Source organism: Salmo salar, chromosome 19, assembly GCF_965601325.2.
Source record: "Salmo salar chromosome 19, fSalSal1, whole genome shotgun sequence".
Taxonomy (NCBI): Eukaryota; Metazoa; Chordata; class Actinopteri; order Salmoniformes; family Salmonidae; genus Salmo; species Salmo salar.
This window is the reverse complement of record NC_138309.1, coordinates 51084772-51373129: the sequence shown is the minus strand read 5'-3', so window position 1 is coordinate 51373129 and position 288358 is coordinate 51084772. Positions and strand designations below refer to the sequence as shown.

The window sequence follows — 288358 nt, the reverse complement described above, 5'->3', positions numbered from 1 at the left end:
TTGAGATTCACCGACAGTGTTGCTCTTTACACCTCAGACGTGTGTGTGTGTGTGTGTGTGTGTGCAGTCGGTGGTATCCTAAGATAGGAATTAGGTCATATGTATGCTTGATATGGTGCAGTGTGTGTGTGTGTTTCTTCCTGAGTTTAGTGAGATTCCCTCCTATGAGTCTGAATTATTAATAATGCTGAAGAGTGTCAACTCTGTCTCACTCTGCTCAATTTAGTTTGGATGTTTTTCTGTGTGTGTTGGCGTGCGCATGCGTGTGTTTTTCTGTGTGTGTTGGCGCGCGCATGCGTGTGTTTTTCTGTGTGTGTGTGTGCATGTGTGTGCGTGTGTGTGTGTGTGTGTGTGTGTGTGTGTGTGTGTGTGTGTGTGTGTGTGTGTGTGTGCGCGCGTGTGTGTGTGTATAGCATTCGTGCATGTGTGTTTTATGGGTAGAACCAACTATAGCAACCTCAGACCCCCTCCCCTATCTCTCTCTCTCTCTCTCTCTCTCTCTCTCTCTCTGTCAGCAGTGATAGGTAGTTAGTGTGTCAGTACATCTCCTATTCTCTCCTCGTTTCTCCACGCTGACAGAGCTGCTGCTAACAGATGTGTGTGTTTCTGAAGACAGTGGCAGAGCAGTGTGTGTAAACCGTGTGTGTAAACCGTGTGTGTGGTGTGATGTGTGAGCTTGGCAGTCAGGCAGGCATGGACGCTCGCTGGCATTGTTCAGCTGATCAGGTACTGCTTTTACTCCTTCAGCATGATCACATCTTCCTCCTTCAGTTCTTCATCTCTCTATCGTTTCCTTTTCTTTTCTCTCGCTCCCTTTCTTTATCTGTCTCTCTCTCCCTTTCTTTATCTGTCTCTCTCCCTTTCTTTATCTGTCTCTCTCTCTCTCTTTCATTATCCATCTGTGCTGGAAGGCAGCATGCATCACTGCCAGACAAAGAGAGGAAGAGATAAGGCTGTAGAGGAGAGGCGGAGAGACAGAGCGATAAAGAGGAGATGCGGCTATAGGAAGAGGTTGGCATGTGTGGAACAGACTTTTAATTGACTCACTTTTAATTGACAACTTAAAGGGCGGCTGAAGTTTGATTGACAGGTCTGTAGTTTGATTGGCATGTGAGTAGAGGTCAGCTGAGGAAACAGTTCCCTTTTGATTAGATGGAAAATGTTACATCAACTTGGATTCTAATGGTAATGAAAGGCTGTCTTTAGTTATACCAGTCACATTTTATTGGTCGCATACACATATTTAGCACGTTATTGCGGATGTAGCTAAATGCTTGTGTTCCTAGCTCCAATAGTGCAGTAGTATCTAACAATACACAACAATGCACATTTAAAAAGTAAAAGAATGGAATTAAGAAATATAGAAATATTAGGACGAGCAATGTTGGAATCCAGAGTGTAAATATATACAGTACAAGTCAAAAGTTTGGACACACCCACACTTCTATATTTTTTATATTTTCTACATTGTAGAATAAAAACTATAAAATAACACATATGGAATCATGTAGTAACCAAAAAAGTGTTAAACAAATTAAAATATATTTTATTTTTGAGATTCTTCAAAGTAGCCACCCTTTGCCTTGATGACAGCTTTGCACACTCTTGGTATTCTGTCAACCAGCTTCATGAGGTAGTCAGCTGGAATGCATTTCAATTAACAGGTGTGCCTTGTTAAAAGTTAATTTGTGGAATTTTTTTCCTTAATGCTTTTGAGCCAATCAGTTGTGTTGTGAAAAGGTAGGGTTGGAATACAGAAGATAGCCCTATTTGGTAAAAGACCAAGTCCATATTATGGCAAGAACAGCTCAAATAAGCAAAGAGAAATGACAGTCCATCATTAGGTTAAGACATGAAGGTCAGTCAATCCGGGAAATTTCAAGAACTTTGAAAGTTTCTTCAAGTGCAGTCGCAAAAACCATCAAGTGCTATGATGAAACTGGCTCTCATGAGGAAGACCCAGAGTTACCTCTGCTGCAAAGGATACGTTTATTAGAGATAACTGCACTTCAGGATGCAGCCCAAATAAATGCTTCACAGAGTTCAAGTAACAGACACATCTCAACATCAACTGTTCAGAGGAGACTGCGTAAATCAGGCCTGCTGCAAAGAAACCACTACTAAAGGACACCAATAAGAAGAAGGGACTTGCTTGGGCCAAGAAACACGAGTAATGGACATTAGACCGGTGGAAATCTGTCCTTTGTTCTGACGAGTCCAAATTTGAGATTTTTGGTTCCAACCGCCATGTCTTTGTGAAACACAGAGTAGGTGAACAGATGATCTCCGCATGTGTGGTTCCCACCGTGAAGCATGGAGGAGGAGGTGTGATGGTGTGGGGGTGCTTTGCTGTTGACACAGTCAGTGATTTATTTAGAATTCAAGGCACACTTAACCAGCATGGCTACCACAGCATTTTGCAGCAATACACCATCCCATCTGGTTTGTGCTTAGTGGGACTATCATTTGTTTTTCAACAGGACAATGACCCAACACACCTTCAGGCTATTTAAGGGCTATTTGACCAAGAAGGAGAGCTGCATCAGATGACCTGGCCTCCACAATCACCCAACCTCAACCCAACTGAGATGGTTTGGGATGAGCTGGACCGCAGAGTGAAGGAAAAGCAGCCAACAAGTGCTCAGCATATGTGGGAACTCCTTCAAGACTGTTGGAAAAGCATTTCTCATGAAGCTGGTTGAGAGAATGCCAAGAGTGTGCAAAGCTGTCATCAAGGCAAAGGGTGGCTACTTTGAAGAATATAAAATATAAAATATATTTTTATTTGTTTAACACTTTTTTGGTTACTACATGATTCCATATGTGCGATTTCATAGTTTTGATGTCTTCACTATTCTACAATGTAGAAAATAGTCAAAATAAAGAAAAACCCTTGAATGAGTAGATGTGTCCAAACTGTGTGATTGGATGTATATACATTACAGACAGTATATGGATAGAATATGAAGTATATCTGAAGAATATTATATGTACAGAAATAGTTAAATAGGATGGCCTTGACTAGAATACAGTATATACATGTGAAGTGGGTTAAACAGTATGTAAACATGATTAAAGTGACCAGTGTTCCATGTCTATGTACATAGGCAGCAAGCCTCTAAGGTGCAGAGAGATGGAAGATTAGCATAACAGGTATTACATTGATCGAAAGAAACACATCTGCTTACAGATGTGATTTTTGATTTGATTTGCTAATTAGCAAAAGTGAAATCTATCACATCGTTGCAAGAAGTACCTGGCTGATGTAGTAATTCATGTTAGCTTGTATAGTGCTTTTGTACTCGACTTGTATAGTGCTGCATTTCTGTTATCTTGGGATGCGTATTAGACTAAATAATTTTCATCCATTTTTTTGGTGAGGTTTTTATGGATTCTAGTCCTCTTCTATGTTGGGCTCTAGACCTGTTCTATATATCTGGTTCTGTTGTTCTCTCCTGTCTCCATACCGAGGTTAGTTATGACTACTGCAATGCATCACACTTCCATTTTAATTCATCACTGACTCTGTGTGGCTTTAACACACACACACACACGTTTATGCACACACACATTTCTCAGCTGTAAAGTCGATGTTTGAGTCTAGCTCATGAGTATGATTAGCGGGATGTTAACGTAAGCTGCACCACTTTGTCTCCTTCCTTCTTTTCTTATGACTGTCCTTATCCTGTCCTTTCTCCCTCCATTACTCTCTCTTTCCTCCATCTCTCTCTCTCCCAACATAGCTCTTTCTTTTTCTCTCTCTTCCTCCATCACTCCATTCCTCCCTCCCTCCCTCCCTCTCTCTCTCTCTCTCTCTCTGTCTAGTGGTGAGTGTTTCATGTCTCTCTCCTCTCTCTCTCTCTCTCTCTCTCTCTCTCTCTCTCTCTCTGTCTAGTGGTGAGTGTTTCATGTCTCTCTCCTCTCTCTCTCTCTCTCTCTCTCTCTCTGTCTAGTGGTGAGTGTCAGTTTTTCATGTCTCTCTCTCCTCTCTCTCTCTTCTCTCTCTCTCCTCTCTCTTCTCTCTTCTCTCTCTCTGTCTAGTGGTGAGTGTCCGTTTTTCATGTCTCTCTCTCCTCTCTCTCTCTTCTCTCTCTCTCTCTGTCTAGTGGTGAGTGTCAGTGTTTCATGTCTCTCTCTCTCTCCTCTCTCTCTTCTCTCTCTCTCTCTCTGTCTAGTGGTGAGTGTCAGTGTTTCATGTCTCTCTCTCTCTCCTCTCTCTCTTCTCTCTCTCTCTCTCCTCTCTGTCTAGTGGTGAGTGTCAGTTTTTCATGTCTCTCTCTCCTCTCTCTCTTCTCTCTCTCTCTCTCTGTCTAGTGGTGAGTGTCAGTGTTTCATGTCTCTCAGCGAAACACTCCCTTTTTATTTCCCTTCATTTTACCGGCTTGAACTTGGAGTTGCCATGGCAACAGGAGGGGGAGGAGAGAGGGCACTGTCGGGGGGGGGGGGGGGGGGGGGGGGGGGGTCAAAGGAGCATCGTCCTCCCTTGTGTTGGTGATAGGACATGGAGATCTGGGCAGAGACATGAAGGGTTCATAGTTACTACACTGTACTGTATACTGTTGGTTAGTTACTGTATTATATTTTATACTATATATGTACCAGCATGATCACTGGAAATAGACTAGGAATTCAGTCGTTTGAAAAGGTCCTAATAACATCGATATTTGCCTTCCTCCGCACTCTCCTATTGCCCAGCACGGGCGCAAATTCATGATGCTCGGGCCGGAGCAGGCTGCTTAGACCACGTAGTTGGATCACAAAACAGAGAGTAAAGTAGGAGGGAAGGAGAGAGGGGAGGAAGAAATGAGAGAGGGGAGGAAGAGAGGGGAGGAAGAAAGGAGAGAGGGGAGGAAGAGAGGGGAGGAAGAAAGGAGAGAGGGGAGGAAGAGAGGGGAGGAAGAAAGGAGAGGGAGGAAGAAAGGAGAGAGGGGAGGAAGAAAGGAGAGAGGGGAGGAAGAAAGGAGAGAGGGGAGGAAGAAAGGAGAGAGGGAGAAAAGAGAGAGAGGGGGAGAAAGGAAAGGAAAGAGGGTAGGAGAGAGGGGAGGAGAATGGAGAGAGGGGAGGAGAATGGAGAGAGGGGAGGAGAATGGAGAGAGGGGAGGAGAATGGAGAGAGGGGAGGAGAATGGAGAGGGGGAGAAAGGAGAGTGGGGGAGGAGAAAGGAGAGTGGGGGAGGAGAAAGGAGAGAGGAGGAGGAGAAAGGAGAGAGGAGGAAGAGAAAGGAGAGAAGGAATGAGGGAGAAGAAAGGGAAGAGGAGGAAGGGGAGAGAAGGATGAGTGTATTCCTCCCTTGTGATTAGATCACAGCTGGTAACTAACAACTCTGTCTTCTCACTCGTTGTCTCTCCGCCTCTTCTTTCACAATTTGGCAGTTTGCCAGGACTCGGGGCAGTGTGTGTGTGTGTGTGTGTGTGTGTGTGTGCGTGTGTGCGTGCGTGCGTGTCATGTTCATGCATCCAGAAAATCTAAAAGTGTTTGACTTCAAGTTGAGCGTTTTATTGTTGAGCGTTTTATTGTGTTCTGTTTGTAGAGGAGCTCTCTGAAAATAGATTACATGTAGATATCATTAACGTGAAAGGCTCCAGGGATGAATAAATGTGACTAAAAAACAATAGTGTGTGTTTTATGATCTAACGTCTCTCTCTCCAGTCGACAGACGACCTGCTGGTGGCATCAGCTGAGTGTCCCAGTGATGACGAGGACATTGACCCATGTGACCCCAGCTCTGGTAATACATACCATATAGAGTACATAGTACTACTGCTATAGTACTACTGCTATACTACGACTATAGTACTACTGCTATACTACTACTGCTATAGTACTACTGCTATACTACTAACCTCACACTAGGCTAATGGTCTGGCTAGACTACATTGAAAAAACAATTTAGAAGGTTTAGTGTGAAGCAGAAAGTTTACCCTGCGATCACACATTTGCAGCATTGCTGCATTAAATTCTGCAGTGCAAGTGAAAATATAGAGCACTGTCCTATATTATTTTCCCAATAATAATAATACTTTGAATTAGATGTTTCCTTTATTTAACTAGGCAAGTCAGTTAAGAACAAATTCTTATTTAGAATGACGGCTTAGGAACTGTGGGTTAACTGCCTTGTTCAGGGGCAGAACGACAGATTTTTACCTTGTCAGCTCGAGGATTCGATCTAGCAACCTTTCGGTTACTAGTCCAACTAGTCCAACCTGCCTGCCCCTACACTAACCACTAGGCTACCTGCAGTCCCTACGCTCTAACCACAAGGCTACCTGCCGTCCCTACGCTCTAACCACTAGTCTACCTGCCGTCCCTACGCTCTAACCACTAGGCTACCTGCCGTCCCTACGCTCTAACCACTAGGCTACCTGCCGTCCCTACGCTCTAACCACTAGGCTACCTGCCGTCACTACGCTCTAACCACTAGGCTACCTGCCGTCCCTACACTCTAACCACTAGTCTACCTGCCGTCCCTACGCTCTAACCACTAGGCTACCTGCCGTCACTACGCTCTAACCACTAGGCTACCTGCCGTCCCTACGCTCTAACCACTAGTCTACCTGCCGTCCCTACGCTCTAACCACTAGGCTACCTGCCGTCCCTACACTCTAACCACTAGGCTACCTGCCGTCCCTACGCTCTAACCACTAGGCTACCTGCCGTCCCTACACTCTAACCACTAGTCTACCTGCCGTCCCTACGCTCTAACCACTAGGCTACCTGCCGTCACTACGCTCTAACCACTAGGCTACCTGCCGTCCCTACACTCTAACCACTAGTCTACCTGCCGTCCCTACGCTCTAACCACTAGGCTACCTGCCGTCCCTACGCTCTAACCACTAGGCTACCTGCCGTCCCTACACTCTAACGACTAGGCTACCTGCCGTCCCTACACTCTAACCACTAGGATACCTGACTGCCCCTAAACGAACCACTAGGTTACCTGCCATCCCTACACTCTAACCACTAGGCTACCTGCCTGCCCCTACACTAACCACTAGGCTACCTGCCGTCCCTACACTCTAACCACTAGGCTACCTGCCTGCCCCTACACTAACCACTAGGCTACCTGCCGTCCCTACACTCTAACCACTAGGCTACCTGCCGTCCCTACACTCTAACCACTAGTCTACCTGCCGTCCCTACACTCTAACGACTAGGCTACCTGCCTGCCCCTACACTAACCACTAGGCTACCTACCGTCCCTACACTCTAACCACTAGGCTACCTGCCTGCCCCTACACTAACCACTAGGCTACCTCCCGTCCCTACACTCTAACCACTAGGCTACCTGCCTGCCCCTACACTAACCACTAGGCTACCTGCCGTCCCTACACTCTAACCACTAGGCTACCTTCCGTCCCTACACTCTAACCACTAGGCTACCTGCCTGCCCCTACACTCTAACCACTAGGTTACCTGCCGTCCCTACACTCTAACCACTAGGCTACCTGCCTGCCCCTACACTAACCACTAGGCTACCTGCCGTCCCTACACTCTAACCACTAGGCTACCTGCCTGCCCCTACACTAACCACTAGGCTACCTGCCGTCCCCACACTCTAACCACTAGGCTACCTGCCGTCCCTACACTCTAACCACTAGTCTACCTGCCGTCCCTACACTCTAACGACGAGGCTACCTGCCTGCCCCTACACTAACCACTAGGCTACCTGCCGTCCCTACACTCTAACCACTAGGCTACCTGCCTGCCCCTACACTAACCACTAGGCTACCTCCCGTCCCTACACTCTAACCACTAGGCTACCTGCCTGCCCCTACACTAACCACTAGGCTACCTGCCGTCCCTACACTCTAACCACTAGGCTACCTGCCGTCCCTACACTCTAACCACTAGGCTACCTGCCTGCCCCTACACTAACCACTAGGCTACCTGCCGTCCCTACACTCTAACCACTAGGCTACCTGCCTGCCCCTACACTAACCACTAGGCTACCTGCCGTCCCCACACTCTAACCACTAGGCTACCTGCCGTCCCTACACTCTAACCACTAGTCTACCTGCCGTCCCTACACTCTAACGACGAGGCTACCTGCCTGCCCCTACACTAACCACTAGGCTACCTGCCGTCCCTACACTCTAACCACTAGGCTACCTGCCGTCCCTACACTCGAACCACTAGGCTACCTGCCTGCCCCTACACTAACCACTAGGCTACCTGCCGTCCCTACACTCTAACCACTAGGCTACCTGCCTGCCCCTACACTAACCACTAGGCTACCTCCCGTCCCTACACTCTAACCACTAGGCTACCTGCCGTCCCTACACTCTAACCACTAGGCTACCTGCCTGCCCCTACACTAACCACTAGGCTACCTGCCGTCCCTACACTCTAACCACTAGGCTACCTGCCGTCCCTACACTCTAACCACTAGTCTACCTGCCGTCCCTACACTAACCACTAGGCTACCTGCCGTCCCTACACTCTAACCACTAGGCTACCTGCCTGCCCCTACACTAACCACTAGGCTACCTGCCGTCCCTACGCTCTAACCACTAGGCTACCTGCCTGCCCCTACACTAACCACTAGGCTACCTGCCGTCCCTACGCTCTAACCACTAGGCTACCTGCCGTCCCTACACTCTAACCACTAGGCTACCTGCCGTCCCTACACTCTAACCACTAGGCTACCTGCCTGCCCCTACACTCTAACCACTAGGCTACCTGCCGTCCCTACACTCTAACCACTAGGCTACCTGCCGTCCCTACACTCTAACCACTAGTCTACCTGCCGTCCCTACACTCTAACCACTAGTCTACCTGCCGTCCCTACACTCTAACCACTAGTCTACCTGCCGTGCCTACACTCTAACCACTAGTCTACCTGCCGTCCCTACACTCTAACCACTAGGCTACCTGCCGTCCCTACGCTCTAACCACTAGGCTACCTGCCGTCCCTACAATCTAACCACTAGTCCCTACACTCTACTCTAACCACTAGGCTACCTGCCGTCCCTACACTCTAACCACTAGGCTACCTGCCGTCCCTACACTCTAACGACTAGGCTACCTGCCTGCCCCTACACTAACCACTAGGCTACCTGCCGTCCCTACACTCTAACCACTAGGCTACCTGCCTGCCCCTACACTAACCACTAGGCTACCTGCCGTCCCTACGCTCTAACCACTAGGCTACCTGCCTGCCCCTACACTAACCACTAGGCTACCTGCCTTCCCTACGCTCTAACCACTAGGCTACCTGCCGTCCCTACACTCTAACCACTAGGCTACCTGCCGACCCCTACACTCAAACCACTAGGCTACCTGCCGTCCCTACACTCTAACCACTAGGCTACCTGCCTGCCCCTACACTCTAACCACTAGTCTACCTGCCGTCCCTACACTCTAACGACTAGGCTACCTGCCGTCCCTACACTCTAACCACTAGTCTACCTGCCGTCCCTACACTAACCACTAGGCTACCTGCCGTCCCTACACTCTAACCACTAGGCTACCTGCCTGCCCCTACACTAACCACTAGGCTACCTGCCGTCCCTACACTCTAACCACTAGGCTACCTGCCGTCCCTACGCTCTAACCACTAGGCTACCTGCCTGCCCCTACACTAACCACTAGTCTACCTGCCGTCCCTACGCTCTAACCACTAGGCTACCTGCCGTCCCTACGCTCTAACCACTAGTCTACCTGCCGTCCCTACACTCTAACCACTAGGCTACCTGCCTGCCCCTAAACTAACCACTAGGCTACCTGCCGTCCCTACACTCTAACCACTAGGCTACCTGCCTGCCCCTAAACTAACCACTAGGCTACCTGCCGTCCCTACACTCTAACGACTAGGCTACCTGCCGTCCCTACACTCTAACCACTAGGATACCTGACTGCCCCTAAACGAACCACTAGGCTACCTGCCGTCCCTACACTCTAACCACTAGGCTACCTGCCGTCCCTACACTCTAACCACTAGGCTACCTGCCTGCCCCTACACTAACCACTAGGCTACCTCCCGTCCCTACACTCTAACCACTAGGCTACCTGCCTGCCCCTACACTAACCACTAGGCTACCTGCCGTCCCTACATTCTAACCACTAGGCTACCTGCCTGCCCCTACACTAACCACTAGGCTACCTGCCGTCCCTACACTCTAACCACTAGGCTACCTTCCGTCCCTACACTCTAACCACTAGGCTACCTGCCTGCCCCTACACTCTAACCACTAGGTTACCTGCCGTCCCTACACTCTAACCACTAGGCTACCTGCCTGCCCCTACACTAACCACTAGGCTACCTGCCGTCCCTACACTCTAACCACTAGGCTACCTGCCTGCCCCTACACTAACCACTAGGCTACCTGCCGTCCCCACACTCTAACCACTAGGCTACCTGCCGTCCCTACACTCTAACCACTAGTCTACCTGCCGTCCCTACACTCTAACGACGAGGCTACCTGCCTGCCCCTACACTAACCACTAGGCTACCTGCCGTCCCTACACTCTAACCACTAGGCTACCTGCCTGCCCCTACACTAACCACTAGGCTACCTGCCGTCCCTACACTCTAACCACTAGGCTACCGGCCGTCCCTACACTCTAACCACTAGGCTACCTGCCTGCCCCTACACTCTATCCACTAGGCTACCTGCCGTCCCTACACTCTAACCACTAGGCTACCTGCCTGCCCCTACACTAACCACTAGGCTACCTCCCGTCCCTACACTCTAACCACTAGGCTACCTGCCTGCCCCTACACTAACCACTAGGCTACCTGCCGTCCCTACACTCTAACCACTAGGCTACCTGCCGTCCCTACACTCTAACCACTAGTCTACCTGCCGTCCCTACACTAACCACTAGGCTACCTGCCGTCCCTACACTCTAACCACTAGGCTACCTGCCTGCCCCTACACTAACCACTAGGCTACCTGCCGTCCCTACGCTCTAACCACTAGGCTACCTGCATGCCCCTACACTAACCACTAGGCTACCTGCCGTCCCTACGCTCTAACCACTAGGCTACCTGCCGTCCCTACACTCTAACCACTAGGCTACCTGCCTGCCCCTACACTAACTACTAGGCTACCTGCCGTCCCTACACTCTAACCACTAGGCTACCTGCCGTCCCTACACTCTAACCACTAGTCTACCTGCCGTCCCTACACTAACCACTAGGCTACCTGCCGTCCCTACGCTCTAACCACTAGGCTACCTGCCTGCCCCTACACTAACCACTAGGCTACCTGCCGTCCCTACACTCTAACCACTAGGCTACCTGCCGTCCCTACACTCTAACCACTAGTCTACCTGCCGTCCCTACACTAACCACTAGGCTACCTGCCGTCCCTACACTCTAACCACTAGGCTACCTGCCTGCCCCTACAGTAACCACTAGGCTACCTGCCGTCCCTACACTCTAACCACTAGTCTACCTGCCGTCCCTACACTAACCACTAGGCTACCTGCCGTCCCTACACTCTAACCACTAGGCTACCTGCCTGCCCCTACACTAACCACTAGGCTACCTGCCGTCCCTACGCTCTAACCACTAGGCTACCTGCCTGCCCCTACACTAACCACTAGGCTACCTGCCGTCCCTACGCTCTAACCACTAGGCTACCTGCCGTCCCTACACTCTAACCACTAGGCTACCTGCCGTCCCTACACTCTAACCACTAGGCTACCTGCCTGCCCCTACACTCTAACCACTAGGCTACCTGCCGTCCCTACACTCTAACCACTAGGCTACCTGCCGTCCCTACACTCTAACCACTAGTCTACCTGCCGTCCCTACACTCTAACCACTAGTCTACCTGCCGTCCCTACACTCTAACCACTAGTCTACCTGCCGTCCCTACACTCTAACCACTAGGCTACCTGCCGTCCCTACGCTCTAACCACTAGGCTACCTGCCGTCCCTACACTCTAACCACTAGTCCCTACACTCTACTCTAACCACTAGGCTACCTGCCGTCCCTACACTCTAACCAATAGGCTACCTGCCGTCCCTACACTGTAACCACTAGTCTACCTGCCGTCCCTACACTCTAACCACTAGGCTACCTGCCTGCCCCTAAACTAACCACTAGGCTACCTGCCGTCCCTACACTCTAACGACTAGGCTACCTGCCTGCCCCTACACTAACCACTAGGCTACCTGCCGTCCCTACACTCTAACCACTAGGCTACCTGCCTGCCCCTACACTAACCACTAGGCTACCTGCCGTCCCTACGCTCTAACCACTAGGCTACCTGCCTGCCCCTACACTAACCACTAGGCTACCTGCCTTCCCTACGCTCTAACCACTAGGCTACCTGCCGTCCCTACACTCTAACCACTAGGTTACCTGCCGACCCCTACACTCAAACCACTAGGCTACCTGCCGTCCCTACACTCTAACCACTAGGCTACCTGCCTGCCCCTACACTCTAACCACTAGTCTACCTGCCGTCCCTACACTCTAACGACTAGGCTACCTGCCGTCCCTACACTCTAACCACTAGTCTACCTGCCGTCCCTACACTAACCACTAGGCTACCTGCCGTCCCTACACTCTAACCACTAGGCTACCTGCCTGCCCCTACACTAACCACTAGGCTACCTGCCGTCCCTACGCTCTAACCACTAGGCTACCTGCCTGCCCCTACACTAACCACTAGGCTACCTGCCGTCCCTACGCTCTAACCACTAGGCTACCTGCCGTCCCTACACTCTAACCACTAGGCTACCTGCCGTCCCTACACTCTAACCACTAGGCTACCTGCCTGCCCCTACACTCTAACCACTAGGCTACCTGCCGTCCCTACACTCTAACGACTAGGCTACCTGCCGTCCCTACACTCTAACCACTAGTCTACCTGCCGTCCCTACACTAACCACTAGGCTACCTGCCGTCCCTACACTCTAACCACTAGGCTACCTGCCTGCCCCTACACTAACCACTAGGCTACCTGCCGTCCCTACGCTCTAACCACTAGGCTACCTGCCTGCCCCTACACTAACCACTAGGCTACCTGCCGTCCCTACGCTCTAACCACTAGGCTACCTGCCGTCCCTACGCTCTAACCACTAGGCTACCTGCCGTCCCTACACTCTAACCACTAGGCTACCTGCCTGCCCCTACACTCTAACCACTAGGCTACCTGCCGTCCCTACACTCTAACCACTAGGCTACCTGCCGTCCCTACACTCTAACCACTAGTCTACCTGCCGTCCCTACACTCTAACCACTAGTCTACCTGCCGTCCCTACACTCTAACCACTAGTCTACCTGCCGTCCCTACACTCTAACCACTAGGCTACCTGCCGTCCCTACGCTCTAACCACTAGGCTACCTGCCGTCCCTACACTCTAACCACTAGTCCCTACACTCTACTCTAACCACTAGGCTACCTGCCGTCCCTACACTCTAACCAATAGGCTACCTGCCGTCCCTACACTGTAACCACTAGTCTACCTGCCGTCCCTACACTCTAACCACTAGGCTACCTGCCTGCCCCTAAACTAACCACTAGGCTACCTGCCGTCCCTACACTCTAACGACTAGGCTACCTGCCTGCCCCTACACTAACCACTAGGCTACCTGCCGTCCCTACACTCTAACCACTAGGCTACCTGCCTGCCCCTACACTAACCACTAGGCTACCTGCCGTCCCTACGCTCTAACCACTAGGCTACCTGCCTGCCCCTACACTAACCACTAGGCTACCTGCCTTCCCTACGCTCTAACCACTAGGCTACCTGCCGTCCCTACACTCTAACCACTAGGTTACCTGCCGACCCCTACACTCAAACCACTAGGCTACCTGCCGTCCCTACACTCTAACCACTAGGCTACCTGCCTGCCCCTACACTCTAACCACTAGTCTACCTGCCGTCCCTACACTCTAACGACTAGGCTACCTGCCGTCCCTACACTCTAACCACTAGTCTACCTGCCGTCCCTACACTAACCACTAGGCTACCTGCCGTCCCTACACTCTAACCACTAGGCTACCTGCCTGCCCCTACACTAACCACTAGGCTACCTGCCGTCCCTACGCTCTAACCACTAGGCTACCTGCCTGCCCCTACACTAACCACTAGGCTACCTGCCGTCCCTACGCTCTAACCACTAGGCTACCTGCCGTCCCTACACTCTAACCACTAGGCTACCTGCCGTCCCTACACTCTAACCACTAGGCTACCTGCCTGCCCCTACACTCTAACCACTAGGCTACCTGCCGTCCCTACACTCTAACGACTAGGCTACCTGCCGTCCCTACACTCTAACCACTAGTCTACCTGCCGTCCCTACACTAACCACTAGGCTACCTGCCGTCCCTACACTCTAACCACTAGGCTACCTGCCTGCCCCTACACTAACCACTAGGCTACCTGCCGTCCCTACGCTCTAACCACTAGGCTACCTGCCTGCCCCTACACTAACCACTAGGCTACCTGCCGTCCCTACGCTCTAACCACTAGGCTACCTGCCGTCCCTACGCTCTAACCACTAGGCTACCTGCCGTCCCTACACTCTAACCACTAGGCTACCTGCCTGCCCCTACACTCTAACCACTAGGCTACCTGCCGTCCCTACACTCTAACCACTAGGCTACCTGCCGTCCCTACACTCTAACCACTAGTCTACCTGCCGTCCCTACACTCTAACCACTAGTCTACCTGCCGTCCCTACACTCTAACCACTAGTCTACCTGCCGTCCCTACACTCTAACCACTAGTCTACCTGCCGTCCCTACACTCTAACCACTAGGCTACCTGCCGTCCCTACGCTCTAACCACTAGGCTACCTGCCGTCCCTACGCTCTAACCACTAGTCCCTACACTCTACTCTAACCACTAGGCTACCTGCCGTCCCTACACTCTAACGACTAGGCTACCTGCCGTCCCTACACTCTAACCACTAGTCTACCTGCCGTCCCTACACTAACCACTAGGCTACCTGCCGTTCCTACACTCTAACCACTAGGCTACCTGCCTGCCCCTACACTAACCACTAGGCTACCTGCCGTCCCTACGCTCTAACCACTAGGCTACCTGCCTGCCCCTACACTAACCACTAGGCTACCTGCCGTCCCTACGCTCTAACCACTAGGCTACCTGCCGTCCCTACACTCTAACCACTAGGCTACCTGCCGTCCCTACGCTCTAACCACTAGGCTACCTGCCTGCCCCTACACTCTAACCACTAGGCTACCTGCCGTCCCTACACTCTAACGACTAGGCTACCTGCCGTCCCTACACTCTAACCACTAGTCTACCTGCCGTCCCTACACTAACCACTAGGCTACCTGCCGTCCCTACACTCTAACCACTAGGCTACCTGCCTGCCCCTACACTAACCACTAGGCTACCTGCCTTCCCTACACTCTAACCACTAGGCTACCTGCCGTCCCTACGCTCTAACCACTAGGCTACCTGCCGTCCCTACACTCTAACCACTAGGCTACCTGCCGTCCCTACACTCTAACCACTAGTCTTCCTGCCGTCCCTACACTCTAACCACTAGGCTACCTGCCGTCCCTACACTCTAACCACAAGTCTACCTGCCGTCCCTACACTCTAACGACTAGGCTACCTGCCGTCCCTACACTCTAACCACTAGTCTACCTGCCGTCCCTACACTAACCACTAGGCTACCTGCCGTCCCTACACTCTAACCACTAGGCTACCTGCCTGCCCCTACACTAACCACTAGGCTACCTGCCGTCCCTACGCTCTAACCACTAGGCTACCTGCCTGCCCCTACACTAACCACTAGGCTACCTGCCGTCCCTACGCTCTAACCACTAGGCTACCTGCCGTCCCTACACTCTAACCACTAGGCTACCTGCCGTCCCTACGCTCTAACCACTAGGCTACCTGCCTTCCCCTACACTCTAACCACTAGGCTACCTGCCGTCCCTACACTCTAACGACTAGGCTACCTGCCGTCCCTACACTCTAACCACTAGTCTACCTGCCTGCCCCTACACTAACCACTAGGCTACCTGCCGTCCCTACGCTCTAACCACTAGGCTACCTGCCTGCCCCTACACTAACCACTAGGCTACCTGCCTTCCCTACGCTCTAACCACTAGGCTACCTGCCGTCCCTACACTCTAACCACTAGGTTACCTGCCGACCCCTACACTCAAACCACTAGGCTACCTGCCGTCCCTACACTCTAACCACTAGGCTACCTGCCTGCCCCTACACTCTAACCACTAGTCTACCTGCCGTCCCTACACTCTAACGACTAGGCTACCTGCCGTCCCTACACTCTAACCACTAGTCTACCTGCCGTCCCTACACTAACCACTAGGCTACCTGCCGTCCCTACACTCTAACCACTAGGCTACCTGCCTGCCCCTACACTAACCACTAGGCTACCTGCCGTCCCTACGCTCTAACCACTAGGCTACCTGCCTGCCCCTACACTAACCACTAGGCTACCTGCCGTCCCTACGCTCTAACCACTAGGCTACCTGCCGTCCCTACACTCTAACCACTAGGCTACCTGCCGTCCCTACACTCTAACCACTAGGCTACCTGCCTGCCCCTACACTCTAACCACTAGGCTACCTGCCGTCCCTACACTCTAACCACTAGTCTACCTGCCGTCCCTACACTCTAACGACTAGGCTACCTGCCGTCCCTACACTCTAACCACTAGTCTACCTGCCGTCCCTACACTAACCACTAGGCTACCTGCCGTCCCTACACTCTAACCACTAGGCTACCTGCCTGCCCCTACACTAACCACTAGGCTACCTGCCGTCCCTACGCTCTAACCACTAGGCTACCTGCCTGCCCCTACACTAACCACTAGGCTACCTGCCGTCCCTACGCTCTAACCACTAGGCTACCTGCCGTCCCTACACTCTAACCACTAGGCTACCTGCCGTCCCTACGCTCTAACCACTAGGCTACCTGCCTGCCCCTACACTCTAACCACTAGGCTACCTGCCGTCCCTACACTCTAACGACTAGGCTACCTGCCGTCCCTACACTCTAACCACTAGTCTACCTGCCGTCCCTACACTAACCACTAGGCTACCTGCCGTCCCTACACTCTAACCACTAGGCTACCTGCCTGCCCCTACACTAACCACTAGGCTACCTGCCTTCCCTACACTCTAACCACTAGGCTACCTGCCGTCCCTACGCTCTAACCACTAGGCTACCTGCCGTCCCTACACTCTAACCACTAGGCTACCTGCCGTCCCTACACTCTAACCACTAGTCTACCTGCCGTCCCTACACTCTAACCACTAGGCTACCTGCCGTCCCTACACTCTAACCACTAGTCTACCTGCCGTCCCTACACTCTAACGACTAGGCTACCTGCCGTCCCTACACTCTAACCACTAGTCTACCTGCCGTCCCTACACTAACCACTAGGCTACCTGCCGTCCCTACACTCTAACCACTAGGCTACCTGCCTGCCCCTACACTAACCACTAGGCTACCTGCCGTCCCTACGCTCTAACCACTAGGCTACCTGCCTGCCCCTACACTAACCACTAGGCTACCTGCCGTCCCTACGCTCTAACCACTAGGCTACCTGCCGTCCCTACACTCTAACCACTAGGCTACCTGCCGTCCCTACGCTCTAACCACTAGGCTACCTGCCTGCCCCTACACTCTAACCACTAGGCTACCTGCCGTCCCTACGCTCTAACGACTAGGCTACCTGCCGTCCCTACACTCTAACCACTAGTCTACCTGCCTGCCCCTACACTAACCACTAGGCTACCTGCCGTCCCTACGCTCTAACCACTAGGCTACCTGCCTGCCCCTACACTAACCACTAGGCTACCTGCCTTCCCTACGCTCTAACCACTAGGCTACCTGCCGTCCCTACACTCTAACCACTAGGTTACCTGCCGACCCCTACACTCAAACCACTAGGCTACCTGCCGTCCCTACACTCTAACCACTAGGCTACCTGCCTGCCCCTACACTCTAACCACTAGTCTACCTGCCGTCCCTACACTCTAACGACTAGGCTACCTGCCTGCCCCTACACTAACCACTAGGCTACCTGCCGTCCCTACGCTCTAACCACTAGGCTACCTGCCTGCCCCTACACTAACCACTAGGCTACCTGCCGTCCCTACGCTCTAACCACTAGGCTACCTGCCGTCCCTACACTCTAACCACTAGGCTACCTGCCGTCCCTACGCTCTAACCACTAGGCTACCTGCCTGCCCCTACACTCTAACCACTAGGCTACCTGCCGTCCCTACACTCTAACGACTAGGCTACCTGCCGTCCCTACACTCTAACCACTAGTCTACCTGCCGTCCCTACACTAACCACTAGGCTACCTGCCGTCCCTACACTCTAACCACTAGGCTACCTGCCTGCCCCTACACTAACCACTAGGCTACCTGCCTTCCCTACACTCTAACCACTAGGCTACCTGCCGTCCCTACGCTCTAACCACTAGGCTACCTGCCGTCCCTACACTCTAACCACTAGGCTACCTGCCGTCCCTACACTCTAACCACTAGTCTACCTGCCGTCCCTACACTCTAACGACTAGGCTACCTGCCGTCCCTACACTCTAACCACTAGTCTACCTGCCGTCCCTACACTAACCACTAGGCTACCTGCCGTCCCTACACTCTAACCACTAGGCTACCTGCCTGCCCCTACACTAACCACTAGGCTACCTGCCGTCCCTACGCTCTAACCACTAGGCTACCTGCCTGCCCCTACACTAACCACTAGGCTACCTGCCGTCCCTACGCTCTAACCACTAGGCTACCTGCCGTCCCTACACTCTAACCACTAGGCTACCTGCCGTCCCTACGCTCTAACCACTAGGCTACCTGCCTGCCCCTACACTCTAACCACTAGGCTACCTGCCGTCCCTACACTCTAACGACTAGGCTACCTGCCGTCCCTACACTCTAACCACTAGTCTACCTGCCGTCCCTACACTAACCACTAGGCTACCTGCCGTCCCTACACTCTAACCACTAGGCTACCTGCCTGCCCCTACACTAACCACTAGGCTACCTGCCTTCCCTACACTCTAACCACTAGGCTACCTGCCGTCCCTACGCTCTAACCACTAGGCTACCTGCCGTCCCTACACTCTAACCACTAGGCTACCTGCCGTCCCTACACTCTAACCACTAGTCTACCTGCCGTCCCTACACTCTAACCACTAGGCTACCTGCCGTCCCTACACTCTAACCACTAGTCTACCTGCCGTCCCTACACTCTAACGACTAGGCTACCTGCCGTCCCTACACTCTAACCACTAGTCTACCTGCCGTCCCTACACTAACCACTAGGCTACCTGCCGTCCCTACACTCTAACCACTAGGCTACCTGCCTGCCCCTACACTAACCACTAGGCTACCTGCCGTCCCTACGCTCTAACCACTAGGCTACCTGCCTGCCCCTACACTAACCACTAGGCTACCTGCCGTCCCTACGCTCTAACCACTAGGCTACCTGCCGTCCCTACACTCTAACCACTAGGCTACCTGCCGTCCCTACGCTCTAACCACTAGGCTACCTGCCTGCCCCTACACTCTAACCACTAGGCTACCTGCCGTCCCTACACTCTAACGACTAGGCTACCTGCCGTCCCTACACTCTAACCACTAGTCTACCTGCCTGCCCCTACACTAACCACTAGGCTACCTGCCGTCCCTACGCTCTAACCACTAGGCTACCTGCCTGCCCCTACACTAACCACTAGGCTACCTGCCTTCCCTACGCTCTAACCACTAGGCTACCTGCCGTCCCTACACTCTAACCACTAGGTTACCTGCCGACCCCTACACTCAAACCACTAGGCTACCTGCCGTCCCTACACTCTAACCACTAGGCTACCTGCCTGCCCCTACACTCTAACCACTAGTCTACCTGCCGTCCCTACACTCTAACGACTAGGCTACCTGCCTGCCCCTACACTAACCACTAGGCTACCTGCCGTCCCTACGCTCTAACCACTAGGCTACCTGCCTGCCCCTACACTAACCACTAGGCTACCTGCCGTCCCTACGCTCTAACCACTAGGCTACCTGCCGTCCCTACACTCTAACCACTAGGCTACCTGCCGTCCCTACGCTCTAACCACTAGGCTACCTGCCTGCCCCTACACTCTAACCACTAGGCTACCTGCCGTCCCTACACTCTAACGACTAGGCTACCTGCCGTCCCTACACTCTAACCACTAGTCTACCTGCCGTCCCTACACTAACCACTAGGCTACCTGCCGTCCCTACACTCTAACCACTAGGCTACCTGCCTGCCCCTACACTAACCACTAGGCTACCTGCCTTCCCTACACTCTAACCACTAGGCTACCTGCCGTCCCTACGCTCTAACCACTAGGCTACCTGCCGTCCCTACACTCTAACCACTAGGCTACCTGCCGTCCCTACACTCTAACCACTAGTCTACCTGCCGTCCCTACACTCTAACCACTAGGCTACCTGCCGTCCCTACACTCTAACCACTAGTCTACCTGCCGTCCCTACACTCTAACGACTAGGCTACCTGCCGTCCCTACACTCTAACCACTAGTCTACCTGCCGTCCCTACACTAACCACTAGGCTACCTGCCGTCCCTACACTCTAACCACTAGGCTACCTGCCTGCCCCTACACTAACCACTAGGCTACCTGCCGTCCCTACGCTCTAACCACTAGGCTACCTGCCTGCCCCTACACTAACCACTAGGCTACCTGCCGTCCCTACGCTCTAACCACTAGGCTACCTGCCGTCCCTACACTCTAACCACTAGGCTACCTGCCGTCCCTACGCTCTAACCACTAGGCTACCTGCCTGCCCCTACACTCTAACCACTAGGCTACCTGCCGTCCCTACACTCTAACGACTAGGCTACCTGCCGTCCCTACACTCTAACCACTAGTCTACCTGCCGTCCCTACACTAACCACTAGGCTACCTGCCGTCCCTACACTCTAACCACTAGGCTACCTGCCTGCCCCTACACTAACCACTAGGCTACCTGCCTTCCCTACACTCTAACCACTAGGCTACCTGCCGTCCCTACGCTCTAACCACTAGGCTACCTGCCGTCCCTACACTCTAACCACTAGGCTACCTGCCGTCCCTACACTCTAACCACTAGGCTACCTGCCGTCCCTACACTCTAACCACTAGTCTACCTGCCGTCCCTACACTCTAACCACTAGTCTACCTGCCGTCCCTACACTCTAACCACTAGTCTACCTGCCGTCCCTACACTCTAACCACTAGGCTACCTGCCGTCCCTACACTCTAACCACTAGGCTACCTGCCGTCCCTACACTCTAACCACTAGTCTACCTGCCGTCCCTACACTCTAACCACTAGGCTACCTCCCGTCCCTACACTCTAACCACTAGGCTACCTGCCGTCCCTACACTTTAACGACTAGGCTACCTGCCTGCCCCTACACTAACCACTAGGCTACCTGCCGTCCCTACACTCTAACCACTAGGCTACCTGCCTGCCCCTACACTAACCACTAGGCTACCTGCCGTCCCTACACTCTAACCACCAGGCTACCTGCCGTCCCTACACTCTAACCACTAGGCTACCTGCCTGCCCCTACACTAACCACTAGGCTACCTGCCGTCCCTACACTCTAACCACTAGGCTACCGGCCGTCCCTACACTCTAACCACTAGGCTACCTGCCGTCCCTACACTCTAACCACTAGTCCCTACACTCTACTCTAACCACTAGGCTACCTGCCGTCCCTACACTCTAACCACTAGGCTACCTGCCTGCCCCTACACTAACCACTAGGCTACCTGCCGTCCCTACACTCTAACCACTAGGCTACCTGCCTGCCCCTACACTAACCACTAGGCTACCTGCCGTCCCTACACTCTAACCACCAGGCTACCTGCCGTCCCTACACTCTAACCACTAGGCTACCTGCCTGCCCCTACACTAACCACTAGGCTACCTGCCGTCCCTACACTCTAACCACTAGGCTACCGGCCGTCCCTACACTCTAACCACTAGGCTACCTGCCGTCCCTACACTCTAACCACTAGTCCCTACACTCTACTCTAACCACTAGGCTACCTGCCGTCCCTACACTCTAACCACTAGGCTACCTGCCGTCCCTACACTCTAACCACTAGTCTACCTGCCGTCCCTACACTCTAACCACTAGGCTACCTGCCTGCCCCTAAACTAAACACTAGGCTACCTGCCGTCCCTACACTCTAACCACTAGGCTACCTGCCTGCCCCTACGCTAACCACTAGGCTACCTGCCGTCCCTACACTCTAACCACTAGGCTACCTGCCTGCCCCTACGCTAACCACTAGGCTACCTGCCGTCCCTACGCTCTAACCACTAGGCTACCTGCCTGCCCCTACACTAACCACTAGGCTACCTGCCATCCCTACGCTCTAACCACTAGGCTACCTGCCGTCCCTACACTCTAACCACTAGGATACCTGACTGCCCCTAAACTAACCACTAGGTTACCTGCTGTCCCTACACTCTAACCACTAGGCTACCTGCCTGCCCCTACACTAACCACTAGGCTACCTGCCGTCCCTACACTCTAACCACTAGGCTACCTGCCGTCCCTACACTCTAACGACTAGGCTACCTGCCGTCCCTACACTCTAACCACTAGTCTACCTGCCGTCCCTACACTCTAACCACTAGGCTACCTGCCTGCCCCTACACTAACCACTAGGCTACCTGCCGTCCCTACACTCTAACCACTCGGCTACCTGCCGTCCCTACACTCTAACCACTAGGCTACCTGCCTGCCCCTACACTCTAACCACTAGTCTACCTGCCGGCCCTACACTCTAACCACTAGGCTACCTGCCTGCCCCTACACTAACCACTAGGCTACCTGCCGTCCCTACACTCTAACCACTAGGCTACCTGCCTGCCCCTACACTAACCAATAGGCTACCTGCCGTCCCTACACTCTAACCACTAGGCTACCTGCCTGCCCCTACACTAACCACTAGGCTACCTGCCGTCCCTACACTCTAACCACTAGGCTACCTGCCGTCCCTACACTCTAACCACTAGTCTACCTGCCGTCCCTACACTCTAACCACTAGTCTACCTGCCGTCCCTACACTAACCACTAGGCTACCTGCCGTCCCTAAACTAACCACTAGGCTACCTGCCGTCCCTACACTCGAACCACTAGGCTACCTGCCTGCCCCTACACTAACCACTAGGCTACCTGCCGTCCCTACACTCTAACCACTAGGCTACCGGCCGTCCCTACACTCTAACCACTAGGCTACCTGCCGTCCCTACACTCTAACCACTAGTCCCTACACTCTACTCTAACCACTAGGCTACCTGCCGTCCCTACACTCTAACCACTAGGCTACCTGCCTGCCCCTACACTAACCACTAGGCTACCTGCCGTCCCTACACTCTAACCACTAGGCTACCTGCCTGCCCCTACACTAACCACTAGGCTACCTGCCGTCCCTACACTCTAACCACCAGGCTACCTGCCGTCCCTACACTCTAACCACTAGGCTACCTGCCTGCCCCTACACTAACCACTAGGCTACCTGCCGTCCCTACACTCTAACCACTAGGCTACCGGCCGTCCCTACACTCTAACCACTAGGCTACCTGCCGTCCCTACACTCTAACCACTAGTCCCTACACTCTACTCTAACCACTAGGCTACCTGCCGTCCCTACACTCTAACCACTAGTCTACCTGCCGTCCCTACACTCTAACCACTAGGCTACCTGCCTGCCCCTAAACTAAACACTAGGCTACCTGCCGTCCCTACACTCTAACCACTAGGCTACCTGCCTGCCCCTACGCTAACCACTAGGCTACCTGCCGTCCCTACACTCTAACCACTAGGCTACCTGCCTGCCCCTACGCTAACCACTAGGCTACCTGCCGTCCCTACGCTCTAACCACTAGGCTACCTGCCTGCCCCTACACTAACCACTAGGCTACCTGCCATCCCTACGCTCTAACCACTAGGCTACCTGCCGTCCCTACACTCTAACCACTAGGATACCTGACTGCCCCTAAACTAACCACTAGGTTACCTGCTGTCCCTACACTCTAACCACTAGGCTACCTGCCTGCCCCTACACTAACCACTAGGCTACCTGCCGTCCCTACACTCTAACCACTAGGCTACCTGCCGTCCCTACACTCTAACCACTAGGCTACCTGCCTGCCCCTACACTCTAACCACTAGTCTACCTGCCGTCCCTACACTCTAACCACTAGGCTACCTGCCTGCCCCTACACTAACCACTAGGCTACCTGCCGTCCCTACACTCTAACCACTAGGCTACCTGCCTGCCCCTACACTAACCAATAGGCTACCTGCCGTCCCTACACTCTAACCACTAGGCTACCTGCCTGCCCCTACACTAACCACTAGGCTACCTGCCGTCCCTACACTCTAACCACTAGGCTACCTGCCGTCCCTACACTCTAACCACTAGTCTACCTGCCGTCCCTACACTAACCACTAGGCTACCTGCCGTCCCTACACTCGAACCACTAGGCTACCTGCCTGCCCCTACACTAACCACTAGGCTACCTGCCGTCCCTACGCTCTAACCATTAGGCTACCTGCCTGCCCCTACACTAACCACTAGGCTACCTGCCGTCCCTACGCTCTAACCACTAGGCTACCTGCCGTCCCTACACTCTAACCACTAGGCTACCTGCCGTCCCTACACTCTAACCACTAGGCTACCTGCCTGCCCCTACACTCTAACCACTAGGCTACCTGCCGTCCCTACACTCTAACCACTAGGCTACCTGCCGTCCCTACACTCTAACCACTAGTCTACCTGCCGTCCCTACACTCTAACCACTAGTCTACCTGCCGTCCCTACACTCTAACCACTAGTCTACCTGCCGTCCCTACACTCTAACCACTAGTCTACCTGCCGTCCCTACACTCTAACCACTAGGCTACCTGCCGTCCCTACGCTCTAACCACTAGGCTACCTGCCGTCCCTACACTCTAACCACTAGTCCCTACACTCTACTCTAACCACTAGGCTACCTGCCGTCCCTACACTCTAACCAATAGGCTACCTGCCGTCCCTACACTCTAACCACTAGTCTACCTGCCGTCCCTACACTCTAACCACTAGGCTACCTGCCTGCCCCTAAACTAACCACTAGGCTACCTGCCGTCCCTACACTCTAACGCTAGGCTACCTGCCTGCCCCTACACTAACCACTAGGCTACCTGCCGTCCCTACACTCTAACCACTAGGCTACCTGCCTGCCCCTACACTAACCACTAGGCTACCTGCCGTCCCTACGCTCTAACCACTAGGCTACCTGCCTGCCCCTACACTAACCAATAGGCTACCTGCCGTCCCTACACTCTAACCACTAGGCTACCTGCCTGCCCCTACACTAACCACTAGGCTACCTGCCGTCCCTACACTCTAACCACTAGGCTACCTGCCGTCCCTACACTCTAACCACTAGTCTACCTGCCGTCCCTACACTAACCACTAGGCTACCTGCCGTCCCTACACTCTAACCACTAGGCTACCTGCCTGCCCCTACACTAACCACTAGGCTACCTGCCGTCCCTACGCTCTAACCATTAGGCTACCTGCCTGCCCCTACACTAACCACTAGGCTACCTGCCGTCCCTACGCTCTAACCACTAGGCTACCTGCCGTCCCTACACTCTAACCACTAGGCTACCTGCCGTCCCTACACTCTAACCACTAGGCTACCTGCCTGCCCCTACACTCTAACCACTAGGCTACCTGCCGTCCCTACACTCTAACCACTAGGCTACCTGCCGTCCCTACACTCTAACCACTAGTCTACCTGCCGTCCCTACACTCTAACCACTAGTCTACCTGCCGTCCCTACACTCTAACCACTAGTCTACCTGCCGTCCCTACACTCTAACCACTAGTCTACCTGCCGTCCCTACACTCTAACCACTAGGCTACCTGCCGTCCCTACGCTAAAACCACTAGGCTACCTGCCGTCCCTACACTCTAACCACTAGTCCCTACACTCTACTCTAACCACTAGGCTACCTGCCGTCCCTACACTCTAACCAATAGGCTACCTGCCGTCCCTACACTCTAACCACTAGTCTACCTGCCGTCCCTACACTCTAACCACTAGGCTACCTGCCTGCCCCTAAACTAACCACTAGGCTACCTGCCGTCCCTACACCTGCCGTCCCTACACTCTAACGACTAGGCTACCTGCCTGCCCCTACACTAACCACTAGGCTACCTGCCGTCCCTACACTCTAACCACTAGGCTACCTGCCTGCCCCTACACTAACCACTAGGCTACCTGCCGTCCCTACGCTCTAACCACTAGGCTACCTGCCTGCCCCTACACTAACCACTAGGCTACCTGCCTTCCCTACGCTCTAACCACTAGGCTACCTGCCGTCCCTACACTCTAACGACTAGGCTACCTGCCGTCCCTACACTCTAACCACTAGTCTACCTGCCGTCCCTACACTCTAACCACTAGGCTACCTGCCTGCCCCTACACTAACCACTAGGCTACCTGCCGTCCCTACACTCTAACCACTCGGCTACCTGCCGTCCCTACACTCTAACCACTAGGCTACCTGCCTGCCCCTACACTCTAACCACTAGTCTACCTGCCGTCCCTACACTCTAACCACTAGGCTACCTGCCTGCCCCTACACTAACCACTAGGCTACCTGCCGTCCCTACACTCTAACCACTAGGCTACCTGCCTGCCCCTACACTAACCAATAGGCTACCTGCCGTCCCTACACTCTAACCACTAGGCTACCTGCCTGCCCCTACACTAACCACTAGGCTACCTGCCGTCCCTACACTCTAACCACTAGGCTACCTGCCGTCCCTACACTCTAACCACTAGTCTACCTGCCGTCCCTACACTAACCACTAGGCTACCTGCCGTCCCTACACTCGAACCACTAGGCTACCTGCCTGCCCCTACACTAACCACTAGGCTACCTGCCGTCCCTACGCTCTAACCATTAGGCTACCTGCCTGCCCCTACACTAACCACTAGGCTACCTGCCGTCCCTACGCTCTAACCACTAGGCTACCTGCCGTCCCTACACTCTAACCACTAGGCTACCTGCCGTCCCTACACTCTAACCACTAGGCTACCTGCCGCCCCTACACTCTAACCACTAGGCTACCTGCCGTCCCTACACTCTAACCACTAGGCTACCTGCCGTCCCTACACTCTAACCACTAGTCTACCTGCCGTCCCTACACTCTAACCACTAGTCTACCTGCCGTCCCTACACTCTAACCACTAGTCTACCTGCCGTCCCTACACTCTAACCACTAGTCTACCTGCCGTCCCTACACTCTAACCACTAGGCTACCTGCCGTCCCTACGCTCTAACCACTAGGCTACCTGCCGTCCCTACACTCTAACCACTAGTCCCTACACTCTACTCTAACCACTAGGCTACCTGCCGTCCCTACACTCTAACCAATAGGCTACCTGCCGTCCCTACACTCTAACCACTAGTCTACCTGCCGTCCCTACACTCTAACCACTAGGCTACCTGCCTGCCCCTAAACTAACCACTAGGCTACCTGCCGTCCCTACACTCTAACGACTAGGCTACCTGCCTGCCCCTACACTAACCACTAGGCTACCTGCCGTCCCTACACTCTAACCACTAGGCTACCTGCCTGCCCCTACACTAACCACTAGGCTACCTGCCGCCCCTACGCTCTAACCACTAGGCTACCTGCCTGCCCCTACACTAACCACTAGGCTACCTGCCTTCCCTACGCTCTAACCACTAGGCTACCTGCCGTCCCAACACTCTAACCACTAGGCTACCTGCCGACCCCTACACTCAAACCACTAGGCTACCTGCCGTCCCTACACTCTAACCACTAGGCTACCTGCCTGCCCCTACACTCTAACCACTAGTCTACCTGCCGTCCCTACACTCTAACGACTAGGCTACCTGCCGTCCCTACACTCTAACCACTAGTCTACCTGCCGTCCTTACACTAACCACTAGGCTACCTGCCGTCCCTACACTCTAACCACTAGGCTACCTGCCTGCCCCTACACTAACCACTAGGCTACCTGCCGTCCCTACGCTCTAACCACTAGGCTACCTGCCTGCCCCTACACTAACCACTAGGCTACCTGCCGTCCCTACGCTCTAACCACTAGGCTACCTGCCGTCCCTACACTCTAACCACTAGGCTACCTGCCGTCCCTACACTCTAACCACTAGGCTACCTGCCTGCCCCTACACTCTAACCACTAGGCTACCTGCCGTCCCTACACTCTAACGACTAGGCTACCTGCCGTCCCTACACTCTAACCACTAGTCTACCTGCCGTCCCTACACTAACCACTAGGCTACCTGCCGTCCCTACACTCTAACCACTAGGCTACCTGCCTGCCCCTACACTAACCACTAGGCTACCTGCCTTCCCTACGCTCTAACCACTAGGCTACCTGCCGTCCCTACGCTCTAACCACTAGGCTACCTGCCGTCCCTACACTCTAACCACTAGGCTACCTGCCTGCCCCTACACTCTAACCACTAGGCTACCTGCCGTCCCTACACTCTAACCACTAGGCTACCTTGAGTCCCTACGCTCTAACCACTAGGCTACCTGCCGTCCCTACGCTCTAACCACTAGGCTACCTGCCTGCCCCTACACTAACCACTAGGCTACCTGCCGTCCCTACACTCTAACCACTAGGCTACCTGCCTGCCCCTACACTAACCACTAGTCTACCTGCCGTCCCTACACTCTAACCACTAGGCTACCTGCCTGCCCCTACACTAACCACTAGGCTACCTGCCGTCCCTACACTCTAACCACTAGGCTACCTGCCGTCCCTACACTCTAACCACTTGGCTACCTGCCTGCCCCTACACTAACCACTAGGCTACCTGCCGTCCCTACACTCTAACCACTAGGCTACCGGCCGTCCCTACACTCTAACCACTAGGCTACCTGCCGTCCCTACACTCTAACCACTAGTCCCTACACTCTACTCTAACCACTAGGCTACCTGCCGTCCCTACACTCTAACCACTAGGCTACCTGCCGTCCCTACACTCTAACCACTAGTCTACCTGCCGTCCCTACACTCTAACCACTAGGCTACCTGCCTGCCCCTAAACTAACCACTAGGCTACCTGCCGTCCCTACACTCTAACCACTAGGCTACCTGCCTGCCCCTACGCTAACCACTAGGCTACCTGCCGTCCCTACACTCTAACCACTAGGCTACCTGCATGCCCCTACGCTAACCACTAGGCTACCTGCCGTCCCTACGCTCTAACCACTAGGCTACCTGCCTGCCCCTACACTAACCACTAGGCTACCTGCCATCCCTACGCTCTAACCACTAGGCTACCTGCCGTCCCTACACTCTAACCACTAGGATACCTGACTGCCCCTAAACTAACCACTAGGTTACCTGCCGTCCCTACACTCTAACCACTAGGCTACCTGCCTGCCCCTACACTAACCACTAGGCTACCTGCCGTCCCTACACTCTAACCACTAGGCTACCTGCCTGCCCCTACACTAACCACTAGGCTACCTCCCGTCCCTACACTCTAACCACTAGGCTACCTGCCTGCCCCAACACTAACCACTAGGCTACCTGCCGTCCCTACACTCTAACCACTCGGCTACCTGCCGTCCCTACACTCTAACCACTAGGCTACCTGCCTGCCCCTACACTCTAACCACTAGTCTACCTGCCGTCCCTACACTCTAACCACTAGGCTACCTGCCTGACACTACACTAACCACTAGGCTACCTGCCGTCCCTACACTCTGACCACTAGGCTACCTGCCTGCCCCTACACTAACCACTAGGCTACCTGCCGTCCCTACACTCTAACCACTAGGCTACCTGCCGTCCCTACACTCTAACCACTAGTCTACCTGCCGTCCCTACACTCTAACCACTAGGCTACCTGCCTGCCCCTAAACTAACCACTAGGCTACCTGCCGTCCCTACACTCTAACCACTAGGCTACCTGCCTGCCCCTACACTCTAACCACTAGTCTACCTGCCGTCCCTACACTCTAACCACTAGGCTACCTGCCTGACACTACACTAACCACTAGGCTACCTGCCGTCCCTACACTCTGACCACTAGGCTACCTGCCTGCCCCTACACTAACCACTAGGCTACCTGCCGTCCCTACACTCTAACCACTAGGCTACCTGCCGTCCCTACACTCTAACCACTAGTCTACCTGCCGTCCCTACACTCTAACCACTAGGCTACCTGCCTGCCCCTAAACTAACCACTAGGCTACCTGCCGTCCCTACACTCTAACCACTCGGCTACCTGCCGTCCCTACACTCTAACCACTAGGCTACCTGCCTGCCCCTACTCTAACCACTAGGCTACCTGCCTTCCCCTACACTAACCACTAGGCTACCTGCCGTCCCTACACTCTAACCACTCGGCTACCTGCCGTCCCTACACTCTAACCACTAGGCTACCTGCCTGCCCCTACACTCTTACCACTAGTCTACCTGCCGTCCCTACACTCTAACCACTAGGCTACCTGCCTGCCCCTACACTAACCACTAGGCTACCTGCCGTCCCTACACTCTAACCACTAGGCTACCTGCCTGCCCCTACACTAACCACTAGGCTACCTGCCGTCCCTACACTCTAACCACTAGGCTACCTGCCTGCCCCTACACTAACCACTAGGCTACCTGCCGTCCCTACACTCTAACCACTAGGCTACCTGCCGTCCCTACACTCTAACCACTAGTCTACCTGCCGTCCCTACACTCTAACCACTAGGCTACCTGCCTGCCCCTAAACTAACCACTAGGCTACCTGCCGTCCCTACACTCTAACCACTCGGCTACCTGCCGTCCCTACACTCTAACCACTAGGCTACCTGCCTGCCCCTACACTCTAACCACTAGTCTACCTGCCGTCCCTACACTCTAACCACTAGGCTACCTGCCTGCCCCTACACTAACCACTAGGCTACCTGCCGTCCCTACACTCTAACCACTAGGCTACCAGCCTGCCCCTACACTAACCACTAGGCTACCTGCCGTCCCTACACTCTAACCACTAGGCTACCTGCCTGCCCCTACACTAACCACTAGGCTACCTGCCGTCCCTACACTCTCACCACGAGGCTACCTGCCGTCCCTACACTCTAACCACTAGTCTACCTGCCGTCCCTACACTCTAACGACTAGGCTACCTGCCTGCCCCTAAACTAACCACTAGGCTACCTGCCGTCCCTACACTCTAACCACTAGGCTACCTGCCTGCCCCTACACTAACCACTAGGCTACCTGCCGTCCCTACACTCTAACCACTAGGCTACCTGCCTGCGCCTACACTCTAACCACTAGGCTTCCGGCCGTCCCTACACTCTAACCACTAGGCTACCTGCCGTCCCTACACTCTAACCACTAGGCTACCTGCCTGCCCCTACATTCTAACCACTAGGCTACCTGCCGTCCCTACACTCTAACCACTAGTCCCTACACTCTACTCTAACCACTAGGCTACCTGCCGTCCCTACACTCTAACCACTAGGCTACCTGCCTGCCCCTACACTCTAACCACTAGGCTTCCGGCCGTCCCTACACTCTAACCACTAGGCTACCTGCCGTCCCTACACTCTAACCACTAGGCTACCTGCCTGCCCCTACACTCTAACCACTAGGCTACCTGCCGTCCCTACACTCTAACCACTAGTCCCTACACTCTACTCTAACCACTAGGCTACCTGCCGTCCCTACACTCTAACCACTAGTCCCTACACTCTACTCTAACCACTAGGCTACCTGCCGTCCCTACGCTCTAACCACTAGGCTACCTGCCTGCCCCTACACTAACCACTAGGCTACCTGCCGTCCCTACACTCTAACCACTAGGCTACCTGCCTGCCCCTACACTAACCACTAGTCTACCTGCCGTCCCTACACTCTAACCACTAGGCTACCTGCCTGCCCCTACACTAACCACTAGGCTACCTGCCGTCCCTACACTCTAACCACCAGGCTACCTGCCGTCCCTACACTCTAACCACTAGGCTACCTGCCTGCCCCTACACTAACCACTAGGCTACCTGCCGTCCCTACACTCTAACCACTAGGCTACCGGCCGTCCCTACACTCTAACCACTAGGCTACCTGCCGTCCCTACACTCTAACCACTAGTCCCTACACTCTACTCTAACCACTAGTCTACCTGCCGTCCCTACACTCTAACCACTAGGCTACCTGCCTGCCCCTAAACTAAACACTAGGCTACCTGCCGTCCCTATACTCTAACCACTAGGCTACCTGCCTGCCCCTACGCTAACCACTAGGCTACCTGCCGTCCCTACACTCTAACCACTAGGCTACCTGCCTGCCCCTACGCTAACCACTAGGCTACCTGCCGTCCCTACGCTCTAACCACTAGGCAACCTGCCTGCCCTTACACTAACCACTAGGCTACCTGCCATCCATACGCTCTAACCACTAGGCTACCTGCCGTCCCTACACTCTAACCACTAGGATACCTGACTGCCCTTAAACTAACCACTAGGTTACCTGCTGTCCCTACACTCTAACCACTAGGCTACCTGCCTGCCCCTACACTAACCACTAGGCTACCTGCCGTCCCTACACTCTAACGACTAGGCTACCTGCCGTCCCTACACTCTAACCACTAGTCTACCTGCCGTCCCTACACTCTAACCACTAGGCTACCTGCCTGCCCCTACAGTAACCACTAGGCTACCTGCCGTCCCTACACTCTAACCACTAGGCTACCTGCCTGCCCCTACACTAACCACTAGGCTACCTCCCGTCCCTACACTCTAACCACTAGGCTACCTGCCTGCCCCTACACTAACCACTAGGCTACCTGCCGTCCCTACACTCTAACCACTCGGCTACCTGCCGTCCCTACACTCTAACCACTAGGCTACCTGCCTGCCCCTACACTCTAACCACTAGGCTACCTGCCGTCCCTACACTCTAACCACTAGGCTACCTGCCTGCCCCTACACTAACCACTAGGCTACCTGCCGTCCCTACACTCTAACCACTAGGCTACCTGCCTGCCCCTACACTAACCACTAGGCTACCTGCCGTCCCTACACTCTAACCACTAGGCTACCTGCCTGCCCCTACACTAACCACTAGGCTACCTGCCGTCCCTACACTCTAACCACTAGGCTACCTGCCGTCCCTACACTCTAACCACTAGTCTACCTGCCGTCCCTACACTCTAACCACTAGGCTACCTGCCTGCCCCTAAACTAACCACTAGGCTACCTGCCGTCCCTACACTCTAACCACTAGGCTACCTGCCTGCCCCTACACTCTAACCACTAGGCTACCTGCCGTCCCTACACTCTAACCACTTGGCTACCTGCCTGCCCCTACACTAACCACTAGGCTACCTGCCGTCCCTACACTCTAACCACTAGGCTACCGGCCGTCCCTACACTCTAACCACTAGGCTACCTGCCGTCCCTACACTCTAACCACTAGTCCCTACACTCTACTCTAACCACTAGGCTACCTGCCGTCCCTACACTCTAACCACTAGGCTACCTGCCGTCCCTACACTCTAACCACTAGTCTACCTGCCGTCCCTACACTCTAACCACTAGGCTACCTGCCTGCCCCTAAACTAACCACTAGGCTACCTGACGTCCCTACACTCTAACCACTAGGCTACCTGCCTGCCCCTACGCTAACCACTAGGCTACCTGCCGTCCCTACATTCTAACTACTAGGCTACGTGCCTGCCCCTACGCTAACCACTAGGCTACCTGCCGTCCCTACGCTCTAACCACTAGGCTACCTGCCTGCCCCTACACTAACCACTAGGCTACCTGCCATCCCTACGCTCTAACCACTAGGCTACCTGCCGTCCCTACACTCTAACCACTAGGCTACCTGCCGTCCCTACACTCTAACCACTTGGCTACCTGCCTGCCCCTACACTAACCACTAGGCTACCTGCCTGCCCCTACACTAACCACTAGGCTACCTGCCGTCCCTACACTCTGACCACTAGGCTACCTGCCTGCCCCTACACTAACCACTAGGCTACCTGCCGTCCCCACACTCTAACCACTAGGCTACCTGCCTGCCCCTACACTAACCACTAGGCTACCTGCCGTCCCTACACTCTAACCACTAGGCTACCTGCCGTCCCTACACTCTAACCACTAGTCTACCTGCCGTCCCTACACTCTAACCACTAGGCTACCTGCCTGCCTCTAAACTAACCACTAGGCTACCTGCCGTCCCTACACTCTAACCACTCGGCTACCTGCCGTCCCTACACTCTAACCACTAGGCTACCTTCCTGCCCCTACTCTAACCACTAGGCTACCTGCCTGCCCCTACACTAACCACTAGGCTACCTGCCGTCCCTACACTCTAACCACTAGGCTACCTGCCTGCGCCTACACTCTAACCACTAGGCTTCCGGCCGTCCCTACACTCTAACCACTAGGCTACCTGCCGTCCCTACACTCTAACCACTAGGCTACCTGCCTGCCCCTACATTCTAACCACTAGGCTACCTGCCGTCCCTACACTCTAACCACTAGTCCCTACACTCTACTCTAACCACTAGGCTACCTGCCGTCCCTACACTCTAACCACTAGGCTACCTGCCTGCCCCTACACTCTAACCACTAGGCTTCCGGCCGTCCCTACACTCTAACAACTAGGCTACCTGCCGTCCCTACACTCTAACCACTAGGCTACCTGCCTGCCCCTACACTCTAACCACTAGGCTACCTGCCGTCCCTACACTCTAACCACTAGTCCCTACACTCTACTCTAACCACTAGGCTACCTGCCGTCCCTACACTCTAACCACTAGTCCTTACACTCTACTCTAACCGCTAGGCTACCTGCCTGCCCCTACACTAACCACTAGGCTACCTGCCGTCCCTACACTCTAACCACTAGGCTACCGGCCGTCCCTACACTCTAACCACTAGGCTACCTGCCGTCCCTACACTCTAACCACTAGTCCCTACACTCTACTCTAACCATTAGGCTACCTGCAGTCCCTACACTCTAACCACTAGGCTACCTGCCGTCCCTACACTCTAACCACTAGTCTACCTGCCGTCCCTACACTCTAACCACTAGGCTACCTGCCTGCCCCTAAACTAAACACTAGGCTACCTGCCGTCCCTACACTCTAACCACTAGGCTACCTGCCTGCCCCTACGCTAACCACTAGGCTACCTGCCGTCCCTACACTCTAACCACTAGGCTACCTGCCTGCCCCTACGCTAACCACTAGGCTACCTGCCGTCCCTACGCTCTAACCACTAGGCAACCTGCCTGCCCCTACACTAACCACTAGGCTACCTGCCATCCATACGCTCTAACCACTAGGCTACCTGCCGTCCCTACACTCTAACCACTAGGATACCTGACTGCCCCTAAACTAACCACTAGGTTACCTGCTGTCCCTACACTCTAACCACTAGGCTACCTGCCTGCCCCTACACTAACCACTAGGCTACCTGCCGTCCCTACACTCTAACGACTAGGCTACCTGCCGTCCCTACACTCTAACCACTAGTCTACCTGCCGTCCCTACACTCTAACCACTAGGCTACCTGCCTGCCCCTACAGTAACCACTAGGCTACCTGCCGTCCCTACACTCTAACCACTAGGCTACCTGCCTGCCCCTACACTAACCACTAGGCTACCTCCCGTCCCTACACTCTAACCACTAGGCTACCTGCCTGCCCCTACACTAACCACTAGGCTACCTGCCGTCCCTACACTCTAACCACTCGGCTACCTGCCGTCCCTACACTCTAACCACTAGGCTACCTGCCTGCCCCTACACTCTAACCACTAGGCTACCTGCCGTCCCTACACTCTAACCACTAGGCTACCTGCCTGCCCCTACACTAACCACTAGGCTACCTGCCGTCCCTACACTCTAACCACTAGGCTACCTGCCTGCCCCTACACTAACCACTAGGCTACCTGCCGTCCCTACACTCTAACCACTAGGCTACCTGCCTGCCCCTACACTAACCACTAGGCTACCTGCCGTCCCTACACTCTAACCACTAGGCTACCTGCCGTCCCTACACTCTAACCACTAGTCTACCTGCCGTCCCTACACTCTAACCACTAGGCTACCTGCCTGCCCCTAAACTAACCACTAGGCTACCTGCCGTCCCTACACTCTAACCACTAGGCTACCTGCCTGCCCCTACACTCTAACCACTAGGCTACCTGCCGTCCCTACACTCTAACCACTTGGCTACCTGCCTGCCCCTACACTAACCACTAGGCTACCTGCCGTCCCTACACTCTAACCACTAGGCTACCGGCCGTCCCTACACTCTAACCACTAGGCTACCTGCCGTCCCTACACTCTAACCACTAGTCCCTACACTCTACTCTAACCACTAGGCTACCTGCCGTCCCTACACTCTAACCACTAGGCTACCTGCCGTCCCTACACTCTAACCACTAGTCTACCTGCCGTCCCTACACTCTAACCACTAGGCTACCTGCCTGCCCCTAAACTAACCACTAGGCTACCTGACGTCCCTACACTCTAACCACTAGGCTACCTGCCTGCCCCTACGCTAACCACTAGGCTACCTGCCGTCCCTACATTCTAACTACTAGGCTACGTGCCTGCCCCTACGCTAACCACTAGGCTACCTGCCGTCCCTACGCTCTAACCACTAGGCTACCTGCCTGCCCCTACACTAACCACTAGGCTACCTGCCATCCCTACGCTCTAACCACTAGGCTACCTGCCGTCCCTACACTCTAACCACTAGGCTACCTGCCGTCCCTACGCTCTAACCACTAGGCTACCTGCCTGCCCCTACACTAACCACTAGGCTACCTGCCTGCCCCTACAATAACCACTAGGCTACCTGCCGTCCCTACACTCTAACCACTAGGCTACCTGCCTGCCCCTACACTAACCACTAGGCTACCTGCCGTCCCTACACTCTAACCACTAGGCTACCTGCCGTCCCTACACTCTAACCACTAGTCTACCTGCCGTCCCTACACTCTAACCACTAGGCTACCTGCCTGCCTCTAAACTAACCACTAGGCTACCTGCCGTCCCTACACTCTAACCACTCGGCTACCTGCCGCCCCTACACTCTAACCACTAGGCTACCTTCCTGCCCCTACTCTAACCACTAGGCTACCTGCCTGCCCCTACACTAACCACTAGGCTACCTGCCGTCCCTACACTCTAACCACTAGGCTACCTGCCTGCGCCTACACTCTAACCACTAGGCTTCCGGCCGTCCCTACACTCTAACCACTAGGCTACCTGCCGTCCCTACACTCTAACCACTAGGCTACCTGCCTGCCCCTACATTCTAACCACTAGGCTACCTGCCGTCCCTACACTCTAACCACTAGTCCCTACACTCTACTCTAACCACTAGGCTACCTGCCGTCCCTACACTCTAACCACTAGGCTACCTGCCTGCCCCTACACTCTAACCACTAGGCTTCCGGCCGTCCCTACACTCTAACAACTAGGCTACCTGCCGTCCCTACACTCTAACCACTAGGCTACCTGCCTGCCCCTACACTCTAACCACTAGGCTACCTGCCGTCCCTACACTCTAACCACTAGTCCCTACACTCTGCTCTAACCACTAGGCTACCTGCCGTCCCTACACTCTAACCACTAGTCCCTACACTCTACTCTAACCACTAGGCTACCTGCCGTCCCTACACTCTAACCACTAGGCTACCTGCCGTCCCTACACTCTAACCACTAGGCTACCTGCCGTCCCTACACTCTAACCAACTGGCTACCTGCCGTCCCTACGCTCTAACCACTAGGCCACCTGCCGTCCCTACACTCTATCCACTAGGCTACCTGCCGTCCCTACACTCTAACCACTAGGCTACCTGCCTGCCCCTACACTCAAACCACTAGGCTACCTGCCGTCCCTACACTCTAACCACTAGGCTACCTGCCTGCCCCTACACTAACCACTAGGCTACCTGCCGTCCCTACACTCTAACCACTAGGCTACCTGCCTGCCCCTACACTAACCACTAGGCTACCTGCCTGCCCCTACACTAACCACTAGGCTACCTGCCGTCCCTACACTCTAACCACTAGGCTACCTGCCGTCCCTACACTCTAACCACTAGTCTACCTGCCGTCCCTACACTCTAACCACTAGTCTACCTGCCGTCCCTACACTCTAACCACTAGGCTACCTGCCTGCCCCTACACTAACCACTAGGCTACCTGCCGTCCCTACACTCTAACCACTAGGCTACCTGCCTGCCCCTACACTAACCACTAGGCTACCTGCCGTCCCTACACTCTAACCACTAGGCTACCTGCCTGCCCCTACACTAACCACTAGGCTACCTGCCGTCCCTACACTCTAACCACTAGGCTACCTGCCTGCGCCTACACTCTAACCACTAGGCTTCCGGCCGTCCCTACACTCTAACCACTAGGCTACCTGCCGTCCCTACACTCTAACCACTAGGCTACCTGCCTGCCCCTACATTCTAACCACTAGGCTACCTGCCGTCCCTACACTCTAACCACTAGTCCCTACACTCTACTCTAACCAACAGGCTACCTGCCGTCCCTACACTCTAACCACTAGTCCTTACACTCTACTCTAACCGCTAGGCTACCTGCCGTCCCTACACTCTAACCACTAGGCTACCTGCCGTCCCTACACTCTAACCACTAGTCTACCTGCCGTCCCTACACTCTAACCACTAGGCTACCTGCCTGCCCCTAAACTAACCACTAGGCTACCTGCCGTCCCTACACTCTAACCACTAGGCTACCTGCCTGCCCCTACACTAACCACTAGGCTACCTGCCGTCCCTACACTCTAACCACTAGGCTACCTGCCTGCCCCTACACTAACCACTAGGCTACCTGCCGTCCCTACGCTCTAACCACTAGGCTACCTGCCGTCCCTACACTCTAACCACTAGTCTACCTGCCGTCCCTACACTCTAACCACTAGGCTACCTGCCTGCCCCTACACTAACCACTAGGCTACCTGCCGTCCCTACACTCTAACCACTAGGCTACCTGCCGTCCCTACGCTCTAACCACTAGGCTACCTGCCGTCCCTACACTCTAACCACTAGTCTACCTGCCGTCCCTACACTCTAACCACTAGGCTACCTGCCTGCCCCTACACTAACCACTAGGCTACCTGCCGTCCCTACACTCTAACCACTAGGCTACCTGCCTGCCCCTACACTAACCCCTAGGCTACCTCCCGTCCCTACACTCTAACCACTAGGCTACCTGCCTGCCCCTACACTAACCACTAGGCTACCTGCCGTCCCTACACTCTAACCACTCGGCTACCTGCCGTCCCTACACTCTAACCACTAGGCTACCTGCCTGCCCCTACACTCTAACCACTAGTCTACCTGCCGTCCATACACTCTAACCACTAGGCTACCTGCCTGCCCCTACACTAACCACTAGGCTACCTGCCGTCCCTACACTCTAACCACTAGGCTACCTGCCTTCCCCTACACTAACCACTAGGCTACCTGCCGTCCCTACACTCTAACCACTAGGCTACCTGCCTGCCCCTACACTAACCACTAGGCTACCTGCCGTCCCTACACTCTAACCACTAGGCTACCTGCCGTCCCTACACCCTAACCACTAGTCTACCTGCCGTCCCTACACTCTAACCACTAGGCTACCTGCCTGCCCCTAAACTAACCACTAGGCTACCTGCCGTCCCTACACTCTAACCACTAGGCTACCTGCCTGCCCCTACACTAACCACTAGGCTACCTGCCGTCCCTACACTCTAACCACTTGGCTACCTGCCTGCCCCTACACTAACCACTAGGCTACCTGCCGTCCCTACACTCTAACCACTAGGCTACCGGCCGTCCCTACACTCTAACCACTAGGCTACCTGCCGTCCCTACACTCTAACCACTAGTCCCTACACTCTACTCTAACCACTAGGCTACCTGCCGTCCCTACACTCTAACCACTAGTCTACCTGCCGTCCCTACACTCTAACCACTAGGCTACCTGCCTGCCCCTACACTAACCACTAGGCTACCTGCCGTCCCTACACTCTAACCACTAGGCTACCTGCCTGCCCCTACACTAACCACTAGGCTACCTGCCGTCCCTACACTCTAACCACTAGGCTACCTGCCTGCCCCTACACTAACCACTAGGCTACCTGCCGTCCCTACACTCTAACCACTAGGCTACCTGCCTGCGCCTACACTCTAACCACTAGGCTTCCGGCCGTCCCTACACTCTAACCACTAGGCTACCTGCCGTCCCTACACTCTAACCACTAGGCTACCTGCCTGCCCCTACATTCTAACCACTAGGCTACCTGCCGTCCCTACACTCTAACCACTAGTCCCTACACTCTACTCTAACCAACAGGCTACCTGCCGTCCCTACACTCTAACCACTAGGCTACCTGCCTGCCCCTACACTCTAACCACTAGGCTTCCGGCCGTCCCTACACTCTAACAACTAGGCTACCTGCCGTCCCTACACTCTAACCACTAGGCTACCTGCCTGCCCCTACACTCTAACCACTAGGCTACCTGCCGTCCCTACACTCTAACCACTAGTCCCTACACTCTACTCTAACCACTAGGCTACCTGCCGTCCCTACACTCTAACCACTAGTCCTTACACTCTACTCTAACCGCTAGGCTACCTGCCGTCCCTACACTCTAACCACTAGGCTACCTGCCGTCCCTACACTCTAACCACTAGTCTACCTGCCGTCCCTACACTCTAACCACTAGGCTACCTGCCTGCCCCTAAACTAACCACTAGGCTACCTGCCGTCCCTACACTCTAACCACTAGGCTACCTGCCTGCCCCTACACTAACCACTAGGCTACCTGCCGTCCCTACACTCTAACCACTAGGCTACCTGCCTGCCCCTACACTAACCACTAGGCTACCTGCCGTCCCTACGCTCTAACCACTAGGCTACCTGCCGTCCCTACACTCTAACCACTAGTCTACCTGCCGTCCCTACACTCTAACCACTAGGCTACCTGCCTGCCCCTACACTAACCACTAGGCTACCTGCCGTCCCTACACTCTAACCACTAGGCTACCTGCCGTCCCTACGCTCTAACCACTAGGCTACCTGCCGTCCCTACACTCTAACCACTAGTCTACCTGCCGTCCCTACACTCTAACCACTAGGCTACCTGCCTGCCCCTACACTAACCACTAGGCTACCTGCCGTCCCTACACTCTAACCACTAGGCTACCTGCCTGCCCCTACACTAACCACTAGGCTACCTCCCGTCCCTACACTCTAACCACTAGGCTACCTGCCTGCCCCTACACTAACCACTAGGCTACCTGCCGTCCCTACACTCTAACCACTCGGCTACCTGCCGTCCCTACACTCTAACCACTAGGCTACCTGCCTGCCCCTACACTCTAACCACTAGTCTACCTGCCGTCCATACACTCTAACCACTAGGCTACCTGCCTGCCCCTACACTAACCACTAGGCTACCTGCCGTCCCTACACTCTAACCACTAGGCTACCTGCCTTCCCCTACACTAACCACTAGGCTACCTGCCGTCCCTACACTCTAACCACTAGGCTACCTGCCTGCCCCTACACTAACCACTAGGCTACCTGCCGTCCCTACACTCTAACCACTAGGCTACCTGCCGTCCCTACACCCTAACCACTAGTCTACCTGCCGTCCCTACACTCTAACCACTAGGCTACCTGCCTGCCCCTAAACTAACCACTAGGCTACCTGCCGTCCCTACACTCTAACCACTAGGCTACCTGCCTGCCCCTACACTAACCACTAGGCTACCTGCCGTCCCTACACTCTAACCACTTGGCTACCTGCCTGCCCCTACACTAACCACTAGGCTACCTGCCGTCCCTACACTCTAACCACTAGGCTACCGGCCGTCCCTACACTCTAACCACTAGGCTACCTGCCGTCCCTACACTCTAACCACTAGTCCCTACACTCTACTCTAACCACTAGGCTACCTGCCGTCCCTACACTCTAACCACTAGGCTACCTGCCGTCCCTACACTCTAACCACTAGTCTACCTGCCGTCCCTACACTCTAACCACTAGGCTACCTGCCTGCCCCTAAACTAACCACTAGGCTACCTGCCGTCCCTACACTCTAACCACTAGGCTACCTGCCTGCCCCTACGCTAACCACTAGGCTACCTGCCGTCCCTACATTCTAACTACTAGGCTACGTGCCTGCCCCTACGCTAACCACTAGGCTACCTGCCGTCCCTACGCTCTAACCACTAGGCTACCTGCCTGCCCCTACACTAACCACTAGGCTACCTGCCATCCCTACGCTCTAACCACTAGGCTACCTGCCGTCCCTACACTCTAACCACTAGGATACCTGACTGCCCCTAAACTAACCACTAGGTTACCTGCCGTCCCTACACTCTAACCACTAGGCTACCTGCCTGCCCCTACACTAACCACTAGGCTACCTGCCGTCCCTACACTCTAACCACTAGGCTACCTGCCTGCCCCTACACTAACCACTAGGCTACCTCCCGTCCCTACACTCTAACCACTAGGCTACCTGCCTGCCCCTACACTAACCACTAGGCTACCTGCCGTCCCTACACTCTAACCACTCGGCTACCTGCCGTCCCTACACTCTAACCACTAGGCTACCTGCCTGCCCCTACACTCTAACCACTAGTCTACCTGCCGTCCCTACACTCTAACCACTAGGCTACCTGCCTGCCCCTACACTAACCACTAGGCTACCTGCCGTCCCTACACTCTAACCACTAGGCTACCTGCCTCCCCCTACACTAACCACTAGGCTACCTGCCGTCCCTACACTCTAACCACTAGGCTACCTGCCGTCCCTACACTCTAACCACTAGTCTACCTGCCGTCCCTACACTCTAACCACTAGGCTACCTGCCTGCCCCTAAACTAACCACTAGGCTACCTGCCGTCCCTACACTCTAACCACTCGGCTACCTGCCGTCCCTACACTCTAACCACTAGGCTACCTGCCTGCCCCTACTCTAACCACTAGGCTACCTGCCTGCCCCTACACTAACCACTAGGCTACCTGCCGTCCCTACACTCTAACCACTAGGCTACCTGCCTGCCCCTACACTAACCACTAGGCTACCTGCCGTCCCTACACTCTAACCACTAGGCTACCTGCCGTCCCTACACCCTAACCACTAGTCTACCTGCCGTCCCTACACTCTAACCACTAGGCTACCTGCCTGCCCCTAAACTAACCACTAGGCTACCTGCCGTCCCTACACTCTAACCACTAGGCTACCTGCCTGCCCCTACACTAACCACTAGGCTACCTGCCGTCCCTACACTCTAACCACTTGGCTACCTGCCTGCCCCTACACTAACCACTAGGCTACCTGCCGTCCCTACACTCTAACCACTAGGCTACCGGCCGTCCCTACACTCTAACCACTAGGCTACCTGCCGTCCCTACACTCTAACCACTAGTCCCTACACTCTACTCTAACCACTAGGCTACCTGCCGTCCCTACACTCTAACCACTAGGCTACCTGCCGTCCCTACACTCTAACCACTAGTCTACCTGCCGTCCCTACACTCTAACCACTAGGCTACCTGCCTGCCCCTAAACTAACCACTAGGCTACCTGCCGTCCCTACACTCTAACCACTAGGCTACCTGCCTGCCCCTACGCTAACCACTAGGCTACCTGCCGTCCCTACATTCTAACTACTAGGCTACGTGCCTGCCCCTACGCTAACCACTAGGCTACCTGCCGTCCCTACGCTCTAACCACTAGGCTACCTGCCTGCCCCTACACTAACCACTAGGCTACCTGCCATCCCTACGCTCTAACCACTAGGCTACCTGCCGTCCCTACACTCTAACCACTAGGATACCTGACTGCCCCTAAACTAACCACTAGGTTACCTGCCGTCCCTACACTCTAACCACTAGGCTACCTGCCTGCCCCTACACTAACCACTAGGCTACCTGCCGTCCCTACACTCTAACCACTAGGCTACCTGCCTGCCCCTACACTAACCACTAGGCTACCTCCCGTCCCTACACTCTAACCACTAGGCTACCTGCCTGCCCCTACACTAACCACTAGGCTACCTGCCGTCCCTACACTCTAACCACTCGGCTACCTGCCGTCCCTACACTCTAACCACTAGGCTACCTGCCTGCCCCTACACTCTAACCACTAGTCTACCTGCCGTCCCTACACTCTAACCACTAGGCTACCTGCCTGCCCCTACACTAACCACTAGGCTACCTGCCGTCCCTACACTCTAACCACTAGGCTACCTGCCTGCCCCTACACTAACCACTAGGCTACCTGCCGTCCCTACACTCTAACCACTAGGCTACCTGCCTGCCCCTACACTAACCACTAGGCTACCTGCCGTCCCTACACTCTAACCACTAGGCTACCTGCCGTCCCTACACTCTAACCACTAGTCTACCTGCCGTCCCTACACTCTAACCACTAGGCTACCTGCCTGCCCCTAAACTAACCACTAGGCTACCTGCCGTCCCTACACTCTAACCACTCGGCTACCTGCCGTCCCTACACTCTAAACACTAGGCTACCTGCCTGCCCCTACTCTAACCACTAGGCTACCTGCCTGCCCCTACACTAACCACTAGGCTACCTGCCGTCCCTACACTCTAACCACTCGGCTACCTGCCGTCCCTACACTCTAACCACTAGGCTACCAGCCTGCCCCTACACTCTAACCACTAGTCTACCTGCCGTCCCTACACTCTAACCACTAGGCTACCTGCCTGCCCCTACACTAACCACTAGGCTACCTGCCGTCCCTACACTCTAACCACTAGGCTACCTGCCTGCCCCTACGCTAACCACTAGGCTACCTGCCGTCCCTACATTCTAACTACTAGGCTACGTGCCTGCCCCTACGCTAACCACTAGGCTACCTGCCGTCCCTACGCTCTAACCACTAGGCTACCTGCCTGCCCCTACACTAACCACTAGGCTACCTGCCATCCCTACGCTCTAACCACTAGGCTACCTGCCGTCCCTACACTCTAACCACTAGGATACCTGACTGCCCCTAAACTAACCACTAGGTTACCTGCCGTCCCTACACTCTAACCACTAGGCTACCTGCCTGCCCCTACACTAACCACTAGGCTACCTGCCGTCCCTACACTCTAACCACTAGGCTACCTGCCTGCCCCTACACTAACCACTAGGCTACCTCCCGTCCCTACACTCTAACCACTAGGCTACCTGCCTGCCCCTACACTAACCACTAGGCTACCTGCCGTCCCTACACTCTAACCACTCGGCTACCTGCCGTCCCTACACTCTAACCACTAGGCTACCTGCCTGCCCCTACACTCTAACCACTAGTCTACCTGCCCGTCCCTACACTCTAACCACTAGGCTACCTGCCTGCCCCTACACTAACCACTAGGCTACCTGCCGTCCCTACACTCTAACCACTAGGCTACCTGCCTCCCCCTACACTAACCACTAGGCTACCTGCCGTCCCTACACTCTAACCACTAGGCTACCTGCCGTCCCTACACTCTAACCACTAGTCTACCTGCCGTCCCTACACTCTAACCACTAGGCTACCTGCCTGCCCCTAAACTAACCACTAGGCTACCTGCCGTCCCTACACTCTAACCACTCGGCTACCTGCCGTCCCTACACTCTAACCACTAGGCTACCTGCCTGCCCCTACTCTAACCACTAGGCTACCTGCCTGCCCCTACACTAACCACTAGGCTACCTGCCGTCCCTACACTCTAACCACTAGGCTACCTGCCTGCCCCTACACTAACCACTAGGCTACCTGCCGTCCCTACACTCTAACCACTAGGCTACCTGCCGTCCCTACACCCTAACCACTAGTCTACCTGCCGTCCCTACACTCTAACCACTAGGCTACCTGCCTGCCCCTAAACTAACCACTAGGCTACCTGCCGTCCCTACACTCTAACCACTAGGCTACCTGCCTGCCCCTACACTAACCACTAGGCTACCTGCCGTCCCTACACTCTAACCACTTGGCTACCTGCCTGCCCCTACACTAACCACTAGGCTACCTGCCGTCCCTACACTCTAACCACTAGGCTACCGGCCGTCCCTACACTCTAACCACTAGGCTACCTGCCGTCCCTACACTCTAACCACTAGTCCCTACACTCTACTCTAACCACTAGGCTACCTGCCGTCCCTACACTCTAACCACTAGGCTACCTGCCGTCCCTACACTCTAACCACTAGTCTACCTGCCGTCCCTACACTCTAACCACTAGGCTACCTGCCTGCCCCTACACTAACCACTAGGCTACCTGCCGTCCCTACACTCTAACCACTTGGCTACCTGCCTGCCCCTACACTAACCACTAGGCTACCTGCCGTCCCTACACTCTAACCACTAGGCTACCGGCCGTCCCTACACTCTAACCACTAGGCTACCTGCCGTCCCTACACTCTAACCACTAGTCCCTACACTCTACTCTAACCACTAGGCTACCTGCCGTCCCTACACTCTAACCACTAGGCTACCTGCCGTCCCTACACTCTAACCACTAGTCTACCTGCCGTCCCTACACTCTAACCACTAGGCTACCTGCCTGCCCCTAAACTAACCACTAGGCTACCTGCCGTCCCTACACTCTAACCACTAGGCTACCTGCCTGCCCCTACGCTAACCACTAGGCTACCTGCCGTCCCTACATTCTAACTACTAGGCTACGTGCCTGCCCCTACGCTAACCACTAGGCTACCTGCCGTCCCTACGCTCTAACCACTAGGCTACCTGCCTGCCCCTACACTAACCACTAGGCTACCTGCCATCCCTACGCTCTAACCACTAGGCTACCTGCCGTCCCTACACTCTAACCACTAGGATACCTGACTGCCCCTAAACTAACCACTAGGTTACCTGCCGTCCCTACACTCTAACCACTAGGCTACCTGCCTGCCCCTACACTAACCACTAGGCTACCTGCCGTCCCTACACTCTAACCACTAGGCTACCTGCCTGCCCCTACACTAACCACTAGGCTACCTCCCGTCCCTACACTCTAACCACTAGGCTACCTGCCTGCCCCTACACTAACCACTAGGCTACCTGCCGTCCCTACACTCTAACCACTCGGCTACCTGCCGTCCCTACACTCTAACCACTAGGCTACCTGCCTGCCCCTACACTCTAACCACTAGTCTACCTGCCGTCCCTACACTCTAACCACTAGGCTACCTGCCTGCCCCTACACTAACCACTAGGCTACCTGCCGTCCCTACACTCTAACCACTAGGCTACCTGCCTGCCCCTACACTAACCACTAGGCTACCTGCCGTCCCTACACTCTAACCACTAGGCTACCTGCCTGCCCCTACACTAACCACTAGGCTACCTGCCGTCCCTACACTCTAACCACTAGGCTACCTGCCGTCCCTACACTCTAACCACTAGTCTACCTGCCGTCCCTACACTCTAACCACTAGGCTACCTGCCTGCCCCTAAACTAACCACTAGGCTACCTGCCGTCCCTACACTCTAACCACTCGGCTACCTGCCGTCCCTACACTCTAAACACTAGGCTACCTGCCTGCCCCTACTCTAACCACTAGGCTACCTGCCTGCCCCTACACTAACCACTAGGCTACCTGCCGTCCCTACACTCTAACCACTCGGCTACCTGCCGTCCCTACACTCTAACCACTAGGCTACCAGCCTGCCCCTACACTCTAACCACTAGTCTACCTGCCGTCCCTACACTCTAACCACTAGGCTACCTGCCTGCCCCTACACTAACCACTAGGCTACCTGCCGTCCCTACACTCTAACCACTAGGCTACCTGCCTGCCCCTACGCTAACCACTAGGCTACCTGCCGTCCCTACATTCTAACTACTAGGCTACGTGCCTGCCCCTACGCTAACCACTAGGCTACCTGCCGTCCCTACGCTCTAACCACTAGGCTACCTGCCTGCCCCTACACTAACCACTAGGCTACCTGCCATCCCTACGCTCTAACCACTAGGCTACCTGCCGTCCCTACACTCTAACCACTAGGATACCTGACTGCCCCTAAACTAACCACTAGGTTACCTGCCGTCCCTACACTCTAACCACTAGGCTACCTGCCTGCCCCTACACTAACCACTAGGCTACCTGCCGTCCCTACACTCTAACCACTAGGCTACCTGCCTGCCCCTACACTAACCACTAGGCTACCTCCCGTCCCTACACTCTAACCACTAGGCTACCTGCCTGCCCCTACACTAACCACTAGGCTACCTGCCGTCCCTACACTCTAACCACTCGGCTACCTGCCGTCCCTACACTCTAACCACTAGGCTACCTGCCTGCCCCTACACTCTAACCACTAGTCTACCTGCCGTCCCTACACTCTAACCACTAGGCTACCTGCCTGCCCCTACACTAACCACTAGGCTACCTGCCGTCCCTACACTCTAACCACTAGGCTACCTGCCTCCCCCTACACTAACCACTAGGCTACCTGCCGTCCCTACACTCTAACCACTAGGCTACCTGCCGTCCCTACACTCTAACCACTAGTCTACCTGCCGTCCCTACACTCTAACCACTAGGCTACCTGCCTGCCCCTAAACTAACCACTAGGCTACCTGCCGTCCCTACACTCTAACCACTCGGCTACCTGCCGTCCCTACACTCTAACCACTAGGCTACCTGCCTGCCCCTACTCTAACCACTAGGCTACCTGCCTGCCCCTACACTAACCACTAGGCTACCTGCCGTCCCTACACTCTAACCACTAGGCTACCTGCCTGCCCCTACACTAACCACTAGGCTACCTGCCGTCCCTACACTCTAACCACTAGGCTACCTGCCGTCCCTACACCCTAACCACTAGTCTACCTGCCGTCCCTACACTCTAACCACTAGGCTACCTGCCTGCCCCTAAACTAACCACTAGGCTACCTGCCGTCCCTACACTCTAACCACTAGGCTACCTGCCTGCCCCTACACTAACCACTAGGCTACCTGCCGTCCCTACACTCTAACCACTTGGCTACCTGCCTGCCCCTACACTAACCACTAGGCTACCTGCCGTCCCTACACTCTAACCACTAGGCTACCGGCCGTCCCTACACTCTAACCACTAGGCTACCTGCCGTCCCTACACTCTAACCACTAGTCCCTACACTCTACTCTAACCACTAGGCTACCTGCCGTCCCTACACTCTAACCACTAGGCTACCTGCCGTCCCTACACTCTAACCACTAGTCTACCTGCCGTCCCTACACTCTAACCACTAGGCTACCTGCCTGCCCCTAAACTAACCACTAGGCTACCTGCCGTCCCTACACTCTAACCACTAGGCTACCTGCCTGCCCCTACGCTAACCACTAGGCTACCTGCCGTCCCTACATTCTAACTACTAGGCTACGTGCCTGCCCCTACGCTAACCACTAGGCTACCTGCCGTCCCTACGCTCTAACCACTAGGCTACCTGCCTGCCCCTACACTAACCACTAGGCTACCTGCCATCCCTACGCTCTAACCACTAGGCTACCTGCCGTCCCTACACTCTAACCACTAGGATACCTGACTGCCCCTAAACTAACCACTAGGTTACCTGCCGTCCCTACACTCTAACCACTAGGCTACCTGCCTGCCCCTACACTAACCACTAGGCTACCTGCCGTCCCTACACTCTAACCACTAGGCTACCTGCCTGCCCCTACACTAACCACTAGGCTACCTCCCGTCCCTACACTCTAACCACTAGGCTACCTGCCTGCCCCTACACTAACCACTAGGCTACCTGCCGTCCCTACACTCTAACCACTCGGCTACCTGCCGTCCCTACACTCTAACCACTAGGCTACCTGCCTGCCCCTACACTCTAACCACTAGTCTACCTGCCGTCCCTACACTCTAACCACTAGGCTACCTGCCTGCCCCTACACTAACCACTAGGCTACCTGCCGTCCCTACACTCTAACCACTAGGCTACCTGCCTGCCCCTACACTAACCACTAGGCTACCTGCCGTCCCTACACTCTAACCACTAGGCTACCTGCCGTCCCTACACTCTAACCACTAGTCTACCTGCCGTCCCTACACTCTAACCACTAGGCTACCTGCCTGCCCCTAAACTAACCACTAGGCTACCTGCCGTCCCTACACTCTAACCACTCGGCTACCTGCCGTCCCTACACTCTAAACACTAGGCTACCTGCCTGCCCCTACTCTAACCACTAGGCTACCTGCCTGCCCCTACACTAACCACTAGGCTACCTGCCGTCCCTACACTCTAACCACTCGGCTACCTGCCGTCCCTACACTCTAACCACTAGGCTACCTGCCTGCCCCTACACTCTAACCACTAGTCTACCTGCCGTCCCTACACTCTAACCACTAGGCTACCTGCCTGCCCCTACACTAACCACTAGGCTACCTGCCGTCCCTACACTCTAACCACTAGGCTACCTGCCTGCCCCTACACTAACCACTAGGCTACCTGCCGTCCCTACACTCTAACCACTAGGCTACCTGCCTGCCCCTACACTAACCACTAGGCTACCTGCCGTCCCTACACTCTAACCACTAGGCTACCTGCCGTCCCTACACTCTAACCACTAGTCTACCTGCCGTCCCTACACTCTAACCACTAGGCTACCTGCCTGCCCCTAAACTAACCACTAGGCTACCTGCCGTCCCTACACTCTAACCACTCGGCTACCTGCCGTCCCTACACTCTAACCACTAGGCTACCTGCCTGCCCCTACACTCTAACCACTAGTCTACCTGCCGTCCCTACACTCTAACCACTAGGCTACCTGCCCGCCCCTACACTAACCACTAGGCTACCTGCCGTCCCTACACTCTAACCACTAGGCTACCTGCCTGCCCCTACACTAACCACTAGGCTACCTGCCGTCCCTACACTCTAACCACTAGGCTACCTGCCTGCCCCTAAACTAACCACTAGGCTACCTGCCGTCCCTACACTCTAACCACTAGGCTACCTGCCTGCCCCTACACTAACCACTAGGCTACCTGCCGTCCCTACACTCTAACCACTTGGCTACCTGCCTGCCCCTACACTAACCACTAGGCTACCTGCCGTCCCTACACTCTAACCACTAGGCTACCGGCCGTCCCTACACTCTAACCACTAGGCTACCTGCCGTCCCTACACTCTAACCACTAGTCCCTACACTCTACTCTAACCACTAGGCTACCTGCCGTCCCTACACTCTAACCACTAGGCTACCTGCCGTCCCTACACTCTAACCACTAGTCTACCTGCCGTCCCTACACTCTAACCACTAGGCTACCTGCCTGCCCCTAAACTAACCACTAGGCTACCTGCCGTCCCTACACTCTAACCACTAGGCTACCTGCCTGCCCCTACGCTAACCACTAGGCTACCTGCCGTCCCTACATTCTAACTACTAGGCTACGTGCCTGCCCCTACGCTAACCACTAGGCTACCTGCCGTCCCTACGCTCTAACCACTAGGCTACCTGCCTGCCCCTACACTAACCACTAGGCTACCTGCCATCCCTACGCTCTAACCACTAGGCTACCTGCCGTCCCTACACTCTAACCACTAGGATACCTGACTGCCCCTAAACTAACCACTAGGTTACCTGCCGTCCCTACACTCTAACCACTAGGCTACCTGCCTGCCCCTACACTAACCACTAGGCTACCTGCCGTCCCTACACTCTAACCACTAGGCTACCTGCCTGCCCCTACACTAACCACTAGGCTACCTCCCGTCCCTACACTCTAACCACTAGGCTACCTGCCTGCCCCTACACTAACCACTAGGCTACCTGCCGTCCCTACACTCTAACCACTCGGCTACCTGCCGTCCCTACACTCTAACCACTAGGCTACCTGCCTGCCCCTACACTCTAACCACTAGTCTACCTGCCGTCCCTACACTCTAACCACTAGGCTACCTGCCTGCCCCTACACTAACCACTAGGCTACCTGCCGTCCCTACACTCTAACCACTAGGCTACCTGCCTGCCCCTACACTAACCACTAGGCTACCTGCCGTCCCTACACTCTAACCACTAGGCTACCTGCCGTCCCTACACTCTAACCACTAGTCTACCTGCCGTCCCTACACTCTAACCACTAGGCTACCTGCCTGCCCCTAAACTAACCACTAGGCTACCTGCCGTCCCTACACTCTAACCACTCGGCTACCTGCCGTCCCTACACTCTAACCACTAGGCTACCTGCCTGCCCCTACTCTAACCACTAGGCTACCTGCCTGCCCCTACACTAACCACTAGGCTACCTGCCGTCCCTACACTCTAACCACTCGGCTACCTGCCGTCCCTACACTCTAACCACTAGGCTACCTGCCTGCCCCTACACTCTAACCACTAGTCTACCTGCCGTCCCTACACTCTAACCACTAGGCTACCTGCCTGCCCCTACACTAACCACTAGGCTACCTGCCGTCCCTACACTCTAACCACTAGGCTACCTGCCTGCCCCTACACTAACCACTAGGCTACCTGCCGTCCCTACACTCTAACCACTAGGCTACCTGCCTGCCCCTACACTAACCACTAGGCTACCTGCCGTCCCTACACTCTAACCACTAGGCTACCTGCCGTCCCTACACTCTAACCACTAGTCTACCTGCCGTCCCTACACTCTAACCACTAGGCTACCTGCCTGCCCCTAAACTAACCACTAGGCTACCTGCCGTCCCTACACTCTAACCACTCGGCTACCTGCCGTCCCTACACTCTAACCACTAGGCTACCTGCCTGCCCCTACACTCTAACCACTAGGCTACCTGCCTGCCCCTACACTCTAACCACTAGTCTACCTGCCGTCCCTACACTCTAACCACTAGGCTACCTGCCTGCCCCTACACTAACCACTAGGCTACCTGCCGTCCCTACACTCTAACCACTAGGCTACCTGCCTGCCCCTACACTAACCACTAGGCTACCTGCCGTCCCTACACTCTAACCACTAGGCTACCTGCCTGCCCCTACACTAACCACTAGGCTACCTGCCGTCCCTACACTCTAACCACTAGTCTACCTGCCGTCCCTACACTCTAACCACTAGGCTACCTGCCTGCCCCTAAACTAACCACTAGGCTACCTGCCGTCCCTACACTCTAACCACTAGGCTACCTGCCTGCCCCTACACTAACCACTAGGCTACCTGCCGTCCCTACACTCTAACCACTAGGCTACCTGCCTGCGCCTACACTCTAACCACTAGGCTTCCGGCCGTCCCTACACTCTAACCACTAGGCTACCTGCCGTCCCTACACTCTAACCACTAGGCTACCTGCCTGCCCCTACATTCTAACCACTAGGCTACCTGCCGTCCCTACACTCTAACCACTAGTCCCTACACTCTACTCTAACCACTAGGCTACCTGCCGTCCCTACACTCTAACCACTAGGCTACCTGCCTGCCCCTACACTCTAACCACTAGGCTTCCGGCCGTCCCTACACTCTAACCACTAGGCTACCTGCCGTCCCTACACTCTAACCACTAGGCTACCTGCCTGCCCCTACACTCTAACCACTAGGCTACCTGACGTCCCTACACTCTAACCACTAGTCCCTACACTCTACTCTAACCACTAGGCTACCTGCCGTCCCTACACTCTAACCACTAGTCCCTACACTCTACTCTAACCACTAGGCTACCTGCCGTCCCTACACTCTAACCACTAGGCTACCTGCCGTCCCTACACTCTAACCACTAGTCCCTACACTCTACTCTAACCACTAGGCTACCTGCCGTCCCTACACTCTAACCACTAGTCCCTACACTCTACTCTATCCACTAGGCTACCTGCCGTCCCTACACTCTAACCACTAGGCTACCTGCCTGCCCCTACACTCTAACCACTAGTCTACCTGCCGTCCCTACACTCTAACCACTAGGCTACCTGCCTGCCCCTACACTAACCACTAGGCTACCTGCCGTCCCTACACTCTAACCACTAGGCTACCTGCCTGCCCCTACACTAACCACTAGGCTACCTGCCGTCCCTACACTCTAACCACTAGGCTACCTGCCTGCCCCTACACTAACCACTAGGCTACCTGCCGTCCCTACACTCTAACCACTAGGCTACCTGCCGTCCCTACACTCTAACCACTAGTCTACCTGCCGTCCCTACACTCCAACCACTAGGCTACCTGCCTGCCCCTAAACTAACCACTAGGCTACCTGCCGTCCCTACACTCTAACCACTACGCTACCTGCCTGCCCCTACGCTAACCACTAGGCTACCTGCCGTCCCTACATTCTAACTACTAGGCTACGTGCCTGCCCCTACGCTAACCACTAGGCTACCTGCCGTCCCTACGCTCTAACCACTAGGCTACCTGCCTGCCCCTACACTAACCACTAGGCTACCTGCCATCCCTACGCTCTAACCACTAGGCTACCTGCCGTCCCTACACTCTAACCACTAGGATACCTGACTGCCCCTAAACTAACCACTAGGTTACCTGCCGTCCCTACACTCTAACCACTAGGCTACCTGCCTGCCCCTACACTAACCACTAGGCTACCTGCCGTCCCTACACTCTAACCACTAGGCTACCTGCCTGCCCCTACACTAACCACTAGGCTACCTCCCGTCCCTACACTCTAACCACTAGGCTACCTGCCTGCCCCTACACTAACCACTAGGCTACCTGCCGTCCCTACACTCTAACCACTCGGCTACCTGCCGTCCCTACACTCTAACCACTAGGCTACCTGCCTGCCCCTACACTCTAACCACTAGTCTACCTGCCGTCCCTACACTCTAACCACTAGGCTACCTGCCTGCCCCTACACTAACCACTAGGCTACCTGCCGTCCCTACACTCTAACCACTAGGCTACCTGCCTGCCCCTACACTAACCACTAGGCTACCTGCCGTCCCTACACTCTAACCACTAGGCTACCTGCCGTCCCTACACTCTAACCACTAGTCTACCTGCCGTCCCTACACTCTAACCACTAGGCTACCTGCCTGCCCCTAAACTAACCACTAGGCTACCTGCCGTCCCTACACTCTAACCACTCGGCTACCTGCCGTCCCTACACTCTAACCACTAGGCTACCTGCCTGCCCCTACTCTAACCACTAGGCTACCTGCCTGCCCCTACACTAACCACTAGGCTACCTGCCGTCCCTACACTCTAACCACTCGGCTACCTGCCGTCCCTACACTCTAACCACTAGGCTACCTGCCTGCCCCTACACTCTAACCACTAGTCTACCTGCCGTCCCTACACTCTAACCACTAGGCTACCTGCCTGCCCCTACACTAACCACTAGGCTACCTGCCGTCCCTACACTCTAACCACTAGGCTACCTGCCTGCCCCTACACTAACCACTAGGCTACCTGCCGTCCCTACACTCTAACCACTAGGCTACCTGCCTGCCCCTACACTAACCACTAGGCTACTTGCCGTCCCTACACTCTAACCACTAGGCTACCTGCCGTCCCTACACTCTAACCACTAGGCTACCTGCCTGCCCCTAAACTAACCACTAGGCTACCTGCCGTCCCTATACTCTAACCACTCGGCTACCTGCCGTCCCTACACTCTAACCACTAGGCTACCTGCCTGCCCCTACACTCTAACCACTAGGCTACCTGCCTGCCCCTACACTCTAACCACTAGTCTACCTGCCGTCCCTACACTCTAACCACTAGGCTACCTGCCTGCCCCTACACTAACCACTAGGCTACCTGCCGTCCCTACACTCTAACCACTAGGCTACCTGCCGTCCCTACACTCTAACCACTAGTCTACCTGCCGTCCCTACACTCTAACCACTAGGCTACCTGCCTGCCCCTAAACTAACCACTAGGCTACCTGCCGTCCCTACACTCTAACCACTAGGCTACCTGCCTGCCCCTACGCTAACCACTAGGCTACCTGCCGTCCCTACATTCTAACTACTAGGCTACGTGCCTGCCCCTACGCTAACCACTAGGCTACCTGCCGTCCCTACGCTCTAACCACTAGGCTACCTGCCTGCCCCTACACTAACCACTAGGCTACCTGCCATCCCTACGCTCTAACCACTAGGCTACCTGCCGTCCCTACACTCTAACCACTAGGATACCTGACTGCCCCTAAACTAACCACTAGGTTACCTGCCGTCCCTACACTCTAACCACTAGGCTACCTGCCTGCCCCTACACTAACCACTAGGCTACCTGCCGTCCCTACACTCTAACCACTAGGCTACCTGCCTGCCCCTACACTAACCACTAGGCTACCTCCCGTCCCTACACTCTAACCACTAGGCTACCTGCCTGCCCCTACACTAACCACTAGGCTACCTGCCGTCCCTACACTCTAACCACTCGGCTACCTGCCGTCCCTACACTCTAACCACTAGGCTACCTGCCTGCCCCTACACTCTAACCACTAGTCTACCTGCCGTCCCTACACTCTAACCACTAGGCTACCTGCCTGCCCCTACACTAACCACTAGGCTACCTGCCGTCCCTACACTCTAACCACTAGGCTACCTGCCTGCCCCTACACTAACCACTAGGCTACCTGCCGTCCCTACACTCTAACCACTAGGCTACCTGCCGTCCCTACACTCTAACCACTAGTCTACCTGCCGTCCCTACACTCTAACCACTAGGCTACCTGCCTGCCCCTAAACTAACCACTAGGCTACCTGCCGTCCCTACACTCTAACCACTCGGCTACCTGCCGTCCCTACACTCTAACCACTAGGCTACCTGCCTGCCCCTACTCTAACCACTAGGCTACCTGCCTGCCCCTACACTAACCACTAGGCTACCTGCCGTCCCTACACTCTAACCACTCGGCTACCTGCCGTCCCTACACTCTAACCACTAGGCTACCTGCCTGCCCCTACACTCTAACCACTAGTCTACCTGCCGTCCCTACACTCTAACCACTAGGCTACCTGCCTGCCCCTACACTAACCACTAGGCTACCTGCCGTCCCTACACTCTAACCACTAGGCTACCTGCCTGCCCCTACACTAACCACTAGGCTACCTGCCGTCCCTACACTCTAACCACTAGGCTACCTGCCTGCCCCTACACTAACCACTAGGCTACCTGCCGTCCCTACACTCTAACCACTAGGCTACCTGCCGTCCCTACACTCTAACCACTAGTCTACCTGCCGTCCCTACACTCTAACCACTAGGCTACCTGCCTGCCCCTAAACTAACCACTAGGCTACCTGCCGTCCCTACACTCTAACCACTCGGCTACCTGCCGTCCCTACACTCTAACCACTAGGCTACCTGCCTGCCCCTACACTCTAACCACTAGGCTACCTGCCTGCCCCTACACTCTAACCACTAGTCTACCTGCCGTCCCTACACTCTAACCACTAGGCTACCTGCCTGCCCCTACACTAACCACTAGGCTACCTGCCGTCCCTACACTCTAACCACTAGGCTACCTGCCTGCCCCTACACTAACCACTAGGCTACCTGCCGTCCCTACACTCTAACCACTAGGCTACCTGCCTGCCCCTACACTAACCACTAGGCTACCTGCCGTCCCTACACTCTAACCACTAGTCTACCTGCCGTCCCTACACTCTAACCACTAGGCTACCTGCCTGCCCCTAAACTAACCACTAGGCTACCTGCCGTCCCTACACTCTAACCACTAGGCTACCTGCCTGCCCCTACACTAACCACTAGGCTACCTGCCGTCCCTACACTCTAACCACTAGGCTACCTGCCTGCGCCTACACTCTAACCACTAGGCTTCCGGCCGTCCCTACACTCTAACCACTAGGCTACCTGCCGTCCCTACACTCTAACCACTAGGCTACCTGCCTGCCCCTACATTCTAACCACTAGGCTACCTGCCGTCCCTACACTCTAACCACTAGTCCCTACACTCTACTCTAACCACTAGGCTACCTGCCGTCCCTACACTCTAACCACTAGGCTACCTGCCTGCCCCTACACTCTAACCACTAGGCTTCCGGCCGTCCCTACACTCTAACCACTAGGCTACCTGCCGTCCCTACACTCTAACCACTAGGCTACCTGCCTGCCCCTACACTCTAACCACTAGGCTACCTGACGTCCCTACACTCTAACCACTAGTCCCTACACTCTACTCTAACCACTAGGCTACCTGCCGTCCCTACACTCTAACCACTAGTCCCTACACTCTACTCTAACCACTAGGCTACCTGCCGTCCCTACACTCTAACCACTAGGCTACCTGCCGTCCCTACACTCTAACCACTAGTCCCTACACTCTACTCTAACCACTAGGCTACCTGCCGTCCCTACACTCTAACCACTAGTCCCTACACTCTACTCTATCCACTAGGCTACCTGCCGTCCCTACACTCTAACCACTAGGCTACCTGCCTGCCCCTACACTCTAACCACTAGTCTACCTGCCGTCCCTACACTCTAACCACTAGGCTACCTGCCTGCCCCTACACTAACCACTAGGCTACCTGCCGTCCCTACACTCTAACCACTAGGCTACCTGCCTGCCCCTACACTAACCACTAGGCTACCTGCCGTCCCTACACTCTAACCACTAGGCTACCTGCCTGCCCCTACACTAACCACTAGGCTACCTGCCGTCCCTACACTCTAACCACTAGGCTACCTGCCGTCCCTACACTCTAACCACTAGTCTACCTGCCGTCCCTACACTCCAACCACTAGGCTACCTGCCTGCCCCTAAACTAACCACTAGGCTACCTGCCGTCCCTACACTCTAACCACTACGCTACCTGCCTGCCCCTACGCTAACCACTAGGCTACCTGCCGTCCCTACATTCTAACTACTAGGCTACGTGCCTGCCCCTACGCTAACCACTAGGCTACCTGCCGTCCCTACGCTCTAACCACTAGGCTACCTGCCTGCCCCTACACTAACCACTAGGCTACCTGCCATCCCTACGCTCTAACCACTAGGCTACCTGCCGTCCCTACACTCTAACCACTAGGATACCTGACTGCCCCTAAACTAACCACTAGGTTACCTGCCGTCCCTACACTCTAACCACTAGGCTACCTGCCTGCCCCTACACTAACCACTAGGCTACCTGCCGTCCCTACACTCTAACCACTAGGCTACCTGCCTGCCCCTACACTAACCACTAGGCTACCTCCCGTCCCTACACTCTAACCACTAGGCTACCTGCCTGCCCCTACACTAACCACTAGGCTACCTGCCGTCCCTACACTCTAACCACTCGGCTACCTGCCGTCCCTACACTCTAACCACTAGGCTACCTGCCTGCCCCTACACTCTAACCACTAGTCTACCTGCCGTCCCTACACTCTAACCACTAGGCTACCTGCCTGCCCCTACACTAACCACTAGGCTACCTGCCGTCCCTACACTCTAACCACTAGGCTACCTGCCTGCCCCTACACTAACCACTAGGCTACCTGCCGTCCCTACACTCTAACCACTAGGCTACCTGCCGTCCCTACACTCTAACCACTAGTCTACCTGCCGTCCCTACACTCTAACCACTAGGCTACCTGCCTGCCCCTAAACTAACCACTAGGCTACCTGCCGTCCCTACACTCTAACCACTCGGCTACCTGCCGTCCCTACACTCTAACCACTAGGCTACCTGCCTGCCCCTACTCTAACCACTAGGCTACCTGCCTGCCCCTACACTAACCACTAGGCTACCTGCCGTCCCTACACTCTAACCACTCGGCTACCTGCCGTCCCTACACTCTAACCACTAGGCTACCTGCCTGCCCCTACACTCTAACCACTAGTCTACCTGCCGTCCCTACACTCTAACCACTAGGCTACCTGCCTGCCCCTACACTAACCACTAGGCTACCTGCCGTCCCTACACTCTAACCACTAGGCTACCTGCCTGCCCCTACACTAACCACTAGGCTACCTGCCGTCCCTACACTCTAACCACTAGGCTACCTGCCTGCCCCTACACTAACCACTAGGCTACTTGCCGTCCCTACACTCTAACCACTAGGCTACCTGCCGTCCCTACACTCTAACCACTAGGCTACCTGCCTGCCCCTAAACTAACCACTAGGCTACCTGCCGTCCCTATACTCTAACCACTCGGCTACCTGCCGTCCCTACACTCTAACCACTAGGCTACCTGCCTGCCCCTACACTCTAACCACTAGGCTACCTGCCTGCCCCTACACTCTAACCACTAGTCTACCTGCCGTCCCTACACTCTAACCACTAGGCTACCTGCCTGCCCCTACACTAACCACTAGGCTACCTGCCGTCCCTACACTCTAACCACTAGGCTACCTGCCTGCCCCTACACTAACCACTAGGCTACCTGCCGTCCCTACACTCTAACCACTAGGCTACCTGCCTGCCCCTACACTAACCACTAGGCTACCTGCCGTCCCTACACTCTAACCACTAGTCTACCTGCCGTCCCTACACTCTAACCACTAGGCTACCTGCCTGCCCCTAAACTAACCACTAGGCTACCTGCCGTCCCTACACTCTAACCACTAGGCTACCTGCCTGCCCCTACACTAACCACTAGGCTACCTGCCGTCCCTACACTCTAACCACTAGGCTACCTGCCTGCGCCTACACTCTAACCACTAGGCTTCCGGCCGTCCCTACACTCTAACCACTAGGCTACCTGCCGTCCCTACACTCTAACCACTAGGCTACCTGCCTGCCCCTACATTCTAACCACTAGGCTACCTGCCGTCCCTACACTCTAACCACTAGTCCCTACACTCTACTCTAACCACTAGGCTACCTGCCGTCCCTACACTCTAACCACTAGGCTACCTGCCTGCCCCTACACTCTAACCACTAGGCTTCCGGCCGTCCCTACACTCTAACCACTAGGCTACCTGCCGTCCCTACACTCTAACCACTAGGCTACCTGCCTGCCCCTACACTCTAACCACTAGGCTACCTGCCGTCCCTACACTCTAACCACTAGTCCCTACACTCTACTCTAACCACTAGGCTACCTGCCGTCCCTACACTCTAACCACTAGTCCCTACACTCTACTCTAACCACTAGGCTACCTGCCGTCCCTACACTCTAACCACTAGGCTACCTGCCGTCCCTACACTCTAACCACTAGTCCCTACACTCTACTCTAACCACTAGGCTACCTGCCGTCCCTACACTCTAACCACTAGTCCCTACACTCTACTCTATCCACTAGGCTACCTGCCGTCCCTACACTCTAACCACTAGGCTACCTGCCTGCCCCTACACTCTAAACACTAGGCTACCTGCCGTCCCTACACTCTAACCACTAGGCTACCTGCCTGCCCTTACACTAACCACTAGGCTACCTGCCTGCCCCTACACTAACCACTAGGCTACCTGCCGTCCCTACACTCTAACCACTAGGCTACCTGCCGTCCCTACACTCTAACCACTAGTCTACCTGCCGTCCCTACACTCTAACCACTAGACTACTTGCCTGCCCCTACACTCTAACCACTAGGCTACCTGCCGTCCCTATACTCTAACCACTAGGCTACCTGCCTGCCCCTACACTAACCACTAGGCTACCTGCCGTCCCTACACTCTAACCACTAGGCTACCTGCCTGCCCCTACACTAACCACTAGGCTACCTGCCGTCCCTACACTCTAACCACTAGGCTACCTGCCGTCCCTACACTCTAACCACTAGGCTACCTGCCGTCCCTACACTCTAACCACTAGGCTACCTGCCTGCCCCTACACTCTAAACACTAGGCTACCTGCCGTCCCTACACTCTAACCACTAGGCTACCTGCCTGCCCCTACACTAACCACTAGGCTACCTGCCTGCCCCTACACTAACCACTAGGCTACCTGCCTGCCCCTACACTAACCACTAGGCTACCTGCCGTCCCTACACTCTAACCACTAGTCTACCTGCCGTCCCTACACTCTAACCACTAGACTACTTGCCTGCCCCTACACTAACCACTAGGCTACCTGCCGTCCCTACACTCTAACCACTAGTCTACCTGCCGTCCCTACACTCTAACCACTAGGCTACCTGCCGTCCCTACGCTCTAACCACTGGCTACCTGCCGTCCCTACGCTCTAACCACTAGGCCACCTGCCGTCCCTACACTCTATCCACTAGGCTACCTGCCTGCCCCTACACTCTAACCACTAGGCTACCTGCCGTCCCTACGCTCTAACCACTGGCTACCTGCCGTCCCTACGCTCTAACCACTAGGCCACCTGCCGTCCCTACGCTCTATCCACTAGGCTACCTGCCGTCCCTACACTCTAACCACTAGGCTACCTGCCTGCCCCTACACTCTAACCACTAGGCTACCTGCCGTCCCTACACTCTAACCACTAGGCTACCTGCCTGCCCCTACACTAACCACTAGGCTACCTGCCGTCCCTACACTCTAACCACTAGTCTACCTGCCGTCCCTATACTCTAACCACTAGACTGCCTGCCTGCCCCTACACTAACCACTAGGCTACCTGCCGTCCCTACACTCTAACCACTAGGCTACCTGCCTGCCCCTACACTAACCACTAGGCTACCTGCCGTCCCTACACTCTAACCACTAGGCTACCTGCCTGCCCCTACACTAACCACTAGGCTACCTGCCGTCCCTACACTCTAACCACTAGGCTACCTGCCTGCCCCTACACTAACCACTAGGCTACCTGCCGTCCCTACACTCTAACCACTAGGCTACCTGCCTGTCCCTACACTCTAACCACTAGGCTACCTGCCGTCCCTACACTCTAACCACTAGTCTACCTGCCGTCCCTACACTCTAACCACTAGTCTACCTGCCGTCCCTACACTCTAACCACTAGTCTACCTGCCGTCCCTACACTCTAACCACTAGGCTACCTGCCTGCCCCTACACTAACCACTAGGCTACCTGCCGTCCCTACACTCTAACCACTAGGCTACCTGCCTGCCCCTACACTAACCACTAGGCTACCTGCCGTCCCTACACTCTAACCACTAGGCTACCTGCCGTCCCTACACTCTAACCACTAGGCTACCTGCCGTCCCTACACTCTAACCACTAGGCTACCTGCCGTCCCTACACTCTAACCACTAGGCTACCTGCCTGCCCCTACACTCTAACCACTAGGCAACCTGCCGTCCCTACACTCTAACCACTAGGCTACCTTACTGCCCCTACACTAACCACTAGGCTACCTGCCGTCCCTACACTCTAACCACTAGGCTACCTGCCTGCCCCTACACTAACCACTAGGCTACCTGCCGTCCCTACACTCTAACCACTAGGCTACCTGCCGTCCCTACACTCTAACCACTAGGCTACCTGCCGTCCCTACACTCTAACCACTAGGCTACCTGCCTGCCCCTACACTCTAACCACTAGGCTACCTGCCGTCCCTACACTCTAACCACTAGGCTACCTGCCTGCCCCTACACTAACCACTAGGCTACCTGCCTGCCCCTACACTAACCACTAGGCTACCTGCCGTCCCTACACTCTAACCACTAGTCTACCTGCCGTCCCTACACTCTAACCACTAGACTACCTGCCTGCCCCTACACTAACCACTAGGCTAACTGCCGTCCCTACACTCTAACCACTAGTCTACCTGCCGTCCCTACACTCTAACCACTAGACTACTTGCCTGCCCCTACACTAACCACTAGGCTACCTGCCGTCCCTACACTCTAACCACTAGTCTACCTGCCGTCCCTACACTCTAACCACTAGGCTACCTGCCTGCCCCTACACTAACCACTAGGCTACCTGCCGTCCCTACACTCTAACCACTAGGCTACCTGCCTGCCCCTACACTAACCACTAGGCTACCTCCCGTCCCTACACTCTAACCACTAGGCTACCTGCCTGCCCCTACACTAACCACTAGGCTACCTGCCGTCCCTACACTCTAACCACTCGGCTACCTGCCGTCCCTACACTCTAACCACTAGGCTACCTGCCTGCCCCTACACTCTAACCACTAGTCTACCTGCCGTCCCTACACTCTAACCACTAGGCTACCTGCCTGCCCCTACACTAACCACTAGGCTACCTGCCGTCCCTACACTCTAACCACTAGGCTACCTGCCTTCCCCTACACTAACCACTAGGCTACCTGCCGTCCCTACACTCTAACCACTAGGCTACCTGCCTGCCCCTACACTAACCACTAGGCTACCTGCCGTCCCTACACTCTAACCACTAGGCTACCTGCCGTCCCTACACCCTAACCACTAGTCTACCTGCCGTCCCTACACTCTAACCACTAGGCTACCTGCCTGCCCCTAAACTAACCACTAGGCTACCTGCCGTCCCTACACTCTAACCACTAGGCTACCTGCCTGCCCCTACACTAACCACTAGGCTACCTGCCGTCCCTACACTCTAACCACTTGGCTACCTGCCTGCCCCTACACTAACCACTAGGCTACCTGCCGTCCCTACACTCTAACCACTAGGCTACCGGCCGTCCCTACACTCTAAACACTAGGCTACCTGCAGTCCCTACACTCTAACCACTAGTCCCTACACTCTACTCTAACCACTAGGCTACCTGCCGTCCCTACACTCTAACCACTAGGCTACCTGCCGTCCCTACACTCTAACCACTAGGCTACCTGCCTGCCCCTACACTAACCACTAGGCTACCTGCCATCCCTACGCTCTAACCACTAGGCTACCTGCCGTCCCTACACTCTAACCACTAGGATACCTGACTGCCCCTAAACTAACCACTAGGTTACCTGCCGTCCCTACACTCTAACCACTAGGCTACCTGCCTGCCCCTACACTAACCACTAGGCTACCTGCCGTCCCTACAGTCTAACCACTAGGCTACCTGCCTGCCCCTACACTAACCACTAGGCTACCTCCCGTCCCTACACTCTAACCACTAGGCTACCTGCCTGCCCCTACACTAACCACTAGGCTACCTGCCGTCCCTACACTCTAACCACTCGGCTACCTGCCGTCCCTACACTCTAACCACTAGGCTACCTGCCTGCCCCTACACTCTAACCACTAGTCTACCTGCCGTCCCTACACTCTAACCACTAGGCTACCTGCCGTCCCTACACTCTAACCACTAGGCTACCTGCCTGCCCCTACACTAACCACTAGGCTACCTGCCGTCCCTACACTCTAACCACTAGGCTACCTGCCGTCCCTACACTCTAACCACTAGTCTACCTGCCGTCCCTACACTCTAACCACTAGGCTACCTGCCTGCCCCTAAACTAACCACTAGGCTACCTGCCGTCCCTACACTCTAACCACTCGGCTACCTGCCGTCCCTACACTCTAACCACTAGGCTACCTGCCTGCCCCTACTCTAACCACTAGGCTACCTGCCTGCCCCTACACTAACCACTAGGCTACCTGCCGTCCCTACACTCTAACCACTAGGCTACCTGCCTTCCCCTACACTAACCACTAGGCTACCTGCCGTCCCTACACTCTAACCACTAGGCTACCTGCCTGCCCCTACACTAACCACTAGGCTACCTGCCGTCCCTACACTCTAACCACTAGGCTACCTGCCGTCCCTACACCCTAACCACTAGTCTACCTGCCGTCCCTACACTCTAACCACTAGGCTACCTGCCTGCCCCTAAACTAACCACTAGGCTACCTGCCGTCCCTACACTCTAACCACTAGGCTACCTGCCTGCCCCTACACTAACCACTAGGCTACCTGCCGTCCCTACACTCTAACCACTTGGCTACCTGCCTGCCCCTACACTAACCACTAGGCTACCTGCCGTCCCTACACTCTAACCACTAGGCTACCGGCCGTCCCTACACTCTAACCACTAGGCTACCTGCCGTCCCTACACTCTAACCACTAGTCCCTACACTCTACTCTAACCACTAGGCTACCTGCCGTCCCTACACTCTAACCACTAGGCTACCTGCCGTCCCTACACTCTAACCACTAGGCTACCTGCCTGCCCCTACACTAACCACTAGGCTACCTGCCATCCCTACGCTCTAACCACTAGGCTACCTGCCGTCCCTACACTCTAACCACTAGGATACCTGACTGCCCCTAAACTAACCACTAGGTTACCTGCCGTCCCTACACTCTAACCACTAGGCTACCTGCCTGCCCCTACACTAACCACTAGGCTACCTGCCGTCCCTACACTCTAACCACTAGGCTACCTGCCTGCCCCTACACTAACCACTAGGCTACCTCCCGTCCCTACACTCTAACCACTAGGCTACCTGCCTGCCCCTACACTAACCACTAGGCTACCTGCCGTCCCTACACTCTAACCACTCGGCTACCTGCCGTCCCTACACTCTAACCACTAGGCTACCTGCCTGCCCCTACACTCTAACCACTAGTCTACCTGCCGTCCCTACACTCTAACCACTAGGCTACCTGCCGTCCCTACACTCTAACCACTAGGCTACCTGCCTGCCCCTACACTAACCACTAGGCTACCTGCCGTCCCTACACTCTAACCACTAGTCTACCTGCCGTCCCTACACTCTAACCACTAGGCTACCTGCCTGCCCCTAAACTAACCACTAGGCTACCTGCCGTCCCTACACTCTAACCACTCGGCTACCTGCCGTCCCTACACTCTAACCACTAGGCTACCTGCCTGCCCCTACTCTAACCACTAGGCTACCTGCCTGCCCCTACACTAACCACTAGGCTACCTGCCGTCCCTACACTCTAACCACTCGGCTACCTGCCGTCCCTACACTCTAACCACTAGGCTACCTGCCTGCCCCTACACTCTAACCACTAGTCTACCTGCCGTCCCTACACTCTAACCACTAGGCTACCTGCCTGCCCCTACACTAACCACTAGGCTACCTGCCGTCCCTACACTCTAACCACTAGGCTACCTGCCTGCCCCTACACTAACCACTAGGCTACCTGCCGTCCCTACACTCTAACCACTAGGCTACCTGCCTGCCCCTACACTAACCACTAGGCTACCTGCCGTCCCTACACTCTAACCACTAGGCTACCTGCCGTCCCTACACTCTAACCACTAGTCTACCTGCCGTCCCTACACTCTAACCACTAGGCTACCTGCCTGCCCCTAAACTAACCACTAGGCTACCTGCCGTCCCTACACTCTAACCACTCGGCTACCTGCCGTCCCTACACTCTAACCACTAGTCTACCTGCCGTCCCTACACTCTAACCACTAGGCTACCTGCCTGCCCCTACACTAACCACTAGGCTACCTGCCGTCCCTACACTCTAACCACTAGGCTACCTGCCTGCCCCTACACTAACCACTAGGCTACCTGCCGTCCCTACACTCTAACCACTAGGCTACCTGCCTGCCCCTACACTAACCACTAGGCTACCTGCCGTCCCTACACTCTAACCACGAGGCTACCTGCCGTCCCTACACTCTAACCACTAGTCTACCTGCCGTCCCTACACTCTAACCACTAGGCTACCTGCCTGCCCCTAAACTAACCACTAGGCTACCTGCCGTCCCTACACTCTAACCACTAGGCTACCTGCCTGCCCCTACACTAACCACTAGGCTACCTGCCGTCCCTACACTCTAACCACTAGGCTACCTGCCTGCGCCTACACTCTAACCACTAGGCTTCCGGCCGTCCCTACACTCTAACCACTAGGCTACCTGCCGTCCCTACACTCTAACCACTAGGCTACCTGCCTGCCCCTACACTAACCACTAGGCTACCTGCCGTCCCTACACTCTAACCACTAGGCTACCTGCCTGCCCCTACACTAACCACTAGGCTACCTGCCGTCCCTACACTCTAACCACTAGGCTACCTGCCTGCCCCTACACTAACCACTAGGCTACCTGCCGTCCCTACACTCTAACCACTAGGCTACCTGCCGTCCCTACACTCTAACCACTAGTCTACCTGCCGTCCCTACACTCTAACCACTAGGCTACCTGCCTGCCCCTAAACTAACCACTAGGCTACCTGCCGTCCCTACACTCTAACCACTCGGCTACCTGCCGTCCCTACACTCTAACCACTAGGCTACCTGCCTGCCCCTACTCTAACCACTAGGCTACCTGCCTGCCCCTACACTAACCACTAGGCTACCTGCCGTCCCTACACTCTAACCACTCGGCTACCTGCCGTCCCTACACTCTAACCACTAGGCTACCTGCCTGCCCCTACACTCTAACCACTAGTCTACCTGCCGTCCCTACACTCTAACCACTAGGCTACCTGCCTGCCCCTACACTAACCACTAGGCTACCTGCCGTCCCTACACTCTAACCACTAGGCTACCTGCCTGCCCCTACACTAACCACTAGGCTACCTGCCGTCCCTACACTCTAACCACTAGGCTACCTGCCTGCCCCTACACTAACCACTAGGCTACCTGCCGTCCCTACACTCTAACCACTAGGCTACCTGCCGTCCCTACACTCTAACCACTAGTCTACCTGCCGTCCCTACACTCTAACAACTAGGCTACCTGCCTGCCCCTAAACTAACCACTAGGCTACCTGCCGTCCCTACACTCTAACCACTCGGCTACCTGCCGTCCCTACACTCTAACCACTAGTCTACCTGCCGTCCCTACACTCTAACCACTAGGCTACCTGCCTGCCCCTACACTAACCACTAGGCTACCTGCCGTCCCTACACTCTAACCACTAGGCTACCTGCCTGCCCCTACACTAACCACTAGGCTACCTGCCGTCCCTACACTCTAACCACTAGGCTACCTGCCTGCCCCTACACTAACCACTAGGCTACCTGCCGTCCCTACACTCTAACCACGAGGCTACCTGCCGTCCCTACACTCTAACCACTAGTCTACCTGCCGTCCCTACACTCTAACCACTAGGCTACCTGCCTGCCCCTAAACTAACCACTAGGCTACCTGCCGTCCCTACACTCTAACCACTAGGCTACCTGCCTGCCCCTACACTAACCACTAGGCTACCTGCCGTCCCTACACTCTAACCACTAGGCTACCTGCCTGCGCCTACACTCTAACCACTAGGCTTCCGGCCGTCCCTACACTCTAACCACTAGGCTACCTGCCGTCCCTACACTCTAACCACTAGGCTACCTGCCTGCCCCTACATTCTAACCACTAGGCTACCTGCCGTCCCTACACTCTAACCACTAGTCCCTACACTCTACTCTAACCACTAGGCTACCTGCCGTCCCTACACTCTAACCACTAGGCTACCTGCCTGCCCCTACACTCTAACCACTAGGCTTCCGGCCGTCCCTACACTCTAACCACTAGGCTACCTGCCGTCCCTACACTCTAACCACTAGGCTACCTGCCTGCCCCTACACTCTAACCACTAGGCTACCTGCCGTCCCTACACTCTAACCACTAGTCCCTACACTCTACTCTAACCACTAGGCTACCTGCCGTCCCTACACTCTAACCACTAGTCCCTACACTCTACTCTAACCACTAGGCTACCTGCAGTCCCTACACTCTAACCACTAGGCTACCTGCCGTCCCTACACTCTAACCACTAGTCCCTACACTCTACTCTAACCACTAGGCTACCTGCCGTCCCTACACTCTAACCACTAGTCCCTACACTCTACTCTATCCACTAGGCTACCTGCCGTCCCTACACTCTAACCACTAGGCTACCTGCCTGCCCCTACACTCTAAACACTAGGCTACCTGCCGTCCCTACACTCTAACCACTAGGCTACCTGCCTGCCCCTACACTAACCACTAGGCTACCTGCCTGCCCCTACACTAACCACTAGGCTACCTGCCGTCCCTACACTCTAACCACTAGGCTACCTGCCGTCCCTACACTCTAACCACTAGTCTACCTGCCGTCCCTACACTCTAACCACTAGACTACTTGCCTGCCCCTACACTCTAACCACTAGGCTACCTGCCGTCCCTATACTCTAACCACTAGGCTACCTGCCTGCCCCTACACTAACCACTAGGCTACCTGCCGTCCCTACACTCTAACCACTAGGCTACCTGCCTGCCCCTACACTAACCACTAGGCTACCTGCCGTCCCTACACTCTAACCACTAGGCTACCTGCCGTCCCTACACTCTAACCACTAGGCTACCTGCCGTCCCTACACTCTAACCACTAGGCTACCTGCCTGCCCCTACACTCTAAACACTAGGCTACCTGCCGTCCCTACACTCTAACCACTAGGCTACCTGCCTGCCCCTACACTAACCACTAGGCTACCTGCCTGCCCCTACACTAACCACTAGGCTACCTGCCTGCCCCTACACTAACCACTAGGCTACCTGCCGTCCCTACACTCTAACCACTAGTCTACCTGCCGTCCCTACACTCTAACCACTAGACTACTTGCCTGCCCCTACACTAACCACTAGGCTACCTGCCGTCCCTACACTCTAACCACTAGTCTACCTGCCGTCCCTACACTCTAACCACTAGGCTACCTGCCGTCCCTACGCTCTAACCACTGGCTACCTGCCGTCCCTACGCTCTAACCACTAGGCCACCTGCCGTCCCTACACTCTATCCACTAGGCTACCTGCCGTCTCTACACTCTAACCACTAGGCTACCTGCCTGCCCCTACACTCTAACCACTAGGCTACCTGCCGTCCCTACGCTCTAACCACTGGCTACCTGCCGTCCCTACGCTCTAACCACTAGGCCACCTGCCGTCCCTACACTCTATCCACTAGGCTACCTGCCGTCCCTACACTCTAACCACTAGGCTACCTGCCTGCCCCTGCCCCTACACTCTAACCACTAGGCTACCTGCCGTCCCTACACTCTAACCACTAGGCTACCTGCCTGCCCCTACACTAACCACTAGGCTACCTGCCGTCCCTACACTCTAACCACTAGTCTACCTGCCGTCCCTACACTCTAACCACTAGACTACCTGCCTGCCCCTACACTAACCACTAGGCTACCTGCCGTCCCTACAATCTAACCACTAAGCTACCTGCCTGCCCCTACACTAACCACTAGGCTACCTGCCGTCCCTACACTCTAACCACTAGGCTACCTGCCTGCCCCTACACTAACCACTAGGCTACCTGCCTGCCCCTACACTAACCACTAGGCTACCTGCCGTCCCTACACTCTAACCACTAGGCTACCTGCCGTCCCTACACTCTAACCACTAGTCTACCTGCCGTCCCTACACTCTAACCACTAGTCTACCTGCCGTCCCTACACTCTAACCACTAGGCTACCTGCCTGCCCCTACATTAACCACTAGGCTACCTGCCGTCCCTACACTCTAACCACTAGGCTACCTGCCTGCCCCTACACTAACCACTAGGCTACCTGCCGTCCCTACACTCTAACCACTAGGCTACCTGCCTGCCCCTACACTAACCACTAGGCTACCTGCCGTCCCTACACTCTAACCACTAGGCTACCTGCCTGTCCCTACACTCTAACCACTAGGCTACCTGCCGTCCCTACACTCTAACCACTAGTCTACCTGCCGTCCCTACACTCTAACCACTAGTCTACCTGCCGTCCCTACACTCTAACCACTAGTCTACCTGCCGTCCCTACACTCTAACCACTAGGCTACCTGCCTGCCCCTACACTAACCACTAGGCTACCTGCCGTCCCTACACTCTAACCACTAGGCTACCTGCCTGCCCCTACACTAACCACTAGGCTACCTGCCGTCCCTACACTCTAACCACTAGGCTACCTGCCTGCCCCTACACTAACCACTAGGCTACCTGCCGTCCCTACACTCTAACCACTAGGCTACCTGCCGTCCCTACACTCTAACCACTAGGCTACCTGCCGTCCCTACACTCTAACCACTAGGCTACCTGCCGTCCCTACACTCTAACCACTAGGCTACCTGCCTGCCCCTACACTCTAACCACTAGGCTACCTGCCGTCCCTACACTCTAACCACTAGGCTACCTTACTGCCCCTACACTAACCACTAGGCTACCTGCCGTCCCTACACTCTAACCACTAGGCTACCTGCCTGCCCCTACACTAACCACTAGGCTACCTGCCGTCCCTACACTCTAACCACTAGGCTACCTGCCGTCCCTACACTCTAACCACTAGGCTACCTGCCGTCCCTACACTCTAACCACTAGGCTACCTGCCTGCCCCTACACTCTAACCACTAGGCTACCTGCCGTCCCTACACTCTAACCACTAGGCTACCTGCCTGCCCCTACACTAACCACTAGGCTACCTGCCTGCCCCTACACTAACCACTAGGCTACCTGCCGTCCCTACACTCTAACCACTAGTCTACCTGCCGTCCCTACACTCTAACCACTAGACTACCTGCCTGCCCCTACACTAACCACTAGGCTACCTGCCGTCCCTACACTCTAACCACTAGTCTACCTGCCGTCCCTACACTCTAACCACTAGACTACTTGCCTGCCCCTACACTAACCACTAGGCTACCTGCCGTCCCTACACTCTAACCACTAGTCTACCTGCCGTCCCTACACTCTAACCACTAGGCTACCTGCCTGCCCCTACACTAACCACTAGGCTACCTGCCGTCCCTACGCTCTAACCACTAGGCTACCTGCCGTCCCTACGCTCTAACCACTAGGCTACCTGCCGTCCCTACGCTCTAACTACTAGGCTACCTGCCGTCCCTACGCTCTAACCACTAGTCTACCTGCCGTCCCTACACTCTAACCACTAGTCTACCTGCCGTCCCTACGCTCTAACCACTGGCTACCTGCCGTCCCTACACTCTAACCACTAGGCTACCTGCCTGCCCCTACACTAACCACTAGGCTACCTGCCGTCCCTACACTCTAACCACTAGGCTACCTGCCTGCCCCTACACTCTAACCACTAGACTACCTGCCTGCCCCTACACTCTAACCACTAGTCTACCTGCCGTCCCTACACTCTAACCACTAGACTACCTGCCTGCCCCTACACTAACCACTAGGCTACCTGCCGTCCCTACACTCTAACCACTAGTCTACCTGCCGTCCCTACACTCTAACCACTAGACTACTTGCCTGCCCCTACACTAACCACTAGGCTACCTGCCGTCCCTACACTCTAACCACTAGGCTACCTGCCTGCCCCTACACTCTAACCACTAGGCTACCTGCCGTCCCTACACTCTAACCACTAGGCTACCTGCCTGCCCCTACACTAACCACTAGGCTACCTGCCTGCCCCTACACTAACCACTAGGCTACCTGCCGTCCCTACACTCTAACCACTAGTCTACCTGCCGTCCCTACACTCTAACCACTAGACTACTTGCCTGCCCCTACACTAACCACTAGGCTACCTGCCGTCCCTACACTCTAACCACTAGTCTACCTGCCGTCCCTACACTCTAACCACTAGTCTACCTGCCGTCCCTACACTCTAACCACTAGGCTACCTGCCGTCCCTACACTCTAACCACTAGGCTACCTGCCGTCCCTACGCTCTAACTACTAGGCTACCTGCCGTCCCTACGCTCTAACCACTAGGCTACCTGCCGTCCCTACGCTCTAACCACTGGCTACCTGCCGTCCTGCCGTCCGTACACTCTAACCAGTAGGCTACCTGCCTGCCCCTACACTAACCACTAGTCTACTTGCCTGCCCCTACACTCTAACCACTAGGCTACCTGCCGTCCCTACACTCTAACCACTAGGCTACCTGCCGTCCCTACACTCTAACCACTAGGCTACCTGCCTGCCCCTACACTAACCACTAGGCTACCTGCCGTCCCTACACTCTAACCACTAGGCTACCTGCCGTCCCTACACTCTAACCACTAGTCTACCTGCCGTCCCTACACTCTAACCACTAGGCTACCTGCCGTCCCTACACTCTAACCACTAGGCTACCTGCCGTCCCTACGCTCTAACTACTAGGCTACCTGCCGTCCCTACGCTCTAACCACTAGGCTACCTGCCGTCCCTACGCTCTAACCACTGGCTACCTGCCGTCCTGCCGTCCCTACACTCTAACCAGTAGGCTACCTGCCTGCCCCTACACTAACCACTAGTCTACCTGCCTGCCCCTACACTCTAACCACTAGGCTACCTGCCGTCCCTACACTCTAACCACTAGGCTACCTGCCGTCCCTACGCTCTAACTACTAGGCTACCTGCCGTCCCTACGCTCTAACCACTAGGCTACCTGCCGTCCCTACGCTCTAACCACTGGCTACCTGCCGTCCTGCCGTCCCTACACTCTAACCAGTAGGCTACCTGCCTGCCCCTACACTAACCACTAGTCTACCTGCCGTCCCTACGCTCTAACCACTGGCTACCTGCCGTCCCTACACTCTAACCACTAGGCTACCTGCCTGCCCCTACACTAACCACTAGGCTACCTGCCGTCCCTACACTCTAACCACTAGGCTACCTGCCTGCCCCTACACTCTAACCACTAGACTACCTGCCTGCCCCTACACTCTAACCACTAGTCTACCTGCCGTCCCTACACTCTAACCACTAGACTACCTGCCTGCCCCTACACTAACCACTAGGCTACCTGCCTGCCCCTACACTCTAACCACTAGGCTACCTGCCGTCCCTACACTCTAACCACTAGGCTACCTTACTGCCCCTACACTAACCACTAGGCTACCTGCCGTCCCTACACTCTAACCACTAGGCTACCTGCCTGCCCCTACACTCTAACCACTAGTCTACCTGCCGTCCCCACACTCTAACCACTAGGCTACCTGCCTGCCCCTACACTAACCACTAGGCTACCTGCCTGCCCCTACACTAACCACTAGGCTACCTGCCGTCCCTACACTCTAACCACTAGTCTACCTGCCGTCCCTACACTCTAACCACTAGACTACCTGCCTGCCCCTACACTAACCACTAGGCTACCTGCCGTCCCTACACTCTAACCACTAGTCTACCTGCCGTCCCTACACTCTAACCACTAGACTACTTGCCTGCCCCTACACTAACCACTAGGCTACCTGCCGTCCCTACACTCTAACCACTAGTCTACCTGCCGTCCCTACACTCTAACCACTAGGCTACCTGCCTGCCCCTACACTAACCACTAGGCTACCTGCCGTCCCTACGCTCTAACCACTAGGCTACCTGCCGTCCCTACGCTCTAACCACTAGGCTACCTGCCGTCCCTACGCTCTAACTACTAGGCTACCTGCCGTCCCTACGCTCTAACCACTAGTCTACCTGCCGTCCCTACACTCTAACCACTAGTCTACCTGCCGTCCCTACGCTCTAACCACTGGCTACCTGCCGTCCCTACACTCTAACCACTAGGCTACCTGCCTGCCCCTACACTAACCACTAGGCTACCTGCCGTCCCTACACTCTAACCACTAGGCTACCTGCCTGCCCCTACACTCTAACCACTAGACTACCTGCCTGCCCCTACACTCTAACCACTAGTCTACCTGCCGTCCCTACACTCTAACCACTAGACTACCTGCCTGCCCCTACACTAACCACTAGGCTACCTGCCGTCCCTACACTCTAACCACTAGTCTACCTGCCGTCCCTACACTCTAACCACTAGACTACTTGCCTGCCCCTACACTAACCACTAGGCTACCTGCCGTCCCTACACTCTAACCACTAGGCTACCTGCCTGCCCCTACACTCTAACCACTAGGCTACCTGCCGTCCCTACACTCTAACCACTAGGCTACCTGCCTGCCCCTACACTAACCACTAGGCTACCTGCCGTCCCTACGCTCTAACCACTAGGCTACCTGCCGTCCCTACACTCTAACCACTAGGCTACCTGCCTGCCCCTACACTAACCACTAGGCTACCTGCCGTCCCTACACTCTAACCACTAGTCTACCTGCCGTCCCTACACTCTAACCACTAGACTACTTGCCTGCCCCTACACTAACCACTAGGCTACCTGCCGTCCCTACACTCTAACCACTAGTCTACCTGCCGTCCCTACACTCTAACCACTAGTCTACCTGCCGTCCCTACGCTCTAACCACTGGCTACCTGCCGTCCCTACACTCTAACCACTAGGCTACCTGCCTGCCCCTACACTAACCACTAGGCTACCTGCCGTCCCTACACTCTAACCACTAGGCTACCTGCCTGCCCCTACACTCTAACCACTAGACTACCTGCCTGCCCCTACACTCTAACCACTAGTCTACCTGCCGTCCCTACACTCTAACCACTAGACTACCTGCCTGCCCCTACACTAACCACTAGGCTACCTGCCGTCCCTACACTCTAACCACTAGTCTACCTGCCGTCCCTACACTCTAACCACTAGACTACTTGCCTGCCCCTACACTAACCACTAGGCTACCTGCCGTCCCTACACTCTAACCACTAGTCTACCTGCCGTCCCTACACTCTAACCACTAGACTACTTGCCTGCCCCTACACTAACCACTAGTCTACCTGCCGTCCCTACACTCTAACCACTAGACTACTTGCCTGCCCCTACACTAACCACTAGGCTACCTGCCGTCCCTACACTCTAACCACTAGTCTACCTGCCGTCCCTACACTCTAACCACTAGTCTACCTGCCGTCCCTACACTCTAACCACTAGGCTACCTGCCGTCCCTACACTCTAACCACTAGGCTACCTGCCGTCCCTACGCTCTAACTACTAGGCTACCTGCCGTCCCTACGCTCTAACCACTAGGCTACCTGCCGTCCCTACGCTCTAACCACTGGCTACCTGCCGTCCTGCCGTCCCTACACTCTAACCAGTAGGCTACCTGCCTGCCCCTACACTAACCACTAGTCTACCTGCCTGCCCCTACACTAACCACTAGGCTACCTGCCGTCCCTACACTCTAACCACTAGGCTACCTGCCGTCCCTACACTCTAACCACTAGTCTACCTGCCGTCCCTACACTCTAACCACTAGGCTACCTGCCGTCCCTACGCTCTAACTACTAGGCTACCTGCCGTCCCTACGCTCTAACCACTAGGCTACCTGCCGTCCCTACGCTCTAACCACTGGCTACCTGCCGTCCTGCCGTCCCTACACTCTAACCAGTAGGCTACCTGCCTGCCCCTACACTAACCACTAGTCTACCTGCCTGCCCCTACACTCTAACCACTAGGCTACCTGCCGTCCCTACACTCTAACCACTAGGCTACCTGCCGTCCCTACGCTCTAACTACTAGGCTACCTGCCGTCCCTACGCTCTAACCACTAGGCTACCTGCCGTCCCTACGCTCTAACCACTGGCTACCTGCCGTCCTGCCGTCCCTACACTCTAACCAGTAGGCTACCTGCCTGCCCCTACACTAACCACTAGTCTACCTGCCGTCCCTACGCTCTAACCACTGGCTACCTGCCGTCCCTACACTCTAACCACTAGGCTACCTGCCTGCCCCTACACTAACCACTAGGCTACCTGCCGTCCCTACACTCTAACCACTAGGCTACCTGCCTGCCCCTACACTCTAACCACTAGACTACCTGCCTGCCCCTACACTCTAACCACTAGTCTACCTGCCGTCCCTACACTCTAACCACTAGACTACCTGCCTGCCCCTACACTAACCACTAGGCTACCTGCCTGCCCCTACACTCTAACCACTAGGCTACCTGCCGTCCCTACACTCTAACCACTAGGCTACCTTACTGCCCCTACACTCTAACCACTAGTCTACCTGCCTGCCCCTACACTCTAACCACTAGGCTACCTGCCGTCCCTACACTCTAACCACTAGGCTACCTGCCGTCCCTACACTCTAACCACTAGGCTACCTGCCTGCCCCTACACTAACCACTAGGCTACCTGCCGTCCCTACACTCTAACCACTAGGCTACCTGCCGTCCCTACACTCTAACCACTAGGCTACCTGCCGTCCCTACACTCTAACCACTAGGCTACCTGCCTGCCCCTACACTCTAACCACTAGGCTACCTGCCGTCCCCACACTCTAACCACTAGGCTACCTGCCTGCCCCTACACTAACCACTAGGCTACCTGCCTGCCCCTACACTAACCACTAGGCTACCTGCCGTCCCTACACTCTAACCACTAGTCTACCTGCCGTCCCTACACTCTAACCACTAGACTACCTGCCTGCCCCTACACTAACCACTAGGCTACCTGCCGTCCCTACACTCTAACCACTAGTCTACCTGCCGTCCCTACACTCTAACCACTAGACTACTTGCCTGCCCCTACACTAACCACTAGGCTACCTGCCGTCCCTACACTCTAACCACTAGTCTACCTGCCGTCCCTACACTCTAACCACTAGGCTACCTGCCTGCCCCTACACTAACCACTAGGCTACCTGCCGTCCCTACGCTCTAACCACTAGGCTACCTGCCGTCCCTACGCTCTAACCACTAGGCTACCTGCCGTCCCTACGCTCTAACTACTAGGCTACCTGCCGTCCCTACGCTCTAACCACTAGTCTACCTGCCGTCCCTACACTCTAACCACTAGTCTACCTGCCGTCCCTACGCTCTAACCACTGGCTACCTGCCGTCCCTACACTCTAACCACTAGGCTACCTGCCTGCCCCTACACTAACCACTAGGCTACCTGCCGTCCCTACACTCTAACCACTAGGCTACCTGCCTGCCCCTACACTCTAACCACTAGACTACCTGCCTGCCCCTACACTCTAACCACTAGTCTACCTGCCGTCCCTACACTCTAACCACTAGACTACCTGCCTGCCCCTACACTAACCACTAGGCTACCTGCCGTCCCTACACTCTAACCACTAGTCTACCTGCCGTCCCTACACTCTAACCACTAGACTACTTGCCTGCCCCTACACTAACCACTAGGCTACCTGCCGTCCCTACACTCTAACCACTAGGCTACCTGCCTGCCCCTACACTCTAACCACTAGGCTACCTGCCGTCCCTACACTCTAACCACTAGGCTACCTGCCTGCCCCTACACTAACCACTAGGCTACCTGCCTGCCCCTACACTAACCACTAGGCTACCTGCCGTCCCTACACTCTAACCACTAGTCTACCTGCCGTCCCTACACTCTAACCACTAGACTACTTGCCTGCCCCTACACTAACCACTAGGCTACCTGCCGTCCCTACACTCTAACCACTAGTCTACCTGCCGTCCCTACACTCTAACCACTAGTCTACCTGCCGTCCCTACACTCTAACCACTAGGCTACCTGCCGTCCCTACACTCTAACCACTAGGCTACCTGCCGTCCCTACGCTCTAACTACTAGGCTACCTGCCGTCCCTACGCTCTAACCACTAGGCTACCTGCCGTCCCTACGCTCTAACCACTGGCTACCTGCCGTCCTGCCGTCCCTACACTCTAACCAGTAGGCTACCTGCCTGCCCCTACACTAACCACTAGTCTACCTGCCTGCCCCTACACTCTAACCACTAGGCTACCTGCCGTCCCTACACTCTAACCACTAGGCTACCTGCCGTCCCTACACTCTAACCACTAGGCTACCTGCCTGCCCCTACACTAACCACTAGGCTACCTGCCGTCCCTACACTCTAACCACTAGGCTACCTGCCGTCCCTACACTCTAACCACTAGTCTACCTGCCGTCCCTACACTCTAACCACTAGGCTACCTGCCGTCCCTACGCTCTAACCACTAGGCTACCTGCCGTCCCTACGCTCTAACTACTAGGCTACCTGCCGTCCCTACGCTCTAACCACTAGGCTACCTGCCGTCCCTACGCTCTAACCACTGGCTACCTGCCGTCCTGCCGTCCCTACACTCTAACCAGTAGGCTACCTGCCTGCCCCTACACTAACCACTAGTCTACCTGCCGTCCCTACGCTCTAACCACTGGCTACCTGCCGTCCCTACACTCTAACCACTAGGCTACCTGCCTGCCCCTACACTAACCACTAGGCTACCTGCCGTCCCTACACTCTAACCACTAGGCTACCTGCCTGCCCCTACACTCTAACCACTAGACTACCTGCCTGCCCCTACACTCTAACCACTAGTCTACCTGCCGTCCCTACACTCTAACCACTAGACTACCTGCCTGCCCCTACACTAACCACTAGGCTACCTGCCGTCCCTACACTCTAACCACTAGTCTACCTGCCGTCCCTACACTCTAACCACTAGACTACTTGCCTGCCCCTACACTAACCACTAGGCTACCTGCCGTCCCTACACTCTAACCACTAGTCTACCTGCCGTCCCTACACTCTAACCACTAGTCTACCTGCCGTCCCTACACTCTAACCACTAGACTACTTGCCTGCCCCTACACTAACCACTAGGCTACCTGCCGTCCCTACACTCTAACCACTAGTCTACCTGCCGTCCCTACACTCTAACCACTAGTCTACCTGCCGTCCCTACGCTCTAACCACTGGCTACCTGCCGTCCCTACACTCTAACCACTAGGCTACCTGCCTGCCCCTACACTAACCACTAGGCTACCTGCCGTCCCTACACTCTAACCACTAGGCTACCTGCCTGCCCCTACACTCTAACCACTAGACTACCTGCCTGCCCCTACACTCTAACCACTAGTCTACCTGCCGTCCCTACACTCTAACCACTAGACTACCTGCCTGCCCCTACACTAACCACTAGGCTACCTGCCGTCCCTACACTCTAACCACTAGTCTACCTGCCGTCCCTACACTCTAACCACTAGACTACTTGCCTGCCCCTACACTAACCACTAGGCTACCTGCCGTCCCTACACTCTAACCACTAGTCTACCTGCCGTCCCTACACTCTAACCACTAGACTACTTGCCTGCCCCTACACTAACCACTAGTCTACCTGCCGTCCCTACACTCTAACCACTAGACTACTTGCCTGCCCCTACACTAACCACTAGGCTACCTGCCGTCCCTACACTCTAACCACTAGTCTACCTGCCGTCCCTACACTCTAACCACTAGTCTACCTGCCGTCCCTACACTCTAACCACTAGGCTACCTGCCGTCCCTACACTCTAACCACTAGGCTACCTGCCGTCCCTACGCTCTAACTACTAGGCTACCTGCCGTCCCTACGCTCTAACCACTAGGCTACCTGCCGTCCCTACGCTCTAACCACTGGCTACCTGCCGTCCTGCCGTCCCTACACTCTAACCAGTAGGCTACCTGCCTGCCCCTACACTAACCACTAGTCTACCTGCCTGCCCCTACACTAACCACTAGGCTACCTGCCGTCCCTACACTCTAACCACTAGGCTACCTGCCGTCCCTACACTCTAACCACTAGTCTACCTGCCGTCCCTACACTCTAACCACTAGGCTACCTGCCGTCCCTACGCTCTAACTACTAGGCTACCTGCCGTCCCTACGCTCTAACCACTAGGCTACCTGCCGTCCCTACGCTCTAACCACTGGCTACCTGCCGTCCTGCCGTCCCTACACTCTAACCAGTAGGCTACCTGCCTGCCCCTACACTAACCACTAGTCTACCTGCCTGCCCCTACACTCTAACCACTAGGCTACCTGCCGTCCCTACACTCTAACCACTAGGCTACCTGCCGTCCCTACGCTCTAACTACTAGGCTACCTGCCGTCCCTACGCTCTAACCACTAGGCTACCTGCCGTCCCTACGCTCTAACCACTGGCTACCTGCCGTCCTGCCGTCCCTACACTCTAACCAGTAGGCTACCTGCCTGCCCCTACACTAACCACTAGTCTACCTGCCGTCCCTACGCTCTAACCACTGGCTACCTGCCGTCCCTACACTCTAACCACTAGGCTACCTGCCTGCCCCTACACTAACCACTAGGCTACCTGCCGTCCCTACACTCTAACCACTAGGCTACCTGCCTGCCCCTACACTCTAACCACTAGACTACCTGCCTGCCCCTACACTCTAACCACTAGTCTACCTGCCGTCCCTACACTCTAACCACTAGACTACCTGCCTGCCCCTACACTAACCACTAGGCTACCTGCCTGCCCCTACACTCTAACCACTAGGCTACCTGCCGTCCCTACACTCTAACCACTAGGCTACCTTACTGCCCCTACACTCTAACCACTAGTCTACCTGCCTGCCCCTACACTCTAACCACTAGGCTACCTGCCGTCCCTACACTCTAACCACTAGGCTACCTGCCGTCCCTACACTCTAACCACTAGGCTACCTGCCTGCCCCTACACTAACCACTAGGCTACCTGCCGTCCCTACACTCTAACCACTAGTCTACCTGCCGTCCCTACACTCTAACCACTAGACTACCTGCCTGCCCCTACACTAACCACTAGGCTACCTGCCGTCCCTACACTCTAACCACTAGTCTACCTGCCGTCCCTACACTCTAACCACTAGACTACTTGCCTGCCCCTACACTAACCACTAGGCTACCTGCCGTCCCTACACTCTAACCACTAGTCTACCTGCCGTCCCTACACTCTAACCACTAGGCTACCTGCCTGCCCCTACACTAACCACTAGGCTACCTGCCGTCCCTACGCTCTAACCACTAGGCTACCTGCCGTCCCTACGCTCTAACCACTAGGCTACCTGCCGTCCCTACGCTCTAACTACTAGGCTACCTGCCGTCCCTACGCTCTAACCACTAGTCTACCTGCCGTCCCTACACTCTAACCACTAGTCTACCTGCCGTCCCTACGCTCTAACCACTGGCTACCTGCCGTCCCTACACTCTAACCACTAGGCTACCTGCCTGCCCCTACACTAACCACTAGGCTACCTGCCGTCCCTACACTCTAACCACTAGGCTACCTGCCTGCCCCTACACTCTAACCACTAGACTACCTGCCTGCCCCTACACTCTAACCACTAGTCTACCTGCCGTCCCTACACTCTAACCACTAGACTACCTGCCTGCCCCTACACTAACCACTAGGCTACCTGCCGTCCCTACACTCTAACCACTAGTCTACCTGCCGTCCCTACACTCTAACCACTAGACTACTTGCCTGCCCCTACACTAACCACTAGGCTACCTGCCGTCCCTACACTCTAACCACTAGGCTACCTGCCTGCCCCTACACTCTAACCACTAGGCTACCTGCCGTCCCTACACTCTAACCACTAGGCTACCTGCCTGCCCCTACACTAACCACTAGGCTACCTGCCTGCCCCTACACTAACCACTAGGCTACCTGCCGTCCCTACACTCTAACCACTAGTCTACCTGCCGTCCCTACACTCTAACCACTAGACTACTTGCCTGCCCCTACACTAACCACTAGGCTACCTGCCGTCCCTACACTCTAACCACTAGTCTACCTGCCGTCCCTACACTCTAACCACTAGTCTACCTGCCGTCCCTACACTCTAACCACTAGGCTACCTGCCGTCCCTACACTCTAACCACTAGGCTACCTGCCGTCCCTACGCTCTAACTACTAGGCTACCTGCCGTCCCTACGCTCTAACCACTAGGCTACCTGCCGTCCCTACGCTCTAACCACTGGCTACCTGCCGTCCTGCCGTCCCTACACTCTAACCAGTAGGCTACCTGCCTGCCCCTACACTAACCACTAGTCTACCTGCCTGCCCCTACACTCTAACCACTAGGCTACCTGCCGTCCCTACACTCTAACCACTAGGCTACCTGCCGTCCCTACACTCTAACCACTAGGCTACCTGCCTGCCCCTACACTAACCACTAGGCTACCTGCCGTCCCTACACTCTAACCACTAGGCTACCTGCCGTCCCTACACTCTAACCACTAGTCTACCTGCCGTCCCTACACTCTAACCACTAGGCTACCTGCCGTCCCTACGCTCTAACCACTAGGCTACCTGCCGTCCCTACGCTCTAACTACTAGGCTACCTGCCGTCCCTACGCTCTAACCACTAGGCTACCTGCCGTCCCTACGCTCTAACCACTGGCTACCTGCCGTCCTGCCGTCCCTACACTCTAACCAGTAGGCTACCTGCCTGCCCCTACACTAACCACTAGTCTACCTGCCGTCCCTACGCTCTAACCACTGGCTACCTGCCGTCCCTACACTCTAACCACTAGGCTACCTGCCTGCCCCTACACTAACCACTAGGCTACCTGCCGTCCCTACACTCTAACCACTAGGCTACCTGCCTGCCCCTACACTCTAACCACTAGACTACCTGCCTGCCCCTACACTCTAACCACTAGTCTACCTGCCGTCCCTACACTCTAACCACTAGACTACCTGCCTGCCCCTACACTAACCACTAGGCTACCTGCCGTCCCTACACTCTAACCACTAGTCTACCTGCCGTCCCTACACTCTAACCACTAGACTACTTGCCTGCCCCTACACTAACCACTAGGCTACCTGCCGTCCCTACACTCTAACCACTAGTCTACCTGCCGTCCCTACACTCTAACCACTAGTCTACCTGCCGTCCCTACACTCTAACCACTAGACTACTTGCCTGCCCCTACACTAACCACTAGGCTACCTGCCGTCCCTACACTCTAACCACTAGTCTACCTGCCGTCCCTACACTCTAACCACTAGTCTACCTGCCGTCCCTACGCTCTAACCACTGGCTACCTGCCGTCCCTACACTCTAACCACTAGGCTACCTGCCTGCCCCTACACTAACCACTAGGCTACCTGCCGTCCCTACACTCTAACCACTAGGCTACCTGCCTGCCCCTACACTCTAACCACTAGACTACCTGCCTGCCCCTACACTCTAACCACTAGTCTACCTGCCGTCCCTACACTCTAACCACTAGACTACCTGCCTGCCCCTACACTAACCACTAGGCTACCTGCCGTCCCTACACTCTAACCACTAGTCTACCTGCCGTCCCTACACTCTAACCACTAGACTACTTGCCTGCCCCTACACTAACCACTAGGCTACCTGCCGTCCCTACACTCTAACCACTAGTCTACCTGCCGTCCCTACACTCTAACCACTAGACTACTTGCCTGCCCCTACACTAACCACTAGTCTACCTGCCGTCCCTACACTCTAACCACTAGACTACTTGCCTGCCCCTACACTAACCACTAGGCTACCTGCCGTCCCTACACTCTAACCACTAGTCTACCTGCCGTCCCTACACTCTAACCACTAGTCTACCTGCCGTCCCTACACTCTAACCACTAGGCTACCTGCCGTCCCTACACTCTAACCACTAGGCTACCTGCCGTCCCTACGCTCTAACTACTAGGCTACCTGCCGTCCCTACGCTCTAACCACTAGGCTACCTGCCGTCCCTACGCTCTAACCACTGGCTACCTGCCGTCCTGCCGTCCCTACACTCTAACCAGTAGGCTACCTGCCTGCCCCTACACTAACCACTAGTCTACCTGCCTGCCCCTACACTAACCACTAGGCTACCTGCCGTCCCTACACTCTAACCACTAGGCTACCTGCCGTCCCTACACTCTAACCACTAGTCTACCTGCCGTCCCTACACTCTAACCACTAGGCTACCTGCCGTCCCTACGCTCTAACTACTAGGCTACCTGCCGTCCCTACGCTCTAACCACTAGGCTACCTGCCGTCCCTACGCTCTAACCACTGGCTACCTGCCGTCCTGCCGTCCCTACACTCTAACCAGTAGGCTACCTGCCTGCCCCTACACTAACCACTAGTCTACCTGCCTGCCCCTACACTCTAACCACTAGGCTACCTGCCGTCCCTACACTCTAACCACTAGGCTACCTGCCGTCCCTACGCTCTAACTACTAGGCTACCTGCCGTCCCTACGCTCTAACCACTAGGCTACCTGCCGTCCCTACGCTCTAACCACTGGCTACCTGCCGTCCTGCCGTCCCTACACTCTAACCAGTAGGCTACCTGCCTGCCCCTACACTAACCACTAGTCTACCTGCCGTCCCTACGCTCTAACCACTGGCTACCTGCCGTCCCTACACTCTAACCACTAGGCTACCTGCCTGCCCCTACACTAACCACTAGGCTACCTGCCGTCCCTACACTCTAACCACTAGGCTACCTGCCTGCCCCTACACTCTAACCACTAGACTACCTGCCTGCCCCTACACTCTAACCACTAGTCTACCTGCCGTCCCTACACTCTAACCACTAGACTACCTGCCTGCCCCTACACTAACCACTAGGCTACCTGCCTGCCCCTACACTCTAACCACTAGGCTACCTGCCGTCCCTACACTCTAACCACTAGGCTACCTTACTGCCCCTACACTCTAACCACTAGTCTACCTGCCTGCCCCTACACTCTAACCACTAGGCTACCTGCCGTCCCTACACTCTAACCACTAGGCTACCTGCCGTCCCTACACTCTAACCACTAGGCTACCTGCCTGCCCCTACACTAACCACTAGGCTACCTGCCGTCCCTACACTCTAACCACTAGGCTACCTGCCGTCCCTACACTCTAACCACTAGGCTACCTGCCGTCCCTACACTCTAACCACTAGGCTACCTGCCTGCCCCTACACTCTAACCACTAGGCTACCTGCCGTCCCCACACTCTAACCACTAGGCTACCTGCCTGCCCCTACACTAACCACTAGGCTACCTGCCTGCCCCTACACTAACCACTAGGCTACCTGCCGTCCCTACACTCTAACCACTAGTCTACCTGCCGTCCCTACACTCTAACCACTAGACTACCTGCCTGCCCCTACACTAACCACTAGGCTACCTGCCGTCCCTACACTCTAACCACTAGTCTACCTGCCGTCCCTACACTCTAACCACTAGACTACTTGCCTGCCCCTACACTAACCACTAGGCTACCTGCCGTCCCTACACTCTAACCACTAGTCTACCTGCCGTCCCTACACTCTAACCACTAGGCTACCTGCCTGCCCCTACACTAACCACTAGGCTACCTGCCGTCCCTACGCTCTAACCACTAGGCTACCTGCCGTCCCTACGCTCTAACCACTAGGCTACCTGCCGTCCCTACGCTCTAACTACTAGGCTACCTGCCGTCCCTACGCTCTAACCACTAGTCTACCTGCCGTCCCTACACTCTAACCACTAGTCTACCTGCCGTCCCTACGCTCTAACCACTGGCTACCTGCCGTCCCTACACTCTAACCACTAGGCTACCTGCCTGCCCCTACACTAACCACTAGGCTACCTGCCGTCCCTACACTCTAACCACTAGGCTACCTGCCTGCCCCTACACTCTAACCACTAGACTACCTGCCTGCCCCTACACTCTAACCACTAGTCTACCTGCCGTCCCTACACTCTAACCACTAGACTACCTGCCTGCCCCTACACTAACCACTAGGCTACCTGCCGTCCCTACACTCTAACCACTAGTCTACCTGCCGTCCCTACACTCTAACCACTAGACTACTTGCCTGCCCCTACACTAACCACTAGGCTACCTGCCGTCCCTACACTCTAACCACTAGGCTACCTGCCTGCCCCTACACTCTAACCACTAGGCTACCTGCCGTCCCTACACTCTAACCACTAGGCTACCTGCCTGCCCCTACACTAACCACTAGGCTACCTGCCTGCCCCTACACTAACCACTAGGCTACCTGCCGTCCCTACACTCTAACCACTAGTCTACCTGCCGTCCCTACACTCTAACCACTAGACTACTTGCCTGCCCCTACACTAACCACTAGGCTACCTGCCGTCCCTACACTCTAACCACTAGTCTACCTGCCGTCCCTACACTCTAACCACTAGTCTACCTGCCGTCCCTACACTCTAACCACTAGGCTACCTGCCGTCCCTACACTCTAACCACTAGGCTACCTGCCGTCCCTACGCTCTAACTACTAGGCTACCTGCCGTCCCTACGCTCTAACCACTAGGCTACCTGCCGTCCCTACGCTCTAACCACTGGCTACCTGCCGTCCTGCCGTCCCTACACTCTAACCAGTAGGCTACCTGCCTGCCCCTACACTAACCACTAGTCTACCTGCCTGCCCCTACACTCTAACCACTAGGCTACCTGCCGTCCCTACACTCTAACCACTAGGCTACCTGCCGTCCCTACACTCTAACCACTAGGCTACCTGCCTGCCCCTACACTAACCACTAGGCTACCTGCCGTCCCTACACTCTAACCACTAGGCTACCTGCCGTCCCTACACTCTAACCACTAGTCTACCTGCCGTCCCTACACTCTAACCACTAGGCTACCTGCCGTCCCTACGCTCTAACCACTAGGCTACCTGCCGTCCCTACGCTCTAACTACTAGGCTACCTGCCGTCCCTACGCTCTAACCACTAGGCTACCTGCCGTCCCTACGCTCTAACCACTGGCTACCTGCCGTCCTGCCGTCCCTACACTCTAACCAGTAGGCTACCTGCCTGCCCCTACACTAACCACTAGTCTACCTGCCGTCCCTACGCTCTAACCACTGGCTACCTGCCGTCCCTACACTCTAACCACTAGGCTACCTGCCTGCCCCTACACTAACCACTAGGCTACCTGCCGTCCCTACACTCTAACCACTAGGCTACCTGCCTGCCCCTACACTCTAACCACTAGACTACCTGCCTGCCCCTACACTCTAACCACTAGTCTACCTGCCGTCCCTACACTCTAACCACTAGACTACCTGCCTGCCCCTACACTAACCACTAGGCTACCTGCCGTCCCTACACTCTAACCACTAGTCTACCTGCCGTCCCTACACTCTAACCACTAGACTACTTGCCTGCCCCTACACTAACCACTAGGCTACCTGCCGTCCCTACACTCTAACCACTAGTCTACCTGCCGTCCCTACACTCTAACCACTAGTCTACCTGCCGTCCCTACACTCTAACCACTAGGCTACCTGCCGTCCCTACACTCTAACCACTAGGCTACCTGCCGTCCCTACGCTCTAACTACTAGGCTACCTGCCGTCCCTACGCTCTAACCACTAGGCTACCTGCCGTCCCTACGCTCTAACCACTGGCTACCTGCCGTCCTGCCGTCCCTACACTCTAACCAGTAGGCTACCTGCCTGCCCCTACACTAACCACTAGTCTACCTGCCTGCCCCTACACTCTAACCACTAGGCTACCTGCCGTCCCTACACTCTAACCACTAGGCTACCTGCCGTCCCTACACTCTAACCACTAGGCTACCTGCCTGCCCCTACACTAACCACTAGGCTACCTGCCGTCCCTACACTCTAACCACTAGGCTACCTGCCGTCCCTACACTCTAACCACTAGTCTACCTGCCGTCCCTACACTCTAACCACTAGGCTACCTGCCGTCCCTACACTCTAACCACTAGGCTACCTGCCGTCCCTACGCTCTAACTACTAGGCTACCTGCCGTCCCTACGCTCTAACCACTAGGCTACCTGCCGTCCCTACGCTCTAACCACTGGCTACCTGCCGTCCTGCCGTCCCTACACTCTAACCAGTAGGCTACCTGCCTGCCCCTACACTAACCACTAGTCTACCTGCCTGCCCCTACACTCTAACCACTAGGCTACCTGCCGTCCCTACACTCTAACCACTAGGCTACCTGCCGTCCCTACACTCTAACCACTAGGCTACCTGCCTGCCCCTACACTAACCACTAGGCTACCTGCCGTCCCTACACTCTAACCACTAGGCTACCTGCCTGCCCCTACACTAACCACTAGGCTACCTGCCTGCCCCTACACTAACCACTAGGCTACCTGCCGTCCCTACACTCTAACCACTAGGCTACCTGCCTGCCCCTACACTAACCACTAGGCTACCTGCCTGCCCCTACACTCTAACCACTAGTCTACCTGCCGTCCCTACACTCTAACCACTAGGCTACCTGCCGTCCCTACACTCTAACCACTAGGCTACCTGCCTGCCCCTACACTCTAACCAATAGGCTACCTGCCTGCCCCTACACTCTAACCACTAGTCTACCTGCCGCCCCTACACTCTAACCACTAGGCTACCTGCCGTCCCTACACTCTAACCACTAGGCTACCTGCCGTCCCTACACTCTAACCACTAGGCTACCTGCCGTCCCTACACTCTAACCACTAGGCTACCTGCCGTCCCTACACTCTAACCACTAGGCTACCTGCCGTCCCTACACTCTAACCACTAGGCTACCTGCCGCCCCTACACTCTAACCACTAGGCTACCTGCCTGCCCCTACACTAACCGCTAGGCTACCTGCCACATACATATCATTTTTAAAGCGTTTTTCATGAACCGAAAGACGCTTTACAGTATCAAGGAAGCCAAAATCTAAACAAAAACAATGCCAGATTAAACAGAAAGATGCTGGGATAAAATACTCTCTCTATCTCCCCCTCTCCCTCCCCCCCCCTCCCTCCCTCCCTCCCCTCCCCTCCCCTCCTCCCTCCAGCAGCCCACCCCCCTCTCCCGGAGGTCAAGCCGTTCCCGGGGACGTCGGAGGTGGTGAGGGAGTCCAGCAGCACCACGGGCATGGTGGTGGGCATCGTGGCAGCTGCTGCCCTCTGCATCCTCATCCTGCTCTACGCCATGTACAAGTACCGCAACCGCGACGAGGGCTCCTACCACGTGGACGAGAGCCGCAACTACATCAGTAACTCTGCCACCCAGCCTAACGGCAGCACCAAGGACAAGCCGCTGGGCATCACCAAGATCTCCAAGAACAAGAACAACAAAGACAAGGAATACTACGTGTGAGGAGAGGAGGAACTAACTAATGACACTCATAGACAGCAGTGGAGGCTGGTGAGGGGAGGACGGCTCATAATAATGGCTAGAATGGAGTAAATGGAATGACATCTAACACATCAAAGACGTGGTTTCCATGTGGTTGATACCACTCCATTGACTCCATTCCAGCCACATTTATGAGCCGTCCTCCCCTCAGCAGCCTCCGCTGACATATATACATATACACGTATACACACATACAGGAGGACATGCTCTGATACACACACTTAGACAAACACACACACACAGAGTGAGACGAAGAGACTGTCATGAGGACAGAGGCCCATGCTGTACAGTAATAGCCACTCATCACAGCCTCTCTGTGTTCAACCAGAATAGCAAGCAGATAGTAAAGGACCAGTCTCCCGTCTCTCACTGCTATAAACTGTCCTGTGGACTCAGAGAGGGGGGGGGGGGGGGGGGGGGGGCAGGGTCAGAGAGAGGAGGGGGGAGCAGGGTCAGAGAGAGGAGGGGGGGGGGTAGGGTCAGAGAGAGGAGGGGGGAGCAGGGTCAGAGAGAGGAGGGGGGCAGCAGGGTCAGAGAGAGGAGGGGGGCAGCAGGGTCAGAGAGAGGAGGGGGGGGCAGGGTCAGAGAGAGGAGTGGGGAGCAGGGTCAGAGAGAGGAGGGGGGGAGCAGGGTCAGAGAGAGGAGGGGGGAGCAGGGTCAGAGAGAGGAGGGGGGGAGCAGGGTCAGAGAGAGGAGGGGGGGAGCAGGGTCAGAGAGGGGGGGGAGCAGGGTCAGAGAGAGGAGGGGGGCGGGTCACGCTGGGAAAGATCCCAGAGAATGCTTGTCTTCTGTCATACGGAGTCAAAATCAGAATAGCCAGATTAACACCCTGATAAACTCAGTTATAGTTGAGTGTAAGGCTGGTGTTTTGTCCAGTGGTGTAACACCAGATTACCTGAACCCTGAACCTAGCCCTAACCCACAAGTCAGCAGGATGGATGTTACCCCGGCAACAAGACAGGAAGAGCCACACCCACCAGGGTTGCCATGGTGGCTTGATACGCCGACTCGCTATAGGTAGATGGGAGAAGGAGCTGTGTGTTTGAAGTGTTGCTGGGACGTTTATTGTACAACGCAATACAATGTCACAATGTGATATCAACCTATCAACACTATGGAAACAAAAGACTTTGACTCTGGAGAGGAGGCCAGAGACACCAGAACTAACTACCTACCTATCTACACATACCACATATATATATACACACACCAGAACTAACTACCTACCTACCTACCTACCTATCTACACATACCACATATATATATACACACACCAGAACTAACTACCTACCTACCTATCTACACATACCACATATATATATATATATATATATATACACACACACACACCAGAACTTCATCACTGACTCTGTGATGGCAACAATATCTGAGATGATGATGATGATGATGATGAAGACGCTGATGAAGAAAAGAGGAAGAATGATAATGAAAATGTTTGCAGTTTAAACTCTATGGGGAAATTGTTGCACGTTGAATTATCTTACTCCATGTGTCGCTAACAGAGCAGAGACTACAGGGGTTACTCCTAAACCCAGCACATCCATGACCTACCACCTAAACTACCAACTGGGTTTATAATGATCTACCGCCTAAACTACCAACTGGGTTTATAATAATCTACCACCTAAACTACCAACTGGGTTTATAATGATCTACCACCTAAACTACCAACTGGGTTTATAATGATCTACCACCTAAACTACCAACTGGGTTTATAATGATCTACCACCTAAACTACCAACTGGGTTTATAATGATCTACCACCTAAACTACCAACTGGGTTTATAATGATCTACCACCTAAACTACCAACTGGGTTTATAATGATCTACCACCTAAACTACCAACTGGGTTTATAATGATCTACCGCATAAACTACCAACTGGGTTTATAATGATCTACCACCTAAACTACCAACTGGGTTTATAATGATCTACCACCTAAACTACCAACTGGGTTTATAATGATCTACCACCTAAACTACCAACTGGGTTTATAATGATCTACCACCTAAACTACCAACTGGGTTTATAATGATCTACCACCTAAACTACCAACTGGGTTTATAATGATCTACCGCCTAAACTACCAACTGGGTTTATAATGATCTACCACCTAAACTACCAACTGGGTTTATAATGATCTACCACCTAAACTACCAACTGGGTTTATAATGATCTACCACCTGGTTTATTCACTTCAATGTAATAAACGTAATTTACACCCAACAGGCCATTATTACTGGGCTTAATAGTGACAGACAGACAACACATAACAACTGGATCAACACATGGTGGTCCTCTGTAGGTCCATTGGTAGAGCATGGTGCTTGCAACATCAGGATTGCAGGTTTAATTCCCGCTGGGGTCACCCATAAGTTAAAATGTACGTTGCTTTGGATAGAAGCAGCTGATAAACAGGATATACTATTATTGCAAGATCATATATCAATCATCAATAAGAAGACGGGACAGATACAGGACACGCAACTTAATTTGTACCCAATCAACCTTCCCTCACCTCCCAACACACAGCAGATACTGACCAACAGAGGTGTGGCCGGGCTACTGAGAGACCGGGTGGTGTGTTTGTGTCGGGGCGTGGTTTAGTGAGTAACCCTGGTGGAAAGGCAGGATATGTTCACAGGCCCAGTCCTGTTTTACAGTCTGTGCTATAGACATTACATGTATGACTGTACCTGCTCTGATGAGTGTTTTATATCAACAATGTCTGTAAAATAATCCAAAACTGAATATTACGTATTATCATGTGTTTCTATAGCGATAGAGCTGTTCATGATGCCATTGGCTAAGAGAATTTGAGTTGATTTACTGTCATTGGCCCTCCCTCTCCGTGCATCCTGTTGCTTCACCTCATTGGTTGATTGTCCCGCCCGTTGTCCAGGTGATCAATCCCAGCCAGGCAGGAGAGAGTGTGTGTGTGTGTGTGTGTGTGTGTGTGTGTGTGTGTGTGTGTGTGTGTGTGTGTGTGTGTGTGTGTGTGTGTGTGTGTGTGTGTGTGTGTGTTAGAGGGCAGGCTCTGTGGAGAAGGTTGAGGGGGTGAGTATGATGTCATTCAGAGCGTGTAAGACTGTCTTAAAATGGCACCCTTTTCCTCTAAAAGTGCATGACTATAGACCAGAGGCCTATGTTCCTAACCCTACGTGGCTCTGGTCAAAAGTAGTGCACAGGCTGCCATTTGAGACACAGACTAAGGACAAAGCAGATAGAAATTCACTGTCCAGAACAGGCAGAACTCTCCATTGTTTCTTATCTGCTCATTGTATTTCTATCTGCTGTCAGTGAACTCCCCCAGGTCATCCAAGCAATATTGCCAACCAATCACATGGTTGCATGGGAATCAGACTGGGGGCGGGACATAAAGCATTAAAGAAAAAGTACTAGAGGGAGAGCGGAAGAGATTAAACTGAAAAATGAGACGGAAAAATGTAACTAATTATTTCCCTCGCTCCAACTCTTTATCTTTCCATATATCTCTATTTCTCTCTGTTCCTCTCTCCCTGTAGTCTACCCCTCTCTCCCTGTAGTCTACCCCTCTCTCCCTGTAGTCTACCCCTCTCTCCCTGTAGTCTACCCCTCTCTCCCTGTAGTCTACCCCTCTCTCCCTGTAGTCTACCCCTCTCTCCCTGTAGTCTACCCCTCTCTCCCTGTAGTCTTACCCTCTCTCCCTGTAGTCTACCCCTCTCTCCCTGTAGTCTACCCCTCTCTCCCTGTAGTCTACCCCCTCTCTCCCTGTAGTCTACCCCTCTCTCCCTGTAGTCTACCCCTCTCTCCCTGTAGTCTACCCCTCTCTCCCTGTAGTCTACCCCTCTCTCCCTGTAGTCTACCCCCTCTCTCCCTGTAGTCTACCCCCTCTCTTCCTCTCTCCCTCTAGTCTACCCCCTCTCTCCCTCTAGTCTACCCCCTCTCTTCCTCTAGTCTACCTATCTCTTCCTCTCTCCCTCTAGTCTACCCCCTCTCTTCTTCTCGCCCTCTAGTCTACCCGTCTCTTCCTCTCTCCCTCTAGTCTACCCCCTCTCTCCCTCTAGTCTACCCCTCTCTTCCTCTCTCCCTCTAGTCTACCCCTCTTCCTCTCTCCCTCCAGTCTACCCCTCTCCCTCTAGTCTACCCCTCTTCCTCTCTCCCTAGTCTACCCCTCTCCCTCTCTCCCTCTAGTCTAACCCTTCTCTTCCTCTAGTCTGCCCCTCTCTTCCTCTCTCCCTAGTCTACCCTTCTCTTCCTCTCTCCCTCTAGTCTAACCCTTCTCTTCCTCTCTCCCTTTAGTCTAATCCTTCTCTTCCTCTCTCCCTCTAGTCTAACCCTTCTCTTCCTCTCTCCCTCTAGTCTAACCCTTCTCTTCCTCTCTCCCTCTAGTCTAACCCTTCTCTTCCTCTCTCCCTCTAGTCTAACCCTTCTCTTCCTCTCTCCCTCTAGTCTAACCCTTCTCTTCCTCTCTCCCTCTAGTCTAACCCTTCTCTTCCTCTCTCCCTCTAGTCTAACCCTTCTCTTCCTCTCTCCCTCTAGTCTACCCCCTCTCTCGTTCTCCGTCTCTATGCTCTATATCTGAAGTTAAGAAGCATTGAGCTGTGGTATTGTTCATATAAGTGTTTGTTTAGCCTTTTAATTTTATACATTTTCTACCGTATTTTACTTTTATTTTTATTGTTACAGTTCTTTGAAGAACATAAAGCGGCCATTTATTATGAAAAATAGTTTTGAAGATCTAACGAGTCAATAAAATATTACCCAAGTTAAGGTACCCTGATTTCTATTCTAAAATATTCAAATAAGTGCAGTTATTTGTATACATTTCCTGCAAAACACTATTTCTTTATCTCTCCCTCTACCCCATTCTCTCTCTTTCTCTCCTCCCCGTTCTCACTCAATCACTACCTCGCCTGCCTCTCTCTCTCCCATCTCCATCTCTCGCTTCATCTCTCTCCCTCTTTTTCTCCTCCTTATGGTGAAGGTTGACAGTGCCGTTTTGCTTTCATCACTGTGGACCCTTTCATTTCTCTATTTACCTCTCCTTCTCTCTCTCTCTCTACCTATTTCTCTCTCGCTCCCTCTCTTTCTTCCTCTCTTGCTCTCTCTCTCTCTCTCTCTCCCTCATCCATTACCTTATTAAAGGTTTGTAAATATTTTTGTAAATGTGTTATTATATAAGGACCAATGATCTGGTGTCCTTGACCACAACATACACACACAGCCCTCCAGCCCCGGAACAATACGGGTGCTTGGAGAGTGGGGAAGAGAGGAGGAAGATATACAGGGATGTAGGGAGAAGAGAATGGAGGAGTAGAGGATGAAGGAAGACAGAAGACAGTGTGTGTGTGCATGAAGGAGAGTAGAGTTAGGGAACGTTCCACATTGTTCCCTTCGCACATAAATACAGTAAACTTATGTAAATGTAATATTTCAGTTTTTTCTTTTTAAGAAATTTGGAGAGAAAAAAAATCTAAAAAGCTAATTTTGCTTTGTCATTATGGGGTATCGTGATTAGTAAAAAAATATAAAAAATGTATCTATTTTAGAATAACATGCTGACCACACCGCTTAGAATAAGGCTGTAATGTAACAAAATGTGGAGAAAGTCAAGGGGAATGCAGTGTATACTCAAACTTCAGGGCCTCTTGCCAGCTTTAATGTGGCTCGTGGTCCATGGTTTTGACACATCAGACTAAACTAAACACACACATACAAACACAGACTGAACACACTCACTGGTCCCCTACCGACTAGCCTCAACACCTTACACCCTACCCCCTACCTCCTACACCCTAAGCCCTGGCAGCTTATACAATGGAGTGAGTGATGGGATAAGTATCCTTGATTTCACCCAGCCTATCAGAGAACAAGGTTACTGTTTTGCAGTAATAGTTCATCTATTTCCATATTGATTTTGATTTATTCAATCCTTGTAGAGCTTTGCAAGATCCTCTGGAGTTAGGGGAAGGGGACTGAGGATAAGGGAAGGGGTCAGAGGGTAGGGGTTAGGGGAAGGGGTCAGAGGGTAGGGTTTAGGGGAAGGGGACAGAGGTTAGGGGACAGAGTGTAGGGTTTAGAGAACAGAGTGTAGGGTTTAGGGGGCAGAGGGTAGGGTTTAGGGGAAGGGGACTGAGGGTAGCGGAAGGGGTCAGAGGGTAGGGGTTAGGGGACAGAGGGTAGGGTTTAGGGGGCAGAGGGTAGGGTTTAGCGGAAGGGGACTGAGGGTAGCGGAAGGGGTCAGAGGGTAGGGGTTAGGGGACAGAGGGTAGGGGTTAGAGAACAGAGGGTAGGGTTTAGGGGCAGAGGGTAGGGTTTAGGGGAAGGGGTCAGAAGGTAGGGTTTTAGGGGTCAGAGGGTAGGGGACAGAGGGTAGGGTTTAGGGGAAGGGGACAGAAGGTAGGTGTTTAGGGGTCAGAGGGTAGGGGTTTAGGGGGCAGAGGGTAGGGTTTAGGGGGCAGAGGGTAGGGGTTAGGGGACAGAGGGTAGGGTTTAGGGGGCAGATGGTAGGGGTTAGGGGACAGAGGGTAGGGTTTAGGGGGCAGAGGGTAGGGGAAGGGGACAGAAGGTAGGGTTTTAGGGGTCAGAGGGTAGGGTTTAGGGGACTGGTTCCCAAACTTTTTTGGCCCAAGACCCCATTTTGATATCTGAAAATTATATGACAGTCAATTGCAAATTAGTCTGACGTAATCTATTTATCTCACCACCAGTAATGAGACGGGTGTGCTTGAAGCATGTCACGTCGGAGCTTCTCAAAGTCAGGGGTCGTGATCGACAGTGTGCACCTCATTTCTCCTGTCACATCCAACTTCGATCGATATTTGTTTTTAATGCAGACGAGAGAGCTGAATCAGCGTACTGCGAGTTTTAATGCTCGGAGCGAGACGGCACAGTATTCCCTTTGAGTCAGGAACCAAAACTCCTCCATAGTGATCTGTGAATGCGTTGTCTGAAGCATTCGGTCACATGACAGCATGATCAGCTGTTCGATTTCACTAACTTGCATGTCAAATAAGCCAGGATCACAGTCAAATGGATTTGATATGTTTTTGTATTTCCCCTGCATGCTTGTATTCAGTTCGTTCAGTTTCCCAAATGTCTGTTACATTTTCTTTTCATTACAAAAGTCAACCAAGTCCGTTTTTTTTACATCCATTGTGAATGACAACAGTGGAGGTCCTGGGCTGGAGTGGTTAAATGTGGTCTCCGGTTGTGAAGCTGGTTGGACACACTGCCAAATTCTTTAAAACGATGTTGGAGGCAGCTTATGGTAGAGAAATTAACATTAAATTCTATGACAACAGTTCTGAAGGGAAATTCCTGCAGTCAGCATGGCAGTTGCACGCGCCCTCAAAACTTGAGAGATCTGTGGCATTGTGTTGTGTGACAAAACTGCACATTTTAGAGTGGCCTTGTATTGTCCCCAGCACATGGTGCACCTGTGTAATGATTTTTTTACATTTACATTTTAGTCATTTAGCAGATGCTCTTATCCAGAGCGACTTACAGTAGTGAATGCATACATTTCATACATTTTTTTCTCCGTACTGGTCCCCCAGCTTCTCGAAATGCCACACCTGTCAGATGGATGGATTATCTTGGCAAAATAGAGATGCTCGCTAAAAGGGATGTAAACAAGTTTGTGCACAAAATGTGAGGGGAGAAAAAAAGGTTTGTGCGTATAGAAATTGTCTGGGATCTTTTATTTTAGCGCATGAAACATGGGACGAACACTATATATATACTGCTCAAAAAAATAAAGGGAACAATAAAATAACACATCCTAGATCTGAATGAATGAAATAATCTTATTAAATACTTTTTTCTTTACATAGTTGAATGTGCTGACAACAAAATCACACAAAAATAATCAATGGATAACCAATTTATCAACCCATGGAGGTCTGGATTTGGAGTCACACTCAAAATTAAAGTGGAAAACCACACTACAGGCTGATCCAACTTTGATGTAATGTCCTTAAAACAAGTCAAAATGAGGCTCAGTAGTGTGTGTGGCCTCCACGTGCCTGTATGACCTCCCTACAACACCTGGGCATGCTCCTGATGAGGTGGCGGATGGTATCCTGAGGGATCTCCTCCCAGACCTGGACTAAAGCATCCGCCAACTCCTGGACAGTCTGTGGTGCAACGTGGCGTTGGTGGATGGAGTGAGACATGATGTCCCAGATGTGCTCAATTGGATTCAGGTCTGGGGAACGGGCGGGCCAGTCCATAGCATCAATGCCTTCCTCTTGCAGGAACTGCTGACACACTCCAGCCACATGAGGTCTAGCATTGTCTTGCATTAGGAGGAACCCAGGGCCAACCGCACCAGCATATGGTCTCACAAGGGGTCTGAGGATCTCATCTCGGTACCTAATGGCAGTCAGGCTACCTCTGGCGAGCACATGGAGGGCTATGCGGCCCCCCCCAAAGAAATGCCACCCCACACCATGACTGACCCACCGCCAAACCGGTCATGCTGGAGGATGTTGCAGGCAGCAGAACATTCTCCACGGCGTCTCCAGACTCTGTCACGTCTGTCGCGTGCTCAGTGTGAACCTGCTTTCATCTGTGAAGAGCACAGGGCGCCAGTGGCGAATTTGCCAATCTTGGTGTTCTCTGGCAAATGCCAAACGTCCTGCACGGTGTTGGGCTGTAAGCACAACCCCCACCTGTGGACGTCGGGCCCTCATACCACCCTCATGGAGTCTGTTTCTGACCGTTTGAGCAGACACATGCACATTTGTGGCCTGCTGGAGGTCATTTTGCAGGGCTCTGACAGTGCTTCTCCTGCTCCTCCTTGCACAAAGGCGGAGGTAGCGGTCCTGCTGCTGGGTTTTTGCCCTCCTACGGCCTCCTCCACGTCTCCTGATGTACTGGCCTGTCTCCTGGTAGTGCCTCCATGCTCTGGACACTACGCTGACAGACACAGCAAACCTTCTTGCCACAGCTCGCATTGATGTGCCATCCTGGATGAGCTGCACTACCTGAGCCACTTGTGTGGGTTGTAGACTCCGTCTCATGCTACCACTAGAGTGAAAGCACCGCCAGCATTCAAAAGTGACCAAAACATCAGCCAGGAAGCATAGGAACTGAGAAGTGGTCTGTGGTCCCCACATGCAGAACCACTCCTTTATTGGGGGTGTCTTGCTAATTGCCTATAATTTCCACCTGTTGTCTATTCCATTTGCACAACAGCATGTGAAATGTATTGTCAATCAGTGTTGCTTCCTAAGTGGACAGTTTGATTTCACAGAAGTGTGATTGACTTGGAGTTACATTGTGTTGTTTAAGTGTTCCCTTTATTTTTTTGAGCAGTGTATATAGAAATATATACAGTACCAGTCAAAAGTTTGGACACACCTACTCGTTCAAGGGTTTTTCTTTATTTTTACTATTTTCTACATTGTAGAATAGTGAAGACATCAAAACTATGAAATAACACATATGGAATCATGTAGTAACCAAAAAAGTGTTAAACAAATCAAAATATATTTTATATGTTTGAAGAATCTAAGTAGCCACTCTTTGACTTGATGACAGCTTTGTACACTCTTGGCATTCTCTCAACAAATCCTCTGTAGCACTTTGCGGTTGAGGGCGGTGCAGTTGCCATACCAAGCGGTGATGCAGCCAGTCAAGATGCTCTCAATGGTGCAGCTGTATAACTTTTTGAGTCATGACAAATCTGTTCAACCTCCTGAAACTGTCATGCTCTCTTCACAATTGTGTGGGTGTGTGTAGACCATGTTAAGTCCTTAGTGATATGGACACAAAAGGAACTTGAAGCTCTCGACAAGCTCCACTACAGCCCCCTCGATGTGGATGGGGGCTTGCTTGCCCGCCTGTTTCCTGTAGTCCACGATCAGCTCCTTGGTCTTGCTGACGTTGAGGGAGTTGTTGTTGTCCGGGCACCCCACTGCCAGGTCTCTGACCTCCTCAGTGTAGGCTGTCACTGCCATCTGTGATCAGACTTACCACCGCTGTGTCGTCAGCAAATTTGATGGTGTTGGCGTCGTGCGTGGCCATGCAATCGTGGGTGAACAAGGAGTACAGAAGGGGACTAAGCACACACCCATGAGGGCCCCCCATGTTGAGGGCCAGCGAAGCGGAGGTTTTGTTGCCTATCCACACCACCTGGGGGTGGCCCATCAGGAAGTCCATGATCCAGTAGCAGATCAGCCATGATCAGAGCATTGTCTTCTTCTTCAAATTGGCTTGTTTGCGAATGTCTTCAAACGATTTCCCCACCATCTACTAGACACAATAAATGAATGATACAAAAGGTTTGGTTCAATACTCCAGCACTGCAGGTGGTGGTAAATCACCAATATTAGCTTAACACTTAACATATAAAAAATGTAAAATCCTGTTAAAAACATGTATTAGAAACAGTAACTTTTACTATGTTGTTTTGCATTGCATCAAACAAATGTTTGCTTTCATGTTTAAACTTTAAAGAAAGAAACCTGTCAATTATTTAAGAGGCACTGTTGGTTTGAATTCTTTGTAGTACAGTCTACTTAATTCATTTGACCTATTGGGTTGAGATGTGAAATAGTGGCCTGATTTGGTTTAGCCAATTAAAGTCTTGTTATGTTTTGGGCCGATCGTGTGAACTTTGGTTTTATTTACTGTTGTGGGGCACTTTTAGGGGCACTTTTGACACTGCTGGAGACGTGAAGCGAAACAGAGACCTACACTGTTGAGTTTAAACTTTTACATCTGATGGAGCCTCCTGAGAGGTGCAGCGGTCTAAGATACTGCATCACAGTGCTAGAGGCATCACTACAAACCCGGGTTCGATCCTGAGCTGTATCACAACCCGGCCGCGATCAGGAGCGGCGCACAATCATCCGGGTTAGAGGAGGGTTTGGCCGGGAGGGCTTTACTTGGCTCATCGCTCTCTAGTGACTCCTTGTGGTGGGCTGGGTGCCTGCAGGTCGACCTCGGTCGTCAGTTGAACGGTGTTTCCTCCAAAACATTGGTGCGGCTGGCTTCCAAGTTAAGCGGGCGGTTGTTAAGAAGCGCAGTTTGGTGGGTCATGTTTTGGAGGACGCATGGCTCAACCTTCGCCTCCCGAGCCCGTTGGGAAGTTGCAGCGAAGGTTTGGCGGGTCACATTTCCCCTGTCTTCTCAATATAAAGTTCAAGATATGTTTAATGTTTTTAAGAGATATATAAAGATGTTTGTGTTTGTTTGTTGTTGTTTGCAGACCCGGGTCAATTGCAACTCCAAAGTATTTGAGGTGCTTCGAGTTTTGGAGATGCACCTAATTTAGCCTAGAAAGTTGAAAGTGTTCCATTTCATTGAACAGGGCTAACCAAACCAACAGCAGAAGTATTTAAAATGATTTTGAAATGTTTATTCCACCCAGATCTGGTTCGTTCATGAGATATGTTTATCGGTTGTATAAAAATGTTTTTATATGAGTTCTGCTGTTGTTGATCAATCTCTCTGATGTGCATTTTATCAAGAGTGAGAATGTTACTGAGACTTGAGTTGAGGTATAGTGTGTACTGGCAGCACAGAGAAGCCAAAACTAACCCTCACCCACACACGTACTTCATTCATTTCTTGTGTTATCAGAAACATTCTGTCCTTCAGCACATCCAAATTGTTCAAGGACAAAGACCAATCTCCCAACCCCTCTGTGTGTGTGTGTGTGTGTGTGTGTGTGTGTGTGAGTGAGCGAGAGAGAGGAGGTTACACAGCTGCACGCAGCCGGTTTATCATGAGGACGGAAATGGCTGGTAGATATGCCTCATACACACACAGTCTATCAAACACACACACTCCAAAGATGTTATTTCAAGGTTGCAGGTGCAAGGCAGGTCCATGAGTCCACCTGAATGTGGAAAAACACGCTGATGCCCAGTCCCAAATCAACCTCTAGTCCCTAGGCCTAGCTACTACCACTTACCACCTACCAGGGCAGCGGGGTTGCCTAGCGATTAGAGCGTTAGTCTAGTACCAAAAGGTCGCTAGTTTGAATCCCCAAGCCAACAAGGTGACAATTCTGCCGGTGTGCCCTTGAGCAAGGAACTAAACCTTAAATTGCTCCAGGGTCAGCGTTGATACTGCCTGTGACCCCACTCAGGAAGAGTTGGGAAATGCAAAAAAACACATATGTATTAATAGGACAAATATAAGCACCCACCAAATTATACTGAACAAAAATATAAACACAACATGTAAAGTGTTTGTTTCACGAGCTGAAATAAAAGATCTCAGAAATGTTCCATATGCACACAGCTTATTTCTCTCAAATGTTGTACACAAATTTATTTACATCCCTGTTAGTGAACATTTCTCCCTTGGCAAGATAGTACATCCACCTGACTGGTGTGGCATATCGAGAAGCTGATTAAACAGCATGAATATTACACAGGTGCACCTTGTGCTGGGGACAATAAAAGGCCACTTTAAAATGTGCAGTTTTGTCACACAACACAACGCCACAGATGTCTCAAATTGAGGGAGCGTGCAATTGGCATGCTGACTGCTGGAATGTCTACCAGAGCTGTTGCCAGATAATTGAATGTTAATTTCTCTACCATAACCTGCCTCCAACATCATTTTAGAGAATTTGGCAGTACGTCCAACCGGCCTCACAACCGCAGACCACATGTAACCACGCCAGCCCAGGCCCTCCACATCCGGCTTCTTCACCTGCGGGATCGTTTGAGACCAGCCACCGGGACAGCTGATGAAACTGTGGGTTTGCACAACTGAAGAATTTCTGCACAAAGCATCAGAAACCATCTCAGGGAAGCTCATCTGCGTGCTCGTCGTCCTCACCAGGGTCTTGACCTGACTGCAGTTTGGCGTCGTAAACTACTTCAGTGGGCAAATGCTCAACTGCCACGCTGGAGAAATGTGCTCTTCACGGATTAGTCCCAGTTTCAACTGTACCGGTCAGATGGCAGACAGCGTGTATGGAGTGGTGTAGGCGAGCGGTTTGCTGATGTCAACGTCGTGAACAGAGTGCCCCATGGTGGTGGTGGGGTTATGGTATGGGCAGGGATAAGCAACAGACAACAAACACAATTGCATTTTATCTACGGCAATTTGAATGCACAGAGATATCGTGACAAGATCCTTAGGGCCATTGTCGTGCCATTCATCCACCACCTTCACCTCATGTTTCAGCATGATAATGTACAGCCCCATGTTGCAAGGTAGAGAAAGCTTGTTGGACACTAAGAAAGCTTTGTTGTAGAGCATTTAACACAACATCTGGGGAAGGGACAGCTGAGTATAAGACTATCATTTGCATATAGATGGATGAGAGAGCTTCCTACTGCCTGAGCTATGTTGTTGATGTAAATTTAGAAGAAGGTGGGGCCTAGGATTAAGCCTTGGGGTACTTCCTTGGTGACAGGCAGTGGCTGACAGCAGATTTTCTGACTTTATACATTGCACTCTTTGAGAGAGGTAGTTAGCAAACCAGGCCAAAGACCCCTCAGAGACACCAATACTCCTTAGCCGGCCCACAAGAATGGAATGGTCTACCGTATCAAAAGCTTTGGCCAAGTCAATAAAAATAGCAGCACAACATTGCTTAGAATGAAGGGTAATGGTGACATTGATTGAGGACCTTTAAGGTTGCAGTGACACATTCATAACCTGAGCGGAAACCAGATTGCATACCCGAGAGAATACTATAGACATCAAGAAAGCCAGTCAGTTGATTACTGGCAAGTTTTCATCTGACCCAGATGTTTTTTTTGGGGTCAAGTTTAAGGAGCTCCTTTTGCACCTTGGGATCAGTGACTGCCTGCAGGGAGAAACTTTGTAGTGGGCAGGGGAAAAAGAGGGAGAAGCATCGGGGATAGTCACATTAGAAGGGGTGGGAGATGAGGATGTTGGACTGGCAAGGAGGCATGGCTGAGTCAAATAGGAATTCTGACTTAATGAAGCGGTGATTAAGAGCTCAGCCATGTGCTTCTTGTCAGTAACAACCACATCATCAACATTAAGGGACATAGGCAGCTGTGATGAGGAGGGTTTGTTCTCCAGGTCTTTAACCGTTTTCCAGAACTTCTTGGAGTTAAACCCACAGAGAGAACTGCTCCTAAAAGTAACTAACTTTGGCCTTCCGGACAGCCTGAGTGCACTTATTTCTCATTTGCCTGAACGAGAACCAGTCAGCCTGAGTATGCATGTGCCGAGCCTTTCGCCAAATGCAATTCTTGAGGTGGAGTAACTCCGCAAGATCATGGTCGAACCAGGGGCTGAACCTGGTTTTAATTCTCATTTTCTTTATGGGGGTATGTTTGCTAACAATACCACTGAAAATATTAAAAAATAAGGTTCAAGCGTCTTCAACAGAGTGGATCAAGCTGATTCTATACCGTTTTACAGAGGCCAGTTCATGAAGGAAGGCTTGCTCATTAAAGTTTTTTACCAAGTGTCTATGACAAATCAGGACATGTCGTTTCACTGAGCAGACATTACAAACACAGGCTGTAAAACAGTGATCATTAAGGTCATTACAGAAAACACCAGACTGATACCTATCAGGATTATTTGTGAGGATAACATCAAGGAGAGTAGCCTTTTCTGGGTGTTTGGCGTCATACCTTGTGGGACTGGTAATAATCTGAGAAAGATTTAGGGAGTCCTATTGCTTTAGGACTTGGTCAGGTGTTTTTAGCATGTCCCAGTTTAGGTCACCAAGCAGGACAAATTCAGACTTAGTGTAAGGAATTCAGACTTAGTGTAAGGGGCCAGGGGAGAGCTTAGGGCAGGTAGGGTACAGGCTGGTGCTGATGGTGGACGATAACACCCAGCAACAGTCAACAAAGAGCTATTTGAAAGTTTAATGCTTAAAACCAGCAAATCAAATTGTTTGAGGACACGCTTCCAACAGATGCATATCTGTATTCTCATGTAAGTGAATTCCATAGATTAGGGCTTAATGAATGTATTTCAATTAACTGATTTCCTTCTATGAACTGTAACTCAGAAAAACCGTTAATTGTTTCGTTTATATTTTTGGTCAGTGTATTATGTACACATCAAAGGACGACTAGAGGGCAACATTGCACCGTATTTCTAGACCGTCCCCTAGTGATCAGATTCACAACCAGGCGACTAGGTTTAGTATGCAGTACAGTAGCCACTTACCCATTAACACGCTACATATGCGCAAGCGAATGCCATAAAACATGATCTTGAGCATGGAAGTAGCACACACACATAGAAGTACTACAGCACCAGGCTAGAGGTAGCCGGTTTTGTCCTCAATTATATCAATTATGTTACTGACCATTGCTTTGACACTCTACTATCCTGTAGCCTATCCTGGGTTGTATCCATACGGTTGGTTCTGGCCCACTGCCTATCCTGGGTTATATCCATATGGTTGGTTCTGGCCCACTGCCTCTGTGTGGTTATCCTAACCAAAAACGCCCTGCGGCTATGCAAAGCAGGGATCCCTTCCCTCCTGCTTTATCATACTTGATTCAGCTAAGCAACTGCTCCACAGGACCTTGACTTATCCAGGTGTGTTGTGTAGCGTTGGAGCCAAAGTCTGCACTCCGATCTACACGAGGGCAGTGTTCTCAAGAGGATCTGGTATGCTTGGCCACAGGAGGTCGCTGTGAGTCCAGGGTGTGATTGGTGGCAGACATCCTCCAGTGTTTTCCGACTGTCCCTGTGTGAGTTAATGGCTCCTCCTGCTAGATACGGAGCTGGTAGCGAGCAGTCCGAAAAACACTAACTACACCCGGGTAGATAGCTAGCGCACTGGGTGGTTTGAGAGAGCGAGGCTCACCGGGTTGTAGTCGAGGCCTGGTGTTAAAGCGTGAAGCGGATGGTCGAGGAAAGCGTTCTGTATTTTAACAACAGACTCTCCAAAAAATGAACTCCGTCAGAGCCACCAACCGGAGACCCAGGCGAGTCTCAAGGCCGCGCCCGGTGCAGCCCGACCGGAACGAGGGGGACCGAGGTGAGAGGGACCATCGCCAGAGCACTGTAGGGCTGTAGTCGTGTCAGGACGGCAAGGTGCCACAGTGACCCCAGTCTCAGCTGCCTGGCACGAGTGTGTTATTTAGGCAAAGCCGAGGCTTGTACCGCTGTGGCACAGGCCGCGCTTTGTTTGGCTTGAGTGACTGTGGCTACCAGTGGGGCTGGGGGGTAGCGTGAGTGCTTTCCCTGCTGCGTAGTTCGCTAACGCGTTGACTAGCTAACGTTAACTAGCCCATATAACTATGCAGCCATCCATAACGTCGACCATGGCGAACCCACTGACTTTGACAGATTGTGAATGTTCATGGGCATGGCACTAACGTTACTAGCTAGCTATCATCGGCTTCTGACGAAATTAATCTGCGTTGTATTTTGGACTGACATTTTTTGGGGTGTGCTGCCCATACTCTAGTAACTAGCTAGTTACTTTAGCTCGCTAACGAGTAGCTATGAATGTCTACTTTAGCGATGAACGATCAGCCTCAATTTAGACAAGTACATGTTCTTGTTAAGCAGTCAACCAGCTAGTTAACTGCGTGGCTCACACTCATCAGACATTTAATTTAGCCAGTTAACTACCTAGTTAGTTAAGCTAACCAGTTATGTATAACTGAGCGCTACCGTTGGCTAGCTAGCTGTGTTTGTTTACATGGCGGATTTACTAGCTAACAGCAGTACCTACGTAGTTGAGTTGTGACTCATCCGTGCAGGTCTGCTCGGCCCGGTTACCTGCAGGTCAACTTTTCGGGGCTTTATAGGGGCTGTGGCTTTGTTATCGCAGTGTGATGGGCAGGAGGCCGGTGGCCAGCTAGGGAAGGACATTGTGGGGCTCAGTCGGGCCCTATTCTGGTAGTCAAACCGCAGGGACGCATCTGCAGTTATCAATCACCAATCATAATCTGTCACCCACACGGCCTTGTAATACAGTAGCCTACCCCTGTCATATATTAAACACATCCATGACACCACCCAGTCTATGAATGACCTAAAATCGTTTTAAAAGAGGCAGCCTAGAATGACACTGATCAGCTGTCATTACTAATAAATGTGTTTTTAATCAGCCCTTTACACCCTTACCAACTGCAGTAGTGATTAGTCTGTGTGGGTGGATGGTGTTGTTTAAATGGCATCTGCCTGCTGGTGTTTGTCTGTTGAACTGTGCTGATGGAGAAGATGTGTCTTTGTCCTGTGTTTACACGGGCAGCACAATTCTGATGTTTTCCACTCTAATTTGTTTTTTGACCAATCAGATCAGCTATGGAGAAGATCTGACATTATTGGTCTAGGACCTATTAGTGGAAAAAAGATTGAAAAATTGGGCTGCCAGTGTAAACGCAGCCTATGTGTGTCAGACTGTGTTCTGACTGTGTCCTCTGTGTGTCCAGCAGATGAGGAGGCTCCAGCTGCAGCAGCGGAGGTGGCTGTGGAGGAGTCTGGGCCTGCAGCTGGGAACAGCCCCTATCAGCTCCGACGCAAGTCTCTACTGCCCAAGAGAACAGCCTCCGGTACTGCAGCGGCCTGCCCCAGCAAGACCGCTATGGAGGTCAGACCGAGAGAGAGCACCATTCTGTGTTTGTTCACCTCCCTTAATTGGTTTAAAAGGACTGGTTCCTGTATTTCTGGTGCTTGCACCACCAGGGTTGCGGGTTTAATTCCCGGGGCCACCCATACGTAAAATGTATACATGCATGACTAAGTCGATTTGGATAAAAGTGTCTGCTAAATGCCATATATTATTATGTTATTCTGATACATTATTTATGAAACAGTGTAAACTCCCACTAGCACCAGTGTACATTTCGGGAGAATGGTAGAGGACAGTATTGGTGTGAGAGAGACAGAATGTGTGTGTATTAGTGTCTGTCATTGGGAGAGGTAGCTGTGTGTGTGTGTGTGTTACTGATATGTGTGTTCTGACACAGGGAGCGTCCACCTCGACGACAGAACCCTTCGGTCACCGAGCCAAACGGGCCAGGGTCTCTGGCAGGAGCCACGACCTGCCAGGTAAGAATGTGTGTCTAGGCGTACAAGTCAATGACATGAGGTGTCTGCATGGCTGTTTCTACAACTGCATGTATCGTCTATGAATACTAATGGGAACTGTGTGTGTAGCCGCTCTAGCAGAGCAGTACCTGCAGCAGAAGCTTCCAGATGAGGTGGTTCTGAAGATCTTCTCATATCTCCTGGAGCAGGACCTCTGTCAGACTGCCTGCGTCTGCAAACGCTTCAGCGAGCTAGCCAACGACCCTATACTCTGGTACACAATCTTCAGTGGACTGTGACTCTATATACTGATGGGGAAAACAAAGACACATTTTCTTGCCCATTGTAGTTAACTGATATGTTACCCCCCCCCAAAAAATCAGTCACTATCGACCATTATTGGTCCACACTGACATGAAGGCTGTTAATTTGGGCATCCCTCTATGCCTGAAGTTGACCTTTGCCTTTTCTGTTTGTGTCCAGGAAGCGTCTGTACATGGAGGTGTTTGAGTACACCCGTCCCATGATGCACCCCGAGCCAGGCAAGTTCTACCAGGTCAGCCCTGAAGAACACGACCACCCCAACCCCTGGAAGGACAGCTTCCAGCAACTGGTGGGTAGACTGTGTGTGTCAGTGTTTTCCATTAGCGCATGAATTTGGTTAATTAGCCGGTAACATAATAATTTTCAGCCTGCTACTTTTTCTACTTCATTTTAACTAGGCTACTTTTCATTTAAAGTTTAAATTTGCTACTCTGTCGAGTCCGCTAGAACGAACGATATGCATTTTCTGGCGATCTAGGATAAGCGCCTGTCAGTCACAAAGAGAGCGATGACCCATACCTCAGTGGCGATGACAGGGAAACTCAGGCTGCTGTCTGTCCTACCTCCTGGTACAATTTGTGTGCTCTGTGTTGGTTTGCAGTGGAATTTCTATACACTGAGGAGGGAGAGAATTTGCTCGTCCCATGTTATGTAAGTGGTAACGATGAGTTGAAATCCACCACGTAGTCTAGTTATTGTTTTCTGGCACATTGGTTTATTTTCTATTGCATGTTTCATATAGCCAGCCACGCGGAGTCGTGGTGGATAGTAGGCTATTTACTGTGCTTTGATTGACAATTGAACAGCAAATGTTGACTAGTTTATAAAAGGTGTCTGGCTGACAAAGTAAAGCAGATCTATAACTCTTGCCAGTCATAAATCATGCAACGTGGTTATAGGTCCATGGTATCGCATCGGGACAAGTAAACCAAAGGATTTCCTGGTTTCCTTTCCTATGATGACGGGGCTTGTCAGACAGGGACGCTAAAGTGATCTTGTCAGTCCGTGTAGCCCTTCAGAATCACATCGGTGAGACGTTCATTTGTCTCCCTAATTTGCATAGGCTACTGGTAGGACTAGGGTTTTTGGCGATTATCTGGAGATAAATGATGAAAACATTTTGAGGAAGATGGTGAATCATCCACAGGAATGATAGTTAGTGGAGAGCCTCATTTTGCTCCAAGTATGATCATTTGGTCCCTTGCGGAATTCAGGCATTAAAACGGATTTCAACAATATAAAAAAATGTTGACCTTAGGAGGGAATCAACAAAATGTCTTGAAAATGAGTTAATTTGCCCAAGTTTATCATATGACAGAATGCATCAGTGATTCGTATTTCCTGCAGCTTTCTGAATAGGCAACGAGAATGCTCCTGTGTGTGGGGGGCCGTTAGCGATGATGCAAATGAAAACAGTCTTCTGGTAGATGGAAAGGCTTTTCCATAAACCTTCTCAGGGCTTGACATTGTTTGTCTGGGGGAAAGTTTAAAAAAATGTTGGACAACCAGAATATAGATTTAAGTAAAAAAAAACACTCTCAAACAATTACCCTGATCAGAATTGGACCAGGCAGCGCACAGCAGGGCAATGCATGTTTGACATTCTGAGTAAATAACTTACAGTCCTATTTGCTATAGCCTATTTCAATAAATATGTTATATTTACACAAAGCAAGATAACAATGTAAACAGACCTAAGTCTTTCCAAAGCAGCGCCAAATATCCGGTCGGAAAATTCTCTTTCGAATGTAGGACGACCTGGGCCAATAGCCGAAGCCTATTTTTCTAGAGGACACTGCAGCGTCTTATTGTTATAGACCACCACAGGTTCTATTTTCTTTCCATTTGATATGATTATGACTTGTCTAATTGAGCCACTCTTTCAGTTTAATGCGTGCTAGGTTTCTCCTGCAGCGCTGTTTCATGAACAAACATTGAATGAATCTAACAGAATGGCTAAAAAATTGTGAATGTCAAGCCCTGCTTCTCAATTAAATGTTAACAAGTAGTCTAAGCTTACTTGGCAGAATGATATCATGAATATTTTCATCAACCCAGTGGGTATTTGTCAGTGGTGTAAAGTACTTATGTAAAAATACTTGAAAGTATTAAAGTACTTTTTTGAGGTATATTTACTTTACTAATTTATATTTTTGACAACTTTTACTTCACTACATTCCTATAGAAAATATTGTACTTTTTACTGCATACATTTTCCCTGACAACCAAAAGTACTTGTTACATTTTGAAGGCTTAGCAGGACAGGAGAATGGTGAAATTCACACACTTATCAAGAGAACACGTGGTCATCCCTACTGCCTATAGTCTGGCGAACTCACTAAACACAAATGCATCTTTTGTAAATAATGTCTGAGTGTTGGAGTGTTCCCCCCCCCCCCCCCCCACTATGCGTACATTTTTAAAACAAGAAAATGGTGCCGTCTGCTTTGCTTAATAGAAGGCATTCTAAATGAGTTAAAGTTTAACTTTTGATACTTAAGTATATTTTAGCAATTACATTTACTTTTGATACTTAAGTATATTTGAAACCAAATACTTTTACTCAAGTAGTATTTTACTGGGTGACTTTTACTTGAGTAACTTTCTATTAAGGTATCTATACTTTTACTCCAGTATGATAATTGGGTACTTTTCCACCACTGGTATTTGTTTTGCAAACTCTACCATGGTATGTGCGCTACAAAAACAAGCTAACAGCCTATTGCTAGGTGCTCACTGGAATTAAAGGGTGACTACATCCCAAAATTAAAATGTCTTATGACTTTTCACAGTCCTCAAAAGTGGTCTCCTGATGTGGTTTAAGCATTGATGTGGACTTAGAACATTCAATTTGGTTGTTTTTCTATTAAAAAAAAGGTGATTTTTGAAAGCGAAAACCTGAAAAAAAGAATGTGGGCTATATACTATACTTCCTTTTTTTGTTTTAATAAAATACATAATTTGAAGAAAAAAACATCACTGTAACAATTCATGTCTTGTAGTGAAACTGTAAATATGACTAATCAAGAGAAGACAGGTTAAATGTTAACATTAAAAAAGGTTAAAGGTTCTCTTTCTTAGAAACTAGTCCTGATCATATAGGCCTGGATCTACACAATATATATATATTCCTCAAATTACCACAACACATTTTTCCAATCTGGGAGGTAAATTCTCTAAAGTATTAAGTCATTTTGCTGTGTATTTTAAGGGAATCAAGACATTTGAATGTACCAGAGGCCACCAAAATAGAGCTGCTTTTGGAGAAAGATAATCTAACAGGCCCAGGGGTGCCTTGTTGGCTGCTCTATGTATTATACTGGTGTGTGTGTGTGTGGTTAGACAAACATTGTGTTGATGTTATTTGAACATTGTTGTAAAATTGTGTTGCAGTATAAAGGAGCCCATGTGAAGCCAGGCTTTGCTGAACATTTCTACAGCAACCCTGGGAGGTTCAAAGGCAGGGAGAATATGCTGGTAAGAGACACATAATTCTACTCATGGTCTATTGAAGGCCTATTTTTCAATATGGCTGCGAGCCAGCTCCATTTTAGCTTGATTTGATGTAACCGTTTCTGTCTCCAGTACTATGACACCATAGAAGATGCATTAGGAGGGGTGCAGGAGAGTCATTTTGATGGGCTGATCTTCGTCCACTCTGGGATCTACACTGACGAGTGGATCTACATAGAGTCCCCCATCACCATGATTGGAGCAGGTACTGTGTGTGGTCTGTCTGTCTGTTTTTCTCTTTCTACCTCTGTCTGTATTATCTAGTGGTAGAAATGGTCTTTGTGTGTGTGTGTGTGTGTGTGTGTGTGTGTGTGTGTGTGTAGCTCCTGGTAAGGTGTCTGATAAGGTGGTGATTGAGAACACCAGAGACTCAACGTTTGTCTTCATGGAGGGATCGGAGGACGCCTACGTAGGGTACATGACTATCAGGGTACGCTGCTAACACAGATCCAACTCTCTCTCACACACACACACACACACACACACACTCTCCCCATCTCCCCTCTAACCTGTTGTTTCATCTTCAGTTTAACCCAGATGATAAGTCAGCTCAGCACCACAACGCCCACCACTGTCTGGAGATCACTGTCAACTGTTCTCCCAACATAGACCACTGTATCATCAGATCTACCTGCACAGGTAATGTGCACACAGTCCGCAGTAAGGCTTGTATGTTTTGCCTGTTTAGTTTGTCTCCAGTGGGGGATGTTGGGTAATGTAGTTTGTCTCCAGTGGGGCATGTTGGGTAAAGTAGTTTCTCTACTCCAGTGGGCTCGGCTGTGTGTGTGAGCGGCCAGGGGGCGTGTCCTACCATCAAACACTGCAACATCAGCGACTGTGAGAACGTTGGACTTTACATCACCGACCATGCACAGGTAAACAACCACATCACCGACCATACACACCACTAACCACTCTTAAACACCCTCTCTGACTGTGTATTCCTGCACGGTATCTATGGGGATAAGTAAGGGATAAACGCCCACGTTCTGTTCATTACCTTGGAAATATTAGATGAGGGGGAGCCAAGTCCGTTTGCCAAGGTAATGTACGGGGGAGCAGAGGCGTATACCACAGTTGCCAAGGAAAACAATGTTAAAGCACACATTTACTGGTAGAAATGAAATGTATTCGTTGATATTTAAATGTTTAAGTGAATTCATACTTTCTCATCTTCTGGTTGCTAGAGACGTGATCTAGTCTTTCATTCGATTAGTTCGATATTTATGGGCGCTACCCAGTCGTCGGTTGTTTATGTTCCGTTGCCATGCTCGCTGGCAACATTCTTATCCCTTGCTTGCTAGCTAGCCAACTAGCTACGGCTAACACAGTCATGGCCTCTGCAGCCAGAATAACAGCAAAGTAGCTGCATTTGCATTTGTTTAAACTGTTTTCTATTGACAATCCTTTGCCTACATCCATAACAATGAGCTGATGCCCGTTTTTGCCTGGCATAGCTAGAAGTGTATGCCTTCTCATCAGGACACTCGTCAACACTGTTCATTATGAGGAGATCGCATTGCATATCAAACACTAGGCTAGAAGCTAGCTAAATAGTTTGTTGCTAGCAAACCTGCCAACATGGCAACTGAATTAAAAATAATATCAGATGCTGAAAACAGCAGGTCAAACTAGAAACATGTAGAAGGATTTGACAGCATAGCGCCACTTGCGTCGTGACTGCAACAGTAGCGACCAGATAAATTCATGTTTATCACTCACCACACTAGATCTGATGCTATTTTTAAAAAAGTATGTATTTGCAAAAACAGATCGCTTGCTAGCTACGTTTTTCATCGTTGGACCTGCGTTTACTATGTATCAAATTTTGGTGTGTGCGGTTGTTGGTTTAGCTTTCTGTAACTAGCAAGTACAGTTTGCATGTGTACAGTCGTGGCCAAAAGTTTTGAGAATGACACAAATATACATTTTCTAAGTCTGCTGCCTCAGTTTGTATGATGGCAATTTGCATATACCCCAGAATGTTATGAAGAGTGATCAGATGAATTGCAATTAATTGCAAAGTCCCTCTTTGCCATGCAAATGAACTGAATCCCCCAAAAACATTTCCACTGCATTTCAGCCCTGCCACAAAAGGACCAGCTAACATCATGTCAGTGATTCTCTCGTTAACACTGGTGTGAGTCTTGACGAGGACAAGGCTGGAGATCACTCTGTCATGCTGATTGAGTTCGAATAACAGACTGGAAGCTTCAAAAGGAGGGTGGTGCTTGGAATCATTGTTCTTCCTCTGTCAACCATGGTTACCTGCAAGGAAACACGTGCCGTCATCATTGCTTTGCACAAAAAGGGCTTCACAGGCAAGGATATTGCTGCCAGTAAGATTGCACCTAAATCAACCATTTATCGGATCATCAAGGACTTCAAGGAGAGCGGTTCAATTGTTCTGAAGAAGGCTTCAGGGCGCCCAAGAAAGTCCAGCAAGCGCCAGGACGTCTCCTAAAGTTGATTCAGCTGTGGGATCGGGGCACCACCAGTACAGAGCTTGCTCAGGAATGGCAGCAGGCAGGTGTGAGTCCATCTGCACGCACAGTGAGGCAAAGACTTTTGGAGGATGGCCTGGTGTCAAGAAGGGCAGCAAAGAAGCCACTTCTCTCCAGGAAAAACATCAGGGACAGACTTATAAACTGCAAAAGGTACAGGGATTGGACTGCTGAGGACTGGGATAGTCATTTTCTCTGATGAATCCTCTTTCCGATGGTTTGGGGCATCTGGAAAAAAGCTTGTCTGGAGAAGACAAGGTGAGCGCTACCATCAGTCCTGTGTCATGCCAACAGTAAAGCATCCTGAGACCATTCATGTGTGGGGTTGCTTCTCAGCCAAGGGAGTGGGCTCACTCACAATTTTGCCTAAGAACACAGCCATGAATAAAGAATGGTACCAACACATCCTCCGAGAACAACTTCTCCCAACCATCCAGGAACAGTTTGGTGACGAACAATGCCTTTTCCAGCATGATGGAGCACCTTGCCATAAGGCAAAAGTGATAACTAAGTGGCTCGGGGAACAAAACATCAATATTTTGGGTCCATGGCCATGAAACTCCCCAGACCTTAATCCCATTGAGAACTTGTGGTCAATCCTCAAGAGGCAGGTGGACAAACAAACAAAAAACACAAATTCTGACAAACTCCAGGCATTGATTATGCAAGAATGGGCTGCCATCAGTCAGGATGTGGCCCAGAAGTTAATTGACAGCATGCCAGGGCGGATTGCAGAGGTCTTGAAAAAGAAGGGTCAACACTGCAAATATTGACTCTTTGCATCAACTTCATGTAATTGTCAATAAAATCCTTTGACACTTATGAAATGCTTGTAATTATACTTCAGTATTCCATAGTAACATCTGACAAAAATATCTAAAGACACTGAAGCAGCAAACTTTGTGGAAATGAATATTTGTGTCATTCTCAAAACCTTTGGCCACGACTGTAGGAGCATATTGCTTCATGATTGTCCCGATGTCTTTCCCAACTGTCCCGTTTTCTGGTTTTAATGCCCTTCTGGCCAATCAGAAACGAGTATTCAACAATGCTGTGGTATAATGATGTGACAATGTATTGTGGGGTATCTTTGAGGATAATGGTGTGATGATGTGTTCCAGGGTATCTATGAGGATAATGAGATCAGTAATAATGCATTGGCGGGAATCTGGGTAAAAAACCACGGCAACCCCATCATCAGACGAAACCACATCCACCACGGCCGAGATGTAGGAGTCTTCACCTTCGACCACGGCATGGTAACACACTGACCTATAACTTCTCACCCACCATTTCCCAGGTTTTTACATAAGTGCTGTACATTGCAATGCTGACAGTATCTCTCTCTCCCCTCAGGGTTATTTTGAGAGTTGTAACATCCACAGGAATCGTATAGCAGGCTTTGAGGTGAAGGCGTATGCTAACCCTACAGTGGTTCGCTGTGAAATTCACCATGGCCAGACAGGGGGCATCTATGTGCATGAGAAAGGAAGAGGACAGTTTATAGAAAACAAGATCTACGCCAACAACTTCGCTGGAGTCTGGATCACCTCCAACAGCGACCCTACGATACGGTACACACACACCCCTACAATACTGTTACACACACACCCCGACAATACTGTTACACACACATACACCCCGACAATACTGTTATACATACACACACATAGTAACCCTACGATACGGTACACACACACCCCTACAATACTGTTACACACACACCCCGACAATACTGTTACACATACACACGCATAGTAACCCTACGATACGGTACACACACACCCCTACAATACTGTTACACACACATACACCCCTACAATACTGTTACACCACACACCCCCGACAATACTGTTACACACACACCCCCGACAATACTGTTACACACACACCCCGACAATACTGTTATACATACACACGCATAGTAACCCTACGATACGGTACACACACACCCCGACAATACTGTTACACACACATACACCCCGACAATACTGTTATACATACACACGCATAGTAACCCTACGATACGGTACACACACACCCCTACAATACTGTTACACACACACCCCGACAATACTGTTACACATACACACGCATAGTAACCCTATGATACGGTACACACACACCCCGACAATACTGTTACACACACATACACCCCGACAATACTGTTATACATACACACACATAGTAACCCTACGATACGGTACACACACACCCCTACAATACTGTTACACACACACCCCGACAATACTGTTACACATACACACGCATAGTAACCCTACGATACGGTACACACACACCCCTACAATACTGTTACACACACATACACCCCTACAATACTGTTACACACACACCCCGACAATACTGTTACACACACACCCCGACAATACTGTTACACACACACCCCGACAATACTGTTATACATACACACGCATAGTAACCCTACGATACGGTACACACACACCCCTACAATACTGGTACACACACACCCCGACAATACTGTTACACACACACCCCTACAATACTGTTACACACACACCCCGACAATACTGTTATACATACACACGCATAGTAACCCTACGATACGGTACACACACACCCCTACAATACTGTTACACACACATGCACCCCGACAATACTGTTATACATACACACGCATAGTAACCCTACGATACGGTACACACACACCCCAACAATACTGTTACACACACATACACCCCGACAATACTGTTACACATACACACGCATAGTAACCCTACGATACGGTACACACACACCCCGACAATACTGTTACACACACACCCCGACAATACTGTTATACATACACACGCATAGTAACCCTACGATACGGTACACACACACCCCAACAATACTGTTACACACACATACACCCCTACAATACTGTTACACACACACCCTGACAATACTGTTATACATACACACGCATAGTAACCCTACGATATGGTACACACACACCCCTACAATACTGTTACACACACACCCCGACAATACTGTTACACATACACACGCATAGTAACCCTACGATACGGTACACACACACCCCGACAATACTGTTATACATACACACGCATAGTAACCCTACGATACGGTACACACACACCCCTACAATACTGTTACACACACATACACCCCGACAATACTGTTATACATACACACGCATAGTAACCCTACGATACGGTACACACACACCCCAACAATACTGTTACACACACATACACCCCGACAATACTGTTATACATACGCACACATAGTAACCCTACGATACGGTACACACACACCCCAACAATACTGTTACACACACATACACCCCGACAATACTGTTATACATACACACGCATAGTAACCCTACGATACGGTACACACACACCCCAACAATACTGTTATACATACACACGCATAGTAACCCTACGATACGGTACACACACACCCCAACAATACTGTTACACACACATACACCCCGACAATACTGTTACACATACACACGCATAGTTGCACTGCGATGCAGGAAACACACACACATAAAACTACTCTGTGAAATTAGACACTAACCCCTCTCTCAGTATTATGGGCTGTTTGTTGACGTTCTGTTCGTCTCTAGGGGCAATGCAATCTTTAACGGTAACCAAGGGGGCGTGTACATATTTGGCGATGGGCGTGGCCTGATCGAGGGGAACGATATCCATGGCAACGCTCTGGCAGGAATCCAAATCAGAACCAACAGCTGCCCGATTGTACGCCATAACAAGATCCACGACGGACAGCACGGCGGCATCTACGTGGTAAATCAGTTTACTCATATAGATCCTTGGACTTGTGCGTCTCAGGAGATGTTGCTAAATGTTGTGTGTGTGTGTGCGTGTTCAGCATGAGAAGGGCCAGGGTGTGATCGAGGAGAACGAGGTGTACAGCAACACGCTGGCAGGAGTCTGGGTGACAACTGGCAGCACGCCTGTCCTCCGCAGAAACCGCATCCACAGCGGCAAACAGGTAACACACAGCCCACACTCATTCTCTCACCGTTATCGTTGGAAGAACAAATACAAAAGGGATGTTGTATCCTGTGAGAATTGGAGGCCTGTCTCATTAGTGTCCGGACTCTAAATTGTTTAGAAGTCCGACCTAACGCCCTTTCTCCCTCTCAGGTTGGCGTGTATTTCTATGACAACGGCCATGGGGTGTTGGAAGACAACGACATCTACAATCACATGTACTCCGGCGTTCAAATACGGTAGGTCCTGCCTCCTCACACGCCAGTCCAGCGCAGGACACACGGTGGGGATGATAACGTTTAACTGATGTTAGATGGCGGTTTTACTAACACTGTTGGTTGTCTATAGGACGGGCAGCAACCCCAAGATCCGACGCAACAAGATCTGGGGAGGACAGAACGGAGGCATCCTGGTCTACAACTCGGGTCTGGGTTTCATCGAGGACAATGAGATCTTCGACAACGCCATGGCGGGCGTGTGGATTAAGACGGACAGCAACCCCACGCTGCGGCGCAACAAGATCCACGACGGGAGAGACGGAGGCATCTGTATCTTCAACGGAGGGCGAGGTCTCCTGGAGGAGAACGATATCTTCAGGAACGCCCAGGCGGGAGTTCTGATCAGCACCAACAGCCACCCGGTGCTCCGCAAGAACCGCATCTTCGACGGTTTTGCTGCAGGTGAGCTGCCCATGTGTACACATTTTACATGAACTTTACTGTACTGACTGGTCAATACTGTAAGCTACTCGTCGTCCGCCACCTGTGTTGAGGATGTCATTTCCTGTCTCAGGTATCGAGATAACCAACCACGCCACTGCAACTCTGGAGGGAAACCAGATCTTCAACAACCGTTTCGGAGGCCTGTTCCTCGCCTCGGGGGTGAACGTGACCATGAAAGGTAGCTAGCGCTAACAGGGTAGGGTAATGTAGAGCTAACAGACCAGACCAGTGGTAGTCAGTATATTTCTGAGGGATCCACTTGTGAAACAACCTCGCTGGGCGAGCCGCCATAGGCTATCGATCGGAGAAAGGGGGTTGGGGGGGGGGGCAAGAATTCAAATGAATTCACACATGATATTTATAGATACTAATTAACATGGACAAACAAGCTATTTCATTCTCCATTGTAGGACACTTGGCTATTAGAAACAAATGTTACTAAATTATTTGATGAATCTTTTGAATTTGGCCTTATTGCCATTATCTCAAAAGTTATAGTACAAAGATATTTGTTAAATTTCAGTCTGAAGGAAGTATATGGTTTTAATCAGTTCATTTCCCCCAGTCATTCTGTGCAGATTCATCACTCTCCCTTCTAACGAGTCCTACACAGCTTGTGTTCGTCGTAGATGGAAACAGAAGACACGTATGTGTTCCTGAGAGTCTTTGCTTTCAGGAATGGGGTCAAACTCAGTTCAACAGCTATAGTCAAATTCCTAGGAATATTATCTCTGTTTGTCCCAGCTGCTAATAGTGGATACTGGAGGTTACTGGCGTAACCATGGTTCTATGTACTAATTAAGCAGCACATTCAGCTGACTGAAGAAATAACTTGCACAACACATTCATTCAGATCATTGCAGAGAGACGCCAATAGGGTTGCCGTGAGACGCGCAGTGACTATGGCTGGCTTAGACTGTATAGAAAAAGGTTCTTGGTCACTGCACTCTCTGGATATGTGATCTTTTGGGAATGTCTGTCAAGTGGACGGGCTCTCATCCTCTGCTCTGCCTCTCTTCCAGATAATAAGATAATGAATAACCAGGATGCCATAGAGAAAGCTGTGAGCAGAGGACAATGTCTCTACAAGATCTCCAGCTACACCTCCTACCCCATGCATGACTTTTACAGGTACACACACCAGCCCATGCACGACTCCTACAGGTACACACACCAGACCATGCACGACTCCTACAGGTACACACACCAGCCCATGCACGACTCCTACAAGTACACACACCAGCCCATGCGCGACTCCTACAAGTACACACACCAGCCCATGCGCGACTCCTACAGGTACACACACCAGCCCATGCACGACTCCTACAAGTACACATACCAGCCCATGCACGACTCCTACAAGTACACACACCAGCCCATGCACGACTCCTACAAGTACACACACCAGCCCATGCGCGACTCCTACAAGTACACACACCAGCCCATGCGCGACTCCTACAGGTACACACACCCGCCCATGCACGACTCCTACAGGTACGCAGAGGACATTTAGTCACAGGTACGCAGAGGACATTTAGTCACAGGTACGCAGAGGACATTTAGTCACAGGTACGCAGAGGACATTTAGTCACAGGTACGCAGAGGACATTTAGTCACAGGTACGCAGAGGACATTTAGTCACAGGTACGCAGAGGACATTTAGTCACAGGTACGCAGAGGACATTTAGTCACAGGTACGCAGAGGACATTTAGTCACAGGTACGCAGAGGACATTTAGTCACAGGTACGCAGAGGACATTTAGTCACAGGTACGCAGAGGACATTTAGTCACAGGTACGCAGAGGACATTTAGTCACAGGTACGCAGAGGACATTTAGTCACAGGTACGCAGCAGTTACTCCACTGATGTTTTCTTTGACCTGTGTGTGTCCAGGTGTCACACCTGCAATACGACAGACAGGAACGCCATCTGTGTGAACTGCATCAAGAAGTGTCACCAAGGACACGACGTGGAGTTTATACGGCACGATAGGTGAGTAGCGCACGCCAACCGTTTACTACCGACTAGATGGTCCCGCCTGTGGCGTTTTGTTTCAAAAGAATTGAAGGACTGTCAGTACTATTTTTCGCCGAGTATCTTTTTAGAATAACAGGATAACAACTTATATATGTTTTCATTATGTTTTGGATGTTTCTTTGTCTCACGCCCTCTCCTGTCCTGTAATCCGTGTTACCCCCCCCCCCCCCCCCCATCTCTCTCTCTCTCCGTAGGTTTTTCTGTGACTGTGGAGCGGGAACTCTGTCCAACCCCTGTACTCTGGCTGGAGAACCCACACACGACACAGACACACTTTACGACTCAGCCCCGCCCATAGAGTCCAACACGCTGCAACACAACTGAACACACACACATCACATGTACACACACCCTATAATCTACATACACACACTACATAACACACATTCATAACACACTCCTATATATATATATATATATATATATACACACACAGACATATTCATCACTCACACACGCTGACCATAGGGAGCCAGAGAGACTGAATACGGTGTTCTCAGCCGGGACTGGCATAGAGGAACCCTGAGATTCAGAGAGACTGAATACGGTGTTCTCAGCAGGGACTGGCATAGAGGAACCCTGAGATTCAGAGAGACTGAATACGGTGTTCTCAGCAGGGACTGGCATAGAGGAACCCTGAGATTCAGAGAGACTGAATACGGTGTTCTCAGCAGGGACTGGCATAGAGGAACCCTGAGATTCAGAGAGACTGAATACGGTGTTCTCAGCAGGGACTGGCATAGAGGAACCCTGAGATTCAGAGAGACTGAATACGGTGTTCTCAGCAGGGACTGGCATAGAGGAACCCTGAGATTCAGAGAGACTGAATACGGTGTTCTCAGCAGGGACTGGCATAGAGGAACCCTGAGATTCAGAGAGACTGAATACGGTGTTCTCAGCAGGGACTGGCATAGAGGAGCCCTGAGATTCAGAGAGACTGAATACGGTGTTCTCAGCAGGGACTGGCATAGAGGAACCCTAAGATTCAGAGAGACTGAATACGGTGTTCTCAGCAGGGACTGGCATAGAGGAACCCTGAGATTCAGAGAGACTGAATACGGTGTTCTCAGCAGGGACTGGCATAGAGGAACCCTGAGATTCAGAGAGACTGAATACGGTGTTCTCAGCAGGGACTGGCATAGAGGAACCCTGAGATTCAGAGAGACTGAATACGGTGTTCTCAGCAGGGACTGGCATAGAGGAACCCTGAGATTCAGAGAGACTGAATACGGTGTTCTCAGCAGGGACTGGCATAGAGGAACCCTGAGATTCAGAGAGACTGAATACGGTGTTCTCAGCAGGGACTGGCATAGAGGAACCCTGAGATTCAGAGAGACTGAATACGGTGTTCTCAGCAGGGACTGGCATAGAGGAACCCTGAGATTCAGAGAGACTGAATACGGTGTTCTCAGCAGGGACTGGCATAGAGGAACCCTGAGATTCAGAGAGACTGAATACGGTGTTCTCAGCAGGGACTGGCATAGAGGAACCCTGAGATTCAGAGAGACTGAATACGGTGTTCTCAGCAGGGACTGGCATAGAGGAACCCTGAGATTCAGAGAGACTGAATACGGTGTTCTCAGCCGGGACTGGCATAGAGGAACCCTGAGATTCAGAGAGACTGAATACGGTGTTCTCAGCAGGGACTGGCATAGAGGAACCCTGAGATTCAGAGAGACTGAATACGGTGTTCTCAGCAGGGACTGGCATAGAGGAGCCCTGAGATTCAGAGAGACTGAATACGGTGTTCTCAGCAGGGACTGGCATAGAGGAACCCTGAGATTCAGAGAGACTGAATACGGTGTTCTCAGCAGGGACTGGCATTGAGGAACCCTGAGATTCAGAGAGACTGAATACGGTGTTCTCAGCAGGGACTGGCATAGAGGAACCCTGAGATTCAGAGAGACTGAATACGGTGTTCTCAGCAGGGACTGGCATAGAGGAACCCTGAGATTCAGAGAGACTGAATACGGTGTTCTCAGCAGGGACTGGCATTGAGGAACCCTGAGATTCAGAGAGACTGAATACGGTGTTCTCAGCAGGGACTGGCATAGAGGAACCCTGAGATTCAGAGAGAGACCGAGACAGTGATGCACTTGGGAGTCTCTTCTAAAGGGAACTATGAAGCTGGTCTGAATTTGACTGGTCTGGTCTGGATTAGCCTCTGGTCTACTGTGATGTGAAACTGACTCGTACTGAACGGCCACATGAGATTCTCACCATTGCATCTCTGGACGCCAAATGGCCAGGTAGAGGATGGAGAGTGAGTGTGGAGAGGGTAGGGAAGTGGCTACTCTGATAATGTCGGAGTGGCCAATGAGACTTCCTTTGCCTGTGACCCCTCACATCTCGGCGACTCTCCAGGATCCTGGGAATCTAACTTCCTCCCAAGATAAGAAGAAAGGAGATTTAGCCCCACCCACTGAGAAAACGCTTCCTGTTCAGAGGCATCTGTTACTAGGCAGTGGATGGATGATATATACATACGTACTGCTAACGGAAGAGAGGGACTTTGATCAAGCACCTCTGCTTTTATAATATGTTATTCTGATCAACAGATATTATTTTAATGCTTTCTCATGTAGTTTTGTATTTACAAGCAAAAAATCTTACTGTATTTGAATGTCTTTTTATTATTATATATTATAATTATAAATGTTTGTTGTGTTGACCCCAGGCTTGCTGCAGTAGCTGTTAATGTCCCAGTGGATTTGTTCTTTCTGTGAAAGAGAATCACGTTTAACACTAAAGTCTCTCTCCAGGCTAGTAGATGTAGGACTGGTGGAAGATTGTGTGTGTGTGTTGGAAGGGTGCATGTGTATGTTTGTGTTCATATGCAGTCCGTGTTTCTGGAGAGGGTCAGATACGGGGCATCGGGACTTTTTCAAACTGGGACAGACGAGTCGTTCTGCAGCCCCCTTCCCCATCTCTCCCTCTCATATTCTCTCCCCTCCTCGTTCCCTCTCCTCCCTCCCTACTTCCCCCCTCTCTTCCTTACCCTGATCTCTCCCTCTCCTATTCTCTCCCCCCTTCCTTTTCTCTCTTTGTATTCTGGTGACTGTGGCTCCTCATACAGCCTGGATTGTATGCATGTGTACCATAACATCAAGGTCGTGTGCCCCTGCTCAGACGCTGTGTGCCACGTCGTCGACTGTGCCGTCGAGAACCAGATTGCTATTACATATGTGGTTAATTGATGCGTAAAATTCCTTCCCAGGCATAAGATCTGGCTCGCATCAATAACGTCTGAGCAGTGGGACACAACCCTAGACTTAATATATTGTGAAGTATTAATACAACCATTATGTAGATGCTAGTATGAATTCAAAAAGGGTTTAATTTCCTAGGAAGAAAGAAAAAAAAAGAAGACGGAAACTGGTCGTTTGTAAGAAAATAAAACTTTATTAGATCAGCGGTGTCTGATTTTCCGACTGATTTAATTCCGTCCTACCCATTTACGAGTCCGTGCTCCTCCCACCAGCCTCCCTTGCAATACAACCTTTGGGTTTTAGTTTGCTTGTTTTGTTTTTTTACCAATCAAAGCTCGAGTAAAGTTGTGTGTAAATATTGCACCAACAACGGACTCCTGACCAGTGTGTCACTGCTCTCTCTCGCGTCAGCCAGGCTAAGATGGGGCGTCATGTATAAAATGTTCTCACACTCAGGTTTGGTCATGAATTATGCATGTTTCAAATCACACTAACATTGTTATTTCTAACTTGAACTTTGTGTGAAAACGTAAGATGTATTGTTTATGATCTACCCAACTTTTATTCATGTGTATAAAGTACACTTCGTCAACAGTTCCTTCCAATTTTAACTGCCATGTAATATATTCTCTAAAACTTTGTTTAGTGTCCTCGGGACGTTGATCTCTGCAGAGATCTAGCGTCTCGGCTGAGATGTAAAGGGTTTATTCATGCAACCATCATTACTGGCCAAAAGAAAATACAGAACGATTGAAATCATTTGAACACTATTTTTTTTTATTGGAAACATGGTTACATGTTTTATGAAACTAGAAAGATGGTGAGGAAAGACTACGCAGAAAAAGAAAACTGACCATGTGCTGCAACTACTGTAGAAGGTCTGCACTTGCATGGAGCTCGGTGATGTCTTATGGGTAACAACCTCCACCTTAATGGCTTTAAGCTCTGCCTTTACCTCCTGGTCAGTAGTGGTGGCGACTGGCAGAGATTTCACCTCTAGAAACGACTGGAACAATACTCCCTCCTGGAGAGAGAGAGTGTATTAGGAAGTTGGAGTAACTACAAGCCAATGAGCTACATACACTGCAATGCGTATGTATTTGGACAGTGATGCTAAATGTTTTCATTTGGCGCTATACTCCAGCATTTTGGATTTTAGATCAAATGTTTTATATGAGGTGACAGTACAGAATGTCACCTTTTATTTGAGAGCATATTAATACATATCTGTTTTACCGTTTTGAAATTTAAGCACTATAAGTCTAATCCCCCCCCCCCATTTTGAAGACGTCAAGTATTTAGACAAATTTCACTTAGTGCACCAAAGTAGTCAACAGTATTTGGTCCTATTTTTATTTATTTTTATTTTATTTCACCTTAATTTAACCATGTAGGCTAGTTGAGAACAAGTTCTCATTTACAACTGTGACCTGGCCAAGATAAAGCAAAGCAGTGCAGTGCGAGACAAACAACAACACAGTTACACATGGAATAAACAAACATACAGTTGTGTCTTTGGCATCATTAAACTGAAGACATGTTTATCAAATAACTCTAATTATTATTACGCGATTAACTGATTAATCGTGTAACTGTAATTTACTAGGAGGTCAGGGCACCAAGGAAAATATTCAGATTACAAAGTTATAATTTTCCTAATATAACTTTGATATTATAATATCTGATCGATTAGTCTTCTGATTTAATGATGTATTTTTACCTCGCGTCAGTCTCATTCCAAATGTTGTAAATTGTTGTTATCTGCACGAACCCAGTCTTCACTAAGTCATCCATACATCAATTGTCTTAAAATCATTTATTTACTAAACTAAGTAATTCACACAAAGCATACAAAACAGTAGGTATCATTACAAAGAAATGGTAGAGGAATGTGCCCTAGTGGGCTAAACCGACATGGGGGCTTGTTAAAAGTTGAAAATTATAACAATTGATATGCTAATCCTTTGCACATGAACGCTCACTCATTCGGAAACAATTGCAATCAATATATATATTTACGCTCAGTGTGTCGTCGTGATCTTTGTTGGAGAGTTTGGTTCAGTTGGAGAGTTCTCTCTCTCTCTTGGTTAGAATGGATCTTTCAAAGCGACATTCATTAATGTCGTTATAGAATGGATGTTTCGTCGGTTGTCGCGTTCAATGATACCGAATTCCTAGCTGCAGACTAGTAATTAATATCAAAGACTTGTTATTATTCTGTCTGTATCGATAGTCTAATAGTTTAACCACGTGGTATGGTTAAAGTTCAGTAGAGGGATGCATGGTCAAACCTTGGCCCTCTCGTTATCGAGGTAAGCTGGTCTGGGGAAAGAAACCCTGGGTCGGGGTTCATATACTGAACGTAGAAAAGGCTGTCACATGACCCCTTGTCCTGTCTGTGTCCCTGGGGGCGTGCCGGTGACTTGGTAAAACTTTAAGTAGAAAATACAATTCTCTCACATTAACATCTTACAAGCATCCCAACATATTCCAAATAGGTTTATCCATATTCATAAATTTTATACAACCATTTAGATGTAAGCCTCATAGCTGAGGCTATCATATAAACATTATTATGGTAATATGGCCGTATTGTCTCATGAGTTTCACAACATTGTACCAAACAGACCAGTTCGTAGCTGGATTCTTCACTGATCTTTTATACCTTCTCCAGAACATAAATGTCGTTCAGTTCCCCCGTCCTGTGAGGTGGAAGAATTCCTTTCTCTCTATGAAACCACTCTGTCTCAAAACTGTGGCCATGAGGCAGGACTTTCCCTTTGGAATTTACGACCGCCTTCTGGTGAAATAATTACAATTTAGCAATTAAACACTGGAGTGATAGATGTGCAGAAGCTGAATGTGCAAGTAGAGATACTGGGGTGCAAAGGAGCAAAATAAATAACAGTATGGGGATGAGGTAGTTGGATGGGCTATTTACAGATGGGCTATGTACAGGTGCAGTGATCTGTGAGCTGCTCTGACAGTTGGTGCTTTTAAAGTTAGTGAGGGAGATATGAGTCTCCAGATTCAGTGATTTTTGCAGTTCGTTCCAGTCATTGGCAGCAGAGAACTGGAAGGAAAGGTGGCCAAAGGAAGAATTGGCTTTGGGGGTGACCAGTGAAATATACTTGAAATATACCATATTCCTAGCACGCAATGACTACATCAAGCATGTGACTCTACAAACTCCTTGGATGCAGTTGTGTTTTGGGTTATGTTTTGTTCAATAAAGTTAGAGAGGCTACACCAAAGCATGCGAAACTCAACAATAATGGGGGAGATTAGCATTTTGGGGGGGGGGGGGGGGGATTATCTTTGTCCCTCTGTAACGTTTGCACTCATCATTCACAATTAATTCAGGATTATCCATCTTTTAGTCTTACTTGCAATAAAAGTGACTACAAAATGACACAATACATTAGGGAGATACCTAGTCAGTAGTAAAGGGAAAGGGGGATACCTAGTCAGTTGTACAACTGAATGCATTGAACTGAAATGTGTCTTCTACATTTAACCCAACCCCTCTGAATCAGAGAGGTGCGGGGGGCTGCCTTAATCGACATCAATGTCTTCGGTGCCCAGAGAACAGTTGTTTAACTGCCTTGCTCAGGGACAGAGCTAGAGATTTTTACCTTGTCAGCTCGGGGATTTGATCGAGCAACCTTTCGGTTACTGGCCCAACGCTCTAACCACGAGGCTACCTGCCACAGTATTCACCATTCACTTCCGATTAGACAACACATAATCCAAAACACAACCAAAACAAGCTGTAAATGCATCCAACAACTTTGTAGAGTCACAAGCTTTAATGTAGTCATTATCTGCTAGAATATGGGACCAAATACTACACTTTTGACTACTTTATGACACTGTAAGTGAAATTTGTTCACATACTTATGACACCTTCAAATAGATACATAAAGTGCTTTCATTTCTAAATGGTAAATCAGATATGACAATACCTTCAAATAAAAGGTGATATTCTGTATTGTCACCTCATATGAAACATTCATGATTATCAACATTCATGTTGAAGTGTTCACCATCTACACAGACAAAAAGAGCACTGTGTGTGATGATATACAGTGCATTCGGAAAGTATTCAGACTTGACTTTTTCCTCATTTTGTTACATTACAGCCTTATTCTAAAATGGATTAAATAAGGGAAAAAACTGAAATACCTTATTTACGTAAGTGTTCATTTCTAAATGGTAAATCAGATATGACAATACCCTCATAATACCATCAAGGTGATAGACCCTTCTCTATGAGACTCGACATTGAGCTCAGGTGCATCCTTTTCCATTGATCATCTTTGAGATGTTTCTACAACTTGATTGGAATCCACCTGTGGTAAATTAAATTGATTGGACATTATTTGGAAAGGCACACACCTGTATATAAGGTCACACAGTTGATGTCAGAGCAAAAACTAAGCCATGAGGTCAAAGGAATTATCCGTAGAGCTCCGAAACAGGATTGTGGCGAGGCACAGATCTGGGGAAGGGTACCAAAACATTTCTGCAGCATTGAAGGTCCCCAAGAACACAGTAGCCTCCATCATTCTTAAATGGAAGAGGTTTGGAACCACCAAGACTCTTCCTAGAGCTGGCTGCCTGGCCAAACTGAGCAATCGGAGAGAAGGGCCTTGGTCAGGGAGGTGACCAAGAACCCGATTATCACTCTGACAGCGCTCTAGAGTTCCTCTGTGGAGATGGGAGAACCTTCCAGAAGGACAACCATCTCTGCAGCACTCCACCAATCAGGCCTTTATACGGTAGAGTGGCCAGACGGAAGCCACGCCTCAGTAAAAAAGGCATATGACAGCCCACTTGGAGTTTGCCAAAAGGCACCTAAAGACTCTCAGACCATGCAAAAGAAGATTCTCTGGTATGATGAAAGCAAGATTGAACTCTTTGGCCTGAATGCCAAGCGTCACGTCTGGAGGAAACCTGGCACCATCTCTACAGTGAAGAATGGTGGTGGCAGCATCATATTGTGGGGATGTGTTTCAACCGCAGGGACTGGGAGACTAGTCGGGATCGAGAGAAAGATGAACGAAGCAAAGTACAGAGATCCTTGACGAAAACCTGCTTCAGAAGCCTCAGGACCTCAGACTGAGGCAAAGGTTTTTATTCCAACAAGACAACAACCCTGAGCACACAGCCCATTTTTATAAATGAGCAAAAATGTATAGAAACTGCCCAGCCAAACTGTTTTTGCTTTGTCATTATGGAGTATTGTTTAGATTGAGAAAAAAAACAATTTAAGCAATTTTAGAATAATGCTGTAAAGTAACAAAATGTGAAAAAGGTCAAGGGGTCTGAATACTTTCTGACGGCACTGTATAAGCTCTGCTCCTCCTGTATGAAGGATATACTATATCATTAGGTATGAAGGCTGTGTCTTGGGTGGGCATGGCCTGTTGGAACTCTAGACCCCTGCAGTCCGCAGCCAGGAGGCCTGGTGTAGGGGATGGGGTGGAGATAGAGGCCACAGAGAAGCCAATCACTGCAACCAGCTGGGCGACGCCGTCACTCAACAACTGCAGGGGGTCCACATAGCCTGGTGAGGTCAAAGGACATAGTTTAAAGGGGGGGGGGGAAGCAACAGGGAATAGATAGGAGATTGAATTCCAACATTGATCTCTAATTCTAATTAAAATTGTACTGATAGGAAGTTGCAGAGTGTGTGTTTGTTCTCACCCGAGGCAATGGCATTGTGAGCCTCATACTCCTCATTCAGAGAACTCCGCTGACTGCGCACCCACACACAGAAAGTTATCATATTGCGGGGCACATTGTGTGTGTTTGTGTGTGTGTGTCACAGGCCGGCTCATAGCCTGTGGCAAAAATGAGAGGACATCAACAACTGGAATAGGCCAATTCAAAACGTTCTTTATTATATAACAAAACTATTAACTATAAACAAAGAAAATGGAATGAGGTGTGGAAATGTCATAATGTAAGGTGTAGGGAAGGTGCATGGATGCTTGAATATGTGTGTGTAAACATGACTGAATGGAAACTAGCTAAACCAGCAAAGTAACAAACGAAAACAGATCATACCTGGAGGAGCAGGGGGAGAGAGAGAGAGAGAGAGAGAGGGGGAGAGAGAGAGAGAGAGAGAGAGAGAGAGAGAGAGAGAGAGAGAGAGAGAGAGAGAGAGAGAGCAAACCCAGTGAGCCAGAAGCTCAGCGAGGAGACAGACGACAGAGAGGTTAGTGGAGCAGTTTGTTAAATACCCTGAGCCCAGGTGGCTCCAATCACACCAGCTGCAATCACTAACGACCCTCCTCTGCCTGCAGGGGAAACCACACTGCACTGCAGAGGAGGAGCCGTGACACCCCCCTCCTTAAAATGAGGGTCCCACCCTCAATTCAAATTATGACCCAACATAATAAACCCATAATCCAAATTCCTCAAAACAAACAAAAAAACTAAACAGATACCAGTCCCGGCTCCTAGCAGTAGCCCCGTGTCCCCTGGCTGACTGTCCGTCCTCAACTCAGCAGCCCTGGTACCTGGGGGGCAAATTAAGAGGAAAGAGGCGCAGACAGCCCGCAGGGTTCAACAGAGAGAAAATACAAACTAGGTTAAAGGAGCACGAGACAGAGCATCAGCAATAATATTATCCTTACCACTAATGTGTCTAATATCCAGGTTGAATGGTTGCAAAAACAAAGCCCAACGCATCAGGCACTGGTTGGGATTTTGCAAGGACTTCAGAAAAGTGGGTTGTGGTCCGTGAACACAGTTAAAGGGGTTAAACCAGAACCAACATAGACCTCGAAGTGCTGTAAAGCCCAAATGAGACCTAAAGCCTCCTTTTCAATTACAGAATAGTTTCTGATACTTCTTAAATTTCCGGGAAAAGAAACTGACTGGACACTCAATATTGTCATCATTTTCCTGGAGAAGCGCAGCCCCAGCACCGATTTGACTGGCGTCTACCTGCAATTTGAAAGGTTTCTTAAAATTTGGTGCTACCAACACAGGTGCCAAACACAAAAGAGCCTTAACTGCACCAAATGCCTCTTGACACTGGGTGGACCAGAGAAATTCAGCCTTGGCCTTCAGCAGATTGGTCAGGGGAGACACTACTACCGAAAAGTTTTTACAAAAAGCACGGTAGTACCCCGCCATTCCCAGGAAGCGCATCAGTTCTTTCTTTGTGGAGGGCTGTGGGAACTGCTTCACAGCCTGAACCTTGGCTTCCACGGGACAGACAACACCCTGACCAACAACCTTGCCTAGGTATGTGACTGTAGCTTTGGCAAACTCACACTTGGCCAAATTGATAGGCAACCTGGCCCACACCAGTCTTTCAAACAGGGCTTGCACTCTCCAGGAGTCTGAGTAGACGACCACGTCGTCCAATAGCAGTCTTTTCTCCTCAGATACACAATAAAATCTCTGTTTAATAGGCTTAGCATCTCCGATGTCTATGTCATGCTCAATTAAGTGGGTTTTCGATAGAGTGTCAGAAAACAAAACAGGGTAGCTTCTAATAAGAGCTACCAATTCACCACGTTTCTTAGAGTCTAAATGATCTACCAAAAGCCCAAGGTTTTGCAAAGTCTGGGAGTTTTTCAACCGACCTTGTAAGACCTCATCCGAAACCCTAACTACCTCCTCTTCTCCCCCCTCCAAAGTTAAAGCCACAAGATTCAGTGACTGGAGCAGCAGTCAATGCTGACCTCACTGCTGGAGTGCCTTCCACTTTGCTTAGATCACGGGAGTGATAACATTTTAACAGGTTCACATGGCATAATTTAGAGGACTTCCTATGACCAGGGGTTTCAATAAGATAGTTCAAATCTGACACTTTGCGCAACACAGTGAAAGGACCACAGTATTTTGCCTGAAAAGGTGAACTTAAAAGAGGCAAAAGAGCAAGTACACGATCACCGGGACTAAACTCACGTAGCTCAGCCTGTCCGTCATATTTCAGTTTCATTTTCTGTTGAGAACATTTTAGTTTTTCTTTCGCCAGTTCACCAGCCCTATACAACTTGAACCTAAAACCATTTACATAGTCAATAAGGTTCCAAGGTGGTTCCTCAGGCAAACAACCATCCTGCAGTACTGCTAAAGGCCCACACACCTTATGACCAAACACTAAGTAATTTGGGCTAAACCCTGTGCTTTCCTGCACTACTTCACGAGCAGCTAGTAACAACCAAGGTAACCCCTCCTCCCAATCTGCAGACAGTTCTGTACAGTATGCACAAAGCAAGGATTTTAAAGTTTGATGAAAACGTTCCAAAGCTCCCTGACTCTGGGCATGGTACGCAGTAGACTTATTGTGTTTAACTTTAAGTTGTTTGAGAACCTGAGCAAATAAATGGGAGGTAAAGTTAGATCCCTGATCTGACTGGATGATTTTTGGAATCACAAATGTTGAAATAAATTGAGTTAACGCTTTAACTACTGATTTTGAAGTTATGGTACGCAGTGAAAAGCTGCCGGATATCTAGTTGCTTGACACATAACAGTTAATAAGTAGCTATGACCTGATTTGGACCGTGGTAAAGGCACAACACAATCGATAATAAGATGCTCAAAAGGTTGCCCTACGGCTGGTATTGGATACAAAGGTGCTGGCTTTACAACCTGGTTTGGCTTGCTTGTGCGCTGACACGTATCACAAGTTTTAATAAACTGAGCTACATCCCGCTTTAAATGTGGCCAGAAAAAATTACGGAGTACGCGATCATAAGTTTTACGAACACCCATATGACCTGCCACATCACCATGTGAAGTTCGCAACACTCTATTTCGCAAAGTAGTAGGTACAACTATTTGAAAGACTGGTTCTCCTAGACCCTGATCATAGTGTGGAACCCATTTCCTAACCAACAGTCCATCAAGAAGAAAGTAACACTGAGCACTATTCCTCACCACTGAATCAGGAACAACTTTCTCAAACAGATCATCCAAAGTAGTATTAGCCTTTTGCTCAGCTATCAATGAATCTCTAGAACTAGTCAACTGTTCTCTGGAGTTTGACCGGCAACTCAAGACTTTCAGGCTTACTTTCTACCTTATTACGAGAGGCAGCGCGGGTAACAGCACAAACTGGAAATATCTCAGGAGATACACAGTTGTGATCTGGAGATACCCTTGCTGGGGACACTGAAGGTTGCTTCGTAAAGATGTTTACTTTTCCATCTGCCCACACCTTACTACCTGCCAAATCATTCCCCAAAATCATGTGGACTCCCTCTACTGGCAACTGGGGTCTAACCCCAACATCTACATCACCCTCTACCAGACCACATTTTAAGGTAACTTCATGTAAAGGAGAAGAGAATGGAACTAAATCCATACCACGTACCATTACACATCTGCCAGTATCAGACTCCTTAGAGAATGGCAAAATAGATTTCAGAATAAAATAATCTAAAGCTCCAGTGTCTCTTAAGATCTTGATCGAAACATTTTGGTTGCCATCTTTCAGGGATACTACACCATCTGAAATAAAGGCTGAAAAATCACAGTGGGAAGACTGAGAATCAAACTCAACTAGTGGCTGAAAAAAACTCACCCTGGTGGTCAGAAGCTGAAACAGGAGTTGCCATCACAGCAGGTTAACTTGACCTGACTTTTTTGATTTAAGCCTTCCCTGTAGCTCAGTTGGTAGAGCATGGTGTTTGCAACACCAGGGTTGTGGGTTCAATTCCCATGGGGGGCCAGCACAGGAAAAAAATAAAAAAATGTATGAAATTGTATGAAATGTATGCATTCACTACTGTAAGTCGCTCTGGATAAGAGCGTCTGCTAAATGACTAAAATGTAAAAAAATGTAAATTGTAGAGGACAATCTTTCTTCCAATGTCCTTCAACTAAACAGTAGCGACAGGTATTAGCATTCACCGGTGCTTTAAGTCCTCCAAACTTCTGTTGAGGCCTTTGGAAAGAAGCTACAAAAAAATTGACCTACTATTCCTGGAAGTAAAGTTATTTTTATGGTACATGTCACTGTTTGACTCAAAATGGCTTTTATGTGTTAGCCTGTACTCATCTGCAAGGACTGCTGCATCACTTGGAGACTTAACTTTACGTTCATTCATGTACGTAGCAACCTGGTCAGACACAGAATTTTTGAACTGTTCTAACACAATCAAATTAGACAGATCCTCAAAAGTACTAACTTCTGAAGCTGTACACCAACGATTAAATGCAGAAGTCAAATCACGAACAAACTCAGAACAGGTTTGTGAATCTAACTTTTTCCTGTAACGAAAACGTTGACGATATGCCTCTGGCACAAGTTAGTAGACCTTCAGAACTGCTGATTTAACTTTAGCATACACTTTACTGTCAGCTACACTCAGTGCTGCAAAAGCCTCACGTGGTTTACCTGTAAGTACACATTGCAACAACATAGTCATGTCCAAATCAGACCAAGCTCTAGCTTCCGCAATACGCTCAAATAAAGTAAAGTATGTATCTGGATCTGACTCATCAAATTTAGGCAACAAACGAAGATTCTGTGCAACATCAAACTGTGGTAATCCTTCTGGTCTATTAGCATCTCCAACTGCATTCCCAACAGCTCCCGCTGCTGCTCAAAAGTTAATGAAGTACTAGACTGAAAACTTCTACCTTCACTACTAGCAGATTGACCCGAAAAAACACCTATTTCCATAAGACCCTGCTTTAATAGTCTTTAATTTTTTTATCAACAATCTCAATCTGATAATGTTCAGCAATTTCAATTAACTGCTCCTTAGTACACAACTCTAAGGCTACCTCTGAAGGAGCTTGAACAAAACCACTCAGAATGGAAGACATTTTCCTCAACCAATACAACTATTACAAATGCTCAACAAAAATACACAACTCACCTGCTGTTAGTCTGGGTTCAAGGACAGGAGCCACACCCCACTATCCTCCAAAAACAACTACCTAACTGCCCTGGTCTTCGTGCAGTCACATGTGGTGGGGTTTTATGCACACAAAACCAGTGGAGTGGAAAAGACAACCAGAAACTGGCGGCCCCCCCATAACCACGGAGGTGCTCCCGAGCGGATGTAAGGGAAAAGGAAAAGGGACACTCTACCCACGTTCACTGCCACCTAAAACAAAAACACCACAAGCCTCCTACTGACACTCGGTGATAAGCCTGAACAGCAGAGGACTCCCACTTTAACAAAAACCCAGAAAAACCCAGAGTGAATTGCTAACCAAATTTAGCTACCAAACTAACTGAACCAAAAGAACACATGGCTCTCAATGCTCTCTCCAACAATATTGGCCAAACCAAAACATCCCTCTCAAACAAAAACTTGGCAATCTGAACTAAACTAACTATAAGTACAACTAACCTTAACTTATGGATGAGCCCCCACTTGTCACAGGCCGGCTCATAGCCTGTGGCAAAAATGAGAGGACATCAACAACTGGTATAGGCCAATTCAAAACGTTCTTTATTATAAAACAAAACTATAAACAAAGAAAAAGGAATGAGGTGTGGAAATGTCATAATGTAAGGTGCATGGATGCGTGAATATGTGTGTGTGAACATGACTGAATGGAAACTAACGAAACCAGGTAGGTAGGTAGGTAGGTAGGTAGGTAGGTGAGAGAGAGAGAGAGAGAGAGAGAGAGAGAGAGAGAGAGAGAGAGAGAGAGAGAGAGAACAAACCCAGCGAGCCAGAAGCTCAGCGAGGAGACAGACGACAGAGAAGTTAGTGGAGCAGTTTGTTAAATACCCTGAGCCCAGGTGGCTCCAATCACACCAGCTGCAATCACTAACGACCCTCCTCTGCCTGCAGGGGGAACCGCCCCTGCACTGCAGAGGAGGAGCCGTGACAGCGTGCGACAGACCTGTTGCTGAACCGGACTCTGTTCTTCTGGACGTCCAGCATAGTGAACTTATTGTTGCTTAGACGACTCTCCTCTTTACAGGTCACCTTCAGATAAAACCCCAACACGCTGTCACTCATCTCCTCTTTACAGGTCACCTTCAGATAAAACCCCAACACGCTGTCACTCATCTCCTCTTTACAGGTCACCTTCAGGTAAAACCCCAACACACTGTCACTCATCTCCTCTTTACAGGTCACCTTCAGATAAAACCCCAACACGCTGTCACTCATCTCCTCTTTACAGGTCACCTTCAGGTAAAACCCCAACACACTGTCACTCATCTCCTCTTTACAGGTCACCTTCAGGTAAAACCCCAACACACTGTCACTCATCTCCTCTTTACAGGTCACCTTCAGGTAAAACCCCAACACGCTGTCACTCATCTCCTCTTTACAGGTCACCTTCAGGTAAAACCCCAACACGCTGTCACTCATCTCCTCTTTACAGGTCACCTTCAGGTAAAACCCCAACACGCTGTCACTCCTCTCCTCTTTACAGGTCACCTTCAGGTAAAACCCCAACACACTGTCACTCATCTCCTCTTTACAGGTCACCTTCAGGTAAAACCCCAACACGCTGTCACTCCTCTCCTCTTTACAGGTCACCTTCAGGTAAAACCCCAACACACTGCCACTCATCTCCTCTTTACAGGTCACCTTCAGGTAAAACCCCAACACGCTGTCACTCATTTCCTCTTTACAGGTCACCTTCAGGTAAAACCCCAACACGCTGTCAGACTCATCTCCTCTTTACAGGTCACCTTCAGGTAAAACCCCAACACACTGTCAGACTCATCTCCTCTTTACAGGTCACCTTCAGGTAAAACCCCAACACACTGTCACTCATCTCCTCTTTACAGGTCACCTTCAGGTAAAACCCCAACACGCTGTCACTCCTCTCCTCTTTACAGGTCACCTTCAGGTAAAACCCCAACACGCTGTCACTCATCTCCTCTTTACAGGTCACCTTCAGGTAAAACCCCAACACACTGTCAGACTCATCTCCTCTTTACAGGTCACCTTCAGGTAAAACCCCAACACACTGTCACTCATCTCCTCTTTACAGGTCACCTTCAGGTAAAACCCCAACACACTGTCAGACTCATCTCCTCTTTACAGGTCACCTTCAGGTAAAACCCCAACACACTGTCAGACTCATCTCCTCTTTACAGGTCACCTTCAGGTAAAACCCCAACACACTGTCACTCATCTCCTCTTTACAGGTCACCTTCAGGTAAAACCCCAACACACTGTCACTCATCTCCTCTTTACAGGTCACCTTCAGGTAAAACCCCAACACACTGTCAGACTCATCTCCTCTTTACAGGTCACCTTCAGGTAAAACCCCAACACACTGTCACTCCTCTCCTCTTTACAGGTCACCTTCAGGTAAAACCCCAACACACTGTCAGACTCATCTCCTCTTTACAGGTCACCTTCAGGTAAAACCCCAACACACTGTCAGACTCATCTCCTCTTTACAGGTCACCTTCAGGTAAAACCCCAACACACTGTCACTCCTCTCCTCTTCAGCATCCAGACCTACACACACAAACACTATTAAATTGTGTGTCCAGTTCATGTGCTGTTCCGTCTGCAGGCTGTTCCGGTGTGTTCATCTACTCCCTCAGCTCAGAGAGCACCGTGTCAAACGACGCCTTCACCAGGGACTCATTGTTCTCTCCACACACACACACACACACACACACACACACACACACACACTCTTTACCTGGTTCATATCTATTGTTGTATCATCTCTCTGTACTTGAAGTCTGCCCACAGGTCTCTGAGAGGAGAGATCAACAGCATCTGGCGCCTTCCTAGAACATAGGATGGTGCTAGAGTTAGTGTGTGTGTGTGCGTGTCACAGGAGGTTGGTGGCTCCTTAATTGGGGAGGACGGGCTCGTGGTAATAACAGGAGTGAAATCAGTGGAATGGTATTAAATACATCAACACGTGGTTTCCAGGTGTTTGATGCCATCCCATTCACTCCGTTCCAGCCATTATTATGAGCTGTCCTCCCCTCAGCATCGTGTGTGTGACACCAGAAGGGCAGGGATCTGACCCACTGTGTGTGTGTGGCTGTGGCCTAGTGGTTAGAGTGTTGGGCCAGTAACCGAAAGGTTGCTAGATCCAATCCCCATGCTGACAAGGTAAAAATCTGTTGTTCTGCCCCTGAACACGGCAGTTAACCCACTGTTCCTAGGCTGTCATTGAAAATAAGAACTTGTTCTTAACTGACTTGCCTAGTTAAATAAAGGAAAAACGTATTGGACAAGCGGTGGGGAACTGCCACAACAGATTGTCCTGAAGAGTCTGTCTGACCTCACTTTCATTCACTAGACACACTACGACATCTAAACACAACAGTATAGTAATAGGAAAGACATTTTTTTATTTAACTAGGCAAGTAAGTTAAGAACAAATTCTTATTTTCAATGACAGCCTAGGAACAGTGGGTTAACTGCCTTGTTTAGGGGCAGAACGACAGATTTGTACCTTGTCAGCTCGGGGATTCGAACTTGCAACCTTTTGGTTACTAGCCCAACATTCTAACCACTTGGCTACCCTTCCGAAGGTGGCAGCAGAAGAGAGGGCACAATCTTCGGTGTTACCCTGAACTGCCATGTTTACGCACTATGCCGTCACCGTTGAGGGCTGCACGGCTAAGTTATGCAGCCACACACACTTATCTTGAAGAGGTTGAGGGCCTGTACAGCAGCGTTGTCCTGTCTCATGTACTGGCTGAGGTCAAGGGTCGTCAAGCTGAACGAGCTGAAGTTTGATTGGTCATACAGCAGTTCCAAGTAACGAACCACTTCTGCCAGACACAACGTGGCTACCTGGAACACACACAGACACACTATACTGTAAATGGAGTGTTTTGTGTTGGGCAACAATGGTCAGATTACCCGCGAGCAGTGAAGAGCTGTACTAATGGAAATGTATGCTGGTTTAACAAGCTGCTGCCTCCCAGACCGAAGGGTACTGACAGGCATGAGGCACCTTGTGTGTGTGTTACCTGTGTGTCTTGTTCAGGCAGAACGTTGCAGGCATTGGCCTCTCCTTTCCTGGTCCGTAACAGTCATTTGGGGTCCTGGGTCACGTCTTTATTACTGACAGCAACGCACCACCACGCTGCAACTCGCACACAGATTATACATAAGCAGACACACATACAACATGTACACACACTCCCTTTCTCACTCACACACTCCCTTCTGCTCACACTCACTCACATTTTCTCTCTCTCGCTCTCTCTCTCGCTCTCTCGCTCTCTCACAGACACACAAACCTACCAGTCTTATGTAATCAGTGTTGTCGCCCTGTGGTAACAGACATTCTTTAGGGCCGACTAGGTTACATTTCTCCGTCAGGGAACTTACACGTCCACATAACCTACGCCTACCACTCACTATCCATCAGCACCGACAGCGAACCGTAAGGCCACAACCCCTGCTGATCCAGCCCCGCTTCCCTCAGCCCCGCTTCCCTCAGCCCCGCTTCCCTCAGCCCCGCTTCCCTCAGCCCCGCTTCCCTCAGCCCCTCCAAATAGAAAATCCTCAAACTAGGTCAGATTCCCAGAAAGAGATGAAAAGTGAGAACTATTATTGTGTGTGTGTGTGTGTGTGAGAAGAAAGAGGGGGGGTGGGCTTGTTTGGATAACATAGCGTAATGCTACAACTCGGGTAGGTGTAACATAGTAAATCTGCACACTTCTCGATTATAATTTGCTGGTGAAGTTCTCTACATGTTCTGTGTTTGTGTGTCATATTTATTTAGGGTGAGAAATGACAGATCTGCCCTCTTAATGTTGCCAGGGTAACCAATGCCATGGCAACACAGATGATAATATCATATATTATTGTGTGTGAACCACGTTCCTCTCTGCTGGCTGCAACATGTCTCTATCTCTACTCCATCTGCCCCCCATTCTTGACAGGCAAGGCATCACATTCAATATGTTTAATTATTTTGACAACTTCTCTGTTAATATGTTCCGCCCATGTCATTCGAGTGTCAAACCGGACCTCCAGGAAGCTAAACTCTCCCCCTCTCCTTCTGTACTGCTCCAGGAGAGCGGAGCTGTCAGCAACATGCTGCTGGTTCAGACCAGAGGTTGACTAACAGGTGGTTGGAGGTGAGAGAGCTTAAGGCGTCCACATTCTTCTCAGCCGGAAGAGTTTGTGCATATATTATGACTACATTTTGTTTGTTTGTGTTCGTTTTGGACTTCGGTTATGTTTTGTTTTGGCTGTTCGGGCACAAAATATTTATCTTGAGGCAAGCCGAAGTTGGTAGCCGAAGTCTACGCCCCTTCGTGGGTGACTGACTGGTCAACAGTTGTGATTCTTCAATAAAGTATGTCATTCAATGAGAGACGACTCGTTTTCATGCACATTTTTTCCTTGAGAAATACTGTAACAAACATCTTAGATGTAAAATTGCGCGACTAAGATCTCCTCGGCAAAAACGTCAAAATTAATAACAGATTTCTTAGAATTTTTTATGATAAATTCGGACTATTTTGAGGAAGAGTATACTGGCTACGGCATCCCAAAATAGACAAGCAGTACTATTGCCACTTTTTTCTCATTTTTCAAGCGAAGGTCTTTTAAGGGAGTATGTGAGTACACTCGTTCGGTTCAGCGGAACTGAAGCATGCTGACGCCTTTAATGTTACCTGAGTGTTAGTGTGGGTTACTGGAGTGTTGGTGTTGGGTTACCGGAGTGTTAGTGTGGGTTACTGGAGTGTTGGTGTTGGGTTACCGGAGTGTTAGTGTGGGTTACTGGAGTGTTGGTGTTGGGTTACCGGAGTGTTAGTGTGGGTTACTGGAGTGTTGGTGTTGGGTTACCGGAGTGTTAGTGTGGGTTACTGGAGTGTTGGTGTTGGGTTACCGGAGTGTTAGTGTGGGTTACTGGAGTGTTGGTGTTGGGTTACCGGAGTGTTAGTGTGGGTTACTGGAGTGTTGGTGTTGGGTTACCGGAGTGTTAGTGTGGGTTACTGGAGTGTTGGTGTTGGGTTACCGGAGTGTTAGTGTGGGTTACTGGAGTGTTGGTGTTGGGTTACCGGAGTGTTAGTGTGGGTTACTGGAGTGTTGGTGTTAGTGTTATTTCAGTTTTTTTAGGCTTATAGTGTTAGCCCTACTGCTAATATCCTGTCTCACACCAGACACAAACAAACAGAGGGACAATACCCAGACCTAACCGCTCCCAGACCATGAGAAAATCACTCCAGACCAGTTCGAGTCACACTTCTTATCACAAGCTCTCTCCTTCTGTCTCCCTTCCTCACTGTACTGTATATCATCATCACTGTATATCATCAACAAGATCTCATGATCTGACTTCAGTATTCAACATTTGTCCAGGGGGGAGGATAAACGCCTATTTTTGACAGTTAAGTTTCGGAATCAATTCCGATTGGTTGAGGGTTAAGGTTTGGGATAGGGTTAAAACAAACAAACCAACAAAAATGTGTGAACCTGTGATCCTTGGAGCTTGCGGCATACTGGGATTGAACCCGTGATCCTTGGAGCTGGAGGCTTACCTCCATCCACATTCCCCATTCACAATGCCCTATCAAGCCGCGAACCTACTTGATGGTAATACTGCTCACCATTGCCCCTAGTGGCCAGTATTGAAAGCATCTTCCGACATCATGGGGATCTGGACGAACGTCAAATACTGCATTGAATTGTGTGATCTGGCTCATATCCTAGCTACCCTTCTATTCCTCTCCAAACATACACCTTTCCTAACAATTTCAGATAATGTTTTGACAGGCAGTGATTGACAGGTTGACAGAATTATTGCCAGATGGTCAAGACTATCAGGATGTCTCTGTATTTATAAAGACATGAATTGTTATTAAACCTGATCACCAATTATTCATTTATGTTTGATGGTCTTTCTAATGTATTATATTGGTGTGTGTGTGTGTGTGTGTCCTTGCTGTGATAGCAACTGTTTTCTGTGTGTGTCTGTAGGATTGTTGAGATCTACAGTCAGAGGCTCCAAGGTAAGAATGGCAGACGGCGAGAGAGAGTGTTTACATATATACACTATACAGTGCATTCGGAAAGTATTCAAACCCCTTTACTTTTTCAAAATTTGGTCAGTGGTGGAAAAGTATCCAATTGTCATACTTGAGTAAAAATAGAAAATGACTCAATTAAAATTGAAAGTCACACAGTAAACTACCACTTGAGTAGTATTTGGTTTTAAATATACTTACTGTTGAAGTCGGAAGTTTACATACATCTTAGCCAAAGGCATTTAAACTCAGTTTTTCACAATTCCTGACAATTAATCCTAGTAAAAATTCCCAGTCTTAGAAATGTCAGAATAATAGTAGAGAGAATGATTTATTTCATCTTTTATTTCTTTCATCACATTCCCAGTGGGTCAGAAGTTTACATACACTCAATTAGTATTTGATAGCATTGCCTTTGAATTGTTTAACTGGGGTCAAATGTTTCGGGTAGCCTTCCACAAGCTTCCCACAATAAATTGGGTGAATTATGGTCCATTCCTCCTGACAGAGGTGGTGTAACTGAGTTTGTAGGCCTCTTTGCTCGCTTTTTCAGTTCTGCCCACATATTTTCTTTCGGATTGAGGTCAGGGCTTTGTGATGGCCACTCCAATACCTTGACTTTGTTGTCCTGAAGCCGTTTTGCCACAACTTTGGAAGTATGCTTGGGGTCATTGTCCATTTGGAAAACTCATTTGCGACCAAGCTTTAACTTTCTGACTGATTTCTTGAGATGTTGCTTCAATATATCCACATAATTTTCCTGCCTCATGACGCCATCTATTTTGTGAAGTGCACCAGTCCCTCCTGCAGCAAAGCACCCCACAACATGCTCCCACCCCCGTGCTTCACGGTTGGGATGGTGTTCTTTGGCTTGCAAGCCTCCCCTTTTTCCTCCAAACATAACGATGGTCATTATGGCCAAACAGTTCTATTTGTTTCATCAGACCAGAGGACATTTCTCCAAAAAGTACGATCTTTATCCCCATGTGCAGTTGCAAACCATAGTCTGGCCTTTTTATTGCGGTTTGGGAACGGTGGCTTCTTCCTTGTTGAGCGGCCTTTCAGGTTATGTCGATATAGGACTCGTTTTACTGTGGCTATAGATACTTTTGTACATGTTTCCTCCAGCATCTTCACAAGGTCCTTTGCTGTTGTTCTGGGATTGATTTGCACTTTTCGCGCCAAAGTACATTCATCTCTAGGAGACAGAACGCGTGTCCTTCCTGAGCGGTATGACGGCTGCGTGGTCCCATGGTGTTTATACTTGCGTACTATTGTTTGTACAGATGAACGTAGTACCTTCAGGCGTTTGAAAATTGCTCCCAAGGATGATTTGGTCTTGGCTGATTTCTTTTGAATTTCCCATGATGTCAAGCAAAGAGGCACTGAGTTTGAAGGTAGGCCTTGAAATACATTCACAGGTACACCTCCAATTGACTCCGATGATGTCAATTAGCCTATCAGAAGCTTCTAAAGCCATGACATTTCTGGAATTTTCCAAGCTGTTTAAAGGCACAGTCAACTTATTGTATGTAAACTTCTGACCCACTGGAATTGTGATACAGTGAATTATAAGTGAAATAATCTGTCTAAACAATTGTTGGAAAAATTACTTGTGTCATACACAAAGTAGATGTTCTAACAGACTTGCCAAAACTATCGTTTAACAAGAAATTTGTGGAGTGGTTGAAAAACGTGTTATAATGACGCCAACCTAAGTCTATGTAAACTTCCGACTTCAACTGTAAGTATCAAAAGTAAATGCTAAAATATAACTATAAAAAGTAGCAGTAAAAGTTGTCAAAAATATGAATAGTAAAGTAAAGATACCCCAAAAAACGACTACGTTTTTTGTGATTGCTTACACGCTTGTTGCGGAATTTGGCTCATTGTGTCAAAACTCTACATGCAAGTCAAATAAGACAACACTTGAAGATAAACATCTCACTTTTATGTCAAAATGAAACTCTGCAATCAAAACCTAACAATCCTTTTTCAAAATGGCATTTTTGCAACAAAATGTTGCACATGCACCATTTAAATTACTCTTTCAAAGCAGCAACACACTGATGTACTTTATACAAAACACTGCTGTCTTTATTACTTTGTATACCTTTTTAATGTTCTCATATAGGCTTCTGTGAAAGATTGTTCCAGTACAGTACATCTACTCACATTTCAATTAACACAAAAATAGAAACACTTCAGAAAAAAAAGATACAGCTAATTTTTTTTCCATTTCAGGTTTTTAGGACAACAAAAAATACACAAAGAAAAGTAGAATTACAGTACAGTAATCAATACAATATGTTACTGTAAGCACATGGAAAGAAAAATGATTACTGTAAAATTACAGTGCAATGGTAAACAAAAAAATAGGATTGTAAGGGATTGTAAGGGATGGGGTGAATGGTTTATGGATCCCGCCTTTTGTTAGGGTCTGCCCACATCACCTCATCCACATCACAAGCAATGTCATCCCTGGCTGGGCAACGGGGAAAAGATTGCCTTGCGTGCTGTATCCAACCCTGGACTGACCCCACTTCAATGTCTCTGCATGCCTCTTCCATTGCTTGCAGAAGAGGCAAGCGGGCATGTGGTTGGCGGTCATACACTTTCCAAGGCGAAAATAATTACTCAATCGGATTGGGAAATGGGGAGTAAGGGGGCAAGTAAACAACTGATGTTATTGTAGTTGGTGAACCAGTCCCTAACCAGAGCAGCCCGGTGGAAACTAACATTATCCCAGATGACAACAAACCTGGGCTGCTCTGGTCCGTCCTGTACAACTGCATTATGTAGTGCATCCAGAAATATGATTATGTGTGCAGTATTGTAGGGACCTAGGGTGGCATGGTGATGGAGAACTCCTTGCAGACTAATGGTGGCACACAAGGTGATATTTCCCCCGCGCTGCCCAGGGACATTCACAACGGCTCTATAACATTTCGGCCCCGACGTCTGGTTTTAGCCAGATTGAATCCAACTTCATCAATGACAATCAACTCATGAGGCTGTGCAGCTGCATCAAAGTCCAGGACTCTAACATAAAATGCATTCACTGTACCGTGAATATGGTGTAACTCAAAACACAGGACTACAATACCTACATTTTCAAACAAGGATGGGGGTGGGGGTGGATTGGGTCAGACACATTCAGTCAAAACTACAAGTTACAGGCAAGGCAGGTGCCTCCACAGACAATTTAGCAATTAAACACTGGTGTGATAGATGTGCAGAAGATGAATGTGCAAGTAGAGATACTGGGGTGCAAAGGAGCAAAAAAAGTGTTGACATACTGACACGGTTGATATTATGGAATGTTGTGTGATCTGCGATGATTTGCTCTCGTAGTTGATGTAGGCGGATGGTAACATCACAACTGTATTACATGTACTTCACAGTACTATACCTATTTTTCTGGTTCACTGAGGAGCATAGACCTAATATTGTAGGACTCCATTGTATTGTACTGTGATACAGAATGATGTGCAACAATTACATAGGTACAGTCTAGTGTAGAAAGTTCAAGACACGCTACCATGTAGCGACTCAGGTTGGGCTGGACTCTCTGCCCAGCCTCCCTCATCGTCAGGCCATGATTTATGACATGGTCCACCAAAGTGGCCCTAATGTCGTCGGAAATATGTCTCCGTCTGTTGCCTGGTCCCCTTCTTTGTTCTTGTCGTCGTCCTCCTCCTATCGCTCTTCCTCTTCCTCTCGCTGCCTCCATGTTTGCAAAGTTCTCACAAAAGAGGTGAGCTTACCTGAGGTCTATTTGTAGTGCTAAGGCTCAGACTAATTGGTGTTCAATTACTGTATAAATGTTTTCGTGTGGGTGTTGCCAATTTCAGGTATGTGTGTTTTCCCACTAATTGCAAGAAATGTCATTCTTGAACCAAGTGTCTAATGTATGAAACAGTGTGTAGTGTTTTGCCAGTTTGTTTGCAGAATTGCAAACAAAGTGCAAACAAAGTGCAAAGTGTGTTGCAGAATTGCAAACAAAGTGCAAAGCAGAAAATGTGTTTGTACTTTTGGTGCCTTTGTTTAAGGCATGGTTACAAAAGTTAAGGTTTTGATGCTTTTGTCTAAGCATTCACTTTCAGTGTGTTAGCAATCGGCAAAAACTGTGAGTAGTACTTTAATGTATTTTTACTTAAGTACTTTACAACACTGCATTTTGTTACGTTACAGCCGTATTCTAAAATTTATGAAATGTGTCTTTCCCTCATCAATATTCACACAATACACCATAATGACAAAGCAAAAACATGGTTTTTAAAAATGTTAGCTAATTTATTAAAAATAAAAAACAGAAATATGACATTTACATAAGTATTCAGACTGTTTACTCAGTACTTTGTTGAAGCACCTTTGACAGTGATTACAGCTTCAAGTCTTCTTGGGTATGACGCTACAACCTTGGCAGACCTGTATTTGGGGAGTTTCTCCAATTCTTCTCTGCAGATCCTCTCAAGCTCTGTCAGGTTGGATGGGCCAGGCACAGACTGGGCCACTCAAGGATATTCACAGACTTGTCCCGAAGCCACTCCTGCATTGTCTTGGCTGTGTGCTTAGGGTTGTTGTCCAGTCTGAGGTCCTGAGTGCTCTGGAGCAGGTTTTCATCAAGGATCGCTCTGTACTTGAATCTTGAATCTTGTTTCTCATGGTCTGAGTGTCCTTTAGACTCCATGCGGGCTGTCATGTGCCTTTTACTGAGGAGTGGTATCCGTCTGGCCACTCTACCATAAAGGTCTGATTGGTGGAGTGACCTCTGAAGCTCTATCAGAGTGACCATCGGGTTATTGGTCACCTCGCTGACCAAGGCCCTTCTCCCCCTATTGCTCATCTGGGAAGAGTCTTGGTGGTTCCAAACTTCTTCAAACAGTATACAGTGCATTCGGGAAAGTGTTTAGACCCCTTGACTTTTTCCACATTTTGTTACGTTACAGCCTTATTCTAAAATTGATTAAATTGTTATTTCCCTCATCAATCTACACACAACACCCCATAATGACAAAGAAAAATCAGGTTTAAGAAATGTTTGCAAATGTATTAAAAATAAAAAACGGAAATACCACACATGCTAATTTACATACACATACATAGTGCATATGGTACAAAGGACATATACATACACATATTACCTTAGAACATTACTGGAAGAAAAATGCAATATTGTGTGCATGTGTCCTGTTCCCCTCCCCAGTTCAGGAGCATCTGACCAAGCAGATTGCCATGGTGATATCTGAGGCACTACAGCCAGCTGGTTCCTGTGGTTATAGAGGCAGCGTGAGTACTTCACACTCTCTCTCGCTCACTCAACTCGGGATGTGTTTCAAACTGCTTTAAGATACTTGAAGTTCTGGACTTACAAATCACGTTATCCATGAGAGTTGAAACATGGCTTTTCTGGTGTTGGTGTGTATATTATAATGATGTGTGTGTGTGTGTGTCTCTGCGTGCACATGTATCTAGTGATGTGTGGGGTTCAGAAGATCAACAGTCGAACGTGACCAACTGCATGTTGACCCCTGACCTGTGTGTGTGTGTGCGTGTGTAAAAATTGGTGGCTTCAGCTAGAAACCTGACAATCTTAAAACATTCTACTGTACATAAGTATACTGAACAAAAATATAAATGCAACATGCAACAATTTCAAAGATTTTATTGAGTTACAGTTCATAGAAAGAGATCACTCATTTGAAATAAATAAATTAGACCCTAATCTATGGATTTCACATGACTGGGCAGGGGCTCAGCCATGGGTGGGCCTGGGAGGGCATAGGCCCACCCACTTGGGAGCCAGGCCCAGCCAATCAGAATGTTTTTCCGACAAATAGGCTTTATTACCCCCCCACCCACCCCCCCATGTAAGCCAACGTGTCCTACTATAGATGTACAACACATTAAGAACACCTGCTCTTTCCATGACAGACTGAGCAGGTGAATCCAGCTGAAAGCTATGATTCGTTATTGATGTCACCTTTTAAATTCACTTCAATCAGTGTAGATGAAGGGGAGGAGACAGGTTAAAGAAGGATTTTTAAGCCTTGAGATAATTGACATGGATTGTGTGTGTGTGCCATTCAGAGGGTGAATGGGCAAGACAAAATATTTCAGTGCTTTTGAACTGAGTATGGTAGTAGGTGCCAGGCGCACTGGTTTGACTGTGTCAAGAACTGCACCACTGCTGGGTTTTTCACACTCAACAGTTTCCTGTGTGTATCAAGAATGGTACTCCACCCAAAGGACATCCAGCCAACTTGACACAACTATGGGAAGCATTGGAGTCAACATGGACCAACATCTCTGTGGAACTCTTTCAACACCTTGTTGTCCATGCCCTGGCGAATTGAGGCTGTTCTGAGGGCAAAAGGGGGTGCAACTCAATATTAGGAAAGTATTCCTGTTTTTTTCTTAATATGTGCAACAATGTTTTCCTCTCTCTATGTTGCCATATTTGTTTTCATGAATCGTGTGTTCTCAATAAAACAATATCACTACGACGGTAGTGGTTTGGCTCTTCCTTTCTGTGTAACAGGCTGGATGTGTGTATGGTGGGGTAGAGTGGAGAGCCTGAGGGTAGACAGGACATTTAAATGTCAATGACTTAGCCAACCTCTGTTCTCTAACCTGACCCTGGGTTGCACAGGAAGTTACAGCATGCTGTGTCACATCATGATGATGTCAGAGGTTCTAAACCAATCCCTGTGGGGCATAGAGCTGACAGAGATCCCACGTTCACATGCTAGTCGGAATTAGGAAACTCAAGAAATTTCTGACTAGCTAGCTGGTTGTAGTTATACATGTGCCGTGTTAAACCAGTTAGACAGTCAGAAATCTCAGAGAAAACGACTAGCACGTGAACACGGCAAGACACAGAAGAGGGTAATGACTCGTGATCATGCCTACTGAATAAGAAGACCATGTACATTGAACAGACATACTTGTTATGCTTTTCGTCTGAAACTACACAAAAGTAATAAATAATCCTGTCATTGCCATTACATATTGAATATTTTTATGCACTCAAAACATAACACTTGATATAATTCACAAAGAATCAATAAAAGGAAACTCCTGTATCAGAGCAGATTTTACACAACAGGAGAGAAACCATCAGTTCAGCTATTAAAACTAAAAGTAGTCTCCGATTTGGTGTGTGGAACAGTGCTGGCCACGTATTGCTGCTACAAAGCTGAAAATTATAGGAGCTTTACAATAGGGAGGGAAACCCTGCTCCACATCTGTCACACACACACACACACACACACACACACACACGAGTAAAAACCCCTTGACTGCAACTCTGCTATGAGTGTTTTAGACAGGGGGTCTAAACAACAGGATAAAGTCGTCATTCCTCGTGCACACCTTCCTCCCCTCTCCCTCTCTCCGGTCATCCTGGTGGCCTGTCAGAAGCCTGTCAGACAGAGGTCTGCTTGTAGTTCTTGGTGTCCAGAACCTTTTTCCCACACATGGCACAGATACCTGAGAAAGAAAAAGGGAGATAAGGGAGATTGTTATCAGGTGAAAGTGTCACACAATTTGCTTCTGAAAGAGCAACCAAAATGTAATAAAACATGGTGTGTGTGCTTAGGTAGATATACCGTAATTTCCGGACTATTAAGCGCACCTGAATATAAGCCGCACCCACTGAATTTAAAATGTTTTATTATTTTGAACATAAATAAGCCGCACATGTCTATAAACCGCAGGTGCCTACCAGTACATTGAAACAAATGAACTTTACACAGGCTTTAACGAAACACGGCTTGTAACAAAAATAAATAGGCTTTAACGAAACACGGCTTGTAACAAAAAATAAAAAAATTGCAGTAAGCTTTAGTTGTCTTTTGCACTGAGTCAATTCCTCACGCTGCTGTTTCCAACGTCTTATCATCGACTCATTAAGACCAAGCTCCCGTGCAGCAGCTCTATTTCCTTTTCCAACAGCCAGATCAATCACCTTCAACTGGAAAACTGCATCATATGCATTTCTCTGTGTCTTTGCCATGATGAGGGTGACAAAATGACTACCGTAATCAGAATGATGGGAAGTTTGAGAGCGCTCGATTTAATCTAAACAGTAAACAAAAAAGTTGTTTGACCTTAACCGTTCGGCAATTTCATTGGTCTAATGAAAGCTTCATGCCGCCAAAAAACTGAGCACGTCACAGAATGTTTTTTTGCAGAAAAAAAATTGAAAGCGGGAAAAATCCATATATTAGCCGCGTCATTGTTTAAGCCGCGAGGTTCAAAGCTGGGAAAAAAGTTGCGGCTTATAGTCCGGAATTTACGGTAGTACCTTTCTTGTAGGCACAGCCCTGGCAGTAGTGAGATCCTGATTGGTGAACAGAGCTCTTGCAGATTCTGCAGATGCCAAAGCCTGACTTTCCTGGCTTCCCATAAGGATCAAACCTGTTGACATAATCATATTACTGTAACATATTTACTGACCATATACAACATCCACCCGCTCCCATCATTCAACAACAACAACGGTCTTACCTGGCCTTCTTAGATGTCAGAGCCTTGTTCTCGTTCAGCTTCCGCCCACCGCTCTCTAATAAACATAATACAATACTGTAATGAATAATGAGTATCAAAGAATTCTAAACATTGTAATACAAAATTCTGTAACCTGTAGTGTTTCTCGCTCCATCCTTCCAGGTGTCTGGAGTTATCACCCTGCCCAGCTTTTTCTCACCTAAGAGAAAAAGAGAAAAAGAGAAGAGATAGAGGACGAGGAAGAAAAGTTAAGAAATAGGAGAAATTAAGAAAAAAGATGGGGAGAGATGGGAATTCATTACTAGCTGCAGGAGTCACACAAACACTTCTCGTTCGTTCTCGGATACACAATAGGGCATGCTAATTACGTAGACTACACAACAAAACAAGCCTTCTGCAATAGTTTCTAGTTAGATACTGTTGCTCAGATAAACAGAATCAGCTAACGTTAGCTAGCCAGCTAACTAGCCAGAGTAACGTTAAGATAGCTGCCATCTGCTAACACAGCATCGCTTTCTAACGTCAGCATTATAACATGCTTTACGGACAGAAATGCTAATACTCCTGAAAAGGTCGTACTTACAATTGTCGCAAACCATGTTTTCTTTGTTTAGACAAAAAGCAACAATTTTCGCTAAGAAATTGTACCTAAATGTGTAGCTCGTGTGTCAACAACGATTGTAAACTTCCTGTTCGTCTGGGACATCGGAATCTGATTCGTTGATCTCCCAGGTGGGGTAAATTTTTATTGGCTGCCAAATATGTCAGTCAATGACATAGTTGACTGACATATTTGGCAGCCAATAAGAATCCAAGCATCTGACCTTGCTCGGCAGCATGTTTACGGAAGTGCGTCTGATGAATGAACACTACATTATCGTCCGTGTCTATGTGGAATGTAGAACAACTGTCACGTATAGTTAATTTGTCTCATTTAGAATAGTAGCTACTGTCATATGTCTAAGGATGAAGCTAGCTAGGCCACAAAGGCAGTAGCTAGCAGCCAAAAAACGTCAACGTCGCAACATCTCAGAAGCAAGAGGTTCTCATTGTAAGGCGATTCAGAATATCCACTGGCACTGCTTGTTTCTGCCCTAGTTAGTTGGTTTTGTGCTAATAGCTGTTAGAGTTATTGCCAGGGGTTTAGTGGCTCAAACTATTATGATGAATGATTAACAATGCAACCAGCTCTGTCTGCCAGCCCTGAGTCTGCATGTTTTAACCATGCCTTTATTGTACAGGTGGTTGTGGACTCGCCCTGTAACGGCTACGTCTTTTCCTCTCAGTCGATGCAACATGTTACCATAATACCATATTTCCTATCTCAGTACAGGTAGACCTGACCAGACCTCTCTCCAGCACCATGTGGGACCAGGAGATCAGACAGATGGCGTCCAGCCACGCCATCATGGCGTCAGGGGTGTTTATGGCGACAGTGGTGCCAGCGGTGCTAGTGCCAGGTTTCTCTGTGTACGGGACCCACCTGCTGTGGCTGTACTCTGTTGCCGGGGCCGTTGCCGTGGTCAACATCACCCTGTTCTGGCTGCTGGGGGTCAGCTCCCCCACCAAGAAACACACTATCACCTACAAGGTACAGAGGCATACACACATCTGAGGTTATGATCAGTTTCATATCAGACCAGAACTGAACAGTATAAGCTGATAATCTCCTCGTCCTCTCCTTCAGGTGTCTAGGTTGGTACGTTCCTGTCTCTACCTGCTCCTTTCCTGTCTGTTCTTCCACACTGTAGTGATCCTGTATGGAGCACCGCTACTGGAGTGAGTTCTGCCAAGAGTATGTGTGTTTCCAACTGCCAAGATTGGGTGTGTCAGATTGTGTTGTAAGTCTTTGTTTCTGACTCTTTTCATTGTGTTAGGACTGCGTTGGAGACGTTCTCTCTGGCGGTGTTGTTGACCAGTCTAACCACTCTGAGGTGTGTCTGTGTCCTCGGGCCCAACGTCCAGGCTTGGATAAGAGTGTTCAGTCGACATGGGTACTACCTCTATCTACCTCTGACTCTCTCGGTCTCATGCATTTCCTGATCCTCGTATTCTCTCTCTAGTCAAACTCTCTCTCCAACTAGGGCTGGGTGATCATTTGAAATTAGCGCAAAGTTCCAAATACCTTTATTGCAAGAATCTAGGTTTTTCTGAGTGTTTGTCTTATTGGTCTCATCTCCTTCCCTCCGTCTGTGCTGTGTGCACCTTCCCACTTGCACATAGACACCAATCCCCTCCCCCTGTCACTCACAACAACAACAACAATGAAAGCATCTTCTTCCTCTCTGACAACAAGCAGTTTCAACTCGCTATTTGCGTTTGAGGTTTGGTCCAACAGAATCGGTGATATGGACACCAAATCACATTGAGACATTATTTTACTGTAATAGAACTTCAACTTTGTAAAGGTACCCTTTTTATGTCTCAACTCCCAAAATGTAGAACAGCAGAGCCTACAAAACGGGAGTATCAATGAACATGATTGTGAAAAATGTACTGTATGCTCAGTTTCTTTCACAGGTGGCATTGTGGTACCGCTAGCAGCATTTTAGCCAGACTGTTATGTGCTGGCTGTCTAGTCTGTGTTTTGTAAATGTGCCATGAGCATAAAAATATGTATTTATATAAGGAACAGGCAATGTTGTTCAAACAGTTGGAGACCGACAGGCGGGTGTATTCATAACAGTTGACCTGTTCTACCTGGTTAGCAAGCAAATGGATACAAGTTGGCTTTAATATAAATATAAAGATTAGCTGGCTACTCACTAGCAGGTGGACTTGTGCTTGAGAGATTGTTTATGAGACCTGTGTTCATTTCCTATAATACCTGCTACCAGGAGTTGGTCATTATCAGTGGTTGTGCATGGTTCAGCTTACATTTGTGACAAAAACTGCATTTTCATAGACTTGAGAGCCAGATAAGGGATTTATTGCGGCAACAACAAAAAGCAGGTTAAACTATTTTGATCAAATAATTAAATTAGGGTTGAAGGCTTATATTTAGGCCTAGGTACAATTGTACCTGAATTCATTTCATTATTCCCGACTGTTTTAAATGTAGTGTATTGATCATTAATTGTGCAACAAAGCTTATTTAGAAATAAAAATGTTTTTCGAGATATTGTGAATCTCCCATACGTTAGGAAAAAAATGATTTTTAAGCCGTCACCCAGCTCTTTCTCCAACTCCTTCTTTCTCTCTGCTGCTCTCTCTCGTATGTCCACTAGGAGGCAGTCTTCACAACTACATCACAAGCTTCACAATGAAGATGCTTTGTGTGTTAAATATCTATATGGTGCCTATAGATATTCTACACCTGCTTTTGTCACATTTTGCTGGCTTAAAATTAAATCTAAAAAGAGAGAAAAAAATTCTCCCTACAGATCTACACAACCTATACTTTTTAAAGTGAATGAAAGTTATAGAACATTTTCCAAATGAAGACAAGGTTTACACAATAGTTGTGTGTGTGTTTCAGGGCCATGTCGGTGTGGGACACCTCTCTACAGATGGTGGTTGGCTGCAGTGTTGTCGGAGCCTGGCTAGGAGCCTTCCCCATCCCATTGGACTGGGACCGGCCCTGGCAGGTCAGAACACTCACAGAAAGGCCATGAGTAGATTGACACAATTCCTTACTTTCATATCAGCAAGCCATGTCTGTTCTACACATTGATTTTCTATCTACAATTGTCTGTAGGTGTGGCCCGTCTCCTGCAGTCTGGGTGCAGTGATTGGTTACCTGACTGGGCTAGTCGCCGCCCCCGCCTGGATCCACTGGCACCGCAAACACCTCACCTACAAGATCAAGTGATGGACTGGGGAGAGAGTGAGTGAGGATGTGATGGACTGGGGAGAGTGAGTGAGGATGTGATGGACTGGGGAGAGTGTGCGTTTCTATACGTGCATATGGTTTATATGTCAGTCCTCCAGGCAGCTGATCCATTATCCCTGTAGTATTCCTGCTGTATTCCATTGGTATCTGAATATGTACTGGACTGTTGGAGTGGACAGGCTCTCTCCTGTAAAATATGTTGCCGTCAAAAAAGATTCCAGACTTCCCTTTTGACAAATAAAGTCTTAGTTCTCTACAGACGTTTTCTTTGTATTTCTCTGATTATGGTTGATCCAATAGGCTTGTAACTGGGTAATTACAGACAACAAAACAGTGACTGCCACAGCTATGCATTACACACACTGTTCCAATTACTCTAGCTGTCATCTTTCAATATCACGACTTCATTGATTCATTTTCTGTACTATGGCGGGGCTGTGTGTGTGTTGCTGTGCACTGAAAGGCAATTTGTCTTTTGTTCCTCCCTGGAGAATTGCTCCAATCTTTACCTTGTGTTCGAGGGAGAAGGGGAAGGGGGTAGAGTGTGCAGAAAGAAAGAGGAGAGGGAGGGAGTGCAATAAGGGGGTGAGTGGGTTCTGAAATGGGCTGTGGAATGAGTCAATACTCTCTCTAATAGAAGGATTAATATTTCATGACCATTTGTCTTCAGCGGTCTGATCATACAAGCGCTCCCTCATTTTTATTACCCTCTCCCCCTCCACACTGCTTTTTCTCTGTTTACCTCAGTCTTTCTCCCCCTTCTTGGTGACAGGTAGAGTTACTGACATGCTGTTCTCTCCAGTCTCTCCCTCTCTAAGAGCAGGAACAATAGAACAGACGATAGAGAGCTGTAGTGGGTCGTCGTGACACAATCAGAGAAAGGGTGAAGGAGGGAGAGACACCGGATTGGATGAGACGGGGTAGATGTATATGTAGCTGGGCAGCCTAGTGTCAGCCAAGGGAACCTGTAGATGTAAAACCTTAGCAAATAAAATGAGGAAAGAGCTTGACATGTCTCTATGGCTTATAGAGGCAAAGAGGAGCATCCGGCATAACGCCACAGCCAGCCACCCCCTCCACAAGAGATGAAGGGCGTCCAAGAGCCAAGTGAACAGCAGCTCAGACTGCACCAGACGGAGGAGGTCTTTCAGAAACACACACTTACTCTGGCAGAAGTCTGTAGGCTGTCTAAAGCTGTGTGGGAATAGGTCTGTCACATCCATTCTAAAGCTGTCGGTCAGTGAGAGAGCCAATGTTGTTCAGTGCATTTGAAAAGTATTCAAACCCCCTGAATTTTTCCACATTTTGTTCAGCTACAGCCTTAATGCAAAATGGATTACATTGTTTTTTCCCCTCAATCTCAATCACAATATCCCATATTGAGAAAGCAAAACCAGTTTTTTAGAAATGTATGCAAATGGTAAAATAAAAACATTTACATAAGTATTCAGACCATTTACTCAGTACTTTGTAGAAGCACTCTGGCAGCGATTACAGCCTCAAGTCTTCTTGGGTATGACACTACAAGCTTGGCACACCTGCATTTGGGGAGTTTCTCCAATTCTTCTCTGCAGATCCTCTCAAGCTGTCAGGTTGGATGGGGTTCAGGGTCAATCAAATTTATTTAAAAAGCCCTTCTTACATCAGCTGATGCCACAAAGTGCTGTACAGAAACCCAGCCTAAAACCCCAAACAGCAAGCAATGTAGGTGCAGAAGCACGGTGTAGGAAAAACTCCCTAGAAAGGCCGGAACCTAGGAAGAAACCTAGAGAGGAACCAGGATATGAGGGGTGGCCAGTCCTCTTCTGGCTGTGCCGGGTGGAGATTATAACAGAACATGGGCAAGATGTTCAAATGTTCATAGATGACCAGCAGGGTCAAATAATAATAATCACGGGTCAAGTCCGGGCTCTGGCTGGGCCACTCAAGGACATTCAGAGACTTGTACCGAAGCCACTCCTGCGTTGTCTTGGCTGTGTGCTTAGGGTCGTTGTCCTGTTGGAAGGTGAACCTTCGCCCCAGTCTGAGGGTCCAGAGTGCTCTGGAGCAAGTTTTCATCAAGGATCTCTTTGTACTTGGCTCGGTTCATCTTTCCCTCGATCCTAACAAGTCTCCCAGTCCCTACTGCTAAAAAAAACATCCCCACAGCATGATGCTGCCACCACCATGCTTCACCGTAGGGATGGGGCCAGGTTTCCTCCAGACATGACACTTGGCATTCTGGTCAAATAATTCTATCTTGTTTCTCATGGTCAGAGTCCTTTAGGTGCCTTTTGGTAAACTCCAAACGGGCTGTCATGTGCCTTTTACTGAGGAGTGGCTTCCGTCTGGCCACTCTACCATAAAGGCCTGATTGGTGCAGTGCTGCAGAGATGGTCTCCCATCTCCACAGAGGAACTATGGAGCTCTGTCAGAGTGATAATCGGGTTCTTGGTCACCTCCCTGACCAAGACCCTTCGTCCCCGATTGCTCAGTTTGGACAGGCAGCCAGCTCTAGGAAGAGTCTTGGTGTTTCCAAACTTCTTCCATTTAAGAATGATGGAAGCCACTGTTCTTGGGGACCTTCAATTCTGCAGAATTTTTTTGGTAACCTTCCCCAGATCTGTGCCTCAGAGCAGACGAGACACAGTTGGGTGCTTTGGGAACCATGCCAATAAAGGACAGAGGATCACTGGGTATTTAACTGTTTTTAATCACATTTATCAACTTCTTTTTATACAAATGTGACAGACAGACATCACACGTTCTCATATAATTACATTCATATTTTTGTTCCTCCTCATTTTCAACACATTTGCTCTGTATAGTTTCAGTGTTCGAGCCGTGGATGATATGATAGGTGTCGGGTCCTGGGCCAAGCCAGGGGTGTCATCAGTGAGGTGTAATGTTGGGCCCTTCTGAACAGACCCCCGGTGAACTTGGCTGGGGATATTGGGCTGGACTGGGTTTAGGTCGTTTTCCTGGGTCGTGCAGCGATGTAGAGGGCCACGAGGCAGTAAAGTGCTCCTCCTACTGTCAGGGCCATGGTGGTGCGGTACAACAGTCTGTCAGGGACACCTCTCTTCAGATGGACTGGAACGCCATCTGACGTCTGAGGCAGGGACAGAGAAAGAGAGGGGACTGTTAAGCACAAATCACACAGGCTGAGTTTACGTGTGTGAACGAGCGTGCTCAACTGGAAATAGAATACATGGGAGTGAAAAACAGAAAACAGACGTCCGCGAGCGTCAACGGCGTCACGAGCATATAGCCCGTCAACTTAGAAAGAACGTTTCTTTTTCCTTGCGTCTATGCGGAGCAATACTGGTCAAATTAGCCGATAAATTGTCCGAAAATAGACTGTTGGTGCACTGTAACATTGAATTGTGACATGTATAGTTAGTGTCTACTTAGTGTTGCTAAGTTTGACTGCCAGTGCCAACATTATGTATAGGATAGTGCTTATAGGACAGTGCCAGTGTAACAATGCATGAATGCAACGGAATTCTATACATTTATCAACCGGATTGTGTTTTGGAATTACACATGACGTTATCGATGTAATTTATTGTCAAAGTCATTTATTGACAATAGGCTATCACCATTGTAGCTTACAGCCAATTAAATTGATGAAGTTCAAATTAAATGCATGTTTGGGGGGGGGTCTAGATATTGAGTGGGTCATTTGTAGAAAAGAATTAGAAGAGATGCTATGCTAAAGTTGTAGTTTAAAACATATTGGGCTGTAGGCTAGGGTTTCAGTAAAATAGGCTACCTGTATAAAAAAAAAAAACTATGGCAGCATATGAGTGTTGATTTCCATCATAGGCATTTAGCCTAGGTGGGCTACGTCTGGAAAACTCAAGGAACTCCGATTTTGAGAGCGAATACAACTGTTTACTATGGCTTTATTTGTCACATGCGCCGAATACAACAAGTGTAGACTTTACCATGAAATGCTTACTTACAAGCCCTTACCTGTTGAGGACAGCAGCGGAACGCCTAGCCAACATCCAATGGAACAGCAGGGCGCGAAATACAAAACATCAAAAATCGAATAATTTCAATTTCTCAAACACACGACTATTTTACACCATTGTAAAGATACACTTCTCCTTAATGTAACCACATTGTCCGATTTCAGAAAGGCTTTACAGCGAAAGCAAAACATTAGATTATGTTAGGAGAGTACATAGACAAAAATAACCACACAGCCATTTTCCAAGCAAGGAGATGTGTCACAAAAACCCAAAATACAGCTAAATGAAGCACTAACCTTTGACGATCTTCATCAGATGACACTCCTAGGACATCATGTTACACAATACATGTATGTTTTGTTCGATAAAGTTAATATTTATATCCAAAAACAGCATTTTACATTGGCACGTGATGTTCAGAAAATGTATTCCCACCAAAAACTTCCGGTGAATGAGCGCTTCAATTTACAAAAATAATCATCATAAACGTTGACAAAATGCATAACAATTATTTTAAGAATTATAGATACAGTACTCCTTGATGCAACCTCTATGTCAGATTTTAAAATAGCTTTTCGGCGAAAGCACATTTTTCTATATTCTGAGTACATAGCTCGCCATCAAAGCAAGCTATACAGACACCCACCAAGTTCTGGGGTCACCTAAACTCAGAATTAGTATTATAAATATTCTCTTACCTTTGCTGATCTTCGTCAGAATGCACTCCCAGGATGGCTACTTCCACAAGAAATGGTTGTTTTTGTTCGAAATAATCCATATTTATGTCTAAATACCTCCGTTTTGTTTGTGCGTTCAGGTCACTATCCAAAGGCATAATGAGCAAGCGTAATTCGAGACACGAAAAGTCAAAATGTTCCATTACCGTTCGTAGAAACATGTCAAACGTTGCTTACAATCAATCTTTAGGGTATTTTTTACGTAAAAATGCGATAATATTCCAACCGGACAATAGCGTATTCATTCCAGGAGAAAAAGAAGCAACGGCACGCTCGCGGATCACCAAGTCCTTTGTCCATAGGCAGTCCACTCATTGACTGAGCTACTATTCTCTGCCCAGTAACAGGAGAATGATGGAAAGGCTGTTGACTTTCTGAAGGAGACTTTCTGAAGGCTGTTTACAGCCAATGGAAGCCTTAGGAAGTGCAACGTGACCCCACAGACACTGTAGTTTCGATAGGGATTCAAAAGAAGAACTACAATTCTCAGATCTCCCACTTCCTGGTTGGATTTTTCTCAGGTTTTTGCCTGCCATATGAGTTCTGTTATACTCATAGACATCATTCAAACAGTTTTAGAAACTTCAGAGTGTTTTCTATGCAAATCTACTAATAATATGCATATTCTAGTTTCTGGGCCCGAGTAGTAACCAGTTTAATTTGGGTACGTTTTTCATCCGGCCGTGGAAATACTGCCCCCTACACCCAACAGTGCAGTTCAAGAAAGAGTTAAGAAAATATTTATCAAGTAGACTAAAATAAAAACTAATAACAAAAAGTAACACAATTAGAATAATATTAACGAGGCTATATACAGGGGGCACCGGTACCGAGTCAGTGTGTGGGGGTACAGGCTAGTTGAGGTAATTTGTACATGTAGGTGGGGGTTAAGTGACTATGCATAGATAATAAACAGCGAGTAGCAGTGTACAAAAAGGAGGGGGGGGGGGGGTCAATGTAAATTGTCTGGTGGCGATTTTATTAATTGTTCAGCAGTCTTATGGCTTGGGGGTAGAAGCTGTTGAGGAGCCTTTTGGTCCTAGACTTGGCGCTCCGGTACCGCTTGCCGTGCGGTAGCAGAGAAAACGATCTATGACTTGCGTGACTGGAGTCTCTGACAATTTTATGGGCCTTCCTCTGACACCGCCTATTATATAGGTCCTGGATGGCAGGAAGCTTGGCCCCAGTGATGTACTGGGCCGTTCGCACTACCCTCTGTAGCGCCTTACGGTCAGATGCCATACCAGGCGGTGATGCAACCGGTCATGATGCTCTCGATGGTGCAGCTGTATCACCTTTTCAGGATCTGGGAAACCATGCCAAATCTTTTCAGTCTCCTGAGGGGAAAAAGGTTTAGAGGATAGAGAAAGGGGGAGTGTGAGAGGAGTGAGTGAGTGTGTACCTGGAACAGTCTCTGGAAGTATGGCACCTTGTTCACCCCTAGGTATTCCACCATGGCCCCTGACTCTGACACCATCTTGGTGGGTGTAGCAAACGTCATGGTGGGAGGCTCTGCTGGCAAACCAGACCTCAGACCCTGGAACAGAACACACAGTTTTATCTCAACACCAACACAAGTTAGGACAACTCCTTGAAGCACCTTTTGACAAGTAAAATAACCAGGTGCTAGTAAACTCAGTGGGGACAGGAGGGACGCTGCTAACTAGTTACACAAGCCATGGTCAAGATAAAAACTATTAATATTCATATCCCATTAACACAACTCAAAGAAATACATTTTTCACGTTTAGGCTCGGGCCTCTCGGATACGCTGTTCTGTCAGCCATCGCAGCACCGTTAGTTAATGAAGGTCACTAACGCCAGGTACCCAGCCTCTCACTGTCCGACTAGGGCACTCCCGGGCTTACCTGCGGACTGTAGGCGGTGGCCGGTGCCGACCCTGTCAACCTCTGGCTGAACCCGCTGAACTTGTAGTATGTCATGTTGCCAGATGAAGGACAGGTCAGATGGCGAGTAGTTACTGTTACAAAACACACAGCTTCTCTCGACAAATACACCCGGCGAAAAGGGTCTTTCCCGAGGCAGCGTCGACGGAAAGTGACGCACTGAGGTGTCTCTGCACTGCCCGTTCAGAAATGCAACAGCTATAGTATTGCGTCCCTTTGATATTTTAAGTAGAAATTGTGCACCAATATTACATTTTAAAAGCCTGTTATATTAAGTGAAGTGCTCTTTAATATAGACTTCATGAAGAATTAAATCAATCAGTTTTGTTATATGAATAAAGACTTGCTAAAGTGGCAAAATTCAGAATTCCCTTTGTGCACCCTCTGTGATTTCTAGGGAGATTTCAACTCACATAACCCCAATATTTCTGCTAGTGTTCACTGTCATTGTAAAGCCCTAGTTATTTTTGTTGCTTTGAGAAAGTCATTTCTGAAGATTATTTTTTATTTTATGTGATTTACTGATTCACATAGGCTACATCTGTTCCTTTAATGCAAGGGCAACCCTGTTATGTGAACTGAACTCTCGATTTAATATGGTGAAACTATTTATTTTTAAATATTTTTCCCTAAATAAACATTGAACATCTAAAAGCCAAATCCTAGTGTAAAAGCAGGTGAGCTGGTTCTACTGTTTGGGGCCATTTCCTGATGTTTTGTGGTGGAAAACTGAGTGCGTGGAGCATAACACGTCAACTCTGTTACCCATTGATAGACAGGCTAGAAATGTTTTAACAATGTAAAAAATAGATAATAGTGAAGCTTGCATTCAATTGCCACACCCTGTTGCACACAACACACAATGGGCATTGTGGCTGATTTAAGATGAAATTGTCAACCCTGCTTCAGTCAACCCTATTACAGTCAACTCTGCTACAGTCAACCCTATTACAGTCAACTCTGTTACAGTCAACCCTATTACAGTCAACCCTGCTACAGTCAACCACATTACAGTCAACCCTGTTATAGTCAACCCTATTACAGTCAACCCTGTTACAGTCAATCCTGTTACAGTCAACCCTGTCACAGTCAACCCTGTTACAGTCACCTCTATGACAGTCAATCCTGTTACAGTCAACCCTGTTACAGTCAACCCTATTACTTTATTTGGCACTTAATAGACACTTACTATAGTATTTGTTTTCTTTCTTTTTTACCTCTTGAGATGGGAAAAATTGTTTTCTATGAAGTTTTATGAAATATACATTTTTTTCAAACGTTCAAAGGGCATTAAATTGGTGGAAGGAACTGTGACAGTACCAAAGAAGACAGGGTTAAACTTACAATTAGATTATCTTTATAAAGGTTTATAATTTGTTTATTAGGCTAACTGTCAATTAAACATTAGGATATAAATAAGTGCACCTAGATATGCCTCCTATCAAAAACAAAGAATGTTCTTCAACTGTAAATTGCTTGCCAATAAAGTTGGATGATTTAATGAGTGTTCAACTTATAAGCATTTGTAATTACAATCATAAAGCACTAATAACAGTGCAGCTACATAAGGAGTGAGGGCGGGGGGCAGCAGGAGGAAGCAAAGAGTCAGATGAGAGGGAGTGAGAGAGGGATGAACAGGGGGATGAGAGGGAGTGAGAGAGGGATGAACAGGGGGATGAGAGGGAGTGAGAGAGGGATGAACAGGGGGATGAGAGGGATGAACAGGGGGATGAGAGGGAGTGAGAGAGGGATGAACTGGGGGATGAGAGGGAGTGAGAGAGGGATGAACAGGGGGATGAGAGGGATGAACAGGGGGATGAGAGGGAGTGAGAGAGGGATGAACAGGGGGATGAGAGGGAGTGAGAGAGGGATGAACAGGGGGATGAGAGGGATGAACAGGGGGATGAGAGGGAGTGAGAGAGGGATGAACTGGGGGATGAGAGGGATGAACAGGGGGATGAGAGGGATGAACAGGGGGATGAGAGGGAGTGAGAGAGGGATGAACAGGGGAATGAGAGAGATGAACAGGGGGATGAGAGGGAGTAAGAGAGGGATGAACAGGGGGATGAGAGGGAGAGTGTGTGTGTTTGGTTCACATATTTCTCCTCTCAGAATCACAGCGACTCACAGGCACAGGCAGCCAATCATCTGCAGACTTGTGTCCAGTCTGAAACTATGGTTTATGTAGCTACGGAATTGTTCATGGGATATGTGATGCTCCATACCCGTTACAGATTGGCTAATGGAAAGCCTCGAAAGGAATTTTTCAACTAACCTGTTCTTGCCGGAGAATATTCAGAAAGATATTAAGTTCACGTTTTGCACCGAGTGAGGAGTTCCCTCACCATTTTAGCTGCCAGACATCTTGCATTTCCCAACATCTTTGCAAGAAATCGTTGTTTTTAATGCGACGCGGCCGCGGCTATGTGTAGTTGTAAATGAGAACCTGTTCTCAACTGGACTAACTGGTTAAATAAAGGTGAAATAAATAAATACATGTTAAAAAGTAGGTGACGACCAAAACAAAGATCTACACACATGCAAGAGGCATTTCTCACTCGATACAAAAAGTGGATTTCTGAATATTCTCTGTTTTTTGGAGAACCACGTGAAACTAGACACAGACATTTATAAGATACATTTTTTTTACTGAATCGAGAACGAAACAAGTATCTTCCTTATCGTATCTCCTAGAACAGGTTAGTTGAAAAATTCCTTGTGAAATTCCAATCTGTAACGGGTATGGAGCATCACATATCCCGTCAACAATTCTGTAGCTACAGTTTATGGTCTGTACAGTCTGCTGGTGTGTGTGTGTGTGTGTGTGTGTGTGTGTGTGTGTGTGTGTGTGTGTGTGTGTGTGTGTGTGTGTGTGTGTGTGTGTGTGTGTGTGTGTGTGTGTGTGTGTATGAGCAGCAGCGTCACAGCTATGATTGACAGTCATACAGTAACTGAACTAGGCGAGAAACCTGTTCCCCATAGAGACCAGAAACACATAATTTGTCACTTTGTAGTTTGCTAAGAGAAAATCAATAGAAATTCACACATGCATTCACACACACAAACACGCACACAGTCTCTGTTGATCTTTTATGCTGAGCTCATGCCGACTGTCTTTGTCTGTTTCTTTCATCTCTGTCAGGCTATCTCATCCTCTCTTTGTCTCTCTCTTTTTTTATTTCAGACTGAAACCTACACAAATGGGAAAAGCTGTCTCTGCGAAAGTAGTTTCCATGGAGATATGATGCAAACATTGACTTATGGTCTTTGTGTGTCTTCTGTCATCTGCCCTGCTTCCAGATGGCGGCACAGGATTGGTGGAGATACGAGGGACGTCCAAAAGTCTATTAGTTCATTAAAGTTCCATGTTCAGGGGGAGGGGCCGAAGGGGTCACTTCAACTAGGCAGCTGGGCAAAGCTGTAGAAGATGAGAGGGTGTGTGTGTGTGTGTGTGTGTGTGTGTGTGTGTGTGTGTGTGTGTATATATATTCATGTGTGTGTGTGTGTGTGTGTGTGTGTGTGTGTGTGTGTGTGTGTGTGTGTGTGTGTGTGTGTGTGTATATTCAGTGTGTCTGTCTGTCTGTCTGTCTGTCTGTCTGTCTGTCTGTCTGTCTGTCTGTCTGTGTGTGTGTATATTCAGTGTGTGTGTGTGTGTGTGTACCTAGCGGAGCGTAACTTCAGTTCGTTGTAACACTGAACAAAGCTGTGGTAGATGAAGGTGATTGGCAACGCTAGAAGAACGATGCCACTGACCACACACAGCCCGCCCAGCATGCGCCCACCAACCGTTACTGGGTAAACGTCACCGTAACCAACGGTCGTCATGGAGATGACAGCCCACCATGCGGCAGCTGGGATGCTGGCATAGTCTCCTCCTCTGTTACTGCGGTCGTCAAGGTTACGGTGGTCAGGGTCAAGGCCATGCTCCAGCAGCTGAGCCAATGCGCTGTATATTGCCGTGGCAACGGTAAGAAAAATGGCGAGGGTGGCCATCTCGTGACGACAGCGGCGTAGCGTCATCCCCAGAGTCTGCAGTCCCAGGAAGTGTCTGGCCAGCTTCACCAGCCAGAACACACGCATCATCCTCAGAACCCTCAGGGTTACCCCGGCGACGCCTGACAATCCCCCTGCTCCGCCTGGCATCACCATTGAGACGTAGTAAGGTGTGATGGCCGCCACGTCGATCAGGTTCAGCGGCCGACACAGGAAGACCAGCTTGTCCTGGATTAGATTTAGATTTTGGGGTTATAAAATGAATGTAATGAAAAAAGAAGGATAAGTACCAGCCTTTTTGGGATTATATAGAATCATTTTTTATGGTCTTTCGAGAACTTTTATGGAGAATGTTTCTATAAAAAACCTTTCTCAATCTGAATGGTTCTTTGTAGATCCTTTTGTAGAACAATACAGGGTTTTTAATTATGGTCAGCCATATTATATTGTTTAAATTCCATGGGTGTTATTATTGTGTTAATTGACAAGTTGAATCTAGTGAACTTCCTCTAGAACATCTGGAGCTCCCTGAGGAGAGAATTGGGAACCACTGACTGAATTAGTTAACTGTTCTCAAATTACACAAGCCATACATGAGTCTTTCACAAGACACAATCACTAGCCACAGTCATATATAATATGTAATGACATAACATAACACACTAGATAAACTGGAATGACACTCTCACTCATTGTTGCACAAAAAGGAGCTGTACGTAAATCACACCCCAAAATATTCAAATGAGCCGCCCTACATTTTAATTATCACTAAAAGAGCAAAGAACCCTTTTGTGAACTGTAAAGAACCATTAAAGAGTTCCAAGTGTTCTTTGAGCCATTATGGTTCCACATAGAACCATCCCCATTACCAAATAACCCTTGAGGAACAATCATATTTTAGTGTGTGGAACCAAAAAGTAACACACCTTAGCCACGAGGAAACGCACCACACACTCCGCTGTGAACCAACCGATACACACCGCCTCCACAATCCTGTAAGGAGGTATAAAAAGAGAAACACAGAGAGGGAAAGGAAAGGAGAGACACAAAGACAAGAGGACTGTTAGAGTTAACCAGCCAAAACATCTCCTATTGTTGTAGCTACGTCTGATTGCTTATTGATTCGCAGCCAGGTTATTAGAGGTCTGTGTGTACGGATAATCAATGTTTTAAATTAAAGCCAATGGCTGTCTGCTGTGCAGTATCCGGCTGCTTGTTGTCACCGATCAATCTTACCGAGAAGCCCACAATCATCACACACACTCCCATACACACACTCACACACACTAACACCCCAATTCGACTGATATTCAATGACCCCTGCTTGCGTGCGTGCATGCGCTTTTGTGAGTGTGTGTGTGTGTACCTGTGCTCTTCCACTGTGTTGTGTTTTGCGGTGTTCCAATCTGGCAGCGTGCTCATACACAGCATCACCATGGAGATGATGACGAAGATGACGGACAGCAAAGCGAGGAGTTGAGCTGCCACCGATGACCCCGGTTCCTCAAAGGTCCGACGCATCCACTCTAGCCACCCTGATCCTACACACACAGACACACACACACAAAGGTCTGTATTACATGTGTCAAACATATCACACTCAAAGGCCTACACACAGACACAGACAGTGGCGTCTAACTATCTAGCATTTGAGATGGGGCCCCCAACGCCCATAGGGGGCACAAAGGCACTTGGCAACTCAGATTTGTCCTATTTGTTTATTTTTCAGATGTTTAATTGATTACTAAACATTTTTAAGCCCATCTTTTATCATCATTATTATTTATTTTTTATTCTGTCAGTGGTGTTTGGCGGAGGGGGCACACTGACTGGACCAGGCAAAGAGTACCCTCCCCCCTCCATTCTCCCTAGTCAGTGGTTCTTTCCAAGGTACAAGGAGCAAAGAGATAGCCTAGGCAGGATGCTACTCTAGTGTGTGCAGTATTGCCAGTGGAGGAGAGAGAGTGTAGAGCGACACACACATCATTTGAGTTGATTTTAGCTTCTGGTGATTGAGGTATGTTGGTAAATGAATTTGATCAAGCAATACTGAACAAAAATATAAACGCAACATGTAAAGTATTGGTCTCATGTTTCATGAGCTGAAGTAAAAGATCCCCAAAATGTTCCATACCCACACAAAGCTTATTTCTCTCAAATGTAGTGCACAAATTAGTTTACATCCCTGTTAGTGAGCATTTCTCCTTTGCCAAGACCATCCACCCACCTGACAGGTGTGGCATATCAAGAAGCTGATTAAACAGCATGCTACTTACACAGGCGCACCATATGCTGGGGACAATAATAGGCCACTCTAAAATGTGCAGTTCTGTCACACAACACAATGCCACAGATGTCTCATGTTTTGAGGGAGTGTGCAAAGGCAGTGGTGTAAAGTACTTATGTAAAAATACTTGAAAGTACTACTTAAGTCGTTTTTTGTGGTATCTGTACTTTACTATTTATATTTTTGACAACTTTTAATTTTACCTCACTACGTTCCTAAAGAAAATGATATACTTTTTACTCCATACATTTTCAATGACACCCAGGACAAGAAGGACAAGAAATTGGCCTAATTCACACTTATCAAGAGAACATCCCTGGTCATCCCTACTGCCTCTGATCTAGCGGACTCACTAGATCAGAGGCAGTAGGGATAAGCTTTGTTTGTAAATTATGTCTGAGTGTTGGAGCGTGCCTCTTGCTATCCCTAAATAAATACAAAAACAGGAAAATTGTGCCATCTGGTTTGCGTAATACAAAGGTTAAATAAATAAAATAAATAATATATTGAATTTTAAATAATTCGTACTTTCACTTTTGATACTTAAGTATATTTTAGCAGTTATATTTACTTTTGATACTTATGTCTATTTAAGACCAAATGCTTTTAGAATTTGACTCAAGTAAGATTTTACTGGGTGACTTCCACTTTTACTTGAGTCATTTTCTATTAAGGTATCTTTACTTTTACTCAAGTATGACAATTGTGTACTTTTTCCACCACTGGCAATTGGCATACTGACTACAGGAATGTCCACCAGAGCTGTTGCCAGATAATTTAATGTTCATTTCTCTACCATAAGCCTTCTCCAAAATGTTTTTGAGAATTTGGCAGTACGTCCAACCAGCCTCACAACCGCAGACCACGTGTAACCACGCCAGCCCTGGACCTCCACATCCGGCTTCTTCACCTGCAGGATCGTCTGAGACCAGCCCTTTTGTGGGGAAAAACTAATTCAGATTTTGCTTGGCCTGGCTCCCAAGTGGGTGGGCCTATGCCTTCCCAGGCCCACCCATGGCTGAGCCCCTGTCCAGTCATGTGAAATCCTTAGATTAGGGCCCAATTTATTTATTTCAATTGACTGATTTCCTTATATGAACTGTAACTCAGTAAAATTGTTGAAATTCTTCCTCATTGTGTTTATATTTTTGTTCAGTATATGTAGCCTATTAACTCCTTCCTGATGAATAAATAAAATGCAAATGTTTTGTTGTTTCTCTGTAATACTAGCCACCTAGCAATTTTATGAAGTTGGAAATTCATAGACAGCGAATTAAAATCACAGGCTATAAATTCATAGACATTTTCCACTGTGAAATTCATCGTTAGATGCATGCATGCAAAGATCGACAGCCATTTAGATTGTTCTTTTCAAAACTCAAAAGACAATAAATAGATACACAATTGACTAAAACGTATTTAATTATTGGGTTATGACACTATATACCAGTGTGGTAGTTGTACTGAACTCCTAAGGCATAAAAGTTCTTAATGAATCAATGTGCATCATTAAGTAAAATAACAATTGAACAGGTAAAGAGGTATGCTTAGATAACCTATGCAGAAAAGTATACATTTGTTTTATTATATAGAATTAGGCATAATATACCAGTGCACAAACACACACTAGATTGCAGGTGTTTGAGAAATGCAACCCCCCCCCCCCCCCCCCCCCAATCCTCATGTTTTTGTGCCCCCTCTAAAATAATGAGTGCATGACGCCCCTGACAACACACACACACACACACACACACACACACACCCTTTCTCCACCTCCACCTCGCTCCGGGACTCGTTGTCCTCCGCGCGCATAATCAGGTCCTCTTCGGAATAACCGGTGTCGTCTAGTCTCCGCTGGCAACAGAACTCCAGATGCGCGCTCCCAAGCCCCCAGTACAGCATTTCGCTGTAAAAGGAGAGCGCGCACACTCCCGGGACGAATCGGAGCTTTCCGGAGCGCAAGTAGAGCATAATGAAGACAAAGGCTTGCGCGTGCCGGTCGAAGAAGAATTCATTGCTATCCTGGTCGTAGTCGTCGCAGACCTCGAGGACTTCCTTCTCCGTGACACAGGCGTGCAGGCGGCTCACGCGCTGAAGTGGGAAATCACGGATCACCTCGCCAGGGAAGGCGTACCGGGTACCCCCCACGTTCAGTACACAGACGCTCTTCTTACCGAACTTCATCTTTCTCTCCACTGTAGCCAAACCGTACACTCACAATCCAGAAATGCCCTCAGGTCTGGCGGTGTCCCATCTCCTCTCCAACCACGGAGATCAAAAGTCAAGCAAACCAAATGACTAAATCACTCTGGAGATAACCATCAGGCAGAGCAGAAACTTCCTCTGCTGTCTGTATAGACCCGGGTTCTCCGGATCCGTCCTGGCGCACTTCTTGACTCCAGGCTCTCCTCGGTGTTTTACGCACAGCCAGCGCCTGGTACAAGACAGGAGATGGACTCAGACTGATCTCCACTATAGAGGAAAGGGTAATGTCTCTGCTCCCATGGATTGATGGATCAGGTTGCACCCAGAGCGGGATGGAAACTGCTCCTCTCCTCTCTCTTCTCCGTCTGCACCAACCACTCGCTTTCCACCACCCCTCTCCCTCTCTGTGATGTCACAAATCTCCCCCTTTCTCAACACACATGCACGCACGCACGCGCGCACACACACACGCTAGATAAACATTGCGCACCATGGTAACACGTCTGGGATAGAGCTGTCAACGAGAGGCGATGAGAACATGAAATACGGCCGTTTTTGAACAGCTTATTGCCTATATTTCACGCCCACACACAGACTCAGAGACAGACAGACAGACAGACATTCGGACACAAAGAGTACGAATTACATCGGAAAGGATAACTTGGCAGTGACAACCTATAGTTTAAAATAAATGTTTCTGTTAATGCAAGTGTTATGGACCTTGTTTGCTAGAATTGTTGTGAACATGAATGTTTTCACCAGATATACACTGTAAAACATTTCCTGTAAAAAGTACAGCATCTTACTGGCAGAAACTGGCCAGTAAGTTACTGTCATTTATTTTACAGTTCAGCTACTGTAATCCATTTTACAGTAATCTATTTTATGTCACCTAAATTGTTACTGTAATCTAATTTACACTATATTACTGGAATTATCCATGCAGAAACATATGTGTGTTCGTTGCAAGATTTTATTTTTTACATTTACATTTTGGTCATTTAGCGGGTGCTGTCAGTGCATTCAACCAAGGTTGATAAAAAACACATATCACAGTGATGGCAAGTAAAACTTTACTGTAACATTACTGAAAATGTTGTTGTAGTTAATGTATTGGTCTCCAAAATAATTGTAATTAAAACAAGATATCTTATGATATATCTCTGACTATCTCTGGATAGTGCCAATACATTACTGAGATATTCAAGGTAACTTGATGCCAGAGCAATGAAACACAGTACAATACAGGCAAAGTGGCTATTCACTTGTAAGAAAATTATTTCCACAGTATTATACTGTAATTACAAGGGATTAGAGCAAACAGGTTGGCTCTAGGCATTCACATATTACAGGATATTAAGGAATACTTGCACTCTTAGAAGCATAAACAAAGACTTCCAAACTGGCCGTGATTGATGAGCAAAACAGCTCAACTGGACATGGGTAAATATTCAACCGTTAAAAGATTTAAGACCCACTACCACTCTGTTCACTATATACATTTAATAGCTAGGGAACTACCAACACTTATCACTTGAATTGGTACAGGACTCTCACTAATGGGTGCAACAAATATTGTCACGTACAAAGCAAGGCTCAAAATATGTTAATGACTAAGAAACAACAAAACCATGCACTAATTAGTGTTCAGAAGGTTTTTGGCACTCCAGAAATGCATTATGATATTGTATTCGGAATTTCAGTACATGTCTGGCAGCAATTGTCCAGTAAGTTAATGTAGAGTTTCAGGACAAGGTTTGTAGAATTCCTAAAATACAGTATGTTACTGCATTCTGTAGGGGTACAACATTCTCATTTACGGTTGCAACTTTACAAGACACACCTTAAAATATGTTAATGAGACAGAAACTCTTTCCATGCACACATTTTCCAATAATGCACCATAATTAATACTGTAAAAGACATTTGCGTTTTTTTACAGTGCATTCGACAGTGCTTTACTGTTGAAATTACAAAAGGTCTTACAGTGTGCTATAAAACAAGTATATGGTATTGTACTGTGCCTTCTATGGTAATCTACTATATTCAGGTTATACAGCATCATACTGTTGTGTAGCCTAGTGCAGTAAAGCAACATATAAGACATCTATAGAATAACCTGGAACTGCAGAATAGGCTATAAGGTGACGCAGCATGCGGTAACAAAGCTCAAATTACTTTGTGATGTGTGCTTGTGTGTGTGTGTGTGTGTGTCACGTCGCAGTAGGCTTAGGCTAGTTCCCTCAAATGATGTATATAAACCCTGGATTACTGATTCTATGTTTTGGCCATCAAGAGGCTTTGAAACCACCGGTCGGCCATAATGGCACTCCCCAGTAGGAGCAGTCCTCCATAGGAATGAATGGAATTCTACAGTATTTCAACTAAATCTTTCAGGGACAAAATTACACGTATTTAAGTATTTTTGTTGTTTTTTGTTGTAGTGGGGCCAGTAACATTAGCAATCACAAAAAAAGTATACTTTAAGGAAAATATTTATTTTTATTTAAAGCTCACCTAAATCATTTTAAAGTATGCATTAATGCCACAATATCTAACTTTTTTGGGAGCCGACCAAATTCACATAGAGATGTGAGTTATAGATCTTTCATTCTGATTAAAAGCAAGTCTAAGAAGCAATAGATCTGTTCTCTGTGTGCTATTTCTATGCTTCCCGATCTTAAGTTGCTTTTTTTATCTTCTACTTTCGGTTTTGTACACGAGCTTCAAACAGCTGAAAAAACAATAATTTTGGTTATGGAAATACATTACTCAGCGGTTTTGATGGTACAATAATTCCCTCCACACTGCTTGTTTTGTCACATAAACTGAAATTAGGCAAACTATTTGAATTTTAGCATCCAGGAAATGGCGGAGAGATTTCTGCATATTGCACCTTTAAGGTGTCCGTAATAGAATATGTATGGCAAAAACGAATGTAGACATTAATAAATACAATTCTATAGCTTCTAAAATATGTTTTACAACGGCGAGGAGTGCCAAGATGGAGACACGGTGGCTTCAACACAGCACCCCCTATGTGTCACCTAGTGTATATATAAACTGTTGGTTCCCTCCCCCTCTCCTCCGGGACGGTCACTAGAAGCCTATGGTTTCGGGTTGATCCGAGTCTTTTGGTTGTGTGTGTCTCTCTCTCTCTGTGTGTGTGTGTGTGTGTGTGTGTGTGTGTGTGTGTGTGTGTGCGCGCCCAGTACTACTGTATTGTACTGTGAGAAGGTAGGCAGATAGGGGGCACCGCACCAAAATCTCCCGCTCAACCCCCCCCCCCCACAAACTCACTTTCTAACTTCAACGTTTTTTTTTTAAACCGACCACAGGACTTTAACAACTGATCGCTTTATTTATTGATAACATTTTCGGTTAGTTTATGGTTTGTGTTTTTACACACCGGGAGGGCAGAAATGGCCGCCAACATGTACCGGGTCGGAGGTATGTCACATAGGGTTTTTGATGAAGTCGAAACATGCTAATTTTCTCTCAATGCCAGCGAATGTGTTATTTTCTCAGATATAGCTGTAGTGTAAATGATTATAATTGGCAGGCAAACGTGTGCAGTCATTTACAGGAGAAATGCATGGATTTCCAAATATTTGGGATTGTAATGGGTCAGGCCTTGCGACTATCGTGGCCATACCAGTCAGTCAGTCAGTTAGCCATTAGCTTGCATGTTACACCATAAACATGACCATTTTCTACTTTAGCTTTATGTACTCTTATTTTCACGTAAAATCCCATTTAATACACACATGCACAGACATGCATTGCATGATTTGTCGAGTGCACGTTGGATTGTCTTTATGATTATTGTTAGGAAGAGGTGCCTTTGTATTTGGCTCCTTTTTGGCACGCATCCATGTAATACGGCTCCTTATTGTGCTAGCTAACAGCTAGCTATCGAGTCCCCTGACTAGAAGTGTGCATGCTTTGTTGCCAATGCAATGAATTATCTTAACCGCTATAGCCAGCTAATAATGCTTTGTTTGACAGTGTGAGGGGAATGGCCCATGCATCTGTTTCTTGTAGTTTTACTGATACTCTGCTCCAGGTAGCTAGCTGTGCAGTTAGTTTTGCCAGGTTATCCACCTAGCTAGCTGTTTTTCTCTTCTAGCTAACTAGCTGTTGATTCCGACATTGTCTCATGGCGTCACGTGAACTAGTCTTTCACGTTTGCGAGACGAGCCAGTGGGGAAACAATATTGCCACGCCACTTCGATACAGAAGTTACTTTTTTGTATCGAAGTGACATGAAAATATTGTGTCCCATTAGCTACTGTTTATGATAATTATCCCAGAGCATCTGCCCTGGGCAACAAAGGCGGGGGTAAAGAAAGTATCTTGCATGTATAATAACGTAAAACACTGCTGGGTGAAAGGATGATCTGGAAACAATGTAACGATGCTTTTTTTTTTCTTATCGGCTGCAGAGTATCGGAATGTATGTCACGTGGATGTCTGATCTATTGTCATCTTTTTCAGAGTTATTTAGGGCTGTGTTTTCCACCGGATGTCACTGTGTGTTTGCATTGTATCAAGTTTAAAGTTGTCACGTACACAAGTACAGTGAAATTGCTTTTTTTTTTTGCAAGCGACAAACCCAACAATGCAGTAATCAATATCAACGTAGCACTAAACAAGGTATAAGAAAAACATTTGAGATTTTGTGTTACTGGCCTACACACAATACTGTATAATGTCAAAGCAGAATTATGTTTTTAGATTTCTTTAAACAAATTCATTAAAAATGAAAAGCTGAAATGTCTGGAGTCAATAAGTATTCAACCCCTTTGTTATGGCAAGTCTAAATAAGTTCAGGAGTAAACATTTGCTTAACATGTCACATAATAAATTTAATGGACACTCTTGTGTGCAGTAATAGGTTTGAACATGATTTTTGAATGACTACCTCATCTCTACCCCACACATACAATTATCTGTAAGGTCCCTCAGTCGAGTAATGCATTTCAACCACAAAGACCAGGGAGGTTTTTCCAATGTCTCACAAAGAAGGACAACTATTGTTAGAAAGAAGAAAAAGACATTGAATATCCATTTGAGCATGGTGAAGTTATTAATTACACTTTGGATGATGTATCAATACACCCCGTTACTACAAAGATACAGGCATCCTTCCTAACTCAGTTGCTGGAGAGGAAGGAAACTGCTCAGTGATTTCACCATGAGGCCAAAGGTGACTTTAAACCAGTTACAGAGTTTAATCTTAGCGCGGCGATCCCGCTTGCGAGATCAAATTCGACAACATCCGATGAAATCGGAGTGCGCCAAATACAAAATCGTAATATTAAGCATTCATGAAAATACAAGTGTCATACATGAATCTTTAGCTTAGAATCTTGGTAATCGAACTGCGTTGTCAGATTTCAAAAAGGCAATTACGGCGAAAGCATAGCATTCGATTGTCTTGAGGACAGCGCCTCACATTAGCATATTTTCAAACCAGCACAGGTGTCACCGAATAACAAATAGCGATAAAATAAATCACTTACTTTTGAAGATCTTCCTCTGTTTGCAATCCCAAGGGTCCCAGCTACACAATGAATGATCGTTTTGTTCGATAAAGTCCTTCTTTATATCCCAAAAACGCAGTTTAATTGGCGCCATTGAATTCAATAATCCAGTCCTTCAACATGCATACAAAGGATTCCAAAAAGTTACCAGCAAAGTTCGTCCAAACGAGTCAAACAATGTTTTTTATTAATCCTCAGGTTGTCTAATATCTAAATAAACAATAATATTTCAAACGGAGATTACTATTTTCAATAGCAAAGGAAAAGAAAAGACAACTTTTGCCCTAGTGCTCAACTTGGAAAGACTACAAATAATTCTTCATTAAAAAAAAAACAAGCCTAAAACCTTGTATAAAGACTGTTGACATCTACTGGAAGCCATAGGAACTGTAATCTGGGAGGTGGAAATTAGATCTTTCAATAGCATTGCATTGGAAGTTATTCGGAGCTCCAAAAAAAAACATTTTCCGCATCGATTTTCCTCAGATTTTCGCCTGCTATATCAGTTCTGTTATACTCACAGACATTATTTTAACAGTTTTAGAAACTTCAGAGTGTTTTCTATCCAATTCTACCAATTATATGCATATCAAGGCAGTTTACTTTGGGCACGTCAGACAGACGGAAATTCAGGAAACTAGCCTTACTCGCAGAGAGGTTAATGGCTGTGATAGGAGAAAACTGATGATGGATCAACAACATTGTAGTTACTGCACGATTTTAACCTAATTGACAAAATAAAAATATTCAAAAACATGCATCCTGTTTGAAACAAGGAACTAAAGTAATACTGCAAAAATGTGGCAAAAAATGTACTTTCTGTCCTGAATACAAAGTGTTATGTTTTGGGAAAATTCAATACACACATTACTGAGTACCACTCTCCGTATTTTCAAGCATAGGGTTGGCTGCATCATGTAATGGTATGCTTGTAATCAGTAAGGACTGGGGAGTTTTTCAGGATAAAAAAATTAATCTAATGGAGCTAAGCAAAGGCAAAATAAATAAAACCATGTTCAGTCTGCGTTCCACCAGACACTGGGAGATGATTCCACCTTTCAGCAGGACAATAACCTAAAACACAAGGCCAAATATACACTGGTGTTGCTTACCAAAATGACATTGAATGTTCCTGAGTGGCCTAGTTACAGTTTTGACTTAAACTGGCATGAAAACCTATGGCAGGACTTGAAAATAGCTGTCTAACAATGATCACCAACCAACTTGACAGAGCTTGAAGAATTGTGCAAATATTGTACAATCCAGGTGTGCAAAACTCTTAGACTTACCCAGAAAGACTCATAACTGTAATCGCTGCCAAAGGTGATTTTAGCATGTATTAAGTCACGGGTGTGAGCACTTATGTAAATTTGGTATTTCATTTTCAATACAGTAAGCAAAAATAATTCTTAACATGTTTTCACTTTGTCATTATGGGATATTGTGTGTAGATGGTAACACAAAATGTGGAATAAATCAAGGGGAATGAATACTTTCTGAAGGTACTGTATGTATAGGGGAAAGGGGAGTAGGTATTATATATTAAACAGAGTAACAGCAGCGTAAATTGTGATTGTATGTGCGTGTGTATAGAGTCAGTATAAATGTGTATGTATAGAGTCAGTATAAATGTGTGTGCGTGTGTGTGTGTATAGAGTCAGTATAAATGTGTATGTATAGAGCCAGTATAAATGTGTGTGCGTGTGTGTGTGTGTATAGAGTCAGTATAAATGTGTGTGCGTGTGTATAGAGTCAGTATAAATGTGTACGTATAGAGCCAGTATAAATGTGTGTGCGTGTTTGTGTGTATAGAGTCAGTATAAATGTGTATGTATAGAGCCAGTATAAATGTGTGTGCGTGTGTGTGTGTATAGAGTCAGTATAAATGTGTGTGCGTGTGTATAGAGTCAGTATAAATGTGTGTGTGTGTGTATAGTCAGTATAAATGTGTGTGCGTGTGTATAGAATCAGTATAAATGTGTGTGCGTGTGTATAGAGTCAGTATAAATGTGTGTGTGTGTGTGTATAGAGTCAGTATAAATGTGTGTGTGTGTGTGTGTATAGAGTCAGTATAAATGTGTGTGTGTGTGTGTGTATAGAGTCAGTATAAATGTGTGTGCGTGTGTATAGAGTCAGTATAAATGTGTGTGTGTGTGTGTGTATAGAGTCAGTATAAATGTGTGTGCGTGTGTAAAGAGTCAGTATAAATGTGTGTATAGAGTCAGTATAAATGTGTGTATAGAGTCAGTATAAATGTGTGTATAGAGTCAGTATAAATGTGTGTGCGTGTGTATAGAGTCAGTATAAATGTGTGTGTGTAGAGTCAGTATAAATGTGTGTATAGAGCCAGTATAAATATGTGTGTGTGTGTGTAGAGTCAGTATAAATGTCTGTGCGTGTGTATAGAGTCAGTATAAATGTGTGTGTGTATAGAGTCAGTATAAATGTGTGTAAAGAGTCAGTATAAATGTGTGTGTGTATAGAGTCAGTATAAATGTGTGTGTGTGTATAGAGTCAGTATAAATGTGTGTGTGTGTATAGAGTCAGTATAAATGTGTGTGTATAGAGTCAGTATAAATGTGTGTGCGTGTATAGAGTCAGTATAAATGTGTGTGCGTGTATAGAGTCAGTATAAATGTGTGTGCGTGTATAGAGTCAGTATAAATGTGTGTGCGTGTGTATAGAGTCAGTATAAATGTGTGTGTGTATAGAGTCAGTATAAATGTGTGTGTGTGTATAGAGTCAGTATAAATGTGTGTGCGTGTATAGAGTCAGTATAAATGTGTGTGCGTGTTACGTGGTTGTTGGAAGTGTCAGTGGGCGTGTGTGTGTAGACTCCTGTAAGTGCAACTCAGTCTGTGTAGCCATTCTGTTAGCTATTTAGCAGTCTTGTGGCTTGGGGATAGAAGCTGTTCAGGAGCCTGTTGGTGCCAGACTTGATGCACCGGTACTGCTGTTATAGAGGTCCTGGATGGCAGGGAGCGATGCTGTTGCCAAACCAAGCAGCGATGCACCTGTAAAACATTTTGAGGATTTGAGGGTCCATGCCAAACCTGTTCAACTTCCTGAGTCGGAAAAGGCACTTTTGCGCCTTCTTCACGACTGTGTGAGTGGACCATTTTAAGTCCTTAGTGATTTGGACACCAAGGAACTTAAGGCTCTCGGTCCACTCCACTGCAGCCCCGTGGATGGGGGCGTGCTCACCTCCTCCCCCCTTGTTGTGATCAGCTCCTTGGTCTTACTGACTTTGAGGGAGAGGTTGTTGTCCCGGCACAACTCTGCCTTGTCACTGACCTACACCCTTTAGACTGTCATTGTCGCCGGTGATCAGGCCTTCCACCGTTGTGTCGTCAGCAAACTTGATGATGGTGACGGAGTCGTGCGTTGCCACGCAGTCGTGGGTGAACAGGGAGTACAGGAGGGGACTAAGCACACACCCCTGTGGGGCCCCTGTGTTGAGTGTCAGCGTGGCGGAGGTGATTTTGCCTACCCTCACCACCTGGGTCAGGAAGTCCAGGATCCAGTTGCAGAGGGGGAGGTGTTCGTTCCAGGGTCCCGAGCTTGATGACGATCTTGGAGGGACAATGGTGTTGAACGCTGAGCTGTAGTCAATGAACAGCATTTTCATATGTATTCCTCTTATCTAAGTGGGTGAAGGCAGTGTGGAGTTTGCATCGTCTATGGATCTGTTGGAGCAGTATGCTAACTGGAGTGGGTCTAGGGTGTCTGGGGTGATGGAGTTGATGTGTGCCATAACCAGCCTCTCAAAGCACTTCATGATTACAGATGTGAGAGCTACAGGGTGATAGTCATTGTGGCATGAAGCCTTAGAGTTCTTAGGAACAGGAATGATGATAGTCATTTTAAGACGTGGGGATTACAGACTGGGACAAGGAGAGGTTGAAAATGACTCAATCAATATTATACTATATAATATTATAGCTACTCTGTTAATGTGTAATCTGGCTATTGGACTACTTATGCCTGGACCTGGGCCTGTGTGTGTCTAGTAACGTAGCAAGCCTATTTGATGATGGTTGACATGCTTCTATAGGTAAGATATCAGGTAGGTGTGCCACTCAGACCTGATTGACTTGTTCAACTGTGAGCAGAACCAACAACTCTCAGAAAGAGTTTGTGTTTGGCTGCATGTTCCCTGTCTCCCTTTATTTGACTACTGCAGCCTCTGCCAAGGGTTTTGGATCTTTATGGCACAGCCAGGATGCAGTGGCCTGGCTCGCTAACTGCAGGGTCACTGGTTCAAGCCCCATTGGGTTGTTCTCCCCTGTTGTTGAATTAGGTGTTAGAACAGGGCTGGAATAAAAGCCTGCACACCCAGTAGCTGGAGTGGTTATACAGTAAGTTATATGGCAGGCAGTGTGTCAATGTGATATTGTATTCTCTTCCAGACTATGTATTCATTGAGAATTCCTCCAGCAACCCTTACCTGATCCGCCGGATAGAAGAACTAAACAAGGTACTGCCCGCCCTGGGGGATGTGTGTGTGTGTGTGTGTGTGTGTGTGTGTGTGTGTGTGTGTGTGTAGGTAATTAAAGTACTCTGGCCTATGTGCCTAGCGGTGAATAGCTGCCTCTCTGTCCTGTGACTTTTCCTGTCCTGCGCTAGTGAGTGTGAGATTGTGTGTGTAATATGATGCTTAGCGACAGATGTTACCTGCCTTCAACTGTCATTTCCATGGCAACCGGAAGGTGAGAATGGGCACACCTCTTCCCCCCCCCTCTCTCCCTCAGTACCGCCCTCTGTCCTCTTCATCTATACCTCCTTCCCTCTTCATCCGTACCTCCTTCGCTCTCTCCTCTCTTCCTCCATGCCCTTCCATCAACGTGTTTCATCTCAGAGGAGACAAAACATCTGCCTGCCCAGTGTCAGGGAGAAAAGTCTCATGGGAAATTAAAATGTTGGTCTTCTTTGTTAGTTAGTCATTGTATTTCCCTGCCTCTCTCTCTAAATGCAATTCAAGACGCTGTTTTTAAAGTGTTGGAACTCTCTTTCCCCCTCCCATAAACAGCCAGTCGTAAATTTGAGTAGTGTTTAACCTCTCCTCTCACTCTTCAGACGGCCAGTGGCAATGTGGAGGCCAAGGTGGTGTGTTTCTACAGAAGGAGAGACATCTCACACAGCCTCATACAGTTGGCTGACAAACACGCACGTAGGTGGCCCTGTGTGTGTGTGTGTGTGTGTGTGTGTGCGTGCGTCAGTCTGTCCGTCCATGCGTATGCTTTTGTGTATCAGTGTAACAGTAGGGGGTAGCTGAATGTCTGCAGAGTTTCCTGATCCATATAACAGGGGTCCAGGCTCAGACAGTCATGTTTTGTGTGTGTGAACATACAGAGGACCTAGAGGAGGAGAAAGAGAGTCCGTCGGAGGCGGACCTGACAGACAAACAGGAACACCAGTTACGCCACAGAGAACTGTTCCTCTCGCGCCAGTATGAGAGTCTACCAGCCACACACATCAGGTACACTCACTCATTTACACACACACACACACACACACACACACACACACACACACACACACACACACACACACACACACACGATAGAGACATGACGGTCATGGAATTTTGGATGACTGCAATTGGTCAGCCAAATGACCGAAGGCATCTTAATATCCGTTCGAATAGCAAAAAAAATACAGTTGAAGTCAGAAGTTTACATAAACTTAGGTTGGAGTCATTAAAACTCGTTTTTCAACCACTCCACAAATTTCTTGTTAACAAACTATAGTTTTGGCAATTCGGTTAGGACATCTACTTTGTGAATGACACAAGTCATTTTTCCAACAATTGTTTACAGACAGATTATTTCACTTATAATTCACTGAATCACAATTCCAGTGGGTCAGAAGTTTACATACACTAAGTTGACTGTGCCTTTTTTAAACAGCTTGGAAAATTCCAGAAAATGATGTCATGGCTTTAGAAGCTTCTGATAGGCTAATTGACATCATTTGAGTCAATTGGAGGTGTACCTGTGGATGTATTTCAAGGCCTACCTTCAAACTCAGTGCATCTTTGCTTGACAAGGCAACCAAAGACTTGTTTGCTACAACACCTTGCTTGTTTCAGCAACGTTTCATCACGTTACAGCAGAAACAGACTCAACCCCATGAATTCCTGGCATCTCATTTTCAATCAGCTGTTTGTTACACACACACACACACACACACACACACACACACACACACACACACACACACACACACACACACACACACAGTGTCTTCACAAAGTATTCAGACCCCTTGACTTTTTCCACATTTTGTTATGTTACAGCCTTATTCTAAAATGGATAAATATTTATAGGATTTTTTTCTCAGCAATCTACACACAATACCCAATAATGACAAAGTGAAAACGTGTTTTAGATTTTTTTGAGCAAATAAAATAAAATAAAAACCTTTTATTTACATGAGTATTTAGACCCTTTGCTATGACACTATAAATTGAGCTCAGGTGCATCCTGTTTCCATTGATCATCCTAGATGTTTCTACAACTTGATTGGAGTCCACCTGTGGTAAATTCAATTAATTGGACATGATTTGGAAAGGCACACACCTGTCTATATAAAGTCCCACAGTTGACAGTGCATGTCAGAGCAAAAACCTAGCCATGATGTCGAAGGAATTGTATGTGGAGCTCCACAACAGGATTGTTTTTAGGCACAGTTCTGGGGAAGGGTACTAAAACATATCTGCAGCATTGAAGGTGCCCAAGAACACAGTGGCCTCCATCATTCTTAAATGGAAGAAGTTTGGAACCCCCAAGACTCTTCCTAGAGCTGGCCGCCTAGCCAAACTGAGCAATCGGGGGAGAAGGGCGGTGACCAAGAACCCGATTATCACTCTGACAGAGTTCTAGAATTCCTCTGTGGAGATGGGAGAACCTTCCAGAAGGAGGACAACCTCTGCAGCACTCCACCAATCAGGCCTTTATGGTAGAGTCACCAGACAGAAGCCACTCCTCAGTAAAAGGCACATGACAGCCCGCTTGGAGTTTGCCAAAAGGCGCCTAAAAAGACTCAGACCATGAGAAACAAGATTAGCTGGTCTGATGAAACCAAGATTGAACTCTTTGGCCTGAACGCTAAGCGTCACGTCTGGAGGAAACCTGGCACCATCCCTACGGTGAAGCATGGTGGTAGCAGGATCATGCTGTGGGGATGTGTTTCAGCTGCAGGGACTGGGAGACAAGTCAGGATCGAGGCAAAGATGAACGGAGCAAAGTACAGAGAGATCCGTGATGAAAACCTGCTCCATAGCGTTCAGGAGCTTAGAGTGGGATGCAGGTTCACCTTCCAACAGAACAATGACCCTATACACACAGCCAAGACAATGCAGGAGTGACTTCGGGACAGGTCTCTGAATGTCCTTGAGTGGCCCAGCCAGAGCCCGGATTTGAACTCGATCGACCATCTCTGGAGACCTGAAAATAACAACACTCCCCATCCAACCTGACAGAGCTTAAGAGGATCTGCAGAGAAGAATGGGAGAAACTTACCAAATGCAGGTGTGCCAAGCTGGTAGCGACATACCCAAGAAGACTTGAGGCTGTAATCGCTGGCAAAAGTGCTTCAACAAAGTACTGCGTAAACAGTCTGAATACTTATGTGATATTTCAGTTTTTATTATTTTTTAAATATAAATTGGCAAAAATTGATAACCAGTTTTTTCTTTATTATGGGGTATTGTGTGTAGATTGATGATGAAGAAAAACAATTTGATAAATTTTAGAATAATGCTGTAATGTAACAAAATGTGGAAAATGTCAAGGGGTCTGATTACTTTCCGAATGCACTGTGTCAGTGGAGGCTGCTGAGGGGAGGACGGAGTGGAGGCAGTGGAGGCTGCTGAGGGGAGGACGGAGTGGAGGCAGTGGAGGCTGCTGAGGGGAGGACGGAGTGGAGGCAGTGGAGGCTGCTGAGGGGAGGATGGAGTGGAGGCAGTGGAGGCTGCTGAGGGGAGGACGGAGTGGAGGCAGTGGAGGCTGCTGAGGGGGGGACGGAGTGGAGGCTGCTGAGGGGAGGACGGAGTGGAGGCAGTGGAGGCTGCTGAGGGGAGGACGGAGTGGAGGCTGCTGAGGGGAGGACGGAGTGGGGGCTGCTGAGGGGAGGACGGAGTGGGGGCTGCTGAGGGGAGGACGGAGTGGGGGCTGCTGAGGGGAGGACGGAGTGGGGGCTGCTGAGGGGAGGACGGAGTGGGGGCTGCTGAGGGGAGGACGGAGTGGGGTCTGCTGAGGGGAGGACGGAGTGGAGGCTGCTGAGGGGAGGACGAAGTGGGGGCTGCTGAGGGGAGGACGGAGTGGGGGCTGCTGAGGGGAGGACGGAGTGGGGGCTGCTGAGGGGAGGACGGAGTGGGGGCTGCTGAGGGGAGGACGGAGTGGGGGCTGCTGAGGGGAGGACGGAGTAGGGGCTGCTGAGGGGAGGACGGAGTGGAGGCTGCTGAGGGGAGGACGGAGTGGGGGCTGCTGAGGGGAGGACGGAGTGGAGGCAGTGGGGGCTGCTGAGGGGAGGACGGCTCATAATAATGACTGGAACGTATCATTTTATTTTCATGACTGTCTTCATCCATAACCGTCGGTGACACCGTTATACAGTAATTGTGCCAGCACTAACACACACACACATCCCCCCTGCTGTAACAGGCAGTACCCTAGGATGCACACTCACCCAGCCATTAAACCGTGTACCACAGACAACAGTGCTCATCCCCCCCATCTCTCTCTTTTAGGGGGAAGTGTAGTGTGGCATTGTTGAATGAGACGGAAGCTGTTCTCTCCTACCTGGACAAAGAGGTAAGAGGGGTTGTGTGTAGGTGTTGGTAGGTCCACACCTGCCAATAAAATGCCTCCCATACCATTCTCATGTGTCAGCTTTGTGTGTGTATATATTGTAAAACATCTGTGTTTTCCATAGGATATGTTTTTCTACTCGCTGGTCTACGACCCGACCCAGAAGACACTGTTGGCTGATAAAGGAGAGATCAGAGTGGGACCACGCTTTCAGGCCGACGTACCTGACATGCTACAGGAGGGTAGGCGCGCACGCGCACACACAGACACACACAACCCCCCCCCCCCCTCTCTCTGACTGACTATCTCTTCGTAGGTGACTCAGATGAACGTGACCAATCAAAGCTAGAGGAGAAGCTATGGGATCCTGACTGTCCTCTCTCCAGCAAACAGATAGACCAGTTCCTGGTGGTGGCACGGTACGACCTTTAACCTCTCATCCCTGACCTCTCGGTTCGTTTTCCGTACCGAAGACCCCGGACCCTTGATCTCTAGCCCTGACATTAAAACTATGTGCTTGTAGGGCGGTGGGGACGTTTGCCAGGGCGCTGGACTGTAGCAGCTCGGTCAGACAGCCCAGTCTACATGCGAGTGCAGCCGCCGCCTCACGAGACATCACACTGGTGATAGACACACACACTTTTGTATTGTCCCGAGTTTGACTGTTCGTCTAAGGATGTAACCTTCTCTAACTTTATATCTGCCTGTGTGTGTCCCTGTGTGTAGTTCCACGCGATGGACACGCTGCATCGTCATGGTTACGACCTGTCCAGTGCGTTGAGTGTGTTGGTGCCGTCTGGTGGGCCGGTGCTGTGTCGGGACGAGATGGAGGAGTGGAGCGCTTCGGAGGCAGCCATGTTTGAAGAGGCTCTGGAAAAATACGGAAAGGACTTCAACGACATAAGACAAGACTTCGTAAGTCACAGTCTCAGTGTGTGTGTACATAGTTTTTAGTGTCACGTGCACATGTACAGTGAAATGCCTTTCTTGCTCGTTCCCAACAATGCAGTAAGTAACCAATATCAGTAGTACTATAAAATACTATAGTATGGTAGAACAAAAACACAGGAGAATGTAAGAAGCTATATACAGGGTCACTTCCAATACCTTATTCACAGAGTGCACAGATACTGGAGTGATGGAGGTAGATATGTATAGGGGTAAGGGGACAGGGATACTGGAGTGATGGAGGTAGATATGTATAGGGGTAAGGTGACAGGGATACTGGAGTGATGGAGGTAGATATGTATAGGGGTAAGGGGACAGGGACACTGGAGTGATGGAGGTAGATATGTATAGGGGTAAGGGGACAGGGATACTGGAGTGATGGAGGTAGATATGTATAGGGGTAAGGGGACAGGGATACTGGAGTGATGGAGGTAGATATGTATAGGGGTAAGGGGACAGGGATACTGGAGTGATGGAGGTAGATATGTATAAGGGTAAGGGGACAGGGATACTGGAGTGATGGAGGTAGATATGTATAGGGGTAAGGGGACAGGGATACTGGAGTGATGGAGGTAGATGTATAGGGGTAAGGGGACAGGGATACTGGAGTGATGGAGGTAGATATGTATAGGGGTAAGGGGACAGGGATACTGGAGTGATGGAGGTAGATATGTATAGGGGTAAGGGGACAGGGATACTGGAGTGATGGAGGTAGATATGTATAGGGGTAAGGGGACAGGGATACTGGAGTGATGGAGGTAGATATGTATAGGGGTAAGGGGACAGGGATACTGGAGTGATGGAGGTAGATATGTATAGGGGTAAGGGGACAGGGATACTGGAGTGATGGAGGTAGATATGTATAGGGGTAAGGGGATACTGGAGTGATGGAGGTAGATATGTATAGGGGTAAGGGGACAGGGATACTGGAGTGATGGAGGTAGATATGTATAGGGGTAAGGGGACAGGGATACTGGAGTGATGGAAGTAGATATGTATAGGGGTAAGGGGACAGGGATACTGGAGTGATAGTGGTAGATATGTATAGGGGAAAGGGGACAGGGATACTGGAGTGATGGAGGTAGATATGTATAGGGGTAAGGGGACAGGGATACTGGAGTGATGGAGGTAGATATGTATAGGGGTAAGGGGAAACTGGAGTGATGGAAGTAGATATGTATAGGGGTAAGGGGACAGGGATACTGGAGTGATGGAGGTAGATATGTATAGGGGTAAGGGGACAGGGATACTGGAGTGATGGAGGTAGATATGTATAGGGGTAAGGGGACAGGGATACTGGAGTGATGGAGGTAGATGTGTATAGGGGTAAGGGGACAGGGATACTGGAGTGATGGAGGTAGATATGTATAGGGGTAAGGGGACAGGGATACTGGAGTGATGGAGGTAGATATGTATAGGGGTAAGGGGACAGGGATACTGGAGTGATGGAGGTAGATATGTATAGGGGTAAGGGGATACTGGAGTGATGGAAGTAGATATGTATAGGGGTAAGGGGACAGGGATACTGGAGTGATAGTGGTAGATATGTATAGGGGAAAGGGGACAGGGATACTGGAGTGATGGAGGTAGATATGTATAGGGGTAAGGGGACAGGGATACTGGAGTGATGGAGGTAGATATGTATAGGGGTAAGGGGACAGGGATACTGGAGTGATGGAGGTAGATATGTATAAGGGTAAGGGGACAGGGATACTGGAGTGATGGAGGTAGATATGTATAGGGGTAAGGGGACAGGGATACTGGAGTGATGGAGGTAGATGTATAGGGGTAAGGGGACAGGGATACTGGAGTGATGGAGGTAGATATGTATAGGGGTAAGGGGACAGGGATACTGGAGTGATGGAGGTAGATATGTATAGGGGTAAGGGGACAGGGATACTGGAGTGATGGAGGTAGATATGTATAGGGGTAAGGGGACAGGGATACTGGAGTGATGGAGGTAGATATGTATAGGGGTAAGGGGACAGGGATACTGGAGTGATGGAGGTAGATATGTATAGGGGTAAGGGGACAGGGATACTGGAGTGATGGAGGTAGATATGTATAGGGGTAAGGGGATACTGGAGTGATGGAGGTAGATATGTATAGGGGTAAGGGGACAGGGATACTGGAGTGATGGAGGTAGATATGTATAGGGGTAAGGGGACAGGGATACTGGAGTGATGGAAGTAGATATGTATAGGGGTAAGGGGACAGGGATACTGGAGTGATAGTGGTAGATATGTATAGGGGAAAGGGGACAGGGATACTGGAGTGATGGAGGTAGATATGTATAGGGGTAAGGGGACAGGGATACTGGAGTGATGGAGGTAGATATGTATAGGGGTAAGGGGAAACTGGAGTGATGGAAGTAGATATGTATAGGGGTAAGGGGACAGGGATACTGGAGTGATGGAGGTAGATATGTATAGGGGTAAGGGGACAGGGATACTGGAGTGATGGAGGTAGATATGTATAGGGGTAAGGGGACAGGGATACTGGAGTGATGGAGGTAGATGTGTATAGGGGTAAGGGGACAGGGATACTGGAGTGATGGAGGTAGATATGTATAGGGGTAAGGGGACAGGGATACTGGAGTGATGGAGGTAGATATGTATAGGGGTAAGGGGACAGGGATACTGGAGTGATGGAGGTAGATATGTATAGGGGTAAGGGGATACTGGAGTGATGGAAGTAGATATGTATAGGGGTAAGGGGACAGGGATACTGGAGTGATAGTGGTAGATATGTATAGGGGAAAGGGGACAGGGATACTGGAGTGATGGAGGTAGATATGTATAGGGGTAAGGGGACAGGGATACTGGAGTGATGGAGGTAGATATGTATAGGGGTAAGGGGAAACTGGAGTGATGGAAGTAGATATGTATAGGGGTAAGGGGACAGGGATACTGGAGTGATGGAGGTAGATATGTATAGGGGTAAGGGGACAGGGATACTGGAGTGATGGAGGTAGATATGTATAGGGGTAAGGGGACAGGGATACTGGAGTGATGGAGGTAGATGTGTATAGGGGTAAGGGGACAGGGATACTGGAGTGATGGAGGTAGATATGTATAGGGGTAAGGGGACAGGGATACTGGAGTGATGGAGGTAGATATGTATAGGGGTAAGGGGACAGGGATACTGAAGTGATGGAGGTAGATATGTATAGGGGTAAGGGGACAGGGATACTGGAGTGATGGAGGTAGATATGTATAGGGGTAAGGGGACTGGGATACTGGAGTGATGGAGGTAGATATGTATAGGGGTAAGGTGATAGGGATACTGGAGTGATGGAGGTAGATATGTATAGGGGTAAGGGGACAGGGATACTGGAGTGATGGAGGTAGATATGTATAGGGGTAAGGGGATACTGGAGTGATGGAGGTAGATATGTATAGGGGTAAGGGGACAGGGATACTGGAGTGATGGAGGTAGATATGTATAGGGGGAAGGGGACAGGGATACTGGAGTGATGGAGGTAGATGTGTATAGGGGTAAGGGGACAGGGATACTGGAGTGATGGAGGTAGATGTGTATAGGGGTAAGGGGACAGGGATACTGGAGTGATGGAGGTAGATATGTATAGGGGTAAGGGGACAGGGATACTGGAGTGATGGAGGTAGATATGTATAGGGGTAAGGGGATACTGGAGTGATGGAGGAAGATATGTATAGGGGTAAGGGGACAGGGATACTGGAGTGATGGAGGTAGATATGTATAGGGGTAAGGGGACAGGGATACTGGAGTGATGGAGGTAGGTATGTATAGGGGTAAGGGGACAGGGATACTGGAGTGATGGAGGTAGATATGTATAGGGGTAAGGTGACAGGGATACTGGAGTGATGGAGGTAGATATGTATAGGGGTAAGGGGACTGGGATACTGGAGTGATGGAGGTAGATATGTATAGGGGTAAGGGGATAGGGATACTGGAGTGATGGAGGTAGATATGTATAGGGGTAAGGGGACAGGGATACTGGAGTGATGGAGGTAGATATGTATAGGGGTAAGGGGACAGGGATACTAGAGTGATGGAGGTAGATATGTATGGGGTAAGGGGACAGGGATACTGGAGTGATGGAGGTAGATGTGTATAGGGGTAAGGGGACAGGGATACTGGAGTGATGGAGGTAGATATGTATAGGGGTAAGGGGACAGGGATACTGGAGCGATGGAGGTAGATGTGTATAGGGGTAAGGGGACAGGGATACTGGAGTGATGGAGGTAGATATGTATAGGGGTAAGGGGACAGGGATACTGAAGTGATGGAGGTAGATGTGTATAGGGGTAAGGGGACAGGGATACTGGAGTGATGGAGGTAGATATGTATAGGGGTAAGGGGACAGGGATACTGGAGTGATGGAGGTAGATGTGTATAGGGCTAAGGGGACAGGGATACTGGAGTGATGGAGGTAGATATGTATAGGGGTAAGGGGATACTGGAGTGATGGAGGTAGACATATATAGGGGTAAGGGGACAGGGATACTGGAGTGATGGAGGTAGATATGTATAGGGGTAAGGGGACAGGGATACTGGAGTGATGGAGGTAGGTATGTATAGGGGTAAGGTGACAGGGATACTGGAGTGATGGAGGTAGATATGTATAGGGGTAAGGGGATAGGGATACTGGAGTGATGGAGGTAGATATGTATAGGGGTAAGGGGACAGGGATACTGGAGTGATGGAGGTAGATATGTATAGGGGTAAGGGGACAGGGATACTGGAGTGATGGAGGTAGGTATGTATAGGGGTAAGGTGACAGGGATACTGGAGTGATGGAGGTAGATATGTATAGGGGTAAGGGGATAGGGATACTGGAGTGATGGAGGTAGATATGTATAGGGGTAAGGGGACAGGGATACTGGAGTGATGGAGGTAGATGTGTATAGGGGTAAGGGGACAGGGATACTAGAGTGATGGAGGTAGATATATATAGGGGTAAGGGGACAGGGATACTGGAGTGATGGAGGTAGATATGTATAGGGGTAAGGGGACAGGGATACTGGAGTGATGGAGGTAGATATGTATAGGGGTAAGGGGATACTGGAGTGATGGAGGTAGATATGTATAGGGGTAAGGGGACAGGGATACTGGAGTGATGGAGGTAGATGTGTATAGGGGTAAGGGGACAGGGATACTGGAGTGATGGAGGTAGATATGTATAGGGGTAAGGGGACAGGGATACTGGAGTGATGGAGGTAGATATGTATAGGGGTAAGATAGGGGTAAGGTGACAGGGATACTGGAGTGATGGAGGTAGATATGTATAGGGGTAAGGGGACAGGGATACTGGAGTGATGGAGGTAGATATGTATAGGGGTAAGGGGATACTGGAGTGATGGAGGTAGATATATATAGGGGTAAGGGGACAGGGATACTGGAGTGATGGAGGTAGATGTGTATAGGGGTAAGGGGACAGGGATACTGGAGTGATGGAGGTAGATATGTATAGGGGTAAGGGGATACTGGAGTGATGGAGGTAGATATGTATAGGGGTAAGGTGACAGGGATACTGGAGTGATGGAGGTAGACATGTATATAGTAAGGATGTGTGATTAACAAGAGTAGCAGCAGTGTATATAATGATTGAGTGTTTAGAGTCAGTATGAGTGTGTAGTGTGCATAGAGTCAGTGCAAAAAGAGAAATAAAATCAAGGGTCAACTCAGATAGTCCGTGTAGCCATTCTGTTAGTTATTTAGCTGTCTTAAGGCTTGGGTATAGAAGCTGGTCAGGAGCCTGTTGGTGTCAGACTTGTTGCTCCAGCATTGCTTGCCGTGCAGAAACAAAGAGAATAGTCTATGGCTTGGGTGGCTGGAGTCTTTTGGTGTGGCTGGGTGGCTGGAGTCTTCAGGAGCCTGTTGGTGTCACATCGCCTGGTTTAGAGTTCCTGGATGGCAAGGAGCTCGGCCCCAGTGATGTACTGGGCTGTCTGCACCACCCTCTGCTGTAGAACCTTTTGAGGATTAGAGGGCCCATGCCAAATCTTCACGACTGTTTGTGTGTATGTGTACCATTTGAAGTAGAGGTCGACCGATTATGATTTTTCAACGCCAATACCGGCACCGATTATTGGAGGCCCAAAAAGGCCGATGCCGATTAATCGGCCGATTTTTATTTCTTTGTAATAATGACAATTACAACAATACTGAATGAACACTTATTTTAACTTAATATAATACATCAATAAAAATCAATTTAGCCTCAAATAAATAATGAAACATGTTCAATTTGGTTTAAATAATGCAAAACAAAGTGTTGGAGAAGAAAGTAAAAGTGCAATATGTGCTATGTAAGAAAGCTAACGTTTAAGTGCCTTCCTCAGAACATGGGAACATATGAAAGCTGGTGGTTCCTTTTAACATGAGTCTTCAATATTCCCAGGTAAGAAGTTTTAGGTTGTAGTTATTATAGGAATTATAGGACTATTTCTCTATACGATTTGTATTTCATATACCTTTAACTATTGGATGTTCTTATAGGCACTTTAGTATTGCCAGTGTAACAGTATAGCTTCCGTCCCTCTCCTCGCTCCTACCTGGGCTCGAACCAAGAACACATCGACAACAGCCACCCTCGAAGCAGCGTTACCCATGTAGAGGAAGGGGAACAACTACTCCAAGTCTCAGAGCGAGTGACGTTTCAAACGCTATTAGCGCGCACCCGCTAACTAGCTAGCCATTTCAAATCGGTTACACCAGCCTAATCTTCGGAGTTGATAGGCTTGAAGGGGTGGGTATAATTTGTGGAACGTTCCAACAGGAATCTGTTCCAAAAAAACGTAAAGTAAAAGGTTGCCAACCAACAACGCATACAAAGTAGCAACGCATACAAACCTAGCTAACTAGCTGCCGAATAGGCATCAACTCACCACGTAGCTTATTCTTAATGTTTGTCCATAGGCAACCAGAGTGAGGACAGACATTTTTCGGAATAAACGTGATGAGTGAAAAACGCAATGAAATAGACCACTCCCTACCCGGTATCTTATTCTGCCGCTATACAACTTTGTATGCGTTGTTTTTTGGCAACCTTGTTATTTACAAAGTTTTTGGAATAGATTCCTGTTGGAACGTTCCACAAATTATACCCACCCGGCTTGAAGTCATAAACAGCTTGAAGCACAGCGAAGAGCTGCTGGCAAAACGCACGAAAGTGCTGTTTGAATGAATGCTTACGAGCCTGCTGCTGCCTATCACCGCTCAGTCAGACTGCTCTATCAAATATCAAATCATAGACTTAATTATAACATAATAACACACAGCAATACGAGCCTTAGGTCATTAATATGGTCGAATCCGGAAACTATCATCTCGAAAACAAAAGTTTTTTTTTTTTCTGTGAAATACGGAACCGTTCCGTATTTTATCTAACGGGTGGCATCCCTAAGTCTAATAATTACGTAAAATTCTGGCAAATTAGTTCGCAACGAGCCAGGCGGCCCAAACTGTTGCATATACCCTAACTGCGTGCAATAAACGCAAGAGAAGTGACACAATTTCATGTTAGCAGGCAATATTAACTAAATATGCAGGTTTAAAAATATATACTTGTGTATTGATTTTAAAGAAAGGCATTGATGTTTATGGTTAGGTACATTGGTGCAACGACAGTGCTTTTTTCGCAAATGCGCTTGTTAAATCAACACCCGTTTGTCGAAGTAGGATGTGATTCAATGACAAATTAACAGGCACCGCATCGATTATATGCAACGCAGGACACGTTAGATAAACTAGTAATATCATCAACCATGTGTAGTTAACTAGTGATTATGTTAAGATTGATAGCATTAAACTTATCTTATAAAAAACTATCTAGCAACTTACCTTGGCTTCTTGCTGCCCTCGCATAACAGGTAGTCAGCCTGCCACGCAGGCTCCTCGTGGAGTGCAATGTAAGGCAGGTGGTTAGAGCGTTGGACTAGTAACCGGAAGGTTGCAAAAACGAATCCCCGAATCCCCCCTGAACAAGGCATTTAACCCCCGTTCCTAGGCCGTCATTGAAAATAAGAATGTGTTCTTAATCTGACTTGCCTAGTTAAATAAAGGTGTAAAAAAAAAAATATATATATATATATATAATAAAAAAATAACAAAATAACAATTTTTTAAATAAAAAAAATCGGCAAATCGGCGACCAAAAATACCGATTGTTATGAAAACTTCAAATCGGCCCTAATTAATCGGCCATTCCAATTAATCGGTCGACCTCTAATTTGAAGTCCTTAGTGCAGGGTTTCCCAAACTCGATCCTTGGGACCCCAAGGGGTGTTTTGGTTTCTGACCTAGCGCTACACATATGATTCAAATCAATTATTCAATAAAGGTTTGATCATTTTAATCAACCGTGTAGTGTTTGGGCAAAACACTAAATGTGCTCCCCTTGGGGTCCCGAGGACCGAGTTTAGGAAACGCTGCCTTAGTGATTTGGACACAGAGGAACTTGAAGCTCATTGACCCGCTCCACTGCAGCCCCGTTGATGTGGATAGGGGGAGTGCTTGCTCCCCGTTTCCTGTAGTCCATGATCGGCTATTATGTCTTGCTGACGTTGAAGGAGAGGTTGATATATTGGCACCACACTTAATTTTTTTTATCCTTATTTTACCAGGTAAGTTGACTGAGAACACGTTCTCATTTTACAGCAACAACCTGGGGTATAGTTAAAGGGGAGAGAAGGGGTGACGAATGAGCCAATTGGAAGCTGGCGATGATTAGGTGGCCATGATGGTATGAGGGCCAGATTGGGAATTTAGCCTGGACACCGGGGTTAACACCCCTACTCTTACGATATGTACACACTGCCAGGTAGGTCACTGACCTTCCTGTAGGCTGTCTCATCGTCGCCGGTGATCAGGCCTACCACCGTCGTGTCGTCAGCAAACTTGATGTTGATGTTTGAGTCGTGCATGGCCACGCAGTCATGGGTGAACAGGGAGTACAGGAGGGGACTAAGCACACACCCCTGTGGGGCCCATGTGTTGAGGGTCAGTGTGGCGGAGGTAGGGTTGCATATTTTGGGGAATATTCAGAGGTGGAAACTTTCCATGGGAATTAACAGAAATATATGCAAATTTAATATTAATACCATTTAAATGTATTTTGCATTGGATATATGTACCATATCATATGGAGACCGAAACATAAACTTTTACCTCATCATAAGTAGACACAATTGCTAATTATTAAATCCTTCCAATAGAAATTTAAAACACTATTTAGTTACGAATTGAACTTTAATTAAAAGAGTTGACAATTCACATGGGCTGATTTCACTGAACAACAAAAGAAAGGGAATATTGAATGATCCCCAATGATCCATCGCATCTCCCAAAAATGTTTTCAACCACCAGGTGGCTGATGGGATATGTTGGCACGACTGCCATATTGCATCTCCATCCCAAAGCCCTTGCTTGGAAGTGTACTTCACCAGACTGCCAAGAACTTTGCCCTCACCCAGGCCAAGGTGGCGAGACACGGTAGTGTCTTGGTAATCCAAGATGGCGTAGCAGTGGGATGTTTTGATTGTCTTGTCTCGTCCCTTGTACAGTTGAAGTTGGAAGTTTACATACTCCTTACACGGAACCCAAACCGGCTGCGCGCGTGCGCTATCGTGCATACATTTATTTTGTCCCCCTACACCAAACGCGATCACGACACGCAGGTTAAAATATCAAAACAAACTCTGAACCAATGACATTAACTTGGGGACAGGTCGAAAAGCATTAAACATGTATGGCAATTTAGCTAGTTAGCTTGCACTTGCTAGCTAATTTGTTACATTTAGCTAGCTTGCTGTTGCTGTTTCTGGGATATAAACATTGAGTTGTTATTTTACCTGAAATGCACAAGGTCCTCTACTCCGACAATGAATCCACACATAAAACTGCCAACTGAATCATTTCTAGTCATCTCTCCTCCTTCCAGGCGTTTTCATCTTTGAATTTATATGGTGATCGGCATCTAAACTTTCATAGTATTACCACGACGACCAACAAAACAGTTCGTCTTTCAATCACCCACGTGGGTATAACCAATGAGGAGATGGCATGTGGGTACCTGCTTCTATAAACCAATGAGGAGATGGGAGAGGCAGGACTTTCAGCGCGATCTGCGTCAGAAATAGAAAGGAGTTCTATTTTAGCCCTTGGCATCGCAGACGCTTGTTGGCGCAATAATTTAATAACATGGAATTCTACATTTATTTTGCGACACTCGCGCACGCGACGTGTCCGGTCTGGTCAGCATGTTAGCCAAATACATTTAATCTCAGTTTTTCACAATTCCTGACATTTAATCCTAGTAAAAATTCCCTGTCTTTGGTCAGTTAGGATCACCACTTTATTTTAAGAATGTGAAATGTCAGAATAATAGTAGAGAGAATGATTCATTTCAGCTTTCATCACATTCCCAGTGGGTCAGAAGTTTACATACACTCAATTAGTATTTGGTAGCATTGCCTTTAAATTGTGTAACTTGGGTCAAATGTTTTGTGTAGCCTTCCACAAGCTTCCCACAATAAATTGGGTGAATTTTGTCCCATTCCTCCTGACAGAGCTGGTGTAACTGAGTCAGGTTTGTTGGCCTCCTTGCTCGCACACAATTTTTCAGTTCTGCCCACACATTTTCTATAGGATTGAGGTCAGGGCTTTGTGATGGCCACTCCAATACCTTGACTGTGTTGTCCTTAAGCCATTTTGCCACAACTTTGGAAGTATGCTTGGGGTCATTGTCCATTTGGAAGACCCATTTGCGACCAAGCTTTAACTTCCTGAATGATGTCTTGATGTTGCTTCAATATATCCACATAATTTTCCTTCCTCATGAAGCCATCTATTTTGTAAAGTGCACCAGGCCCTCCTGCAGCAAAGCACCCCCACAACATTATGCTCCCACCCCCGTGCTTCACGGTTGGGATGGTGTTCTTCGGCTTGCAAGCCTCCCCCTTTTTCCTCCAAACATAACGATGGTCATTATGGTCAAACAGTTCTATTTTTGTTTCATCAGACCAGAGGACATTTCTCCAAAAAGTACGATTTTTGTCCCCATGTGCAGTTGCAAACCGTAGTCTGGCTTTTTTATGGCGGTTTTGGAGCAGTGGCTTCTTCCTTGCTGAGCGGCTTTTCAGGTTATGTCGATATAGGACTCGTTTTTACTGTGGATATAAATACTTTTGTAACTCGTTCCTGCAGCATCTTCACAAGGTCCTTTGCTGTTATTCTGGGATTGATTTGCACTTTTCACACCAAAGTACATTCATCTCTAGGAGACAGAACGCATCTCCTTCCTGAGCGGTATGATGGTCCCATGGTGTTTATACTTGCGTACTGTTGTTTGTACAGATGAACGTGGTACCTTCAGGCGTTTGGAAATTGCTCCCAAGGATGAACCAGACTTGTGGAGTTCTACAATTCTTTTCTGAGGTCTTGGCTGATTTCTTTAGATTTTTCCATGATGTCAAGCAAAGATGCACTGAGTTTGAAGGTAGGCCTTGAAATACATCCACAGGTACACCTCCAATTGACTCAAATGATGTCAATTAGCCTATCAGAAGCTTCTAAAGCCATGACATCATTTTCTGGAATTTTCCAAGCTGTTTAAAAGCACAGTCAACTCAGTGTATGCAAACTTCTGACCCACTGGAATTGTGATACAATGAGTTATAAGTGAAATAATCTGTCTGTAAACAATTGTTGGAAAAATTACTTGTCATGCACAAAGTAGATGTCCTAACCGAATTGCCAAAACTATAGTTTGTTAACAAGAAATTTGTGGAGTGGTTGAAAAACAAGTTTTAATGTCTCCAACCTAAGTGTATGTAAACTTCCGACTTCAACTATATATATATATATTTTCTTTCTTCGTATATATTTTCAAATTTTTCCATCTACGGACTGAACATACTCTCCTGCAACCTGCCTCACCCAATGCGGTATGGATCTGCTATTTTTTATAATTTACAACCGTAACCCCCTTCAAGCTAGCCAGCTAGTAGTCAGTTAGCCACTGTTAGTTAGCCATCACCGTTAACTGGGATATCTGCCAGCTTCAGCCCGGTCACCTCCTGCCAGCCTGCACAGCGCGATATCCCCAGAGCATATTGGACTGCTTTTCTCCACCATATCTCCGGATTCCTACCGCAAGCTCTGAACCTTTACTCCGGATCATCGCAGTTAGCTAGCTGCTATCCGAGTGGCTACTCCTGGCTAACTTCTCTGTCCCAAAGCAAGCACCAGTTAGCCTGGAGCTAGCCTCTAATCTAGGCCCATCTCCCGGCTAGCCGAATAGATCTATCAAGAATTCCTGGGCTTCAATTACCTCTTTTGCCAATTGGCCTGGACCCTTTGCTGCCAATACGAAGCCCCGCCGATCCATCACGACTGGTCTGCCGATGTAACCGTCCGAGGGGATTTCTGTCCCGAAGCAAGCACCAGTTAGCCTCGAGCTAGGCTCATCTCCCGGCTTGCCGATGAAATCCAACAGATAATCCCCGGGCTTCAATACCTCTTTTGCCAATTGGCCTGGACCCTTTGCTGCCAATACGGAGCCCCGCCGATCCATCACGACTGGTCTGCCGATGTAACCGTCCGAGGGGATTTCTGTCCCGAAGCAAGCACCAGTTAGCCTCGAGCTAGGCTCATCTCCCGGCTTGCCGATGAAATCCAACAGATAATCCCCGGGCTTCAATACCTCTTTTGCCAATTGGCCTGGACCCTTTGCTGCCAATATGGAGCCCCGCCGATCCATCACGACTGGTCTGCCGATGTAACCGTCTGAGGGGGTTTCAACAGGCTCCCCCGTTGCGACGTCCCCCTGAGGCCCATCTGCTAGCCCCGGCCTGCTAGCTGTCTGAATCTCTGTGCCTTCAGCTCGCCTAGCTACTCACTGGACCCTATGATTACTCAGCTACACATGCCTCTCCCTAATGTCAATATGCCTTGTCTATTGCTGTTTTTGTTAGTAATTTTTGTCTTATTTCACTGTAGAGCCTCCAGTCCTGCTCAATATGCCCTGTTGTTCCACCCCCCACACATGCAGTGACCGCACCTGGCTTAAATGGTGCTTCTAGAGACAAAACCTCTGTCATCGTCACTCAATGCCTAGGCTCCACTGTACTCACATCCTACCATACCCTTGTCTGTACATTATGCGTTGAATCTATCCTTCTATGCCCAGAAACCTTCCCCCTTTACTCTGTTCCGAACGCACTAGACGACCAGTTCTTTTAGCCTTTAGCCGTACTCTTATCCTACTCCTCCTCTGGTGATGTAGAAGTTAACCCAGTCCCTGCAGCCCCCAGCATCACTCCCATTCCCCAGGCGCTCTCATTTGTTGACTTCTGTAATCGTAAAAGCCTTGGTTTCATGCATGTTAACATTAGAAGCCTCCTCCCTAAGTTTGTTTTATTCACTGCTTTAGCACACTTCGCCAACACGGATGTCCTAGCCGTGTCTGAGTCCCGGCTTAGGAAGGCCACCAAAAATACAGAAATTTCCATCCTTAACTATACCATTTTCCGACAAGATAGAACTGCCAAAGGGGGCGGAGTTGCAATCTACTGCAGAGAGAGCCTGCAGAGTTCTGTCATACTATCCAGGTCTGTGCCCAAACAATTCGAGCTTCTTCTTTTGAAAATCCACCTTTCCAGAAACAAATCTCACCGTTGCCGCTTGTTATAGACCCCCTTCAGCCCCCAGCTGTGCCCTGGACACCATATGTGAATTGATTGCCCCCCATCTATCTTCAGAGTTTGTACTGTTAGGTGACCTAAACTGGGATATGCTTAACACCCTGGCCGTCCTACAATCAAAGCTAGATGCCCTTAATCTCACAAATTATCAAGGAATTTACCAGGTACAACCCAAAATCCGTAACCATGGGCACCCTCTTAGATATCATCCTGACCAACTTGCCCTCAAAATACACCTCTGCTGACTTCAACCAGGATCTCAGCGATCACTGCCTCATTGCCTGCGTGCGTAATGGGTCCGTGGTCAAACATCCACCCCTCATCACTGTCAAACGCTTCCTAAAACACTTCAGCGAGCAGGCCTTTCTAACAGACATGGCCCGGGCCCTGGAAGGATATTGACCTCATCCTGTCAGTAGAGGATGCCTGGTTGTTCTGCAAAAGTTATTTTCTCTCCATCTTAAATAAGCATGCCCCATTCTAAAAATGTAGAACTAAGAACAGATATAGCCCTTGGTTCACCCCAGACTTGACTGCCCTTGACCAGCACAAAAACATCCTGTGGCGTTCTGCATTAGCATCGAATAGCCCCCGCGATATGCAACTCTTCAGGGAAGTCAGGAACCAATATACTCAGTCAGTTAGGAAAGCTAAGGCTAGCTTTTTCAAACAGAAATTTGCTTCCTGTAGCACTAATTCCAAAATGTTTTGGGACACTGTCAAGTGCATGGAGAATAAGAGCACCTCCTCCCAGCTGCCCACTGCACTGAGGATAGGAAACACTGTCACCACTGATAAATCTACGATAATCGATCATTTCAATAAACATTTTTCCACGGCTGGCCATACTTTCCACCTGGCTAACACTGTCACCACTGACAGTGTTAGCCAGGCTTTCCACCTGGCTAACCTCAGCACCCCCTGCAGCAACTTGCCCAAACCTCCCCCGCTTCTCCTTCACCCAAATCCAAACAGCTGATGTTCTGAAAGAGCTGCAAAATCTGGATCCCTACAATTCAGCTGGGCTAGACAATCTGGACCATCTCTTTCTAAGATTATCTGCCGAAATTGTTGCAACCCCTATTACTAGCCTATTCAACCTATCTTTCGTATCGTCTGAGATCCCCAAAGATTGGAAAGCTGCCGCTGTCATCCCCCTCTTCAAAGGAGGAGACACCTTAGACCCAAACTGTTATAGAACTACATCCATCCTGCCCTGCCTTTCTAAAATCTTCGAAAGCCAAGTTAATAAACAGATCACCGACCATTTCGAATCCCACCGTACCTTCTCCATTATCCAATCTTGTTTCCGAGCTGGTCATGGTTGAACCTCAGCCACGCTCAAGGTCCTAAACAATATCATAACCGCCATCGATAAAAGACAGTACTGTGCAGCCGTTTTCATCGACCTGGCCAAGGCTTTCGACTCTGTCAATCACCGCATTCTTATCGGTAGACTCAATAGCCTTGGCTTCTCAAATGACTGCCTCGCCTGGTTCACCAACTACTTCTCAGATAAGATTTCAGTGTGTCAAATCGGAGGGCCTGTTGTCCGTACCTCTGGCCGTCTATGGGGAACCACAGGGCTCAATTCTCTGGCTGACTCTTTTCTCTGTATATATCAATGATGTCGCTCTTGCTGCTGGTGAGTCTTTGATCCACCTCTACGCAGATGACACCATTCTGTATACTTCTGGACTTTCTTTGGACACTGTGTTAACAACCCTCCAAACGAGCTTCAACGCCATACAACACTCATTCTGTGGCATCCAACTACCCTTAAATGCTAGTAAAACTAATTGCATGCTCTTCAACTGACTGCTGCCCGCAGCCTCCAGCTCGACTAGCATCACTACTCTGGACGGTTCTGACCTAGAATATGTGGACAACTACAAATACCTACGTGTCTGGTTAGACTGTAAACTCTCCTTCCAGACTCACATTAAGCATCTCCAATCCAAAATTAAATCTACAATCTGCTTCCTATTTTGCAACAAAGCCTCCTATACTCATGCCGCCAAACATACCCTCGTAAAACTGACAAATCCTACCGATCCTTGACGTCGGCAATGTCATTTACAAAATAGCCCCCAACACTCTACTCAGCAAACTGGATGTAGTCTATCACAGTGCCATCCGTTTTATCACCAAAGCCCCATGTATTACCCAACACTGCCTTTCCTTCCAGTTCCAAATCTCATATCTCCCTCTCTAACTTTAAGCATCAGCTGTCAGAGCAGCTTACCGATCACTGTACCTGTACACAGCCAATCTGTAAATAGCACACCTGACTACCTCATCCCCATATTATTACTTACCCTCTTGCTCTTTTGCACACCAGTATCTCTACTTGCACATCATCATCTGCACATATATCACTCCAGTATTAATGCTAAGTTGTAATTATTTTTCACCTCTATGGCCTATTTATTGCCTACCTCCCTACTCCTCTACATTTGCACACACTGTACATAGAACTTTCTATTTTTCTTTTCCTTTTTGTTATTGACTGTACGTTTGTTTATGTGTAACTCTGTTGTTTTTGTCACACTGCTATGCTTTATCTTGGCCAGGTCGCAGTTGTAAATGAGAACCTGTTCTCAACTGGCCTACCTGGTTAAAATAAAAAAATATATAAAAAAATTACACCATAGGTCTTGTTGATCTCTGCACCAGACAGGATGCTCTTGCTAGCATTCTTGGTTTCCAACATGTACGATGCGGCGTGTATGGGCTTCAGGCAGAAGTCTTCACGCTTTTTGATGTATTTCAGAAGTGCAGTTTCCTCTGCTTGGAGTAACAGTGAAGTGGGCAGGGCAGTATGGATTTCTTCTCTTACATCTGCAAGCAGAGTCTGAACATCAGACAGGATGGCATTGTCTCCCTCAATTCGTGCAATGGCTACTGCTATAGGTTTCAGGAGTTTCAGGCTGCTGATGGGGCTGTCCATATCGGCAGACTGTGATATGGCCATTTCTTGGAGAGACATCATCCCCTCCAGGAGACTGTCAAACATGATTACAACACCACCCCAATGGGTGTTGTTGGGCAGCTTCAATGTGGTGCTCTTGTTCTTCTCACTTTGCTTGGTGAGGTAGATTGCTGCTATAACTTGATGACCCTTCACATGCCTAACCATTTCCTTGGCTCTCTTGTAGAGCGTATCCCTTTTTTTCAGTGCTATGATGTCCTTGAGGAGCAGATTCAATGCATGAGCAGCACAGCCAATGGGTGTGATGTGAGGGTAGGACTCCTCCACTTTAGACCAAGCAGCCTTCATGTTGGCAGCATTGTCTGTCACCAGTGCAAATACCTTCTGTGGTCCATGGTCATTGACTGCCTTCAGCTCATCTGCAATGTAGAGACCGATGTGTCTGTTGTCCCTTGTGTCTGTGCTCTTGTAGAATACTGTTTGAGGGGTGGAGATCATGTAGTTAATTATTCCTTGCCCACGAACATTCGACCACCCACCAGAGATGATTGCAATCAGTCTGCTTTCTCTATGATTTGCTTGACCTTCACTTGAACTTTGTTGAACTCTGCATCCAGCAAATGAGTAGATAAAGCTTGTCTGGTTGGAGGGGTGTATGCTGGGCGAAGCACATTCGGAAATCTCTTCCGATACACATTGCGTGTGAATATCAGAGGTGAACCAGTTGCATACACAGCTCGAGCAAGACATTAATCAGCATTTCTCTGACTACGTTCTCCATTGAGTCAAAAAAACTTCTGATTCCAGGTGGACCATGAGCTGTTGCTATCGATAAGGTGTCTGATTCATCATTTTCACCTCAAATCGAAGTAGAGGGACTTTTGTCAGAGGTTGCTTGTTGTGAGCGCTGAGGGAACTTTATGCACTTGGCCAGATGATTCTGCATCTTTGTTGCATTCTTCACATATGATTTGGCACAGTATTTGCAAATGTACACAGCTTTTCCTTCTACATTAGCTGCAGTGAAATGTCTCCACACAGCATTTTCCTGTAAAGATTAGGAAAAAATTAGTAATAAAAAACAAATACAATTCCATGTACAGGTAAATAGTTAAGCAGTTAGATTAAACCAGGGGTTCTTAAACTTTTTCAGCCTGGGACCCAAATGAGAATTATGTGTTTTCCTGGGACCCAAGCTTAGGAAAATATGCAACCATAAGTAAATATTGGTACATTTCATTGCCTTTATGCCTAAAAAAAAGCAATATAGACAAACAAATAACAATGAAATACCCATAAATATATTTTCATGTTTATTTTTCCCCGTTAAAAACACTCGTACATACCTGTCTAGGTTGGAACTGTTGCTGTTAAAATACAATAAATAATTTTCATTCTGAACTGGAATAAACAGATTGATCACATCACACAGATGTATAACAGAACACACACACACACAGGCTTTTTGATCGTGTAACCCTAAGTAACAGTACAGATAAAAAATGATCAGGCCCACTGATCAGGCCCACATCTTACTGTATAAATTATTGTTGATAGAAAGTCTAGGTTGGAACTGTTGCTGTTAAAATACAATGTTTTTTTTTATTCTGAACTGGAATAAACTGATTGATCACATCACACAGACATAGACTAGAAAACACACAGTCCTAATGAGAGGTGTATGGCTGGTTGAAGTTTTCAACAAGCATGTCTATTCTGGGCTCAGGTTTTAATAGTGCAACACTGAGGTCATGCACAGCATTGACACTGTTTCTGTACTTGAGAACCCTGACTTGCATATGTATGTGGTGCCAAACTGGATCAGAACATCTACTGCTTTCTCAGTCAGGCAGGAGACCGCTTCCTGTTGCAGATGAGCAACCCAGAACTGTGTGTGTTTGCCTCAAAAACCATCTTGCTTAAATCAGTCTATTCCAGTTCAGAATAAAAAGTATTACTTGTATTTTAACAGCAACAGTTCCAACCTAGACTAGTTTTCAACAATAGTTTCTACAGTAAAATGTACAGTAGGCCTGATAATTTTTCATATTTTTTACGTCATTTACGTCATTTAGCAGACGCTCTTATCCAGAGCGACTTACAAATGGGTGCATTCACCTTATGATATCCAGTGGAACAACCACTTTACAATAGTACATCTATATCTTTGGGGGGGGGGGGGGGGGGGCAAAAGGATTGCTTTATCCTATCCCAGGTATTCCTTAAAGAGGTGGGGTTTCAGGTGTCTCCGGAAGGTGGTGATTGACTCCGCTGTCCTGGCGTCGTGAGGGAGCTTGTTCCACCATTGGGGTGCCAGAGCAGCGAACAGTTTTGACTGGGCTGAGCGGGAACTGTGCTTCCGCAGAGGTAGGGGGGCCAGCAGGCCAGAGGTGGATGAACGCAGTGCCCTTGTTTGGGTGTAGGGCCTGATCAGAGCCTGAAGGTACGGAGGTGCCGTTCCCCTCACAGCTCCGTAGGCAAGCACCATGGTCTTGTAGCAGATGCGAGCTTCAACTGGGAGCCAGTGGAGTGTGCGGAGGAGTGGGGTGACGTGAGAGAACTTGGGAAGGTTGAACACCAGACGGGCTGCGGCGTTCTGGATGAGTTGTAGGGGTTTAATGGCACAGGCAAGGAGCCCTGCCAACAGGGAGTTGCAGTAATCCAGACGGGAGATTACAAGTGCCTGGATTAGGACCTGCGCCGCTTCCTGTGTAAGGCAGGGTCGTACTCTGCGAATGTTGTATAGCATGAACCTACAGGATCGGGTCACTGCCTTGATGTTAGCGGAGAACGACAGGGTGTTGTCCAGGGTCACGCCGAGGCTCTTAGCACTCTGGGAGGAGGACACAATGGAGTTGTCCACCGTGATGGCGAGATCATGGAAAGGGCAGTCCTTCCCCGGGAGGAAGAGCAGCTCCGTCTTGCCGAGGTTCAGCTTGAGGTGGTGATCCGTCATCCACACTGATATGTCTGCCAGACATGCAGAGATGCGATTCGCCACCTGGTTATCAGAAGGGGGAAAGGAGAAGATTAATTGTGTGTCGTCTGCGTAGCAATGATAGGAGAGACCATGTGAGGATATGACAGAGCCAAGTGACTTGGTGTATAGCGAGAATAGGAGAGGGTCTAGAACTGAGCCCTGGGGGACACCAGTGGTGAGAGCACGTGGTGCGGAGACGGATTCTCGCCACGCCACCTGGTAGGAGCGACCTGTCAGGTAGGACGCAATCCAAGAGTGAGCCGCGCCGGAGATACCCAACTCGGAGAGGGTGGAGAGGAGGATCTGATGGTTCATCTGTACTGTTACTTAGGGTTGCACTATCAGTAGTTAGTTAGCTTGCTTTGGCTAACGTTAGCTGTGTAACATTACAAGGCCAGGGGATTGTTTGAAAGAGAAACTCACTACTATGAGAGATAGAACATCCTTATTTCTGCTTATCATCGCCTGTTATAAAATGACAACAATGCCTTGCTAGTTGACTTACTTTTCCACTTTCGAAGCATTGTTTCCTGAAGCATTCTGCCCTGTTCTGGAAGAAATCCCTGTGTTTGATCAGGACGTGTCGTTTTTATTAATTTGTTCATTTTGAGAGACTCATTACTAAGCGCTTTCCCAAACAAAACACATTGTGGGCGCTCCTCGTTATTTCTCAAAGTTTGTATGAAAGTGACAAAAAAGTCATCATTGTATTTGCGTTTCATGATGATTGAGCTCAGTCAGAACTAGCATGAGTCCGTTTCATGACAGCGGTGAGTGATGGCGAGCGGAAAAACAGGTCAGTGGCTGAACCGCAGCGTCGGGGTCGCGGAGTGATCTCCAACAAAACTGCAGAAAAAAGATCCGGTAAACCGCGAAGCACGCGGGCATCTCCCTCTATCACTCGTACAGCTGCCAAACTGAACCGAGAGCGCCGTTGCACTTGGCCAAATAAATTCAGGTAATTAATGAACTAATTATACATTTACGTCACAACCCATACTTTAAGAAACGCTGGATTAAACAACTCCTTTGTAAGATAAATGTTTTAAAATGAAACATGTATGGAAACAGGTAAATGAACACTCCTCAGTTAGCAGGCTCAAGCGAGCTAAAATCCACATGGCAGCAAAAACTAACTAGCAGAAATTGTTAACAAGTTAGAAATGATTTAAACACACTTTGCTGTAGGCTACTATTTGCTAGTTAACAAAAAATCATGTATGTCATATAAAATATATTCACCCCACCCAGTACTGTAATCAAAACTTACCAGAAAGCATGTAGTGTGGGCTCAATAGCATCTCATTAGTGTGCAAGAGCTTGAGAATCAGCTATACATGTGATGGAAGAATGCACTGTGCATGCGGAGGGTTGCAATTCCATTGAATTGGGGATAGTTTAACCAAAATATGCCACAAGCCCTAGAATTGCTTTATGTGTATCCCACAAAAAAAGTTTGCGGTTATAAGTAACTTTTTTTGATGAATCTAAGCAAAATTCCCGGGTTTAACTTCCCATGGAAAATTTCTGGAAAATGTCTGACCCTTTACAACCCTAGGTGGAGGTGATGTTGCCTACCCTCACCACCTGGAGTCAGCCCGTCAGGAAGTCTAGGATGCAGTTGCAGAGGGGGAGGTGTTCGTTCCAGGGTCCCGAGCTTGATGACGATCTTGGAGGGACAATGGTGTTGAACGCTGAGCTGTAGTCAATGAACAGCATTTTCATATGTATTCCTCTTATCTAAGTGGGTGAAGGCAGTGTGGAGTTTGCATCGTCTATGGATCTGTTGGAGCAGTATGCTAACTGGAGTGGGTCTAGGGTGTCTGGGATGATGGAGTTGATGTGTGCCATAACCAGCCTCTCAAAGCACTTCATGATTACAGATGTGAGAGCTACAGGGTGATAGTCATTGTGGCATGAAGCCTTAGAGTTCTTAGGAACAGGAATGATGATAGTCATTTTAAGACGTGGGGATTACAGACTGGGACAAGGAGAGGTTGAAAATGACCGTTGAAAATGACCGTGGAGATGCCTGCCAGCTGTACTGCACATGCTCTGAAATCGCGCCCTGGAATACCGTCTGGCGCTGCGGACTTATGAGTGTTGACCTGATTTTAAAACCTTACTCACGTCGGCCTCGGAGAGCGAGATCACCCAGTCCCCTGGGTCAGCGGGGGCCCTTGTGCACGGCGCGGTGTTGTTTTTGTCGAGGCATGCATAAAATGTATTGAGTTCGTCTGGTAGAGAGGCATCGTTAGGCAGATCACGGCTGGGTCGTCCTTTGTAATCTGTAGTGGACTGTAGCCCCTGCCACACGCGTCGGAGCGTATGTAATAGGATTCCACCTCGTTCCTACTTTGTCCTTTTGCTTGTTTGAGGGCTCTGCGGAGGTCGTAGCTTGACTTCTTGGACTCGTTCATGTCCTCAGCCGTATCCTCTGGGTTGACTGCAATAGCCCTGTGTGCGCTATCCCTGTTCTTTTAGCTTTGTGCCATCCTCTGTGTTAATCCAGGGCTTTTTATTGGGGAAGCAGCAAACCTTCCCTGTGGGGACAACATTGGTGATGCATTTCCTAATGAAGCAGGTGATGGAGGTGGTTAGCTCGTCGACGCTATTGGCGGAGTCCCGGAACCTATTTGAATCAGCACCAGCAAACCAGCCTTGTAGCGTAGCCTCCGATTCAGAGGATCATTTCTCAAGAGTGCATCACGGGTAACAGTGGTCTTTATCGCCCATAGTGTCGAAGGATACGTGTTGATGGATGTTGGGCATTATGTTAGAGGGCTGCAGGTCCCGACAAAGGTCATTGCGGCTTGGTCTGCATTTTTGGGAGTGGGCAGTCATATAGATCGTCAAATTTGGGATGAAAATATTCTTCTTGTCCCGCTGATTATTTGGAAACGGTTGTCTTTCTGCTTTGTATGCGTTAGCCTACCTATTGTATTAAAAGCACATCTTTGTCACATTATTCACACACTTTCAGAATTCGTTACTTCAAGTTAAGTAGCCTACCTCTCCTCTCCTAGTTGGGCATGCGAGATCAAGTGTGCCTAGTATATGTGTGGTCTCAGTGAAATAGAGTAGGCTACCTATGCATGGGCAGTTATACAATCACGGGCCAGTTTATTAGGTACACCCATCTAGTACCGAGTCGGACCCCCCTTTGCCTCCAGTACCGTTGACATCAGGCAGGAAGGGTCCATGGACTGGTGCTGCTGACGCCAAAGCCATCAGTATGACGCAACTGGAAACCGAGATTCGTCAGACCAGGCAATGTTTTTCCACTCCTCAAGTGTTGGTAATGACGTGCCCACTGGAGCAGCTTCTTGTTTTTAGCTGATAGGAGTGGAACCCGGTTAGCTGATAAGTGTGGAATCAGCCGCAATAGCCCATTCGTGACAAGGATCGACAAGTTGTGCGTTCCAAGATGCCGTTCTGGACACCACTGTTGTACTGTGCTGTTATTTGGCTGTTTGTGGACCACCTATTAGCTTGCACGATTCCTTTCGCCCACAGCACTGCCACTGACTAGATGTTTTTTTGTTTGTCGCACCATTCTCTGGAAACTCTAGACGCCGTCGTGTGTGGAAAGCCCAGGAGGGCGTCTGTTTCTGAGATACTGTATCCGGCGTGCCTGGCCCTGACAATCATACCACGCTCAGAGTTACTTAGGTCACACGTTTTACCCATTCCAATGTTCAATCAAACAGTAACTGAATGCCTCGATACCTGTCTGCCTACTTTATATAGCAAGCCACGGCCACGTGACTCACTGTCTGTAGGAGTGATCCATTTTTGTGAACGGGGTGGTGTACCTAATAAACTGGCTAGTGAGTGTAGCTTACTACAGTGTTTGTAAATATATATTAATAATGGAAGGAAGTGTTGGGCACTCAACCAACGTGAGTCGAGGTGCAATCAAAAAAATGTCATCATAATTTAAAAGGCGCAGCGCACGTAGAGGTCACCATGGTGAGCAAGTGTTGCACTTTTTCATTTTTAATAAATATTGATTACCCATTTATTGTCTCTGCCTGCAAATTGTCCTCCTAAAAGGTAGGCTATATCCGATATGCAGAACATAGCTCAAGAGAAAGTACAAGTGTCCACTCTCATCATTCTTGCTGCTTCAAGTTCAGTAGCCACACGTGTGAGATCAGGTGCGAGTGTGGTCTCAATTAAATAGAGTAGGTTATAGCATATGCATCGGCGGAGAAGCATGGGGCAGTTATCTTTCCAAAGAAATGTACTTCCTAAATATAATTAGCCTATAGTTTAGCCACTCCTTAAAGGTAGGCTACAAAACATAGCTCAAGAGAGAGTGCAAGTCTGCTGTCTTCACACTACGTCTAGCCTATTGGCTGATATAGCCTAGTAATACAGATAGCAGTGTTCGTCTTGAGGTGGTATCGAACACAAGACCCCGGGGGGGTGACGGGTTCGAGACCAAGTCAAGTCGGAGACCAGAAAAATGCAAGTCCAATTCAGGATCATGATTGTAATTGTGTCAAATCGCCACCATAATCAGTTCAAAATGTACTGGTACGATTCCGGGCTGTATCACAACCAGCCGTGATTGGGAGTCCCATAGGTTGGCGCACAATTGGCCCAGTGTCGTCTGGGTTAGGGTTTGGCCGGGGTAGGCCCTCATTTTAAATAAGAACTTGTTCTTAACTGACTTGCCTAGTTAAAGGTAAAATATATTATATATATATATATATATATACACACACACACACACACACACACACACACACACACACAGTCGTGGCCAAAACATTTGAGAATGACACAAATGTAAACTTTCAGTCTGCTGCATGTATGATGGCAATTTGCATATACTCCAGAATGTTATGGAGAGTGATCAGATGAATTGCAATTAATTGCAAAGTCCCTCTTTGCCGTGCAAATGAACTGAATCCCCCCCAAAATCATTTCCACTGCATTTCAGCCCTGCCAGAAAAGGACCAGCTGACATCATGTCAGTGATTCTCTCGTTAAGACAGGTGTGAGTGTTGACGAGGACAAGGCTGGAGATCACTCTGTCATGCTGATTGAGTTCGAATAACAGACTGGAAGCTTCAAATGGAAGATGGTGCTTGGAATCATTGTTCTTCCTCTGTCAATCATGGTTACCTGCAAGGAAACACGTGCCGTCATCATTGCTTTGCACAAAAAGGGCTTCACAGGCAAGGATATTGCTGCCAGTAAGATTGCACCTAAATCAACCATTTATTGGATCATCAAGAACTTCAAGGAGAGCGGTTCAATTGTTGTGAAGAAGGCTTCAGGGCGCCAAAGAAAGTCCAGCAAGCGCCAGGACTGTCTCCTAAAGTTGATTCAGCTGCGTGATCAGGGCACCACCAGTACAGAGCTTGCTCAGGAATGGCAGCAGGCAGGTGTGAGTCCATCTGCACGCACAGTGAGGCAAAGACTTTTGGGGGATGGGCTGGTGTCAAGAAGGGCAGCAAAGAAGCCACTTCTCTCCAGGAAAAACATCAGGGACAGACTGTTATTCTGCAAAAGGTGCAGGGACTGCTGAGGACTGGGGTAAAGTCATTTTCTCTGATGAATCCCCTTTCCGATGGTTTGGGGCATCTGGAAAAAAGCTTGTCCGGAGAAGACAAGGTGAGCGCTACCATCAGTCCTGTGTCATGCCAACAGTAAAGCATCCCGAGACCATTCATGTGTGGGGTTGCTTCTCAGCCAAGGGAGTGGGCTCACTCACAATTTTGCCTAAGAACACAGCCATGAATAAAGAATGGTACCAACACATCCTCCGAGAGCAAGTTCTCCCAATCATCCAGGAACAGTTTGGTGATGAACAATGCCTTTTCCAGCATGATGGAGCACCTTGCCATAAGGCAAAAGTGATAACTAAGTGGCTCGGGGAACAAAACATCGATATTTTGGGTCCATGGCCATGAAACTCCCCAGACCTTAATCCCATTGAGAACTTGTGGTCAATCCTCAAGAGGCCGGTTGACAAATCAAAACCCACAAATCCTGACAAACTCCAAGCATTGATTATGCAAGAATGGGCTGCCTTCAATCAGGATGTGGCCCAGAAGTTAATTGACAGCATGCCAGGGCAGATTGCAGAGGTCTTGAAAAAGAAGGGTCAACACTGCAAATATTGACTCTTTGCATCAAATTCATGTAATTGTCACGTATGAAATGCTTGTAATTATACTTCAGTATTCCATAGTAACATCTGACAAAAATATCTGATGATGGCACTGAAGCAGCAGACTTTGTGGAAATTAATATTTGTGTCATTCTCAAAACTTTTGGCCACGACTGTGTGTGTGTTTTATTTATATATATATTTTTTATATATATATTTATATATATATATATATTTTTTTTATTTATGTAACCTTTATTTAACTAGGCAAGTCAGTTAAGAACAAATTCTTCTTTACAATGATGGCCTACACCGGCCAAACCCTAACCCAGACGACACAAATTCTTCTTTACAATGACGGCCCCCCCCCCAATTTTTTTTTTGCGGGACTGTGGTTGGGTTTGGGAGCAATTCTTGCTGTAGCGGGTGGGAGTCGGACAGGAAGCCAGCAGGTGTGGGCGGGTGGGAGTCGGACAGGAAGCCAGCAGGTGTGGGCGGGTGCGGTATGAAAAGCTGTGGGAGCGGGATTAATTGCTCAGTCCCGCGCAGACCTCTACATGTCTTAATGACGCAGAAGGAAAGCAGCCTTCGGGGTGTATGGTTTCCTGCTTGTTTATACCCTCATACAGTTTAAGTGCCTGCTTGTTGTTTTTCTTGTCCTGAGGTGATATATACAGCAGTCACAATAACAGCTGAAAACTCTTGGGAGGTAAAAGGGTTGACATTTGACCATCAGGTATTCCAAGAAGGGTGAACAATAGGTCGAGAGTTCAGCACACCATTTGTTGTTGATGAAGAGGCATACCCCTCCCCCTCTTAACTTCCCTGAATCCAATGTCCTGTCTGCTCAGTGAATGGAAAATACTTTGATTTGGATAGCCACAGGGGGTTATCTTGTCCGAAAGCCACGTTTCAGAAAAGCAGAGAATATTGCAGTTTCTAGAGTCCCGTTGGTTGCAAATCTGCGATCGGAGGTCATCCATCTTATTATCAAGAGACTACATTGGCCAATAGAATGGAGGGAAGAAGTGGCCGGTTTTCCCTTTGTCGTAATCTTGCTAGGGCTCCCCTCTCCTGCCTCTTTGTCGCCGGCATTTCCTCTTGGATAGTCGGGAAAATTGGGTCAGAATTATACAAAGGGCAGATGAGTCTAAGTTGAAGCCGGAATTAGGTTAGTAACTGCCGATCTGATGGTCAAAAGTTCTTGTCAGTCATTTTGTGCATAAAAAAGGTAAGGATCAATGCTAAAATAATCACTAAATTGCAAAGTTGGGTTGGAGCTTGCAAGATGTCAGCCATACAGTATGGCGCCATCTTATTTGTGTGTGTGTGTGTGTTTTTGCGTCTGAGTTGGTTTCAGAATAACCCTGGTCGGCCTGCTCATCAATATTCATGAGGGATCTGACACAGACGTAAAAAAACATGAGCGTTAATACCATCTCTCTCCTTTTCCCTCTTTAGTTACCGTGGAAGTCTCTGACCAGTATAATAGAGTATTATTACATGTGGAAGACAACAGACCGATACGTACAGCAGGTCAGTCTCCGTATCTCTACACCACTCCTGCTAGCTAACCTAGCTGTTAGCCATACCGCAGCATCCAGTGCCAAGCTGTTCTCTGGTCTTATTGGCTAGTAGTCTAACCCTCCTCTCTGTCTTTCTCTCTGAGCAGAAGAGACTGAAGGCAGCAGAAGCAGAAAGCAAACTGAAGCAGGTTTACATCCCCACATAGTAAGTGTGTGTGTGTGTGTGTGTGTGTGTGTGCTATTGATTGAGTGTCTAAGTGTTTGTGTGTGAGTGTTAGTGCACAATCATGTCCATATACAGTGTGTCTTCAGCGTTAGAGGATTCATGTTGAAGATTTGTTGTGTATCTACCTCCCTCTTGTTTCGCAGCAATAAGCCCAACCCTAACCAGATCTCAGTGACCAATGGGAAGATGGCGACGGTGAATGGGGCGGGGCCTGGAGCCTACCATGCAGCGGGGGGAGGACGAGCCTGTGAGAGCTGCTACTGTAAGTACACCTTCGTCCATCCATCCATCCATCCCTCATCAGACTGGGAAATGGTGTTTAAGAGGATGACTTGATCATGTTTATTGATTATGCTTTGATGAGGTGTATGAGTCCTAACATGCAGAATGTGTGTGTGTACAGCGACACAATCAGCCCAGTGGTACTCGTGGGGGCCACCCAACATGCAGTGTCGCCTGTGTGTGTCGTGCTGGATGTACTGGAAGAAGTACGGTGGCCTTAAGATGCCAAGCAGAGCGGAGGGGCCCGAGGAGAAGACCCCACCCAGCCCTGTGCCCAACGTAAGACCTCACCTTAAACTACTGTACCCCAGGGGCTTATTCTGCAGAATCAATATTACTGAACATACTGATAAATATATAATGTAGGACAGTTGTTTTTCTCCGTCATGCAGAATGGGTACTAATGTTGGCCCTCTCTCCCTCTAGGAGCCTCGGTCGCGTGGCCACGGCCCCCGCCAGTCCAGTCACATGGTGCCGGTGCGTAACAGTGGCAGCCCCAAGTCCTCCACGAAGACAAAGCAGGCTTTCCTGCTGCAGGCAACCCGCCTCACCAAGCTGGCACGCCACATGTGCCGCGACATCATCAGACTGCGACGCGCTGCACGGCGCCCCTTTGTGCCCATTAACTGTGGCGCCATAAAGGCTGCGTGTAAGAGCTCCTTCAATTCCTAATTTCTGCCTCCACACACACACACATGGACACACACACACACCGCCCCCTCCTTCACCTTGACGCCCCCCTTTCACCCCCTCTCCTCCCACCCTCTGTCTGTTTCTCTCTCTGTTTTTGTTATATTGTATTATATTATTATTATGGTTTTTGTATTTCCCCCCGTTTCCAATAAAGACTGCCGGTCCTCATGACTTTTGAGTTTCACCATCTGTTCATCCGTCTGTCTAGGTCTGTTTTTGGTTAGTTTTTGTCGATATCAACTGAACAGCCGTTAGAGCCGTTTGAAATCCATACGAGCACACCCTCTTCTCCAAACATTTCTCAGAACGGGTCATTTTGTACACATGCATGCCCCGCACAGACGTCCTATACATGCTCACCCATACACAAACACACATCATTCCTATTCTCCAGGCCAGACTAGATGATAGTTGCAGAATGTCAGCGTATATCTGCTAAGGTTAGTTAGAAGTGGAGGAGACATATTTTACTAAGAGAAGCTCTATTTTGCACAGCACAGTGCATGCTACATTGATGAGCCTTGGTGTGCTTTTTCTGCAAGGAATTGTGTGTATGAGATACGAGTGGTCGGTGTGATTGATTTGAGAGAAGTTTCATTAGAGCTCATCTGATGACATAAGGAGGGAGGGAGGAATGCAAATGGGTGAGTTCAGGCAGTAGTGGCTTTATGAAAATGACCACAGCCTTCTATTCTCAGCTTTTCTTTCTGAGTTTAAAGCTCGTTCTTTTTAATTTCCTGTTTCTGTGTTGCCAAGCCAACCCCCACACTGCTCCCATTCCGTCCTGTAAGCCACTCTCACATGCCCATATCAGGATGTCCCTCTGTTCTAGTCATATGGACTCACTTCTATTGCTCTCTATTTCTCCTACCTCGTATTTATCTCTCTTGCTCTTCATCTCTCCCATTCCCTCTCTTTGTCTCTTTCTCTCTCTCCGTCTCTTCCTCTCCATTCTTGTTATCTTTCTCCGTCTCGCTCTCTTCCTCTCCATCCCTCTCTGTGAATGTGACAGTGGTAACTGTAATAAAGTCACAGCTGAAACCATCCTCTCTGAGTCCTTGTGCTTCATTTGTCTGTGTACCTGTCATCACGCCACCACACTCACCGATTGGTCAGAGGACCAGACAAGGCCCGTCCCCTACTGCAGCATGGACTCCACCCTTCTCTGCCTGCTTCCATCCCACCCCAGTCACACCCTCACCGTGTGCATGTGTTATAAGGGTTACGCTTATATATTTAGTGTGAGCTCTGCTGCTACATCTACCCATAACCATCTCATACAGTAAGTCATCTAACACACTGCTGCTACATCTACCCATAACCATCTCATACAGTAAGTCATCTAACACTGCTGCTACATCTACCCTTAACCACCTCATACAGTAAGTCATCTAACACTGCTGCTACATCTACCCATAACCACCTCATACAGTAAGTCATCTAACACTGCTGCTACATCTACCCATAACCACCTCATACAGTAAGTCATCTAACACACTGCTGCTACATCTACCCATAACCACCTCATACAGTAAGTCATCTAACACTGCTGCTACATCTACCCATAACTACCTCATACAGTAAGTCATCTAACACACTGCTGCTACATCTACCCATAACCACCTCATACAGTAAGTCATCTAACACACTGCTGCTACATCTACCCATAACCACCTCATACAGTAAGTCATCTAACACTGCTGCTACATCTACCCATAACCACCTCATACAGTAAGTCATCTAACACACTGCTGCTACATCTACCCATAACCATCTCATACAGTAAGTAATCTAACACTGCTGCTACATCTACCCTTAACCACCTCATACAGTAAGTCATCTAACACTGCTGCTACATCTACCCATAACCACCTCATACAGTAAGTCATCTAACACTGCTGCTACATCTACCCATAACCACCTCATACAGTAAGTCATCTAACACACTGCTGCTACATCTACCCATAACTACCTCATACAGTAAGTCATCTAACACACTGCTGCTACATCTACCCATAACCACCTCATACAGTAAGTCATCTAACACTGCTGCTACATCTACCCATAACCACCTCATACAGTAAGTCATCTAACACACTGCTGCTACATCTACCCATAACAACCTCATACAGTAAGTCATCTAACACTGCTGCTACATCTACCCATAACCACCTCATACAGTAAGTAATCTAACACTGCTGCTACATATACCCATAACCATCTCATACAGTAAGTCATCTAACACTGCTGCTACATCTACCCATAACCACCTCATACAGTAAGTAATCTAACACACTGCTGCTACATCTACCCATAACCACCTCATACAGTAAGTCATCTAACACTGCTGCTACATCTACCCATAACCACCTCATACAGTAAGTCATCTAACACTGCTGCTACATCTACCCATAACCACCTCATACAGTAAGTCATCTAACACTGCTGCTACATCTACCCATAACCACCTCATACAGTAAGTCATCTAACACACTGCTGCTACATCTACCCATAACCATCTCATACAGTAAGTCATCTAACACACTGCTGCTACATCTACCCATAACCACCTCATACAGTAAGTCATCTAACACACTGCTGCTACATCTACCCATAACTACCTCATACAGTAAGTCATCTAACACTGCTGCTACATCTACCCATAACCACCTCATACAGTAAGTCATCTAACACTGCTGCTACATCTACCCATAACCACCTCATACAGTAAGTCATCTAACACTGCTGCTACATCTACCCATAACCACCTCATACAGTAAGTCATCTAACACACTGCTGCTACATCTACCCATAACCACCTCATACAGTAAGTCATCTAACACTGCTGCTACATCTACCCATAACCACCTCATACAGTAAGTCATCTAACACACTGCTGCTACATCTACCCATAACCATCTCATACAGTAAGTAATCTAACACTGCTGCTACATCTACCCTTAACCACCTCATACAGTAAGTCATCTAACACTGCTGCTACATCTACCCATAACCACCTCATACAGTAAGTCATCTAACACTGCTGCTACATCTACCGATAACCACCTCATACAGTAAGTCATCTAACACACTGCTGCTACATCTACCCATAACCACCTCATACAGTAAGTCATCTAACACACTGCTGCTACATCTACCCATAACTACCTCATACAGTAAGTCATCTAACACACTGCTGCTACATCTACCCATAACCACCTCATACAGTAAGTCATCTAACACTGCTGCTACATCTACCCATAACCACCTCATACAGTAAGTCATCTAACACACTGCTGCTACATCTACCCATAACAACCTCATACAGTAAGTAATCTAACACACTGCTGCTACATCTACCCATAACCACCTCATACAGTAAGTCATCTAACACTGCTGCTACATCTACCCATAACCACCTCATACAGTAAGTCATCTAACACTGCTGCTACATCTACCCATAACCACCTCATACAGTAAGTCATCTAACACTGCTGCTACATCTACCCATAACCACCTCATACAGTAAGTCATCTAACACACTGCTGCTACATCTACCCATAACCATCTCATACAGTAAGTCATCTAACACTGCTGCTACATCTACCCATAACCACCTCCTACAGTAAGTCATCTAACACACTGCTGCTACATCTACCCATAACCACCTCATACAGTAAGTCATCTAACACACTGCTGCTACATCTACCCATAACCACCTCATACAGTAAGTCATCTAACACACTGCTGCTACATCTAGCCATAACCACCTCATACAGTAAGTCATCTAACACACTGCTGCTACATCTACCCATAACCACCTCATACAGTAAGTCATCTAACACACTGCTGCTACATCTACCCATAACCACCTCATACAGTAAGTCATCTAACACTGCTGCTACATCTACCCATAACCACCTCATACAGTAAGTCATCTAACACACTGCTGCTACATCTACCCATAACCACCTAATACAGTAAGTCATCTAACACACTGCTGCTACATCTACCCATAACCACCTCATACAGTAAGTCATCTAACACTGCTGCTACATCTACCCATAACCACCTCATACAGTAAGTCATCTAACACGGCTGCTACATCTACCCATAACCATCTCATACAGTAAGTCATCTAACACTGCTGCTACATCTACCCATAACCACCTCATACAGTAAGTCATCTAACACTGCTGCTATATCTACCCATAACCACCTCATACAGTAAGTCATCTAACACACTGCTGCTACATCTACCCATAACCACCTCATACAGTAAGTCATCTAACACTGCTGCTACATCTACCCATAACTACCTCATACAGTAAGTCATCTAACACACTGCTGCTACATCTACCCATAACCACCTCATACAGTAAGTCATCTAACACTGCTGCTACATCTACCCATAACCACCTCATACAGTAAGTCATCTAACACACTGCTGCTACATCTACCCATAACCACCTCATACAGTAAGTCATCTAACACACTGCTGCTACATCTACCCATAACCACCTCATACAGTAAGTCATCTAACACACTGCTGCTACATCTACCCATAACCACCTCATACAGTAAGTCATCCAACACTGCTGCTACATCTACCCATAACCACCTCATACAGTAAGTCATCTAACACTGCTGCTACATCTACCCATAACCATCTCATACAGTAAGTCATCTAACACTGCTGCTACATCTACCCATAACCACCTCATACAGTAAGTCATCTAACACTGCTGCTATATCTACCCATAACCACCTCATACAGTAAGTCATCTAACACACTGCTGCTACATCTACCCATAACCACCTCATACAGTAAGTCATCTAACACTGCTGCTACATCTACCCATAACTACCTCATACAGTACGTCATCTAACACACTGCTGCTACATCTACCCATAACCACCTCATACAGTAAGTCATCTAACACTGCTGCTACATCTACCCATAACCACCTCATACAGTAAGTCATCTAACACACTGCTGCTACATCTACCCATAACCACCTCATACAGTAAGTCATCTAACACACTGCTGCTACATCTACCCATAACCACCTCATACAGTAAGTCATCCAACACTGCTGCTACATCTACCCATAACCACCTCATACAGTAAGTCATCTAACACTGCTGCTACATCTACCCATAACCACCTCATACAGTAAGTCATCTAACACTGCTGCTACATCTACCCATAACCACCTCATACAGTAAGTCATCTAACACCGCTGCTACATCTACCCATAACCACCTCATACAGTAAGTCATCTAACACACTGCTGCTACATCTACCCATAACCACCTCATACAGTAAGTCATCTAACACTGGTGCTACATCTACCCATAACCACCTCATACAGTAAGTCATCTAACACTGCTGCTACATCTACCCATAACCACCTCATACAGTAAGTCATCTAACACACTGCTGCTACATCTACCCATAACCATCTCATACAGTAAGTCATCTAACACTGCTGCTACATCTACCCATAACCACCTCATACAGTAAGTCATCTAACACTGCTGCTACATCTACCCATAACCACCTCATACAGTAAGTCATCTAACACTGCTGCTACATCTACCCATAACCACCTCATACAGTAAGTCATCTAACACACTGCTGCTACATCTACCCATAACTACCTCATACAGTAAGTCATCTAACACACTGCTGCTACATCTACCCATAACCACCTCATACAGTAAGTCATCTAACACTGCTGCTACATCTACCCATAACCACCTCATACAGTAAGTCATCTAACACACTGCTGCTACATCTACCCATAACAACCTCATACAGTAAGTCATCTAACACTGCTGCTACATCTACCCATAACCACCTCATACAGTAAGTAATCTAACACTGCTGCTACATATACCCATAACCATCTCATACAGTAAGTCATCTAACACTGCTGCTACATCTACCCATAACCACCTCATACAGTAAGTAATCTAACACACTGCTGCTACATCTACCCATAACCACCTCATACAGTAAGTCATCTAACACTGCTGCTACATCTACCCATAACCACCTCATACAGTAAGTCATCTAACACTGCTGCTACATCTACCCATAACCACCTCATACAGTAAGTCATCTAACACACTGCTGCTACATCTACCCATAACCATCTCATACAGTAAGTCATCTAACACACTGCTGCTACATCTACCCATAACCACCTCATACAGTAAGTCATCTAACACACTGCTGCTACATCTACCCATAACCACCTCATACAGTAAGTCATCTAACACACTGCTGCTACATCTACCCATAACCACCTCATACAGTAAGTCATCTAACACTGCTGCTACATCTACCCATAACCACCTCATACAGTAAGTCATCTAACACACTGCTGCTACATCTACCCATAACCATCTCATACAGTAAGTAATCTAACACTGCTGCTACATCTACCCTTAACCACCTCATACAGTAAGTCATCTAACACTGCTGCTACATCTACCCATAACCACCTCATACAGTAAGTCATCTAACACACTGCTGCTACATCTACCCATAACCACCTAATACAGTAAGTCATCTAACACACTGCTGCTACATCTACCCATAACCACCTCATACAGTAAGTCATCTAACACTGCTGCTACATCTACCCATAACCACCTCATACAGTAAGTCATCTAACACGGCTGCTACATCTACCCATAACCATCTCATACAGTAAGTCATCTAACACTGCTGCTACATCTACCCATAACCACCTCATACAGTAAGTCATCTAACACTGCTGCTATATCTACCCATAACCACCTCATACAGTAAGTCATCTAACACACTGCTGCTACATCTACCCATAACCACCTCATACAGTAAGTCATCTAACACTGCTGCTACATCTACCCATAACTACCTCATACAGTAAGTCATCTAACACACTGCTGCTACATCTACCCATAACCACCTCATACAGTAAGTCATCTAACACTGCTGCTACATCTACCCATAACCACCTCATACAGTAAGTCATCCAACACTGCTGCTACATCTACCCATAACCACCTCATACAGTAAGTCATCTAACACTGCTGCTACATCTACCCATAACCACCTCATACAGTAAGTCATCTAACACTGCTGCTACATCTACCCATAACCACCTCATACAGTAAGTCATCTAACACCGCTGCTACATCTACCCATAACCACCTCATACAGTAAGTCATCTAACACACTGCTGCTACATCTACCCATAACCACCTCATACAGTAAGTCATCTAACACTGGTGCTACATCTACCCATAACCACCTCATACAGTAAGTCATCTAACACTGCTGCTACATCTACCCATAACCACCTCATACAGTAAGTCATCTAACACACTGCTGCTACATCTACCCATAACCATCTCATACAGTAAGTCATCTAACACTGCTGCTACATCTACCCATAACCACCTCATACAGTAAGTCATCTAACACTGCTGCTACATCTACCCATAACCACCTCATACAGTAAGTCATCTAACACTGCTGCTACATCTACCCATAACCACCTCATACAGTAAGTCATCTAACACACTGCTGCTACATCTACCCATAACTACCTCATACAGTAAGTCATCTAACACACTGCTGCTACATCTACCCATAACCACCTCATACAGTAAGTCATCTAACACTGCTGCTACATCTACCCATAACCACCTCATACAGTAAGTCATCTAACACACTGCTGCTACATCTACCCATAACAACCTCATACAGTAAGTTATCTAACACTGCTGCTACATCTACCCATAACCACCTCATACAGTAAGTAATCTAACACTGCTGCTACATATACCCATAACCATCTCATACAGTAAGTCATCTAACACTGCTGCTACATCTACCCATAACCACCTCATACAGTAAGTAATCTAACACACTGCTGCTACATCTACCCATAACCACCTCATACAGTAAGTCATCTAACACTGCTGCTACATCTACCCATAACCACCTCATACAGTAAGTCATCTAACACTGCTGCTACATCTACCCATAACCACCTCATACAGTAAGTCATCTAACACACTGCTGCTACATCTACCCATAACCATCTCATACAGTAAGTCATCTAACACACTGCTGCTACATCTACCCATAACCACCTCATACAGTAAGTCATCTAACACACTGCTGCTACATCTACCCATAACCACCTCATACAGTAAGTCATCTAACACACTGCTGCTACATCTACCCATAACCACCTCATACAGTAAGTCATCTAACACTGCTGCTACATCTACCCATAACCACCTCATACAGTAAGTCATCTAACACACTGCTGCTACATCTACCCATAACCATCTCATACAGTAAGTAATCTAACACTGCTGCTACATCTACCCTTAACCACCTCATACAGTAAGTCATCTAACACTGCTGCTACATCTACCCATAACCACCTCATACAGTAAGTCATCTAACACACTGCTGCTACATCTACCCATAACCACCTAATACAGTAAGTCATCTAACACACTGCTGCTACATCTACCCATAACCACCTCATACAGTAAGTCATCTAACACTGCTGCTACATCTACCCATAACCACCTCATACAGTAAGTCATCTAACACGGCTGCTACATCTACCCATAACCATCTCATACAGTAAGTCATCTAACACTGCTGCTACATCTACCCATAACCACCTCATACAGTAAGTCATCTAACACTGCTGCTATATCTACCCATAACCACCTCATACAGTAAGTCATCTAACACACTGCTGCTACATCTACCCATAACCACCTCATACAGTAAGTCATCTAACACTGCTGCTACATCTACCCATAACTACCTCATACAGTAAGTCATCTAACACACTGCTGCTACATCTACCCATAACCACCTCATACAGTAAGTCATCTAACACTGCTGCTACATCTACCCATAACCACCTCATACAGTAAGTCATCTAACACACTGCTGCTACATCTACCCATAACCACCTCATACAGTAAGTCATCTAACACACTGCTGCTACATCTACCCATAACCACCTCATACAGTAAGTCATCTAACACTGCTGCTACATCTACCCATAACCACCTCATACAGTAAGTCATCCAACACTGCTGCTACATCTACCCATAACCACCTCATACAGTAAGTCATCTAACACTGCTGCTACATCTACCCATAACTACCTCATACAGTAAGTCATCTAACACACTGCTGCTACATCTACCCATAACCACCTCATACAGTAAGTCATCTAACACTGCTGCTACATCTACCCATAACCACCTCATACAGTAAGTCATCTAACACACTGCTGCTACATCTACCCATAACCACCTCATACAGTAAGTCATCTAACACACTGCTGCTACATCTACCCATAACCACCTCATACAGTAAGTCATCTAACACTGCTGCTACATCTACCCATAACCACCTCATACAGTAAGTCATCTAACACTGCTGCTACATCTACCCATAACCACCTCATACAGTAAGTCATCTAACACTGCTGCTACATCTACCCATAACCACCTCATACAGTAAGTCATCTAACACTGCTGCTACATCTACCCATAACCACCTCATACAGTAAGTCATCTAACACCGCTGCTACATCTACCCATAACCACCTCATACAGTAAGTCATCTAACACACTGCTGCTACATCTACCCATAACCACCGCATACAGTAAGTCATCTAACACTGCTGCTACATCTACCCATAACCACCTCATACAGTAAGTCATCTAACACTGCTGCTACATCTACCCATAACCACCTCATACAGTAAGTCATCTAACACACTGCTGCTACATCTACCCATAACCATCTCATACAGTAAGTCATCTAACACTGCTGCTACATCTACCCATAACCACCTCATACAGTAAGTCATCTAACACTGCTGCTACATCTACCCATAACCACCTCATACAGTAAGTCATCTAACACTGCTGCTACATCTACCCATAACCACCTCATACAGTAAGTCATCTAACACACTGCTGCTACATCTACCCATAACTACCTCATACAGTAAGTCATCTAACACACTGCTGCTACATCTACCCATAACCACCTCATACAGTAAGTCATCTAACACTGCTGCTACATCTACCCATAACCACCTCATACAGTAAGTCATCTAACACACTGCTGCTACATCTACCCATAACAACCTCATACAGTAAGTCATCTAACACTGCTGCTACATCTACCCATAACCACCTCATACAGTAAGTAATCTAACACTGCTGCTACATATACCCATAACCATCTCATACAGTAAGTCATCTAACACTGCTGCTACATCTACCCATAACCACCTCATACAGTAAGTAATCTAACACACTGCTGCTACATCTACCCATAACCACCTCATACAGTAAGTCATCTAACACTGCTGCTACATCTACCCATAACCACCTCATACAGTAAGTCATCTAACACTGCTGCTACATCTACCCATAACCACCTCATACAGTAAGTCATCTAACACTGCTGCTACATCTACCCATAACCACCTCATACAGTAAGTCATCTAACACACTGCTGCTACATCTACCCATAACCATCTCATACAGTAAGTCATCTAACACACTGCTGCTACATCTACCCATAACCACCTCATACAGTAAGTCATCTAACACACTGCTGCTACATCTACCCATAACCACCTCATACAGTAAGTCATCTAACACACTGCTGCTACATCTACCCATAACCACCTCATACAGTAAGTCATCTAACACTGCTGCTACATCTACCCATAACCACCTCATACAGTAAGTCATCTAACACACTGCTGCTACATCTACCCATAACCAACTCATACAGTAAGTAATCTAACACTGCTGCTACATCTACCCATAACCACCTCATACAGTAAGTCATCTAACACTGCTGCTACATCTACCCATAACCACCTCATACAGTAAGTCATCTAACACACTGCTGCTACATCTACCCATAACCACCTCATACAGTAAGTCATCTAACACACTGCTGCTACATCTACCCATAACTACCTCATACAGTAAGTCATCTAACACACTGCTGCTACATCTACCCATAACCACCTCATACAGTAAGTCATCTAACACTGCTGCTACATCTACCCATAACCACCTCATACAGTAAGTCATCTAACACACTGCTGCTACATCTACCCATAACAACCTCATACAGTAAGTCATCTAACACTGCTGCTACATCTACCCATAACCACCTCATACAGTAAGTAATCTAACACTGCTGCTACATATACCCATAACCATCTCATACAGTAAGTCATCTAACACTGCTGCTACATCTACCCATAACCACCTCATACAGTAAGTAATCTAACACACTGCTGCTACATCTACCCATAACCACCTCATACAGTAAGTCATCTAACACTGCTGCTACATCTACCCATAACCACCTCATACAGTAAGTCATCTAACACTGCTGCTACATCTACCCATAACCACCTCATACAGTAAGTCATCTAACACTGCTGCTACATCTACCCATAACCACCTCATACAGTAAGTCATCTAACACACTGCTGCTACATCTACCCATAACCATCTCATACAGTAAGTCATCTAACACTGCTGCTACATCTACCCATAACCACCTCATACAGTAAGTCATCTAACACACTGCTGCTACATCTACCCATAACCACCTCATACAGTAAGTCATCTAACACACTGCTGCTACATCTACCCATAACCACCTCATACAGTAAGTCATCTAACACACTGCTGCTACATCTACCCATAACCACCTCATACAGTAAGTCATCTAACACACTGCTGCTACATCTACCCATAACCACCTCATACAGTAAGTCATCTAACACACTGCTGCTACATCTACCCATAACCACCTCATACAGTAAGTCATCTAACACTGCTGCTACATCTACCCATAACCACCTCATACAGTAAGTCATCTAACACACTGCTGCTACATCTACCCATAACCACCTCATACAGTAAGTCATCTAACACTGCTGCTACATCTACCCATAACCACCTCATACAGTAAGTCATCTAACACGGCTGCTACATCTACCCATAACCATCTCATACAGTAAGTCATCTAACACTGCTGCTACATCTACCCATAACCACCTCATACAGTAAGTCATCTAACACTGCTGCTACATCTACCCATAACCACCTCATACAGTAAGTCATCTAACACACTGCTGCTACATCTACCCATAACCACCTCATACAGTAAGTCATCTAACACTGCTGCTACATCTACCCATAACCACCTCATACAGTAAGTCATCTAACACACTGCTGCTACATCTACCCATAACCACCTCATACAGTAAGTCATCTAACACTGCTGCTACATCTACCCATAACCACCTCATACAGTAAGTCATCTAACACACTGCTGCTACATCTACCCATAACCACCTCATACAGTAAGTCATCTAACACACTGCTGCTACATCTACCCATAACCACCTCATACAGTAAGTCATCTAACACTGCTGCTACATCTACCCATAACCACCTCATACAGTAAGTCATCTAACACTGCTGCTACATCTACCCATAACCACCTCATACAGTAAGTCATCTAACACTGCTGCTACATCTACCCATAACCACCTCATACAGTAAGTCATCTAACACTGCTGCTACATCTACCCATAACCACCTCATACAGTAAGTCATCTAACACCTGCTGCTACATCTACCCATAACCACCTCATACAGTAAGTCATCTAACACACTGCTGCTACATCTACCCATAACCACCTCATACAGTAAGTCATCTAACACTGCTGCTACATCTACCCATAACCACCTCATACAGTAAGTCATCTAACACACTGCTGCTACATCTACCCATAACCACCTCATACAGTAAGTCATCTAACACACTGCTGCTACATCTACCCATAACCACCTCATACAGTAAGTCATCTAACACTGCTGCTACATCTACCCATAACCACCTCATACAGTAAGTCATCTAACACACTGCTGCTACATCTACCCATAACCACCTCATACAGTAAGTCATCTAACACTGCTGCTACATCTACCCATAACCACCTCATACAGTAAGTCATCTAACACTGCTGCTACATCTACCCATAACCACCTCATACAGTAAGTCATCTAACACTGCTGCTACATCTACCCATAACCACCTCATACAGTAAGTCATCTAACACACTGCTGCTACATCTACCCATAACCACCTCATACAGTAAGTCATCTAACACACTGCTGCTACATCTACCCATAACCACCTCATACAGTAAGTCATCTAACACACTGCTGCTACATCTACCCATAACCACCTCATACAGTAAGTCATCTAACACACTGCTGCTACATCTACCCATAACCACCTCATACAGTAAGTCATCTAACACACTGCTGCTACATCTACCCATAACCACCTCATACAGTAAGTCATCTAACACTGCTGCTACATCTACCCATAACCACCTCATACAGTAAGTCATCTAACACTGCTGCTACATCTACCCATAACCACCTCATACAGTAAGTCATCTAACACACTGCTGCTACATCTACCCATAACCACCTCATACAGTAAGTCATCTAACACACTGCTGCTACATCTACCCATAACCACCTCATACAGTAAGTCATCTAACACTGCTGCTACATCTACCCATAACCACCTCATACAGTAAGTCATCTAACACTGCTGCTACATCTACCCATAACCACCTCATACAGTAAGTCATCTAACACTGCTGCTACATCTACCCATAACCACCTCATACAGTAAGTCATCTAACACTGCTGCTACATCTACCCATAACCACCTCATACAGTAAGTCATCTAACACTGCTGCTACATCTACCCATAACCACCTCATACAGTAAGTCATCTAACACACTGCTGCTACATCTACCCATAACCACCTCATACAGTAAGTCATCTAACACTGCTGCTACATCTACCCATAACCACCTCATACAGTAAGTCATCTAACACACTGCTGCTACATCTACCCATAACCACCTCATACAGTAAGTCATCTAACACTGCTGCTACATCTACCCATAACCACCTCATACAGTAAGTCATCTAACACTGCTGCTACATCTACCCATAACCACCTCATACAGTAAGTCATCTAACACACTGCTGCTACATCTACCCATAACCACCTCATACAGTAAGTCATCTAACACACTGCTGCTACATCTACCCATAACCACCTCATACAGTAAGTCATCTAACACTGCTGCTACATCTACCCATAACCACCTCATACAGTAAGTCATCTAACACTGCTGCTACATCTACCCATAACCACCTCATACAGTAAGTCATCTAACACTGCTGCTACATCTACCCATAACCACCTCATACAGTAAGTCATCTAACACTGCTGCTACATCTACCCATAACCACCTCATACAGTAAGTCATCTAACACACTGCTGCTACATCTACCCATAACCACCTCATACAGTAAGTCATCTAACACACTGCTGCTACATCTACCCATAACCACCTCATACAGTAAGTAATCTAACACACTGCTGCTACATCTACCCATAACCACCTCATACAGTAAGTCATCTAACACACTGCTGCTACATCTACCCATAACCACCTCATACAGTAAGTCATCTAACACACTGCTGCTACATCTACCCATAACCACCTCATACAGTAAGTCATCTAACACTGCTGCTACATCTACCCATAACCACCTCATACAGTAAGTCATCTAACACTGCTGCTACATCTACCCATAACCACCTCATACAGTAAGTCATCTAACACACTGCTGCTACATCTACCCATAACCACCTCATACAGTAAGTCATCTAACACACTGCTGCTACATCTACCCATAACCACCTCATACAGTAAGTCATCTAACACTGCTGCTACATCTACCCATAACCACCTCATACAGTAAGTCATCTAACACTGCTGCTACATCTACCCATAACCACCTCATACAGTAAGTCATCTAACACTGCTGCTACATCTACCCATAACCACCTCATACAGTAAGTCATCTAACACACTGCTGCTACATCTACCCATAACCACCTCATACAGTAAGTCATCTAACACTGCTGCTACATCTACCCATAACCACCTCATACAGTAAGTCATCTAACACTGCTGCTACATCTACCCATAACCACCTCATACAGTAAGTCATCTAACACTGCTGCTACATCTACCCATAACCACCTCATACAGTAAGTCATCTAACACACTGCTGCTACATCTACCCATAACCACCTCATACAGTAAGTCATCTAACACACTGCTGCTACATCTACCCATAACCACCTCATACAGTAAGTCATCTAACACTGCTGCTACATCTACCCATAACCACCTCATACAGTAAGTCATCTAACACTGCTGCTACATCTACCCATAACCACCTCATACAGTAAGTCATCTAACACTGCTGCTACATCTACCCATAACCACCTCATACAGTAAGTCATCTAACACACTGCTGCTACATCTACCCATAACCACCTCATACAGTAAGTCATCTAACACACTGCTGCTACATCTACCCATAACCACCTCATACAGTAAGTCATCTAACACACTGCTGCTACATCTACCCATAACCACCTCATACAGTAAGTCATCTAACACACTGCTGCTACATCTACCCATAACCACCTCATACAGTAAGTCATCTAACACACTGCTGCTACATCTACCCATAACCACCTCATACAGTAAGTCATCTAACACTGCTGCTACATCTACCCATAACCACCTCATACAGTAAGTCATCTAACACTGCTGCTACATCTACCCATAACCACCTCATACAGTAAGTCATCTAACACTGCTGCTACATCTACCCATAACCACCTCATACAGTAAGTCATCTAACACTGCTGCTACATCTACCCATAACCACCTCATACAGTAAGTCATCTAACACACTGCTGCTACATCTACCCATAACCACCTCATACAGTAAGTCATCTAACACTGCTGCTACATCTACCCATAACCACCTCATACAGTAAGTCATCTAACACACTGCTGCTACATCTACCCATAACCACCTCATACAGTAAGTCATCTAACACACTGCTGCTACATCTACCCATAACCACCTCATACAGTAAGTCATCTAACACACTGCTGCTACATCTACCCATAACCACCTCATACAGTAAGTCATCTAACACTGCTGCTACATCTACCCATAACCACCTCATACAGTAAGTCATCTAACACCGCTGCTACATCTACCCATAACCACCTCATACAGTAAGTCATCTAACACCGCTGCTACATCTACCCATAACCACCTCATACAGTAAGTCATCTAACACACTGCTGCTACATCTACCCATAACCACCTCATACAGTAAGTCATCTAACACTGCTGCTACATCTACCCATAACCACCTCATACAGTAAGTCATCTAACACTGCTGCTACATCTACCCATAACCACCTCATACAGTAAGTCATCTAACACACTGCTGCTACATCTACCCATAACCACCTCATACAGTAAGTCATCTAACACTGCTGCTACATCTACCCATAACCACCTCATACAGTAAGTCATCTAACACTGCTGCTACATCTACCCATAACCACCTCATACAGTAAGTCATCTAACACTGCTGCTACATCTACCCATAACCACCTCATACAGTAAGTCATCTAACACACTGCTGCTACATCTACCCATAACCACCTCATACAGTAAGTCATCTAACACACTGCTGCTACATCTACCCATAACCACCTCATACAGTAAGTAATCTAACACACTGCTGCTACATCTACCCATAACCACCTCATACAGTAAGTCATCTAACACACTGCTGCTACATCTACCCATAACCACCTCATACAGTAAGTCATCTAACACACTGCTGCTACATCTACCCATAACCACCTCATACAGTAAGTCATCTAACACTGCTGCTACATCTACCCATAACCACCTCATACAGTAAGTCATCTAACACTGCTGCTACATCTACCCATAACCACCTCATACAGTAAGTCATCTAACACACTGCTGCTACATCTACCCATAACCACCTCATACAGTAAGTCATCTAACACACTGCTGCTACATCTACCCATAACCACCTCATACAGTAAGTCATCTAACACACTGCTGCTACATCTACCCATAACCACCTCATACAGTAAGTCATCTAACACTGCTGCTACATCTACCCATAACCACCTCATACAGTAAGTCCTCTAACACTGCTGCTACATCTACCCATAACCACCTCATACAGTAAGTCATCTAACACTGCTGCTACATCTACCCATAACCACCTCATACAGTAAGTCATCTAACACTGCTGCTACATCTACCCATAACCATCTCATACAGTAAGTCATCTAACACACTGCTGCTACATCTACCCATAACCACCTCATACAGTAAGTCATCTAACACTGCTGCTACATCTACCCATAACCACCTCATACAGTAAGTCATCTAACACTGCTGCTACATCTACCCATAACCACCTCATACAGTAAGTCATCTAACACTGCTGCTACATCTACCCATAACCACCTCATACAGTAAGTCATCTAACACACTGCTGCTACATCTACCCATAACCACCTCATACAGTAAGTCATCTAACACTGCTGCTACATCTACCCATAACCACCTCATACAGTAAGTCATCTAACACACTGCTGCTACATCTACCCATAACCACCTCATACAGTAAGTCATCTAACACAGTGTTTCACTCTCAAACTGCTTTCAACTCATACTGCAGGTATTTACAGTTTTATTAGCAGTTACTATTAGTTGGTAACGGTTAGTTTCAGAGCTTTCAGATAAATTCTGTATTAGAGGTTCACCAATTCAAAACAACTACACAGCATGCCACAGGCACCAGTAGATGAAGCAATGTTCATATCTTTTCTCTGTCTGAAACATTCTCCGTATTCTTGACTGAATGACATAGTACAGCTGCTTTGTCTGTCACTGGCGCTGTTTGGTGATTGGTCAGTAGTAGAGCTGCTGTGTGGTGATTGGTCTAGATATGTTGCGGCTGTCGGAGGGGCAAGTCGGGCGACCACTCAGAATCCGGACCGCCCAGAGGAGCACCCTGACCAGCGTCTTGCAGTTCCTGGGTAACACACGCAATGCCTAAACAATGGAGCAAATACGTGTTTGTATGACATAAGAGTAGTCTCCAAGGAATGACATTCTCTTATGACAACAAATAGAAAAAAACGGAGTAATATGGGTGGTCAAACATGTGATGCTATGTGTTCCAGAGTCCCGCCCTGCGATACACGCCCCCCGTTCTCACCGAACCCTTGGCCTGCAAGCCCCTCCCCCTCGCCGCCTCCTCTCTTCTCTCCCTCACGGTCCCCATGGCCTTCTGGGTAAACGCAGCTTCCACCACCACACCAGAGCCGAGCCAGAGAAACGCCCAGGTACACACACACACACACACACACACACACACTTGCACACACACCTACAATCACACACACTCCAACTAATCTCTATCATATTGTCTCCTGTGTCCTTCTGTAGAAAACCCAGGCCAGACAACGGTACCAGTGGTGAGTAACAGTTTCTCTTTTACTAAACACAGGACTTTAAATATGTGCTGTTCCTGCCTGACTACATTGCAGACGCATGATAGATCTCAAATAGCCTGGATAGGTGTTTAACATGTCAGCTGACCACATCACATGATATACCAATCTGCCCGTAGACCAACCATAGACTTCAAATACACACATTTAAGGTTGACTCTACAATATTACATCATTAAGCATAGCAGTTTTTTTTATTGGATAATCATGAGGTGCTCGTATTTGATTGTCTCGTTCTGGAGTAATTGTTTGTGATTGGCTCTTCCCAGCAGAATGGCCGTAGCAGTGGAGGCGGGGGGACCAGGGGCAGTGCTAGGGGCGGAGTCATGATTAGGAAGAGACGCCCAAACTTGATCGATGCCCCCGATGACAGCTTCTTCTTTGTCTCCCGGGAGACCAGGTAGGGGTGGCCTTTGATTGGTCAACTGGCCTGATGATGCGTGAGGCCGTCTTGCGTGTGATTGGAGAGTGACGGCTTATTATGCCTGTGACTGACAGCTGACTGGGCTGAAGCAGCTGTGTCCTAACAAGCTTCGACAACCCTGACTCACCAAGCACAGAAATAGAATTCCAGAGATCAGCGTGTAGACATTTAATTAATAAGCAGATCACTGCTGTGGGTTGAGATTCATCAGGAGTTGAGTGGGAAAACTGGGCCAATTAGTCTTTAGATATAGTTTTGCTATGCAACAACTTGCGAGGGTTAGTTGAACATATTTTATAGGGGACTAACAAGGAGACAACTGCAGGGTTGTAAACAGGATTGAGACTGAGGCCATTGCCAAGCTGATGAATGGGACTCCACAGGTAACCAAATATTCTCATCTCATACAAAACACACTCACATGATGTAATGACTCTTAATGTGCACAACACCTGGGTCTCTATTCAATAAGTGTCTCAGAGTAGAAGTGCTGATCTGGGATCAGTTCCATAAAATCTTGCACTATCACTCCTACTCTGAGACTCTTTTGGGAATACAGACTCTGACCCCTGACCTCTTGTGCCCTGTTGCATCGTGGGTCGGTGTGCTGTTTCCCTTCCTGTCAGTGACTGGCTGCTTGTCTCATTTCAGTGCTGCAGCCGTTACACAACTGCTCACGGTAAGCCCCCCACCCCGCACACACACACACACACACACACACACACACACACACACACACACACGTGACCTGGGTTACCTGTGGAGTCTGTTTTCTCACTTGTGCAGCGTTCAGTCCAGTCAACTTGATAATACACTCACACACAAACATACACACACTCACTGTGTCCATGAACCATTGTCACCCGCATCACCCCCCGGCTTCAGACCAACTGTCTGAGATTGACCAGGTTACAGTGGAAATATCATTACTGCATTACTGGAGCATCCACTTACATCACCCGTGTATGTGTGTGTGTGTCAGGAGACTTCATCTTCCCAGAATCACAGGAATAGAATATGCTAATGAGTCTCATCTGTTTGGCTGACTGACACTAACAACAGATGATGTAGATGCTCTATTCTTTATTAGAACCAATCAGAGCTCAGCTAGAGGTCAGGCTGGTGGTGTGTGACCATAGCTGTGGGAAGTAGGGGTGCACCCCCTGAAAAATAAAAAAATACATACAAATAATAATAAATACAAATTTTCCCCAACTAAATATTTTCAGAAAATGAGTGCAATGAGCCTTTAATAGTGCTGTATTAGCAGACCTACAGTGCCTGTCGTGCGGGCCAAAAAATCTACAAATATTCAAACGCAGCACCCCAAAACTACTTCCCACGGCTATGTGTGTTTGTTTCTAAGCAGGTAGAGATTAGTCTCCATTAATAATGTTCCGACATACACGCCTGCACAGGTAGAAGCATAGGTTGGGCTAGGAGGAAATGGGCTGGTAAAATCCATCCAGAGCCTTGTGCGTTAGTGCCCTGGCGTAAACTTCCCCACCGGATGCAAAATTGGTAGCTAGCTAGATGGAGCTCACGGATAATATTTTCAATGAGTGTATTTCTCAAGTGAGTAGTTTGCACCATGACACCTAACGTTAGTGTTACAAGCTTACAACCACTATAATTAGCCTAGCTATCTGCGTCGGCCTCGGGTCCGCCTCTGTCATGTTACCGAGATCATTTTTGAGCACAATTCCCACTCACATTTTACACCCGCCCCAAAAAATTCTCCCTTTTCAAAGTCACCGAGAAAATCCACCATGTTCCACAGACCTAGTGCTGTTGCCCTAGGTCTGGGACTTCCGAGACTATGAAATAATATATTCAGCAAAAGGTACTTTCACACTCATACATTTTCCATGACTCTGTGACTGGTCCTGCCTCACTAGATGGAGTGATCAATATTACAGATTATATCACGCAGAAAAGCTCTATTACAGTCATCACTCTTTATAATAAACACTCAGTCATTCACAGGACAGCCCTCAGGACCCATCTCTCTCTCCATCTCCCTCTCTCTTTCTTTTCTTGATGCGGTAAAACACAATGGCCTAAACAACACAATACGCACGTACACACCACATGAGGCTGCTGAGGGCAGGATGGCTCATAGTAACGGCTGGAACGGAGTGAATGGAATGGCATCAAACACAATGAAACCATGTGATGTATTTGATACCATTCCACTGATTCCGCTCTAGCCATTACCACGAGCCCATCCTCCCCAATTTAAGTGCCACCAACCTTCTGTGGTACACTCTCACACACAGTGTCTATATTAGCCTGCACTAATTCAATCCCAGCGTTGTACTGGAGGTAATTGATGTGTTTATCTGTTCAGAGAAATGATAAACAACCCTGAGCGAGAGAGAGAGAGAGAGAGAGAGAGAGAGAGAGAGAGAGATGCTGCTGTAGTAATCGACTCCCTCGGACAACAGCCCTTTACTTAATTTCTCTCTCTGTCTATCCCAATGTTTTAACAGTGTTCTAATGTTCTGTTGAGTTCCCCTCTGATGTCATGTCCTGTCCACCTGATGTCGTGTCCTGTCTCTCCAGGAGGGTCAGGCGGCTGCTGTCTCGGTCCCAGCTGAGGCGCGCCTGTCGACAGCCCTGTGAGCAGATCACCCTGCGCAGGGCATCCCAGGCACCACCACAGGGGCTGCTCCTCGCCCCTCCACACCCCCACCCCAGCCTCCGGATGAGGGGACCCATTGTCATCCACGACTGACCCCTGACCTCTGACCCTATCTCCCTCCCATGCCTGTCCCCTGCCTAGGCTCAGCTCGACATGCAAGACCCTAATCCTAGTTTCACCCAGCCCCGCCCTCCCCAATGCCCCCCTTTAAATAAAAAAAAACCTCTGGACTCTTCGGAATCTGACCCTTCACCTCGGCAGGAAGTGATGTGCTTCGTTGCCGTGGAGACAGACATAAAGGGGTTCCCACCTGTACAGATCCAACTCCCCTGGGACAGAAAACCAGTGAGTGTGTGAACTTGATTGTTTTTTTCTTCTTCAGTACCTACTGCATGTCAGTGACTGGTAGTTGTGAGCTCTCCTCAGTTTGTCAGGGAGATCTAACCTGATATCAACTAACCAGATCGGCTGGATTTAAAGGGATGGTTTGATCACAAACTAGATGGTTAAAGGGATTGGATCAGTAACTAGATAACTGCATCATTATGTATCTTACAGTTCCACAACACTGCTAACTTCTGAGTCAACAACATAGAAATACGCTCCTCTGCATCTGAGCCATTGTATATTACTATACCGATTGCAACTCTGTACAGTCTAGCCATTCTATTTTATGCTCTACCTAGCACTGCTATAGGCAGAACACTTCCTCTCTCCTCAATGGAACCTGGGACTGTCATGACAGATCTAATCTGATTTGGTATCCTATTCCCTGTGTAGGGCACAACTTTTGGCCAGAGCCATCTAGTGCCCAAGGGATTAAGGGGCTATTTAGGACGTCCCCTGCAGTAGCATGCCACTGAGGTCAAGCCTCCTGATTTGCTTATGTTGGTGTTCATGAATGTCACGTGTTGAAATATGAAATATGCTGATTAAAAACAACACAGTTTCCTCTACTTGTCTCCTTTATGTCTTCTCTCCGTATCTCCTTGTGTCCTTTCCTTCAGAGGGCCTGAAGCTTAAATTAATTCAACACTCCAAGTCCCAGGGCCAGGGATCAGTACGTGTGTGTGTGTTGTGTGTGTGTGTGACTGTTTGTTATGATGGATGGGGGCTGGGTTTTCAGGTTTGGGTATTTGATATCGGAATGACGTTGTAAATATCCCACGGAAAGACAATAATAAACACTACCAGAGAAGACTGCTCAGAGCACCAATCACACGCTGACGATTACAGCACACCGTCTGTGTGTGTTTGCGATTTGAATGCACTACAAGTATAGGTGTGTGTCTGTGTGTATGAGAAAGATAGAACTGTTATTTCTGTGCGTTACGCTTGGGTGAGACCATAACATAAAACAAATACACCACCTCCCTTTCCCACTCCCCTCCCATTGGTTTATGTGTTATTTCATGGAGGGTGATTTCTCATATGCCTCCCAGCCTTCAACACAGATTTAATGGCAGACTGTTCCAGTCTCATTATCACACATAAAGAAACTCCATACCGACAGCCAGTGAATGATACGACACAATACAGGACACAGACCGTGGGCATACAATACCAGACCTATTGTTAGAGGCATTTCAATAAGAACCCCTCAACCACAGACGAATAGGGGAAATGGGGTATGAGAATCATATTTGCCTCAGCATACTGGTAAATGAACAGTAGCCTAATACACAAAATGCACCCTGTCTCTACAGTGTGCTTAGTGGGTGGTAGGGCTGATCCATCAAGCCTCACGGTGGCGCACCATCGGTCCCTGTTATTACAGAGGACATTAGGTATTTAGAAAGAAAGAGCAAACATATTATTAGAAAATCGTTTTTAGCTTTTAATCCCCATTAACCTCTTTTATTTTCTGAACCAGCATTCTCTATTCTGTATACTCATCTTGGTAACGTTTTTCTCTCCCTTACTGCTCCCCTCTGCAGTAAGTTCACTACATACGTTCCAGTCAGTCATACATATCGATACAATCAGCTGCAAGCTACCGAGTTGTTAGAAGTAGAAAAAAAGGTAGAAAAGGAAAATGACAGAAAACGTCGACATTTCTCCTAGGCTAGGCTATAGATAGTGGGCGGATCTAACGTCCGATATCAGCTGCTTAGGCTACGTTTCCCCCCAAGAACAGATGTGACATTCTTAAAAGTGTGTTTCTGTTAGTTAGCGTGCGGTACATATACAACAGTATTCAGTAGAACTATGCCGAGGTTGTGAGTTCGATCCTCACCTGGAGCCGAGCGTTTTTATCGGTGCTCGGTTACCGAACCGCAGAGAAGAAGTTGTTAAAAGATGAAAAAGACTTAAAGTACACTCTACAATGGTGTATCGTTGAATGTATCATCTGCTCTTTTGCACACCAGTATTTCTACTTGCACATCCTCATCTGCACATCTATCACTCCAGTGTTAATTGCTAAATTGTAATTATTTCGCCACTATGGCCTATTTATTGCCTAACCTCCTTACTTCATTTGCACACACTGTATAAAGATTTGTCTATTGTATTATTGACTGTACGTTTGTTTATGTGTAACTCTGTGTTGTTGTTTTTGTCACACTGCTTTGCTTTATCTTGGCCAGGTCGCAGCTGTAAATGAGAACTTGTTCTCAACTGGCCTACCTGGTTAAATAAATGAGTAAAACGTAAAACATGATGCTGCGGGGTTAGGAGTACCTGCAACTGAAATGTCCCGTACTGAAAACGAGTGTAGTACGTTGCAAATACTGGAGTTTCAAAACTGCTATCTTTATTTTTAAAGGTTAATTCAATTGTAAGTGCTCATCTCATCTGTAGAATACACAACTGCTGCTCTGTCATATCAATACTGACTGATCTATTGTTTGTAAATACTAATTTTACAACCCAAACGGGATGAAGGCTGAAGTTTTGATCTGTCCGTGTTCAAATCACAGACATTAATACTAAATACCTCTTCAATTGCTCAACAGCACACCCTACTTGTAAACAGGAGAGAAAACGCTGAACATTTTCTGATTACATTAGGATTGTTGCAACTGAGATTTATAGATGGTCTCTCTACCGGTTGGAAATATATTACTTTAAAGGTAAAAATGAAACATTGATTTACTGCTGTAGAAGTTACATTTACATTGTGAATATATCGTTCTGCCGTAATGCAAGTATAACTTGCCTCGTTAAATGAAGATTAAACGCAAACCTAGTATGATCTGTCCTTCTCCACCAGAGGGCAGCACATCTCAGCACCCCCCCCCCCCCCCCCCCCCCCTCCACATCCAGTATTCCCAAACCTTTGTCCCAGTGCCACAGTATAGGCAAAGTTATTCATAACCCCTTTCATCTGTTGTATAGGCCTACATATCTTCTCCCAGTATTCTCCAGTATTAACTTCTCATGGTTACAGATTCTTAAACCCGAGTTAGGGCCATTACAAAATATGTATATTCAGATGATTCAGGAAGTGAATAAAAATGTAATTAATGACTTGAAAACTGACCAGTATTTTCTATAAATATATTTCAATTCGTGATTGATGAGTCAGACTTTTGTGTTTCCATGGCTGAGGCCGGCGCCCCCCAAAATAGTATTGTGGCCAGTTGGGGGCAAGCCTCAAGGTAAAGTTAACATAACATTGTTAAGGGGGAGAGCCACCAAGTAGGATTTATTAAATATGTGTGTTCTTTCTATTAACAATGTTTCATTGTGCATTCAAATGTTTGTGTGTGTGTGTGTGTATATATATATATATATATATATATATATATATATATATATATATATATATATATATATATATATATATAGCTCTGTATGCTGTGTAAACTGGGAATGAACACGCAGAAGATTGTAATAATGAAGTGACCTAGATGTCTCTGATCTCTGAACTGAAAATGAGAGTGTAAATCTGTGTCCCTTACCTCTCCTTCCTCCTCCTCCCTCTATCCTTTCTTTCATCCGGCCCTGGACACAATCAGTGTGTCTTTATCAGTGTGTGTGTGTGTGTGTGTACCCTGAGCCATGAAAACATAATGGATTAGTGCTCAGATTTCAGGGTGTTTGCGTGTGTGTGTGACACTGGTTCTCTCCCTGGCAGATTAGACAGTACAGTTTTTAATTTAGGATTCTGAGCCGCTGCTCTAAGACTCTAAATCCCCTATAGGGTCCAGCGCAACACAGCCTCTGCCTGACCCCTTGTTTCTCTCATACATACAGTACCAGTCAAAAGTTAGGACACACTTACTCATTCAAGTGTTTTTCTTTATTTGTACTATTTTCTACAGTGTAGAATAATAGTGAAGACATCAAAACTATGAAATAACACATATGGAATAATTTAGTAACCCAAAAAGTGTTAACAAATCAAAATACATTTTATATTTGACTTTCTTCCAAGTAGCCACCTTTTGCCTTGATGACAGCTTTGCACACTCTTGGCATGTCTTCACTATTATTCAACAATGTAGAAAATAGTAAAAATAAAGAAATAACCTTGAATGAGTAGGTGTTCTAAAACTTTTTCCTGGTACTGTACTTACATACATAAATACATACAGTGCCATCGGAAAGTATTCATACCCCTTGACTTTTTCCACATTTTGTTATGTTACAGCCTTATTCTAAAATGGATTAAATAAAACCTTTTCCTCAACAATCTACACACAATACCTCATAATGACAAAGCAAAAACAGGTTTTTAGAAATGTTTAGAAATGTATTAAAAATAAAAAAACTGAAATACCTTATTTTCACAAGAATTCAGACCCTTTGCTATGAGATTCGAAATTGAGCTCAGGTGCATCTTGTTTCCATTGATCATCTTGAGATGTTTCTAAAACTTGATTGGTGTCCACTTGTGCTAAATTCAATTGATTGAACATGATTTGGAAAGGCACACAACTGTATATATAAGGTCCCACAGTTGACAGTGCATATCAGAGCAAAAACATAGCCATGAGGTTAAAGGAATTGTCCGTAAAGCTCCGAGACAGGATTGTGTCGAGGCACAGATCTGGGGAAGGGTACCAAAACATTTCTGCAGCATTGAAAGTCCCTAAGAACACACTGGCCTCCATCAGTCTTAAATGGAATAAGTTTGGAACCACCAAGACTCTCCCTAGAGCTGGCTGCCCTGCCAAACTAAACAATCAGGGGAGAAGGGTCTTGGTCAAGGAGGTGACCATGAACTCGATGGTCACTCTAACAGAGCTCTAGAGTTCCTCTGTGGAGATGGAAGAACCTTCCAGAAGGACAACCATCTCTGCAGCTCTCCACCAATCAGGCCTTTATGGTAGAGTAGCCAGATGGAAGCCACTCCTCAGTAAAAGGCAAACGACAGCCCGTTTGGAGTCTGCCAAAAGGCACCTAAAGACTCTCAGACCATGAGAAACAAGATTCTCTGGTCTGTTGAATCTAAGATTGATCTCATGGCCCTCTATGCCAAGCGTCTTGTCTGGAGGAAACCTGACTCCATCTCTACGGTGAAGCATGGTGGCGGCAGCATCATGCTGTGGGGATGTTTTTCAGCGGCAGGGACTGGGAGACTAGTCAGTGTCGAGAAAAAGACGAACGGATCAAATTACAGAGAGATCCTTGATGAAAACCTGCTCCAGAGTGCTCAGGACCTCAGAGTAGGGAGAAGGTTCACCTTCCAACAAGACAACGACCCGAAGCACACAGCCAAGACAACACAGGAGTGGCTTCTGGCCAAGTCTCTGAATGCCCTTGAGTGGCCCAACCAGAGCCCGGACTTGAACCTGATTGAACATCTCTGGAGAGATCTGAAAATAGCTGTGCAGCAACGCTCCCCATCCAACCTGACAGAGCTTGAGAGGATCTGCAGAATGGGAGAAACTCCCCAAATACAGTTTTGCCAAGCTTGTAGCATCATCCCCAAGAAGACTCGAGGATGTAATTGCTGCCAAAGTGGTTCAACAAAGTCCTTTGTATAAGGTCTGAATACTTATTTAAAAGTGATATTTCAGTTTTTGCTTTGTCATTATGGGGTATTGTGTGTAGATTGATGATGGGAAAAATAATTTAATCCAATTTAGAATAAGGATGTAACGTTACAAAATGAGTCTGAATACTTTATGAATGCACTGTACAGACATACACACACACACACCCCTAACCCCACAGCAGACCCGGAGCTTGTGTGCGTGTGTGTTTGTCTGTGTCTGTTTGGGGGATAAACTGAGATTGATCATCCTGAGATCAGAGAAGAATGATCGAATTCTACCAATGATAATCCTACATTTCAGCAAATGAAATACCCACTCCACACTGGCCTGTGGGTGTGTGTCACAACGCTTGTTGGCCTCGGCAAAAGCTGCAGTGGTATCTGATGAGATGTTCATAATAAGACTGATATTAATCCTGCTGGGAAACACCAAGAAACACTACATGACAACAAGCTCCCCTGAGTCTTACACGGAGGGGTAATCTCTGATATTAATCCTAAAGACCTCAGACTGTCTATCTGCACTGCCTATCATACAGCTGCACCATCGAGAACATCCTGGTTGCATCCTGGTATGGCAACTGCTCGGCGTCTGACCGTAAGGCGCTACAGAGGGTAATGCGTACATCACTGGTGCCAAGCTTCCTGCCATCCAGGACCTATACAATAAGTGGTGTCAGAGGAAAGCCCATCAAATTGTCAGAGACTCCAGTCACCCAAGTCACAGACTGTTTTCTCTGCTACCGCATGACAAGCGGTACCGGAGCGCCAAGCGCCAAAAGGCTCCTTAATAGCTTCTACCCCCAAGCCATAAGACTGCTGAACAATTAATCAAATGGCCACCGGACTACTACATTGACCCCCCCCCCCCCCCCCTCCATTTGTTTTGTACACTGCTGCTACTCGCTGTTTATTGTCTGTGCATAGTCACTTCACCCCTACCTACATGTACAAATTACCTCAACTAACCTGTACCCCCACACACTGACTCTGTACCGATACCCTCTGTATATAGCCTCTTTATTGTTATGTTATTGTGTTACTTTTTATTTTTTACTTTAGTTTATTTGGTAAATATTTTCTTAACTCATCTTGAACTGCACTGTTGGATAAGGGCTTGTAAGTAAGCATTTCATGGTAAGGTAAACACTTGTTGTATTCGGCGCATGTGACAAATAAAGTTTGATTTGATTTAATTTGTGCGTGTGGGTTGGTTCTTCTGTCCTTGTGGGGACCTAAAATCCCCAAAAGTCCCCACAAGGATAGTAAGACAAGGAAAATTCTGCCTTGTGGGGACATTTCCCATGTCCCCATGAAGATAAAGACTATTTTAAGCTTAAGGGTTAGGTTTAGGCTACACAGCAAATGCTCCTGTGTTAAAAAAACAAAATTAACACAGAGTATTAAATCAACACTGAAAGTGTTGTCTGTGGACGCATATAGACATCGGAACAGTGTTAAATGAACACACTGCTTAGAGTAAGGCCTTATTTAAATATTTCCCAGAGTGCCTTGCCTTTCGAGTAAATTGCAGAGTTACCACCCATGACTTTATTTGTTAGGGATGGACAGAGGAGGCTGGCGAGAGAAAATATAGGAGTTGGTTTTATATGTTTGATACCATTCCATATATTCCATTCCAGACTTTACAATGACCCCTCCTCCTATAGCTCATCCCACCAGCCTCCACTGGTGACAGAGACATGGTCATTGCGTTCATCCATTTTCAGTCCTATGAAGTTCATCAAGTGAGATCCTAAGCAAACATCTCAGCATAAAAAATATATATTTAACATAGTACCATAAGTATTTCATAAGGCCTAGTTTTACCCTAATACAGGGGCCTGAAACTCATACACATCACGTTGAACCAAAACCACGGCCATCATTGTCATATTTCCCAGCATGCTCTACTGCAGGTGGATTTTTTGACATGTTTGTTTTAATATCTGTTTGTGCATTGATTGACAGATTAATCTTATGCTACACAAAGATAAATAACATACATTTGTATAAACTAATCCAATCAGTTAGTTTGAATTTTTGCACCAGTTACTGAATAATGGTTCCAGTTTAAACGCATTCAATAGTCTCCTCAGCATAATGTGATTTACAGGTAGGGCTGCAAAATTCTGATACCTTTCCCGAAATTAGGGGTAGGCCGTCATTGTAAATAAGAATTTGTTCTTCAAATCAAATCAAATTTTATTTGTCACATGGACCAAATACAACAGGTGCTTACAGTACCATAAGTACCATAAGTCAGTGAACTGACTTGCCTAGTTAAATAAATGTAAAAGAAACAAGTTTTAAATTAGGCTGTAACGTAACAAATTGTGGAAAAAGGGAAGCGATTTGAATACTTTCCGAATGCACTGTAACTGCCTCAATTTTGCTGGACCCCAGGAAGATGGGGACCCCAGCTAATGGATATCCATAATAAATACAAATATAAATACACACAACTTTTCCCACCGATACTACACATTATTTTGTCTCATGCCCTCCGGTACATTTCTAACATCTAGGAATCAACCTCCTGCAACATGACCATAAGCTTGGCACCTAAAACACCTTAAGGAGTTTGGGACAAAAGCTCTCACGGGACAACTGACACATCCTAACTTGACTTTGTTGGGTAAAGACTCTGTATCAAAACTCAGCAGGGCGGTCTGCTTTGTCCCAAACGGCGGGTGTCACAGACACCGGGAATCATCAATTTCGGTTGATCCTCTCCAACACTTAATGTCATCCCAGTTATCATTCCTTTCAATGGCGCCCTGCTCCGGAGAGCAAAGCAAGTCACAGTTCTTATCCCTACGCACGTGGTAAGGAGCGCCCGCTCTCTCTGGACGGAAGGAATACAAAACATAATATTGAGTCCACTTCGAGGTACTTTCACCAACTCAACAGTCCCCAAACCTCTTCTCCACCCAACAGGACACCACATATGGACCAGCCAGAGGCAAGGATCCATTTTCTCCCCAAAATCTCACTCCCACTGGGCCAAAATCATCTTTGCCATCCTTTCGTTTCTTCCCACTCTTGACAGACATATCAACCTCCACACCTTGCTGCTCCGAATCCGAATTTGTTACTCCATAAAAAATGTCAACCTCTCTCTCTTCAACTCCTTCAAACTCCATGTCACTCTCATCAGATTCATGCTCTGAGCTACTAAAGTACGTTTTTCCATTTTTGTACTTGACACCAAACATCTCTTTCTGTATAAGCACTTTGTGACATCTACTGATGTAAAAAGGGCTTTATAAATACATTTGATTTGCCCAGGTTTTTTCCTTGTTCCTTCCACCTTGTAGCCACCTTCCTCTTGTCAGTATCACCTTCCGAGCTGCTGTAGTGCAATTTCATTTTTTGTACTTCTCTTTCTCAATAACCTCTCTTGTCACAGGTTTTTTTGTTTCTTCAACTTTTCTGCTTTCTTACGAGCTACGAATTTCTACTCTTGTATTTGACGCCTATCAACCTCCTGTCCTCATCCTCCATATTCAAACCACCTCCGGGCGCAAGATTCAATTATGAGACTACCTAAACCATCTGAACTGGAACAAACATTTCAGTAACATAAATCCCAGTAACATATTGAATTAGTTTAGAACATTTTTGTAATTTATATTTGAGTAGCATAAGATTAATTAGATATTAGATAAGATTTAACATAGATATTGAAACAAACAATTCAAAAATCTACCTGCAATAGAGCATGCTGGGAAATATGATAACGATGGGCGTGGTTTTGGTTGAAAGTGATGTGTATGCATTTCAGGCCCCTGGATTAGAATGGCGCAGTGGTCTAAGGCACTGCATCTCAGTGGTAGAGGCATCACTACAAACCCTGGTTTGATTCCCTTGTTCAATTCCAGGCTGTATCACAACTGGCTGTGATTGGGAGTCCCACAGGGCGGTGCACAATTGTTCCAGTGTTGTTAGGGTTTGGCTGGGGTAGGCTGTCATTGTAAATAATAATTTGATCTTAATTAACAGATTTGACTAGTTAAATACATAAATAAAAACTAGGCCCTCAAAATAAGGCCTCATGAAATACATATGGTATTGTGTTAAACATATATTTTTATGATAACATTTTCGCTTGGGATCTCACTTGGTGAAGTTCATTAAACTGAAAATGAATGAATCTAATAACCATGGCTCTGTCACTAACAAATACAGTAATGGGTGGTAACTGGTCGTCACTAACTACCACAGTCACAAAGCCATAAACACCCCCCACCTATTTCAACAGTTCTTAAAATCTTCTTAAATTTTCTTGAATCTTCTTAAAATGTGATTTTAAACCTAACCCTAGTGTTAACCCTAAACTTAACCACGCCTCTAACCTTATGCTTAACACTATCCTCATTTTTAATTTTTATTTTTTTTTTTTTTACAACACAGACAATTTTGACTTTGTGGCTGTGCTGTCTAGTGGAAACCGTGGTAACTACAATTTACTCAAAAAATGCGTTAAATTTAGTTTACTAGGATCCCATTAGCTACTGCACATGCAACAGCTACTCTTCTTGGGTCCACAAAGGTATGGTACTCTGGGATGTATTTGAATAAGGCTTTACACTAACCAGTTTGTTCATTTAACACGGTTCCAGTATCTATGGGTCCACAGACTCCACACTTTCAGTGTTGATTTAACACTCGGTTTTAATTTAGTTGTTTTTTAACACTGGAGAATTTGTAGTGTGGAGTTGTGTGTTTTATGTGTGTTTTTTAATCATATAGTTGTTAATCTCGTCTAACTAAAAACTCCTGTTTAGTTGTAACTGACCCCTTAACTCATCTGCTGATCTCAGGACACGCCATGGGGAAAACGAGCGCAACTTTGCGAAATGTTAGAAGAACACACAACAACCAATGAAACGACAGATTTGAACGGGGGGGGCAGAACTGATTGACAGTGATTTCAACAAATCAATGTTAGCGTCTTCGAGAATTTTTGACCAACCAGCGAACGAATATCGAAAATAGCACCTCCTCTTGTTCAGCAGCCAAAGGACGAAAGTGCGAGATTCGTCTGTGTTGTCTATTATAGCTAGCTAACTATTACTGACTGCCCATATTTGTTTAGAGACGTACAGAACACTTTTTTTGTGCCTGATGTGACAAACTTAGTTAGTGTCAAACATGCGTAAAAACCTACGCCATCCGAACAGGGAACCGCCGAGAAAGGAATTATCGCCACTCATCTGAGGCCAAACTCGCCGATTTTGTTTTGTCAAATAAGGAAACAAAACAAGATAACGTCAGCTAGCTCGACACCACACCACGAAAATACCCACTACACAGGGACCTCAAAAACATCTACATTCGTTTTACAGTTGGAAACGTAAGTATAAGTGAAGAGGTTTAGCTGGTGGGGCAATCGTTGTTGGCTAGCTTGCTAGCTTGCTAATGTTAGCCTAGCATGGCCTATTAGCATTTAGCTATCTGACGTTATCGCAGAAATAGCTACTCTATTGATTCTCGCATGCTGTTGTGTAACGTTAGTTTGGGTAGCAGCTAACATTAGCTAGCAAGTTAGCTGCTTTGGCTACTTGCGTTTGACTGCCAACGCCGTCTAAAAGGTGCATCAATTGTTTTCCAATTCCGTGCGTAGGCTGGGAACTGTCATTGTTTTGCCAACAATTTACCTAACTAACGTTAGCCACCTATTTTTCAGGTGACATCTTGCCAGTTAACTGTATCGTTTGGTTTGTTGGCAGTTGTGTTTAACGCGTTTAACCTAATCGGATCAAATGTAATATTATTAGCACAGTTAATTATATAATCGCCTCCCCCACTCCACATTTTGCTGCGCTTTCTCCTCAACTGCATTTTATAACTCAGTCAGACACATACTGGCATTTGGCTAACTGACGTTAACCATTGACTACAGTTAGATAACTATCCAACTAGTTAACTAAAGCAATGCTGGTGGTCTGTGATGGCCAGTCTGGGTGATTTTGAATATTACCATAAATGTAGCTTTCTAATTTGTGACCCATCCATGGTAGAATCTTAACCCAGGACTGGTGCATTCACCATGCTACAAACCCCTGCTACTGCACAGTTAGAGCAGGGCCTCTATGGTTTGGTGTCGGTGTAGCAGTGGGCCAGGTGGGGGGTGTGTGGCAGTCTGGTGTGACCCTTGAGGGGCAGTGGGCGAGGTCCGTCACCTGCTGACCCAGATTGTGTAAGGTCACCTAGACTCTGACCCCCTAGCTATTCTTCAGGTATATAAAGGTATACACAGAGTAGTGACTCAAATAAAAATGTATTTGTCACATGCACCGAATACAACAGGTGTAGACCTTACAGTGAAATGCTTACTTATAAGCTCTTTCCTAATGATGCAGAGTTAAATAAGATAAAAACACAAGAAATATGCAGTGACTCTAGGATGGATGAATGTTATGTTAACTTGGACAGACCTTTAGCATTGACACAGCCCTATCTTTATCACTACTGGAACTAAGATGGAGAATAGGGAGAAGAGACAAGGCAGGGAAATGGAGTGAGAGGATGAAAGGTTCAGTACAGGGTCGTGTTCAGGCCGAATGTAACTATAAATGTTCTGAAACCAAAATGTTAGACTCTTAACAGACACTGATCTTCTCCCCTGGTCCTGGAGAGATACAGGGTGTGCAGGTATTAGTTCCAGACCAGCACTAACAGACATGATTGGTTCCACTAATCAACTCCCATCAAGATCTCGGTTAGCTGTATCAGGTGTGTTGGTGCTGGGCTGTAGATCTAATTCGACTGGATAGGTTTCCACCCATTCTGAGAGTAAGATGAACCAGTCAACATTTTGGACACACCTACTCATTCCGGGGTTATTCTTTATTTTTTACTCTTTTCTACATTGTGGAATAATAGTGAAGACATCAAAACTATGAAATAACACAGTTGGAATCATGTAGTTACCAATTTTTTTTTAAACAAATCAAAATACATTTGAGATTCTTCAAAGTAGCCACCCTTTGCCAAGACTGTGCAAAGCTGTCATCAAGGCAATCTCTCAACCAGTCTTGAAGGTGTTCCCACATATGCTGAACACTTGTTTCCTGCTTTTCCTTCACTCTGCAGTCAAAATCATCCCAAACCATCTCAAATGGGTTGAGGTCGAGTGATTGTGGAGGCCAGGCCATCTGATGCAGCACTCCAACACTCTCCTTCTTGATCAAATAGCCCTTACACAGCCTGGAGGTTTGTTGGGTCATTGTCCTGTTGAAAAACAAACGATAGTCCCACTAAGCACAAACCAGATGGGATGGTGTATTGCTGCACAATGCTGTGGTAGCCATGCTGGTTAAGTGTGCCTTGAATTCTAAATAAATCACTGACAGTGTCACCAGCAAAGCACCATCACACCTCCTCCATGCTTCACGGTGGGAACCTCATGTGGAGATCATTCGTTCACCTACTCTGCGTCTCACAAAGACATGGCGATTGGACTCATCAGACCAAAGGACAGATTTCCACCAGTCTAATGTCCATTGCTTGTGTTTCTTGGAAAGTCCCTTCTTTTTACTGGTGTCCTTTTAGTAGTGGTTTCTTTGCAGTAATTTGACCATGAAGGCCTGATTCAAGCAGTCTATTCTGAACAGTTGATCTTGACGTATCTGTTACTTGAACATTGTGAAGCATTTATTTGGGCTGCAATCTGAGGTGCAATTAATTTTAATGAACTTATGCTCTGTAGCAGAGGTAACTCTGGGTCTTCCTTTCCTGTGGCGGTCCTCATGAGAGCCGGTTTCATCGTAGCGCTTGGTTTTTGCAACTGCACTTGAAGAAACTTTCAAACTTCTTGGAATTATTCAGATTGACTGACCTTCATATCTTAGTAATGATGGGCTGTCGTTTCTCTTTGCTTATTTAAGCTGTCCTTGCCATAATATGGACTTGGTCTTTAACCAAATAGGGCTATCTTCTGTATACCACACCTACCATGTCACAACAGAACTGATTGACTCAAACACAGTAAGAAGGAAAGAAATTCCATACATTTACGTTTAACAAGGCACACCTGTTTATTGAAATGCATTCCAGGTGACTACCTCATGAAGCTGGTTGAGAGAATGCCAAGAGTGTGCAAATTTGCCATCAAGGCAAAGGGTGGCTATTTGAAGAATCTAAAATATATTTAACACTTTTTTTTGGGCTACTACATGATTCCATATGTTATTTTATAGTTTTGATGTCTTCACTATTATTCTACCAAGTGTGAAGAAGAAAAACCCTTGAATGAGTAGGTGTGTCCATACTTTTGACTGGTACTGCGTATACGTTCAAAGGCGGACATATTGTGTTTTCTTTAATTATTCTTTTTTAGGTGTAATCACCCCCCCGACCTGATGACTCCATTGGCTCAATCTGTTATGTTTGGCCATACAATCTCTGTACGGCCGTACCAGGGTTTCAGTTAGGAAAATGTGGTGCCCGACAACTTGACAGGGAATGGTGTACATAACCCATGAGGGAGTCCACCCACGGTGCTCAGAATGAAAAATCACATTTCAATTATGGTAATTCATCTTAACAGAACATGCATCTCTAATGAAGCAACCAATAAAACTTCATTTTCAAACTTTTGCCAATCGCAATTGGCAGGAAAACTCCATTCTAAACAGCGCATCTTAGAGCTTTTCCATGTGACAGAGATACATCTCTATTAGAAACATAGAGGGGAAATCTAAAGATGCAACAACTAAGATGGGTTGTTAATATGACTAGGATTGTGCCTTTGACTTCAGGAGAATGAGGATGTGTAGGCTATTGAAAGAAATTAACAAAAATAATATCATTACTCCTGTCAGAATAGAAAAACACCTCATCAGAAAGCGTGACTTAGCCACAGAGGAATTGAGGATCATTTGCTTTTTATTTTTTATAGCTGTGGATTGTTTAAAATCACAAGCATGTATGCCTATTTGGGAATTGTGTAATTTGGCCAGCGCACGTGGCAATAGGCCTAGCTTATTATTGAGTTGCGGCCATCAGTGGAAAACATCTAAAATATGTGTGAAGATGTCTTGAGTATAATTAAAAATTAAGACGAGGAGGGGGTTGTGGCGAAGATATAGGCGCGTTTCTCGCCAGAATGGTTCAGCTGTCTCCTGCCAATTCTTGCACATTCATCGTTTTGTTGTGTGAATTGTTTTCCCTTTTGTTTATTTTCATAAATTCCACATTACATTTGTCACTGGTAGTAAACATATGTAATGGGGAATTGATCAAAAGAGCAGTCTAAGACATAGAAAGTGAGGCAGACAGGCGGAGTAGAGATTAATTACATTTGAAAGAACCTGAATTGATCATTTTCAACTTTTTTTGTCGGCTTTGTGTATTTTGACTTAGTTGACAATGGAAGTTTTTGGCCTACTGCTGCATTGGCCTATAGGCTGAGTTTTATGCGCTCATTTTAGCCGCCAATAGATCACGGTGTATCAATGTGTCTATATGGCAGAGGCTGGATCACGGTGTATCAATGTGTCCATATGGCAGAGGCTGGATCACGGTGTATCAATGTGTCCATATGGCAGAGGCTGGTGATCACGGTGTATCAATGTGTCCATATGGCAGAGGCTGGTGATCACGGTGTATCAATGTGTCCATATGGCAGAGGCTGGTGATCACGGTGTATCAATGTGTCTATATGGCAGAGGCTGGTGATCGCGGTGTATCAATGTGTCCATATGGCAGAGGCTGGATCGCGGTGTATCAATGTGTCCATATGGCAGAGGCTGGTGATCACGGTGTATCAATGTGTCCATATGGCAGAGGCTGGTGATCACGGTGTATCAATGTGTCCATATGGCAGAGGCTGGTGATCACGGTGTATCAATGTGTCCATATGGCAGAGGCTGGTGATCACGGTGTATCAATGTGTCCATATGGCAGAGGCTGGATCACGGTGTATCAATGTGTCCATATGGCAGAGGCTGGTGATCTCGCATTAGTAGATTTTTATGATTAACCACGTGACAATTATCTTGAAATAAGTTATTAATGAAATAACTGTTCCATGCAAATGTACATATAGGAAATGATAACTGGCATGCAGATCAGTAGACATGGTAGGATAAATTGTAAGCTTCCCCAAACTTGAAACTCACACGCCGACTATGAAGTCGTTATAAAATAATTGCCTCCGTGTTTCCATGGTCGTATTTGTCTATAGGCTAATTTGAAGCAAGGTAAGACATGCCTCTTAATATATAGTAAAACATTCAGGTTTCCCATAATTAAGTAGGCCTATGTTTTCAAAATGCATACTGCCTCCAGCTCCCTTTTGTAAAGTGATGGTGATGCGCCGAGAGCCTGTTGACAGCACTTGGTGAATGGGAGGTGCGCTTCAATTAGGCTTCCAGTTGAGAAATGAAAATAGTAGCTATTTTCATGCAACAAAACTGTTTTTAACACGTTTGCATTTATAATTGTTGCTCAATAAATGGGCTTATAAAAGCAGGTTTTAGTCCAGCAGTCAATCAGCTGAGCAGCTGCAGGAGAAATCCTGCTCAAAAGGGGGCTGCGTATGATGTACGCGTGTCATAGTTGTATAAGTCATTTTTTATTTGACCTTTTTTTAACTAGGCAAGTCAGTTAAGAACAAATTCTTATTTACAATGATGACCTAGGAACAGTGGGTTAACTTCCTTGTTCAGGGGCAGAACGACAGATTTTTACCTTGTCAGCTCTGTGATTTTTTTTTCCTAGCAACCTTTCGATTACTGGTCCAATTCTCTAACCACTAGGCTACATGATGACTAATGAATACACACACGCCAATTTAATTCCACTGTATTATGCAAATAGACCGATAAGCACGACGGTCAAATGTATACTGAACAAAAATATAAGTGCAACATGCAACAATTACATAGATTTTACTGAGTTACAGTTCATATAGGGAAATCGGTCATTAGGCCCAACTCTATGGATTCCACATGACTGGGAATACATTTATACATCTGTTGGTCACAGATACCTTAAAAAAAAAGGTGGGGCCATGGATCAGAAAATCAGTCAGTTTCTGGTGTGACCATTTGCCTCATGCAGTACGACACCTCCTTCGCATCGAGTTGATCAGACTGTTGTGGAATGTTCTCCCACTCCTCTCCAATGGCTGTGCGAAGTTGCTTGATATTGGCGGGAACTGTGACACGCTGTCATACAAGTTGATCCAGAGCATCCCAAACATGCTCAATGGGTGGTATGTCTGAGTAAGTAGGCCATTTTCACCTTCCAGGAATTGTATATGGGGCTGTGCATTATCATGCTGAAACATGAGGTGACGGTGGCAGATGAATGGCACGACAATGGGCCTCAGGATCTTGTCACGATATCTCTGTGCATTCAAATTGCCATAGATCAAATGTGTTGGTTGTCTGTTGTTTATGCCTGCCCATACCATAACCCCGGCCGCCACCATGGGTCACTGCTCACAACGTTGGCATCAGCAAACCGCTCACCCACACGTCTGCCACTTCTCCAGCGTGCCAGTGGCCATCGAAGGTGAGCCTTTTCCCACTGAACTCTGTTACGATGCCGAACTACAGTCTGGTGAAGACACCGGTGACTGTTTCTGGAAGTTTGTGCAACAATCTTTCAGTTTTGCAAACCCAGTTTCATCAGCTGTCCGGGTGGCTGGTCTCAGACCATCCCGCAGGTGAAGAAGCCGGATGTGGAGGTCCTGGGCTGGCGTGGTTACACGTGGTCTGCGGTTTGGAGGCCGGTTGGACATACTTCCAAATTCTCTAAAATGGTATTGGAGGCGGCTTATAGTAGAGAAATGAACATTAAAATCTCTGGCTACAACTCTTGTGGCCATTCCTGCTGTCAGCAGGTGTGTCAAGGGCGTGGCCAATGGTGAGGCTGTCGACCCAAAAATGTACAGGCCCTCCTGTTGGCCGCAGTGACATTTTGCTGTTTCAAAGCAAATTTCCTGCAATTCTACACATTTTGCCATTGCTTATCTGACTCAAACACTCAGGGTCCTCCCGAGTGGCGCAGCGGTCTAAGGCACTGCATCTCAGTGCTAGAGGTGTCATTACAGGCCCTGGTTCGATTCCAGACTGTATCACAACCGGCCGTGATTGGGAGTCTCATAGGGCGGCACACAGGTTAAATTATAACCAAATCAATGACAAAAATACTCAAATGCATAATTTTTTGAGTTTTAGATTCTCCCTGGTTTTAGTCGTTTTAAGTTTTCACAAATCTTTTTTTCACCCCGAATAATAGATTTTTTTTACTGTTTGGACATAGGCGGCCCGAATAAACACTTGTGGTCCGCCCAAGACTTTCTATGCAAATTTTTTTTTTACTAAAATACGAATTGTCATTCTAAAAAAAAAAAAATAACCAGTCTGAATGACGCAAATGCCCATGGCAGAGGTAAACAGCGGACAGTGTGCTTTTCTTCATTAATGTTGTCAACAGCGAAAGAGAAGTCTCATTTTCGTCCTGATAGACCTGATTCTGTTACAAAAGGGTTTTATGGTGAGTGTTTTACTTTGCTCTGTTACATGTCTTTTGGAAACTCACCTGTACTTGCTCTTTGAAATGGGGGGAAAATAGCATACTGTCAGGGTAGCCTGGAGGGCTATATGCGCAGCACACCATTGGAGAACACTATATTTTAAAGTTTGTTTTATAAATAAAGTTAGAATCTCAAATGTCATGCCAATGTCAAGTATAATTACATTTAGACAAAGCTTTTTCATTGTTAAAATAGGCATACCATTTTTTTTCTCCAAAACTGAACACATGAAGTTATCGAGTACTAACGTCCTTTCGTTTATCCAGATATTCCATTAACCATCCCTAGTGTGTAGGGTCTAGAACCAGGTTAGGCAGAGTTGATATGAGATGGGGCCACTTAGTATGGACTGGGAGAACAGCAGATCATGTCCTAAAGGTGAGATGCTAACTCTCGCTCCCTGGCTGGGCTTGAGGCCAGAGGGCTCTGGTCAGGGCAAGATGAGCATTGTCTGCAGAAGGTTGTTTGTGTGTACATTATATGCCATGAGATGGGTGTGTCTGGGTGTTGGCCAGAATGACTCAAACCCAGAATGTGGTTTGGGGTGTGTGTGTGTTGACTGGGTGATTAAGTGAGTGGAGCCTATAGACAAGAAGCAGTATATTGGAAGATTCTAAATGGATCTGTGAACAGTTTAAAAAAGTGTACTTGTGTGTGTGTGACCACAGAGCTGAACTCAGAGCTCATTCCCTCTGCAGAGCCAGTGGATCTTGGCAGCCATGTCAGGGATTTTTCAGGATCAAAATGGGGCTTAGGTGGTGGGCGTGACCGGGCCGGGGCAGTGGGCTTGGCCAATGGCGCGATCGCCGACTGTACATTTTTGAGCCCCTCTTGGCCGCAGAGACCAAATGTTGCCGTTTTTAAAGCAAATTTCCTGCAATTCTACACATTTTGCCATGGTTCATGCCATTTTCTTATCCTATCTGAGTGACTCAAACTTAACAAAATCATTGGGGCCTTGACAACAATGTTCCCCCCCTTGTTTTAAAAAAAATCTTGGTGCTTTTATCATCAAGTTATAGGTTCATTCTCTTTCCTACATGGTTTATATCCGCTTTTAGTCGTTTTAAAGGTGGACTCGGCGATATGACGTAGATGCGCAAAGTAACCGCATAGTGGGTACATTTCAGCAACAACTAAGAGCGTTGGAGTGCGAGGCTTAACTTCGGCGCTATCTTGGTCCCCTGGCTCCCACATTGTGTGTGTGAAGCGACGTATCGGTGCATGTGCACGGCTATGTTTGACTGAGAGTGAAGTCATGTATCTTGCTTATTGCAATATTTGCTGTGCAGCTTATGCAACGTCCGCTGACTAGCTTTAAATTTCCACAGAAAATGTTTTGCCACCCCTTTTGATCACTTTTCTAATGCAGAAAAAAGCCTCTGTGTGGGAAATCTGGTTTCGGTCTGAGGGTTGAATGGTCGAGTGTGTGCTTTCTTTCGTACAAGTTAGGGGGTGTATGTGTCTCAATAACAGCTATGCCTATGTCACGTGTGTGTGTGGCAGTCCATCTTAAATGACACAGGTGAGTAAAGGGGGTGCTAAGAAAGGTGTGTTTCCCTGTTGTTTCAGGCTGGGCTATGCGACTACCTCTAACACCGTACACACACTGCTCCCATTTTGCGAGATTGTGTGGACTGAGGTAGCTGAATGAAGCCTAAACTGCATAGTGAGTTTGTTTTATTTTTAGAGAGTAGTACTGCTGCCTAACATGACAGAGAGAGACACTGACGGAGTGGGAAATCAACACCAGCCACCAGCAAAATGCTAGATTGTCTGGTAAGAATGTCTATTCTTACTAGCCACATTGGCGGGTGGTCACAGCATTTGGGAGCGGTTGTATGTGTGTATATATTTATTTTCTTCCCATAGTTCTGTGCGTATGTCAGTGCTGGAAGAGAGTCTAAACGCTATGGTGGTGAAAGCAGGGTGGGGTACTGCATGGGTTCATACAATAGACAGAAAGATGAAGACCTTGCCTGCTGGAAAAGGGATAGAATACACTTTGATATATTGTTTTAACATTACAAACCATGTGCATGTGATTTCTTGGATTGGACAAAAATGTGAGTGGCTGGTGAAACGTGGGCTGTGGCTGGTGGACCACAAAGCGCACACAAATGAGGAAGAGGTAGCCTAGAGGTGAAGATGATTGAGTTATGGGGCTAGTGGATGGATGGATGCATAGGGGAGGGGTGGGAGGGATGGAGGGGCTAGTGGATGGATGGATGGGCTAGTGGATGGATGGATGCATAGGGGAGGGGTGGGAGGGATCGAGGGGCTAGTGGATGGATGGATGGGCTAGTGGATGGATGGATGGGCTAGTGAATGGATGGGCTAGTGGATGGATGGGCTAGTGGATGGATGGCTGGAGGGGCTAGTGGATGGATGGACGGAGGGGCTAGTGGATGGATGGATGGAGGGGCTAGTGGATGGATGGATGGATGGAGGGGCTAGTGGATGGATGGATGGATGGAGGGGCTAGTGGATGGATGGATGGATGGAGGGGCTAGTGGATGGATGGATGGAGGGGCTAGTGGATGGATGGATGGATGGAGGGGCTAGTGGATGGATGGATGGATGGAGGGGCTAGTGGATGGATGGATGGATGGAGGGGCTAGTGGATGGATGGATGGATGGAGGGGCTAGTGGATGGATGGATGGATGGATGGAGGGGCTAGTGGATGGATGGATGGAGGGGCTAGTGGATGGATGGATGGAGGGGCTAGTGGATGGATGGGTGGAGGGGCTAGTGGATGGATGGGTGGATGGAGGGGCTAGTGGATGGATGGGTGGATGGAGGGGCTAGTGGATGGATGGGGGGGGCTTGTGGATGGATGGGGGGGGCTTGTGGATGGATGGGGGGGGCTAGTGGATGGCTGGATGGGGGGGGCTTGTGGATGGAGGGAGGGGCTTGTGGATGGAGGGAGGGGCTTGTGGATGGATGGAGGGAGGGGCTAGTGGATGGAGGGAGGGGCTAGTGGATGGATGGATGGGGGGCTAGTGGATGGATGGATGGGGGGCTAGTGGATGGATGGATGGGGGGCTAGTGGATGGATGGATAGATGGGGGGCTAGTGGATGGATGGATGGGGGGCTAGTGGATGGAGGGAGGGGCTTGTGGATGGATGGATGGATGGATGGAGGGGCTAGTGGATGGATGGATGGAGGGGCTAGTGGATGGATGGAGGGGCTAGTGAATGGATGCAGAGGGAATAGTGGGAGGGATGGATGAGCTAGTGGATGGATGCATAGGGACTAGTGGGAGGGATGGAGGGAGGGATGGATAGTGGGAGGGGTTAGGGGATGGAGGGAGGGAGGGGTTAGGGAATGGATGAAGAAGGCCTACCTTCAAACTCAGTTCCTCCTTGCTTGACATCTTGGGAAAATCAAAAGAAATCAGCCAAGACCCCAGAATTTTTTTGTGTGGATATTTTGAAGCAACATCTCAAGACATCAGTCAGGAAGTTAAAGCTTGGTCGCAAATGGGTCTTCCAAATGGACAATGACCCCAATCATACTTCCGAAGTTGTGGCAAAATGGCTTAAGGACAACAAAGTCAAGGTATTGGAGTGGCCATCCATCCATCCCTCCCTCTAATAACCCATAGAATATTTGTGGGCAAAACTGAAAAGCATGTGTGAGCAAGGAGGCCTACAAACCTGACTCTGTTACACCAGCTTTGTCAGGAGGAATGGACCAAAATTCACCCAACGTATTGTAGGAAGCTTGTGGAAGGCTACCCGAAACGTTTGAACCAAGTTGAATTTTTACTAGGATTAAATGTCATGAATTGTGAAAACTGAGTTTAAAAGTATTTGGCTGAATTGTATGTAAACTTCCGACTTCAACTGTAGGGGCTAGTGGGTGGAGGGATGGATGGAGTGGCTAGTGGAGAGATGGTTGGGTGGAGAGATGGATGGGTGGAGAGATGGATGGGTGGAGAGATGGATGGGTGGAGAGACGGATGGGTGGAGTGGCTAGTGGAGAGATGGGTGGGTGGAGAGATGGGTGGGTGGAGGGGCTTGTGGAAGGGGGAGATGGATGCAGGGGCTTGTGGAGGGAGGGAGGGATGGATGCATGGGGCTTGTGGAGGGAGGGATGATGCAGGGGCTTGTGGAGGGATGGATGATGCAGGGGCTAGTGGAGGGAGGGATGGATGATGCAGGGGCTAGTGGAGGGAGGGAGTGATGGATGATGCAGGGACTAGTGGAGGGATAGTTGATGCAGGGACTAGTGGAGGGAGGGATGGATGATGCAGGGGCTAGTGGAGGGAGGGAGGGATGGATGATGCAGGGACTAGTGGAGGGAGGGATGGATGATGCAGGGGCTAGTGGAGGGAGGGAGGGATGGATGATGCAGGGACTAGTGGAGGGAGGGATGGAGGATGCAGGGGCTAGTGGAGGGAGGGATGGAGGATGCAGGGGCTAGTGGAGGGAGGGAGGGATGGATGATGCAGGGACTAGTGGAGGGATGGATGATGCAGGGACTAGTGGAGGGATGGATGATGCAGGGACTAGTGGAGGGAGGGATGGATGATGCAGGGACTAGTGGAGGGAGGGATGGATGATGCAGGGACTAGTGGAGGGAGGGATGGATGATGCAGGGACTAGTGGAGGGAGGGATGGATGATGCAGGGGCTAGTGGAGGGAGGGAGGGATGGATGATGCAGGGACTAGTGGAGGGAGGGAGGGATGGATGCAGGGGCTAGTGGAGGGAGGGAGGGGCTGGCTAGTGGATGGAGGGGCTGGCTAGTGGGTGGATGGATGGAGGGGTGGATGGATGGATGGATGGATGGATGGAGGGGCTAGTGGGTGGAGAGGGATGAGGGATGACTGGATGGAGGGGCTAGTAGAGGAATGTTTTCATGGATAACAGCAGTGGAGAGGAAGGCGAGGAGGAAGACTGGATAGGAAGAAGGGTGAAGGAGATGGAGGAAAGGTAAAGATATATGATTACGGAGTCTGCCAATTTATTATTCCAAACAATGTTTTTGAGATAACATGTACAAAAATGAGTCAAGCAATGGGAATGTGTTTTATCTAATAGTGTACTATTTATTATTCAAGATTGGAAAGGAAGGAGAAGGAAAAATTTAAGGGAGTAAAAAGAGTGAAGTGAGTGTAGAAGAGTGAGGTGGAAAGGTAAAGAGAAGGAAAGAAAGGAAGACGAGAGAAGAAAAGAGGAGAAAGATTGGTGGAGAATTAAAAAGTTAAGAGAGTAAGAAGAGCGACACAAGGAGAGTGAAGAAGAGCAGACGGAGGTACAATGGCTCTTCCCAAGAAACAGAAATGCACTTTTTATGACATGAGAGAATTTCCATTTATACACTCAGGTCAAGATGATAGAATTGTTCACTGCACCCTTTGTAATTCCTCTTTCAATTGACAGCCGCGGAAGAACGGCATTCGTAGAACATCAACAGATGAAAAGCATAAAGCCTCTCTGATTGCCCGTGTTGGTATGCCCTCTGTCACCACATTCTTCAAGAAGGTAGAGCCTTCCCAAGAAGAATATGGTTTAGCTGTGCAGGAGGGTGTCTTTGCATACCACACTATGCGACACAATCATAGTTACAGATCTATGGACTGCACAGCACAACTGGCACGGAAGCTTGAGTCAACGTTTACATGTGCTAGGACAAAATGTGACACCTTAGTGAGTAACATGTTAGCACCATGGGGAACTACATTTATGTCATTTAGCAGACACTCTTATCCAGAGCGACTTACAACTACTTTGGCAACACAGGACCTAGACCAGGTTGAATTTGTGTCCCTGTCCATTGATGCGTCCAATCACGGACATGTAAAGCTGCTGCCAATAGTAGTCAGATATTGTAAGATGTATGATGGCAGCACATCTGTGGAAACAAAACTGCTTGATTTTGTTGAATTGAACAGAGAAACAGCAGAGGAAATTGCAGCTGAGGTCCTGGTGGTCATCCAAAAATGTAACCTGGAAAACATTCTCTGCCGACAACAAATACCAACTTTGGAGGACTGAATAGGCTGGGGAGGGTCAATGTCCATACCAAAGTTAAAAATGCTCTGCAGCAGGAGGTGATTGCCTTAGGTTGTCCTGCACACATCATTCATAACACGGCCAGAACAACTTTGGATATGATGTTGAGTACCTGCTCACAAAGATATTTTCATATCAGAGTAGAAAGACTGAAGAGCTTTTGTGAGTTTGTTGTCCAGGACTATGATAACATTTTAGGACACAGCCATGTTCGCTGGCTATCCATGCTCCCTGCTCTAGATAGAGTGCTGAAAATATATGTGCCATTGAAATCCTTCTTTCTTTCCGAAGACAAATGCCCTGTTGTCCTGCGAACAATGTTCGAAGAGCCACTGACTGAACTTTGGCTGGCCTTTGTCCATGGAAACTTGACTGTATTCAATGACATGATCAAGATGCTTGAAGGCTAGGACCGCTGTGCTGTTGAGTCTGCTGTAATTGTGAGAAACGTTGAGGCAAAATTGATTGCAAGAGGTGATGACTTCTGAGAGAGCTAGAGGAAAATGGAGCCATGTTTAGAGAGCTTTCTCAAAACATCCCAATCATTCTTCACTATGGCTGTGAACTACTTGCACTCATGGAGAAAGCACACATGGAGAAAGCACACAGATAATCTAAAAGATTTACATTGTCTCCTTTTTTACATTTACATTTACATTTAAGTCATTTAGCAGACGCTCTTATCCAGAGCGACTTACAAAATGGTGCATTCACCTTATGATATCCAGTGGAACAACCACTTTACAATAGTGCATCTAAATCTTTTAAGGGGGGGGGGGGGGTTAGAAGGATTACTTTATCCTATCCTAGGTATTCCTTAAAGAGGTGGGGTTTCAGGTGTCTCCGGAAGGTGGTGATTGACTCCGCTGTCCTGGCGTCGTGAGGGAGCTTGTTCCACCATTGGGGTGCCAGAGCAGCGAACAGTTTTGACTGGGCTGAGCGGGAACTGTGCTTCCTCAGAGGTAGGGGGGCCAGCAGGCCAGTGGTGGATGAACGCAGTGCCCTTGTTTGGGTGTAGGGCCTGATCAGAGCCTGAAGGTATGGAGGTGCCGTTCCCTTCACAGCTCCGTAGGCAATCACCATGGTCTTGTAGCGGATGCGAGCTTCAACTGGAAGCCAGTGGAGAGAGCGGAGGAGCGGGGTGACGTGAGAGAACTTGGGAAGGTTGAACACCAGACGGGCTGCGGCGTTCTGGATGAGTTGTAGGGGTTTAATGCCACAGGCAGGGAGCCCAGCCAACAGCGAGTTGCAGTAATCCAGACGGGAGATGACAAGTGCCTGGATTAGGACCTGCGCCGCTTCCTGTGTGAGGCAGGGTCGTACTCTGCGAATGTTGTAGAGCATGAACCTACAGGATCTTATCTTTTCTCAGGATTTTAAAAAGGCAACCTCAATGTGAAGAGATCCAGAAGGCATCAGGCACACTGGGGCATTTTTCCTGCAATGTGACCATCAATGTGGATGCATTGTTTGACGAGGTTACTGGCCTGCAAGAGTTCCTGAAGGGGGGATCGATTTGAAGAATGGAAAACATCTGAGACACCGCTTAGTCAGAGATGGAGCACGGTGGTTACTCACTTCAGAGAATGACATCCCACACACTAACCTGGCTAGATTAGCGTCTGTTGTCATGTGCTTACCTGGAAGTAATGCACCAGTCGAGAGAGTGTTTTCCCAAATGAATGATATATGGACAGCAGCAAGAAATAGGATCACTGTTCCTACCATCAAGGCCATGCTTATTGTGAAGACCAACTTCAACCTCCCCTGCCAGGAGTTCATGGAGAAGCTGGCCAAAGACAGCAATCCTGAAGAAAATACATTCTTCTGAGAAATATACAGTTGAAGTCGGAATTTTACATACACCTTAGCCAAAGGCATTTAAACTCAGTTTTGAACAATTCCTGACATTTAATCCTTGTAAACTTCCCACAATAAGTTGGGTGAATTTTGGCCCATTCCCCCTGACAGAGCTGGTGTAACTGAGGCAGGTTTGTAGGCCTCCTTGCTTGCACGCGCTTTTTCAGTTCAGTTCTGCCCACCAAATTTTGTATTCGATTGAGGTCAGGGCTTTGTGATGGCCACTCCAATACCTTGACTTTGTTGTCCTTAAGCCATTTTGCAACAACTTTGGAAGTATGCTTGGGGTCATTGTCCATTTGGAAGACCCATTTGCGACCAAGCTTTAACTTCCTGACTGATGTCTTGAAATGCTGCTTCAATATATCCACATAATTTTCCTGCCTCATGATGCCTTCTATTTTGTGAAGTGCACCAGTCCCTCCTGCAGCAAAGCAACCCCACAACATGATGCTGCTGCCCCCATGCTTCACGGTTGGGATGGTGTTCTTCGGCTTACAAGCCTCCCCCTTTTTCCTCCAAACATAACGATGGTCATTACGGCCAATCAGTTCTATTTTTGTTTCATCAGACCAGAGGACATTTCTACAAAAAGTACGAATCTTTGTCCCGATTTGCAGTTGCGAACTGTAGTCTGGCTTTTTTATTGCCGGTTTTGGAGCAGTGGCTTCTTCCTTGCTGAGCGGCCTTTCAGGTTATGTCGATATAGATACTTTTGTACCGGTTTCCTCCAGCATCTTCACAAGGTCCTTTGCTGTTCTGGGATTGATTTGCACTTTTCGCACAAGTACATTAATCTCTAGGAGACAGAACACGACTCCTTCCTGAGGCACTTTGTGGCTGGGGAGTTGGTCTGGGTCGACAGCCCTCTAAGAAAAAAAGGCAGATGCACCAAGTTGGACAGTCACTGCAGTGTCCTGGAAAGGGTAGGGGAGGTTGTTTACCGGGTGCAGCTTCCTCCCAGGGGGAGAAAGGTGGCACTGTACCGGGACAGGTTAGCCCCATACAGAGGGGCCTCTTCTCCCAAAACCCCAGGGACCCCCACAATTCCCCTCTCTGGCAATGACATTCTCCAGGCACCCACCCCCAGAGACTTTGTTCCATCGGGGACAAGGGACTTTGTGGTGGGGGGGGGCTGTGTAGCGACCCGCACAGACAGCTGTGTGTTGTGTTAGGCTATTAGTTGGTTGTGTTGTACTTACCAGTACCCAGTGTTCGCGGGGTCTGACATGCCAATCAACCTGCTATCTGCCTATCACGGGAATGCCTGGAATGTTCGGATGCCGGGCATCCTGGTGGTTGGCGGAGTGGCATGGAGGGGGGTTTGGGCAGGGGGATGGAGCATTGGAAGTTCAGACCATTGTTCTCTCTCTTACTTCTGGCCTTCACAAGAGAAGGTCACGGTTGTTTTATAGGGTATCCTTCATTCATTTGGCGTGGGCTACGGCCAAACAGTAGCCTGTGTGAAGTTGGGTTAATAAACCGTAAACTCAACCCTCTGTCCGGACAAATGTTCCTTTATGATCTTGTCAGGTCATTACAGTAAACGTCTGACTTCAACTGTATACTATTGTCGGTTTTTTTTCAATTTTGTTCATGTTCACCTTTGCTCTTAATCTACTCAGACTACCAGAACCACTGAGTGGCTGTTCAGATGGGACAGTTCTGTCTTGTCTGTAGTGTTTCTGTAATATAGTTGTTTTCTCTATCACAGTGAGCCTGTTAGACTAAATACATGAAACTGAATTGTCCCCTTTTTTTATTTCATAGATAATAACATTGGATATTTTAATGATATATTGTAGTATAGTATATCTCTATAGTATAGTATATCTCTATAGTATAGATATATTGTAGTTGTTTTCTCTATCACAGTGAGCCTGTTAGACTAAATACATGAAACTGGAATTGTCCCCTTTTTTATTTCATAGATAATAACATTGGACATTTTAATGATATATTGACCGCTGAACTGGAAAAGACCCTGGTTTTCATTTCAGAAATCTGGTCACCTTAAACTCGAACCTCTTTGATAACTGGTATACCTTGCTAGCTAATTTAGTTCATCAAACAGTATTTTCATAGGTATTTCAGCGCAATGGCACTTATTCGAGCCTTGCATCTCATATGGGCCTAAATGTCACTGCTGGTCATCTAACTTGCCTTGTAGCAACATGGTTGCATCAGTTTTCATTGGGCTAGAATAGTTTGGTAGCTAACGCTGGCTAGCTAATGTTAGCGTTGCTAGCATGCTAATGTTAGCTAACGACTACACACCATAGTCGTGGGTCTGCAAAATCAAGCAAATGGTTTTGAACTCATGACAATCATGTTTTGACATTGTAGTGGCTATTGCTGTTTGGTTAGTTTTTTGCTTAGTGACATGGCGAATATCATATTTTGGGCATTTAACTCTGATTTTAATTAGCTATGTATCTAATCTGGTTTCGGTATGAGAATGGGTGAAGTCCCAAATTCCCACGAGATACTGCAGGAATTTGTGTGCTCATGCATACGGAGCCCCAGAAATATAAAATCTGGTCACGGATTAGGAGCCACTCCCTTAAAAATATCACTGCCTCTTGAGATAAGGATATGGCACATGTCAATATCACCATTTTTAAAAATAAAAATTTGATTAATCGTGCAGCCCTACATTGACCCAATAGCAGCCTCAACTAAATTACATTTCAGAGGGGGAAATCTAAATCAATATTAACATTTTGAGACTCCATAGTCATTATCAACTTCGTCAAAATAATCTAAGATGATGAGTTTTTACGTTTTTGCCTAAGAGATCTTAGTCGCACAATTTTTACATCTAACTAAGATGTTTGGTGCAGTATTTCACCATGAAAAAATGTGCATGAAAATGACTCGTCTCTCGTTGAATGACAACACACTTGATTGAATAATCCTTACTGTTGACCAATCACCCATGAAAGGGCGTAGATTTAGACTTTCAGTTTGCCTCCAGAATATTTTGTGTGTGCCCGAACAACCGAAAAATCCCTCACCAAAGCCCAAAACATCATCATAATATATCCACGAACTCCACCGAACTGTTTCGGCCGGGAAACACGCAGACGCCTGAAGTCTCCCTCCAGTCTCTTCTCTCTCACTGTGTACAAAAGACATTGCTTATTCTATGCAAATGTTGTTGATCGCAACAATAAAATAAGTCACAAATGAAAGGGAAAATTGTTTTTCATCTGTAGCCTCATGAAATCAGCCTATTCACTAAGCATTCACCTGCATTGTGAATAGGCCTAGGCTACATCTTGATTTCTGCAGTTTATCAATAGAGATTTACTGTTCAAATAAATTATTACTTATGTAATTAGGAACAAAGTTAAATTGATTGTATAAACCACACAGATCAGGTCATTATCGCCACAGGACAACGCAGACGGAATCATGGAATTCGGACATTAAAACGGAATTCAACTTTTTTTTTTATCGAACTTATTAGTAGGATATCAACTAAATGCATTAATTAGCCCAAGTTAATCGTAATGCATCAGTGATTTGTATTTTCATGTAACTTTCTGAAAGGGCACATGAATGCCCCGTCTGTGTGTTTAGTCGTTAGTGGTGATGCTAATGAAACCTTCTCAATTAAATGTTAACTACAAAGTATCCTATGGCTACCTGGCAGAATTATATATTATTTGTATCCATCCAGTGGCCATTTGTTTTGCAAACTGCAATAACATGAGCACAACCGAAACATGGCTAACCAAACAACTGTCTCTGGCTGGTGGAAATAGTAGCACCTGTAGCACCAGTGGAAATAGTAGCACCAGTGGAAATAGGCCCGTGGAAGGCACCAGTGGAAATAGTAGCACCAGTGGAAATAGTAGCACCAGTGGAAATAGTAGCACCAGTGGAAATAGTAGCACCAGTGGAAATAGTAGCACCAGTGGAAATAGTGAGGCACCAGTGGAAATAGTAGCACCAGTGGAAATAGTAGCACCAGTGGAAATAGTAGCACCGGGGGCACCGTGGAAATAGTAGCACCAGTGGAATAGTAGCCCGTGGAGGGCACCAGTGGAGGAGCACCAGGGAAAGGTGCCCGTGGAGGTGCCCTGAGCACCGGGGAAGGGGCCCGGTGGTGGGGCACCGGTGCACCGGTGGAGGGCACTGGGGAAAAGAGCCCGGGGAGTGTCCCGTACCCGGACTGGGGTGCGCTCCAAAGGTAACATTGACATATTAACGTATGACTGTTGATAATGTACCTTATGTAATCTTTGTCTGTCAGCAGTGTGTAGGTATGGGGGCGTTCCTGGACAAGCCTAAGACTGAGAAGCACACGGCCCATGGCCAGGGCAACGGGCTGCACTATGGCCTGAGTAGCATGCAGGGCTGGCGGGTGGAGATGGAGGATGCCCACACTGCTATGGTGGGCCTTCCCCAAGGCCTCAACGACTGGTCCTTCTTCGCCGTCTATGACGGGCACGCCGGCTCCCGCGTCGCCAACTACTGCTCTGCCCACCTGCTGGAGCACATCCTGTTAGGGGGGGCAGAGTTCACCCCGGGGATGGGCTCAGTGGAGGGCGTGAAGGATGGGATCCGCGCCGGCTTCCTGAGGATCGACGAGTACATGCGCAACTTCTCGGACCTGCGGCATGGGTTGGATCGCAGCGGCTCCACGGCAGTGGGTGTGCTGCTAAGCCCCTCCCACCTCTACTTCATAAACTGTGGCGACTCCCGGGCCGTGCTGAGCCGAGAAGGGCGAGTTGGATTCTCTACACAGGTACAATACTACACACTAGACCAGGACTCTCCAACCCTGTTCCTGGAGAGCAACCGTCCTGTAGGTTATCACTCGAACTCTAATATAGAGCCCCTGCCTCTAATAGTTAGCTGGTTGATGTGCCTAACCAGGTTAGTTACAACTGGGGTTGGAGTGAACCTACAGGAGAGTAGCTCTTTTTTATATATATATATACTGGGATACACACACTCAAAGGGAGAGCGGGTGGGAGGAGGGATTTTCTACACAGGTACAATACTGAGTAAGGGGAGAGGGTGGGATTGATGAAGAGACTGAGCGATAGTAAAATGAATCATGTATTTTTAGGGGATCAGTTTGAGCTAGGCGGGGTGCAGAAGCTCTAATCTTGATCATGTAATGAGTAGTTATTTGGGATGCACATATGATTCCACCCCTTTTAGGACCACAAGCCATGTAACCCCAGAGAGAAGGAGCGTATCCAGAACGCAGGGGGTTCAGTGATGATCCAGAGGGTGAATGGTTCCCTGGCAGTGTCCAGAGCCCTGGGGGACTATGACTACAAGTGTGTGGATGGGAAGGGTCCCACAGAACAGCTGGTCAGCCCAGAGCCAGAGGTGTGTGTTTTTAAAAAGCCTTTATTACTGTAGCATGTTGATTGGAACAGCTTATAGTTCTTTGTCCTTGTTGAGGTGTGTGTGTGTGACCTCTCAGGCTGAGGTGTGTGTGTTCCTCCCCCAGGTGTGTGTGTTGGAGCGTGCTGCGGAGGGGGATGAGTTTGTGGTGCTGGCATGCGATGGGATCTGGGATGTGATGTCTAACGAGGAGCTGTGCGAGTTCGTCAGGTCCCGGCTACAAGTGTTTGACGACCTGGAGAGAGTCTGCAACGCCGTGGTGGACACCTGCCTGCACAAGGTACACACCACACAATGTTTCTGCCACTGTCTCTTATGACCGAAAAGAGCTTCTGGATATCAGAACAGCGATTACTCACCTCGAACTGGACAAAGATTTTTTTCTTTAATGAGTCAGACGCAAAGGATTTACTACTGCAACCGGACCAGGCCCAAATCCCCGTCATTCGCATGAAGAGATGGCACTGATACAGATCCGGGTACCTTGTGAGAATTCGTTGGCGAGTGGGTAACCCGCCTCTTCCATCATATAGGCCAACATGCAATCATTGGAGAATAAACTGGATGAGCTCCGTTTGATATTATCCAACCAAAATTTAATATCTTATGTTTCACCGAGTCGTGGCTGAACGACGACATGGATAATATACAGTTGGCTGGGTTTTCCGTGCATTGGCAAGACAGGCTAGCTACTTCTGGTAAAATGAGAGGTGGTGGTTTGTGTCTATTTGTCAATAACAGCTGGTGCGTGAAATCTCATATTTGAGGTTTTGCTTGCCTGAGGTAGAGTACCTCATGATAAACTGTAGACCACACTATTTACCAAGAGAGTTTATCTATATTTTTCGTGGCTGTCTATTTACCACCACAAAGCGATGGTGGCACTAAGACCACACTCAATGAGCTGTGTAAGGCCATAAGCAAACAAGAAAATGCTCATCCAGAGGCGGCGCTCCTAGTGGCCAGGGACTTTAATGCAGGAAAACTTATCTGTTTTACCTCATTTCTACCAGCATGTAACATGTGCAACTAGAGGATAAAAAAATCTGTAGACCACCTTTACTCCACACAAAGAATGCATACAAAGCTCTCCCTCGCCCTCCATTTGGCAAATGACCATCCTCTTGCTTACAAACAAAAACTGAATCAGGATATACCAGTGACTCGCTCAATACGAAAGTGGTCAGATGACGCAGATGCTAAGCTACAGGACTGTTTTGCTAGCACAGACTGGAATATTTACTTTACCTTTTATTTAACTAGGCAAGTCCATTTAAGAACAATTATTTATTTTCAATGACGGCCTAGGAACAGTGGGTTAACTGCCTTGTTCAGGGGCAGAATGACAGATTTTTACCTTGTCAGCTCGGGGATTCGATCTTGCAACCTTTCGGTTACAAGTCCAACACTCTAACCACTCGGCTACCTGCCGCCCCCAGGATTCACCCAGAGTATACCACATCAGTCACCGGCTTCATCAATCAGTACATCGGTGACGTTGCACCCACAGTACATACCCCAACCAGAAGCCATGGATTACAGGCAACATCCGCACTGAGCTAAAGGGTAGAGCTGCCGCTTTCATGGAGCGGGACTCTAACCCGGACGCTTCAAAGAAATTCTGCTATGCCCTCCGACGAACCATCAAACAGGTTAAGTGTCAATAAAGGACTAAGATTGAATCCTACTACACCGGCTCTGACGCTTGTCGGATATGGCAGGGCTTGCAAACTATTATGGACTACAATAGGAAGCCCAGCCATGAGCTGCCCAGTGACGCGAGACTACCAGACGACTTAAATGATTTCTATGTGCGCTTTGAGGCAAGTGAAATTGAAGCATGCATTGGAGCACCAGCTGGTGCGGACGACTGTGTGATCAAGCGCTCCATAGCCGATGTGAGTAAGACCTTGAAACAGGTCAACATTCAAGGCTGCAGGGCCAGATGGATTACCAGGACGTGTACTCGGAGCATGTGTTGACCAACTGGCAAGTGTCTTCACTGACGTTTTCAAACTGTCCCTGACCAAGTTTGAAACATGTAGGTATTACAAGTAGACCACCATAGTCCCTGTGCCCAAGAACGCTAAGGTAACCTGCCTAAATGACTACCGACCTGTAGCACTCATGTCTGTAGCCATGAAGTGCTTTGAAAGGCTGGTCATGGCTCACAACGCAATCATCCCAGAAACCCTAGACCCACTCCAATTCGCACACTGCCCCAACAGATCCACAGATGATGCAATCTCTATTGCACTCCACACTGCCCTTTCCCACCTGTACAAAAGGAACACCTAGATGAGAATACTGTTCATTGACTACAGTTCAGCGTTCAACACCATAGTGCCCTCAAATCTCATCAATAAGCTAAGGACCCCGCGACTGAAAATCTCACTCTGCAACTGGATCCTGGACTTCTTGATGGGCCGCCCCCAGGTGGTAAGGGTAGGCAACACATCTGCCACGCTGATCCTCAACATTGGGGCCCCTCCTGTAGTCTCTGTTCACCCGCGACTGCGTGGCCAAGCACAATGGGGCTGTAGTGGAGCAAGTCTAGAGCTTGGTGTCCACATCCCCAACAAACTATCATGGTCCAAACACACCAAGACAGTCATGAAGAGGGCACCACAACGCCCATTCCCCCTCAGGAGACTGAAAAGATTTGGCATGGATCCTCAGATCCTCAAAGTTATACAGCTGCACAATCGAGAGCATCCTGACTGGTTGCATTAACGCTTGGTATGGCAACTGCTCAGCATCTGACCGCAAAGCGCTACAGAGGGTAGTGCGCAAGGCCCAGTACTTCACTTTGGCCAAGCTTCCTGCCATCCAGGACCTCTATACCAGGCGGTGTCAGAGGAAGGCCCTAAAAATCTCCAGCCACGCAAGTCAGACTTCTCTGCTACCACATTGGAAGCGGTACCGGAGTGCCAAGTATAGGTCCAAAAGGCTCCTTAACAGCTTCTACCCCAAGCCGTAAGACTGCTCAACAGTTAATCAAATACCCCCCCCCATTTCTTTTACTCTACTGCTACTGTTTATTATCAATGCATATTCACTTCTACCTACATGTACAGTTGAAGTCGGAAGTTTACATACACCTTAGCCAAATACATTTAAACTTAGTTTTTCACAAATCCTGACATTTAATCCTGACATTTAATCCTAGTAAAAATGTACGGTCTGAGGTCAGTTAGGATCAACACTTTATTTTTAAAATGTGGAGTAATGGTAGATTTATTTCAGCTTTTATTTCTTTCATCACATCCCCAGTGGGTCAGAAGTTTAAATACACCAAATACTAAATGAGTGTATCATTGCCTTTAATTTTTTTAACTTGGGTCAATTGTTTCGGGTAGCCTTCCACAAGCTTCCCACAATAGGTTGGGTGAATTTTGGCCCCTTCCTCCTGACAGAGCTGGTGTAACTGAGTCAGGTTTGTAGGCCTCCTTGCTCGCACGCACTTTTTCAGTACTGCCCACAAATTTTCTATAGGATTGAGGTCAGGGCTTTGTGATGGCCACTCCAATACATTGACTTTGATGTCCTTAAGCCATTTTGCCACAGCTTTGGAAGTATGCTTGAGGTCATTGTCCATTTGGAAGACCCATTTGCGACCAAGCTTTAACTTCCTGACTGATTTCTTGAGATGTAGCTTCAATATATCCACAATTTTCCTGCCTCATGATGCCATCTATTTTGTGAAGTGCACCAGTCCCTCCTGCAGAAAAGCACCCACACAACATGATGTTGCCACCCCCGTGCTTCACAGTTGGGATGGTGTTCTTCGGCTTGCAAGCATCCCCCTTTTTCCTCCAAACATAAAGATGGTCATTATGGCCAAACAGCTCTATTTTTGTTTCATCAGACCAGAGGACATTTCTCCAAAAACTACGATCTGTGTCCCCATGTGCAGTTGCAAACCGTGGTCCGGCTTTTTTATGGCGGTTTTGGAGCAGTGGCTTCTTCCTTGCTGAGCGGCCTTTCAGGTTATGTCGATATTGGACTCATTTTACTGTGGATATAGATAGTTTTGTACCTGTTTCCTCCAGCATCTTCACAAGGTCCTTTGCTGTTGTTCTGGGATTCTTTTGCACTTTTTGCACCAAAGTACGTTCATCTCTAGGAGACCGAACGCGTCTCCTTCCTGAGCGGTATGACGGCTACGTGGTCCCTTGGTGTTTATACTTGCGTACTATAGTTTGTACAGATGAACGTGGTACCTTCAGGCGTTTGGAAATTGCTCCCAAGGATGAACCAGACTTGTGGAGGTCTACAATTTTTTTTCTGAGGTCTTTGCTGATTTCGTTTGATTTTTCCCATGATGTCAAGCAGAGGCACTGAGTTTGAAGGTAGGCCTTGAAATACATCCACAGATACACCTCCAATTGACTCAAATGATGTCAATTAGCCTATCAGAAGCTTCTAAAGCCATGACATCATTTTCTGTAATTTTCCAAGCTGTTTAAAGGCACAGTCAACTTAGTGTATGTAAACTTCTGACCCACTGGAATTGTGATTAAGTGAAATAATCTGTCTGTAAACAATTGTTGGAAAAATTACTTGTGTCAAGTAGATGTCAAAAAAGTAGATGTCCTAACAGACTTGCCAAACTATAGTTTGTTAACAACAAGAAATATGTGGAGTGGTTGAAAAACGAGTTTTAATTACTCCAATCTAAGTGTATGTAATCGTCCCACTTCAATTGTACATATTACCTCAATTAGCTTGACTAACCTGTACCCCCACACATTGACTCAGTACCCCCTGTATATAGCCTTGTTATTTTATTGTTACTTTCTTTCTACTTAGTAAATGTTTTCTTAATTCTTATTTTTCTTTTCTGCATTGTTGGTTAAAGGCTTGTAAGTAAGCGTTTCACAGTAAGATCAACACCTGTTGTATACATCATGTGACCTATACGATTGTATTTGACGTTCTAACCCTCTCTGTGTGTGTGTGTGTGTCCAGGGCAGTAGGGATAACATGAGTGTGGTGTTGGTGACTTTACCAGGAGCTCCCAAGGTGTCTGAACAAGCTCTGAAGAAAGAGGAGGAACTGGACAAATACCTGGAGACGCGTGTAGAGGGTGAGAACAAGCACATCCTCTCTGAGAGCTTGGACACACTGCACCGAAGAACAGCTAAAAGCAGAGTGGCCGCCCTATCGCTAGCTGTCGCTGCAGTGTGTTTTAGCCAGCCGTCCTATCGCTAGCTGTCTCTGCAGTGTGTTTTAGCCAGCCGCCCTATCGCTAGCTGTCTCTGCAGTGTGTTTTAGCCAGCCGCCCTATCGCTAGCTGTCTCTGCAGTGTGTTTTAGCCAGCCGCCCTATCGCTAGCTGTCGCTGCAGTGTGTTTTAGCCAGCCGCCCTTTCGCTAGCTGTATCTGCAGTGTGTTTTAGCCAGCCGCCCTTTCGCTAGCTGTCGCTGCAGTGTGTTTTAGCCAGCCGCCCTATCGCTAGCTGTCTCTGCAGTGTGTTTTAGCCAGCCGCCCTATCGCTAGCTGTCACTGCAGTGTGTTTTAGCCAGCCGCCCTATCGCTAGCTGTCGCTGCAGTGTGTTTTAGCCAGCCGCCCTATCGCTAGCTGTCGCTGCAGTGTGTTTTAGCCAGCCGCCCTATCGCTAGCTGTCGCTGCAGTGTGTTTTAGCCAGCCGCCCTATCGCTAGCTGTCGCTGCAGTGTGTTTTAGCCAGCCGCCCTATCGCTAGCTGTCGCTGCAGTGTGTTTTAGCCAGCCACGAGCAATGGCTGTTTGCGCCGATTCAACATGTAGAATCTGTTTAAAGGCAACCGGCCTTCCATCTTTCTGTTTCCAATTTAACCCTGTGTCTGTCCATAGACTTGCTGGGTGGCTGTGGAGAAGAGGGGGTTCCTGACCTGGTGTCTGTTCTGAGGTACATCGCCTCTGAGAACATCCCCAACCTACCACCTGGAGGAGGCCTGGCCAGCAAGTAAATACTACACACACAAGCACACACTCACACTGAAGAAATGTACTTCATTTTCTTTTCAGATCAATCTTCACTAATGCACACAAACGATAATGTGTAATCTGTGTGTGTGTTCAGGCGCAGTGTGATCGAGGCGGTGTACAGCAGGCTGAACCCACACAGAGAAGAGGAAGGGGTGAGTAACTCTCCTTTGACCCCTGACCTCCCACCTCCACAATGACCCACTCCAGCCCAGTCACAACAGCACCACCCTCTGGGCAGGGGTGTGAATGGGCTTCGAGGACCAAGCGTGATCAAAATGGAGTATTTGATCCAGAGTCGAGACTTTGTTTCACATGACATGAATACTGCTCCCTGATGTTCCTGCCATGTCCCAACCTTTTAGATCATCCCACCAAAGTCCAGGACGTCTTAAGAACAGGAACTAGCTATATGGCGTAGTCTAGTCTGTCTTTACTGTGCCTGTGTTTTGGGAGTTGGGACTCGTAGTGTGGGATTGGAAGGCACTGATGGCTTCTCCCCTCCTCACTGGACAAAGACAATGTCACTACAGGTATCTGGCCACAGGGGTAGGGCTAGTGTGGTGTGAGAAGCGTTCGTGCAAGGGCGTGTGCAAGGGCGTGCGTAAGTGTGTCATTTCCGCCTGCACCACCGGGGGCAGTATCGCTCAGTGCTGGAGGAAGCTCTCGCTGTCTACCGTCTGCCTGGGGAAAATACAGCCCACACGTGAGGAATCCTTCTCCTTTACCGCAGATGACCTCCCTGACTCCCCATCGCCCTCCCCCTCTCTCCTTCACCCGCCGTCGTCGAGACGCCAGACCACCCACCTGGACAGAGAGAGAACCAAAGACACGGCCCCTCCAGGAGCTCTGGCAGACCTCGACCAACCAGGTCCCCCTGGCTGGATCTCTACCCGACTGAGTGAGAGGACTTTGCTCCTCTACTGGACTTGCGTTATAAAAGCTCAAGTTCCCATAAACCACCTGTCTGTGTCTGTCTGGTCGGCCGTGCGTGAGAGAGAGTCTGTGCGTGCCTGTGTGTGTTTGGTAGAATGTGTGTGTCCACTTCAGTACTCTAAGGTCCTGTTCTACTTCAAAATTCAGGAAAAATAGAATGTTCGAAAAGAAGTTCAAAATACAGAACTTTTTCAAATACTTGCTTTTCAAAAAGTGTGTCCCCTATCATTGTTGTATTTATCTCAGAATATGGCACTTAGTATATGACAGCAACAAGGCACAAAATGGTTGTGAAACGTGTATGCACGTTTTACTATACTTCTGAGTACCAGAAGTCCTCACAAGAGGACATTTTGCCGGTCCTCACTTGTAAAAAGGCTATTGGGGGGGCTGAATCTGTTCCATACAGCGATTTATGAACAAATAAAATAATAAAAGTGATTTGATTTAATAATCATACTAAGATCTGTATCTAATTGGTTTGTCTCTTGTCTGTCAGATTTGGTCGGTGTCTGACAGTCTTTCTGTTCTGGTATAGAAACACTTTTTCCTGTAAACATTCCATTGTGGGTCTGAAATGGCTCTTAACGTTCTGAATAGTGTACAGTGAATTCCTATTACATGGCATCCTGGCATTTCTAGCATACTCAGTACAAATGTTATATTCTTGACAAAAATCCAATTAAATGGGATGTAGCCTAGTATGAGAATTGAGACACAGCCGGCCTTTCAGTAGGCCACCGTCAGGTGAGTCCAAGATCGACTCATCCCACATATCGACCCCTCACATTCTTAGCTCCTGATCCCCACACACACACTTCTCAACATCAGTATATATTTATATTGTATTTCCTATGCCACCTCATAAACACCTTCTCTCTGTCCCCTCTTTCTCTCAGTGTGATCTGGAGGACCACTGGTAGTCGTGGTAACGGCGACCCCGGTCTCCTCCTGTGATTGGTCTAGCCACCCAGAGGGGGAGTTGCCTCCTCCACACGCCCAGTGGACGACGTGCATGTGTGTGAGGACGAACCCACACACACACGCCCTGCTGTTACCTGGGAGGAGTGTGATTTTGGAGGTGTTGCGGTTGTTTTAAGGACTGATGAAACGTCAGAATGGTAGAAGATGATTTTTACCTTCCAGGTTTTCTGGTGTTTTTATTTTTATTTTTTGATGTTGTTGACATTGATCACCCGACTACACACGGACATGAGGACCTGAGGTGTATTTGTGTATGTGTGTGAAAGAAAGCTTTGAGGTGGGGACCAGGAACCAGACTGGTTCAATCTGGCTCTTGTCTTGGACCCGAACACTCACACACCCTTCAACCTTACACACCACACCTTGCACATGCATGTACCACACACACACACACCACACACACACACACACTCAGAGGAGGGTCCACGTGCTACATGTTGATGGTTATACAACCCCTCACGACCCCCTCTGCAAAACTCCACCGCTACTGGACAAGTTATTGGTTAAAACTGATCCCACCTGACTGCCTCTGATTGGCTCCTGCTGATGGATGGAGATTTGTGATGTTTTTTTCCTCTTGTTTGCTGTCAGATAAAGGAAGGAGAAGAGGAGTAGAGAAAGTGGAGTGCTGAATCCCAAACCAGTTCCTTCCCCCTCGGCCCTAGATTTGCGCGTTCGTGCCAGCCATGTGCACAAGTTTCCCAAAGCTGAGGGAGTGAAAATATTGCGGGATTAGGGGTTAATTCAACCCTCTGTTACACTTTGATACTTCACAGAAAAGTAGTATACCGACACCCACCACGAGATATTTTGGAGTTTGTATAATTTCATAAATTGTGAAAATGTGTGCCTAATTATGTCACATACATTTGTTAGTCTGATTTCGAGGTCTGACGTAATGAATTATAATACCTTCCAAATGAAATGTTCAATTTACTACGATTTACACTATATATTGAAACAATGGGACATTTCTCAATTAGAATTTCATGCACATTTAATTTATGAACGTGAATTGCATCATGCAAGTCATGTGTGTCCCAAAGTTGATGGGGTTCATTGATCACTTCGTTGTGCTGAAAATCAGCCTCCCGTTTTGTCAGCAAGTGTGACATTGGAGGGACCTCAGTGAGTTGGTAGAGGCAAGGGACTGGTTTGGGATTCAGCAGAGGACTATGTCTCTCTTCTCTCGGGTGGGAATGGGCTCACAATGGTGGATTCTGAGGGGGTGGGTTTTGTGTGAAGATATCATCCTGTGTGATGTCACTGGCTGGACTGAGGGAGGGAGGGAGTAGGGCTTAGGGTGTCACTGTTGGACCTGCTTTGTCCAAAACAGACCTCTCCTAGACCCCGCTGTCTCACCACCTCCCAGCCCTGCCACTCTTCCCTGCCCCCTGATCAAAGCAGGATCAATAGTTAACCTGGTCACTTTGATCAACAGTCACGTGTAGCTGTTTATTTGACAAATTATTACAAAAGCTGAAGTTGAATTAAAATCTATTTTTTAAACTAGGAAATATGGATTTTGAGAATATTTAGGAACGTTACCTAAACATTTGATCCTGCTTTGTGACGACATACCCTCTGGTAGACTCAGTTGGCCCCCAGGCTTCTAGTTTTAAAGGTGCACCCCGCAATGTGACGTCACCATACACTGCAGGGCAACTTCCTGGTTTCACAATTAAAATCTGCCAAAACTGACAATTAATATTCTGTTGCTGTTTTCTTTAAAGCAGAGTGCTGCCCTCACTGTATGACGAAGTCAAATTGTGGCATGTACCTTTTTAACCCAGGTAGAGTCCCAGTGTTAACCCTGTGTTCCTGGTTCAGGTAGAGTCCCAGTGTTAACCCTGTGTTCCTGGTTCAGGTAGAGTCCCAGTGTTAACCCTGTGTTCCTGGTTCTGGTTCCTGGTTCAGACTACATCGGTAATGTTTTGTTTTTGCTGTTGTTTGATTGCACTCACATTTGATTACAGAAAGCGTCTATATATGAAATAAAATACCTGCCAAGGACCAGTGGCCACTGTCTCTGGGTAGTGTGTATACTTTACCCTTTTTATGTGCATTCCAATTTTCACTTATTTTTCTGGAAGTGGACACTCATGCCTCCTCATGGAGGGACAATGAATGGAGTGTACACTTCAGGGAGAATCAAACTGCAGACCCCCCCCCCATACCCTCTGTTTCTCAATCATCATTTCACCATAATCTCCAATTGAAATCACATCTTTAAGGTGTTCTTAATCTGAGCTGGATTAGGGGATTATGGGCTGTTTGTGTGTTTTGTGGGGGAGTTGTTTAATTTTGTGATGGGTTACTCTAACCCCTGGGGTCAGAGGATCTTCAGTTATTCAGTTATTCATATTTTATACAGCTTTTTTTATTCATCTGTTTCTCATGGTAACACACCAGCTCTTCTCCTAGGGCAGAGGTATGACTGGACATTGTCCTGCGATTCTTTGTTTTGTGGAGGGTTCTGCATATAGATAGTAAAAGTGTGTGTGACAGCATATGATTTCTAGTGGAGTCATTTAGCAGATGAGGTCAGGCCATTGTTAGAGGGATAATCTGCTTTGACTGCTCAGATGGGTTAACCCACTCTGGATTAGAGCAGATTATTATACGCACAAAGACACGCCATGCCCCTCCCCTACTGCTGCCTCCCTCCTACCTTACTCCTGTGCCCTCTGTCCCTTCCTCCTCTTCCTATCTCTGTCCGTTATTTCTTCCGACTCTCCTTGTTTTCAACTAAATTCTATTCAAGGGCTTTATTGGCATGGGAAACATTGCCAAAGCAAGTGAAGTAGATAAAAACAAAAGTGAAATAAACAAAAATTAACAGTACATTACACTCACAACTCACTCCCTCCCCTCTCTCTCATTTTTCCTTACCCTCTTCACCTGCCCCTTTCCTTCCTGTTTCTCCTGCCCCTTTCCTTCCTGTTTCTCCTGCCCCTTTCCTTCCTGTTTCTCCTGCCCCTTTCCTTCCTTTTTCACCTGCCCCTTTCCTTCCTTTTTCACCTGCCCCTTTCCTTCCTTTTTCTCCTGCCCCTTTCCTTCCTTTTTCTCCTGCCCCTTTCCTTCCTGTTTCTCCTGCCCCTTTCCTTCCTGTTTCTCCTGCCCCTTTCCTTCCTTTTTCTCCTGCCCCTTTCCTTCCTTTTTCTCCTGCCCCTTTCCTTCCTTTTTCTCCTGCCCCTTTCCTTCCTTTTTCTCCTGCCCCTTTCCTTCCTGTTTCTCCTGCCCCTTTCCTTCCTGTTTCTCCTGCCCCTTTCCTTCCTGTTTCTCCTGCCCCTTTCCTTCCTGTTTCTCCTGCCCCTTTCCTTCCTGTTTCTCCTGCCCCTTTCCTTCCTGTTTCTCCTGCCCCTTTCCTTCCTGTTTCTCCTGCCCCTTTCCTTCCTGTTTCTCCTGCCCCTTTCCTTCCTGTTTCTCCTGCCCCTTTCCTTCCTGTTTCTCCTGCCCCTTTCCTTCCTTTTTCTCCTGCCCCTTTCCTTCCTGTTTCTCCTGCCCCTTTCCTTCCTGTTTCTCCTGCCCCTTTCCTTCCTGTTTCTCCTGCCCCTTTCCTTCCTTTTTCTCCTCTCCTCGCTTTCCTCAGTTTCTCCTGTCCCCTCGCTTTCCTCAGGTTCTCCTGTCCCCTCGCTTTCCTCAGGTTCTCCTGTCCCCTCGCTTTCCTCAGGTTCTCCTGTCCCCTCGCTTTCCTCAGGTTCTCCTGTCCCCTCGCTTTCCTCAGGTTCTCCTGTCCCCTCGCTTTCCTCAGGTTCTCCTGTCCCCTCGCTTTCCTCAGGTTCTCCTGTCCCCTCGCTTTCCTCAGGTTCTCCTGTCCCCTCGCTTTCCTCAGGTTCTCCTGTCCCCTCGCTTTCCTCAGGTTCTCCTGTCCCCTCGCTTTCCTCAGGTTCTCTTGCCTATTTGATAATACTGAATACAAATAGCTGTAGACAGCTGTGTGTGTTCCTCCAGCTGTTTGTGTTTTTGTCCACACACACACAGTCATTAAAAACAACCTTGTTAATGTGATGTCACCATATTACTGGATAATTATTTAATTACCGAGTCAACATCTGCCCAGTTCAACCTACCCTAACACACACGCACACACAGAGTCTTTGGGACATATGATCTATTTATAATCTTATAGTTTTGTTAATAGGTGAGTGTTTATACTTTTGTTTGAGTGGGTACTCATCCACATTGCTCTGGCCAAACACCAGGCCCACTGTTTCTTTTCCACCGTGAGGCTGGATTTGTTCTCCTCCCTGAAGACTTCTCGAATGTGAACACATTAAAACGTTCTGATTGGTCCCAGAAACCGATAGGTTGGGTCAGAGCCTGAACACACTTGAGTAAAGCAGCGTTTTGGAAATAGTTATTGGCTTTGATACTCTGAGTGGTTAGAGACAATCCAATCGCTGATGACTTAAGTACAACGTCCCTCACTTGGACATCAACAGAAAGGACTTCTACGAGGGCAGTCTGACTGAATGTATGTAGAGAGAGATTAGTTATAGTCGTGTTACTTTTCAATGGGTTCCTGAAAACCTGAAGTCGCCATCCACCCAGTAAAAAGTAGCCGTGGTTACACACGAAGCACCCAGGTAAAACATCACAATGTTAATTGCTTGCGCGACCTCTGTGCAGTCAAAAGACAATGCCATCCATGCTTGCTAACTTGTAACTTGTTTCCAACACAACTGTTTTAGACAGACAAGCAAGCGAAATAAACAGTAACGAACGTGTGCTGTCGTCACCAGACTGTCCGTGTCAAGTTGACATACACTTTATATACAAAAGTATGTGGACACCCCTTCAAGTTAGTGGATTTGGCTATTTCGGCCACACCCGTTGCTGACAGGTGTAGAAAATCGAGCACACCGCCATGCAATCTCCGTAGACAAACATTGTCAGTAAAATGGTCTTACTGAAGAGCTCAGTGACTTTCAACATGGCACCTTCAAAGGATGCCACCTTTCCAACAGGTCAGTTTGTAAAATTTCTGCCCTGCTAGAGCTGCCCCGATCAACTGTAAGTACTGTTATTTTGAAGTGAAAATGTCTAGGAGCAACAACGGCTCAGCCGCAAAGTGGTAGGCCACACAAGCTCACAGAACGGGACCGCTGAAGCGCGTAGTGCGTTAAAAAAAAAAATCCTCTGTCCTGACTTCCAAACTGCCTCTGGAAGCAAAGTCAGCACAATTACTGTTCATCGGGAGCTTCATGAAATTGGTTTCCATGGCCGAGCAGTCACACACAAGCCTAAAATCACAATGCGCAATGCCAACCGTTGGCTGAAGTGGTGTAAATCTCACCGCGTTCTCTGGAATGATGAATCACACTTCACCATCTGGCAGTCTGACGGACGAATCTGGGTTTGGCGGATGCCAGGAGAACGCTACCTAACTGAATGCATAGTGCCAACTGTAAAGCTTGGTGGAGGAGGAATCATGTTCTGGAACTATTTTTCATGGTTCCAGTGAAGGGAAATCTTAATGCTACAACATACAATGACATTCTATACGATTCTGTGCTTACGACTTTGTGGCAACAGTTTGGGGAAGGCTCTTTCCTGTTTCAGCATGACAATGCCCCTGTGCACAAAGCGAGGTCCATACAGAAATGGTTTGTCGACATCAGTGTAGAAGATCTTGAGGGGCGTGCACAGAGCCCTGACCTCAACCCCATCGAACACCTTCGGGATGAATTGGAAAGCCGACTGTGAGCCAGGCCTAATCTCCCAACATCAATGCCTGACCTCACTAATGCTCTTGTGGCAGCAATGTTCCAACATATAGTGGAAAGCCTTCCCAGAAGATTGGAGGCTGTTATAGCAGCAAAGGGGGGACCAACTCCATATTAATACCCATGATTTTGAAATGAGATGTTTGACAAGCAGGTTCCCACATACTTTTGGTCATGTAGTGTATTGGAATGTCTTAGTGTGGGGTGGAAGAATGCAACACATTATTACCTTGTATGCGGTACAAATCACATTATTGTGGGAGAGCCTCCTTAAAGAGTATGAATTAGGCTGTTTTGAGAAGGTTTGAATCCTAAGCAACCTACCTATACATTGTTGGAAGTACAATAGACCAACATAGCTACTGTAGTGGGTCAAAGCTGTATGCTGGAAAACCTTGGTTGAGCATGGGTGAAGTAACGCATTGTGCTCGTGAATTTCCTTTTTCGGCTTCAGACCAATGCCTACTTCTCACTTTTTAGTTTTTTATTAAATTCAGTGAGTCATCAGGCAACTCTTCTCCTTCCCTTTGTTCCTCCTCCCATTCTCTATTCCTCCCCTCCCCCTCTTCTCTTCGCCTCCTATTATTTGGCCTCCTGTTTAAATGTGATGTATGTTTCTGTATGGTTCATATTTCTCTATGGGGAGATTGGGGACAATAGATGTGTATTGAGTATAGAACCAGCCTGATATACAGTTTATAAGGACAGAACGTTGATACCAGCGTACCTTTGTCTGGGTCAAGTAGACACACACCTACCTGGTGTTATAGATCCACCAGTCTGCTTTAGACTCCACAGTGGATCTGACAGACTGTGATCAATAGCTAAGACATTTCAAGTAGCGTGTGTGTGTTTATGAGAGAGAGTTTGAGAATTGATTGAATGGATACAGCCTTGACATATCGTGGTCCAGATGCCTCATCCTGAGTGAATAAACCATCAACACATTCCTAGACAGTACAGAACATTACACACACACAAACACACACACACACACACACACACTGACAGGGCTCAGACAGGTCCATTTGCATGTGGGGGTAATAGGCATTAACCCTTTGAGCCGTGCAGTGACCCCCCCGGTCCACACTGGCACATCTGCATGGGCCTGTGTGTGTTTTTTCTCATTGTTTTTGATTAATCTGGAAGCATGAAGAACAACAATGTGTCATAAGATGTGTCAATCACCAATCTGGTGTACGGTTGGTTTTGGACAGGGCACAACAATCTTGCCGCATCCCAAGTCAACTCCCCAGACCTCATATCCTGTAGATATATAGAACTTCATCTAGCCCTCTGAAATCAAATCTCACTGTATGTCTGCATCCCAAGGTAGTGGACACACACACACACACACACACTGGACACATGCGCATACATGCACACAGACAATTATCATTATGATGAAATAAATCGCAGGTCCAGGGTGTGAACTCTGTCCACTATATCACTGTTAAGCAGCTTGCCCCATTAATACCAGTAATGGCAAACATCAGGTACGGGGGCATTGTGGCGGAGAATCTCATCTAGACCACAGACGGAGCGTGTGTTCTGCCGTTAATACCAGTAATGGCAAACATCAGGTACAGGGGCATTGTGGCGGAGAATCTCATCTAGACCACAGACTGAGCGTGTGTTACTCTGTGTTCTGCCGTTAATATAAACCATTATTCCACTGTTCTGCTTCATCATATTCATCATTTGAGTGTTAAGCCATTCTATTATAGTCAGATTATCATATCTAACACTAGTCTGATAAACACATTCAATCTGCATTAACACAGATCCAGTTAGGCTTAAAACGGTATGCTCTAGGTCAGGCTTCCTGAACCATGGAACATACGCTTGTTTTAAAAGACACACACATATATATATTATAAATAAAATTGTGTGTATATATACAGTTGAAGTCGGAAGTTTACATACACTTAGGTTGGAGTCATTAAAACTTGTTTTTCAACCACTCCACAAATTTCTTGTTAACAAACTATAGTTTTGGAAAGTCGGTTAGGACATCTACTTTGTGCATGACAGAAGTAATTTTTCCAACAATTGTTTACAGACAGATTATTTCACTTATCATTCACTGTATCACAATTCCAGTGGGTCAGAAGTTTACATACACTAAGTTTACTGTGCCTTTAAACAGCTTGGAAAATTACAGAAAATTATGTCATGGCTTTAGAAGATTGTGATAGGCTAATTGATGTAATTTGAGTCAATTGGAGGTGTACCTGTGGATGTATTTCAAGGCCTACCTTCAAACTCGGTGCCTCCTTGCTTGACATCATGGGAAAATATAAAGAAATCAGCCAAGACCTCAGAAAAAAACTTGTGGACCTGGCTCATCCTTGGGAGCAATTTCCAACCGCCTGAAGGTACCACGTTCATATGTACAAACAATAGTACGCAAGTATGAACACAATGGGACCACGCAGCCGTCATACCACTCAGGAAGGACACGCGTTCTGTCTCCTAGAGATGAACGTACTTTGGTGCAAAAAGTGCAAAAGAATCCCAGAACAACAGCAAAGGACCTTGTGAAGATGCTGGAGGAAACAGGTACAAAAGTATCTATATCCACAGTAAAACGAGTCCTATACCGACATAACCTGAAAGGCCGCTCAGCAAGGAAGAAGCCTCTGCTCCAAAACCGCCATAAAAAAGCCAGACTACGGTTTGCAACTGCACATGGGGACAAAGATTGTAGTTTTTGGAGAAATGTCCTCTGGTCTGATGAAACAACAATAGAACTGTTTGGCCATAATGACCATTGTTATGTTTGGAGGAAAAAGGGGGAGGCTTGCAAGCCAAAGAACACCATCCCAACTGTGAAGCACGGGGGCGGCAGCATCATGTGGGGTGCTTTTCTGCAGGACGGACTGGTGCACTTCACAAAAAAAGATGGCATCACGAGGAGGAAAATTATGTGGATATATTGAAGCAAAATCTCAAGACATCAGTCAGGAAGTTAAAGCTTGGTCGCAAATGGGTCTTCCAAATGACCCCAAGCATACTTCCAAAGTTGTGGAAAAATGGCTTAAGGATAACAAAGTCAAGGTATTGGAGTGGCCATCACAAAGCCCTGACCTCAATCCGAAATAAAATTTGTGGGCAGAACTGAGAAAGCGTGTGCGAGCAAGGAGGCCTACAAACCTGACTTAGTTACACCAGCTCTGTCAGGAGGAATGGGCCAAAATTCACCCAACTTATTGTGGGACGCTTGTGGAAAGCTACCCAAAACATACTCCCAAGTTAAAAAATGTAAAGGCAATGGTACCAAATACTAATTGAGTGAATATAAATCATTCTCTCTACTATTATTCTGACATTTCACATTCTTAAAATAAAATGGTGATCCTAACTGACCTAAAACAGAGTTTTTTTACTAGGCTTGAATGTCAGGAATGATGAAAAACTGATTTTAAATGTATTTGGCTAAGGTGTATGTAAACTTCCGACTTCAACTGTATATATTACATTTAAGGTGCTAGTTTTCTGGACAGCTGTGTCTTCACATACTTAGTAGGAGCCAGGTGCAACCAGAGTATCTGGCTGAAAGAAGAGCCCAGACCTTGAAAGCTTCCTCTTCTGATAGATGTTACTGCCAAAGGTCCAATGGGAGACTTTACACAATTAATCCTGTAACAATGGTGTTTCAAAATGGGGGCATACATGTCACATAACAACAGGACAAGCTTTTACGAACAAGGACATGGACGGTTGAGCTGTTTTGCTATTGAAATGCCAGTACATCATCAAATAGTGAACAGATGGGTATTCATTCTCATCAAGAATCTGATGAAATCATATTTTGTGTAAGAATACCCAGTTTCTACGAGATGCACAAAACACAGGTCTAGCCAAGGCTAAATATCTTACATTGACAGTTTATTAATTTGGCAGACACTCTTATCCAGAGCAACTTTTATTTATTTGAACCTTTATAACTAGGCAAGTCAGTTAAGAACAAATTCTTATTTACAATGATGGCCTACACCGGCCAAACCCGGACGACGCTGGGCCAATTGTGCGTCGCCCTATCACGGCCGGTTGTGATACAGCCTGGATTCAAACCAGGGTGTCTGTAATGACGTCTCAAGCATTGCACCACTCGGGAGCCCAACTTACAGTTTGTGCCGGTCTCTGAGATTATAATTGATCATTAATACATTCCAGAATCCAGGGTATTTATTTATTTAACCTAACTATGTCTACTAAACACAAATCTGAGAATGTAAGAGTTAATTCCAGCCTTGGCTAGAGTTAACTTTGTTCTCATTCACATCAACAAAATGCCTGGCACTGTAGTGACACGCAAATGAGATAAGTATCTACCCACTGGGCACAGACGTCAATTCAACATCTATTCCACGTTGGTTCATCGTAATTTCATTGAAATGACGTGGAAACAACATTGATTCAACCAGTGTGTCAGAGGAAAATGAGATGAGATCCACTTTCAATCTGAAACCACCTCTGCAGGTTGTATGTTTACAATAAAGTCATGAATAAGGCATGTTTGCACCTCTTTTCAAGTCCACCCATGCCCTGGTGTGTAGACCCTTGCCTGTATATTCACTTTGTATGATCAGCTACAGTTCAACATAAAGCATTCACAGGTAACAGCTGGATAGTACCCAGGGACCCATTTAGCCATGTCATTATCTGGAGTGTAGGCACTCAGTTGAAACGTAATCATGTCTAGAATATGAAAGGGACTTGGGTTGACGTTCCTTGTTTAAAGGTGGCCACGCTGCTTGCTTAGCGAGTACCACTTCCTCCTGATTCGGCTCATACTGAGGCTGGAACTCAGGACCTCTGCCACACTATGTAGACCGGGGCGGGTAGCCTAGTGGTTAGAGCGTTGGACTAGTAACCGAAAGGTTGCTAGATTGAATCCCCGAGCTGACAAGGTAAAAAGCTGTCATTCTGCCCCTGAAAAATGCAGTTAACCCACTGTTCCCAGGCCATCACTGAAAATAAGAATTTGTTCTTAACTGACTTGCCTAGTTAAATAAAGGAGAAAAAACTCATGTTAACCACACTGCTAACCCTAATGCCTAACCTTAACTGAAGACCAAAAAGAGATTTACAATACAGACACATTTGACTTTGCAGCTGGCCCATCTAGCGGAAACCACACAGTTCTGCCTCCAGGATGAGATTTGTCCCAATAAATGTCAGCATCTCGGTCATGCTGAACATTTTTCTTCAAATGACAGAAATGCCAATGAAGACAGGGCACTATTTTGGTGCGATAGGTTCAGCCTGTTAGGCGTGCCGGGTGCGATAGGTTCAGCCTGCCAGGCGTGCCGGGTGCGATAGGTTCAGCCTGCCAGGCGTGCCGGGTGCGATAGGTTCAGCCTGACACATTTTTTTTCCCCAGCCAACAGGAAAACCAGAACGAATGCACTTTCTCCTTTTCAATCTGAGCCAGATTGACAGTGCTATGACCCAATGAGAATGGGGGGCCACCAAGGGTGAAATTAGTAGGGGAAGGGGTGTGAATGTTTTCATTTTTAAAGCTAATTTCCTGAAATTCTACACCTCCCCCCATCCCCAGTGGCAATTTCACCTAAGGCATAACTAGCTACATATCATTTTACCACTTTACACATGTATTTGAGATTCCACTGTAAACATCATTTGCCTGATGACATGCTAGTGGACGAGAGTGTAATTTCTTACAAGCACATTTGTTTCCACATTTTCTCCAAGTTCACTCTACTCGCTGCTTCTCCTCGATTACCTTTAAAAAGAAGGTGAGGAGGGGAATTTTCCAATTGAGATTTTCCATTGACATTGTAGAATTCAGAACACTTTTTCTGGATAAGGGGGGGGGAAAGGGTCTGTTGCTTACTAGGCTGTGGTGGGCATTGCTGCTTTCAAAGCCCCGCCCCTTCCAGCAGGGCACCCAATGGAGATGCAGACCTAGGGTCCCACCCCGCCCATCAGGTGAGCTATAGAAAGACTCCACCAGACGTGGGGAGCTCATAACGGAGCTCATAACGGAGCTCATAACGGACAACTGGCTTTTTCTTCTCTTTTTTTCTTCTCTCCTCTACGCTGACCCGATGGTGTTCATGTCCCCGCTAGAGCTCTTTCCCGCCCATCTCCTCCTGCCTGGCATGCTCTTACCGGAGGAACCCCCTACATGCGCACCTGCCTCTGCTCTCCCTGGGCTACGTTTCTCCGCAGCGCAGGTGTGTGTGTGTGTGTGTTTATTTGTTTGTGGTGTGTCTTACTTTTGGAGATGACAGTTGTTGTTCTTGTTAGGTGGCCGGTGTGTGTGAGACTCTGGAGGAGACCGGGGACGTCGAGCGGCTCGCGCGGTTTCTGTGGTCCCTGCCGGTGGCCCCAGGTGGCGCGTGCTTCATTACAGAGCATGAGTCCGTCCGGAGGGCGCGTGCCGTGGTCGCCTTTCACACCGAGAACTACCGCGAACTCTACTGCATCCTGGAGAATCACAGCTTTATGCGTAGCGCCTCGCACGGTAAACTACAGGCCATGTGGCTCGAGGCGCACTACCGGGAGGCTGAGAGGCTGCGCGGGCGATCGCTGGGCCCGGTGGACAAGTACCGTATCAGGAAGAAGTTCCCTTTACCAAGAACAATCTGGGACGGCGAGACGAACACACACTGCTTCAAGGTTTTTTGTTTGTTATATTGGTGTTTAATATTCATCAGGCTTTGGCCTATCTGGAGTTGTAGCTCAATTCTACACTTACATTTTTATGGATAGCCTACATTTAATTTCGAGTTATCTATGTATTGTTTGGATTACATTATTATTTGTTTTCCCATAAATAGCCTACAGTTTATGATGATGTTGATAATAACGATGATAATTTCCAGGAGCGGACGCGGGGCCTGCTGAGGGAACGGTACCTCCAGGACCCCTACCCAGACCCCGCGAGGAAAAGGGAGCTGGCGCGCGCCACCGGGCTCACTCCAACACAGGTCGGGAACTGGTTCAAGAACCGAAGACAGAGAGACCGCGCTGCCGCCAACAAGAACAGGTTAATACAGTACATAAATAAACGTAATTATATCATAATCCACAACTTCCGTTGAGGGAGAATGTACGCTATTGTTTAAAAATAGACGGGAAATCTGATTCTGCAAAGTGAACCCAAATAGAAAGCTTTGGACTTTACATGAGTTCTGGATAAACATATTGTATGAGACGCACTGATGTGTATAGGACTTTTACCTATTTTGCAACATTTGCACTAAGTGTTTTCTAGGTCTATAAACATTTGGGTGGTAAACTGTGATATGGGTAATACAACTATTTGTGTGTTATTTCCCAGGCTCGCGCACCACGGGATGCGACCGGGAGCAATGCTCGCTCTGGCCAGGACAGAATGCAGCCCCACCGGAAGTGCATGCAGCCCGGAGATGATCCTCTCTGTAATGGACAGCGACTCTGACTTTGACATCTGAAACTCAGCCCATTGATAACGGGATACATGCTACTAAGGGGCTTGGATTTCACGGAGAATTCATA

General features: G+C 47.9%; 9 protein-coding genes across 19 annotated transcripts in view; 6 read left to right on the top strand and 3 right to left on the bottom strand.

The window, feature by feature from the left end:
- The window catches only part of LOC106578942 (neurexin-1a), a 179636-nt gene extending 88870 nt beyond the window's left edge, over positions 1 to 90766 (top strand). For 4 of the 6 annotated variants that reach the window (XM_082965773.1, XM_082965776.1, XM_045702402.2 and 1 more), the window contains 2 exons: positions 5650 to 5728; positions 90026 to 90766. In XM_082965773.1, the coding sequence (XP_082821899.1) occupies positions 5650 to 5728; positions 90026 to 90330 (384 nt within the window). In that variant the 3' untranslated portion in view covers positions 90331 to 90766. The remainder of the gene's footprint in view (positions 1 to 5649; positions 5729 to 90025) is intronic. The other 2 variants (XM_045702408.2, XM_082965775.1) reach the window with 1 other exon arrangement.
- A 15248-nt stretch (positions 90767 to 106014) lies between these two features.
- Positions 106015 to 124863, top strand: LOC106578936 (F-box only protein 11). 4 transcript variants are annotated; one of them, XM_014158221.3, is made up of 21 exons: positions 106015 to 106331; positions 107740 to 107894; positions 108274 to 108355; positions 108464 to 108608; positions 108818 to 108947; positions 112052 to 112135; positions 112244 to 112376; positions 112495 to 112601; positions 112699 to 112810; positions 112940 to 113046; positions 115797 to 115934; positions 116032 to 116249; positions 118295 to 118475; positions 118561 to 118683; positions 118839 to 118924; positions 119034 to 119365; positions 119478 to 119585; positions 119973 to 120053; positions 120430 to 120538; positions 121302 to 121400; positions 121640 to 124863. In XM_014158221.3, exons 1-21 carry the CDS (start codon positions 106244 to 106246, stop codon positions 121767 to 121769), a joined length of 2748 nt encoding a protein of 915 aa, XP_014013696.1. In that variant the 5' UTR covers positions 106015 to 106243; the 3' UTR covers positions 121770 to 124863. The 4 variants fall into 4 exon arrangements, with proteins under 4 accessions (XP_014013696.1, XP_014013695.1, XP_014013698.1 ...); XM_014158220.3 differs by having other exon boundaries at positions 107737 to 107894; XM_014158222.3 differs by lacking the exon at positions 119973 to 120053 and having other exon boundaries at positions 106016 to 106331; positions 107737 to 107894.
- Positions 124864 to 149581: 24718 nt separating this feature from the next.
- Positions 149582 to 151790, bottom strand: LOC106578939 (cysteine-rich PDZ-binding protein). The gene is made up of 5 exons (XM_014158227.3): positions 151672 to 151790; positions 151222 to 151287; positions 151089 to 151143; positions 150886 to 150998; positions 149582 to 150068 (listed from the first exon to the last, which is right to left on the bottom strand). The coding sequence occupies exons 1-5, from the start codon at positions 151685 to 151687 to the stop codon at positions 150004 to 150006; spliced, it is 315 nt and encodes a 104-aa protein (XP_014013702.1). The 5' UTR covers positions 151688 to 151790; the 3' UTR covers positions 149582 to 150003.
- Positions 151791 to 151974: 184 nt separating this feature from the next.
- On the top strand, positions 151975 to 155176 carry LOC100196055 (phosphatidylinositol glycan, class F). 2 transcript variants are annotated; one of them, XM_014158219.3, is made up of 6 exons: positions 151975 to 152139; positions 152422 to 152679; positions 152776 to 152867; positions 152966 to 153082; positions 154567 to 154675; positions 154786 to 155176. In XM_014158219.3, exons 2-6 carry the CDS (start codon positions 152452 to 152454, stop codon positions 154897 to 154899), a joined length of 660 nt encoding a protein of 219 aa, XP_014013694.1. In that variant the 5' UTR covers positions 151975 to 152139; positions 152422 to 152451; the 3' UTR covers positions 154900 to 155176. The 2 variants fall into 2 exon arrangements, with proteins under 2 accessions (XP_014013694.1, NP_001134556.1); NM_001141084.1 differs by having other exon boundaries at positions 151976 to 152139; positions 152417 to 152679; positions 154786 to 154938.
- A 2416-nt stretch (positions 155177 to 157592) lies between these two features.
- cox7a2l (cytochrome c oxidase subunit 7A2 like) lies at positions 157593 to 161663 on the bottom strand. The gene is made up of 3 exons (XM_014158226.3): positions 161485 to 161663; positions 161019 to 161153; positions 157593 to 158011 (listed from the first exon to the last, which is right to left on the bottom strand). Exons 1-3 carry the CDS (start codon positions 161557 to 161559, stop codon positions 157868 to 157870), a joined length of 354 nt encoding a protein of 117 aa, XP_014013701.1. The 5' UTR covers positions 161560 to 161663; the 3' UTR covers positions 157593 to 157867.
- A 3367-nt stretch (positions 161664 to 165030) lies between these two features.
- LOC106578937 (voltage-gated potassium channel regulatory subunit KCNG3) lies at positions 165031 to 170737 on the bottom strand. The gene is made up of 5 exons (XM_082965772.1): positions 169566 to 170737; positions 168641 to 168651; positions 166883 to 167057; positions 166443 to 166509; positions 165031 to 165744 (listed from the first exon to the last, which is right to left on the bottom strand). Exons 1-5 carry the CDS (start codon positions 169985 to 169987, stop codon positions 165160 to 165162), a joined length of 1260 nt encoding a protein of 419 aa, XP_082821898.1. The 5' UTR covers positions 169988 to 170737; the 3' UTR covers positions 165031 to 165159.
- A 2494-nt stretch (positions 170738 to 173231) lies between these two features.
- LOC106578940 (metastasis-associated protein MTA3) lies at positions 173232 to 236429 on the top strand. Its single transcript, XM_014158228.3, has 19 exons — positions 173232 to 173458; positions 179964 to 180031; positions 180631 to 180724; positions 180907 to 181033; positions 184307 to 184370; positions 184492 to 184609; positions 184684 to 184786; positions 184891 to 184990; positions 185094 to 185282; positions 212504 to 212578; positions 212715 to 212773; positions 212938 to 213056; positions 213198 to 213355; positions 213503 to 213725; positions 231836 to 231928; positions 232076 to 232237; positions 232341 to 232369; positions 232675 to 232805; positions 235395 to 236429. The coding sequence occupies exons 1-19, from the start codon at positions 173431 to 173433 to the stop codon at positions 235564 to 235566; spliced, it is 2112 nt and encodes a 703-aa protein (XP_014013703.2). The 5' UTR covers positions 173232 to 173430; the 3' UTR covers positions 235567 to 236429.
- A 9984-nt stretch (positions 236430 to 246413) lies between these two features.
- On the top strand, positions 246414 to 277138 carry LOC106578933 (protein phosphatase 1B). Of its 2 annotated transcripts, none has more exons than XM_014158214.3 (8): positions 246414 to 246779; positions 266121 to 266615; positions 267038 to 267211; positions 267336 to 267509; positions 272201 to 272318; positions 273066 to 273177; positions 273295 to 273352; positions 275033 to 277138. In XM_014158214.3, exons 2-8 carry the CDS (start codon positions 266133 to 266135, stop codon positions 275054 to 275056), a joined length of 1143 nt encoding a protein of 380 aa, XP_014013689.1. In that variant the 5' UTR covers positions 246414 to 246779; positions 266121 to 266132; the 3' UTR covers positions 275057 to 277138. The 2 variants fall into 2 exon arrangements, with proteins under 2 accessions (XP_014013689.1, XP_014013688.1); XM_014158213.3 differs by having other exon boundaries at positions 246415 to 246779; positions 266124 to 266615.
- A 9525-nt stretch (positions 277139 to 286663) lies between these two features.
- LOC106578932 (homeobox protein SIX3) overlaps positions 286664 to 288358 on the top strand; it is a 2002-nt gene continuing 307 nt past the window's right edge. The window contains exons 1-4 of the mRNA XM_014158208.3: positions 286664 to 287052; positions 287126 to 287497; positions 287704 to 287867; positions 288162 to 288358. The exon at positions 288162 to 288358 is cut by the window's right edge and continues 307 nt beyond it. Coding sequence (XP_014013683.1) covers positions 286924 to 287052; positions 287126 to 287497; positions 287704 to 287867; positions 288162 to 288294 — 798 coding nt within the window. The 5' untranslated portion in view covers positions 286664 to 286923 and the 3' untranslated portion in view covers positions 288295 to 288358. The remainder of the gene's footprint in view (positions 287053 to 287125; positions 287498 to 287703; positions 287868 to 288161) is intronic.

What these genes read in the sequence shown, in the direction of transcription:
- cox7a2l (XM_014158226.3), bottom strand. Translation starts at nt 161,559, where the DNA reads ATGACATACTACAAGTTCAGCGGGTTCAGCCAGAGGTTGACAGGGTCG. An exon ending in CCACCGCCTACAGTCCGCAG is followed by an intron (nt 161,154 to 161,484) that starts GTAAGCCCGGGA and finishes GTTCTGTTCCAG; the next exon opens with GGTCTGAGGTCTGGTTTGCC. An exon ending in ACTTCCAGAGACTGTTCCAG is followed by an intron (nt 158,012 to 161,018) that starts GTACACACTCAC and finishes TCCCTGCCTCAG; the next exon opens with ACGTCAGATGGCGTTCCAGT.
- LOC106578933 (XM_014158214.3), top strand. Translation starts at nt 266,133, where the DNA reads ATGGGGGCGTTCCTGGACAAGCCTAAGACTGAGAAGCACACGGCCCAT. An exon ending in GAGTTGGATTCTCTACACAG is followed by an intron (nt 266,616 to 267,037) that starts GTACAATACTAC and finishes CACCCCTTTTAG; the next exon opens with GACCACAAGCCATGTAACCC. An exon ending in GGAGGAGGCCTGGCCAGCAA is followed by an intron (nt 273,178 to 273,294) that starts GTAAATACTACA and finishes GTGTGTGTTCAG; the next exon opens with GCGCAGTGTGATCGAGGCGG.
- LOC106578940 (XM_014158228.3), top strand. Translation starts at nt 173,431, where the DNA reads ATGGCCGCCAACATGTACCGGGTCGGAG. An exon ending in AGCCTGTGAGAGCTGCTACT is followed by an intron (nt 213,057 to 213,197) that starts GTAAGTACACCT and finishes GTGTGTGTACAG; the next exon opens with CGACACAATCAGCCCAGTGG. An exon ending in CAGCGTCTTGCAGTTCCTGG is followed by an intron (nt 231,929 to 232,075) that starts GTAACACACGCA and finishes TATGTGTTCCAG; the next exon opens with AGTCCCGCCCTGCGATACAC.
- LOC106578936 (XM_014158220.3), top strand. Translation starts at nt 106,244, where the DNA reads ATGAACTCCGTCAGAGCCACCAACCGGAGACCCAGGCGAGTCTCAAGG. An exon ending in TAGGGTACATGACTATCAGG is followed by an intron (nt 112,602 to 112,698) that starts GTACGCTGCTAA and finishes TTTCATCTTCAG; the next exon opens with TTTAACCCAGATGATAAGTC. An exon ending in TCACCTTCGACCACGGCATG is followed by an intron (nt 115,935 to 116,031) that starts GTAACACACTGA and finishes CTCTCCCCTCAG; the next exon opens with GGTTATTTTGAGAGTTGTAA.
- LOC100196055 (XM_014158219.3), top strand. Translation starts at nt 152,452, where the DNA reads ATGTGGGACCAGGAGATCAGACAGATGGCGTCCAGCCACGCCATCATG. An exon ending in TATGGAGCACCGCTACTGGA is followed by an intron (nt 152,868 to 152,965) that starts GTGAGTTCTGCC and finishes TCATTGTGTTAG; the next exon opens with GACTGCGTTGGAGACGTTCT. An exon ending in ACTGGGACCGGCCCTGGCAG is followed by an intron (nt 154,676 to 154,785) that starts GTCAGAACACTC and finishes AATTGTCTGTAG; the next exon opens with GTGTGGCCCGTCTCCTGCAG.
- LOC106578937 (XM_082965772.1), bottom strand. Translation starts at nt 169,987, where the DNA reads ATGAAGTTCGGTAAGAAGAGCGTCTGTGTACTGAACGTGGGGGGTACC. An exon ending in AACACAGTGGAAGAGCACAG is followed by an intron (nt 166,510 to 166,882) that starts GTACACACACAC and finishes ACCTCCTTACAG; the next exon opens with GATTGTGGAGGCGGTGTGTA. An exon ending in TGCGTTTCCTCGTGGCTAAG is followed by an intron (nt 165,745 to 166,442) that starts GTGTGTTACTTT and finishes AATCTAATCCAG; the next exon opens with GACAAGCTGGTCTTCCTGTG.
- LOC106578939 (XM_014158227.3), bottom strand. An exon ending in CTGACATCTAAGAAGGCCAG is followed by an intron (nt 150,999 to 151,088) that starts GTAAGACCGTTG and finishes TTATGTCAACAG; the next exon opens with GTTTGATCCTTATGGGAAGC. An exon ending in GGGCTGTGCCTACAAGAAAG is followed by an intron (nt 150,069 to 150,885) that starts GTACTACCGTAA and finishes TTTCTTTCTCAG; the next exon opens with GTATCTGTGCCATGTGTGGG.